Source organism: Periplaneta americana, chromosome 9 (genome assembly GCF_040183065.1).
Source record: "Periplaneta americana isolate PAMFEO1 chromosome 9, P.americana_PAMFEO1_priV1, whole genome shotgun sequence".
In the NCBI taxonomy this organism is placed as follows: domain Eukaryota; kingdom Metazoa; phylum Arthropoda; class Insecta; order Blattodea; family Blattidae; genus Periplaneta; species Periplaneta americana.
Window position 1 is genome coordinate 112,016,809 of NC_091125.1, and position 288,358 is coordinate 112,305,166.

General features: G+C 35.1%; 3 protein-coding genes, 2 long non-coding RNA genes and 3 other non-coding genes across 14 annotated transcripts in view; 6 read left to right on the top strand and 2 right to left on the bottom strand.

Moving 5' to 3' along the window:
* Positions 1-8,422: 8,422 nt before the first annotated feature.
* Positions 8,423-71,737, top strand: LOC138706391 (aromatic-L-amino-acid decarboxylase-like). Its single transcript, XM_069835628.1, has 12 exons — positions 8,423-8,556; positions 26,639-26,742; positions 38,378-38,498; positions 38,935-39,048; positions 42,858-42,977; positions 57,741-57,870; positions 60,095-60,243; positions 60,923-61,034; positions 62,570-62,687; positions 65,285-65,375; positions 66,138-66,338; positions 69,475-71,737. The coding sequence occupies exons 2-12, from the start codon at positions 26,663-26,665 to the stop codon at positions 69,784-69,786; spliced, it is 1,548 nt and encodes a 515-aa protein (XP_069691729.1). The 5' UTR covers positions 8,423-8,556; positions 26,639-26,662; the 3' UTR covers positions 69,787-71,737.
* Positions 71,738-75,290: 3,553 nt separating this feature from the next.
* LOC138706390 (aromatic-L-amino-acid decarboxylase-like) lies at positions 75,291-100,936 on the top strand. Of its 2 annotated transcripts, XM_069835626.1 has the most exons (12): positions 75,291-75,437; positions 82,395-82,562; positions 83,865-83,985; positions 86,037-86,150; positions 87,657-87,776; positions 89,052-89,181; positions 89,610-89,758; positions 90,269-90,380; positions 93,173-93,290; positions 93,401-93,491; positions 96,647-96,847; positions 99,968-100,936. In XM_069835626.1, the coding sequence occupies exons 2-12, from the start codon at positions 82,483-82,485 to the stop codon at positions 100,517-100,519; spliced, it is 1,788 nt and encodes a 595-aa protein (XP_069691727.1). In that variant the 5' UTR covers positions 75,291-75,437; positions 82,395-82,482; the 3' UTR covers positions 100,520-100,936. The 2 variants fall into 2 exon arrangements, with proteins under 2 accessions (XP_069691727.1, XP_069691728.1); XM_069835627.1 differs by lacking the exons at positions 75,291-75,437; positions 82,395-82,562; positions 83,865-83,985 and having other exon boundaries at positions 86,048-86,150; positions 87,640-87,776.
* Positions 100,937-105,097: 4,161 nt separating this feature from the next.
* TRNAP-AGG (transfer RNA proline (anticodon AGG)) lies at positions 105,098-105,169 on the bottom strand. The gene has a single exon. It is a non-coding gene; the product is annotated as a tRNA-Pro (tRNA).
* Positions 105,170-105,307: 138 nt separating this feature from the next.
* On the top strand, positions 105,308-123,733 carry LOC138706392 (uncharacterized). Of its 4 annotated transcripts, none has more exons than XR_011333976.1 (4): positions 105,308-105,424; positions 115,639-115,806; positions 119,657-119,828; positions 123,318-123,733. It is a non-coding gene; the product is annotated as an uncharacterized lncRNA (long non-coding RNA). The 4 variants fall into 4 exon arrangements; XR_011333977.1 differs by lacking the exon at positions 105,308-105,424 and adding an exon at positions 115,199-115,540; XR_011333978.1 differs by lacking the exon at positions 115,639-115,806 and having other exon boundaries at positions 105,333-105,424.
* Positions 123,734-147,128: 23,395 nt separating this feature from the next.
* Positions 147,129-222,462, bottom strand: Ddc (aromatic-L-amino-acid decarboxylase). Of its 2 annotated transcripts, none has more exons than XM_069835630.1 (11): positions 222,301-222,462; positions 196,700-196,787; positions 180,261-180,495; positions 177,954-178,073; positions 171,695-171,824; positions 163,911-164,059; positions 162,070-162,181; positions 157,451-157,568; positions 155,137-155,227; positions 152,126-152,326; positions 147,129-151,677 (listed from the first exon to the last, which is right to left on the bottom strand). In XM_069835630.1, exons 2-11 carry the CDS (start codon positions 196,777-196,779, stop codon positions 151,471-151,473), a joined length of 1,443 nt encoding a protein of 480 aa, XP_069691731.1. In that variant the 5' UTR covers positions 196,780-196,787; positions 222,301-222,462; the 3' UTR covers positions 147,129-151,470. The 2 variants fall into 2 exon arrangements, with proteins under 2 accessions (XP_069691731.1, XP_069691732.1); XM_069835631.1 differs by lacking the exon at positions 222,301-222,462 and adding an exon at positions 219,278-219,416.
* On the top strand, positions 183,866-183,937 carry TRNAP-AGG (transfer RNA proline (anticodon AGG)). Its single transcript has one exon. It is a non-coding gene; the product is annotated as a tRNA-Pro (tRNA).
* Positions 222,463-259,573: 37,111 nt separating the features above from the next.
* On the top strand, positions 259,574-259,645 carry TRNAM-CAU (transfer RNA methionine (anticodon CAU)). The gene has a single exon. It is a non-coding gene; the product is annotated as a tRNA-Met (tRNA).
* A 24,022-nt stretch (positions 259,646-283,667) lies between these two features.
* The window catches only part of LOC138706399 (uncharacterized), a 15,399-nt gene continuing 10,708 nt past the window's right edge, over positions 283,668-288,358 (top strand). Inside the window, exon 1 of one of the 2 annotated variants that reach the window (XR_011333983.1) lies at positions 283,668-283,985. This is a non-coding gene — a long non-coding RNA (uncharacterized lncRNA). Of the gene's footprint in view, positions 283,986-284,748; positions 285,109-288,358 lie in introns of those variants that run through there. The other variant, XR_011333982.1, reaches the window with a different exon arrangement.

The window sequence follows — 288,358 nt, forward strand, 5'->3', positions numbered from 1 at the left end:
CGTCAAATACTGAGTAAATTATAATTTATAATTTTATTTTGAAAAAAACACCGAATTTCAAGTATGCAAGAAACAATTGGCATCAAAAATATTACAAACACTGTTTCATTATATGCTTACGCGTCTGGCAGCAATTAAATCGTTCTTACCTCGCTACCAATGATATTTCTCCTAATCATGTGTTGTCTTGAATTAAGATATAAGTTATAATTCGCTATGTCCTCGAATAAGATGATAAAATTTTATTTTATGGATTTGGTACAAAAAGAATTTTCTTATCATCAGATGTAGGTAAATTCTCATTTTTAAATAGAACTATGAATGATTGGAATGATTTACCTGTAGCGGTATTTGAGGACTGTCCTTCCTTAAGGAGATTCAAGAATAACTTAAAAAGTTGTGTATAAAGTGTAAATTAAAATTAAGGTGACATGCATTTATTTAGCCTGACGAGTTATTCCCTTGGTTTGAATTGTAAATTATTTAAAAATAGCTTGTAAGAGGGTCTTAGACTAAAAATGTTTAGTTTAAATGTAGTTATGTTTATAAGTATGAATAAGGGTGTAATTGTCTGTCTTATTTGAACTGTTTTATCAGTGAAGCGTGGTGAGTCAGTGAAGTTATGGTTTTACAGTGCAGTGAATAGTTTCGATCTGTGATAATTTATAGTGCCAATGAAATGTGTTCTATAGTGTCAGTGAACTGTATTATATAGTGTCAGTGAAATGTCTTCTAAAGTGTCAGTGAAATGTGTCATAGTGCCAGCACAGTGAGTGAGATGAGAGTAAAGTGAAAGATCATATTATTATCAGTACCAATGTGAAACTTATGTATGGCCTATACATATGTAGATTGTAATGTAAAATTAGGTTCGCTTATTAATTAGGCTATTTTATGTATTATTATTATTAATTGTAATTATTGTGTATAATTGTATTGTGTATTCTAATTGTATTGTGTATCTAATTGTATTGTAGTTTTATTGTTTATTGTTTATATTATGTGTACCACTGCCACCGGGTGCTTGCCCACTTGCAGTGTAAATAAATACATACATACATACATACATGCATCCCAGTAAATGAGATATTTGATTCCATTTCACTTTTTAAGCATACGCATGTAATACATTTTGTTTATGTTCATGCAGTCTAAAATAGCTATTTTTGTATTATAATCAGTGTCATTATAGAATTTAAAAAATAGTAGGTTATTAAAGTGATAAGGTATTAAATGCTGTTAGTAGTTCATAAAAAGGTTTAGTATGTTCATTATCCATCAAATAACAAGTAGTGTTGTAAATGCAGACAGTTAAAGGAGAAGTTAAAAAAGTATATAATATTTCATTAACATGACTTCTTCCGGGAATAAAATAAAGCTGAGTGTTCCGAGTTGTAGATTCAAGGACAAGGTTCATGAGAGAGGATTTTAGGAAAAATTTGTGATTTCTCTCAATATGCCGCCGTTCGAAAAATGACATGGGCAACAGACAGCAAGCATGCATAGCGGTGATTCAGTTCGTCAACTTTTGAAGAGGATTTCAGGAAAAATTTGTGATTTCTCTCAATATGGCGCCGTTCGAAAAATGATATTGGCAACAAACAGCATGCATAGCGGTGATTCAGTTCGTCAACTTTTGAAGAGGATTTCAGGAAAAATTCCTGATTTCTCTCAATATGGCGTCATTCGAAAAATGACATTGACAACAAACAGCACGCATAGCGGTGATTCAGTTCGTCATCTTTTGAAGAGGATTTCATGGAAAATTCGTAATTTCTCTCAATATGGCGCCGTTCGAAAAATGTCATGGACAACAAACAGCATGCATAACGGTGATTCAGTTCGTCATCTTTTGAAGAGGATTTCAGGAAAAATTCGTGATTTCTCTCAATATGGCGCCGTTCGAAAAATGACATTGGCAACAAACAGCATGCATAGCGGTGATTCAGTTCGTCAACTTTTGAAGAGGATTTCAGTGAAAATTCGTGATTTCTCTCAATATGGCGCCGTTCGAAAAATGTCATAGACAACAAACAGCATGCATTACGGTGATTCAGTTCGTCATTTTTTGAAGAGGATTTCATGGAAAATTCGTGATTTCTCTCAATATGGCGCCGTTCGAAAAATTTCATGGACAACAAACAGCATGCATAGCGGTGATTCAGATCGTCAACTTTTGAAGAGGATTTCAGGAAAAATTCGTGATTTCTCTCAATATGACGTCATTCGAAAAATGACATTGACAACAAACAGCACGCATAGCGGTGATTCAGTTCGTCATCTTTTGAAGAGGATTTCATGGAAAATTCGTGATTTCTCTCAATATGGCGCCGTTCGAAAAATGTCATAGACAACAAACAGCATGCATTACGGTGATTCAGTTCGTCATCTTTTGAAGAGGATTTCAGGAAAAATTCGTGATTTCTCTGAATATGGCGCCGTTCGAAAAATGACATTGGCAACAAACAGCATGCATAGTGGTGGTTCAGTTCGTCAACTTTTGAAGAGGATTTCAGTGAAAATTCGTGATTTCTCTCAATATGACGCCGTTCGAAAAATGACATTGGCAACAAACAGCATGCATAGCGGTGATTCAGTTCGTCAACTTTTGAATAGGATTTCAGGGAAAATTTGTGATTTCTCTCAATATGGCGTCATTCGAAAAATGACATGGACAACAAACAGCATGCATAGCTGTGATTCAGTTCGTCAACTTTTGAAGAGGATTTCAGGAAAAATTCTTGATTTCTCTCAATATGGCGTCATTCGAAAAATGACATGGACAACAAACAGCATGCATAGCGGTGATTCAGTTCGTCAACTTTTGACAGTAACGTCTCACGTCTTGTATATTACATTACATTACAGATGTAATCTATTTATTGGCTTACCTTTTAAGCCGTTGGAACTGTCGACTGCTGGAAAAATAACACGATACTTTTTGTACGATTTCTTCGTATCATAATGGAGATTCGCTGCTCTAATTTGTACTGCATTGCCACGAACTAAACTGAACTGCATAATGTAAATCAGCTGTGTACTAATGCTCTAACCTTGATGTCCGTCCAGCCTGTATTATCTGTCCATCCTACGAATACAAAATCTTTCCACGCTCGTTCCAGGAGAAATGTAGGCCTACACACTATTTCTTCAACAGTCCCATTCGAACAGCAAAAGGCCGACGGTATTTACCCACAGCGAAACATGTTTTCTGCCAAACGGCCTGTAGAACTGCGTAATCATGTTCACCAATTATTATGAAACGCAAATCGCAGTGTTTACTTCCTAATTTGTTTACGCTCAGGAGTGGCCAAACGGACGTGCAGTGCTGTTGCGATTAATTTTATTATAATAAATGAATGGGAATAAATTAAATAGGTAATGAATTATTTGCTAGTGAGGATTATAAACAAAACTAAAATTCTTTCAGTCATTTATTATTACGATACACTTCATGCACATTAATGACATTACTTACGGTTCACTCTATATACAGTATATAAATACGACCGAAAACGTATGGGGTGAAGACACTCAACTAACCTTCCCTAAGAGAGTTATTTGGAAGTGTTATTATAGCGATCGTGTTATTATCCAATTTTTCTTTCGTAAGGACTTATCAATGTTTATCCTCTTTTCATATAATATTGACCTTGTACTTCTGAAATAGTTGACACGCCCAAGAAGAATACCACTACTCAAGCACTCCAGGAAACTTTGTGCTGGGTTTTCTTTGTATTTCTTTTGTAGATTTTTTTCTTAACATTAGTATTGTATATAATAACACTCCAAATGATAAACGCCACTGCTGATATAAAAATAAAGTAAAGTTGGGAATACAGTAAAAAAAAAAAAGCTGCTACAGAACAAAACAACGCCAAAAGAACGGTAATTGACCCTGGGTTTCTCCCGATACCTACGGCTCATCAAAGGTTACTCCACAGTCAGAAAACATGAGGATTGTACATGTATACAGGGTAAATCAAAAGTAATGTCATTAATTTTAAGGGGTTATTCTTTGAAATATTTCAAACAAAAATTTTAATACAATTTAGTTCTTTTTTTACTTCCTTTCCGACATAAAATTTGTTTAAAAAAACAAAGATAATTGATTCTATTAGAAAACATATTTCTAGCTTTTTTTTATTTCAAAAGCAATGAAAATTAATGTATTCACCTATGAATACAGAGACGCATTACCTTTGAGCAAAAAAAAAACAAATATTTGAATAAATGTTTATGTTGACAGTGAAAAGTGTTAATTTATGGCATATTTTACACCTAGCAAAGTTCATTGAAACATCTTTCAACATATATGCAATCTCACTTCTGAAATAATTTTATACATCGCCATTAAATGCTACTATTAAACATATTTAATGACACAGTGCAATGTATTGTAACAAGTAGCTTCGACATTAACGTCACATCGTAGTAGGTAACATGTTTATTTGCATATTGTATTATTAAACAAGCCTTGTAACTCAAACTAATGTTATTAACGACTGTTGAGAAACTGTAATAACTACTCTATCAGTAATAATGTATATGCATGCTAAAAGTCATGGTCAACTAAAGAGAGTTTCATATCTGCTTTAGGGGATGGTACATAAGAACATGAGAAAATAAAAACACACAATAGTAATGTTACGCTTAACTGCATTTCAATCATTTATACAGTCAAAATAATAAATAAATAAATAAATAAATAAATAAATAAATAAATAAATACATAAATAAATAAATACATAAATAAATAAATACATAAATAAATAAATACAGAAATAAAGAAATACAAAAATAAATAAATACGTAAATAAATAAATAAACAAATAAATAATCCGTAGCGCAACAGCTCGTCAAGACTCAAAGCCGACCCAATGAGCAGTTGATTGCTGATCTCACTTCTTCCTGCCTCGATAGAGGTGAATGACCATCCAACCAGTACGAGGGTAACGCGTGGTCAGTATGATAATCCCAGATGTTGTAGCTTGTTTTATAATAGAATTTCGCTACTTATCTTAGCTCCCCAAATTCATCACGTATCGGGGTGGGCACCAGTCCCACACATTGGGCGAATTTCATGAGAAAATTCCTTCTCATGAAGAATCGAACCAGCGCTCATTCCTTAATGCGTGCCCATGAATGTCGCCTTAAATCACGACGCTACGCCGAAGTACTACAGAACCAAAGTTGTCCCTAGTCATCAACATTTAACAAAGAACAGGTTTAATATATTTGAAAAGAAAGCCACTGGGAGCTCGGGTTCGAATCCCGTAGGGTCCAAATGGAATTTCTGGTGGACCAAGATGTGCTTGGCGGTAGGTTTTCACGGGATACTCTTGTTTCTCCTACCGGCATTAAACCATACCACCATTGCTCCTTTAATCATCATATGCTGCTTTGTAGTTTGCCTTCCATGGTGCACCGAGGGTAATGACTAATGGCGGCAAAAGAACTACAGTTTCGGCACGTCGTCCTACTCGATGAGATCGCTTGGGTGAATGACGTAAGTCAAGTGCCCGCTATTATATTTAAAACCTTACATATGATCAGATTATTCCTATAATTTAGGGGACTATCTACAGATAGAAATATAAGTACAAATCACAACATTTAAGAACGCCGGTATTTTTCTCATAGCATCCAACATGGAACAAATACTTAAGAAAATTATGAAATTGTAATTAGGCCTACCTCAGATGTGATAGGCCATACCAAAGTAAAAAAAGGAACGTTACGAAGACAACATGCGTATTTTTTTTATACTGTTCCTCACTCACATCACTCCGCTGACTCGTGCCTTATCCAAATAAATAAATAAATAAATTAATTAAAAAAAAAATAAATAAATCATATAGGATGCATGCCTGTTAGTTATGCAACGTTGTCACATTATGACTCTGAATTAGCCCAGCCCAGTTTTTTAACTCAGAAGTTAGTAGTTATCTCTTGCGGCAGGACAAGCTGACCTATCTACGCTGGCTGAGGCCGTCTATGTTTGGCAACGCTGTTATAAAGCAATTCAGTTATCGGAAGCGGCCAACTGCATAATATAAACATCGAGAGCATGTTGATGTGACTCCATTGACTTCTTTCCTCAGAGCTGGGGTCGTCTAAGTTTGGCGAGTAGGCTGCAATACTTTTACGCGTTTCAAATCAATTCAGCTTCCAAAATTACAGTGCATAATAATACTGTTTATACTCGCAGTTTATTTTCTTAAATTGTTATTATTATTATTATTATTATTATTATTATTATTATTATTATTATTATTATTATTATTATTATTATTATTATTATTCGGAAGATAGGCCTATCCATATACAGAACACAAAACAGATTCTGCACCTAAACGAGAGCAAACAGACGTTAGGCTATGGACAATACACATTAAAGGCAATAGGAGGAGTAACATATATAGCAAATGGTACGCGTATAAAGGAAAGATAAGTAATACCAGAGAGAGTCAAAAAATAACCTTAAAAATTGTTTTAGCCTATTAATTGAATATGTACAATAAGACTACAAACACTTTATCACTTTTCAACATAGTCCCCCTTACGTTCCATGCAAGTTTTTCTGTTATACTATGTTAAAAGTGATGAAGTGTTTGTAGTCTTATTGCACATATTCAATTAATAAAACAATTTTTAAGGTTACTTTTTGACTCTCCCTCGTAGGAAATGGAGATGGAGCAGTGTAAAAATAAGTAATAATAAATGGAGATGGCATAAGAGTGGAATAGTAGAAGCAATAGGAAATGGAACTGATATAGTAGGAAGAGGAAGAGTAATAGGAAAAAATACTGGACAAGGAAAAAGAAGGAATAACATTAAAGAAGGCAAAACAATAAAAGGACATAAATTATAGTCATCCTTATAACAGGCCATGAAGGCCCAAATGGTAGCGGAAAGTGAACACTTCCACCTATACAGACAATCGGCATTAATAACAGTAGGGATTCAGTCCTACGTGCCCGCCGACTTTACCTCAAGGAAATAACGCTGGTACTCGTTTCTGTTAGAGGCTGAGTAAACCCCAAGGCCATGGTGCAGCCGGAAGAATTAGAGAAAATCCATGACTCAATCGAGGATCGGACCAACGACTTTCCTGCTTTACCTCAGGTCCTCAGCGGAAGGAGAAGAAATAAGAAATGGAGGAAAAACTTGAAAAACAAGAAGAACAAGAGAAAATGTATGAAAATGGAAAGGAGATGGAACGATAGAAGTAGAAAGAGTATGAAAAGTAAGAGCCTATGTTACTGTCAAGGAACACAGTAAGACAAAGAAAGAAAGAAAGAGAAGGAATAAGAGAAAGAGAAGAAATACAATAAAGAAATTGGTAAGATAGAAAGAAATTATGGCATAAAGATAATAATAATTAGGAGAGAAAGTAAGAAAAGACGATAAACAGAGCTGTTGGGGAAGTAAAGGAATTACAGAATAATTGTAAAAGGAGGCATTAGTACGAGAAGAGGAGAGGAAGAGAAAAGAAGTGAGAAAAAGAAGGAGTTGAAGAAATATAGTGAATAAGAGACGAATTTCAGGAAGAAAACAAACAGGAAGAAAGAAAAGCATATCAAGTAGAATAACGAGGAGATGGAAGTTTAAAGGGCAAAATATACGCACGGCCATTTTGTTTACCATCAAACTCTCACTATATTAAGCCAACCGTTTAAACGATCATTAAAGTTTGAAAGAGCACTCGTACAAAATATACACACGGCCATTTTGTTTACCATCAAACTCTCACTATATTAAGCCAAGCGTTTAAACGACAATTAAAGTTTAAAAGGGCACTAATACAAAATATACGCACGGCCATTTTGTTTACCGTCAAACTCTCTCTATATTAAGCCAATCGTTTAAACGATAATTAAAGTTTTACCTCAATTTTTTCTAGGCACAGGGAAGTTTTGTATTTCAGTTTACCATGAAGCCTATATTATTTATTTAATATTATGCTAGGCCTAGGACAAATGATTGGGAATTTTGATCTATATGTTGTTAGAGCTCTTAACACAACACGGAATTTTTAATAGAAAATGAACAAATATCAACCCTCTTAGGCCAGTTTCGAACCCACAGCCACAAATTTGAAAAATGTTTCGTGTGTATACTATGACATACTGAGAACATTCTCAATATAGTCTATAAATACCTTCTAGCACTTGTGTTATAATTCGTAATTTTTACCGCTCCTAAATAACTTCAAGAATTGATAAGAGGTCTTTTAATAAAGTAAGAATAGGCTAAATCTGTTAGGATTTAAAGAGTAAGACGAAAAATTTCAGAAGCTGTCAACCTTGAAACCCGGGTGGTGGGTAAAAGAACAAGAGGAAAGTTGAAAGAAATAATTTTTTTCAATTCACTATTATCAAGGTCGTTCAATTTATGAAAATACTGGAGCCGAATCGAGTAGAAGTGTCGGAAGGTTGCAGAGGGGGCTGGGCATTGGTCAGGCGATGTTTATATAAGGCCGCACAACGCTCCGAGTCGGATCTGCAGTGCAGTCAGTGTCGGGGGAGTCGCTCGTCGCCTTCAATCCAACAGGTAAGAAGAGCCAGCCGTTGCACTGTCTGTGTGCTTGCGTAACGGCACAGGGCGAACTTGAGCACTATGCAACTGCAATCTGTAACACGTACGCCTTTTAACTTCTTTCTAGGTCCTCGTGCTAAGCCCACATTTTACTCTGTATAATTCCGACATAGGTCCAAATCCTTTGTTCAAAGTACTCGAAGCATTTCTAAATACTGTAATTTATGAGGTAACAGATAGAATTAAGTAAAATACAAAAATCAAACTTTGCGTTTTCTATCTTAAGTTTTCTCTAAGTGGATTCTCTGTTTACTTCAGTATATGTCACATTCATTTTTTCGTATATATAGACCTATTACCTCTTCGTTTTGCTTTTGTCTAAAAAAGTGTATCTATTCAGTTGCTTAACTTAGTGTTTAATTTCAGATGCTCAACAATTTTGAGTTATTGTAAGCATTCGTGGAGACAAAAATGAACCACGTGAACAATTTTATGTCAGAACAGGCCACAGAAGCCTACTTCATTTACTGCAAGGTACAAGCACAATGTCAATTTCGGTTCCTTATCAAGAAGTTACCTACTACTACTACTACTACTACTACTACTACTACTAATCCTGCTACTACTACTGCTAAGAGATACTATTACTACTACTACTACTACTACTACTACTGTTAGAGATACTATTACTACTGCTACTACTACTACTACTATTACTACTACTACTACTACTGCTAAGAGGTACTATTGCTACTGCTACTGCCACTACTGCTGCTACTACTGCAGCTGCTACTACTCCTGCTACTGTTAGAGATACTATTACTACTGCTACTACTACTACTACTACTACTACTACTACTACTACTGCTAAGAGGTACTATTACTACTGCTACTACTACTACTCCTGCTACTGCTAGAGATACTATTACTACTGCTACTACTACTACTGCTAAGAGTTACTATTACTACTGCTACTACTGCAGCTGCTACTACTACTCCTGCTACTGCTACTGTTAGAGATACTATTATCACTGCTACCAATACTACTACTACTACTGCTAAGAGGTACTATTACTACTGCTACTGCCACTACAGCTGCTACTACTACTCCTGCTACTGCTACTGTTAGAGATACTATTACTACTGCTACTACTACTCCTGCTACTGCTACTGTTAGAGATACTATTACTACTGCTACTACTACTACTACTACTACTACTGCTAAGAGGTACTATTACTACTGCTACTGCCACTACAGCTGCTACTACTACTCCTGCTACTGCTACTGTTAGAGATACTATTATCACTGCTACCAATACTACTACTACTACTGCTAAGAGGTACTATTACTACTGCTACTGCCACTACAGCTGCTACTACTACTCCTGCTACTGCTACTGTTAGAGATACTATTACTACTGCTACTACTACTCCTGCTACTGCTACTGTTAGAGATACTACTACTACTACTGCTACTACTACTACTACTACTGCTAAGAGGTACTATTACTACTGCTACTGCCACTACAGCTGCTACTACTACTCCTGCTACTGCTACTGTTAGAGATACTACTACTACTACTACTACTAAGAGGTACTATTACTACTACTACTGCCACTACAGCTGCTACTACTACTCCTGCTACTGTTAGAGATACTATTACAACAACTACTACTACTACTACTACTACTACTAGTACTGCTGCTACTACTACTCCTGCTGCTGCTGCTACTACTGCAACTACTACTAATACTACTGCTACTGCTAAGAGGTACTATTACTACTGCTACTACTACTACTACTACTACTACTACTACTACTCCTGCTGCTACTACTACTAATACTACTGCTTCTGCTAAGAGGTACTATTACTACTGCTACTACTGCTGTTGCTGCTACTACTGCTACTGCTACTACTACTACTCCTGCTGCTGCTACTACTGCTACTACTACTACTACTACTACTACTACTAATACTACCACTACTAATACTACTGCTACTGCTAAGAGGTACTATTGCTACTGCTACTACTGCTATTGCTGCTATTACTACTGCTACTACTACTATTACTACTGCTACTACTACTACTACTAGTACTACTACTACTGCTGCTATTATTACTGCTACCGCTACCACCACTACTACTACCACTACCACTACACTACTACTACAACCACTATCACCACAATCACTAAACTAATATTATTATTATTATTATTATTATTATTATTATTATTATTATTATTATTATTATTATTATTACTGTTACCACCGATATTACTATCGTCATCAGTTGCAAAACTAATTTTGTGTTACTAGCTATAAATTCAGCGAACCAGGGTGTGATAAAGGTTTGTCTCTCTTTCGTAAATATTGGGAAATGGGCATGTGTCCCTTGCCTCTCACCAAACATTCACAATATAGCTATGGAGTTCTAAATACTAGTTAAAATTCCCAGAGAGAACAAAACGTATGAAAGATCTCGATCATTTAAAGTTGTTGTCGGCCTCGGTAGCGTAGTCGATATAGCGCTGGCCTTCTGCGCTCGAGGTTGTGGGTTCGATCCCGGCCCAGGTCGATGGCATTTAAGTGTATTTATATGCGACAGGCTCATGTCAGTAGATTTACTGGCATGTAAAAGAACTCCTGAGGGACAAAATTCCGGCACACCGGCGACGCTGATATAACCTCTGCAGTTGCGAACATAGTTAAATAAACCATAATTTGTTTTAAGTTGTTATCATCAACATCATCATAATCATCATCATCCTGCAGTGTTGCAGTTATTGGTTCAACTACACAAGTTCAGTTGAGAGTAGGCCTAATAGTATGCTGGATTCTTCTATTACTCCTGGACCCCATTTCGCTACCTATTGAAGCTCCCCAAATTCATCACGATCCTGGGTGGGCACCGAAATATCGTGAGAAAGATTTCTTACCCTCATGAGGACTCAAACCATTGCTCATTTTGTAACGCGTGTCCAGGCATGACGACGCCTCAGATAACGACGCTATGACGCAGGAACGGGCTTAGTACAATATAGTAAATTATCGTAAAGATATATGGTAATTTAGGGGAAGTAATGGTAGATTAATTATCATGCACAGATATATGGGAAACTATGTTAGAAAATCTTTTTTTCTTTGGATTATTATTATTATTATTATTATTATTATTATTATTATTACTATTATTATTATTATTTCCAGAATAAATAAATACATATATATATATATATATATATATATATATATATATATATATATATATAAATGATTCTAGAACCTCCAGGAAGAGTACAAAATCGTGCACAGTGGTCATTCCACAAAATTTTAAAACAAGTATTTAATTAATTAACAACAAATAAAGAGTATAAAAAGAAAAAGAAAAACACAGATATTATGGTAATTGAAACTTTATATTTCCTCCCTAAACAATAATTTCTAATTGATTTTTTAAAATAAGGAACATTAAGAAAATGAATGTTTGGTAATTTAACTGTTATCTTGTTACAGAACCTTGGACCGAAATTGTTACTGTGATTATAAGCTATAGTTGTGGTACATTTAGGTTCTGTCAGGCATATGTTGTCTAATCTTTTAGTTTTATAGGGAAAATTTCAGTATAAGGATTTCTCACTGACAATTACATCTTAAAATACTAAAAAGATCACATCTGTTTGAGTTTGTCGAATGCGCATCATCATGCTTATGAAAAGGTACTTACCAGTGCCAATAATTTATTTTGTGTGCGCAAGGTTGGAATTTTGAAGTAAGAGGGAAAGGAAGGAATCCATGTTCTGAAATTTATGCGTTTTATATTTATATGAATACAGGTTAAATATATTACGATTTTTATGTAGGCCTACGAAATTCAATAAGACATTGTTATAAATTTGATGAATATTAAATACTAAATAATAGTACGATTACTACATATTACCATTCAATTTCAAATATTTTTCAGTTTTTTTTACATTCGCGGAAGAAATTTATATTCCGTACATGGGACTGGGTGTTCGTCCGTTGTCTTATGATTGTCCTCTGATGTCTCAGCGGTGGCCCTGCGACATACCGATCTCATGGCCACGTAGGCCCGTATTTGTAGGATGTGTAGTGTACGATCTAAAGAACCTCCCTCCCCAACCGCAATGGTGTAAGTCGGATAAAAGTGGAGATTAAGCAGAAAAAGAAAGAAAGAAAGAAAGAAAGAAAGAAAGAAAGAAAGAAAGAAAGAAAGAAATTAGGGCCTATAGTCGCATAATTGAAGGGTTCAGAACCATAGTGGGCCAAGCGTCATTTACTAAAAGCGTAGAAAACAAGGGTTAAAATGAGTTATCTGTAGTAATCTCAGACCTCGAGTGACATTTATTAGGACTATTTCGTGAATAAAATAAAAATGTAAATAATATATCCCTAAAATTCGATCACAAAATGTTAATAATTGTATATTAATTAATACTTAACCTATTCAGACATTGTGAAGTTGAAATACTCGTAGATGAATATCGATTATTGCAATAAAGAAATTCGATGTTATTATTCAGTAATGCCAATTGGGAAAAGCGAAATACAGGTTTAACAATGTTAATTACGTGTGCAGCACTTTTCTCTTATTATTATAATATAAATACATTTTCATTATCTGCTGAAATCCAATATAATTTAAAATCTTATAATTTAAACCTGATTAATAATGCTTATGTATTCACAGCGAGACATGTTACTACACAGTGAAGCCATCTCTGTATAGATAATTAAAACACGAATTTATTACACCATACGGAAGGCAGTTTGATGAAATAGCTTGTATATATTACCATACAAGGTCTTTGTGTTTGATATGCGATGATGTTACATAAATTTGAACATCTGACTTTCTATTAATTGTTTAATTTCATTCACAAAATACAAATTTTATAGGCTACAATTATAGGTTAAGTTACCTGTGGGAGCAGGACCAATGTCAGCTGTGCCTTATTTCGACCGTTACTCGTGCTACAGGAAAACATTTTTTATAGCTCGACAAACGCATTCTCGCTGTAGTGTGTAACGGAACTAAAGCTGCATCTCACAGTTCAATATTCCAATCGCGTATGCGTGCAATCTGGGAAGAATATTGAAAGAATCAAGTTTAAAAGGTACGTTCAATTAAGATGCATGAAGATTTTGTGTCTACATGGTGCGCCGTTTTGAATGTCATCTTCATTCCGTAAATATATTAATTAATATTAAATATCTATATTGCATTCATTGCTCTAAAGTTGAAAGAAACGTTTAACCGTGTAGTTGCATCTTAATGTATTCATGATCATCAATTTACGGGGAAAGAGTTGGCGACAACGACTAAACAAAAGAACGACCATGCTATAAATTGATAGCGATAAATCTAGTTGCAAAAATTATCGCAAAGTGTGACTGTGATTGGTTGGAATTCAAAATTTCATTACACTTCATTGGTCGAAAATGGAATGACGTCATATAAACGAAATAGTCACCATAATTCAATGGAAACATATAGCAAGTAATATAAAGTATGCACATTCAAACTAAATGATATGTGAATCTTCATTAAACTATGGTATTCACTTAACTTTAACTCTTGCTTTTTCCGATTTTAATACATGGCGCTTGGCCCACTATGGCTCTGAACCCTTCAATTACTAAAGTGAAGCCAAGGAAACTAAAGTAGGTAATTTCTTATCTTCCGAATTGCAGCGGTCAAGTTCACAGCAAATTGTCTGTATAATACGATCTCTTATTATATTGTAATAAATGAAAAGTCTTGTGCAGAAAAAATAATAGTGACTTACGATCTTGGTTTCCTAGGAACTAAACAAATAATTATTGTAATGACGAAGACAGGACATCGTAACTGGAAAGTTTTCTCCTCGACACAGCGTCATTTTCTGCAATGACGAAGTCAAAAATACAGAGATAAACAATTACTCTTGCCAAGATGCAAACCTTTATAACGTGGAAAAAAATAATTATGTACACATCTAACACACACACCACACTCTCTGTTGAAACAATACAATATTTCCTGATTCATTTATAATGATTATCATCAGGGACTAGCATTGCTTTTCGTGTTCTGCCATAGACTAGGCGTGAAGTCGTGTCATTTTGAGAGTGTGAACAGTGAATCCCGCTATTTTATTAACTCTCTAGTGATAATTCAAGAACCTTACAACAGTGGAAACGACAGAGACCAAAAGAATTAAGTTTATTTATTTATTTATTTTATTTTTATTTATTTATTATTCGAGCGTCCGAATAACTCGGTAGAAAAACTGGCTAAGGACTGGAATGTGCTGGGTTCAATCCCGGGTGGTGTCGAGATTTTTCTCGTTGCCAAAGCTTCCAGAATAGCCCCATTAATAAAATTCATACATAAAAATCGAAATAATTTTAATGGTATTCGCATAGTTATGAAACAAAAGGCATGAATTTTTTAAGAGTGTTTGAACCAAAATGCAACACTGCTACAGTATTTAATCATAGTAGTAATTTAGGCCCAAGAATATAACATAACAATTTTATATTTAAATATCCTAATCTTGTCAATTTTAATAGTTCTAATATTAAATTTAAAAAGTTATGTATGGATTTTATAAAAATTGAAAAATTGTAAATTTAAATTTATATATTCTTATTGCGTAGTAGACATAAGGCAAATTGTATTATATACTTCTTAATTTCAATTCATGAATCCGCCCCTGAGCACGAGCTCTAATCTTTCAGGGGCGAGCTAAAGTTTTTCTGTTTATTTATATTTTATGTTACAATTATTACCAAAATAAATAGATAAATAAATAAATTCTAAGGCCGAAATCATGAAAGTATGGAGCTACCTTCCTGCTCCCCGTGTTCCTTCACGGCTTGTAAAGAGAAAAACTTTATCTCATTTACTTACATATTTATTTATTTGGACAGGATTTATTATGCTTAGAAAAGAACATTGGTCTTGGCCACAAAGACAGAGACTAAGATACAGACTGATTCTGGAGGAATACTGAGTAGAAAAGTTCGTATAAACATGTGTACAATATTAAATGAGCATGGATATACAGCTGTTTACGCAAAACTAACCTTACAAGTGACAAGAAGGAAAGACAAATTACTTAATGATTACGCTGCTTATTTACACGGTATCATGTTCAACGCAGTTTTCCGTTCCATTGACAACAATAAGTGCTGCTCCCCTGAAGTCTTGTTTTTTCATGAGGGCAGAACTATTGATAACGCGGGCGATCAATTCGACCCTTGTGTTTATTTTGTTTTTATACACTTCGATTTTCATCCAGCCCCACAGAAAAATCAACAGGAGTAAGGTCTGGGGATCTTAGTGACCAAGGTACGTGACCATCACTGCCGATCCATCGTTCAGGAAATATGAGATTTAGATGATGTGTCGCCTGACGGCTGAAATGTACATTGGGTCCGTCATACTGGAAGAACATATCCTTCCTCGTAGCCAAGGAAACTTCGAACAAGTGTTTCTTTACACCTTCTGCCCTCAGACGATCTCAGAAAGGCGACAACTATTATTCCTTTGTACGTAGTCACTTGTCCTTCCTTCATACCATTTGTAAGGCTTGCTATGCGTAACATTCAAACAGCTGTATCTCCACACCAATTAAAAATTGAACAATCATGTTTATATGAACCTTTTCTATTCAGAATAATCCATAGTACTACCCCCTAAAATATTTACCATTCCTCCTTAAACACTCTGTATATTACAATTTTATAATTTATTATTATTATTATTATTATTATTATTATTATTATTATTATTATTATTATTCCGAAATCAAGTTCCGCCTTATTTCTAATATATCAGTCGTATACAGTGGGAATGGCCACTTAAAAGACATCCCGTGAGACCAGTGCTATTTATTTATGATTGTTGGAAAATAATGGGGATTAGTATACTAAACGTAAGGATAATATTATTTTGAGGCAGAATTGTAATCTTTCATTTCCTTAGTTCACAAGTTAAAATCCCATATGCATATGCTCACTATCAGCTAAAGACGAAGTACATTATGTTAGCAATGCCTTAAGTATTAGTCTGTTAAATTTAGATTATTTTTAAATGTTGCAGCATATCGATGGTGTAGAAGAGCAACCTCGTATGTCAAAAATATTAACGAAATAAGACTTCAAATGATTCCTATCTAAGACATTTTTGGAATCTTCTGCAAACATATTTTAAGTAAAGGCAAAGATATAAACTTCACAAAAAAATTATTAAATATCCTTTAATGTCTGGTATTTGTTGGTTTTAAATATATTCAAATGTTATTTCACTCTCTTGTAAAATTGAATTGTTCGACATAGACTTGCTGTTCTACACCACCGATATGTAATTGATTAGGTATTTTTATATAAAATAAGGCGCAAACCATATGAATTGCTCTCACAACAAAATAAAATCAAAATAAAAAATGAAACTAGAAACAAACAAAAAAGTTATACCAATTTATTTACAAGGTGGCCTACTTGACTTTTTCACCTCCGATAGCGTGTGAAATATTTAAGATATACACAAACTGACAATTACAAGTTAAATTACATCGAAGAGGACATCTGATACACGTAATGTGTTTTTGTGCATGAAATAATTTTCAAGATATTAGAGTCCTTTCGTTTTTTAAATGGGAACCAACTAAGTTTTGTATTGCAAATGTTGCGTTAGCTCTGCCTAATAACAACCGACTATTTGAATGTCACCGGTAAGAGTTAATATTTATTTATTTATTTATTTAACTAGCTAGCTAGTGAGTACAAATTACATTTATAAAATAAAAATATTTCTAGCCACTATCGTAAGAGCCAGGCTCGTGTACAGTGTGGTCTTAGTCAATAATATAACATAAAATTTACAAGGACAGTTTACAGAGTAAACATAAACATCGTCATAAACAACGTCTGACTCACCCTTCATTATAATTTTGACTTAATTGAAGATCGAATACACCCATAGTACTGTACACTATCCAATACAACCTTTATATCTTCAGTTCCTTACTGAACAATTGAACGATAAGACATCGGCGAGAAATATGATTGCACACCGGAGATTTTATGTTTTGTTTTTTGAGAATAATGGTTTATTTTTTATTATACACTACTTTTATGTATCACTTCATCATGTACAACACTTCCATAGTATTGAAATGTACAGTACATTGTGATTGTGATTTAATTGACGCACAACTCTAACCAGAATTGTCCTCCTTCTGCTCGATCTTTGGTCAGACATTGTTTATGTTTACTCTTACCGGTGACTTTCAAACAGTCGGTAAAGTAGCCAGTTGTTATTAGACAGAGCTCATGCATTATTTGCAACACAAGACACAGTTTGTTCCCATTTAGAAAAGAAAGTTGACTCTAATATCTTAAAAATTATTTCATATACAAAAAATGAATTACGTGTATCGGATGTCCCCTTCGATGTAGTTTAACTTGTAATTGTCGGTTTGTGCATATCTGAAATATTTCACACGCTATTGGAGGTGAAAGAGTCAAGTGGGTCACTCTATATTTGATATTTGTCAGTCAACTTTACAATTCATAGTTATGGTAGACCTTTACATTTCTGCTTTTCGATTCAATATGGTGGAATATACACTCATTGATAAAAAAAAAAAAGAAAATGTAGAATGAAGCTTTAAGACAAAAGCTGGAAACTGACGTGAGAATCTAAATGAAATAATAGGAAAAATCAGCAACAGACAAAGATTAAGTAGGTCTACTGAAACGTTGTATATACAGTCACGAAGCTCATACGCAGGGAATATGCATCCATAGGTAGTTGCTAACTACTAGGATCGCTACTATCGCCTTATCACAGACAATGCGAAATAGTACCGGCACAGTCTATTGTTCCTAGTACCCTCACAACACGAGCTTCGTGACTGTATATACTGGACTGTGGTTAAACCGTGATGGCGACGACGACGACGACTTTGTGGGTCGTATTCCTATAAACTAAAATTCGCTTCATCGTCTACACAAAATATTGTTTTCAACTCTGCATTACTTACATAATTCTTTCACTCTATTAAAATTAAATAAAAATCCAATGTGTTCAATTATGTATTATCTACTACAATATTCTAGTCTTGATGATGTCACGTCCAAAGTAAAGACTTCTCAGCTTTTGTGGTGATGTGATTAAATTAAACTTCTTTGTTCTGAAATCCGTATAGTTACACATTTCAACCTTGGATTCTAACAAAGTGAGAATTTACAGTATTGTACTCAACTAAGCAGTTTCAATCATAAGTATACGGTATTTGAAACGAATCCGTTATGTTATAATAATTATAATAGTGACACATAGATTCAAATTGCTGACTTCAATTTAGAATATTCGTGCAGCTGAGCTTACATAAACGTTAAGTGAAATAAATGTTGAGCAAGGTCAAGTAATTGACAAAGAACTTGAAGCTATTGTATCAAGGCTCGGTTGAGACACGCTGATAAGTAGTTCAGCTGTGTCCGCTCTTCGTTTCGCTTCACCGAAGCGGAGGAGAAAGGATACTTCACCACGTGATGCCAGTGAATGACAACAAAAACTGATCTCGCTTTGGCGTACCGGTCTTGACCTTGTTGCACAAATCTCTGCGTTTTAATTAATATTCAGTTCCTTTTCTACAAGGTAAATGACGATCGTCATTACGGATTGATCTGTCGCTTGAAAGTTGTTTAGATAATCTATGTGCGCAAAAATGATAATTGCTGTTACACCAATCCCATTACGAATTCAAACACTCTTACGACAAAATAAGTAGTCCCGTGACGGTGTGTAGTATGGATTACTGATGGAGGATGAGACAAAGCCTGCTCCATTTACTGTAGGTCCCTGATACCAGTGGTGTAGTCAAGAATGTAAGATGGTGAGGGGAAATTAACATGCAACATATTTAAAAGACAATAATAATTTTGTTTAATACTAGCTATGGAATTTAAAATCAATTTAGACACCTCAAAAGTTGTTATAAAAAAATCCATTCTCCGTCACTACAGAGTGAATCAACAGACGCCAACCCTAAATAAATCTAGTCATTTTGTTGGTAGTTTCATAATTTCTCTGAAAATCATCAGTAAATTTAAAACAACTTGTCAAGAGAAATATTCATTCACTCATTTAGTGTTCTGCCCAAGGGCAGGTCTTTCACTGCAAACCCAGCTTTCTCCAATCTTTCCTATTTTCTGCCTTCCCCTTTGTTTCCTCATATGATCCATATATCTTAATGTCATCTATCATCTGATATCTTCTTCTACTCCGAACTCTTCTCCCGTCCACCAGTCCTTCCAGTGCATCATTCAGTAGGCAGTTTCTTCTCAGCCAGTGTCCCAACCAAATCCTTTTCCTCTTCCTGATCAGTTTCAGCACCATTCTTTCTTCATCCTCTCTTTCCAACGCAGTTTCATTTCTTATTCTGTCTGTCTACTTCACATGTGCCATTCTTCTCCATATCCACATTTCAAATGCTTCTATTCGCTTCTCTTCACTTCGTCGTAATATCCATGTTTCTGTCCCATACAATGCCAACTTCATAAAAAGCACTTCACTACTCTCTTCCTTAGTTATTTTTCCAGAGGTCCGCAGAAGATGCTCTTTTTTTATTTTCTATCCTCCTTTTGACTTCTTGGCAGCAGCTCATATTACTGCTTATGGTACACTCCAAGTATTTGAAGCTGTCCACTTGCTCTACTGCCTCATTTAGAATTCGTAAGTTTATCTTTTGCATTTTTCTTCGTGTACCATACTCTTCGTCTTATTTGCATTTACTTCACCCCATACTCCTCACAGCTGTCATTTAGCTCCAGTAGCATATCCTTTAGTATCATTTCCTCTTCTGTTAACAACGCCATATCATCGGCAAATCTTATGCACTTTATTCTTCCTCCTACTATCACTCCTCCCATGTTTTGAAAACAGTTCCTTATTAAATCCTCCAAGTAGATGTTGAACAGGGTAGGTGATAAAGGACATCCTTGACGTAGGCTACTCCTCTCCTAATTTTACTTCCTCCTGATAGTTCTTCTCCTATCCTGACTTTGACTCGTTTCATTTCAAAACTTCTCAGTCTAAATAGCTAATTATTTAAATTGAATTCAATTTAAACAAAAAAACTCAATTTAGATATTGAGGGGGAAGTCTGAAACCAGGCTTAATTGCATTTTAGATTTCACCTCCCACCCCTCAGCCACCACTACTTTGAAATTTCAAATGGCACCCCTATATTTTTATACTTAAATATGAAAGAGCATTCAATTCTTTTTACACTTCATTCATTTGTTTTCGCAGGTTTTGTTTTTTTTTATCGTCGCCTGGCAGCCTGGATTGTTCTTATTGTTGATTAGAGCTGAAGAGAATAAAGCTACAAAAACTTATTGAATATTTCATGTAATAGTTGTGTTTGTGTATTAAATTATTTTAAAATGGTGTATATTCTTCAAGAGAGAACATAAATAATCATTATTGATTAAATTTAGGAAATTACACAAAATAAGCTGTGTTTTCATCCTACAGTCAACTGATAGTAACAAAAATACATAAATAATCATAATGTAAACTCAAGGATTCGATGGAGTCCTCCTAATACCTTTCTACCCGCGAAAGCATATTTCACCTCCTCAGACTGATGCCACCTGTACCCCAGACACAATAGGCCGCACAGTTGTGAGTGAATACTATTGAAATGTTAATGAATATTACAGTGAAGAGTGACGGTGGAACGGTGAAGGGAAATTGGAAAACCTCGAGAAAACCCCTCAGAATTCTTGGCTTTGTATCAAAAGAAAACTTTTTTCAAGGAATGGTTTGAAATTTTGTTGAAAGGGATGTTGGCATGTACCAGCATTATACACAAATCTCGATAAATATCTTTTTCATGTTTTATGTCTGATTTATGATCCTATAATTAAATATTTTCCATGTACATTTTGTTATTACACTGCTTTTGAAAGAATCGAGTTCTATCTGTTCTTATACTTTTTAACAATTTGCAAAATTCAGTGTTATTTTTTTCCTTTAATAAGAAAATATTCCTTTCTGAACTTCTCTGTAAGTTCGTTCTGAAGGAAACGCTTCGTGCTCTTAATTTTCGACATGTTCCCAATAGTATGAATTATAAACTAGCGAAATTAACATTAACACAAATATGCATGTATAAATAATCAAATAAATAAATGAAAAGAAATAAAATATGCTTGTTTACTCACAGGATCTCAAGTACGTGTGGTGATTGCAAGGACCCACGCCAAGCAGGATGAGAAAGTTGGTAATGTAATTTCTTACGAAACTAACTGTACTCTCACAGTGCCATCCCACCCCATGGATCATGACGTCATGTATACTCCTTGCGTTCCAAACTTCAGTCTCGCGAATCGGTGACGCTAGGCCGCAGTCTGGTGATGATTATGATAATGAAAGGGCGGAGATTTTTGTCCTGCTCCTTCTGATCCTCGTTAAAATTACGAACAATATACAGTGACGTGACAGTAGGACTCTGTGGTCATGCAGCCAACATAAACAAGGTCAGCAATTAAAATGACATGTAACAGGCAATGAAAGGGATATAATAATATTTAATAATAATTTTATTATATATATATACAGTATATATTCAGGATTCTACAGCTACAGCCGTCTTCCTGTGCCAATCCTTCAAAGCTTCTGTCTTGTGCGTATTCAGTCCTCAACCCCCTCTTGTGCATGACCTCCATTACTTCGTTGTCCGAAGTTCTTTTTGGTCTACCTCTTCCTCTTCTTCCTGGAGGTTTCCACTGGTAAATTTGTTTAGGCCATCTATCTTCGCCCAATCTCATCAGATGACCAAACCACTTCAAACTCTTATTTTCTATTCTATTTAACACTGTCTCTTCAGCATCCATTCTATGCCTAATTTCTTCATTTTTAATGTGGTCCAAGCGGGAGACTCTAGCACTTCGTCTCAAATAATCCATTTCTACGGCCAAAATTATTTTTCTATAATATGCATTCGTTACCCATATTTCACTTCCGTAGTTTAATACAGATTCAACTAACATTTTTCCAATATATTTTTGGTATCCTTCCAAAGATGTTTATCCCACCATACAGAATTTAAACATGAAATAATTTTTTTACTTTGTTCAATTCGGTTTTTTATTTCCTCTTCGCTAATACCTTCTGGTTTAGTTAAAATTGTACCTAGGTATTTTGCCTGGTTAACTTGTTTAATTTCAATTTCATCATCTATAACAATATTATAACTACTTTTAGTATTAATGGCCAAATATTCTGTCTTCTTATAATTTATAGAAAGACCCCAGGATTCATAAAATTTGTTTAATCTTTTGACCATAAATTCTAAACCAAAAAGATCTTGGGCAATCACTATTATTAATTGCAATAAATTCATTATGACTCATCTTGAATTTCCTGAAGTAGGCTAGTGACCTAAACGCTAAGAGAATTCATAGCTCGCTAACTTAATTGAGTTCTTCGAACAAGGAAATATATTACACATCCTCTTTTGAGTATAATTCACTACAATGAGGAAAGTTATTATCTAATAGGTGTGTCTCAGCACAAGGATTTATACTGAAGTGAAGTGCAGTGTTACGTGGAATCGTATTTATAGAAAATTATCTAACTAAAGGTTTGACAAGAAAAAATTGGAATCGGAAAGAGAAAGGAATTCCATGGACACACAATAATATTTAGATTCTAGATAAGTGAACTAACAGGTTTGTGCAGGGGCGCAAATTGTGTGAAAGGACGACCTCAGAGTCACCACGTGGCTGTTGCATAACGGCTACTTCCCACCTGTAATTAGTAAATAAATGCTTGAAGGCTAATCCAAAATCCTGAGCACACACTTACCGTTGAGCTAACAGTAACACGAGGTCTGTCACGGAACAATGAGGGGCTAGGAACATTTCAATTCCATGAAGGATGTATTGCACAGTAACGAAGGTAACCATATAGCCATATCACTGTTATGAGATCTGTCGCAGAACAAGGAGGAGCTGAGATAGAATCATTTCGAAGGGTGTATCCGCTTAGAATCAACGGTATCACTATTCTTTGTCGTGTCTTAAGGTTCCTCCTTAATCTCAATTCTATTATTCTACAGAGCACGAAGCCCCTGAAGGATTTGTGCAAGGAAACGTTGTGATTCCTTTTATTAGATCCGTATCTGGAACAGGTGGACCTCATATTCTATAATCGCTATTATCCACCCAACTGAAGAGAGGAACCTGATGTCAACAAATGCACATGTAATGTCTCATGGTCATGATCAGCCACCTATCACAGTACATTCCTCGGTGTAAATGTTAAAATCCGATACCATATATTATATTTTACCGTTTATTTTTTATTTCTAAATAAATAATGTAGTAAATTAATAAAATCTATGATAAATAAATCATTATATTTCTATTTTAAATATATTTACCATAAGATTACATCCAGAATAAATATGGGAAATTCCTGTTATTATGCGGTTGAGAAGCTTTTATCATCCAATTTGTTGTCAAAAAATCTGAAAGTTAGAATTTATAAAACAGTTATATTACATGTTGTTCTTTATGGTTGTGAAACTCGGAATATAGGTTAAGGGTCTTTGAGAATAAGGTGCTTAGGAAAATATCTGGGGCTAAGAGGGATGAAGTTACAGGAGAATGGAGAAAGTTACACAATATAGATCTGCACGCATTGTATTCTTCACCTGACATAATTAGGAACACTAAATCCAGACGTTTGAGATTGGCATGGTGTGTAGCACGTATGCGCGAATCCAGAAATGCATATAGAGTGTTAGTTGGGAGGCCGGAGGGAAAAAGACCTTTGGAGAGGCCGAGACGTAGATGGGAAGATAATATTAAAATAGATATGAGGGAGGTGGGATATGATGATAGAGACTGGATTAATCTTGCTCAGGATAGGGACAAATGGCGGGCTTATGTGAGGGCGGCAATGAACCTCCGGGTTCTTAAAAGCCAGTCAGTAAGTAAGTATAATTTTACATAATTCATTGTAATGTGAGACGGGTTGTAATACTTTACAGACGAGCTTCGCTTCCGAATGACGTCATTCTAGAGTCGTCGTCTTCCTGTCAGGGAAATTACGCTTCATTCAGACGGTACGGCAATCTGTCGAAATGGGAATTTATTCGAATCGACTTCGTGCTGATAGCAGTATACATACGGTTCAATTTTTTTTCGTGCACAAGTTTAATTTCATTAAATGCTTCGTAAACAATGGATGTGAATACGTTTCTGGTTCTGTATTGGTATCACCAACCAATAAAGTCATATCTTCTATATATTTGTTTGCTTGCTTTACCCCTTTGGTTTGTTATTAAAAAAACATTGTAGCTCACATCTGATTTCTTCCACGAGTTGGTAATGATTTTCCTATATATAGACACACACACACACACACACACACACACACACTGTGGTTACAAATTATTTGACGATTTCAGAAAGCTTATTTTCACCAATATTGAACATAAATACATGACCTTATCACCATTTGAAAGAGGGAAGTTTGAAGTTTTATACTGACCTTAGACGCACTCGAGGTGAGCCTCATGTGTAATACAAAAGACGTCCAGGGGATGACCCCATTCTTGCCAAACCCTTTCAAGTACGTCTTGTGTGACATTTCTGATTGCTGTGTTAATGCCCCTTTTCAATTCGGCCAACGTCGCTGGAAGTGGAGGTATGTAAACATTGTCCTTGACGAAACCCCACAGAAAGAAATCACACACTGTGAAATCCAGTGAACGAGGCGGCTATGTGCAGAATGTGCTCCCGTTGCACGACCAATCCATCGACCTGGTAGGTGTTGATTTAGAAAAATTGGCTAATGCCACAAGTCACGGACGAGGAGGAACAGGTTTCATTTTCCAACAATGCGAATCCCCTCCACATTGGCATACGGAGGTTCGGAAGTACCTAAATCAACATCTACCACGTCGATGAATTGGTCGTGCAAAGGATGCAGATAGCATCTTCTGCACATAGCCACTTCGTTCACGAGATTTCACAGTGTGTGATTTCTTTCTATGGGGTTTCGTCAAGGACAGTGTTTACATAGACCCCTACCTCCAATTCCAGCGACATTGGCCGAATTGAAAAGGCGCATTAACACAGCAATCAGGAACGTCACACAAGACATGCTTCAGAGGGTTTGGCAAGAATGCGATCACAGCCTGAACGTCTGCCGTATTACACGTGGGGCTCACATCGAATACGTCTAAGGTCGGTATAAAACTTCAAACTTCCCTCTCTCAAATGATGGTAAGATCACGTATTTATGTTCAATATTGGTGAAAATATAGCTTTCTGAAATCGTACAATAATTTGTAACCACAGTGTCTACATTTTTTTTCAGAGTTCCTGTTGATAATTCGTTCCTGTTCTGGGGTTAGTACATACCGTAACATGTATCACTGTAAATATTCCCATTTTGTTACCTTTATTAATCGTTATTTTCATCAACACAACTTTATCACAATCCACTACTGAGTATTCACCTCAACATCTTCGTAAATAACCTGAAACAGTACGTCTATCTTCAGTTTTATCAATAATAAGTCGTTCACAATGCCACTTTGTTCGCAGGCGCCACTGTGGTCGCAAACAGCTTTTACTGTTCAATTAGTAGGGCCTATGTGACGTAATATCAAACAAGAACTCGACCTAACCATCAATTTGATCGTAATGGCAAGGGTCGCCTGAATACAATTTGTAAACTTAGACCACTGTCACTGCCAATTATAGTGAAGTCTTCTCTCATCTGTGGTCGCAGACAGCATTTATTGTTCAATTAGTAGGGGCCTATGTGGCGTAATGTCAAATAAGAACCCGACCTAGCCATCAATTTGATCATATGGCAAGGATCGCCTGAATACATTCCTGAACTTAGACCACTGTCACTGCCAATTGTAGTGAAGTCTTCTCTCGTCTTGCAGCGGTCGTCAAGAGAAATCAGTCCGTTTACCCCGCCTCGAGCCATTCTGACATCCTTCCAGCCATTCACTCGGTGTCTTCTACATAGTTTAATGTTCTAGTTGCAGGAAGCTACCTCGTCCACAATGGATGCCAAAGAGTTCCGTCAGTTCGCCAAGGCTACAGTCGACTACATCGCCGATTATTTGGAGAACATCCGTGACAGGTATGTTAAATCTTAAAATACTGCAGTTGCGAGTGTTATTTTGACATTCCACAAAATTTCACTGAAATTATAAAAGATATTTCACAGTCAAGGTCAGTTATGGAAACGGACTCCATTTTCATCAGATAATGTGAAATTTGTGGGAAAAGTGGCTGTAAACTATCACAGTAGCAATGTTATGGATTGTATCATCATCATTATAGGGTGTACAGTACATCATATACTGTATCATCCATATATCATATCATATCATATCATATCATATCATATCATATCATATCATATCATATCATATCATATCATATATCATATCATATCATACCATGCCATATCATGTATCACATCATACCATACAATAACATACATCATGTCATACCATACCATATCATATATCATATCCAGAGAGAGCATTTGGTGTACGTAAACCGTTGAGTTAACTGCTACATGCACTATATCGTAATGTATTAGGGAGCAAGGAAGGGAGGGGGGGGGAATGTCATCGTGTCGCTACAATAACGACGACTGGAGTACAGTTCCTGCAGCAAATTATCTTTACTATTCAGTAATTTCACTTTATAATATTAACTAACGTATTGTTTATATTTAACATTTAACATACATAATTCTGTGTTACATTATATTAATGTACCTACAAAAGACCACAATAATCGCATCGATTTTTCAAACAGAGCTTTCTGCTTTCATTTCGTCAGAACACAATAATCGCATTGATTTTTCAAACAGAGCTGCAATGGTAACATGATTTACTTTATCTAGCTCTTTGGATGTCAATAGAAACATTTTGCCCACACCTTCAGTTTGAAGTGCCCCAACAATAACATTAGCAACGGATCTGTTTGCAATATTTGTCGTTTCGTCTACAGATACCCACAATTTTTCATCTTTTAAGCTTTCTCTAATTTCGCCTAATACATCTTCATAACATTTTGCTAAATAACCCGTACGCAGAGTAGATTGTCGGGATAGTGTTCTACCTGTATATTTAAAAAAAAATGATCTGACACATGGGTGTTTCAGTTTTTTAAATGGAATATTTGCCCTAACGAACATGTGGCCCAAGTCTTGGTAAAAATCACATTCCATATTTGAACTCGTGGAATAGCTTCGACTTTCTTCAAATTCAACAACTTAAAACATTCCTTGTGTCTTTTAGAGTTGTAGTGTTTTTGCACATGGTGTCTCTTGGTCCCCAGTAGATCGACTTTACGTACCATGCATGTAAGTTTTTCACCATCCGTTGAAAAGTGCTGCGATCCGAACTCCTCAACAAATCGCTGCAATTGTACATGCCGAGGCTTCTTTTTTTTCCGCATATCGTAAACTATGTTGTAATGTAAAGGCAAATAAATGCTTTGCACTTACGGTAAACACAAGTAGAACTAATTAGAAGGACTGCGATAGGAAAAAAGTAAATACAGGAAATAGTGTAGAAGGGCCAATAAAGAAGAATATGAAGAAGACAGGAAATTCAAATACGCCAGGAAATGCACAGGTATTGAAAACTATCTAAGACAGCACATATAACATCAGAGAGCTCTGTGCGTACAATGACTGTACCATGTAGGTAAGACCCCCTTCCCCCACCTCGTGACGTAGTCAAAGCTCTCGGTATAGTAAACTTGTGTCCACTGATAACGTACCCCTTCTGCTCTCTTTGATCATATCATATCATATCATATCATATCATATCATATTATATCATATCATATCATATCATATCATATCATATATCATACCATACCAATTACAACAGATAGAAGTAATAGGCTTGATAGTCGGAGCAAAAGGATCCATCCCGAAGCAGTTTGTTGATTTTTGCAAGACTTTTCATTTGCCATCGTCTACAATTACCAATGTTTCTTACTTGCGTTGAAAGGTTCGATTGCATTGTTAAGAAATCATCTCAGATAAAACATTGCACTGTAATTTATTATTTTTTCTCCCTCTTGCATTGGTTTTTATATTCATAACAAATTAACCATGTAATATGTATGTACTATTCAAAATTTTGTTTCTGTAAATGGTATACTTTGTCTTCTAGGCAATCCCTGTTTAGGGAAAGTTTGATAATAATAATAATAATAATAATAATAATAATAATAATAATAATAATAATAATAATAATATCATATAATATATCATATCATGTCATATCATATCATATCATATCATATCATATCATATATCATATCGTATCATATCATATCATACCATGCCATACCATAGCATATATCATATCATATCATATCATATCATATCATATCATATCATATCATATCATATCATATCATATCATATCATACAATATCATATCATATTATATCATATCATATATCATATCATATCATATCACATCAATCCTCATGAATTTGGTCATTTGTCCTTATATAACTTCCACTACAGTTGAATATCACCAGAATTAAATATTCACAAGTAACGGGACTCCCTTCGCCTCTGTGGCTCAGTGCTAGCAGGTTGATCTTCCATCCAGGTGACCTGAATTTGATAGCCGGCCTAATAGTAATAGAATTTGTGGTAACAGTAGTAGTAGTAGTAGCAGCAGCAGCAGCAGCAGCAGCAGCAGTAGTAGTAGTAGTAGTAGTAGTAGTAGCAGCAGTAGTAGCAGTAGTTTATTTTCCATTACACAGATACAGCGTTTGGACATGGAATATAAATACAATAACAAGATTATACAATAATATACTAATTGATCAATCGTAATTACAAACAAAATAGAATAGGCACAGATTAATAGCAAATTTCAAACTGAGTAAAATTAACAACAGAAGTTTAGTTGAATGTTTAAAATAGCAAATCATAGGCTAAGTAAAATTTACGAAAACAATACAAATAATTTTTTAAAGTAAATAGCAAATCGCAAGCTAACTAATTGTTGTTGTTGTAGTATGCCTAATATTTTATTTAATGACTATCAAGTGAGCGAGAAAAGGTCGACAAATTTTGTCTGGAGCCCTCTGTACCATAAATCTGACACACAGGCCCCGAACGTTTACTTCCTTCCCAGAGGGAGTCATACCAAGGGTTTTATTGTCCTTAAAAACATTGCTCTCGGCTGGGTTTGAACCCACCAACCTTAGATCCAACAACCAGCATGGCGTGAGGCATTTGATTAACCTTAAATACTGAGAATAGAGGAATAACTTATTCGGTCCAGAGAACTGATGTCTGGCCATGTCTTGTTTTCTTCTATGTCATTAGAAGTGGAGGTCTTCTGCTATACGTGTGACATAGCATGAGAGTTAGTTCTCGCTGCTTGTGAAATCTCTGGTGTTAATGCATAATCCCCGAGGGAATGAAAGAGTGTAAAGGGTTAAATCCTCGGAGAAGGTCATTATCGTAATGATAATGATCACGAAATGAACTGCAGAGGTTTCCTTCTAGCAAGCATGCTTTCCCTGCCAATTGCATTCAACTACTCAAATGTTAGCATCAAGAAAGTACCTCGTAGGCGTTGAATGATCTTAATTATTATTATATATACACATTACTGCGTATTTAGAAGACAAATTTCCATCGAAATGGAACCCTCTACTCCAGAGGTGGCCAACCTCTTTCGAGCTTAAACCAGCTAATTGTTACAAATTGTCTGAAAGCTACTCTAGCCAATTTTTATTTTGGTAACCAACTAAATTTAAAATAATTTATTTTATATAAGTTTTAATAAAATATCGAAACTCATGTTGGCTACATTTAAAGAAATAGCTTTATTAACACTCATTCATAATCATTAACATAATTTTATATTATCACTAAACATTGAATTGTTAGGCGTCTAATACAGCTTAATTCTTTTACTATGAAGTAAAAAGAAAATTCCACTGAATTTTACAGATATGTAATGCTAATGTGATTTTTTAAACCTGTTGTTCACTTAATATCATAATGTTGGTGGTGTTTCAGGGAGCGTCAGCATCTAAGTTTCTTTTCGATATACCATGCTGGACAAAAAATAGTTGGCGTTGAAATTATTACTCGTAAGTCTTAACGCGCAGTTTACACGAGCTACGGCAAATTACACGTTAAATAATGAAAATTATAATCTTTGCTTGCATAAATTTTATCCTGAAACTGCGCGTTGTGAACAGGCGCTTTTGGCGATCATAATACATTTTTAGACTTAAAAATAATATTCTAGCCGGGTAAAAGTTTTGTTCAATATTGTAGGTACATAAAACAAGCACTTTAGAAAAAAGGGTAACTGTGACAGTCTAATGAAATTTACCTTTTATAATATTCACGGCAGAAAATGTTCGCTTACAAATATACGTGGAGCTGAATCTGCCTGAAAGCAAGATCGTGAAACTCGAGAAATTGGTCTTTAGGGAAGTATTTCCAAAATTCAATAGAATTGGAGGCAGTAGAAGACCCACGCAATGTTCTTTAAACTTAGCACAACGTCCTTATTGGTTTTGGATTTATAATATTTAGATTTAGAGGCATGAAGAGTATTCATGTAGATCAAACTCAAAATGAAAATTGGATTTACGAATATATCATGTTACTTCTTCATATTCAAAAGAAAAAATCAAACTGAGAATAATTCGTACAAAGAGTATTAGCTGCTTTGTATTGAAAATTATCTCGGGTAAAGTTAGGTCATGATTTTACTTAAGTTTCTCTGAATGGTTGGAAAATGATAAACATTTTCCTGCTCTAAATTATTACAAAAAAATTCAGCTTCAATCTAAAATTGTTCACTTCATGGAACATAAATGGAAATGAAGAATCTTTATCTTGTAATCGGTGGTTAGAAATATTCAACTAACCTGTCATGTCCACCAAAACGGTGAATCACAAGCCATCCTTAACCCTCATTTCACAGGCATAACATCTTTCAGTTCCAAAAATTAAAGTACATTGTCTTTTAATTTGGAGAAAGGTGAAAGCACTTCTCCCTTGAAAAACCATCGAGCTGGGTTGTGAAATATATTCACCTTATGAATTTATTTCTCCTTCAAAATTTCCTTAAAATTTTCGGTTAAACGCACATGACTGAATAATAGCTCCTTAGGCCTAATTCAAGGTACGATTTCGGCTACTGGCGTGCCATTTAATAGGAATTAGTTTCGGTCAAGGATTGGCCACCACTACACTATTCTGTCAACGAGATATTACAAAGTGCTCAGTTTACTTTTACACTATCAAAGTACTTGTGGCTGAATATATATAATAATAATAATAATAATAATAATAATAATAATAATAATAATAATAATAATGGTGATGATGATAATGATAATAACAATAACAATAATAGTAATAATAATAATATCTTTTTTCTTTCTTCGTCAGTTTTATGTTCACTTGTATTAACGACTTACAGTTCAATGCGCTGTAGAGGAGGATTTTATCTTTTGACCAATAGCCTACTAAAAGGAACACATTGAGGGCCTACTGGTCGTGTGGTTAGCATAGCACAGGACTACCACTGAGACAACAGAGGACAGTACAAGACAAGGGACGTACACCCAGTTCTGTGGACGTAAGCTAATCTCTTTCATTGACCACGCCGAGAATCGATCGAAGACTGGTTAATTAGACGCGCATGCATAACCAAGCAACAAATAATAATAATAATAATAATAATAATAATAATAATAATAATAATAATAATAATAATAATAATAATAATTGCTCCGGATTTCTTCACAATACCATGATTCTCCGTCATCCAAATTTACCTGGTATGCTGATATACGAAAAGTGGTGGTGAAAAGTTAATTTTGATTGGAGAGGATGCGTTTCGTTACTTTCTGAAATTGATGATGATGGTGGTGGTGGTAGTAGTGGTAGCGTTTTTTTTTATTTTATTGGGTTATTTTACGACGCTGTATCAACATCTAGGTTATTTAGCGTCTGAATGAAATGAAGGTGATAATGCCGGTGAAATGAGTCCAGGGTCCAGCACCGAAAGTTACCCAGCATTTTGGTAGTGGTAGTGGTGGTTTGTTATTGATGATGATGATGATGATGATGATGATGATGATGATGATGATATAAGCTTCCTAGAATATAGGAAAGAATATACGTGTACGTCCTCATATAGTTCGAGCTCCGACGTCTGTATAATTAGTCTACGTAAGATTGTCTCTCACTGTTTTTTTAAGTAAGAGGTAATTTAAATTTCTCATACCTTCACTAATCTTTTTGTAGACTTGAAAGTGTGTCTCTATAGGAGAAATAAGATTTTTTAATTGAATTTAGTTAACAAACTATCTCGTGTCTATATTTACAGGTTGCATTTAATGTCAATTCAATTTCGTTGGCACAATATTTTATCAACGTGTTTGTCAAAATCAATTATTTTACAACAGCAAACTAAAAGCCATCATTCCGGTATTCATTAAAATCACGAATATGGCCGGAGAATTCAGTGACCTGTCGACGATTGCGTGTCCGTAATGGTTCGAGGGTTGGTCAACACAGTTTGAGTTCTTTTGAGAAGCTTGTAGCAAAATTTAAGGAACTGGTTTGTAAACAAATTGGAAGGCCTATCGTGAAAACAAAATGTTAAACGTGCTTAGGTTTTAGACGAAAGGTATAAATTAGATGATCAGAATCAATAAGGAGCATGTAGTCTGTAGTGTTAATAATGATAGCAAGATTTGGAAATGAACAGTACAATACATGGTGAATTCTAAGAAGACAAAGCGATATAGCTATAAGAAATTATCTTTCTTTGCGAACAATGCCTTCAAGTGAAATTCTAGTGACTAGATAGTGTGAACAGACTACAGACGAAGCACATTTTCAACTCAATGGTAGAGTAAGCATAATATAATTACATACTTTGATAACACTGGTCAACAATGATTTTCTTAAATAAATAATTTCGGGTGTTTCTTATGTATTGGTATCTGCTGATTCCAAAAATGAAGTCAGAAAATTTCCATCATCCACCATTTTTTTTAATTTTGAAAATAAATTTGTTCCTCTTTATTAGCATTTGTGATGTATAACATGCTGATTAGAAGGCGTATTTTACATTTACATTTCATTACATTGTGACTTGTAACGTTTGGCATTGTTACCTGTGAATTCACGAATAATAATAATATTTCCCTCACAAAACTGTGATTTTAAGGTAAATTTCCCAAATGAATAGAAGCTTTCTTTAAAGAAACAAGCTAATCATGTGCTCTCTTCCGTTGTCAATTGAATTATGATAGAAGTATATAATACCGTGCCTAATAGTGCATTGTAAGGAGTAGTGTATAAATGTATAATGTAAAAGAAACATGTCTTGAAAATGTCTTATAGATAGAAACAACTTCTGTTAAGTGTGTAGTGAGCTAACTTTAAAATGAGAGGCCAAATATTATTCCTCTAGTTAGAAGAGCTTATGGCTGTTATTTTAACAACAAAATAGACCAGAACAAGACATGGGCCCCTGAAAATCTGTTGTGCTAAATGGGTAGCACTTTTAACTGGCTGGTTAAAAGGATCCCGTCATATCCCTTTTGCAGTCCCTATGATATGGCGCGAACTAAGGATCATTTGACAGACTGTTATTTCTGCTTGACAAATATATCTGGATTAAATTCGAAGTCCAGACACTGTTAAATATCAATATTTAGTTTCGGCAATTCGGCCTTTGCTTCATAGGCCAGGATTTCCCATATCAACTCCACCAGATGACATAACATTGATTGAAGTAATTCAAAGTGTTCCTGATGTTCAGAATGAATTATAAAATGATCCAGATTTTGTGGAAGATGGTACTATAAAAGAACTTCACTTTCTAACACAGGAGGATTTAAATGATTTGGTTCGGGATCTTGGTTTAAGTAAAAGCAAGGCAGAATTACTCGCCTCAAGATTGAAAGGCTAGACGCTGCTGCAGGTAACACCAAAGTAAGTTTCTTTTGCCAACGCCAAAAGGAATTTGAGCATTTGTTTTCTAAAGAGGAGGACCTAGTTTTCTGCAGTGATGTTGAGAATTTGTTCGAGTCACTGGGTGTTGAGCATAAACCTGAGGATTGGCGTTTGTTCATAGACTCCTCGAAAAAAGTTTGAAAGGAGCGTTACTACACAATAGAAACAAATATCCATCCATTCTTTAGCCCATGCAGTTGGTATGAAGGAAAATAATGAGAATATGAAGCTCTTACTAACCACTATCAGGTGTGACAATTTTTCTTGGCAGATATGTGGGGATTTGAAAGTAATAGCTATCTTACTTGGGTTACAGCTTGGCTATACTTCTGCAAGTTGGATAGCAGAGCCAAAAGTAATCATTACATAAAAAAGAACTGGCCAAAGAGAGAATCATTTTAATCCGGACAAGATAATGTTCTTCACCAACCATTTGTAAGTTCTGAAAAAATATTATTGCCTCCACTGCATATCAAACTAGGCTTGATTAAGAATTTTGAGAAAGCAATGGATCGTGATGGCAGTGCATTTCTCTTCCTGAAAAATAAGTTCCAAAGAATCAGTGAAGCTAAATTAAAAGAAGGAATATTTGTTGATCTCAAATAAGGGAACTGATGAAAGATACGCAATTTGAAAGCAGTTAAATATGCAAGAAGAAGCTGCATGGGTGTATTTCAAAAATGTTGTCACGAACCTTTTAGGAAACTTCAGTTCTGGGAACTATAGAGAACTTTCGGTGAGATGATTGAGAACTACAAGATCATGGGATGTAATATATCTTAAAAAATACACTTCTGCATCCCATCTCGATTTCTTTCCTGAAAACCTAGGGGCTGTGAGCGACGAACACGGGAGTGTTTCCACCAGGACATCGTGTAAATGGAAAGGCTCTACCATGGTAAATGGTGTCCAAATATGTTGGCAGACTATTGTTGGAGACTGAAAAAAAATGTTCCTCAAGCAAAGTACAGCCGAAAATGTGCTTCGGATACATTTTAGGTCAATAAATGTAATTTCAGCTAAGATATCGTAATACTAAAATGTATAGATACGAAAAATGTTTTTCATGTGATTAGTCTAAAACCCTGGGTGATGGAAAAGTTCTGTAAAAAGATTCGAAATCAGCATAAAAAAAGTCACTTAGAATCACCCATTGTTTCCCATTTAACAGACAAAATTTTAAATTTTGTTGACCAGTGTAATCCAACAATCAACGTTCAGCCATCAAAATGAACTTCATGATCTGAAAGTTAGTTTGTTGTGGTATGGTTTCATCACAGAAACACACATTCTATTAAGAGATTGAAGACAGAATTACGAAATTAGTTACTGGACAAAGTTATCTTAATATGCTTCGTATGTGTGCGATACCATTATTGCCAGATGAATATATTAAAAATATATTCATTTACAAATGAGCACCTCGCCACATTGCGCGGGAATTTAGTGTTTATACACTTGATGATAGCGAGTTGTTATTTGGAGAGATGAAGACGTGAATTTTATTAATGATAGGAATTGCTTGGCATATGCCTTTTAGTTGGGGAAGATCCCAGAAAAACCCAACCACATAATCAAAACAAGCAGAATTAAAAATCACGCCCAAGCACAGATACCAGATATTAACTCTGAGGATTTCTGGTTGCAAAATGACTTAAAAGAAAATATATTTTTCAGCAAATCTACGCCAATTCGTCGATTGAAAGAATTCAACATGCAAAACGTAGCAGCTATTCCAGAACACTGACACAGAGTTGCTGAAGTAGCTTATAAAATAGCTGTAAGATATCCATTTCAATAATTATTTAAAGAAAGCACTATACACAGTAAACTATCAATTTCTGGATTTAGAAAGAGAAAGTATTTTGAACGCTGCAAAAATTGACTTCGGGATTTAGAAAGAGAAAGCACTGTGACGCTGCAAAATATTAATTTCGGGATTTTGAGACAGAAAACTGTGACGCTGTAAAATATATGTGTGTGTGAGTGTGAGTGTGAGTGTGTGTACCCACTTCTCTTTGCGTGATTCGGATTCCGCATACTGCCGATAGATGGCAGGACTGTAACTCATTTTCATGTACGCTGCAAAATATAAACTTCGGGATTTAAAGAAAGAAAGTAAGTACTGTGACGTTGCAAAATACCGAATTCGATATTTAGAAAGAAGAAATAATATGACGCTGCAAACTATGTAAATCGGGATTTAGAGAGCAAAAGCAATATGACGCTGCAAAATATCTAATTCGAGATTTAAATAGAAAAATTAATGTGACACTGCAAAATAACGAATTCGGAATTTAGAGAGAAAAAGTATGTGACGTTGCAAAATATCAAATTCGGGATTTAGAGAGAAAAAGTACTGTGATGCTGCAAAATATCGAATTCGGGATTTAGAGAAAGTAATGTGACACTGCAAAATATTGAATTCGAGATTTAGAGAGATAAAGTACTGTGACGTTGCAAAATATCAAATTCGGGTTTTGGGAGAAAGTACTGTGACGCTGAAAAATATCAATTTTGGGACTTAGAGAGAGAAAGTACTGTGACGCTGTAAAATATCAATTTCGGGATTTAGAGAGAGGAAGTACTATGATGCTGCAAAATATCGATTTCGGTATTTAGAAAGGGAAAATACTAAGACGCTGCATAATACCAACTTCGGGATTCTGAGAGCGAAAGTACTATGACGTTGCAAAATATCAACTTCATGATTTAGAAAGAGAAAATACTGTGACGCTGCAAAATAGCAACTTCAGGATTTAGAAAGAGAAAATACTGTGACGCTGCAAAATAGCAACTTCAGGATTTAGAAAGAGAAAATACTGTGACGCTGCAAAATAGCAACTTCAGGATTTAGAGAGAGAAAATACTGTGACGCTGCAAAATATCAACTTCATGATTTAGAAAGAGAAAATACTGTGACGCTGCAAAATATCAACTTCATGATTTAGAAAGAGAAAATACTGTGACGCGGCAAAATAGCAACTTCAAGATTTAGAAAGAGAAAATACTGTGACGCTGCAAAATAGCAACTTCAGGATTTAGAAAGAGAAAATACTGTGACGCTGCAAAATAGCAACTTCAGGATTTAGAGAGAGAAAATACTGTGACGCTGCAAAATAGCAACTTCAGGATTTAAAGAGAGAAAATACTGTGACGCTGCAAAATAGCAACTTCAGGATTTAGAGAGAGAAAATACTGTGACGCTGCGAAGCATCTGCTTAAATTAGGAAGAGAAAGTACTGTGACGCTACAAAATACCAATTTCGGGATTTATAAAGGTAAAATATGGTCTAATGTGACGCTGCTAAATACCAACTTGGAAAAGGAAGAATGTGATACTGCAAAAAGATCTCATGTTTGTTAAAGAAAGTATTGCGATGTTCAAAATATTGATTTCTAAGTATATAAATTGTACCATCATGTTGCTAATTATAGATTTATAAACTTACTCGTACATTAAAAAATCATACATGTCTTCAGCATTCTTCATATCAAAATGTAAACTTCAGTACGTTGCCTGTTTGTTCGGCTGGTTGGCTGTCTGTGCAGCCCTGCACCCTATTTCTCAACAATTAGACCAATTTTGTTAAAACCAGTCTACAAGTCAACATATTGAAGAAGTTAAAGATATCAATGAAATATAATAACATTTACTGTAGTATTGGTAGCAATTTACTCAAAATCGGTTCTAACGGCTTTGTTTCTCGTATTTCAGACAAGTGTTGCCGTCTGTGGAGCCTGGATATCTGCAAGACCTGATTCCAAAAGAGGCACCGCACACACCTGAGAAATGGCAGGAAATTCTCGCAGACCTGGAACGCGTCATTATGCCCGGGGTGAGTTGCTCATACACACCGTTGGAGTATAGGCCTACGTACTAGATAAATGTAACTGCGATAAAATAAAAAGTAGCAATTAAAATGGTCATCTATTTATTTTTGTCAATATAACGAAAAGTGACTTAGGGTAAACTACATGTTATATTATGCAACTTAGTCTCTTCTGCGGCCTCGGTACAGGACGGCTGAATATACAGTATCTTAAATGTTTTAAGTTGCTCTTCGGCTGTTCGTACTTTAAAATGAAATTTATATTAATAATAGATTCCTGTTAGGACGTTTGAAGGGATAATACTGATCGAGATTCCCGCTAACGAGAATTTTTATAAGTTAATATCAACATGAATACTGTTATTATTCACCGCAAACTCGATTTATAACTCTGCCATTCATAGGGTAAGAATAAGGTAGCATAGAACACATTTTGTTGCAGGTGACACATTGGCATTCACCACAGTTCCATGCATACTATCCCACTGCAAACTCTTACCCAGGAATTGTTGGAGAGATGATGAGTGCCGCCATTGGCTGCATTGGCTTCAGCTGGGTATGTATAAGATTTACAGAACACTGACACGAGGCTAAATGTGTTTCCGTTTTTTTTTCTATAATCTTCTCTATCCAATTAATTAAATAAATTGTATACCAAGAAATATCGGAGACATCGTTATCAAAGATTTGAGTACTTTGGTGCGTTACGTCCTCAGTCTATTGAGGGTTTTTTAATCAACGCTAGACTTAAAAAATAGCTACAGGCCTAGCTTATAATGGTCATCATAAAGAAATCACTGCTATGATACATCACACAAGAACAATATTTAAGAAACACAATATAATAATCAGTCCTTTTAAAGGAATATATTCGTAAATCTCTATTTCCGTGTCGATAATCATTGCCTCATAAGTGGTGACTTCTTGGTATCACTTGTGTGGTTCAGATCTGTTTACGGACAGTTAATTAAACAACAAAAATCGTGTATACATACAAATTAAAAACATTTAGATCTTTCCAATAATGCGTTGACAGATAATTATTAACCTAATACATTTTAAGGAATAGTTTTGTAGTTTTGGTAAGGGTTCTAAATGAAGTACTATTACTTAAACGTTTTTTTACAAGGTAAGTTTATTTTCTCCGGCAACAAAAATAGTGAAAAATTCAAAACACATAGAATAACAGGCTGCAGAGAAAAATGGAATAATCTTTCACTCACAATCTATCAAGATAGAATGCCGTAAAACAACTATGGCTGCAAGTGGAAGCCTACTTCACCGAAATAAATGCTGGTCGCCCAAAAATCGCTGCAAAAATCTCTGCAATGATTAATAATTCATAAATCGTGAAGTAGGACTAGATAAAATGAGTAAAGCGTGAGAGATGATGCTGATGATCATTATTGTTATTATTATTATTATTATTATTATTATTATTATTATTATTATTATTATTATTATTATTATTATTCGCAGATAGTGAACATGAATAAAATTCTTCTAATTCTGAAAGGGAATAAGTGAACTGATGGACTATCAATTTACAAATTTTTGAATATGAAGGATACTAACAAAGTGAGGCGCACGATGTCGTCGCGATTAAGGCGTACCTCTGCAAAGCGGAAGGTCGTGGGTTCGATTCCCGATGACGTAATAGGTATTCAACGATCTGCTGAATAATAGGGAAACATTGTTACAAATCCAGTTTAACGTTCGAACATAAAATTTAAGAAATCACTCATTATTACACTACAAAAACCAAACACATGAAAATTCACTATTGTAAAAAGTCTTTTAAATTCAATTAATTATGTAAAATATGGTATTTAGACTTCAGTAGTTTCTATATTAAATACAAACTTTTTAATTAAAATGTTGAAGACAGTCTATTTGAAATAATGTTTCTATTTGTTGCTTTTTAATGTTCATTTTTTACACTCTACATCTTATACCTTATTTTCACCTGTACTTATCTCTTCTTTATTTTTTCTATTTTTCATTTGCAATCTGTATTTCTCTTTTTTCATTTCCTAATTGTTATAGCAGTAAATATATCGTAAGTAATTATAATATTGTAGTGTCTATTGTAATTGAGAATTTTTCCTATTATAGGCAAATAAATAACAATGTAATTAATTAATTAATTTTCCCCATAGATCTCATTTTTCCGGCCGCACTATGGCCTTAGGGTTTACTCAGCCCTTAACAGAAATTAATAAGCCTACAAGGAGCATTTGCTTTGGGGTAAAGGAACGGGCAGGTCTGACATCACTACTGTAATTAATGCCGATTGTCTGTAAAGGTGACAGCCTTAACCTCCTGCCACCCTCTGGGCCGATCTGGCCTATAATGGTTTGGCGTTTTTACACTAACAACTGCGTGTGTGTCAACATGTAGGATAAAGTTGCCTAATTCCGTGATACTCCTAATTCCGTGATACGTTTTTTCCACTCAATGTCACGGGATTGAATATCTTGTTAGGAAGTTCACCGATGTCTCAAAAGTAGGCGAAAGATGCATTCTTTCGAGAAAGATGTCTGGCACTATGGTCGAGCAGCAAAGCTTTGACTGATGTTCAATTTTAAAAAAGTATCACGGGATTAGGGGTATTACGGAAGTAGGCAACTTTACCCTACAGTATATTTAAATCTTTATCTTGGCTGCAACTTAGTAACCGTAGAACACTTCATTCGCTGTCTCTTCTGTTTCGAGTTCTCCACACTTCTATTCCAGATTATCTTCGTTCCCGGTTTAACAACTTATCCTCCAATCACAATCTAAGCACCAGGTCACAGAAGAGCCAAATCCTAACAATTCCTGCCCACAGAACATCCCACTATTCAGCCTCTTTTATTGTCCCAGTCCCTCGTGAATGGAATTCTCTACCTCAGAAGATAAGGGGCTGCCAGACAATAACCACTTTCAAGAAAAGGCTAAACGATTTCTTACGGGTGCAGTCAAATTGAAGTTATAATTGTGATCGAGTTTAATAATTTAATTTAATTTAGGTATGAGTATCATTACCTATTACTGTTATTATTAGTATTATTATTATTATTATTATTATTATTATTATTATTATTATTATTATTACATAATTATTTTATTGGTGTTGTGAAGATAAAAAGAATTGTCATTATATTATGTTAATGATGTATTATATTGTCTTGTATTGTAGTATTGTATTCCTTTGAATTGTATTGTATTAATTATGTTATACTCATAGCATTGTAGTAATTTTCTATCATACTGGTTGAGCGGAAAAGAAGGCCGAATGGCCTTAACTCTGCCAGTTAAATTAAACCATTATTATTATTATTATTATTATTATTATTATTATTATTATTATTACTATTATTATTATTATTATTATTATTATTATTATTTACCTTCATAGTTTTCTTTCCCTGAGTTTAAAGTTATAAAGAATTAAAAACAGGAACGCAAAGGAGCGTTAACGTTTGCGAACGCACAAAAATGCGCCTTCAACCTTAAAAATTCGATATCCTGAAACCACGACCATTCTCATAATTAAGGAAAACCATCCTCTGTATACTTACTTACTTACAAATTGCTTTTAAGGAACCCGAGGGTTCATTGCCGCCCTCACATAAGCCCGCCATCGGTCCCTATCCTGTGCAAGATTAATCCAGTCCCTATCATCATACCCCACCTCCCTCAAATCCACTTTAATATTATCCTCCCATCTACGTCTCGGCCTCCCCAAAGGTCTTTTTCCCTCCGGTCTTCCGACTAACACTCTATATGCATTCCTGGATTCGCCCATACGTGCTACATGCCCTGCCCATCGCAAACGTCTGGATTTAATGTTCCTAATTATGTCAGGTCAAGAATACAATGCGTGCAGTTCTGCGTTGTGTAACTTTCTCCATTCTCCTGTAACTTCATCCCTCTTAGCCCCAAATATTTTCCTAAGCGCCTTATTCTCAAACACTCTTAACCTATGTTCCTCTCTCAGAGTGAGAGTCCAAGTTTCACAACCATACAGAAGAACCGGTAATATAACTGTTTTATAAATTCTAACTTTCACATTTTTTGACAGCAGACTAGATGATAAAAGCTTCTCAACCGAATAATAACACGCATTTCCCATATTTATTCTGCGTTTAATTTCCTCCCGAGTGTCATTTATATTTGTTACTGTTGCTCCAAGATATTTGAATTTTTCCACCCCTTCGAAGGATAAATCTCCACCATCCTCTGTATGCCATTGCATATTCTAAAATACAGGAATGACGTGGAGTTTATGTTCGAACATCGCAGTCTGTTAATGTTGCAGTTTTTGCACAAGATATTTTAGTAATGCGGAATGAACAATTTATGAACGCTGCGTGTTCACAGATAACAAGCCCGGCATGTACGGAGCTGGAGGTAGCCATGATGGACTGGCTGGGCAAACTGCTGGATCTCCCCAAGGAATTTCTCAACTGCTCCGACGGCCCGGGGGGAGGCATCATCCAGGTACGCCAACAATTACTGTGGATTGCTATTCGCCTTATTGATGATAATGTACTGTTTGTCCTTCCGTAACAACAAACATGTTTATCTTTCAAAAATTGGTTTTCAGTAAAATTTTGATTACTTTTTTCCAAACATTAATTAACGGTTTCAATATACATAAAATGTGATGTATGGCTTGGTTTTCAATTAATATAATTGTTTACATACAAGGACGAACATACAGCTTCTAAAATCACAGACAAACTGAAAAAATTAATTTTCATAACTAGGTACTTGAAATATCAGTAACAGAAATTAATATGGAAATGTGAATTTTTTACAATTAATTCCCGTGGAAAAAATTCGAAAGACAAATACAGACGCATTGGAATAATCAAATATGACTTTCTTCTAACCGGAGAGCGACGAAGAGAAACAGCGTAATGGAAAAACAGAATGGAAGCAAGAGAGAAAATGGACTAGTCAACATTTCTATATTTCCCACAAACAATTCGTCCGATGTTTAATAAGTATACTTGTACTGGCATAAAAGTTACGTTACATTTGATATAAATTCTAAAATTAAGTTACATCTTCACATTAATGCTATCTTCTTAATTCGCTGCAACAACAAAACAATCTTAAAAAGAGCTATCCCTTAAGAGTTTGCATAAAATAAATACTACAAAAATGACCTTGAAATTTAGCTAAATAATTAAATGTAAGAAACAAAAGATGGGGTTGAAGTAAGCGTTCAAGTATTTGATTATAATAGTACCTTAGAAATTGAACATTTCTGTAGTACCAAATGATTACCATTCGCGTAGCTCAGGTGACAGGCATGTTAGTCTGCGTTCGGGGGTGGGTTCGATCCCCGCTTGAGCTGTTTACGTGGCTGGGATTTTTCCCAAGCGTAAGGCGAATTTCAGGTAATTTGTGGCAAACCCTCGGCATCACCTCGCCAAATGCCATCTCCTTATCACCAATTCCATCGACGCTAAATAACATAGTGGTTGATATAGCGTCGTTTAATAACCAACTCAAATAAAAAATAAAAACAAACATTTCGGAGTAGTGATATTTCGTGGTCATGTGGTTAAAGGCTCATTCACAATGAAAATTAAACATAACTTAAGCGTTAACTTAAGAATATAAATGTTACGGTAAAATCAAGAAGTCATACCATCATTCACAATGGGAACATAAACATAACCGCAAAGATACTTGGTAACCATGGAAACATAACAACGACGCCATTTCCTCATATTCTGTCGTATACTTCAGCGCTCCACGATTGTGTTCTGTTTGCAAATCACGTAAGCATAAGCATGAAAGTTTGGAGTTTGCAAACTTTCATATTAACGTCTTACGTTAATGTTTATGTCAATGCTTATGTGAATCATTGTGAATGAACCCATTTGGTAGCCTGGGCGCAAACTTCTGTATTTATGTTACGCCATTTCCTCATATTCTGTCGTATACTTCAGCGCTCCACGATTGTGTTCTGTTTGCAAGTCACGTAAGCATAAGCATGAAAGTTTGGAGTTTGCAAACTTTCATATTAACGTCTTACGGAAATGTTTATGTCAATGCTTATGTGAATCATTGTGAATGATCCCATTTGGTAGCCTGGGCGCAAACTTCTGTGTTTATGTTACGGTTATGTTTAATTTTCATTGTGAATGGGCCTTAATATCATGGAAGACCACCGCTTACATCACTTGACAAATACGAAATAAGCCACACGCATCCACAACACATAATTAAATTTCTTCTTCCTCACTGGAAATTGAACGCCAATCCGCTGGATTTGTGACCGAAAGTGCTGCCACTTGAATCGAAGTTAAAACGTTGGTGTTGTAATTAGGATACGGATTGGAAGAAAATCCAGGGTTCAATTCCGGGATTTTTCTCGTTGCCGAAACTTGCAGGACGGCCCCGGGGTCCACTCGGCCTCCTGTAAAATTAAGCACCAGGTCTTTCACGGAGGTAAAGCCAGTCAGAGCGTGGTGCCGATCAAACCACCTCATTGTAGTGCCGAGGTCTACCTTTAAGCCTCCATATAGCGCCTAAGGGAAATTACCTTTACTCTCACCTCAGTGGCGGTTCCTAGGGGAGAGAAGGGAGGAACGTCCTCCTCACATTTTCTTCTTTTAAAAGTAAATACCAAATAAAATATGTGCCTTGAAATTCGAGGAAGATTCGATCATTTTTAAGTTCACAGCTATAAGAAAAACTCGGATGATCCAGTTTTAAACGACGCGCGCTCGTGTGCTGTAGAAAACTGTGAGAAAGATGCGAGATTGTCTGTGTGGAGGAAAGGCACTCCATTCCTCCTCTACTGCAGTTAACACACATAGACAACAGCGCACTAGCGGCCAGAGAAAGAAGCAGAGTTTTAAAGCAAGTAAATGAACTTAGAGGGAGGAGATCCTCCTCTGAATCAGTCATGGGCGGGAAATAGAAACCGACTAGTCGTGCAGCAAGCTCGCTATCGCTTCCACCTAACGATGCTGCATTCAACCGGACTATAACACATCTAGGAGGAGACATAACAAAAACAGTTTTAACGCAACGCTATGAAAGACACCATATAAACTTTTTTTAAAATTATAAATCAAGAATATTATTCATTGCACTTTATATAGGCTACTATTCATGGTTTGAAACTTTCGTGGAAGTTAATTTAATGTTATGTTTTATTTAACGACGCTCGCAACTGCAGAGGTTATATCAGCGTCGCCGGATGTGCCGGAATTTTGTCCCGCAGGAGTTCTTTTACATGCCAGTAAATCTACTTACATGAGCCTGTCGCATTTAAGCACACTTAAATGCCATCGACCTGGCCCGGGATCGAACCCGCAACCTTGGGCATAGAAGGCCAGCGCTATACCAACTTGTCAACCAAGTCGACTACTTTCGTGGATATTTGAAAGTTAAAGTCGGGTTTATGTAAAACAAAGAGGAAGTAGTTCTACTTAGTTGGCCCCTGAAATTCACTTCTATTCATTGTTTACTAGACAGGGAAACAGCCAAGTTGTCAGTTTTGTACAAATATGTTTGAAACTGAAAGTAGGTACTCCAAACTACATCATTTTAACATAAAAAATTAATCGGCCACCGGCAGCTTTGAACAATAATGATAGTATGACTTTACAAGAACTGACATTCTTCAAAAGCATGTGATACTGAACTTGTAAAATGTACATGTGGCAACACAGACCAAGTGGGTGGTGCAGTGTTCTCGCTTTCCTCAGATTATTTCCCATTCCCATTTCCATTTCCGTAAAACGGTTCCGGTTACGAGTTAGTAGCTAGTCTCTTTCAACACGTGTGATGCTGTAGTGTGCTCGAAAAATGCTACGAGGTTGTGAATTTCCTTGTAATTGTTAATTTGCGCAATTATTCAACAATGAATGGAAGTGAAAACATAATATATTTTGGACAATTTAGGAGATTCAGTTTACAAGAACAGATTATTGCTATACAGAAGGGAAGGCCAACCGCAACACTACCTGGTGTTACATGTATGCATGTAGGCTGATTTGTAGCATGTTTCATTCAAGAAGGTGTCATTTCGTGCTGTTAACTTCCTTCCTCCTCTTAATAAATATGCAGGAGCCGCCACTGCCTCACCTTAAGAATTACGGTTAAACTCAAGAATATCTATCCTCACATTATCCATATGAAATGTCAAAATTGTCTTTTCCGTGTATGTCTGAAAACTTTGAATCATACAAATGCAACTCTACACTTATGGTAATAGAAACCAGCAAATCGTGAAGAAATGCAGTTGCTGTCCTCGTCAGGTCGCCCCGCAGCTATTTATGGCCCCATGAACTTGACTTAGTGGAAAACTTTCCCTGCTGTACTCATGTCCAATGCTAAGGCCGAGTCATGTTTGTGAAGTGCGCGCGACAACTCGATTATTGGAGAGGTCAAGTGACCTGTAAACAATCCTGCCCTGTCTGTCTGAGCAGTGAAACTCATTTAGTCCAAAAGTTATTATCCGGGATGATAGTATGACATTATTCGCGCACGAAAACGTATTGAAGGACATGAAAGTTGTTTGTTACAAAATTACGAACGTAAATTGAAGAATAATTTTAGAAAGTAGAAGATATTGAACGACCGTTTTTGAAACACTTTATTTTGGGTAGGCCCTATTTCTCTGGAATTGCGGAATATCACGAAATTTTCTGCCTGAAACCTGTATTTTGAGTTCAAAGTTCAGATGGTGAGGAATTAAAGCTGAAATAGAATCGACGTCATCATCTTCACCCCCATTATTATTATCAGCATATAGGCTATATATATATGCCCCAAATAGAAAGGCCACAATTTCTATTTGGAATTAGTTAAATTTATCCGCCGTCTTTTAGGAGACGCAATTATAGTTCTTTTTCAAAAATAATCAAGATCAAACACTAACAACATCGTGACTTTTGTCGTCATTGCCATCAGACAATCATTAACGTAATCATAATAATATTGTCATCATCATTAACATATCCGTCATTAATAAAATCGTTGTCATAATTTTTATCGTAGCTGACGTTGCCTCATCATCATAACCACACCACAATTTTTTATATAATCAGTCTAGACTTCGAAGTTCAGGTCCCAGTGGGAGAGAGATAGGTTAACTGATAGCGGAGTATTGGACGGAGGTATGGGAACACGCTTGTTTACTTTTTCCATTTAGCTGGTTGGACGTTCGTACATACAGTAAAATTATTTAGTCCTGACAGTCGCCGGCAATGTGCGCCTGAGTCAGGCGAGTCCATTTAGTTACGCCAAGGGGTATTTGGGTTAGTCAATCGCTTGCCTTCAGAGCGATCGGATGTCATGCGTGCGGTAGAGCGGTGTGTTTCCACTACAGTTAAGCTGTACTGCATTTCTTCACTGACCGCTCGCTCTTATCTCTACTCCGGAGCTCTCTCCACTACTCCTATGACTTCCCTTCTTTCTTCGAGCTCTCAGGACTAATAAATCGGTCTGTACTAGCACTGAAGCTGGAAGAGTAGAGAGAACGCGAAGTCATTTTTAAGTGCAAACTGAAATAGTTAATTAATTTGCCTACCGATTCCTCTACATTATTAGAAATTACTTTAATCATTCTACGCTTCATGTCATTATGCGAAAATCTGTGCTCTCTGCCTATCCCTCTTACGCGCAAGTAAACAAATCCGTACCTATAGTCAAGGAACAGCAAACCTGTTTCATCGGGCAACAAGTTTCGCTCTCTGTTAATCACACTTTACAGGTATTATTATTATTATTATTATTATTATTATTATTATTATTATTATTATTATCCTAAAGTATTATGACTTGTGATAGATTGTACGCCTAATACAATATTAGACCCTATATTTTCCACTGGCTCTTTTAATCCTTCCGTAAGTATGATATTATTTGAATGGATCAGTGGAAAAGGGGCCCATGCTACAAAAACTAAATTTTGTAGGAGAATCATTTATTTCACTGAGATTCTCTCTCTTCAAGTGAAGAGGGGGCATTTATAACCGGTAGAAACATACCAGAAGGCTGGAAGTTCATAAAAGGGGTTCTAGATGGCAAAATCTGTCGGATTATCGAAGAAACTAAAAATCGACAGAAATGTGGCATGGGCCCCTTTTCTACTGGACCCCTTAATTCATAAAACAAGCAGTGTGCCTATAAAATGTAGTGCTGAGATATGACAGAAATCACAATTATTTCGTCATATCTTACATTAAATTGCTAGTGCTCAAAATATGACTTAATAGTTTTCGTAATGACAAATCGGATGGTATTTTCTCTTCCACGTTTATGAGCGGTATAAATTACATAAACACACAAAATCATTGCAAAAAAAAAAAGCGCGCTCATTAACTATAAACAAAAAGCTCCATATTATATACGTTAATCATTGCAAAATTAAAAATCAGATCTAGAGTAATAATTTCTGTATCCTCCTCTAATTATGTTCATGCTTTAATGAGTTGTTTACGAAACGTTGCTCGAACTATTACTACCACAATAGAGATGAAAAAATGAAGGACGATTCGTAAAATAAAATGACTAAAAGGTTTGTTTCCTTTGTTGTGTGTGTGTTATATTTTCAACTTTATTCTGCAATGAAAAAGTCCCACAATAAATCTTTGTGGTGAATGCATCATTTATTTATTTTTAGAGCTGATGATATAGCAAATATATCAAACATTGACCTTGTAAGTGTCTTTAGCACTTCCTTGCAGATTTCATTTCCTAATAGCAATAATTCATACTATATCCTCAATTCTCAGCTTGACACTGATGAAGCTGTATTGAGTATGAGTCTGCATATTATCACCTTGATGAATGCATTCCGCAGACAAGACATTGCAACCTACATTATGTGATTCCGTCACCAACAGATAATTTTCACGCTGGGCTCAAGATCTTTTTCTATACGTAGGTTGCGAGGCTTTGCGAGGCTGCCTCATCCGTGAGCCAATTCCAGCCGTTTCTTAAGCGATTAAAAGTGCTTCGCAGTGATTAACTCGCTCCGTGTGGACTGTTCGTTGGTAAAGATGCCATCACGCAACTCGATGATACTTCCCCAATCGCCGCACACTAACTGGTGGCTCACGCTGCTTTACGTTCTTGCCTCTCTATTAAAAGAACAAAACCGCGAGGCAAACAACAAGCGAGACTGCCGCGGGAATTGGCCGCGCGTATCAACCTCGCTTCGTGAATACGCGGCTCAAGGTGTCAGGAAGCTGAGAAACATCTACAATGAACTCCAAACCTAGTAGCGCTTCTTTCAATTCAGTGTATGTAGATTCGCTAAAACAACTCAGAATTATTTCCTATTTTGGGAGCCTCAAACTACCCGCAATTAACTATTTTATAACCCATAACTTGTGAGGATGCCCTAAAACGTATAAATTCCCATCAAGGGATAGTGTAATTTTTTTCTGTCCTCAATAATCTTCTGTGTTCAAAATAAAAATTTTCCAGATTCTAACATTGCTTACCTAAATCTTTTGATGTTGGTTAGGTTAGGTTAGGTTAGGTTACAGATTAGATTAGGTTTCGTTGATTAGTTCGTCCAAACGTAACTTTCAAAATTCCTTTGCAGAACGAAAAGTTACATTTGTTGGGATCAAATTTCTGCACATTTAAAGGACAAAACTAAAATTTTTTCAATCATATTTTTTAACATAATACACTGCTCTCTTAAATTAATTGAGCATATAGGAAATTCAATCAATGGCCTTTCCTAAACACGCTATAATAATAATAATAATAATAATAATAATAATAATAATAATAATAATAATAATAATAATTTATTTATACTCGCAGAGTTAAGGCCATAGGGCCTTCTCTTACACTCTACAAGGTCACAAAGTATACAAGCTATGAGAATGTTTCATATAAAACAATTTTTATATCGGAAAGGAAGCAAAAACGAACAAAATTGTGTTAAACGTTTTTGTTTGAAATATCTTAAATAATTAATTAATCCAAGGTACGACAGCCCATGAACGACCATGACCGACCAGCCGGCTGCTGGCCTCACCTCCACATGCCGAAGCAGAGGTGGACGATCATCCAATCAGAATGAAGGTACCGTGTGGTTAGTACGATTATAGCTGGCTTTCGTAACCGGGTTTCGCTGTCTGTCGTAGCTTCCGAAGTACATCACGATGCTGGGTGGGCACCGGTCCCATACACTGACCGAAATTTAATGAGAAAATTTATTCCCCTATAAGGACTCGAACCACCTCGCATTCCGTAAACGGAGTCCTAGGCAGGATGTCTTTGTCTTAAAGAATATACCCCTGAAATTAATGACATTACTTACAGTTCAACCTGTATATTCATTTCGTAGGGGCTTTCGCTACAAATAGACGGCTCTGGGAGGTAGAATGAGTTGTTGGAAAAATACAGGACTTAGCACAGATTATATATGATAATTTGGAGGAATACTGAATGAGAATGTTAGGTGTAAACGAAAGAATCCGAGTAAAGTTATCCTGCAGCTATTTCGTTCATCGTCGATTTTAAACCATCTGCCCGGTTTTACTCATATAAGAGTCCGTCAATTGATTTACGGCTCGGTCTTCATAAATAGTAAGCCTATTACAGCAATTCTACAACACTATAGTATTCAATAGAGCTATTTCGTCTTGAATGTAAAAAAATGGCTGGGTGCATTTTCTTTCACTTGCCCATCGTGAGAATCGAAGAATTAGAACAGATACGAGTAGTTTGCCTTCACTGTTATTTCGGTTTAAAATCTATGTTATATTTTGATGACTGTTGTCGGAGAACAAAATAGTACAATGGGCTCAGAGAAACTTTCCTTTTTACATATTTCATTTTTTAATTGTTTTTCATCGTTTTCCACTTCATCTTATCCAACTGTTCATATTAATTTCTCTCTCCGCCTTTCCTTCCTTGTTTTCTTTTCTTCTTACTTTATCTGCATTTTCTTCTTGTTTTCTACAAACTTCCCTTTAACTTGTTATTGTATTTTATTTTTCTTTTTCCGAATAAATCACTGGGTCTTCAGGGCTCATTTTGGGATAATTCACCACTCCATGCTTTTCATCAGTTTCGCAATTCCATAATAATTTATTATCACCTTCACATATTTAACTAGATTATTATTGCAGGAACTAATCTAAAAGTATTAATAAAAATGCAAGTATTTATATTTTTTCTTAATCCGCTAAGGTGACACAGCTTTATATGTTACGTAAGAAAAGAGAGAAGTAAATGAGAGGTTCGGGAGTAAAGCATGGTAAGTGACGTTTTAGTGTTTTGAAGTTAATAGGTAGGTAGACATTTATACATGCAACAATTTGTATAGTTACCAGGAAGTTAAATTTATATACTTCTGCCATCTGTTGAGATGTTGGGAAATGAACTACTGCAGCAGACGCAGAATGTAAGATACCACATTATATGCTACATATCTCATTTTCGACCAAAATGTCAGTTACCATGTTTTACGCCCGAGCCCTTCATTAATGTTGACTACAGTAGCCGCATAATCAACACTAGAAAACGGACAATCTCAGATGATGAATGCGCAGATTCAAGAGATGTAATACATTATTCTTTGTATTATAATCATTATGCCCTCATTTCTGCTTTACCCTAGGATTTTAATGTGAATTAGCCTACGTACCTGGAATTAATGTAACATGTGCAACAGTTATAAAACTGAGTAACCGTTGAAGATTTAACGAGCAACAGTTTAGACTTTCGAAATAGGGGAAATCGTTTATTTGTATAAGGAAGTATAACAACGCGAATAAAAGCAATTAACGGAAGCACTCAACCCTCTCAACACGTGAAGATATTTTTATTATTTCCGAGCACTACGCTCCGCAGACCTTGGTAAAGAACAACTTTTACTGATTCTTTCAAGGCTGAAACGGATTTCTTGTAAAAACGAACTAATTTAAATTCGACAAGCTCAGACTAAGTGACGCAATTCATGTGACCATTATGTAACTCTGACTTACTAAATGATTACTTAAAAGTCTACATGTGCTTTCTGCGCAAATCATATAATTACACTCAGAGACAAGACTGTAGTACAAATTCTTGTGCAATGCCACGGTTTTATGTTATGCAAAAGGCTTCCGAGGTCTTACTATTATGTACGTAATTATAATAACTGCTTGAAGTTTCTACTGCCTCTGTTTCAATAAGTGCACGACGGACCCTATCCTACTAAGTGCTCCAACTGATCGAGCGAAAGCGTCGATGGACAATAAACTAGTGGTTACTTCTCTCATAGAAGAGCATGTCTATTTAGCGACAGAAATTTCTTATGAATGTAACTTCTTAAGTTGATAGGATACGTTAGTTTTTCGTTATTTTCAGATCCGGCAATACGGGAAATGCAAGCATTATAAAGAGAAAATATAATAGCCTATACCGAGAAATCTTACGCATCAGCATGTTTGCATACCTTATATTCCACTTGATCTATACAACTTTCGAACAACGAACCGATTTATTCGCCAGCATGAAACTACTATTAGATTCTAACGCTATGGTTTTAAACCTTGTATAGTGAAACAGACTCTGAAGGATAACTTAATGAGGTGTTTAGGCTATTGGGAGCCTGTGGAACTACACCAGCCATGAGACAGACTAAACTTATTACCGGAGACCCAAGACTTTACTTGACTAAACAACTCTAGAAATGAGAAGCTTAAGATGAGCAACCGCACTTCTTATCGCATGTCATTTGAATAAACATCCAATTTATTGGGTCTCACAGAGGAACTGGATGTTGGGTTATCAATTCTTAATCTGCTGGATTGTCCAGGCCGTATCAGGCAGTGAAATGTAGGGAAGTACATGTTGTCTTCTGAAGAGATTTAGGACATAAAACGCAGCAGTATTGTGAAGTGGTTACCACTATGGGCTCGTGGGATATCTATTTTAGGAGCACATAGTGAGCCGTGCGTAAGTGCTTCAATAGTTGAGGCGTTCAGAAGTCAACATGATTAACTCCACTTTTGGTTATTTCAGAGTTTTTAAGTTGGCAATGTATTAAATTGACCATATTTTCAATGGTCAAAGTGATTAACTCCATAGTTCAGTAAAAAGTCCACAGAATGAAATATTATTCTTGACTACAACACAGAATCAATTGTGTGTATTCAACTTTAGCCTTGTATATCTCAAAATCTTTCGAAAAGGAGTTAATCATGTTGACTTCTGAACGCCTCAGTTGTCTACGCCACTAATCGTGTAGAAGAAAAAGAAGAAGATCTAATTCAAGCTGGGTCTTCCGCTAGTAACCTTCTCAACATATGCAAAAAGCGTATCCGAATAATGGAGGTTTTATTGAATCACAGTGGGAGGTATCGTAATTATTTAGGTAACACGTGATTCTCTAAAAAAAAAAAAAAAAAAAAAAAAAAAACCCACCAGTTAGGGTTTACCGTAATTTCAATTTAGATCCCAAAAACAGGTAGTCTATTATGCGTCGTCTACGTAAGACAGGGAAATACTCCTTTATTAAAGATATAGTTATTATTAGAAAATATATGAAAATTACGTCTTCCACTTTAACTGGATTAATTAGTGCTTCTTGCTAAATCAGGATAAAATATTAAACTTTAATTCCATGCCTAATAATTAATTTCAGTTTACCTCGCTTGAATATGAAGGGGAGAAAACACCATTTCTATTCTTTCTCCCTTCTTTCTTTTTATTTGTGCCATGGCATAGTCCTTAACTTTTCATTACTCCCTCCGACTTTACGAGCATAGCTCATAGATGTCGCTAGTGCCGAGAAGCGTAGACCACTTAGTTTGTCAGAGATTATCCAGAGTGCACCACAGACAGTGGTATTATCAATAAATAGCCTATTATTACAGTAATCGACATAGATATGTTGCCATATACGAGCATGGACGAATTGAACCGTGGCTATCAGAGAACAGTAGATCTATTTATATCATGCAAATACCATCGGTGATGCACATTATGCAGTAACGACGATATTAAAAACAATGTTGGTATTCAGCTATAGTTTGCGTATCATTTTTACGCATAACGCCATGTCTGCCAAATACTCGCAAAGTGTTTGATAACATTTACACAAATGCCTATCGAAAAGGTGGAGATATATGAAACTCACTCGTTGTCAGGAATGGGAAAGCGAAGGAAGGGAAGGGAGAAGATGAAATTATTGTGACAACCCATGACTTCAACCTTTTTGCCATAATATTTAATTAAATTAAAGAGAATATTAAATTCTATTCGTTCTGCTTTAGCTGTCATAATTATCCATTATATTTATAGGCCTGTGCATTACAAGTCGAGAATGGCATCAAGTGCTCTAGAATGGTTGTGGTGCCCGCTGGAGTTTATTTAGACCTGGTTCACAAGGCTCCTGAATTTAGCCATAGAGAACTGAGTTACGTGAATACCTCAAGTATGGTTAATAAAATATTGATATTATTTTGTTTTTGTTGCAGTTAATGGACTTATCCTCCCATTATATAGAGTGAGTCACTTCCCTTATTAAGTTTTATGCAACCATGTATTTTATAGCATCTTACGAAATCGCGGTATCTATTGCTAGGAGATTTCAACGCGAGGTTAGGCGTGAAATGTTTATACTTCTGGAGTGGGTAATTCCTTAATTGAAAATATGAAATTCTGTATTTTATTCAGTTACCAAGGAAAGTTAGCACTAATTGATATTAAACACTTTCTTCGTTTTAAAGTGCTAATGAAGTAAGCACATAAGGCAATTTACGTCATGTTGACAAATTAGTAACGTATTATGTTTGTTTATTCATTTGTAACTATTTAAGGTGTTAGTGTCAAAATTACTATCATTTTATAATACACGCCCGAAGTGTTGCCCTCGTTTTACAGTACATTTACGTCATCGCTGGCATAGCAATAATTATGTGAAAAGTTCCGGGGTTCCCACATTAAATCAGTAGCATGCATAGTGTAAGACCTGAATCCGAAAACCATTATTAGCTACACACCTTAATCACTTCGTCTAGTATGACAGACACAATACTTCCTTTCGCATTTAAGATATGATTAAGTACTGTGTTTACGGAATTTATTGCGATTGTGCAGGATTCCATAACCTCATATAAATAAGGGACAAGCGACTCACCTGGTATGTTGGCTCATGGTTTACTCGATGCATTCTTCAGTCATGTGGTTCAGTTCTCCATGTCACATTTCGACGTCTTGTGAATAAGGCCTAAAAATTCTCACAACGGACACCACATCCACCCTAATAAACTAGGTGGCGTTCTTAACTTTCAGTGCATTTAAAGCTTCAGTGCTGGCGCCATAATTTGTAACACCAGTACTCGCGCGGATTACATTTGTAATCCATCTCTTTTTTTTTTAATAATCAATTCTGTTGCAAGTATGAATATGTAATTTTACAATATATAAATAATATTAACGTTGCTTTACTGATACTATTAAACTGTTTGTGATACAACATTGTAACTGTACTTTAAATTCAATATTTAAATCAGTGACGTCAATATAATGTAATGCGTGGTATTATAATGCAAAGAATATAATTAGAAAATCTCTATTATTATTATTATTATTATTATTATTATTATTGTTATTATTATTATTATTGTTATTATTATTATTATTATTATTATTATTATTATTATTATTATTATTATTATTATGTTTTGTGCTGAACTGTTATTGGCCTCTGGCTGTTGTACAGCACAATAAATAATAGTAAATAAATAAAATAAATTATTATTATTATTTTTTATTACATAGGGAATTGGTTGATAATATTGGGTAATATTGTGATACGAGTAATACTGTGATAGTTCTTTTTGAGAATTTATTACAATTTTACTGAGTGAGAGAAGGACCAGTTTTGTGCCAGAAAATTGTCCACGAACATTCCCTTTAATACGTTGACGCAAAAAACCCGATCTTCCTCTCGCTCAATAAAATTGTAATACATTCTCAAAAAGAACTATCACAATATTACTCATATCACAATATTACCAACCTTTACCCTACTTAATTGTTAGTTATTATAAACTATACTCTAGAGTTATTTTCTCCTACTTCTAAAATTTAAGTTATTACTTGATTCAAATACAGTTTATTCCCAATACTCTTCGATTGCTGGTAAAATTCATGTTCTGGGAATAATAAGTTAATTAAGTAGTAAAATATCGCTGCAATCGAAAAGTATTGGGAATAAATTTGAATAAGGAACAAAAAAAAGTTTCCTTCCCAGGGAGGATTCGAACCTCGAAAGTCTTAGTTACCAGTATATCGTGCTCTGGAGTGAACAAGGCTCTGAAATCAGCTACAAGGGTCGGTCCGGTTTTTTTTCCACTACTGTACATGTATGTTTCATATGAGAAGTCACTGTTCTGTATTACCAAAATATGTGCACGTAATCATTTATATTGCAGGTTAAAATAACCACAGCAGCTATAGAAAATAAGTGCAAAAATATCTTATGAACGGCTTATAAGAATAAATCACATTACAAATAAGGAAATCGAAAATATGCTCTTGTATTCTTTAAGTTAAAAATACTGTCGTTAGCACTCGCGTGGATTACATTTGTAATCCACTCCAAAACATAAATATTGCTACACATAAAAGAATCACAATTACATCCAGGCACTCCAGACATCACGGCTAAACTGTAACAGGAAGGTACCGAAAATTTCACACTATCAGCATTGAAAGCAGAGATGTGATGACTTAATAAACAACAGTGGATTACAGATGTATCCCGCGCGAGTACTGGAGGGTTAAGTCCAATGTCTAGTCATAATACTCAACTTACGTTAACAGCAGACGAAGGAAAATTACAGTCATCATCGATGGTCTATATCATGATTATCTTTGGATCTGCATTTTACAATTTCAAAGCTTAGCGGAGAGCGATGATCTTTGAGAAGCATCACAAATTCTCTGCAAGCATCTTTCAAAAAGGAAGTAAATCGTGTCTTCGGTGTTGCAGACTTACAGCTCGTTAAATAATCCTGACCCAGGAACACTACCGGTTAGGTACTTCTCGCTGCAATTTCAGGCTTGGCATGGAGATTACTCGTAAATTAGCGTTTCATGGGGTCGCAAAGATCTCTGGAAAATGAATCTATAAAATGAGACGAGTAGGCCTGCAAAGAAACATTGCTTAAGAAACATAAAAGTAAGACCATCATTACAAAATTATTGACAATTAGGATGATTATAACGTCCTTTGTGATGTCAGCTCTTAAAGTTTTTACCTTGCAGGGTTCAGCGAGCGAAGTTACACTTACGTGCTTGTTGTCGGCCAAGGAGCGAACTGTGAAGAGAATCAAAGCCCTGCATCCTGACTGGGACGATGGAATGATCAAAGCAAAACTGGTTGCCTATTCTTCGGGTGAGTTTACAATTATTTCCATAAATACAAATATTTAAACCATCTCTCCGTTACCGAACAGATCACACGTCTCGCAAGACAGACTAAGTTTATGGCGTATAGCTTTCAAATTTTAAATCATAGAAAAATATTTTACGTTTCATCGTTAAAAACATTTGCTAAAAATTTACCTGCAAGACTATTTAATAATTATGTAAAACTGAAACCAGTTCAATAATAATTTATGTTTCAAACCGATGAAATGCAGAGTAATTTCCTAACGACACTGTATTATAAAAATATTTTATTAAAATTTCAATAGCGAAGAAATTATTTAACGTTTTAATTAATAATCTGTGTTATTTAACTTCTCAACGTTCTATACATTTTCCACATAGTTAGATACAACTTGGAACCCAAATAATTCAAACAGGTGGAATTTTTTAAGAAAGGTGAAATATTTTAAATTCAATTTTATCACCTTCTTTGGTTATGTTAGTTTATTTTCCCAAAGGATACTTAATGTTAGACCTTTGATAGCCATTCAAAACTAAATAAAAATACTGCTCGATAAAATTGTAGATTTTCATGTAAATTGCACATGAAAATCTTAAAAAAAATCGTCAACTCCTACCAAAGTTTTAAATATTGCACATAACGCAGCGGAATGATATTTACAATATGAGACCTATTAATATTTCTATAGGCCTGTGGCTTAAAAATTGTATCATAAAGGAAAAGGCAATTACGAGAAGTGTAAATATGAATTACTTATAACTGAAGGTAGGAATTTATACCACAACATGAGGATATTAGGTTAGTTGTGCTTAGACTATCGTTACGTCATGAACGACTTGAAGCCTGAGGTATGGCCAGGTTACAACTGAAATGTGTTTGGAATCGCAGCAATTGAATGGAGATATATTTCTCTTGCGTACAACGAAAACACTATGCATACCTAACCTGTCTCTGTAGGTAAATTCCTATCTTTACTCATAACTAAAAAAGACCTGTTATAAATTTGAGTATAAACTACCGTAAATGAAATGTAAGTAAGAAAGCAAGTAAATGAGTAACATATTAAGTCTAGCTTCACTCTATCTTAGAAATTCGTTTTATTTTTAAAGTAGCCACTTTAGTCAAGGCGACAGAGATAGATTAATGCTTTCAGTTGATGAAAAATTTCAACGATCCATGAACTGAGTAAGACTCATTCATTAATGTATGAGTAACAAGGGCCTCTGTTGTTTAATGACTATGCAGAATATTAATGATAATAAAGTCAATATATATTCCAGTTTCGGGAGTTAGAAGCTTCACTCGAGATGATGTGTGATTTAACTTAGACTCTTAAGAAATATTTTAGGTAACTACAGATTATATACACCTCCTCTTTGTATATGTCTAACAAATATAAGCTTAATAATGTTGCACTAACAAAAGAAGAGCACTGAACGCTTTCCGAAGAATTAGTAGTCTGCCCTACATGAAGAAATGCAAGTCCAAATGAACAGTCTGAAGCCAATTTCTCGCAATATTATTTCACAATAAATATTTAATAGTTGAAACTTAGGAAATAATATGATAATATATCTTCTTTATGCGACCACTGTCATTTGAAGCGAAATAAGACTTATAGTTCACACCGGTGGAGTAACGGTTAGTGCGTCTGGCCGCGAAACCAGGTGGCCCGGGTTCGATTCCCGGTCGGGACAAGTTGCCTGGTTGAGGTTCTATTCCGGGGTTTTCCCTCAACCCAATATGAGCAAATGCTGGGTAACTTTCGGTGCTGGATCCCGGAATCATTTTAACGGCATTATCACCTTCATCTCATTCAGACGCTAAATAACCTAAGCTGTTGATAAAGCGTCGTAAAATAAAAATAAAAAATAAGACTTATCAAGAATTAAACGTAGTCTGCAGATTTCAGTTCATAATCTTACTGGTAAACCGAAGGTTGTACAATAACAACAATAATATTTGTTGATATATCATTTTCATCGTCGACGTCATTTTTAATATCGAAGTCTTCATTACACCTCCATCATCTTCATCTTCATCATCATCTCCATCATCATAATCATCATATTTTTCATCGGGGACTTCGTTGTAGTTGTCTTCATCGCCACGTTCGCCGCCATCCCAACATCTTTATTTCAATTATGTTCCATAGGCCTATACGTAATGGATTAGTAAGAAATGTGCTACATAGCCCTAAATTAGATTATTGGTTTCCATTTTGCAGACCAGTCAAATTCGTCAGTGGAGAAAGCTGGCCTGCTGGGTTCTATGCCCATGCGGCTTTTACCAACGGACGAAAAATGCAGATTAAGAGGAGAAACTCTTGAACAAGCCATCAAGAGTGACTTGGAAAAAGGACTTATCCCATGCTATGTGAGTGACTGTGTATTATAATTTATCATATAAACTTATTGTCGGTAATATATACGAATAGAATAAACGCATAGGTCCATTAAAAGTAATGGCGAACACTTCTATTCGGCAGAGTTCATCCCACGTCAAGTCACACAAAGAAAACTTTATCTTCATATACACTTCGAGTTTCATAAAAACAAACTGTAATTGAGAGAGGGAGAGAAGAATCCAAAAAGGATAGCTGCCCTTGAAAAAGGGGTACCGAGCGGTAACAGCACCTAAATTAATTGTAGATCAACAATATTCTATTTTAAATTTAAATTTTATTTTTATTTTATTTTAAATTAATTTATTTTTGGGGGACAGCTATCCTCGACATGAATAATTTATTTTTCATATACAAGAGCTGTACAGATGGTTATTTACAATTAACAAGGAATGTCTTAAAACATTAATGGCTATATCTTGAAGTTCCAAAAGATCGATATGGAAACGAAGAAATTGATACAAAATCTTGATATAGTGCCCCTTGCACCAAAGAGCAAGCCAATTACTTCCCAGCGACAAACGGGTATGCGGTATTTCTCTTCCAGATAAGGAAAGCAGGGTTCATAATGTCTTTTCTTTTCCAGAAATTAAAGACATTAAAAATTCTACGTTTTTTGTAATTTGAGACTTCATCTTACCTCATTAACAGGTGGTATCAACCCTGGGTACTACAGGCACGTGCGCCTTCGACTGCCTGGATGAGTTGGGACCAATCTGCAACAGAGAGAATTTATGGTTGCATATCGATGCCGCATATGCAGGTAACATAATTTTATTTCGTGTAAATAACCATATACAAGTAATTATGTATAACAGTAATGTGACAACAAATTTGTCCTTGATATTCCATTTATTTATATACGCCAAATACACTTCTGATAACATAGTCTTATTATTTTCTTTACAATTCCGAATTAAGAATTTTCAACGTTTCTAGTGTCGCAGTGTTCTAATTCCATTTATGAGATTTTTGTTGCAATGGCAGGGCCCTTAACTTGCCGTTATTTGTCCCGATTCTGCGAGCTTGGCTCATAGATGTCGCTAGTGCCGAGAATGGCAGAAGTTCGTCAGAGACTATCCAGAGCGTATCACAGGCGGTGTGTTTTCTTTGCACTCTTAATGAATTGTTGTGATGAAAAATTGTTGGGATGTCACAGAAAAAACGAAGAACTCGGAAAACCCCCGTCTTACCAGAATAACGGGCTTTCCCAATACAAGTTATAAAACTATCGGGATTTTGATGCTTATAAAATAAGATTTATACAATGAAATCATTAAAAGTTGGAATTATGCAGACTTATTAATCCCAGACGATAGCTAATATGTAAGGATGACAAGTAGGATATCTAGCAAGTTGAATTTTCAGACGGACGAAAAATGATCTGTAATTATTTTTTTCTGGAGCCCTCTCTCAATCAGGAATAGCATTCTCCTTGCCATAAATCCTTCCGAATGAAGTTGTGGTGAGGATTTTATTGACCTCTAAACATCTATCGCCTTGGAACCTGTGAACTTCGCATCTAATGGCTTATCAACATTTGTGGGCTATATTTTACACGTCTAGATAGTATGCACATAAAGTGTAACCGAGTATTTATTTCTAGCGAAGTTAGTACAATATGTCATATTCTCGAACTTCAGCTCCAATTCTGTTCATATTTCTTCGGCTTACAACTATACATTTTACTAAATAATATTATGTAGTAGAGCGATAATAGATACAACGTAAGTCTATGTCTCCAACATTAGGACATACTCAGTGCAGAAAAAAAAAGCAGTTACAGACTAGAACTATTGCTCAAATCAAATATTTCTTCGGATGTAAATTGTACATAAAACGAAGAATACTGTATTAATGATGATATACAAATCAATACAAACTTTGCCGTTCAACAAATAGAATGAGAGGGACTCAAGTTCTTGCGATCTTATGTTAGCAATTTACAAACAATTTCTATACCGACACCACTGACATTGATTTGTCAAGTATCTTTCCTACTGTCAAAACTACCACCATCTTCACAATGCTATTACGTCTCCACCCCATTGTTTACCTCCGGCCCTTTGTCTTGTTCTCGGGTCTTCTATCATAAGGAGCATAATTCGATAATATCTTTGAATGAGTTCTCCTGATATTTATTTTAGTTTTGTAAGTTTTCAGTGTAGAATTCAGATTCCTACTACAATCTGAAAAATTACTTTTTAATAGGCATTGTTGAATGTATTTTTAAAAGTGTATGCCATCCTATTACGTTTTACTTTTCTCATATTGATTTACTCAAATTTTCTGTTGCAGGCACTGCATTCATCTGCCCAGAATACCGGCACTTGATGAGTGGCGTTCAGTATGCAGATTCGTTTAACTTCAACCCTCACAAATGGATGCTTGTTAACTTCGACTGCTCGGCTATGTGGTAAGATATTAAACACTCCAAATTGCAAGATCCAAAATTTTGCCACTTCCTTCATTAACGATAAACACGGAAAGTCGTTTAATGATTAGGAAAAAAATGTGTACGTGTTTCATGTGAATTCCAAATGATCTGTGACCATAGTTATAATGAAAATTTTCTTGAATTTGAGCTGTTTTATTAATATTGTTCCTTGCACGATAACGCGAAAATTGCGGTATTTTCTTATATTGCTATTAAAAGCACAATGGCATAAAATGCAAGTTTTGTCATCACTAGAGAGGAGTTTTTTGCATAAAAACATATTTTGTTTGGCTTTACTTAGAACTGTAAAATTAAGTATTTATAAGATTCATATGCGGAACATATTATTCCAGAATTTGGTAGCGCATAACAATGCAAATTTTTGGTTTTGTGCGTATTTTAGAGGTAAAAATATATATTTGCATATTTCGTACTTATCCTCCATGGCGCTCATGATAACCACACAACACACTTCAAGTGAAGTTGTCGTATTGCTGCTTTCGTGTAGATGGGACAGCAAATCAGAAATAAATTTGAAAAAGTTTTTCAAAATAATAAAGTCCATATTGAACTGCAAAAAGTTTATGCAATGTTGGATGGGGAGCACGTAGAAATTGTAGTTTCAGGTAAGATTGTTCCTTTTCTGAAATTCTGCCCAATAACATCTTGTGACGTAGAACATAGTTTTTCAACACTTCTGATTTTTCACAGACAGACGCTATAAACTTTCAGCAAGTAATGTGGAAAAAATCATTGTCTCGCAGTGTTTTTACAAAAGTGACTCATAGGGTTGTGAGTGCTGCAATTGTGTAGTTTTAACATAAAATACTATAAAAAGCAGGCAATACATTAATATGAACATTTAATGGAATATATGATATCTGTGAGGGAATATTTAGTGTATATTTCTACACTTTTTAGGGAATATTTTGATACATATTTTGCTTGTTTTAGCGCATAAAAATCTCACCTCTAGTCATCACTCTAACTAAACATGATTGATCATTTACGTTTTCTTTTATTAATGAATATGGTCAGTTTATTGCATGCTATCCCTATGAAACAAATGGGAGTTTATAAGGGAACTCACACGCCACTTTTACTCTGACTAATTTTATACATATATCTGCATATTTCGTTTATTACTTGTTGTAAATTAGGCTTAATATAAAAGTTAGGGGAGATGGGACATAAAGTAAGTATGCTTCACGTTCGACAGAGTATCGAGTATATAGGCCTACATTTTATTTGAAAGCAATATCAATGCAAAATTGTACGACATTTAAAATTGATTCCAACCGAAATTTATACTCTATTTCTGAAATCTGTAGAATAATATATAGAAAACGAAACAAGTCCTTTGCGCAAGTGTTGAGTAGAAGGGTCCAGTCCAATGACCGTTCTGGAGGAAAGCATTGCTTGAAGACGAGCGTCTAAAATGCCAACCTACCTATCACCTTCTGCCACGCGCATCTTACCCCTTAGCGGCCGTGAGTCGATGCAACCCTCAACACATTTCCGCACTGATAGACTCCGCCCATTCGCTTGTCATCGGCCCCACCCAAATGCTTCGACTTACTCTACAAATTCCAGAAATGGAGTGTCTCCATAATAACACGACAACGTCAATTCATTCTAAGTATTTTTACGGTCACTCGCCGTAAAATCCTGTAATATTCATCTACTCTGTACAGAGAATACTCGTTGGTTTTCTGCACATTAATAAAGATTATTTTTAATGTTGAAAAGTTTTGAATGCTAGCACAGGAAAAGGAATGTCCTGAATAAATCTGGCAGACATTGTTCTGTTCACTGTAAACGACTTGAAATAACAGATGTACGAATTCGATTCTCCCATATTAATAGAGGACACTTCCTGTAACAATGGTAAGGTGCACTCGAACATGCATCGGCTGAGCAAACAATGCCTAGCGAAATAATGTGTATCCTACTTTGTTACCAAATGTTTTTAGCAAGTAGAAACTAACTCTTTTAATATTAAAGTTGTTCCAAATAAATTGTCCGAGACATTTCTATATCCAGTACATACAGTCTCTGATACCAACATTTCTCTAATTCTTCTATATAAAAATAAAACAGATAGATTTTATGTATGTGATAATTGTTATTTAGTGTATACATTTTATCTCTTAATTTTCGTGGATGTAGAGCGGAAGTGGCAGTGCACAGTGCAACTGCACAACATGCAAGCGTGGACAAATAAAATGTATGCACTGTATATGATTTATTATTATGCTTCTTGAGGGTCTATGCTGTTTAAGTCTTTTTAACAGACTCAAAAGAGAAGAAGATAGGCCTGAAATTTCATAAAGTACCGAATGAGTACTTCTTCTGTAGTCCACCATAGCACTACAATTAAATTTCCTGCTGCGAAATGTATATCTAAAATACGCTGTGCATTTGCATAGTGAAATTGGAAACCAAACAGAAAATCCAACTCTTTTATCCCCTTTTAATTGAAAAACAAATAACTTGATAAAAGATTGAATCTATGTAAGAAATATATTGCACGAATATATTAAATTTGATGACACGTAATATGGTTTTGTTCTCAGGGTAAAAGATTCGCAGCACCTTGTGGAGGCTTTCAACGTCGACAGAATTTACCTGAAACATCAACACCAAGGCCGTGCACCAGATTATAGGGTAAGTCATTTTTGTATGATTAATAAAAAATTTAATTTCTGAACTTAAAAGTAAGTCTTCCTTTCGTAATTACGGAGGAGATAAATGATAAAAACGTCCTGCATTTTATTATTATTATTATTATTATTATTATTATTATTATTATTATTATTACTATAATTTCTTCTTCTTTCACCCTTTATCTCCAACTATTTTAATTTTTCGATTTCGTTACGAAGATTTAATTCACTTTCCTTAAGAGAGTATCCCGAGAGTGATTACTTTATGCCACACTTTCCGAAGATTAGAACAGATTTAAATAATACGTCTTGCCTTTCCAAAAAATGTATTTATCGTACCAATTTCGTATACAGATTGCCAGACTTCCTGATATCACGAAATAAAGATACGCGTCAATCTTTTTATTGAATTTGCAAGAAAACTATCCCTTTTACTGACTGCACAGTAGCACTTTCTGCATAAATAACTATAGTTCTCATCCATGTTTGAATTCTCACAACTTGGACCCATGTAAGTGTGGTATCTATTACATAACAGAGGATAAATATACAGTACTAAGTATAGGTCTAAAAATTTCATTAATGATTGAACTCTGCAAGACACAAGATTTTCACCGTGAAATATCAATAATGTCAGTTATAAGAAACCTAGGTACAGGATGATCAGGGCAGAGTACTTCCCTCCATTCGATGAAGTTGTATGAATGTGCTACAGATTCAATAGCTGGAATGATGGAATTATGTACATGTATTAAATCTACAGCACTGGCAAATTCCCCTGGGACGCAGATTCCGATCACTCAAGCTGTGGATGGTGCTGCGACTGTATGGAGTGGAAGGAATACAGAAACATGTGCGCCACCAAGTGAACCTGGCGAAGGAATTCGAGACTTTTGTGCGGGGAGATAGTCGCTTTGAGTTGATCACCGAAGTCAGCATGGGTCTCGTCTGCTTTCGCCTGAAGGTACTTTATTTTCTTATTATAAAGAAAATCTGTCCTTGACAGAGGGCCTCAAGTAAAAATTTGTTGGCCATTTTTCGCCAAAGTCGAAATTTTGTCTAATCAATGTGCTTGTTTCACCATCCTCTCCTAATCCGTACCATACCAGACACTAGGGACCGTATTCATAGACATTCTTAGCGCGGGCTTCCGGGGGATGATCAGCGAACTAACGTTTTTCGTATTCATAAACCAGCGTTAGCGATATATGATATGAATCCCGTACAAGTAACCAGTCGATAGCCGGAGCTAGTTTAGCACGCTCGTAGCGCGGACTAGAGAAATGTCTATGAATAGCACCCTAGAACTCAATTCTTTCGGATATGACGCACACGAAACGTATTTTTAAATTTTGTATATTTAAAGTAATACACAATGGCGAGTTACTCAAAATCTACTCTAGCAATTATTTCACGAGTTCATATCTTACAAAATATCACGTTATAAACAGTATTATATAGACTACTTATCTCAGAAAAATGTTTCAGAGAAATAATTGCTTATATAATTAATTATAGGCAAATAGAAAATTCTTTAAAACTAATGTTTGGTTTAATGAATAATTTTTTTCTTTATAAGCCGAAAATGTACTCTCTGAAATATTCCTCGTTGCAAATAATTTAAAATCCAGACAAAACCAAACGAAGTCACTCTTTGTGTAAAGATTAGTTACGTTTCAAGACAACGAAATTTTTATTAGAATATTATTTTAGAAATTTCCTTTGGACTGTTTTCTTTCATACTACTATCGATTACTTGTCAAGTAAATAATACATACATACTTCTTTATTACACAACTTTTAACACTACAGTATATCACTCGGAAAACGTATTATGTGTCTTTAGCGTATTAAATTTTATGTTAGCTTGTTAACATGTTTCGGCCAAGAACACACTAGAACAATACGAAATATACAGACACACAAAAACACATCCACATGAAATTCTCAACACACAACTCGATTTCAGAACACACACACATTCTTTGACTCCACATTACACTACACAAACACACCCCCACAGGAAACAAAACAAAAGGCGAAGACCAGCAACGATCAGTTCTGATGAGGGCCAATAACAGGCCGAAGCATGTTAACAAGGTAGCATAAAAATTTAACACGTGAAAGTTATATAATACGTTTTCCAAAATAATTATTTATCAACAAACGATGAAAAGAATAATTTTAGTCGCCAGTTTGAAATACCCTGTAACAGTTAGTTTGGCAATTCGTCATGAGTAGACTTGTAATGTGGGACCGATTACAAATGTTGACTGCAGCATGGTACATAGGCCGGGAACATGAGCTAGTACGAGGACATTGACTTGATTCTGCGATCAATTACGGAAATAACAAACTGAACATAAACAAATCTAAGTAAATATAAGCTACATAGCATCACAAAGATATACAGAGTGATCCGTTTGGGATATACTACTGAACTTTATTTGTTGAAACTTTGTGCATACAACACTAAAAGATAGGAGATTCCTCAGAGCTCAACATGACCCCCATTGCGCACCTTGCACAACTCATAACGGTGATGAATTCAGCCCATATCCGTTGTAACATAAGAGATAGCATTACAAAGATATACAGGGTGATCCGTTTGGGTATGGATAAAATAAAAACACCGTAAAACATATACTACTGAACTTTATTTGTTGAAACTTTGTGCATAAAACACTAAAAGATAGGAGATTCCTCAGAGCTCAACATGACCCCCATTGCGCACCTTGCACAACTCATAACGGTGATGCAATTCAACCCATATCCGTTGTAATACAAGAGGGGTGATTTGTTGAAAAGCTTGGGTAATTTTTACTCTCAGATCATCAAAGTTCCTAGGTTTCTGTGAACAGACAATATCTTTAACAAAACCCCACACAAGCCAAGAGATAGTTGTTTCTCGTACTGGGTTTTCCCTGCCACCACCTGCATGTTTTTGACACAGAACCTGTTTCTACAAATTTTCGATACCACAACATTATGGAATCGTATTTAGGTACATTACACAAACCACACACACGTCGAAATTCCCTTTGAACTATTTTAACACTCTCAAATTCAGCATACCAAAGAACACATTGTGACCGCTGTTGATTTGTAGTAGCCATTTTAATCATCTACGATTTTCATTTGTCCTTTCAGATTATGCATTGTTGATTGTCATATATGGAAACTCCCATCTTTCAATCATAATATAACCAGGAAGAAATTTTTCCTACTATCATAATAGCTTTATAATAATAAATTAATATTATCCATACCTAAACGAATCAGACTGTATTTTTACGTACCTTTCACTATGCGCTGAAGAATTGTCATAGAATTATTCGTGGGTTTGAGTTTCCGTACAATTAGAATGCACAACAACTCACATCTTCAGTGCCTCACCAAATTCCGCTGCAAAAATATGCGCCTGACAACCTTTAACCTTCGGCATTATTATTCAGCAGGTACACTGTTTACGCAGGCTAGAATAGTGACTGGTGAACGGATAGTAAACTTGAAACCACGGTAACGCATCCTATCGGTCCCCAACATTACAAGCCTGGTCATGAGATAATTTTCTAAATTAGATTTGAAAGATATCAAGATTCGGCAGCCCTTGACTTTAGTAGGTAAAGAGTGCTAGTAATTCTAAGTAATTTCTTGAAGATTTAAAATATAGAGGCGTTTACTAGAAATGTGACAAAAAAATTAATGAAGTAAAACCATTCCAAAAAGTATCTCTCACATTTATAATCAATTAAAATTTCTGTTGAGAGTAACATAACCCACATGGAAAGTTATAAAATCTTGAATTTGTATCTTGAACATACTTTCTGAAATTCAATTTTTTCTCAGTAAATCACTATCAATTATTTTGTTAAAATTTATTTGGTTAATTTAAAATTATTTGCATTAAAATAATATAAGCTTATATATCCGGATGGTCAAAGTGCTAATAGCTTTAAGAATTAGAGGAAGAAACTAATATTTTAAGTCATCAAAGGAAGAAATACCTAATCACAAGATCTAAGACTTTTTAATTGTTAATTTTTGTATTGTACTATCGTATGTCGGAATGTAACATGACAAGTTCTTTGCATTTTCAGGGTCCCGACTCCCTAACGAAACGCCTCCATGACCGTTTGATGGCGCGTAAGAAAATCTATGTGATCGCTGCAACGTTCCGAGACAAACACATCCTCAGATTCGTCGTATGCAGTCGAATGACAGAGTTGCGAGACATCATGTTTGCGTGGGAGGAGATCCGAAGTCAGACCGACCAAGTTCTTGCTGGCGAAGGCGATGGAAACGAAAATCTGTTACACGTCTCCAAGAAACACGGCAGCAAGTGCAACGGAGTCCTGAAGGTCACCACCAACGGACACCCTGTCAACGGAGTTACGAATGGGCAAGCGTAAGGGATTCAGATCGTGAGATGAAATTGAGAAAGTCCCGTTTGACCACCACAGCTACCCGTAAATCGGTAAGAAAACGGTTGTTTGCTTCTACAGAGCTGATTTGCCAAATGTGTTCTTAACAGATTATACAATTTGACATAAAATTGTGAGGAATAGGCTTTAAGGAGTGGCGAGTAATATTTCAAGAGACTTGTTCTTGATATTGAAAGTTGATTATCTAGTACAGCCCTGGGCACAACGGGGAAATGGAACGGAACTCTCAAACCCCCGCCCATATCCTTTCCGCTTACACTGCCTTATAAACAAACACATGCTAGACACTGTGCATCAGTGATGGATTTCAGGCGACCAGCGAGAGCCGAAACTTCGCAGAAGCTATGATGCCTACTTTATACAATCCGCCACTGAGCAATGCTTACTTTCCTGTCTACTCGTTTCAGCCGGGGAAGGTGGAGTGGGGAGTTAAGAGGAAATCTGCAGTTACTCGACTGAGTTTTTGGTATCCAGGCCTGATCTAGTACGAGTATAAATGTTGACAGTGTCACTTCTATGGCTCTGAGAAGCAAATTTTTATATTGATTGTCCTACAAAAGACCCAAAAGCTGCACAATTCTTGACGATCTGTTTATGAGTGTAGTCAGGGGATCACACACTGTGATAATTTTACGATACATTCTTGTAATTCCTGTATCAAAGTGTTCTAGCGGCGTGGAGAAACGCAGTAATTGTACTACTATATTACTCTAAGTTGTTTCACCATGTGTACTAGGTATATACCTTTTGAGTGTTTGCAAATCAATGACTTTACACTTTTTGTCAAACATACAGTAAGTTTCATCGTATATTTTCAACACCTATAGGAAATAAATACTATGAATTATAAAAGTGGGAACTACTATTGAAAATTATATTCTACGAGTCCTTAGAATCATTCTCTGACAAGAAAACACAATTGGAAATGAAAGAGTTACGATATTAATCTTTTATTCGGTAGCATGGAATCATAGCTAAAATTAATTATACTCGAATTGTAATGTATATAAAGATTTCAAATACACAAAAAAAATTGTAATTTTTATTACATAACATAAGACATTTTCTATTTGTTAGGGGAGAGTTGGGTAGTATCGGAAATCGGGTAATATCGGACAGTGCGCTTCTTTCATCTACCACCAGATGGTAGCACCTTAATAACATGATTACGTTTCTGTATGCGGCATCACAGAAACGTAACCATGTCATTCAGGTACTATCATCTGGTGGTGGATGAAAGAAACTCACTGTCCGATGTTACCCGATGTCCGATACTACCCAACTCTCCCCTAATCCTCATGAAAATGGGTTATTATTGAAATACTGTCATGTATGAAGTTCACATGAGTGATAAATGGAGACAAATGTTCTTATTTTTACTAGTTTTTGACAAATATTTATCGAATTACGTTGCAGCAGTACAATACCAGCACAGTTCAATTGAGCGCATTTTATTAAAAACATTGAAAATGTACGTACTGTATGTACAACACAAATTACACTTGTGCCACTATAATGATGGTAAAGTGCAGCTGATGAATGTTAAGTTCCTTTTAATATTAAATAAAAAGAAAGCATATTGTAAGATAATGGAGGTAACCACACTGTCACGTTTTAGATTTTAAGCATTTAAATGAAATAGTGAAGAGGCATAATAAGAAATACGCCCGCATAATAAGAAATACACCCTAAATGCAATCATTAAAGAATGTGAAAGTAAAATGTGGCTTTTGTGATAGTACAAGCAACTTCAGAAAATAGATCTGAGCTGTGAATATGCAAAGTACGTATAATTAAATGTACATATTATGTAGTCCGTATAATACAAGGGATTGGTTCCTACAAGTATTGTTTTCATTGCTTATATACACGCGTTGCAAAATAACTTCAACTACAATAAAGTTTTTTTAGATAGAAATTCACATTTTAGTTATTACCTTATTCTCAATCTCATTTCCAAAATTTCCTACTCCGAAAACTTTATATTTAAGCAATAATTATTGAGGAGGTTGGTGTAATAAGAGTTTTTAACCTTACAAGATTACCGCCTAGAAAAATGAACAAGACAATAGCTCGTCAAATCCGTATGAAGAAAGACCATCACTTCTCTGATGAGAATTGAATCCACACAATTTGGCCACAGCGAAGGATGCATCCAAACTCATTTAATTTAATATCTCCAAAAACTACACCATGTAAGTAGCTTAAATGGTTAATGCACTTTTCATTTATTACACCAAGATGTTACAATTACACAGTTATAACTACTGAAATTTGAAAGACAAAAATTGAACAGTTCTCATAGTCTGCAAATGCTTAATGTGAGCTCCATTTCTGACCCTAAAAATGTCCAGTTTGTAATTCAGCTTATCTCAAACTCTTTCTAACATGTTTCTTGTATTAATTGCCTTAATAGTTGTGGTAATTATTAACCAGTCCAATCAATATTCAGTGGTAGAGATGAAACACTTTATTCTTAACATATCTTCATAAAATAAGTTACATGAAGTGAAAACGGGGGAGCAAGGAGGCCACTTCATCCACTGTTCATCTGCATCTAAGTTAGGCTATAGCGATTACATTTGTCACTAGTATAAGCCTAGAAGTTGTCTCATCGCTAAACAGTAGACGCTGTGCAATAGTTTCACCATTATTCATTTCAGCTTGCGAAGTCGAAGCCGCGAAAAAGTTTTTTTTTTTTTTTTTTTTTTTTTTTTTTTTTTTTTTTTTTTTTTTTTTTTTTTTTGAGCGCAGGACTTGCCGCACAGTCGCTTTCGGAATGACTACGTAATTTACTGCTTCTTCTCTGCAGAGATTTCCTTGGATTTGAATTGAAAGTTACCTCCATCTGCTTTAGAGACTCTTCGCTCACACGAGGACGGCCACTGCTTTTCTTCTTACAAATACATCCCTGGTTTTGAGAATAGTTGCCAAACCATCTTTGAATCGATGCTGTAGAGGTGGATCTTTGCGAAACCGTCTTAGGAAGGACAGCTGAACACTGTTGCATGAATTCTTCTTTGCATATTCTCACATCGCGTCTTCGATATTATTACACGTCCGTACATTAATATAATAAGCAAGCTCTAAGTTCAGCCAAACAGAACGCACTGCTGCTGTTCGCAGTTGCACAATGGCGTCGTTGGATAAAATGTTAGTTCCGTTTTGTCAGACACATCCCTGTTTGTATGACAAGAAAATCAAGTCATACTTGAACGGTTCTTTAAGAAATAAAAATTATTTGCGTTAAAAGATAATGTACGAGTATGAGATTCAATTTCACTTGAATTGAACTGTGAAAGTAAATAAAAATAGTTTTGCATTAATGTTAATTAACTAATTATATTAATGCACGGACTTAACCTATTTTTGTAACATTTTATAACGATTTAGTTATTTATTTCTATTCTATCATAAATGTCGTGGAATCAGAAAATAATTTGAAATTGTAATTGTTATTTTATCAGAAAATTCTGCATTTTATTACAGTTGATGTTTGTCAATCAAGAATGAAACTAACAAGAACAATACAAGTAGCCATTTTGAATCAGTTGTCATCCTTCCACTTGTTATCTATTCTGAGTGGCTAATACGTTTGCGTCTTCCATTGTGAATGCCTACATCCCAGTATTTCTACGCGTTTAAATTTTATGTTCTTACGTTTACGCTTAATTTTCATTGTGAATGGGCCTTAAGACTTTAGGCCATAATAGTAGAAATGTTTAAAGATACAAGCTGTAGCCGGGATTCGCTATGCTGAACGCTTTATCTGTTGCGTACAGTGCGGTCGGTACATTGGTAGGCCTATTCCTAAGAAATGTTAAATGTTATGTTTTATTTAACAACGCTCGCAATTGCCGAGGTTATATCAGCGTCGCCGGTGAGCCGGAATTTTGTCTCGCAGGAGTTCTTTTACATGCCAGTAAATCTACTGAGATGAGCCTGGCGCATTTAAGCACACTTAAATGCCATCGACCTGGCCCGGGATCGAACCCGCAACCTCAGGCATAGAAGGCCAGCGCTATAGCTACTATAGTCCCGTCGCTCTAATTTCCGGCAGCCAATCGCGTTCCAGGTCGGCTACATTTAAACGTGTGCTTCTTGTGATTCGCTGAGGAAGACGTTATTCATTTCTTAAGGCTCGATAAATACTTAATATAATCGCCCGCCATTTTGGCTCTTTCGTTGGCGTTCGCAGAAAGCACACGAGGACGTTATTTTCCGCTCAATTATTTGCTGAATTACAGTGCGTTTGATTTATTATCATAGGAGCTACGATATGATAATGTTTAGCGGTGTGGCAAATAGATTCCTCGTATGGTAGCTCGGCAACGAAAGAACAAAAATGGCGAACGATACTACCTACCTAGACTTTATAGAGCCTTCACTTCCTAAGACGTAAGCAAAGAGGAGGAGTCACGCCGGGAATAATAGCGTCGCGACTATAACTCCGCCAACCAGGCCGACTATTCCTAAGAATATAATCCAGTAAACAAATGCACAGTATGAAAACGAAAATAACATGGTAACATATATGTAAATTGGTTTAAATGGTATGTTGAGGTGAAAGTAAAATGATGTAAGACTACAGTAGGCCTACAATAGGAAAAGTTCGCCCATAGGCCGAATTAAATAAAATAGGTTCTACTGGACGTCGTTCTTAAGCAATGTTAATTGACTCGGATCGACGAAAATATTTTAATAGTCTTTATTAAACAAAAATGTGTACAACTTTCAGCCATTTTTATTTCGCACTCCCAGTAAATACTGCCGTATGTAGAAAATCACGTTCGTAAATTCTTTCCAACACTATTTTACTAGTTGAAGGTATGAAATTCTAATAGTAAAATATTAAATTATGAACGGTTTAATTAAAATATTTTTACAGCAGTATTTTACCAGGAAATAGCGTGTCTTTACAATCATAATTTTCGAGTTACCTAAAAACATGATATGTTTTATATCTAAAAATAACTTCGAAGATTGAAAAATTTGTTACATAATGTGGCTCAATATACTAATCCCCGATTACCTCTAAATATATTTGCACGTATATCCCTCCCACTCTGTATAAATGTCACCACTAGCACACATTTCTTGTACACACAACTTTGGAACGTATACAATGGCTTGGAAACACCCGATAGTTAGAGAGAGAGAGAGAGAGAGAGAGAAGTTTCGTTGAGTCCTGGACATCCCTGAAATAATAAATAAACATAGGAAGCTCAAAACAAATCTGCACTTTACATTTTTTTATTTTTACTTAACATTTCTCTTCCACTTTCCCTTTCTTTACCTGTGTATTTATCTCTTATGCATGTGTAATAATATTCCTTCGAGGCATTCTCAACTACTTTCGTAATTGTTATTTATTCTTTAATGAGGAAGTTATATCACTCCGTATGATTGGAATTCTCTTCGGTGAAAGGGGAGATTTTCGTAAATAGCCAGTTGCAGTTAAGAAGCGAGAGACTTCGAAGGTGAAAAGTGCAAATCCTCGTGTTGTGCTGTGGGAAAATAGCTTCAAATACTTAGCCTTTCCTGCATGCGTTCTGCAAGCAGTATTTTACCAAGTAATTGAAGTGACAACAGTTAAGGAATCTGAAGAGGAAATTCTGGTAAGAGTTCTTGAACTAAATTTAATTCGTTCGTATAGAATAGAAAATCTGATAGGTTTCTAGCTTTTGTATAGTAGACATAAGACAAATTGTATTGCATAATTATTAATTTCAATTCAGGAATCCGCTCCTGAGCACGAGTTCTACTCTTTCAGGGGCGAGCTAAAGTTTTTCTGTATATATTATATTTTATGTTACAATTATTAGCAAAATAATAAATAAATAAAATAAATAAATTAGGTTCGACATACACTAGCTTTCTTTCTCTCTCACTCACACACACAACACACACATACACAAAGACAAATAATACAGAGGGAGATAGGTGACCAACTTACGATACTAGTTTTTTCTTTCAAAACAAAAGCAGATTTCTATTTTCTATTTTATGCCCCAACTAGTAAAACTCATATATTTAGAGGCTATACAAGAACAGATACATTTGTTGTACAATATAATTTAAGACAACATAAAACTGCAGTCTGTGAAAAATATAAAATATGACAAGAATTAAAGAAAGAAAACTTGTAATATGATAAGAATTAAAGAAAGAAAATAAAAAATAACAGTAAGGTAACATTAAAGTTTTAGGGGCAAAGAAGAAAAAGTTTTAAATCATCATATAAATAAATCAACCGAGAAATAAAGTAAATAATCTTCCCAAAATGCCTTAAAACATTGGGAATTTGGTAAAACTTTGTATTCTAAGGGAAGCTGGTTATAAGTTGCTATAAAAATGCTTAATTTCTTTCGTACACCAAATGTTATTCTTTTTATCTTGTAGAATAACGATGTATAGCTTTATTAAACTGAAATATAATATTGCTATGTATTAAATTGTTAATAGCTTTATACATGAAAATAGCAGCACTTAATTTGATAATAAATTCAACTGATAGAACGAAATAAAATTGATATAGATATTTAACTGGAGTCAAATAATGAAAACCTAATAGATTTCTTAAAGCTGTATTTTGAATAGGTCTCAAAATAGAAGTAGGTCTAGTATTCTTGTTATGAACACAAATAAATGACATTTACATTAAATGATAATTGGTAAAACCATAATATATACATTCAAAAAACAAGCTATGAGTAAAGATCTTTAAATCTTCAAAATACCAGAAATTGGAGCAATGGTATTACAGACAGCCAGAATATGCATATCCCATGTTAAATGTTCATCAGCAATCAAACCTAAAATTTTAACTGATGTAACTCTTTGTATTATAGAATCATTAAACATTAATTTTTTCGGAATAATATCTTTAATAAAGAGAAGGTCCAGTAAAAATAGTATAAGCCTACACAGTTTTATTCAATCCAAATCCGGTCGAATACAATTAATTTTAAAAGAACGAGATAATCCTCAACCAGACAAGTTAAAGTTGCAGTGTCAGTATCATAGACTTACTGCACGTAATAAAACCCTGTCCCTTATAAACAGCTCCGGAAAAAATTTGTCGGCCATTTCTTGCCCACGTTGAAATTCGATGCTAAATAAGTTTTTCGGTTAAAAGTATAATTAAAATATATTATTATCACATAAATAACTAATAATTCCCGAATATTTACGAAAGCAAATGCTTAAATTTGTATGCAAATACTACTCGTATATGTAAAAAGATTGCTGAAATATTCACTACACTTAGATCTACAGTTAATGTAATTACAACAAAGACATCATATAAATGAATTTGTCTATTTTCTACTATAGGAATAATAAATCTGCGGATGGTAAGCTTACTAAATACATTACGATCAAAATTGGAAGTGAAAAGGTAATAAAATTGTAAACTCTGATAATTTACCAAAGGCACTTTTTACAAATAATTTGTTATCATTCTTCAAAACAGGCAGACAATTTTTACTACAACATATTTAGAGTTCTTATAAGTGGTTGAGAAACAATTTAAATAAAATAATATATTTTTTTCGTTTAATCACACATCAACTTAGAATTTATTAGTTTAACAAATAAAACAGAACAAGACTAAACCAATTTTTAGTGCAATAATTATTCTGTGATGTGTACGACTATAACTGAAATAAGAAAGTTTGTCTCTTTGAGAAATGATCAATTTTGTCCTTATGACGCATTTCAATCACCTAACTTAATCACACAAATGGAGTTCATCAACTTCGCTTTTGAAAGTCTCGAATGAAAATCATCCTGACATTTTCTTAGGTGAAACTCCACCTTTACAGCTGAATGATATTTTATACAGTGAAGATGTTCTTTCTAAGTCATTAGAAAATACTCCATCTAAGTATTATGCAAAGTAAACCGTATTACAGGTCAAATCAGCCCAGAGGATGGCTGGAGGTTAACGCTCCAATCTTCACAGACAATCGGCATTAATGGCAGTAGGAATGTCAGTTCTACGTGCCCTTCGTTTTTACGACACCCTCCCTCAACGAAATGCCCCTGGTACTCATTTCTGTTACAGGTTGAGTAAAATATAATAAAACGGTAACAATTTTTATCAATAACCACTGTCGCAAAATGAAATATATATATATATATATATATATATATATATATATATATATATATATACTAGTGGCTTATTTTATTTTCAATGAAGAATACTTGTCTTTTTGAAAGTTATTTGCTTCCATAATAATGAAACGTACTCCCTCTGAATGGATTTTTTAGGCCAAATACTTTTTCTTGAACCTATCCAACTTCAGTTTTTGAGTTTCAACGCGAAAACGCAAGTATCAATGTCAGGACGATAGCAGTACCTATTTCAAGTCATTGTGGATTGTAGGCAAAAGTTAAAAAATGTTAGGTTTGCTAAGCTTTCGAACAATAGTATTTTCGTATAGCTGCTGCATGTAGAACTTTAAATGTAGAGCGTAAAATCATTTTATCCTACTAAGAGATCTTGCTGAAATGATCTGGAGACTACAAAACTTTTTAGGCCTCTTATTTTATCAGTAAGTAATACCTTTTGATCTTTCCTTAGGAACTGTAATTTTTGCGCTCTCTCGAGCCAATACTGAAGACAATGACACATATCAATATCTACACTACACCGCCATTAAGTATATGAAAAAGACCCAACCCCACTGAGTTAATAAGAATAAAAATATTTGATTTTTAATAACAATATTATTATCTTACTTAAGTTTTGTAGTTATATATAGCAGCCACTCAGTAAATTATAGAAATGAAAATCTAAATTAAGATAACCTCAAAACGTTTCACTTTCATGTCATCAATATAGCATCAATATTATGTACAATTAATGAAAAATAGATGCATCATGATATTAACTATAACAATATTTAATTTCTAATCGTAATAATGTCATCAAACCACCTCAAGTTTCGTAGATTTGAATATCCAATACACAGCTATACTCAGAAAATTATACACTGCAGAATCAGATTTTAATAACAAATTGAATTGAGTTCTAAATATGTCGGCAATCCTACAGGTCATGGCCTTCGTGTAATAGCCTAATGTTTATTGTAGTGTGTTTTTTGTTCTGAAATTCAATCAAGTCGGCCGTGATTCAATAATATTAGTTCTCAAAACTGACAACAGATGGATTTTGGAAAATAGGAAAATTATGTAGGAAAATTGACATTTCACTGAAAACTACTATTTTTCCGAAAAAACTTTGGATGCCAGGCATGAAAATGAGGGGTCACTCATTAAAATCCGTTCAGCCGTTTTCCCGTAATTTCCATTACCAGTTCAAAATATATATATTTTTTTTCACAGCAGTAGTAGTAGGAACAGCAGTAGTTACAGTATCAGCAGTAGCAGTAGCAGTAATAGCAGTAGTAGGGGTCTAGTAGTAATGGTAGGAATATTAGTAGTAATAGTAGTACGTACCAGTAGTAGCAGTATTACTAATAATAATAGTAGTAGCAGAAAATAAAATGAAAAATATAAATTTTAAAGATTTACAAATAATTTCAGCGCTCTAATTAAATATAGGTAAACCAAATGACTGAATATTGCGTAATTACTCAGATAATTAACCAAACAAAATACACAGCTGTATTTATTTCAAATCAAATAATATATTTCTATTAAAATTGTTACCAACTAATTAGTACAAGACTATTTAAAAATAAATAATTGACTTACCAATCAAATAATAAAAATATAAAAAGAAAAAGAAATTCTAAACCAACTTAAATAAAAATTTTGAGCTTATAAAAGTAGTAAAATTTATTTTTTTTTTAATTTGATTTACCTATTAACCAAATAATAAGAGTATAAAAACAAATAAAAATTCTAAACAATACAAATAAAATTTTAGTTAGTCTACTAACCGAGTATCGTATTGAAAGATTTTTAAAACTTAAAAAAAAATCTCTGAGTTACTAACCAAATAATAAAAAATATAAAAACAAATTAAATTCTAAACCAACACACACAAAAATTGAGTTACCAACAAAGCAGCAAACATTGATTTGGGGTGGGGAGTTTACTAACGAAATATGACAATTTAAATCAAAATAAAATTCTAAACAAACGTAAATAAAAATTTCGAATTACTAACGAAGTACCTAGTAAAAATATGAAATTCTAAATCAACTCAAAAATAAAAAACTGACTATTTTAACAAAAAATATTAACAGGCACAACAGTAGATTCTGGCACTTCACTTATAACAAATACTGTCCATCCGAGTGATTATGTCGCATCTCGGTTTTCTCCATCAGTTTCTGCTGCCCCTCTGTAAAGATTACTGGCTGGGCTGTTAGGGTCTTTCCTGAAAAATATTTGCTGTACGGAATTGGAAGTCTACGTAATATTATACAACTGCTTAACATAATTTTAAAAAGGATCCTGTTAAGTAAGTAACTGGCACGTGATTTCCCTCGTTTCGACGACCCTGCGATATAACCACTCGGACGGACAGTATCACTGGTACCTATACTTTTGTTATATTTAATAATACATTATACCAATAGATATTTGGTAATGAAGGTTATGTTTAGGTATATAAGTATTTATAAAATCTTCTGAGTTGAAATTTTATCAAATTTTCATTTATCTCAAATATTTAGAAACATTTAAAACAATAGCTATCCCATTTTCTTTAAATAATAAAGGTCATAAACCAATTTCATCTACACTAAAAATTAAAATGCATAATTTTGACTGTTCCTATATGAATTGCAATTGTTCAGTTATTAATGAAGTTAATGAGGTTAAATACTTAAGTATAATTATTGATAATCGTTTAAAATGGAATAATCATATTCATTATATTTGTAATAAATTACGTAAAACATTATATTACTTTGTTGTTCTAAGAAATATTTTGCCATCTAACTGTTTACGTATAATTTATTTAGCATTATTTCAATCTATATTTATGTATGGTATTATAGGTTGGGTTGGAACTTATAAATTCAACTTTTATCCGTTAATTTTACTACAGAAAAAAAGTATTAAAAATTTGTTTCAAAAAGCAGAAAGATTACTCAACTTTACTCAACTGAATTGTTGTTTAAACATTTCAAACTTTTCGACATTAAAAAAATTTATTATTTTATTTTATTAAAATATTTTCACAAAAATCTGAATAACTTTGAAATGTATATACTTAAATATAGAACTAAAAATATGAATTCTCTGCGTTTGTCTCAACCAAAATGTAAAACAATGCAGCTTTTTATCATAGCATGAGTCAAGATCCCAAATTATTAAACAAATGTTATTCCAATATAATTTTAACTACGAATCCTGTCCAAATTAATAAAAAAAAAAAATAAAAAAAATTGTATTGGATTTATAGTTTGGTTTTAAACATATTAAACACTTTTTAATCTGTATTCACTTTCAATTTTAATGTTATTTTTTGTCTATATTGGAATCCCCTCCTGAGCACGAGTCTTACTCATTCAGGAGTGGGCTAGTTTATCTTACATTGTATTAACTTGTATTCATTTTAAACTTACTAGCAATAAAAAAACAATAAATAAATACATTTGTCGTATAGCACTGACACTTCATAAGCCTGTAGAGGCAAGAACTTCACTACCGACGAGTGACGATTTGTTATAAATTGATTTTTAATACAAAATAATACATAACAACGATGACGACGATGATGATGATATTATTATTATTATTATTATTATTATTATTATTATTATTACTAATATTATTACTATTATTATTATTATTATTATTATTATTATTATACTGTAGCTCGTGTATATTCTAGTCAATAACAATTATTCTTTATTGTTAACATATATCAGTAGACACAAACTCAGATATAGCTAGCAGTTACAAAATTAATTTCAGTAAATGTGTTTAATATAGAAATTATGTCCGGATAAAGAGTACAATAATTCTTGTCGCTTGTCCTACATATACCAAAACAAAATTTTAATTATTACTACTTAATCAGCGAACCTAGATTTAAGACAACTAACAGATATAGGCATAGAGATAATAAATACCCCTTTATCGTTTTAGAAATGAATATTCAACTCTTAAATATTACGTATACCGAAGTTTATAAGTGAAAGTACAGCCGGTTCACTGTTTCCTTACACCTGGGGCGGTGCTTCACAGATTCTTACTGTAAGAAACTATCAAGAGCTTGTCATCACCAACAAGCTACACTTGATTAACATCAATGCTTTCTTCGCGGTACTCGTTTCAATGCTCAAAGTAGGTTACTACCCACTTCGTGGATGTGTTTCACGTAACAGTCTAGACAGTCATCAAGAATACAAAAGTAGTGGAAGTAAAGATCAATTAATTTCTTCTCTCCTTTTGACACTTATGATGGATCTAGGTAGTAGCTACGGAGCAGCTTTGACTCTGCGTGAATAAAAAAATATATAATATACGCGATCGGTTTAGCTTCCGTTTGTCTATTCCCTTTTGTATTCGTTCTAATACTACTTCCGCTTTCAGAGTATAATAATGATAAGCCAAGATCATGATGCTTCATTTTATGATTCCAGTTCCAGAAGCACGACTGAAAACGAACAATAGAGGCCTGACTGGACACTTTCTCCAGATCTTCCATTGCGGTAACGAGCATTTCGCAGCATGGATGTAGAAGAGTTTCGCAAGTTTGCAAAAGCTGCAGTGGATTATGTGGCAGATTATCTCGAAAACATTCGTGAAAGGTAAGACTTTTAAAATCCTATCCTCTACAACTTTAACGGTGAATTGTAATAAAATTCTAATCCTTTACAAGGAAAATGCTTCAGCTTTAAGATCGAATTCGTTAATCTCTGTATCTGAAGTTATTAGGTTTTCAAACTGGTCGTTAAAATATAACAAGCAAAATGCGATATTTTCTTGCTATGCTATGATTTTACAAATTCACAAATGCGTAAAGAAATTTAACTAATAACTAAGCAATGACAGTAATTCAAATTAGTGTAAAAATAGCGCTAACTTAAGTAAACATATAGCCCATTATTACGATGTACCGAAGTACATATAATATTTCCATGCATAAATTCTGCGTCATCATATGATGAAAGATGAGTGGAACGGATCCTCGGATCCCGGCCCCTTAGTCACTCATAACGAGTGCACCTCTGCATATGTGTGGACATTGTGCCACTGTCATATATCTATGACGCAGTGCATGAGAGTAGGTTACTAGAGGGAACCCAAAGGAACTTAAACTGAGAGGATTCGATCCGACACCGGTATGGGAATCCGGTGCGGCTTAGTGGATAGAGCGTCAGCACGTAGAGCTGAAAACCCGGGTTCATATCCCGGTGCTGGGGAGAATTTTCCTCCGTCCTACTCATATTTCATTAAGTAAACATATTTGAAGTAGTTCAAGGAGAAATATGAATATTTCGGAAAGGAATAGCAACAGTCATAACTAGAAATAATTTGGTACATATGCATGACTAATTTAAGTGATTTTTCAAAATACAAAGGGAGAGACAGAGAGACAGTCGTTACTCCAGGATAGAGGTAAAGTGCCTCAACAAGAATGACAGAAAAGCCGAAGAACTCGGAAAAAAAATCTAGTCTATTTTCGTTCCACCCGCAACAAATCTCACGAGATCTACTGAGAGGCGAGTCCTGGCTACCATCTGACTTAATGAGTCATAGTTGAGTTTATATCTCGAATATATTTAATTCGTCACTTCCATGTAGGGCTTATTTTACTTGCCAATATGTAAATATAACATTTAGTTCACAGCTGCAAACTGTCTGCCATGCATTTATTTCTCTTTATACCATAAGATCACAGTCTAGTATATACAGTCACGAAGCTCAATACGTAGTAAATATGCAAACATTAGGTAGTTGCTCACCACTAGGATCGCTAATATCGGCTCATTACAGGCAATGCAAAATAATACCGGCACAGTCTATTGTTTCTAGCACCCTCAAAACTCAAGCTTCGTCACTGTATATAGTAGACTGTGATATGATCAAAAGATGTATTGCTTATTCAGGCCTGTGCTGCCATCTGTCGAACCTGGCTACCTACAAGAGCTGATTCCGAAGGAAGCACCAAAGAAACCCGAAAAATGGCAAGATATTCTCACAGACATGGAGCGCGTTATAATGCCAGGGGTAAGTTCTGTCCTAAGAACCTCACTTATTATCGTCAAGTTGTCTAAAATTAAAATATCATACTTCTCCATGACAAAAAAGAGATAAAATTAAAAAAGAGTTGGTTTAATAGTGAAAAAAAAACATAATGTCAACAACTCTATAATAGCTGCTGAACTCTTAATGAGTGAATGACTAAGAAAATAGAATATATAATGTTCCAAAACGATTCTCTATTAATATCTGTAGTTTTTAGGCCTATTTAACTGCTAAAATTGTCATACTATTAATAAAAATAATATAATTACAATAGCAATATATAGATAACCGAACGAGAACATAAAAATGAATTGAACTAAAAAAAGAGGCTAAGGGCCGTATTCATAGACATTTTTAGCGCGGGCTTTCGGTGGATGATCAGCGTTTTTCGTATTCATAAACCAGTGTTAGCGATAGGATATGATTTGAATTCTGTACAGTAACCAGTGGATAGCCGGGGCTAGCTTAGTAGGCCTACGCCCGTAGCGCGTGCTGTGAAATGTCTATTAATAGCACCCTTAAGGTTTAAATATTAAAATTCGATCCTAAGATTTCATTCATCTTTATCTGTGATGCAGGTCACTCGGCTAGCCTGGCTCTTGGAATACAAGCTGTGACTGATGCATAGTCAAGAAACTCGAAACTTTTTAAAAAGATGATTTTTAGAGAGAAAAATAGGCTAATCATCTACGCCGTGCGTTCAAATCTAAAAATAAAAAACTTGGTTTGCATTTCGTTAAAATATTCCGTTTCTCTCTTTGTGAGATGCCGCGTTTAAATATTGCTTTGTGCTTGGAAGACGGCTCATAACAGGCTGAAACATGTTAACTAGGTACGGTAAAATTTAACACGAGAAAAACATATAATACATATTCCGACGTTACTTTGTACTGTACATAGCACTTAACAATATTGCAATGTTGTCACTCCTCAATATATAAATTGATGTTTTGTTTAAATTAAATTAAATTGAAACAACAGTTATTTAGACTGGAAAGTTTTGAAATGAAAGCCGGGTATATTAGTTGACTATATCCCTGAACCTACGGATAACTTCTTAATTTTACTTACACAGTCCTAGGCAAAAAAAAATCTGTACGACAAAGAAAGTTGCAGAAAACAAATATAAAAATTATAATAAGAATTGTGAATTATGCCTATTCTAATTTACGAATTTACGTATTTTGTAGATATTTAAAGTTTACGATATATAAGATATGATAAATAAATTCGCATAATGGTTTAATAACTTAATTACACGAGGTACTGTAAATCTCCTTGCGGTACTCCTTTTGATTTTGTTATAATGTTTCGTCTAAATTATCATCAGTGACCTGAAATCTCGTTCTTTTGAAGTACGTAATCCTTAAGTCTAGGAAACAGTTTAAAGTTACATAGCAAGAAACACGACTAATAAGGAGAAAATGGAACAAAACGAATACTTTTATCAGCCAAAAACGATAAAGTAGCCAGTTTTTCTGTTAAGTCTCCGATTATTTCCACCGAATTGCAAGATTTCATATCTTCCTGGTAGAATCCGGAATTCATATTGCAAAAAAATTCATAGCGCATCATGCTTTGATTTTATCAAAAAGCAACATAACTCTCATAGGAGACTCTGGTATTTCTAAGTAATAGAGTTGCCATTAACTCCCCTTGCTACACGGTCTTCAGTACATGAGAGTTCCGTGCTGCTAAAAACATACCTTTCGATTCGTCTCTCGTATTAACCATGGTATCTCTCGTCCTGTAACATTATTGGTTGTTTACTACACTCAGAAATAACAGTAAATAGACGGAATTTCCGGCCACGCGTATTAAACAGAACAGATTCATCAGATTTCTCGCCCCTTCGAAAAGTAGCAGGAATGATGGGGTATGATTTTGCACAAGGAGATTACTTTGAAGGTGACAGGTTAATTATTCGTGAACATTTGTTTAATAATAAACATAGTGAACCATTATGTGATGTTTATCTCATCTATTTTAAGATTGGTTCATAACATAATTAAATTTTTCATTTCTCTTTTCAGATTACGCACTGGCAGTCTCCACATTTTCATGCTTATTTTCCAGCAGCGAACTCTTATCCTGCTATCGTGGGAGAAATTCTCAACACAGGGATTTCCTGTTTGGGATTTAATTGGGTTAGTCCTATATTATATTTCCTATATTCTCAAGATTTGAAGACAAAGTAACCAACATGTACTTTCATACGAGTAAAACGTTTTACATATGAAGGGTACAAGGAAAAAAGATCAGAGTCCACCAAAAGTGAAAAACGAATTATTACTATCAATAGGTAACCAATATGTGAGTGTCATCATGTTAAATATTACAGAGCATAAACAATTAGCGTTCGAGAAACACACAGTTTAAATTTGAGCATTGTATGAAAGAACGATCAGGGTCTAACTTTCAATTTGCTCTCTTGAAAAATTTGCTTTATGTGACCATGATCTTTTTATCGCCTGTACCCCTCATATGGCAAAGTCATCAATCTACACGACTAAAATGTAATTCCGGTGCATTGTTTATAATCATCAGTTACCTACCTACTTAGCTGCTATCCATTTAACCAAGGTAAAGTTTATGATGATACACTGGCGTTCAAAGATACTTGACCCCTACTAATCGATAGTGATCGATAATTTGTTCGTTTAGGTGTGGCTTCTTAGGTATTACTTCTGTGGATAGATGTCGAAGATAACAGTCAGTGTCGCCAATAGTACATAAATATACCCACATAAAATTCAAAATGTCATACACTTCTAATGATTGTAAAAAGAAAGTACTAGATTTATCGGGAAATCGCTGACACTGCCAATTATAATAATAGGCCTAATTTATACCTAATCCACATCAACATTTTCCCAAACTTGTTTTACCAGTCTCAATAGTCGGGTCACCTATTGAGAACTAGCGGAACTCTTTCAAAATTTGTCAATTTATTATATTTTGGTTCTGACTTATCCCGTGCTTAGAAAGTTCACTTACACGATCAGAAAATTGAAGGTCAGATAATGATTGACAATTTCTTTGTGCAAGTTTGGTTTCTTTAGTTATTACTTCTATGAATAGATGACGAAGACAACCGTCAGTGTCGCCAGTAGTACATACAGTAAATATACTCGCATTAAAGATTCCCCTCTGCTGATTGTAAAAGAACGGTAGGTGTAGCGGGAAACCGGTGATATTGTCAAATATTAGAATATTTTATATTTAATCTACATAATCATTTTCCGCAAGACTTTTTACCTGTCCTAGTAATAGGGTATCCTATTGAGAACTAGCAGAACTATTTCAAGGTTTGTCTAATTTTTATATCTCTGGTTCTGAATTATTCTGTGGTTAGAAAGTTCACTTGCACGATCATAAAATTGTAGGCCAGTGTACACTGGTGTTCAAATATATCTGACTACAATTTTATGATTGTGTAAGCGAACTTTCTTACCTCGGAATATGTCAGAACTAAAGATATAACAAGTTGACAAACATATATAAGCTTATATATATACAGTACATACATTCAATTTATCGCATATGTAATTGATTATGGAAAAGGTATAAAATAATAAGTTAAGGACTAGACCTTAAAGTGGATGAGGCAATAAATTCCATTCCTAAATCTTACAGGTGACTCTTATTTGCAGGCTACAAGCCCTGCATGTACAGAACTGGAGGTGATCATGATGGACTGGCTAGCAAAATTACTGGATCTGCCGAAGCATTTTCTTGCCAGTTCAGGGGGTTCAGGAGGAGGCGTACTTCAGGTAGTACATGATTAATTTAATAAGAGTGTCAAAAGAACGTCGTTAAAGAAACGTTACAGGAATTTTTCACCTAGTAAGACAGGATGTTACCAAATAATTATTTAGCATAGGCTAGACTATTGCTTTTGTAATCCAATCATTCCCATCTGTGAGCGATGCGCCGAAAATTGAGTTCTTTTTGGCACCGTAGGCGTTGCTCTCGGTACATAATGAGAGGCGAACTACATAGCACCGCAATGTTGGGATTCCGGTAGCGGAAACGGGAGTACCCCGCAAGAACCTATCACCACGCACAGTATATATTTCACCACAAATTCTACTTGGACTCGCCGGGATCCGAACCCGGGTTACCAGTATAGAAAGCCGACGCTCTAGCCGTTAAGCCAACGTGCGCCACATAGAAAATATATATGCTATAATAAAATTGTCTTCTTCTTCTTCTTCTTCCTCCTCACTTCAGCATGGCTTAAGTCAATGATCTATTCGGGTCTCAATTTTAATTATTGTCAAAATACCTTTTTCATGATTGATTGAGATATTTTCATTTTCCTAAAGATTTAGGATCCTATATTTATTACTTTAAGAATTCTTTATTTCTGTCCTTTTCCGATACCATATATATTCATTTATTTCTTAGATAGAAGATGTATAAATATGTTATTACCTCATTTTTGTTTTCCCCATCATTCAGTGATTTGCAATTTGTTTCAAAAACGTAATTTCCTTATTTTAAACTAAAAACTTTCCTTTAAATGTGCATAATTGGTAACAACATTGTAAAATATAACAACAATAATTATACTGTAAAATAGTAATACTGTTTCTTTTCCAGCTTTTCTTACATTCCCATTATAGCATAGCTAATATGCAGTAGATTTTTTGTTATAAAACATTTACTACAAGAGACGTTGCGTAGATTATGTACCATGTAACCAAAAGTAAGACTTTTTGTAATTAAATTTTAAATAAATAAAAGCTATAGATATCTATTTCAAACCTGTGGCCAGTGAACCATTAGTTTACAGTACGGTACATAAATTAAAGCGTTTGATATGTTATGCGTGAGATTAATATGTCTTAAAATGAATTCCATCCTGAATATTACAACATACTCGTAGTTTACGTTTTCTATTTAGATATCAAAGAAAAACTTGTAGCATAACTCTAATTAAAGCAAAACAAGATGAATGTAACATATATTTTATTACGGAAGTGTCCTTCAATAAAGTTATTTTCTTTAATAATTGCAGAATTCTTATGAACTCTTTTGTGCAGGGATCTGCAAGTGAATCAACGCTCGTAGCACTACTAGCGGCAAGAGAAAATACAGTGAAGAGTGTGAGGCAGAAACATCCTGAGATGGACGCGGGAGCAATCAAAGCTAAGCTAGTTGCTTACTCTTCAGGTACACAACAGAGTACGATCCATCCAATTTCTCAGATTACATTGGTTTCAAAGTAAATAAACTCCAGAAAAGCTTCGTTCTACTGCAAAGGAATACGCAATACATACGTCATGAAATAATGTTACTATCTACCCATCCTGTCTTTGTTAGATTTCTTCGACGTGACAGAAGACTCCCCTAACGTGACTCTCTGGTATGCCAGCCTACACCAAAAAACATAGAATACTCAATGACAATGGACGAAGATCAACATTCATGTCCCAAGTGAATTCAGAGCCACGATGAAGACTTCTATGTAGTGTTAAAGCTCCATATTAAATATTATTATTATTATTATTATTATTATTATTATTATTATTATTATTATGGTTGTTGTGGTCCAATTCCACACATGAAAATAATGTAATGTCCTCTTATTTGGATTATAGATCAATCCAACTCCTCGATAGAGAAGGCAGGAGTTTTGGGTTCCGTAATCATGCGACTACTGCCCTCTGATGAAAAATGTCGACTACGTGGTATTACATTAGAACAAGCTATAAGAAATGACCGTGAGAAGGGTCTCATACCTTTTTATGTAAGTACTGTCTTGATCTTATTTGTAATTTTTAAGTCAAACATCCCAGTATTATAGTCATAAGTTGTATGGATGTCAGGAAATAAAATGTAATAGTTCAACCCTTCCTCAACTTCATCATCTTCCTCACTCACTCTCTACACTACACTTACACGAACACTTACACATACATTCACCCTACACGACATAACTCTCCACAGATACACATCATGCATAGAGTGACCCGCCGAAGTGGTGTGCAACTAGAAAATGGGTCGCAGATCTGCCCTCTACCCGCAATATACGGAACCCGAATAACGTAAGTGAAGTGGGTAGGCATTGGATACACACAACACACACACACACACATTTTATTCCATGGATTAGCTCACAGAGTCTAGGGAAATGTTGATGGAAAATTCTCGTATCGATGATAATAATTGATGATTGTTCATATAACGTCCCTTTGCAGCTACAGAGACTGTCCGTGAAAGTCATCTCCTTTTGAGTGTGATTTTTCCCCCATTTCAGGTTGTGGCAAACTTGGGTACAACTGGCACCTGTGCCTTTGATCAACTGGATGAATTAGGACCGATCTGCAAAAGGGAAGGCCTCTGGATGCATGTGGATGCTGCATATGCAGGTAGAGATAAAGAGACAGCATTAGTACCCATGGACTCCTACGCGCAAAAGTAATCCGTTATTGACCATGAAAAAAGAGCTCCATGGTCGGTACATAATTAATTTATTTACACGTATTATCTTTATTATTATTATTATTATTATTATTATTTATTTATTTAACATAACATAAAACATGAATGACCATCTTTTCTGTGCTTTCCATGAGAGAGGATATTGAAAATAAATTGATTTAAAAGCCAACGATTTAATTCCCAAGTTGCATTTCTGCTGCTGATTTTCGAAATCTCATTCTTGTCCACTACAACAACTATTAAAATAGCCTACTTTTTTTTACTAATTTAAATACTGACAAAGTGTTGCATCAGTATAGTCGTTATATTTTCAACAGAGCAATGAAAAGTTCAACTGTTATCAAAACTCCCAATATTTCACATCATCATCATTTGGGACCTAAAATCTACTTAAAATGATCATTAAAATGCCCTTCAACTAATGGAAAAATGACATTAAATTAAAATGAAATGACATTTAAATATTATTCATAGTACGGTACTCGTACCAAAACTTCTAAAAAAATAGTCACCTTGTTTCAATGACTGCCCTGCAAATCCCGGAGAGAGGAGGGAACTTTCTTGAATTTGACTAAGACAAAGAAAAGTGCATGCAACAAAATGAAGGTTTTAAGGAAAAACTATAGATTTTAATGAGGCTTTACAATGTGTTTCAATCAGAAGTGGATCATGTCAGTGACTTCATTCTCCGTCTCCTTCTCCTTCCGCGCTTCACTTTTGTTACCAGATCTTCCAGGTGAGGGAGTGTGAATGACAAAACAAATTGTGGGCGCAGCGTGCATTCTTGCAATCTTTGTGTTAAAAATACTGTCTACTACAGTAGACATCCCTTCCGAACCATGTTGAGGACACAACGTCCTGTCCAGGACATGGTGAAAGTTTCCCCCCTTCCAAACATAAATTCTAAACACACCCTCGCACCGAAAAAAGAACAGTAGCAGTCAAAGTTCTCACTTAAACTAAGCTGTTATCAAACATTTTATACTACTACCGTTGTGTGAAGTGAAGCCTTCAGAGGATTGAGGGATGGACTTTAGAGTCTGTTCAAAACTATAAAACTCAAACTTCACTGTTATTCACTTATTCAGTAGGTAATTACTATTGATCTATTTGGTTAGAAAATGATTTAAGAGACCTATCGGTAAAGAAGAAAGTAAAATGCATTCCAAATGATCTAAAAGTTCTTCAAAGTACTAAAAATGACCAAAAATGCCGAACATATATATAAAAATGACTTATTAGTTAAAAAAACTTCAAAAATGCAAAAAAAAATGCAATATAAGAAATTACTTTTATACGTTGATATTAACATAGAAAGGATTTCTATATTAATAGGCATCGTCCTAATGTGAAAAATAAGATGACTTTTCATCAACATCCGCCCCCTAATCATCATCATTAATATCGTGACTATAATCAATAATTTGCATTATTCAAAAGTCATGCTTTGACTCATTCCCATATAAAATACTAGGTTGTTCAGAAAGTAAGTTCCAATTACTGTGCCTTACATACCTTAAGACATTACAAAATACAAGAGGATTTTAATTTTTCAGCCGCCCTGAGGTTTTGAGAGATGGTATGTAAGTTACAATATACTTAGAAAGGGACTGAGAAGATGTACTGGGCAAAATACAGGTAGTATGAAATAATTAAGTATCTAAAATGTGGTCCAAAAGTGAAGTGAGTGCAGTCATTCTATTTTTAATAGAAAAAAGACCATGCGATATCGGAAATCCACAGATGATTGTTGGAAATTTACAATTCGAACGTTGTGAATTATGACTGTTCGTAACATGCAGAAACGGTAGGCCTATTTCAAATTTGTAATACGACAAATTTCACTCTCGGAAAGTGAACACTATAGAAGATAAACAATAAACATATGTCATAACATGTGTGTTGGTAACTTGAATAGAGAAGATATGCCTTTAACACTTCGTCAGGTTGCTAATTTAGCGAAAGTGTCAACTAGGCTTCGAATATACAATACCATTAAGTTTAGGCTACAACGTCAGTTTAAATTTTCTATAAGCTTCTTTCCCAGGGTGGGCCTACGCTATATTGTAGGTCTGTTGGACAGATTAGTTGAAGCCAATATTCTATCTAAAACACTATAATGGGCATTCATGCAATAGTGGTAGAACATACTGTCCTATTGTTGTTTAGTCAACTGTCCGAAGACAGGTCTGAACCTCGCAAGTGATACCAACAAGGCACCACTTATGAGGCAACTAGGTCAGGAGATAATGGGGTAGGGTGGCAAGTTCCTTTCCCCTTACATTGCATACATCGCCGATTAGCTACATATTACACTTATCGGACTTCAGATGCATACAAACAATTGTAGAGTGGTGGGACAATGTGATCTACGTAAGTGCCAAAAAACTTTCTTTAGGGAAATGAGTAAATTACATCTGTGGGAAACAAAATTGTATTGTAAAAAACAGAAGACACTAGGGAAACATGAATAAATTGAGTTGCATAAGAAACTTTGTGAAAAAATCATACACATTTTCCAAAATATATTGTGAAAGTTGGAAAAGATCTAAGTCCTTGTTCACCATCATCACCAGTAGGGATTTAGACTGACAGGATTCTTAAAAAGCTGTTTGTTTTCCTCATCCATAAAATCAAGCATCTGGCGTATGTCTTTCTTTTTTTAATTCACTGAGAAGTAGGTATGGAATCAGTCCTATACAAATATTTTTTCTCGCAGGTGCAGCGTTCATATGTCCTGAATACCGTCACTTGATGGCAGGTGTGCAGTTTGCGGATTCCTTCTGTTTCAACCCCCACAAGTGGCTTCTTGTAAATTTCGAGTGCTCGGCCATGTGGTAAGAGAATTTAATATATCCCACTTTCCTTATGAGTGTTTCTGTAACAATTTTTTGGTCTTTCTTTTTGCACCACTAACAATTTTTTTTTTTTTTTCATTTTAATGCAGGGTCAAAGACTCTAATGTCCTAGTTGAAGCCTTCGACGTAGACCGAATATATCTGAGGTACAAGAATCAAGGGCTTGCTCCTGATTACAGAGTAAGTTTCAAAATATAACTGTTGAATTTTCACTGCTTCTTGCAGTAGGTCAATTGTTATTTTTTTCTGTCGCCGATTTATTAGATCTATAATAGTTCAGTCTTCTCACAAGTACAGTCGAAAATTACTGTCCTTGTAATGCTTGAAAATAAGTAGTCTAATTATTTTCTAAAAGCCATTAGTCAAACCACTGGAGCGTCAGATTCAAATTCCTATGAATTGAACTTGAATTTATAGTGGATATAGACTTCCTTAAATCAGATTTTCTTTAAGAATTCGATTTTCTCTTGCTATACTTACACGATTTTTCCAGTAATGATTATTATTATCATCATTATTATTATTATTATTATTATTATTATTATTATTATTATCATCATCATCACAGTCATAACCATAATCAAATATTCATAAAGAACGTAATTCAAACAAAATGAATCGAATGAAAATAATTAATTAGCAGTTGTTAAATGAAAGGAGCAACGAAAACTTCAATGGCAAGAAGATCACTAATATTGTACAAAGTAGATCCATCTCCATGTGTTGCACAACGGGCAATCCAAGAGGACGACACATTGGTGTTCGTAATCGTATCAACATAGCTGTCATTGTGTGAGAATATCTTCACTTAAACATTGAATATTAATAGTACATTATGCAACGAGCCTATAATGGTAGTAATTAAGACGCGAGTATGTTTGTTTATGAAACGAGCGCAAGCGAGTTTCATAATTTTCATACGAGCGTCTTAATTACCATTATAGGCAAGTTTCATACGACTTTTTATCCTCGACCATATGTCTAACTTGAAATTATTCATAAGTATTCGTGTTATGGTTATGTAAGTGAGGAGCGGAACTGACCTAAATTGTGAGATGTGCGCAGACGCGAAAGTATTGATTTTTTTCCGAGGAACGAATGTGTCATTGACCTTGATATAACCTAGAGAATAACATGAACATTAATTTTGATATAACCTAGAAATTGATTTAGAATTGAAAAACGAGATGACAAATTGAATTTATTTGGATATTATTTACAATTAACGCTAATTATTATAGTAACAGAACATAACCTTCTGCGACAGTATTGGATTTCCAGCCTCCGTGACGTTTCCCTAGTTGTCTTTCGATTGTATATTCGAGAATAATCGAAAACCTGAACTTTAGTGAATAGGTGTACTTTAATGACATGCATTAAAGGACTGTACCAGGTGTATAATTACTACATTTCGGCATGGTCGAGCATAAAACTATATTAGAAACATCTACGAGTATAATGCAATCCGATTATATTGCGTGTTTCAGAAATAAGTACTGAAATTTTCAGGGATGGTTAGTTGGGTCTAGGTAACCATTTTAAGTAAGGGAAGATAGGGTCTCCAATAGACAATTTCCGTACTGTGTAAAGACACGTCGCTGATGTAGGTGATGTCTAAAATCAAGCACACGAAATATTTTTCAATGTTCAACAGTCCGTGGACCGACGATTTTATTTGTATAATGAAGGCAATGGCGGACACTTTGAACACTTATTGAGAGATACTCTGCAATAAATCTGAATACAACTGAATTTTACCTCTACTATATTACCTATGTTTAGGACTCCATACTACTGCAGTATTTTTGAAACTACTCTGTACTTTTTCATCCTACGGTCATATACCACGTCTCCGTCAGCTGCAGGTTATGAAATATCGATTTTTGCGTCACGTACCGACAAAATGACTCACAGGGGATGTCTGTCCTTATCCTTTAAATCATACCTGGACATTATTAATTCGATTGAGCCACTGCAGACAACCCATTAACTCCTCACTTCACCTTCCCCGGCTGTGACAGTAATGTTTTGGTGCGGTACGAGCAGGTAGTAGGGATAGTGACGGGTTGTATCAGGTGGGCATCATAGCTTTTACGAACTTTCGGCTCTCGCCGGTCGACTGCAATCCACCACTGATGCGCAGAGCCTTACTGCACGTTTGTTGTTCATAAGGAGTGTAAGCAAAAAGGATATGGGTGGGAGTTCTCCGTCCCTTTCACTTCCCCTCTTATGCCCAGGCCTGTTTTAAATAATCGCCTAGCCCAACCTATCATCTCTTAAAATTTCGGTACTTATTCTGAAACACCCTGTATTGTAACTTCACACCAAACGCACATTATACGATTCTGATGGATACCCAGCTGCTATAGCCAACACCAAGGACAGCTTTTCTTCGTATACTTCGATACTAGAGCTACTTGTTAATCTCATTCTATCAATCCTAATCATAGTATGAATAACTTCAAATATTTATGAACATTCTTAAATGAATACGTATAAATGCTAAATGAATCCTATAGATTCAAAATCCCCTATATCCACTTTCACAAATTGAAGGATTTTGACAGTTACTGGTTCCAAATAGAGGGAATTTTCAACCTAACAGTGACTTTTAACAAATCTTTTGCTTTAAATTCAGTGGCTTTTTGAATTCAAACTATATAAATTATTAGAATTCATTCTTAGCAAGCAATATGTGGACATAACTCAATTATGAACAAAATAGTTTTGAATCTAGAGGATTCATTCATTCATTCATTCATTCGTTTGTTTATTTATTTATTCATTTATTTATTTGTTCATTTATTTATTTATTCATTTATTCTTTCATTCATTCATTCACTTATTTACTTATTCATTTATTCATATATCCATTTAATTATTTATTTATTTATTTATTTATTTATTTATTTATTTAGCTAATAATTGTAACACAAAATATAATATAAGCAGAAAAACAAATATTGAAATTGAAAGATTGAAATAAAATATCTTACCTATTAGATTAACTGCATTTTATAGTCGAGATATCCTCGATGTTCTAGGGATTAGACCTTACATGCTGGCCGAGCTGTTACTAACATCAGATACCGTAATAATTGTGAGAGTATAACCACAGTCTAGTATATACAGTCACGAAGCTTGAGTTGTTGAGGTTGCTAGGAACAATAGACTGTGCAGGTACTATTTCGCATTGTATGTAATGAGGCGATAGTAGAGATCCTAGTGGTTAGCAATTATCTATGGATGCATATTTATTACATATTGAGCTTCGTGACTGTACAGTATATACTAACTGTGGTATAATTGTCTCTAAATGCCCTTTTCTGCTGCAGCACTGGCAAATATCTCTCAGTCGCCGGTTTCGTTCATTGAAGATGTGGCTGGTATTGCGTCTGTATGGAGCCCAAGGCCTGCAAAACTACATTCGCCAGCAAGTGGCACTAGCACGAGAGTTTGAGGCTCTGGTCCGAGCCGATGACCGCTTTCATGTTGTCACAGAAGTAGTCTTAGGTCTCGTGTGCTTCCGGCTCAAGGTAACATCACTATTAAATTCGTAAATTACATGTAATCTGTGCCACTGACGTCATGTACATTTTATAATACGCTGCTTGGTGTGGTTGATCTTTTATATAATATATCAGTGACAGGTGGGGAAAAGCTGCTTAGAGAAAAAATGTACAATTAAATATCGTCGTTGTTCCTGCAATAATTCCTATGTGACATATTTATCGATTTTAAGATTCTTGCTCTATTAAATAACTTAAATAGTGATACAGCAAATAATGAAATCTCCCATATGTAATTATACAGGGTGATTCAGACCACCCGTAACAGTAATTTATTTCGAAAACTTGTGAATGAAAATTTTCGAGACAAAAATATTTATAACTAAACGACATGTGAACTTTCACTTGAGCTTAATTTCATCCATCAGCTCTAACAGGAAGTAGGGTCAGTGGCGTATCACTTTAAAATTTCAAATGGGAGTCGGGGTCAAATAGGGTACCATTCGATAGAGCTCTTCAAAACAAACAACTTTCATACGAAACATTTTTATTAATTCCTACTCTTTCAATGAGAAAACGTACGAAAAGCAATGGGTGATTCGGACCACTCGTAAGTCATTTATTTCGGAAAGTAGTGCATGAAAATTTTCGAGAAAAAATTTTTATAACTAAACCACATGTGAACTTTCACTAGAACTTGATTTCATCAGTTAGCTCTAACAGGAAGTAGGGTCATTGGCGTATCACTTTAAAATTTCAAATGAGAGTCGGGTCAAATAGGATACCATTTGATAGAGATTTTCAAAACAAACGTTTTTATTAATTCCTACTCTGCCAGTCACTTGACCACGCCGAAGTATTAGGAGTCACTGACAGTGTTAGAAGAAGAGTACAGGTGTGTGCTACTCAGAACGGCAGATAGTTTGAAAATTTATAAAAAATTAATGGAATTGTCCAGTCTTTCAGTAACATGTCAACATTAATTGTCTTCTTTACATTTTCGTCTTCTAACATTTCTCAATATTGATGACATTGTCTTTTTGTACGTTTTCTCATTGAAAGAGTAGGAATTGATAAAAACGTTTCCTATGAAAGTTGTTTGTTTTGAAGAGCTCTATCAAATGGCATCCTATTTGACCCGACTCCCATTTGAAATTTTAATGTGATACGTCACTGGCATTACTTCCTGTTAGAGCTTATTGATTAAATCAAGCTCAAGTGAAAGTTCACATGTGGTTTAGTTATAAATATTTTTGTCTCGAAAATTTTCATGAACTAGTTTCCGAAATAAATGACTTACGGGTGGTCCGAATTACCCATTGCTTTTCGTACGTTTTCTCATTGAAAGAGTAGGAATTAATAAAAACTTGTCCTATGAAAGTTGTTTGTTTTGGTACCCTATTTGACCCCAACTCCCATTTGAAATTTTAAAGTGATACGCCACTGACCCTACTTCCTGTTAGAGCTGATTGATGAAATCAAGCTCAAGTGAAAGTTCACATGTGGTTTAGTTATAAATTTTTTTGTCTCGAAAATTTTCATGCACAATTTTCCAAAATAAATTACTGTTACGGGTGGTCTGAATCACCCTGTATTTATTTGTTTCGAAAATTTGAGAATTTACAGTTTCCTATGTACGGCTGCCATAAGATGAATAAATGTGGTTTGTCTTCCTACTGAAAAATTGTATATTTTGCACATAGGAGTTATTGCAGGAACAACGACGATATACTCTATTTCATGAACTCTTTATACGTTGTACTTCAGACATTTGTATTTATTTCAGTAGTTTTGTTTATTTTAATATTTATTTAACTATCATGTGTTTGCCTACTCTTTAATTTTCCTTATTTCTTTATTTACTTATTTATTTAACTACATATTTATTCGTTTATAGCTGCTCAAGTCTTACCATATACTGTATTTACTTCATTTCCTATCCAGCTGTTAAGTGCGTACTTTTATAGGCCTACTGTACTTTTCGTGCTGAGCAGCTTTTTTAAAATCTATGTTGTTCATCCTGTCTGTGGGGATCGGATAATGTGAACAATAGTCATATTGAATTATTGTAACTTAAATAATATCTCATCAGTTCCTGTTTCGACAGTTCCGTCTCACAAACGGCACAATTCTCAAATAGAAAAAGAAGAGTTCATTAATTAAAAATCAGTGATTAAATATGGATGTCCTAATCAATAAAAATATTCTGTTTTCCTTTAACAAAAGTATCACTACAAGACACAAAACCAATTCCCATTCAAATGGCAAACCCATTTCTTAGTGTCCGTATAGGGGCGTATGTAATTCTCCAACGTAAACAGTCGAACTATAGGATGTCGAACTTGTTTTCCGTCGAACTTAAGAGCTTCCACTGTAAGTAAATTTTTAAGCTTCTAGTGACTACAATTGATTTTCAAAAATATGTAATAATAAAAATATAATGAAACCTTTACCACATGTGTGCCTCTGTTTCTCAGATATTATTAAAAGTTTAGAATTAAAATTTTATAAACACGTTTTCTCATTGTTTCTACCTCTACTGGTAAGGTCTGGCTTATTTAGTTTATTTTACGTAATTTTATCCAAAAATTAATATCTACCATGTGAATGAACAAACTTATATGTTATACCAATACTAATTTAATCATATTTGAATAAACATTTATACTATACTAAGTACCACAGTATTTAGGAGAAATGTGCAAAATTTGAGAGTTGTAACTTTAATAATTTCTCGTAATACTTGTACATTACGTCCCTAAAAGTGTTAAGTAAATCAATTTAAATGGACGCAAAACTTGTTAAAAATACTATTTTAGGGCCTGAAAATACTCGTAACAATATAAACCTATATATATTTTTAAAGCCAAAAATCGAAAACTCTGTTTTTTTGTCACCAACACTCTCCAGTTTAGGTCCTGGTTTCAAACCCAAGTGACGGCGAAATTTTCTCATTGCCAAACTTCCATAACGCACCCTGAATCCACTCAGCCTCCTAATAATTTGAGTACCGGGTCTTTCCCGAGGGTAAAAGACGGTCGGAACGTGGTGCCGACCACACCATCTCATTCTATTGCCGAGGTCTATAAAAAAAAAAATCCCAGCAATGTCCAGTATATTTTTAAATTGAGTATTGTACATTTCCAGGGTCCAGATGAGCTGACGAGAAGATTACACGAGCGTTTAATGGCACGCAAGAAAATCTACGTCATCGCTGCAACATTACATGATAAATATATCATTCGATTCGTAGTCTGCAGTCGAATGACAGAATCTAGGGATATCCACTTTGCCTGGGAAGAGATTCGAAGTCAGGCAGAGATAATCTTCGCCAGTAATAACGTCGATTATGGAATAGAAAATTCTCATATGGTCTGCAAGGAAGAAAATGGAGCTAATGATGATAACATGATACATAATGAACTACCGACAACAAATCGTACGGATGACATAACTTGCTCTGGAACTGGAGAGTTTGAACGGCTCGTCACCAAGAAACGCAAACACGGTCACCAAGATTTAGAAGAATCCTTGTTGCCTAGCAATGGTCGTGGATTGACAATGTTCAAGGCTGAGGCCATTGTCTTGGGTGACGAAGAAGTTGAAGAACTCTCAAAGAAGAGGACGAGACGCACATTGAGCCAAGTCATCAGATTCGCTTGTGGCTCGGATGATAATGATAGTGATAGCTCTAGATGAAAGGAATAAACAGTCAGTGAAATAATTAATTGTGTTGAGAGGGAAACAAGAAAGAGAAGGTTTCGACATGGACTTGTAGCAGCTATACACGGAAAGCTAGGATAAAGAGTGTAAAGTGGAGTAGTGTTTATGGAATATTTATGTAATATATTTATAAATATTCCAACTTATCAAGTTATATATTGTAAATAATGTAATTCCCGAGGAAGTAGAATTTAAAACTGCAGTTTCAACGTATTTGTATTAAGAAGACGATTACATTTTATTTCGTAAATGTTCCTCAATAAAACAAAGTATTACATGTCATTAGATTGTAGTTTTTGTCAACAAATAGCAAATTGTCTTTGTTGTAAGGTTAATTTTCTATAGAATGTTTGCCTGAAACCAAAGATAAAATAAAGTTATTTCTTCAGAATATGTATTTTATGTCTTTCTCGTGTTAAATTTTACCGTACTTAGTTAACATGTTTCGGCCTGTTATTCGCCTTCTTCAGAACTGGTTGTTGCTGGTCTTGGCGCCTTTTGTTTTGTTTCCTGTGAGGATGTATTTGTGTAGTGTTATGTGGAGTCAAAGAGTGTGTGTGTCCTGAAATTAAGTTGTGTGTTGAGAATTTCATTTGAATGTGTTTTTTTGTGTCTGTATATTTCGTATTGTTCTAGTATGTTTAGTCTCTAGCTTTTTGATTGGGTGTGTAGAATTTCCATATCTGTGTTGATGTCTCTGTAGGTGTGGTTAGCATTTGTGATGTGTTCTGCATATGTGGAAGTGTTTTGTAATTTTGTTATGGCTGTGATGTGTTCTTTGTAACGTGTTTGAAATGATCTGCCTGTCTGTCCTATGTAGAAGTTGTTGCAGGTGTTACATTTGAGTTTGTATACGCCTGAGTGGTTATATTTGTTTGTTTGTGTGTTGAAATGTTTTTGTATAGTATTATTTTGTTCTGTATGCGATGTTGTAATTTAATTTCTTGAATGAGGTTGCAATCTTGTGTGTGGTTTTGTTTTCGTATGTTAGTGTGATATATTTTTTTGTGTTCTTGTGTTTGTGTTGTATTCTTATGTTTTTTTGTGATTATGTTTTGTCTTTCGTATTATGTTGTCTATTATGCTGGAGCTGTATCCGTTTTCTTGTGCTATGCAGTTGATTGTGTTTAGCTCTTATTTGTAATCATGTTGGTTCATTGGTATGTTGAGTGATCTGTGTACCATTGTTCGGAATGCAGCTTGTTTTTGTTGTGTTGGGTGGTTGGATGTGTTGTGTATGTGTGTTGTTGTTGTTGTGGGTTTTCTGTACACTTTGAATGTGTGTTTGTTGTCGACTATTGTTATTGTGATGTCTAGAAAATTTATGGATTTGTTGTTATTTTCAGTAATATTAATCAATCTCTGACTGGTATCTCTATTAAGTTAAGATGGTGTTTCTCAAAGTCGATCAAACAAAATATTTCTCCCGCAAAATCCTTGACAAGAGTTCCCAACATTTTCAGGTGACAAGTGGATTGTTCGATAGTGAAACTTCGTTGACTTACTTTATTCACATAACAAAAGTTTACATCGTTTGGTAATCCTACCTTTTTAACAAGCAGTCCACAGTCATAATCACGTTAAAATTTAAGACACCTGTCCTAACATTTCACTCGAAATCCTTATAAAGAAACTAGAGCTATGATTTCTAAGAACAGCATGTCGTAAAGCTTCATGAACCTCAGTCCCAAAACTCGTCTTCAATATGAAGAACAAGTTCAAGTTTCTGATACCAAACCCAGATTTTAGAGTAGTTAGTTGTTCAATGTATTTTATTTATTTTATTGGGTTATTTTACGACGCTGTATCAACATCTAGGTTATTTAGCGTCTGAATGAAATGAAGGTGATAATGCCGGTGAAATGAGTCCGGGGTTCAGCACCGAAAGTTACCCAGCATGGTGTTTAATTATACTGTGGCTGAAAATATCAGGTAGTTTGAGACTAGCTCTATGTAGGCTGACCAGATTTTTTATGGTCCAGCAGGGGACATCGGCAATTTCCAGAAAAACCACAACGCTTATCTAGTCACTCTCCGTTGAAATGTTGCAGGGAATATATGTAACAGTAGATACAATGATAGAACTTTGCACACTAAATTTGTAGAGTATCTTAACTTTTTGAAATAAATGCATAAACACACGTAATTCCTATACATAATTATAACCACTAAGAAATCAATTTCAGTACTGACGCATACATGGACGTCTTTCACATAATATTGTACATACCGAACTCTAACAGACACATTTTACAAGTACTTGTCTGAAAAATATATCTTTTTAAGAATCTGTTCATTCCCATACAGCTTCACACTAAGTTCTTCACATGAGATATGAAAGTTTGTTTTCACTTGTAACAAAGCTTTAACTGTTTCAATTTTCATCAGTCCAGATTGAGTTCATTGTGGAGAAAAGTCTTCAAATGATAAATTACTGACTAAAAGAAACATGATTATTGACACTATTTTGAGAAGATTTTTAAATGGAATGAATTTTTTTTTCAAATGTTGAAAAAGATCACACCACTTTTCACCTGTTCGTTTGTCACAAAATTCCTCATTTTTTGAACTACTTAAAAGTTGACACTGCGGCAGTTCTAATACTTCCGCGCAACGCTAATGAAGGCAACGATGTTGTGTTCTTTTCAAAGAGCGCAGAATATCTCATACTGTGCTCGCTGGTTCTTCTGTCTCGTACTGAGGACCATTCAGAAATGTGCATGAATCGCAGCAGTTCCATCACGAAACTTAAATATTTAATGTGTAAAATATTACTGAAACAAAATCAAAACTTCTGGGGACAAAATTTATTTCCGGGGACAAAAACGGGGACATTTGCTCCCAGGGGACAGCAACTCAAAATCGGGGACGTCTCGTCAGTCTAAGCTCTATGTCGATGTGTTGTGTAAGTTGAAACTGTTAGTTTATATTTTAAAAGATTATCGAATGTTTTCACGTTGGTTAGTTACTGTAATGTAGTTATAATAGTGTGTCATTATGTCATTTTCTGCGAGCAATAGTGGCGTTACTCTGGTTGTTGCCTGCGTGTAGGAATGGCATTACGCCACATTCCCACCAAGGCTGATCTCGTGAGCTGCCCACAGTATATACTTTCCTGTACTTTAGAATACCTACACGAAATGACAAACAGCAAAAGCACTGTTATAGTGTTGAAATCAGCGTTACAGTAAGTACTTGTCACTAAATGTGTTAAAAACTCTACTTTTTTGTTATATCTATGGAGAAGTGACTTTTAAATTACAAAAACAAAGATTAACTGCAAGAAAGCGTAAATACTGTAGTTATTTTGGGTGTAAACTAGGGAATCAGGATTTTCTGTCTTCACTGATATACAAATCTAGATGAGTATTTAAATACGAAGGAGTGTCTTTTGCTATGTCCTTGGTGTGGCGGGAATCGAGTAAATATATAAACCAGCGATCATTAGAATACTGCACTCTCGGGCTAGCGTCACTGCTGACAAGACACTGTCCAAGCGTGCATTCGTGGCTGCTGGCGGGTATGCTGTCTCTCTATCCCTTGTGCACGACGGAGCAGAGTTCCTTACCCTCCATGCACTCTACCCATTTCAGCGAGTGCTGACGACCACTGATATAAACGATTGCTACTGCTGCATGAGTCTTTCCGCTATTGGCATGAACAAACACATTTTGAAATAAGTTACCCAAATATTCCCGCAGTTATTCACCCTGTACCCTATGCTTATGAACTGCATATACCTGTTCTCCTATCCAAATTCTTATTTTAGAGGTATTCATGTAGGCCCTAAGATGTCAAGGACGATGATGATGATGATGACGGTGATTATGGTGATGATGAGATTAATAACAATGAAGTAATTATAATAAAATGAATAACTGTGATAACACTGATATAGAGACTCCGGTTAATGGTGCTAACAATAACGTCAAGAATAGTAATAGGCCTATTCTATTTTGTAGACGTTTATAACATACTATTGAAATGTCGGTGTTTCAATACATCGCTTGTTATGATTTTTTTAGGAACTTCTCTGGACAGTATTTATAACATGATTCTTTCTTCGGGCCATTTATATAATCATACACATCCTTTGTGAAGAATTTCTGTCTTGTAACATGACTACAGTTTTTTAATTTCATTATGCCTACTACATAGGATACCGCTGACAAAACCATATTAAAAATAAGTCTATTGAAAATACGGAACAACGTTGAAAGAATCAATAGGCCTACAATTTATTCAGTTTAGAAATGAGTACCTAGTGGACTACTTGGAGACGAATAAAATCGTCATGGACGGAAGACTGTAAATACTGTAATCAAATGTCGATAGAAGTAATTTAAATGAATTATTAAAATACATTAGAATCAAATATAGTGAAAACTAAACAAGTCCCTATAATATCACTATAGCCTATTCTACAGTAGACCTAATTCACGCTAGAAAAATGATACATAGTATAATATTGATACGCGTAACTAAAATAAAGTAGAAAATAAATTAATATGAAATGTCACGGAAAGTAAACATATTGCAATAATAAAAAAAACTGGGCTCGTCCGGGATTTGAACCCGGGACCTCTCGCACCCTAAGCGAGAATCATACCCCTAGACCAACGAGCCACACGGACGAAGCTTTTTAAATTAAATGTATTAAAGCACTACATCTTACATTTATATTCCTTTTCAATAATCAATATAACAGCAAACACGAGCCGTACTGTCTTTTTATAGGATAAAAAAAGGAATTCATTTCAATTCGACGTTACTAGTACATAGACACGCACCTAACCTACAAACACCTTTTGGTGTGTGCTGAGAGAATCCAATCTTTCTCAGAAGATTCGTTCAATGGAATCCGTTTATTTTCTACCGATGGTATGTTTTATTCTTATACTAAATAATTAATAACACATACTGTACAGTTTAATGGTATGCACAGAAAACAAACACTATTCGTCGCATTCAGATCAGTTGTATGTTACGTTGTCTTGTCCTTGATGTACTATGCCGGTACTGTACTTACTGTGCTATTGTCCACCCACATTTTCATAATTCGTACACTGTCCAAGACCATGTCCCTTAAATCCTTAAGCAACGCTTAAATCCAACGAATTAATACCTACAGTATGTAGATTGCTAATAGTTCAACGAGTAGCCCATGCATAATTTCCTCAGGGGCAGGGATCTGTTCATTTTTATAAATATAAACATATACTGTACCTGCAATTTAAAAAATGATCCCTACAGAGCATTTTAATTTTTATGGCACTGTTTTGTGCTGTTATAATTCCAAGAGACTGTGATGGTATTAGTAGGTTATGGGTACACTGAAGTTACTGTAGTAGGATATGGGTTCATTCAATGTGCACCATAATAATTAGGCATGTTTCCACTATTGGAAAATATAGCAACCTATAGAAAATGTTATAGTAAAGGGAACTTATCAATTTCATCCAATATATCCAGTGCTGTCATGGGGGCCATACAGGGCCATACACCGTATGGGAACCTACAATTTTTTTTTAATTAGGCCTAATCGTATGGGGGAAAAAAAAAATTTGTCTGTACAGAGGCATATGGCATATGGGTGCCTAAGTTTTGTATGCGGAGATCTGTACAGATCTTAGATCATCTCTTGCTGCTCCTAATGTACTATTTTGTTTGATGTTCATAAACAAAAATTGTCCACCTCTGAGCACTGGAATCCAGAATTATATAAAATAATGGTTGAAAAACAAGAAGTGCTGCAAATACCAGTACACACTCCAAGATTCATCGAGACAAGTGTGCATCTATGGTGTGGCTACATGGTGTATTCTTTAAATCAAGCTTGTTGTACAATTAAAATGTAAAGCATAACAATTTCTTTACTTCTTCTTTAATATTAAAAAAAATCATTAAATGACAGTCGGAGAGATAGAGAGAGGAGAGTAAAATATATTTCAAGGGAGAAAACAAGGGGTGGGGCATAAGGCCAAGAGAAAAATTACCATGAAAACACTGAATATAACTAAAAATGGTGAGTCTGGATGCATGATATGCCACCAATACTCTGCCAGGTGACCAGCCAGCAAGTGTAGGCCCTACTTAATTGACACTTTTGTGTGGGGTTGTCGATCACAAGCCACTGAAGCAAAAATGGAGCAGAGATCGGTATTACCAAGTGCTGCACCTCGTATTTCTCCTCTAATAACGACATTCTTCACGGTACAGAATCTCTTGCATCCATTACATTTCAAACTTCATAAGATTTACCCCTATTTCTACAAAATTTTTTAGCAGTTGAAACAACTCCTGTGCAGTTGAGGGTTCCTAACAGACAATTGCCAGCTTGAGGTTGCAGGAGTTGTCGCTGTGACAGCAATATCTTGCAAACTCTGTTGCCATATCCTCAGTAGCTACTTGTTAATGTACAGAATTGAAACATGTTTGTGTCCTGTCTGCCCATATTGACAGTTTATTTAGCAGAAATTTTGAGCTTGAAGTGTTCCAGCCAAAATTATATGTCAACGTTGCCTAGGAATAAAATTGTCAACAATGACTTAGTGGACCCATATCTTACTAGGTCATCTCCAAGGATACCATACATCTTCTATGGACCATGACATATACATAGGTGGACCCATATCCTTCTAATACTGGCTGTGACGTTCATGGAGTTCTTTGACGAACTTGTTACTTGTAAAATTTGTTACTGAAAATCATTAATAATAATTCGTTGCGTGACAGCCCATGAAGGGCCAAGGCCGATCAGCTGGACGCTGGCCTCACTTCCACATGCTTCAACAGAGGTGAAAGATCATCCAACCAAAATGGGTTCAGAGTGCAACCTGATTGCTAGTAACTGTGCCATTCCGATGCTGCTTTTATACTACAACTGCTTATAACAGCCAAAAACAGTCTATTCCTGAAAGCTGAAATGGCACAATCTAGATCCCTCAAAATTATAGCTGGAGCTGTCAAAAGCAGACCTATTCGTAGAATAGCTATGCAAACCTTAACAGAAAACTTAATCTACGTAAATAACTAATAACAATTAATAGCAATAATAGCAATTACTGTACTAATAAGGAAACTTACTGTTAAAAACTTAGTATCTCACAAAAGCAATGACTTTATCAGAAAAAATCAAAACCAACATACATAATCACCCATGGATCCAGACACCAACTACCTGTAATAAAACTGGAAATTGAAAAAACCTTCCGAACTCAACTGACTCAATATAATACTGAGGAAATTTCACATATAAACACAAAATACACAAACATTTTAGCATATAACCTCAAACTTCAAGACATTCACATACAACTGGATCTCTAGGAACCAGTCTGAAAATCAAGTGACCCACTTGCTGGCCAGGTATTCACAGTGCCAGGAAGAGGAGAAGCATAGAAACTATAGATTCTGTAGTAAAGAAGAGATATTCAACTGGTGCATGGTATAGGATATATACAGTACCGATGGTTCACATACAAACAACAAGGAGATAGGCTTTGGAATATTTAGCACAGAATTTTCGCAATGAACACCCTTGGAAAAATATGGAAACAATTTCGATGGAAAACTAACAGCAATAAAAACAGCTCTACCTAATGTTTTACACAGGCTACATATAAAGGAAAAAACATTAATTCTATCAGATAACAAAGCAGCATTAGGGAGCATATCCAAAAACAACATAACATCAGAAAACATGCAAGATATAAAAAGAACTGTATAAAACATCAAATCAAGAAATAAAGAAATTGTTTTCCATTGGATACCATCCCTTGAGGGTCTGCTTGGCAATAAAGAAGCTGATAAAATTAGCTGAAAAAGCTACCCAAATTAAAGCAGAGCCTGCCTTAATGTAGAAGTCACAACAAAATGCAAATTAATAAGGGACTACTGCAGAAGATTGGAAATAAACAACGCTGAAGAACGGAACTGAAAGGAAAACTATATGAAAAAGTCAATGAAGAAAGACACATTTCAACAAAATCTCAAAGACAAGCAGTAGCACATTTGCGATTGTTTATATGACACAGTTGTCTCATTAAACATCTCAACAAATTTAACTTAACAACAATTATTATAACTGCCCAATATGTAACAAAAATGAAATTTTAAACAAACAGCACTTTCTCCTCTGTGATAATTAAACTCTGATAATAGTTGAAGCACTTTATAGGGAAGCTAGAGAAAGAATGATGCAACTGATAGTAATTTTAAAAAGACTGATATTATTTGGTATTTGAAACAAAGAAACTGCAGATATAAAAGACGGGTTTACTTCCTGCATCAAAAATACAATGTTTTCGTAAAAGAAAAGTATTGTTCCTGGGCAAATATTACAATTTCCGTCGACTCCAATCTTCAAAGTGTTGAGCCTTTATATTGTTCAATAAACATAGTCTCATGTTTTGTACTTTTTTTTTTTGGCTAGGCATAGCATGACATAGTGACTAATGTTTGATTTATTGAGGTTGTATGGTGAAGTCGCTCCCAAATTAAAAATGATGACTATTTTTTTTATACTCCAACACTAAAATAATTAATACGCAAGTAATTCCAACAAACCGAATATGCCGCCATTCAAAAATCAATCAACTCGATACATGAAAGCAGTGTTGCCAACAGTTGTTCATATAATCCTGCTACATGGCTTTCGAAAACCCACGATTTTCTAACAAAAATCTCTAGATTTTAATATGTATATTTTATTATTATTCAATTTTATAATAATAATAATAATAATAATAATAATAATAATAATAATAATAATAATAATAATAATAATAAATAAGTGGTACCTATAGAGCACAAGTTTAACTTTCGCAGAAACTGGTCAATGAAACTTTCGTTTCAGCACAATGTAAGACATTCAATTTTATACACATGCAATTAGTACTGATAAGAAATATGTAATTTGAAAATCACTCACTCAAATTAGCAGCTCCTCCGGATCATCTCCATCTGAATCCTCTAATGCAGGAATATAAGGCTATGACTGTGAGGTCCCAGGAGTAGTAAGTTATTCCTAGCCTGGCCATTTTCATTTCTGTATATAGCCAAGGTACATAATAATATGTCCTCCAAAATCTCTAGTGGTACCTGATAATTCTTAAAACACTTATTCATACAATCCAGACCTGCCTGTATTGTCAGAATTGCATTCATTAATAATTGTCCCAATCCATTTTTGTAGACTTCATGACATTCATCATACTAAATATTCTCTCCACTTGAGCATTAGACCAAGAAAACACAAGAAGATCAACCAACTCTTGAAAAAGATTTATGTTAGATACATCCCTATAACTGGCTACTTCACTCCAGAATTCAATTGTGTTTGTCTTTAAGTTGCACTTCACGTAGCCCACTCTTTTATGAAATCGTTGCTGATATTAAGGCCCCATCTCAATTCACTGGTCAACAAAATTAAACATATTTTTTGTTAAAAGATAAAAAAATGGGTGATTGTTACAGAATTTTTCGTGCTGATTTCAGATCTGTTTTCAAAATTTTTCTATCACCTAGGGTTTTTGAGTAATTATATGAAATGTACTTTATACTTTTCTAGTATTAATACCTTGTAATATTTTACCTAAAATCATATTTATTAACCTAAAATTGTGTGAAATAGATTTTAGGCTGTACTACGCTTGAGAAACATCTCTTTGACTGTCCAGCAGTAATCTGACAGATTATTTGGGCTCCATTTTTCCTGGTAGCGCCTTTCCATTTCAGAAAAATCCTGATGAAATGCTTGCCAAATTCATCGCTCACTATCTGAAGGTTTTGAGGAAAGAAAGAAATAGATGAGAATCCAAGAAGTTATTATGAGAGATATATGACACCTCACCACGTTATAGTTTTGAATCAGCTCGCTGACAAGTTCTCTGTAATCTTCTGATCTGTGGTTCCTAGAAAGTAACAGTCTGTTGAATGATCCTTAGGTTCCCGGCATATCATTGGAATTGGAAAAGGCATATGATGAGATCCTTTTAGCTAACCAGTTAGGCTAATAGAATTACATGGAGCACAACAGATTTCAGGGGCCCAGTTCCTGTCCTCATCTATTTTGCAATCAAAAGAACACTCGTAAGATCTTTCAACTAGTGCAGTAAAATTCACGTTGTGCTTTCAAAGTTAATTAACCACAAACGTAACAAAAATTGTTTGTGATTTACACAGTATTTCGAGGTACCGGTATGTTTCACTTTATAAGATACTTTTACAACACTTAAAATTAGGACAAAGAAAATATGGATTATGAAACTTGTTTCATGATTGTAAGTTTCAACTCAACTGAGAATTAAAGGTACAGTACTAACTCTTGCAGTCTTATGAGGAATAAAATTCATTTTTATGAATTCCGACTCCACAGGCAACAGTGATCTAAAATTATAGGTCAATTGCTAATTAAATATTTGAAATATTTTCTTTCCAATAGCATGTAAAAGACTGTATACAGCAATAAAAATAAATACATTTTTCTAAAATTACAAAAAATTCCAACTTTATTTCTGAAATCAGCAGATGACATTACGTAAGAAACAGCAGAAATTGTACATTTAACAAAATCATTGCTGAGTAGTATTATTTATGGATAAATGGCACAGAGAAAGGTTTAACGATATTGTACCGGTATATTTGTAAAATGTGTAATAGTTAACACTGTCACGATACACATATTACACAAATAATATTCTTTAACAGTGGCGTATACTGGTTTAAGGGTCTGGGCTACCACTGACCCTATTATTACACAAAATATATTTAAAAAACACTATAATAAAATTCCTTACCTATTTATATGTGAATTCCAGACGTCTTGATTGGGACGAAAATACTTTGATGACTTCGTCATTGAAATTACAGTTGGGCCGCTTGCGAAGTTTCTGTAGAAATGACTTTTCAATTGACATCAGTGACGTTCTTGTGTATGAGTTGATCTACAGTAGGATTTTATTCTCTTCAACGCAGAAAATGTTCTTTCTACCGATGCTGACGTAGCTGGTATTGTCACAATTAATGTTGCCAATTTAAGGACTTCAGGAATAACTTGGTTCAGCTGGTTTTCATATATGGCAGATAATATTTCATGGATAGGTTTGTTCGAAAAATCAAAGATTTCTGCTGAATATATTACACTTAATTCATTTTTCAAACGTACTTGATCAAAGTGACTGTTATAGGACTGAAATAATTTGTTTAGTGCCTCATTCGGGAAGTTTTCTCTATAAGCAGAAAATTTTTGAGAATCTAGAAGATGTGTGAACTGAAGCTTTCCATAATCAGAAAATCTGTCAGTAATTTCCATGTGCATACGATCTAGTATGCTGTAGTACAGCTGCCTGTATTTCAATTCATCATCTCCTTTTCTTCGCTGTAATGGTGGTTCCATTGTATTGTCTGAAGAATTTTCATATTACTCCATATGGACGGAAACCCACTACGTCTGAACTCGGATATAGTATGTTTTAACTTTGATACCTCTTGCAAGCAGTATGCTATGTCTAGACTTTTTGTCTGAAGAATATTGTAGAGCACATCTGTATGTGCGAACACTCTAGCATAGACTTCAAGAAGAAATATATTCTGAAACTGTGTGAAAAAATACAAATATCCTTGAGCCTGCACAATTACATCAACATCCCAGTTTTCTTCAGAGTCATTACAAATGATATTTTCAAAGAAAGCAGTCAGTTGTTCTCTGTATTACTTTACTGTATTTACAAGCCGAGATGTAAAATTCCATCTAGTTGGTGCTACTTTTGAGAGTTTCTTTTTCATAAATTCCTTGAGTTTTTCTGATCTTTTAGGAGATGATGAGAAAAATGCAGCTAAACCCGACAGTGTTTTGAAAAAAAATGCGGCATTCTGGAATGGATAGAGTAGTTTGTTGCAAAACTAAATTGAGAACATGGCTGTAACAATGGACAAATAGTGCTTGAGGATACTTTTCTTGAACTTTTGTTTTTAAGCCATTAATATTTCCCGTCATAACTGAAGCACCATCGTATGTCTGTGCAATTAACTTATTGCCGACATTGTATTCTGCTATAACACCTTCCACATGATGAAACAAAGCAGCAGCAGTCTTGCCCGAATTGACATTTGTGAATCCTATAAACCGTTCTTGAACATTGGCAATACTGTCGACGTATCTTAAAACAGTGGACAATTGACTCTGATTAGAGCAGTCACTTGTTTCATCAACAACAATGGCTTCAGGTGCTTCTTCTATTTCAGATTTTATGTTCTTTATCATAACCCCACTTATAGCAAATATTAAGTCATTCTGAATTGCGGGAGCAGTACCACGGAATACTGTTGAACTCTCAAGATGATTGGCCAGTAAATGGTCAAATTCACTTAAGGAACTTAAATATTCAATATAATTTCCTCTATTGTCTGATTCCACACTCTCATTATGACCCCGAAAAGCCAATTCTTGTTTTCCTAGAAAGCAGACTGCGTTAATAAGACGCAGTAAAATCTCCCGATTTTTTTCACAAGAGCATTGTGTTGGTTGATGTGTAGAACTTTTTGCTTATCTAGCTGTAAATCAATTCTTGTCTTCCCAAAGTTTGCAAAGTTCATGCTACTATAAATATGAGCTTTTGATTTGTCGTGTTTTAGGACTGCCGTTCGAAGGGAGTTCATATTAGAAAACCCCTCTTTTGACCACACATTAGTTTCGCGGCTAAATAACAAACATGGCCAGCAAAATAGTTTAGACACTTTAGAACTACCACACAACCAATTTCACTTACCATATGATGTTGAAGTGAAATGGCGTGTGTACTCACGCTGTTTTTCTTTTACGTCCATGGACAAATTTAACTCAGGAGTTGGTCTTTCCATTTTCACAATTTCAACTTTCTCGTTGTATGTACGACGGTTAAAAGGCACTTTTAATAAACCTTCTATTACACAGTCATTTTCAACACAAACCTCTCCAGAAACTTGTTCTGCCATATTTTTCACAATATCACTTAATTGGGAAATTAAAAACTTAATAATTCACAATTAATATAACTCTTAGACACTCGAACAAATCACAAATTTAAAATACTGCACTGCAAGAACACAATCACATTAATAAGCTAGCGTACTAAGCATATTGTTGCTTCGCGCCTTCCAAGAAACCCATCACGAGAGCGGCAACTCACCCACCTACAGTGCACGATGGAAACTTGAGGGAGCGGGAGGACGGGGAGTTGTGCGACGTGAGCGGAACGGTCACAGGCTACCCTTCGCGGCAGCGGTTTCTCCAGTGATGCCGCCTTGACAACTTGTTTCTTTTCGAGAGCAGAGAGCGCATATAAATCTAACAATTACTTTAATTTTAATTACTGTGGTAAAACTAATACGGTAATACAAAATTATTACATTATGTTATATTATAAACTTTTTCTTTTGTAATTTCCTTGGGCTACCGCGCCGGTAGCCCCGGTAGTCCGCAAAATACGCCCCTGTTCTTTAAGCAATTGAATTTAATCTGTCTGTAATATATATATATATATATATATATACATTATATATCACAGTCTTTGTTGATCATGTGAAGTACTAGTGCACAGCAGCAGCAGATGCTCGATTTTTAACATTTGATTAGAATGCCACCACACTTACATTTTATTACTGTCCAATTGTTAGAATCGACTGGTATTAAACTTGCAAAAACAACAATAATACTGACATGAATTTCATTTCAGAAACTTTAAAGATTAAAAACCGCTAGTATTCCCGCTAAGCGGGATAAAATAATTTTACCGCGAGACGGTTATCAAAAAAAGCTAGATTTAGCGGGAAAACCGCTGAATTGGCCACACTGCATGAAAGACTGTTCGATAACCCGTAGAATGCAATGTAGCCAATGCAGTGGTTGTGTCGCCAGATACGGTGTTTTTTTTTTTGTGTTAGTTTAGCAGGTAAAAATTATCAAATTTGCTTTGCTGATATAGAGATTTTGCGACTTTCTAACCATCGCAGAGTCAAAATAATCTCATTTCACATTGATAACATATCAATTTAGCGACTTTTTACCGATTTGAAGAAGATTTCTTATTAATCCAGGTCCACACCTGTGGAGTAACGGTTAGCGCGTCTGGCAGCGAAACTAGGTGGCCCGGGTTCGATTCCCGGTTGGGGCAAGTTACCTGGTTGAGGTTTTTTCCGGGGTTTTCCCTCAACCCAATATAAGCAAATACTGGGTAACTTTCGGTGCTGGACCCCGGACTCACTTCACCGGCATTATCACCAACTCATTCAGACGCTAAATAACCTAAGATCTTGATAAAGCGTCGTAAAATAACCTACTATTAATCCACTTGGCGATCCTGGACCAAAGTGAGCAGCAGTGAGCAGCGAGTTATAATAAAATAACTCCAACTTGAGCAGCTTCGAACCACCCGCCATGTTACATCAGTGTTGCCAATTCAACGGTTTTTTCGCTAGATCTAGCGCTTTTCATTGTAAGTTTAGCGGGTAAAATTTATGAAATTTGTATTGCTCATATAGAGATTTAGCGGTCTTTTTAACATTCACAGCAGTAAAATGATCTGATTTTGCATTGGCAATATAGCAATTTAGCGATTTCTGCACTGTATTTTAGCGGGTTTTTTAAGAATCGAGTTGGCAACACTGACTTACATTTTCTTTTCAAAATCAAGCGCAATGGGTTGGTATGTATATTGCATGGGTTTGTAGTTTCTGCATTTATTTTGAAATACTTTTCAATGTCAATAAGTAATTAGGTTTTATAAATAACTTAGGTTTTGTGGCCGTTAAGGTGAATGTTACTTATGTCCCAGCCACTATAGGAACTTGATAAAATACCTTTAAAATGCCTTGGATTTATGGTATTGATTAGTAGAAATTGATATGATCACTGGGAGAGCTGTAAGACCACCCAACCCGCCCTAGACACCAGAGGAGAGGGATTCGATCCAGTGCTGTGGATTGAGTTTCGGCGTAGCTCAGTGGTTAGAGCGCTTGGTATGTAGAACCAAGGACCTGGGTTCAATCCCGGCGCCAGAGCGAATTTTTCTCCTCCAATAACCATTATCAGAGCATTGTCATCTGTCTTGTTTTAGACATCCAGAGGCAGTTATGAAGTGGGTGTTAGATTCTCTGGCATGACTCACACAGAAGATAAAGCTATTTTTGATGAGCACAACAACCTGTATAGTCCAGTGGTACTAAGACAGGGAACACGATGCGACTCCATATCACAACTCCTGGCAGCAAACATGCATGAACTGGTGAGTACAGAAATTGAAGTAGCTAGTCTCTTTCCTAGTTCATCAAATAGTTTACTTACATTCTAAATTTCTAATGGCATTTATTAGTAATTAATGGAGGGCAGTTTCATGTACACTAAAAAAAAGGGCAAAATATGCATGCACATATGCACTTAAAGACCAGGATATATGCACTAAAAATAACAAAATATGCATTGTTAGATTGAATAAAAAACTCCCTTTATTTTAAGCAGTGTACCGGTACTATTATTTATGGTTCTTCTGTAAGAATATTGAGACCCCATTAGTTATTAAAGTTGCGTGTCCTTTAACCCTCTTGTTAAGCAGTAACTTACACTTCTGGTACATTTTTCGTTAGGCATTGCTGATAAAACTAATGCAAAATTAATCATTTTCTTGCCGCTAAGCTGTTCTAAAATACAATGTACTCTTTGACTATAATTATGTGTGTGTATTCCGCCTTTGCTTATCATACAATTAAATGAATTAATTAATTAGTCATATTTTCTCATTAACGTTTTCGGTACGTAAATTGTACCATCTTCAGATGTATGTATATGATGCTAATTGTTAACCAAGCCTATGGGTACATGTATCGTGGACTTAAATGATCAGTGTTTTTGTGCATGCTGTGCTATGTCGGTGAAGTGTTGTCATGATTACATAAATGATTACCTTAACTCTTATATACTATTTGCTGGTACAACACTTTATCAAAATTAAATTAGAATGTTTCAGTCAATATTTAAAACACTATTTAAAAAACACTGTTTAAAAACCTGTTTAAAACTATTTAAAAAGCACATAGTTTTTACATCACTTTAAATATATGAAGTATGTGATCACTTATTGTGTGGTGTTTGCCGGTGTGAAGTTAAATGAGGCACTTGTGGTGATCTTGTTATTTAGCGTTGAGCTGGACGCAGTATCGTAACATGGCTATGTTTGCTAAAAGTGATGTTGAGACACTTCTATAAAAGTTGATGGCATTACTGTGATTTGTATCCATAGATGTAATATTATAACAGAATGAAGGTTTTCAAGTCCATGGATTTAGTATCGCCTGGCGTGTAGTTTTAACGTGTATTGATCTGCTCGTGCTTGATGCTAGGCTGATACTAGCATCAAGCATGAAAAGTAGATGATAAGATGGTCTTTTTTATTTTGATTATCTGTTGTATTAATCTCATTTTTCATCCAAATTAACATCCCAATATACTTTTACACAGAGTCGGCAATGCATTTGATTTTGAAATGCTTTGTTGATTGCCACAGAATTGTCCATAGTGATTTGCCGACAACAGTGCACTGTCTCATATTGTCAGATTGCAATAAATAAAATATAACTCCTGTAATATGGTTCAATGTTTGCTTTTCTTCTGTACCGGTATTCAATTTTTGCGATTTTCCGTATATTATTAACTTAGTTTAAACACCAGTTTGCTTTTATGTGCGTTAAAAGCTGAAATATGCATTAATGCTTTAAAAATACATATATATGCACTATAAAATCTTGGCCTTTGGTTACAGAAAACTTGAAATGCATTTATACATGGGTCATTCAATAATTAGTGGCAACATTTGAATTAATAACAAAGTAAACATTTTTGGAACAGTCACATTGTTCCAGTGCTCAGAAGTAATCTCCTCCAACATGAAGAACCCGCCTCCACACCTAAGGGAGATGACAGATGCCATCAGCTTTCACATGCACATCATCACTTGCCGATTGTGGTCTGCCAGTTCCACATTTTTTATGAACATCTTCCCTCCCATTACAAAATGCATGTGTCCATCAAGGCATGGTATGATATGGTGAAGTCTCTCTACCACAAGCTTCCAGTAATGCTGTATGGCATTGTCGAGCATTCTTGCCTCTTGCAACCAGAATTTTAATGAAGCATCTTTGTTCGTATTTGCTCAACATTTTAGAGCACTAGAGATAACAGTTTACAAATTAAACTCACTACAAATATAATCTTCATCTTACGATGTTTGGGTGACGTATATACGTCCGTTGATGTGACATATTAATGTAAAGTTTCTTTCCAGCCATAAGCAGTGCTGACTAAGATCAGATGCTATGGACAGTACTCTATAACAGAGTCGCCAGTATGAAAGGATAATTCCGAGCCTTTGGCGTGAGACGAACTCGATAGCTCAGTGGTAGAGTGCCTGACCGGAGACCAGGAAGTCGCAGGTTCGATTCCCGCTCGAGGTTGTGAAATTTTTCTTTCATACCATGGCATGATTGTGACTATAATAGTATTTAATTCATCACTACAAATATCTTATAAATGAGATTATTGTCTTCAAACTCACAGATAACACACATCAGATGTTCTTCTTTCTCATTGTTATCAGCTTGCATCATTTGCCACTGTTAACGTCACATATAAACATTGTTCCCACTAATTATTGAATGACCCATATTATAATGGTAGAGCATATGATTTGCAACTAAAAAGTAAAACGTGGAAATATGCTAAAATCCGCCCCTAGTAATTAATGTCAAGTGGACATACAACCATTAGTGATATTCGGCCGGTTCGGATGAACTGGTTGTTGAATTATTTCTAGGTAATATTTGCAATTACCAAGGACAAATAACTTACTGTGTATGTTTAACGTAGGTACATACGAGAGAAATGGTTGTTAAACTTCTTGAATATTACCACTGCATACAACAGTTATTGAATATGTATTATTAAAATTCTTTTCTAATTACTATTCAAATTATTAAATTGCCGTTTAAACTTGAAACAAATTTACGTAATGCGGAATGTATTTGTTACCAATCTACTGGTTATGTCGTTGGTTTTTTTGTTATATTGCTTATTGCTACTACTATATTTCCATCACCATCACATAAACACCAACTCCACCACTACCACTACTACCATAAAAATTAATTATTGTTGTGTGGCAGGACTGTGCGTTTTTGATCGTAGACCCATTCCAATTTTTAACTTAGAAGGTAGGAATTAAGTTCTTTGAGAGCAGTGTGACTCAAAGAATGAGAATCATTGCAGCTCTTCTCAATATCTTTTTGAACACAGATCAGGATTGTATATTTCTCATCCTGGAAAACTGTGCACTATTTTTTTATCCTGGAAAACTGTGCACTATTAAGGCTAATGGGTGTCATTGGAGATACATTATATTATATTTATATATGACCACTTTGTTTTGTTTCTCGTGTGTCAGAATTTATAGGAACAGGGTATTAGCATAGTCCGTGCCTGGGAGTCCAATGTTCTCGTTGGTCTGTGATGTGTGAATAGGTTTTGTCTTTGAACATCTTAAGAGCTTGGTACCAAGGTCATACACGAAACCTATCTATGGTGTGTGAATAGATTTCGTCTTTGAACGTCTTAGAGCTTGGTACCAAGTTCAACACGAAACCTATTCACCCACAACAGCCCAACAAGAACACTGAACCCTCGGGCAGGGACCACACCTACAATAGTGAACTACGTCCTGCAGTATCAGTTGCCTCTGATACACTGAGATCACTTCGCCTGAATGTGTCTCGCCACTGAAGATGTCTACTGTAGCTGTAGACGAAATGTCTGGATGCAACACCACCAGTAGACCATGGCCTCTCAGCTCGAAGAATCCTTTATCTATAGATGTCGACCATAAAAGCCTACATTCTAATGTTAAAGCAGTATTTTGTTATGAGATTTGATCTCATATCCAATATTGAGTTTTCCATAATGGCATCTGTTATTAAGTAGAGTATGGCCAGAGAAATTGCCCATTCTCCAATTATCTGCATGTAATAATAGGCTGCTATGTTGCTTCCACTTTGAAATCTGTATACAGCAGTGACCATTTCACTTTCCAGATGACGTAACAGATGAATCTTCCAGATCAGCTTCCCATCCAGTACTACATCTCCCATTTCGAGGATAGAAGCTACTTCTGGCATCTCTAGTGATTTACGTGGAAGGTACAGGGGCCAGAGCACAGCATTGCAATTAGCAGGATTCCCAATCTCCTCATCCAGATGCAGACTGGTAGGTAGGCAGGCAGAGATTTTGTGTTCATTATTCATGACATGGTCCCGCGCCGTGGCGTTGCGGTCTAAGGCATCCCGCCTAGGACTCGCGTTATGGAATGCGCGCTGGTTCGAGTCCTCATGGGGGAAGAAATTTTCTCATGAAATTTCGGCCAGTGTATGGGACCGGTGCCCACCCAGCATCGTGATGTATTTGGGGAGCTACGATAGGTAGCGAAATCTGGTTGCAAATACCAGCTATAACGGCTGGGGGGATCATCGTGCTAACCACACGATACCTCCATTCTGGTTGGATGATCGTCCACCTCTGCTTCGGCATGTGGGCGTGAGGCCAGCAGCCGGCTGGTCGGTCTAGGCCCTTCACGGGCTGTAGCGCCATGGATTATTATTATTATTATTATTATTATTATTATTATTATTATTATTATTATTATTATTATTATTATTATTATTCATGACATGAGTACTGAAGGAAGGTTTGGGGTTATACGCAGAACTGAGCTAGATTTCATTAATACTCGTATTATGATAAATCCAATTTAATATATACTGGTATATTAAATTAAATACGAAAGTTATAAGTTATAAAAAAGAAAATTATTTTGTTACAGTGTTCGTAGTACACTAAAATATCATAATAATAAATAACTCACTGTTCTTATGGAAGGGTGACACCCACAAAAGAGCCTAAGCTTTCAGAGTCACTATTGGAACTGGAGATGGAGCTTAGTGAAATTAGAGCTCTTAAATCAGTTTTCCAAAGTGTCCTTCACCCATGCCTTCTCCATTTCTTTTTTTGGCGTGTTTCAAAACCCACCTCTTCTTTATGAAACACTTTTTCGATTCCTTTCTTAGTTAGTCTTATTACTTCATTTTGTCGTTTCTTCCTACCTTACTTACTGGCTTTAAGGAACCCAGAGGTTCATTGCCGTCCTTACCCACCTCTTCTTTATGAAACACTTTTTCGATTCCTTTCTTAGTTAGTCTTATTACTTCATTTTGTTGTTTCTTCCTACCTTACTTACTTACTGGCTTTAAGGAACCCAGAGGTTCATTGCCATCCTTACATAAGCCCACCATTGGTCCCTATCCTGTGCAAGATTAATCCAGTCTCTATCATCATATCTTACCTCCCTCAAATCCATTTTAATATTATCCTCCCACCTACGTCTCGGCCTCCCCAAAGATTTTTTTCCCTCCAGTCTCCCAACTAACACTCTGTATGCATTTCTGGATTCGCCCATATGTACTACATTCCCTGCCCATCTCAAACATCTGGATTTAATGTTCCTAATTAAGTCAGGTGAAGAAAACAATGCATGCAGTTCTGCATTGTGTAACTTTCTTCATTCTCCTGTAACTTCATCCCCCTTAGCCCCAAATATTTTCCTAAGAACCTTATTCTCAAATACCCTTAATCTCTGTTCCTCTCTCAAAGTGAGAGTCCAAGTGTCACAACCATACAGAACAACTAGTAATATAACTGTTTCATAAATTCTAACTTAAAAATTTTTTGACAGCAGATTAGATGATAAAAGCTTCTCAACAGTATAATAACAGGCGTTTTCTATATTTATTCTGCGTTTAATTTCCTCCCGAGTATCATTTATATTTGTTACTGTTGCTCCGAGATATTTGAATTTTTCAACCTCTTCAAAAGATAAATCTCGAATTTTTAGGTTTCCATTTCGTACAATATTCTGGTCACGAGACATAATCATATACTTTATCTTTTCGGGATTTACTTCCAAACCTATCACTTTACTTGCTTCAAGTAAAATTCCCGTGTTTTCCCTAATCGTTTGTGAATTTTTTCCTAACATATTCACATCATCTGCATAGACAAGAAGCTGATGTAACCCGTTCAATTCCAAACCCTGTCTGTTATCCTGAACATTCCTAATGGCATATTCTAGAGCGAAGTTAAAAAGTGAAGGTGATAGTGCATTTCCTAGCTTTAGCCCACAGTGAATTGGAAAAGCATCAGATAGAAATTGGCCTATACGGACTCACTGAGACACATTTTAATTAATCGGACTAGTTTCTTGGGAATACCAAATTCAATAAGAATATTATATAAAACTTCTCTCTTAACCGAGTCATATGCCTTTTTGATATCTACGAATAACTGATGTACTATAACCATTAATTTGAGTCTTCTGTCTCCATATGAACAGCTTGGATATTTAGTAAATCCAAACCTGAGGTCCAAGAGAACTGTGCATGAAGATGTCATTACCATTGAGTAGACTGTCCTAATGTGCTACTCACGTATGTTTCTACAGATTGTTTCTTGCTGAAAGATACCATGTTCGTGACTGTTCTCATGATTGCATGACTTTTGTACAGTTTTTACAACAGATCTCGATTGTGACATACTAGACTCAGATTCATGTTTCTCTTCCCTCTTCGTCAGCTCTTTTCCAGTTTTGATGACAGTGGACTGATTTATTTTTAAAGCTACCGCAGCCATATTCACGACCGTGTTCACATCTTTGTGCTCGAGATATTCTCGTACCAAGCACACAATTTCACATGCTTATCCACGAATTGGGGCCCCCTTCACATTATTGATACTTTCGTCTGTCTTTCTTTGGTAGTCACTCTGCTCCTGTTACAATTTTGTCCAGATTGCGACATTGTTATGGTGGAAATTGGCACTGTAGCTATGTAGACTTACAAATTAAGACTAACTAGAATGAAACCATAGAAAAATAACATTAATTTATTAAAATTAAACCATTAGTTAAAACTGAAACTATACAAATAATAAACTTAACAATTTGATAACTAAACTAAGGATGTATGTGGCAATCCCATCTTCACTTCGTGTTTGGCACCAGAAAGACAAGTTACGAATCTAGTTCCTAATACCAGTAGCTGAACATACAGAGAGCAAATGGGAGTTGAAAAATAAATGTTATATAACTGTCCTACATTCCTGAAAGAATAATTACTGTATCTCTATTTGCATAGAGTTCGCTGATATTTTGTGAAGGAGTATGTTCAACAGGAGCTTAGCTCTTCTTTTAATGTCCTTACTGTCCGAGATTTCATGGAGAGAGTTTGTATTGCCTCCAACAAGTAAGTTCTCGCCACCCTCCACATGTTTTTCTACCCAGAGCTGTCTTTTGATGGAGGATTCTCACTTATGTTGGGAGGATAGGCAGAACTCAGAATTAGGTTTCTGCTTGCCTCCCACATATTGCGGTTAATTCGTATAGTAGTAATATCTCTGGACGAATTCCTTTTGAAGTAGATAGTATGCATGTCGTAGATTTATTAATGTAATTTCAATAAAACTACTGTACTTACTCTTTGCGTATATTAGCCTTGCTATTCGACCTCTTTCGATCCAAGAATTTTGAATGAGGGCCAGATCAATATCATTTTCTATCACTAGCTTTCAGAATGCAGCCAAGGCCACCGCTTGTGTTTGAGATTTCTTTAGAGCAGAGGTGCTTAATTCTTTTTGCACTGCTTTCAGGAGTGGAAGATCCGCATGGAGTGGTGCACAGATCGAGGAGGAAAGTACATTGAAGAAGACAACATTTCCGTGGAGTAAATTTTTCGGCAAGTAATTTTTATAGCATCAGTCTGGGTACCTTTATAACCACATCTCGTATAAGATGTATTCTTCAGTCCATACAACTTGGTTGTGTGTAACAGATTTTTAGATCTTGTGAACTACACCTAGAGACACTCCCTATACAGTATAAGTAGGTAGATTGCTAGATGGCATTATTAGTTTTTAGTGCATGTAATTCGTAAGTCTAGTTACGAAATGCAGTAAACTTTATTATGAGAACGTTGAGTGTACATTTTAGCAAGCAACCAATGAGATTGCAGTTTATGTATATGTTTGTAATATGAATTGTGCTTACATAAGTAAAACATATTTAAGGAGAATGTGTGTGTTTAGTTCTTTGTTTAAAAAACCCGGCCACCTATCCTAAAGAGTTTTCCCGCCAAAATAATTACACGCTTTATACGCCATTTATAGTGGCTCCTGGCTGTGAATGTGCAGACAAGTGGAGAGCAAATGAATTCATTTATTTTCTAAGTGCTGCTTATATAGGCTACAGTGGAGAACTCTTGTGGACAAATTGTACACTGCCAGATCTTCGTGAATTTATTCTAAGTCCAGAAGTTCAAGGAATGCATGTATTTCTGAGCTTGTTATATTAGAGAACTCTAGAGCACCGAGTATAGACTATTACTCAGCACACCAGAGTTCTCTAGTGTCACACAACAAAACATGACAACTGAAAACCTATCCCTCTACTTATACTATTGAACTCTATTACAGTGAATTGTACTCCGTCTTTCATTTATATAGTACCGGTACTTAAAATGAAATAGATTCAATTACATGAATGGAGTTGTGGATGATCATAGTGACAACACCTCCACCCCCTCTATTTTTACCAGAACTTCAGAAATTACTGATATCATCATAACTGCAGCAAAACAGTCTATTCCCACTATCAAACAACAATCTTGTAGACCTATGAACATCTGGTGGAATAATGATTTAACTTACATGAGAAAACAACAGCAATCTGCTCAGCGACAATGGATGAAAACGAGGACAGTTGATGACAAAATAAAATATAATAAAGCAAGGGCAAATCTCAGAAGAAGTATTCTTGAAGCCAAAAGAACAAGCTGGCAGCGATTTGTTGGGTCTTTAAACCCAAATACTCTGCCTACAACTGTATGGAAAAGATTTAAAGCCATAGAAGGCAAGAATTACGAACACATCACTCACCTTAAAGATAATAATCAAACAATAATAACAGAAAATGCTAAAAAGGCAGAACTCTTAAATTCACACTATGTCCAAAAAGCTGACTAATAATTCATCATGGCCTAAATATATGAATAAAGAAGAACAATATCTTACAAGTAACTTTCAACTCATTTTTCATCATACTGTTATAACAGACAATGCTTTTACCACTGAAGAAATAAACTTGGCAATATCAGAGCTACACAATTCTGCTACAGGAGAGGATGAAATCCATAACAGCATGTTATTAAATTCCTCTAATAAAATTCGGCAAGAAATTCTCCATTTCTTCAATAATATTTGGAAAACAGGCTTTTATCCTAGAACTTGGAAAAATGCAATTGTAATTCCTATTCTCAAACCAGGTAAAGACAAATTGGACCCTAAATCATATAGACTGATATCTTTAACATCCTGCATTTCTAAATTACTGGAACGCATTGTTCACAGAAGATTAACCTGGAGACTTAAACTTTCAATCTTTTAAGCCCATATCAGTTTGGCTTTAGGCCATCATGTGGCACAACTGAAGCTCTATTATATTTTGCTCAAGAAATTTATAAAAGTTTCACAGAAAAGAAGACCACATTAGCTGTAATGATAGACTTTGAAGCCGCTTTTGATAATACTCCACACAGATCCATTTTATTACAATCTATGAAACTTGGTATCAAAGGCAGAATGCTAAGATTTCTACATACGTTTCTTAATGAACGAACAATTCAAACCTCAGTAAATAATCATTTATCTTTATCCAAAAAAATTACAGGTGGTATACCTCAAGGTTCTGTTTTAAGCCCAAATTTATTTAATATAATGTTACATGACTTACCTGATGTTGTTCCATCTGAGGTAAAAATAAGTACCGGTACCTATTTATGCAGATGATGTTACAGTATGGGCTACGAACAAAGATCCAAACGAATCATTAAGAGTTATACAAACAGCTGTAAATAATATCAATAATTGGACATCCAAATGGAATCTCTCTATCTCACAATCAAAAACTGAATATACTGTCTTCACAAGAAGATATAGCCTAAAAAACTATAAACCTCACATTTATTTGAATAATCAAGAAATTCAGTACAATCCAACTCCTAAGATCCTAAGATTAATTTTTGATGAAAAACTTTTATGGAAAACACATTTAATCAATGTTGCTTCGCAGTGTCTACCACGTTTAAATATCTTCAAGATCATAGCTAATAGGAAATGGGGATCAGATATCACGACAATGCATCTGTTTTATAATGCTTATATACGATCAAAATTTACCTATAGATGTGAAATATAGGGAGGAGCATCAGCAACTCATCTACAAAAAATTTCTGTTCTTCAAAACTCAGCCTTAAGATTATGCCTAGGAATACCAAAAACCAAGTCAACTGTTGCCCTAGAAATTGAATGTAATATAATATTCAACCACTCAGACACTATATATTACAAAAGGATCTAAAAATACATTTAAAATTGCAAGCCTCATCCAGATCTCAGATATTCTTCAAACTGTCAGATGATATCCTGTGTAATTTCTATAAAATAAAAAAAGAAGAAGTACCAATCTATATCACAGACACACTCATTGTTAAAACTCCAGTTATGAACGAAATTCCTCCATGGAAATGGATGATTCCAGAACATAGCATACAAATTCCAGGAAATCATTCCAAAAATGATCCTCCATACATTCTTAAGTTAGATTCCATGGAACTACTCTGCAGTACATATAAGGATCACCTTCAAATTTATACAGATGGATCTCTAAATCCTAATAATGGGACATCAGGAGCAGGATATTATATTCCAAAATATCAAGAAAGTTATTTCATACCATGTTCATCCTCCTCCAGTCTTGACACGGAATTGCTAGCTATTGATGCTGCTCTTCAGTGTGTTAGTCAAATTTCTGAAAAATCTATCTGCATACTTACCGACTCCAAGGGGGCTATATTTAATATAATTAAATATGTACCAAACCTATATGCACATAGAATTATTCCAATTCAGAAACAACTAAGTAAACTAAAAGAACTCCAAAAGGAAATAACATTTCAATGGATACCTAGTCATTGTGGTATACCTGGAAACGAGAAAGTCGATAATATTGCAAAACAGGCAACATATTTGCAACCAAGACCTTTTCAAGTGATATCTCTATCCAATGCTTTTGCTTCAGTAAAGTCTCTTTTTACAAACCTATGATCAACAATTGGCTCTCTTCTGACAAAGGAAAAATTTTACAGTCTGTACAAAAGAAACCAAATGACCTGGAAATGTACAAAAACTTGCCCAGACATGTTCAAACATTTTTAACAAGAGCCAGAACAGGTCACATTGTCACTCAATTGTACCTACACCGATTTCACATTTCTGATAATCCTACTTGTCTGTGGTGTAATAATCATGATGAAGATCTGGAACACATTCTTCTATACCATCCATCCATAAACCACAAAAGAAGTAAATTAAAATCATCAGTACCAGTTGCAGAAGACACAGCCCTGCAGTATATATTGACTACACCCCACCTCTGGCTACTAGCAACAGGCATCTATAATGAACACCGATCAAAATACCCCTCATTTCTCGTGCAAAAAAAAAAAACAACTGAATAGATTATAGTGGACTATAGTGGACTTTATGTTGTCAGCAAACAGCTGGATACATTAAGAAGATTGATTAAAATGAAATAGACACAAAAACATTAATGGATCTTTAGTGAAAATATTCCATGGCCTTCTGTACTGTAATACAAGTTTTAAGAGATTTCTGGGCCCCCTCATTGCTTATAAATTGCTCAGTAGTATGCACTATGACTTGGGCAGTGTATGAACTGAGAAAAATTTTGTAGATTGTCCTCAGATGAATTAGTTACTTCTGTAATGAAATTTACTTATTTTCATGTTCGCATATGTGGATCCGAACATGCACAGTATGTCAAAAGCATACTGATGAAGTTTGACAAATCTGACGTATGAAAAATGTGAATAAAAATCAAATAAACTTCTCCTTTTACATTTCACCTTCAGTTCACTATCACCAGGCACGAAGCGTGCTATGAGACATTGAGACAGAGTCTACCGAACTTTATCTGTGTTTATAATAACTAAAATTCTAAGCTATATTAATATTTGGAGTTACGAAATTACTGGTTACATCGATCAGTCAACATGACTTTATTATTGTAAGACAGCTTGCTTGCTTGCTGGTGGCGCACCGCTATGTTAAAGTGAGTTGCAAGGAAACATGACTTAACACTGTCTCTTCGAGTCTGCCATTCGACTGGTTTTGGGCGTGTGGACCGAGTAACATGCGCATGCATAGCACAGTTCACTATCAAACCTCTTGTGAACGCTGTGAGACATTCCCAATATTGTCTCAGATCTCTCGCGTCTAGCGTGGCTGGCAGGCAAAAGTGTAGCAATGAAAGCTTAATATTTAGCGCACCAAGCATTAATGTTATAGTGGATTATTAGTTATCAATTATTTTTATAAAATATGTGATCAAAGGAATTCTGATTCAATTGACATTTTATTAAATACAGGTTTCTTGTCCTTATCTTGTGAACAAAAGTGCGACATGAAAAATCGAAAACCTACTCCCAATTTAAATATAATTCATGAGGATGGTAATGTTAACAGGAAATTCAAAACACAATGGTATTCAAAGTACAAGCAGTTGACCTGTAGCACAAATAGAAATAAATTATATTGTTTTGTTTGTGTTATGTTTGGAGGTGAATCTGAGTGGAGTAAAGATGGCATCTCAACAATAAAAAATTTTGAACATGAAGTGTGTAAGCAACAATCTTCGCAAAAACATTTATGGAATAGTGAAAGTTTTCGTATGTTTGGCCTCTGTCAGAAAGTTTGTGTCTTGCTGCTATTCAGCACATTGAAAAAGTTGTGTCATTATGTCATTTTCTGAGAGCAAAACTGGCGTTACGCTGACTGTTGCCTCGGTGTAAAATTTACATTACGCCACATTCCTACCAGGGCTGATCTCGTGAGCTCCCCACAGTACATCCACAGTGGATGGTTCTACGATAGAGATGGGGAAAAATAACAATACTTTCGGAATAGTTCCTAGAAAAGAACAGTAGGTCGGAACATACTGTTCCAAAATAACAGTAGGATTTTCTGACGGACTGTTCCTCAAGGAAATTGTAGTACTGTATAACATACCATCCAACCATCTTGTCTGGAACACTCCAGATACTTTCTCAGAAACCGTAACAGTTCCAACCAAAGTGTTCTTGGATATATACAGTAGTTCCTTCAAAGGTGAGTATTATGAGGAGGGGGGGGGGGCGAAATCTTTAACTCCAATGAAATATCAGGACACATTTCAATATTGAACAATAATTTGCAAATCAGCTTCAATTATGAGGGGCAGTTAAATGAAAACACTGTTTATATATTTATCTCACTATCAATCCCATTCTTGAAAAAGCTTGTGAGCTGTCTACCAAACCAGTTCTTTACCAATGACACACGTCTTCGTCCGATGCAAAACTAAGTCCACGAATTTCTTTCTTCAACTAACTACACTCTCCAAAAATGTTCCTAGAAGTTTGTGGTTGAATTAAGATTCACTTTATGTATCAAACCTCATGGCAAACTATTTTCCTCTAATATGTCTCTTCCCACAGAGAGTAAAATCTTGTACTATAATTGCTGGAAGTACAAATAATTTCTATTAGCTAATCATTATGCTTCATATGAAGTGTAGGCTACTTTCATTTTGTGACTATTCTATGTAATTTAAGACATCTCAAAGAAAATCATATGATGCTTCTTGCAAGCAATTGCCATTATCTGCTTTAATTTCAAATACAAACTTTTTAACACTTTACTATTATTTCTTATACTCATCATTCCCAGATAAATTGACTTGTAGATACTTAATTATGATCAAAATTCGAGTAAATCGTTAGGAGAAACTGCTGCGCTCAGGCAGGCAGCATCAAAGGTGCTTAAAAGTGTGTTTCTGTGAAACTCTCGAAATAGGCATTTTGCTGAATCACAGCATTTCCTCTATTCTTTGTATAATCTATACTAATAATAAATTTGTAGTCAACATTTTTCTGGTAATTTTCGATTTTCCAAAACTAATTGGTGTTAACATGTATAATTAACCATCCTGAAACCGAAAATCGCTTTTTTGAAATTTTTGTCTGTCTGTCTATCTGTCTGTCTTCTATCTGTCTAGATGTTTGTTACCTTTTCACGCGATAATGGCTGAATGGATTTCCATGAAAATTGAAATATAAATTAAGTTCGTTGTAACTTAGATTTTAGGCTATATGGCATTCAAAATACTTTATTTAAAGGGGCCTGAATTAAATAAATCAAAATATCTCGCTTATTATTGCTTTTTGTGAAAATTTTTACATAACAAAAGTTTCTTTAAAAATGATTTCCGATAAGTTTTATTCTATGCAACATTTTGATAGGGCTGATATTTAAGGATATACAAGACATTTAAAATAACAATACAATACATTTTCATCGCCATCTCAGATTACAGCGTTGTTGTTCCTACAGTAACTCCTACGTGCAAAATATAAAATTTTTGAGTAGGAAATAAAAACATATTTATTCATTCCATTGCAATGGTACATAAGAGATCGTGAATTCTTAAATTTCGAAAGAAAGAAATATAATTATATATCACTATATATGCTGTATCACTACTTAAGTTATTTGAAGGGTTCAGAACCATAGTGGGCCAACAGCCATTTGCTGAGACGTAGAAAACAATGGTTAAAATTAAGTTATTACCATAATTCAATGGAAACATATAGCAAGTAATATAAAGTTTACACATTCTAAATGATATGTCAATCTTCATTAAACTATGGTTGCATGTAATAATAAATAAGAAACATGTTAAAGGAATTGTCATTGCACCAAATGAGTGCTCTCTGGACCAAAATGATCGCATTTTAATTATTTAAATAGAATTTAAATTAAGTAACATATTAAACGATTTATCCTTCTATCAAACACGAATGTTCCCTGGATCAAACGTCCAATTTTAATTATGTAATTACTTTATATTTATTTCTAACAGGTGCAGTGGAGCGCATGGGTACGGCTAGTTAAAAAATAAAAGTAGTTTATTTTCAATTATTCATCATGAATATCACGTGATCTTAATATTTAAAACAAAAAATACTTGCCTGTGTTGCTGTAATTTGTGAAGACATCTAGTCCAGTTGACACCAGCTTCACATCCCTTTTCTCCAAGGCACGATCCGTGATCGCTTCATCTTCTGGCTGCAAAAATTAACATTTTTCCATTACACCAGAATCAGAACAATGTACGAGGCGCATCCAGAAAATAAGTTTCCCGATTTTTTCCCCTTGAAAGTAAACGTAATTAGCCGTGTCAATTGCGCATGCGTAACAGATCTATGACGTATCAATCATATGCCAGCTGGACAGGTCCCGCCTGGTGCCAGTAGCGTGGCAGCAGTGGTCCGAAATGGAAGCTCTTATTCCTTCTCCCGCCGCCTGCGAGGTTCGGTCGGTGATAAAGTTCTTTAATGCACAAAGCATTGCGCCAATTGAAATTCATCGGCAGCTCTCTCAGGTCTATGGGCCGAACATCATGAGTAAGCAGATGGTGCGTCGTTGGTGTAGGCAGTTTTCCGAAGGTCGTCAAAGTGTTCATGATGAAGAGCGCAGTGGGCGACCGTCTCTCATCAATAATGATCGTGTTGAGCTGGTGCGGCAGTGCATCATGGAGAACTGTCGCTTCATGATTACGGAGCTGAGCAGCCATTTTCCGCAGATATCACGATCCTTGTTGCATGAGATTGTTACTAAGCACCTGCTGTTCAAAAAAGTGTGTGCCAGGTGGATGCCGAAAAACCTGACACCCGAAAACAAAATGCAACATTTAGGAGCAGCACTGACATTTCTGTAACGGTATCATGATGACGGCGATGAGTTCCTCGACAGGATCGTCACGGGCGATGAGACTTGGATTTCGCACTTCACCCCGGAAACCAAGCAGCAGTCAATGCATTGGTGGCATAGTGGAGCTCCGGCGAAATTGAAACAGACACTGTCGGTACGGAAATTGATGTGCACGGTGTTCTGGGACAGGAAGGGCATTCTGCTCATTGACTTCCTTCCAAGAGGTGAAACAGTGAACGCTGACAGTTACTGTGAAACACTGCGAAAATTGCGACGTGCCATTCAAAACAAGAGGCGTGGAATGCTTACTGCAGGTGTTGTGCTCCTCCATGACAATGCTCGTCCACATACGGCTCGGCGCACAGCAGCTGTTTTGACGGAATTTGGCTGGGAGTTGTTTGATTATCCACCCTACAGTCTTGATCTTGCTCCCAGCGATTTTCACGTTTTCTTGCACCTCAAGAAATTCCTGTCCTCCAGTGAGCATTTTGGCAACAACGAAGAGCTGAAGACGTCTGTCACACACTGGTTTCATTCACAGGCGGCAGAGTTCTACGACAGAGGGATACAAAAGTTGATCCTATGATACGACAAGTCTCTCAATTCTGATGGTGGCTATGTTGAAAAATAGCTGAAACATTGCTGTACCTGTTGCCAATAAATGTTTTCCTAAAAGTGTGTGTTCTTTTTTTTTAAATAGGGAAACTTACTTTCTAGATGCGCCTCGTACTATTACAGCACCACACTCAACACTAAAAATTCATAGACATGTTAGAAGAGAACTAGGAGAGGCTGAGAAAATACAAGAGATATATGGTCTGAATGTGGAATATGGGACAAGATCACATGCACTTATGCCACTGATATGGATGGGGCCATTGTGCTACCTTCAAATTTAGATATGAGAAATGTCCCAGAAATATTGGAGACCACTCATTCACTCACAAGATTCTTACACGCACCATAGATATAGGGTACAAGTGGTACGAGACCCCCAGCAGGTCCAACTCTTTCTTGGTTTATTCAGGTACTATCATTGATATGCTGCTCACTTTGTTACCTTACACCTTCAACTTACGAAGAAAGATGACCCATTTGGTTGGGCTGAATCCTAGAAAACTATATTTGAGGCACTAACAAGCCTGTAACGAACCTGTTCCAAAGTATTACTCGACTGAGGCGGGCGTAATGTGAACTATCACTATGCGGTATTACGAATGCAGGAGGAGTAACACCACTGCTCCGGGCTGCAGGACTCCGCTGGCCTCGGTCGAGTAATACCTTGATTTCAAGTGACCTTCCATTCTAGTGATAGAGACAGTACTAGGAGCCATCTTGTTACAAAAAACAGTAGAGATAGATTTGGAAGTAATTCCCGAAAAGACAATGTATATGAGTATGTTTCGTGACCAGAATATTGTACGAAATGGAAATACAAAAATCAGAAATTTATCCTTTGAAGAGATGGAAAAATTCAAATCTCTTGAAGTAACAATAACAAATATAAATGACACTCAAGAGGAAATTAAACTCAGAATAAATACGGGAAATGCCTGTTATTATTTGGCTGAGAAGCTTTAGTCATCTAGTCTGCTTTCAAAAAAACTTAAAGTTAGAATTTATAAAACAGTTATATTACCGGTTGTTCAATATGGTTGTAAAACTTGGACTCTTACTTTGAAAGAGGAACAGAGGTTAAGAGTATTTGAGAATAAGGTGCTCAGAAAAATATTTGGAGCTAAGAGGGATGAAGTTACAGGAGAATGGGAAAAAGTTACAGAACGCAGAACTACACGCTTTGTATTCTTTCTTTTTTTAGTTGGTTATTTAACGACGCTATATCAACTACTAGATTATTTAGCGTCGATGAGATTGGTGATAGCGAGATGATATTTGGCGAGATGAGGCCGAGGATTCGCCATAAATTACCTTGCATTCACACTATGATTGGGGAAAATCTCGGAAAAAACCCAACCAGGTAATCGGCCCAAGCGGGGATCGAACCCGCGCCCGAACGAAACTTCAGACCGGCAGGCAAGCGCCTTAACCGACTGAGCCACGCCGGTGGCTCTGTATTCTTCACCTGACGTAATTAGGAACATAAAATGCAGACGTTTGAGATGGGCAGGGCATGTAGCACATGTGAGCGAATCCAGAAAGGCATATAGAGTGTTAGTTGGGAGCCTGGAGGGAAAAATACCTTTGGGAAGGCCTAGACGTAGATGGGAGGATAATGTTAAAATTGATTTGAGGGAGGTGGGATATGATTGCAGAGACTGGATTAATTTTGCTCATAGGGACCAATGGCGGGCTTAGGTGAGGACGACAATGAACCTCGGAGTTGCTTAAAAGCCATAAGTAAGTATAGTCCCGTCGCTCTAATTTCCGGCAGCCAATCGCGTTGTAGGTCGGCTACATTTAAACGTGTGCGTCTTGTGATTCGCTGTTGAGGGCGTTATTCATTTCTTAAGGCCCGATAAATACTTAATATAATCGCCTGCCATTTTGGCTTTTTCGTTGGCGTTCGCAGAAAACACACGAAGACGTTATTTGCCGTTTAATTATTTGTTGAATTACAGTGCGTTTGATTTATTATCATAGAAGCTACGACATGATAATGTTTAACGGTGTGGCAAATGGATTCCTCGTATGGTAGCTCGGCAACGAAAGAACAAAAATGGCGAACGATACTACCTACCTAGAATTTATAGAGCCTTCACTTCACGCCGGGAATAACAGCGTCGCGACTATAATTTCCGAACTATTGGCCCAACCTAGAATCTAATTACGTATTTGAAAATGCCATGCTTCTCAAGTATTTTGTAAACTGCATCTCCAGATCAATATGTAATATTTATTTAATGACTCATTTAAACGCGAGTCAACATGCAATTATTTTGCACGTTGTAATATTACAAGGGCAATAAATATTTAACTGCTGTTAAGAGTTTACGAAAGTGTAACAGTTTCAAACGACTTCATAATTGTGATCATTTTGCATAGCTATAGAAGTCAAAGAGTATTTCATAAATTTGTACATAAAATACAGGCACATCATTTTATTTTTACTAACATTTCTAATATTAACTTGGCTATATCTTTCGATTAACGGTTGAGAACCGGAAACATCGTTTGCTACCCCCTTCCACGACTGGAGTTCGATGATACTGGCGTAAAATACAAATAAATCACTTTACTAGGTATAGGAGGGAAGAAAAGTAGTTCATCCATTTACGTAAACTAGGAAATATCGCGATTTTGAGTTTGATAATTTTCATTAGGTTTTTCTTTAATCAAAATACAGTACTGTATTAACAATAAGTGTTTTTACTGAAGAACTGAGCTATTCATTCGGACGTATTCATTATGCAGTGTCTATTATACTGTCTACAGCACATTAGCGTACAATATGGAGAATGAAGTTAAATTGAAAAATAATCATAATATGGATATTTAAACACATTTTTGAAAATGGTGGCTTCAATTCTTTTGTTCATATTATCGCACTATAGACTACTGTACCCAATTCCAGTTAGCAGTTTCGTCCTTCATACTAGTAACTCATGTTGAAATAATTATTCTGTACCTACTCTATAAAAGAGTACGTATCTTGCGTATTGTAAATTCAAGCTTCACTTCTGCCCGCTCCGAAAAGATAAAATTACTCAGACATGCTATCTAATGTCCGTCCAAGTGGTTTTGTCGCTGGGTCGTAGAAATGGGGGAAATCACGTGACAGTTAATTACTTAACTGGGCTCTTTTAATTAAGTTATTTTGAACAGTTATATAACATTACGTAGACGTCTAATTCCTAACAGAAATTAATGTTTTCAGAAAAGAGCTAAGACAGCCCAGCCACTAGCCTTTACAGAAGGGTGAGCAGAAGCGGGTGGTGGAAACCGGGATGCGACGTAGACAAACGGACGACAGTATCTGTGCGAAAATATGATTTAATATTGGAAGTTCTTTCGTCACTGAAACGCGAACATATTTCTGGAACGTACTATACTCACTAATTCACTAGTTTACTATGACCGTAAGGCAGCCGTGGCGAAAATGTGATCGTGCGCCGAGCCACTGTGTAACCTGCAACGTGCATAGCACCTATGGAGGGAGGCGGACATCCGAAGGGGAAGTGAAGCAATTGTCTCACTTATTAACGGATTTTCATTTTCCTTACGTCAAGCACTTAAGTATAATTTTATACAGTATAAGGCAGTGATGTCAACTGATGCCCATAGGAGCAAGCGCGCGTTTTAAAGCCCAGGAGAGCCTGAGCGCTTCACAGCGGAAAGGAAAGAGACAGACGAAAGAGGTAGTATATGCCGTTTGGTCGAACTATATACAGGGATGGCCAGCACTGATTCAATGGATAAAGGAAAGAGAACTTATTAAAACTGTATACATGTTAATTTTTAGATTTGTCTAAGTGCATTATAAGAATGTAAGTTTTAATTTTAATATTCATTTTTCACAAGTTTGCTTTTTTATTCAAAAGGAATATTTTCTCAACTTTTTTTTACAGAAAAGTGAAATTTTCAGATATGTTCATTTAGTAGCCTTACAGGTACTAAAACAATGTTTTCGTAAATCTAATATATCGTAAATACGTATTACTGAAGACAGTGTATTAAAATGTTTGAAAATATTCGCATGGAAAATGTTTGTAAGGAAATGAATTAACAAAGCAAATACTGTTACATCACAAACAAAAGATATGTGCCTATGTGTTGGTAAAACGTCAGCTCTATAGCTTCAGCAGATTTCGAGATAATTTAATATTCTGACAACAGAAAGTTGCGCACCAATATCACCTAAAAGCATAATGCGATAAGAGTTTTATTATGTAATATTAGTTACAGTTAAAACATATACCTAGACAACTTTGCTTTGTACTATAATATTGTTTTGATTACTTTTATAAGGCTAAATATACCATCAATATCAATTTCAACTTATCATGTCATATTCAGTCTCTTTCTTTGGGATAACACTTTCTTTATGAATGATGTGTTTAATTCAATTAGTACAGTATAGTTGTAGTTATTATGGAATTTGTATGAATATTCCTTCTTTACTCTTTATTATGTTATTAAAATTAAAACACAACTGCAATATTAGGCTAAGAAATAGGTGTTAGTACTTTTGTTTTACAGAAAGAAGCCATATAAAAATAACGACATAAAATTTCACGTTCCGTTTGAAGTTTGTGCACCACTGTTTTCTTAATCCAACAGGCTGCTTATTCCTCCTATACCTAGCGCTTAATGCCAGCGCACGACGTCAAGGTCAGAAAAATGCGCTTGCTTTGACATCACGGGTATAAGGTTACAAACTAATGTTTAGTACGTGTAACATAGAAAGAAATGAATAAGACAACATAGGACACATTATCACAACCTAAAATTAACTGTCCTTAGAATGTCTCTGCGACAGAGTTTCAAAATCAGGAATTATGTCACTGCCAGTCGTAGTTGATCACGAAGGTATTTGTCTGTTAGTCGTAATCTAAATTTGGTTTTTACTATTTTTATTGTTGAAAATAATTTTTCACAAACGTAAGTTGTAGCGAACATGGCTTCAACAGAGCAAGCGAAAGAACGAAGCTTCGGATAGGTCTATTTATTTTTTGGCAAAGATTTGAAAAGTTCAATATTTGTCAAGTCCTTACATCTAGCTTTCATTGAACATCGCATTGTAAATCTGTGAATTAAATTGAAGATCTAACCTCGTACATCTGCTGAAAAATGATCGACGTACAGAGGAGATGATGATGATGATGATGATGATGATGATAATAATAATAATAATAATAATAATAATAATAATAATAACAACACTTTAACCTTTTAATGTTTCATGAGTGGCATGTAGTATAATGCCGTTTTATGTTATACAACCGTATCCTCGTAATACTTGTGAATAAATCATACATTTAATATTCTCATCATATTGGCAGCAAAAAAAAAAAAAAATGCGTCCTCCCATCCTACTTGAAACTTTCGTTTTTGTAGAGGTACACGGTTTCGAGAGAGACATTTCGACGATACGCCAACTCGCAGGTCAGAGACAAACATAAATGAAACGGAGTTTGACTCCAATGAGTGAGAGGGTGGGTGTTGGAGGAGGTAGGAAGCAAGAGAAATGCATAGCTACTATCATTGCGAGCCACAATGTACTCGCGAGTCAAATTTTCGCCACGGTTGCCGTAAGGCGACTCTGACTGCATACGCGGCCTTGATTCTGTGTGGAGGATGGTTGGAAAGTTTACTAATAGAGGGGGGTGGGAGTGAAGTACATTAAAAAACTCAGGTATAATAAAAATTGAAGTAAAAATAAAATGATGTCCCTACATAACCGTCACCATGGGACACGGCTAGAGAGCTTCTGGACTTATAAATCTAAGGAGCCCGGGTTCAAATCCCACTTTATCCTGAATTATTAATAACGTGTGTTGTGCAAGCCCGTGGTCCAGTCAAGACATTAAGGCAACACGGATTTTCTCCGGGTACTCCGGTTCCCCTTTGGCATCCCAACAATTCTCCATAATTCATTATGAGTGCAATGGAGATCCAAAGGTGTAAGTTCTTATAGGTAAGCAAAGTAGCCTACTAAGGGAACTACTACAGCGCTAATTTAGCCTAAAGGGTTAAATAACCAGCAACATAGCTTTCGGATGTTAGGCCTACATAGCTCTAATTATATCCCGGAAAAAACTTCATTTTTATTGTTTATTTTTACTATTTTGATGCACAGTAAATCAATAATTATTTTTTTCCAATTTTATTGTATTTTGGAAGTACTAGCTTTTAGGAAAATGCTCGTCTTTTATCTGTTTACATTTATAGTATGATTTTTGGTCTAGGGAAAATACAGTAGTCTAGAGCATCGATTATCCGATATTGGAGACGGTGGTGTTCGGATAACTGATTTTTCGGATAACCGATCATTTACGAAAACAAATTGTACCGGTGTCATATAAACACTGATCTTAAACACAAAACTGTACGTAGGCTACAGTATTTTTTTGTATCACACGTCTTACAAGAAAGACAGAGAACTGACTAGCCTAATTTGACAAGTTCAAAATGGTCATTAAGTAGTCTCCAGTTCAGTAAAAAGAAGTCCTTTTTTTTTTTTTTTTTTTTGCTTCAGAGCTGAGACTCTTTTTTTGCTGCTAAATCTCGCAAATAGCGCTAGCAAAACTTCTACATGGCGAGCGCGCAAATTTTAATTTGCCCACTGGAACGACTTCGGTTAACCGATGTTTCGGTTGATCGGTATTCGGATAATCGATGCTCTACTGTACTAGTCAAATCAAAAAAAGTTTTTACACTTTTAAGTTACCTATGAAATGTTAATAACATTTTAAATCCTTTTAATTGAATCCCCCTTAGCAGAATTTCCATATTGTTAAATTGTATTGATCATACTAAACAAGTTGTATATAATAGGCCTATTCATAAATGGCACTCAATCGTCAAACATTTTTTAACAAAGTTTCATAAGAATTATTCTATTTAGAGCTTAAAGCCAAAATCCTAAGTTTACATCTGTGTAAGTGAACTATGAACACAAATTCTTAAAGCCACGTTCCATATTTCGTAAATTATAATTGACGAATGAAATGGCTATCGTTTCCTTTTCACAACGTAACTCTGATCCTGGATAAGTAGCAGGTTCTAGTGTCCAGCAAAAGAACTCGAAATTTGTAGGTTAATTTAAAAAGCGACTCAACATAGTTCGGAAACTTTTACCAGTTAAATGACACTTCCGATTGTAAAGACTCTATACATCCGTTATTAAAAAGATTCCGTAAGAATTAAACATTATGTGTATTGAATTTTTAAAAAATGTATTACATTTTACTTTTAGAATATCCTTAAATTGTAAAAATGTGTTACATTTTACTTTTCAAATATTCTTAAATACTTGTTAATATATATTTTCAGTAATCTATTAAACCACATGGAAAGTGAAGTTGTAATAATCACATTGTAATTTAATCTTAAGTCTCAAATGCGAATTATATCTCTTGTTTTTACTCAATTTCTTATCCCCAAAAGGTTTGAAAACAATTTCAAAATATATGGTTCCAAGGGTAGGAAATCTCATATCGCGACTTACCGCTTGAAATGTACAACAAAATGCACTCGTACGGAATCGTCGTCCGACTAAACCGAGACGAGCTCACTTCCCAATCACCATCACCATACACAGAGGGCAGTTGTGTGTTGAGCGTAGTTCAGCCATTGAGAATGCAGAAGGTAATAACACAGTCTAGTAGGTCTAGTATATACAGTCACGAACCTCAATACGTAGTAAATATGCATCCATAGATAGTTGCTAACCATTAGGATCGCTAATATCGTCTCATTACAGACAATGCGAAATAATACCGACCAGTCTATTGTTCCTAGCACCCCCAAAACTCAAGCTTCGTGACTGTATATACTAGACTGTGGTAATAATATATGAACATTTTTCCAGAACGTGTTTCGAGTTGTTCCGCAAGTAGCTGTAATTGTCCAATTATAAATTAATCTTCAGAGGTTAAATATTTAGGAATCATTAATGATGTGGGATAAACATATTAACTATTTTTGTGCGAGATCGTACGTATTTGCTTGTTTTCCGCACAGAACCAATATGCGGCAAGTGTGAAATACCACATTCAGTATTCCCAAATTAACACAAATAACAATTTCCCTCTTCTTACCGCTTAAGCGCGACATTCATTTTACTGCTTTAGGCTTTTAACATATTATTTTTAGAGACGTTTAACATAGTAATAATTATAAATTGGAAACTTACCACTGCAATTTCACCTAAATTGCAATGTTAATTATTGTTTTTAAATATTTGCAAAAATTAAGTAAAGTCTACTACTCCACGAAACTTATTGCATTCCTGACACAAGTAACATTAAGGAAGCCGTGAAAAAATCAACAAGATTCCAGATGCCGATCTTATTACTGCAATATGTTATATAAATAATATTGTTAAAATATTAAAATGAAAAATAAATCATTACATAACCTTACCGTTTGTTTTAAGTTCGCATTTATAGACTGGGGGGAAAAAAAGACAGGCGTATATCAAGGCCTGCTGGAGTATAGTAAACACAGAAAACATTTTATAGCAACAATGTTGAAGAAAGATATTTTGGTTTTCCGAAGTTGCCGTCATTAAACAGAAACCAACATGGAGATTGCATTGCAACTAATTAGAAATTCGTCTTTCAGCTATGTAATAAACGATCTTCGCACAAAATAATGTACGATACACGAGCGGTATGTTTGTTTTCATGTTCTCGGAAATTAAAAAAGCTCAACTACATTTCGCTTTTTCAATCTTTTCCTCGAACATGAAAACGTCAACATACCGCTCTTGTAACGTATATTACTATTGTAAATTACATAGAATTATATATTATTTTGTTCAATTACGAAATTACTTACCAGTAGATGTAGGCCTACTACGTACAGTTTACCTTGCCTTAATTCAGTGTATAACCCAGTATGGAATACTAGGATGGGGTAGTGCTTATAAAACTAACCTTAAGCCACTACATTTATTACAGAGAAGAATAATTAAAATATGTCTCAAAACCTATTAGACCTAATTATCCTACCGAAAAATTGTTTTTAGAATTTGAAGTCTTGAAAATACATGGCATTTATATCAATGTATTATTAAATTTTATACATAAAAACACACATATTTCAGATCGTATACTCACAAACACAAAACCATAGGCATGGATACAATACGTTTGTTTGAACCTACAGTAAGGTGTTTAACGAGAACTGCTTTTATTAGTAGTAATATCGGGCCCAGAATTTATAACAAATTAATAAAGGAATACCTCATCTATTTAACTCCAGCAGTTTCATATTTAAAAATACATGTAAGCAATTTGTCATGAGTAAATATTAATTTTTAGATGTTATTTTGTTGTAATTTACACTTGTAATTTATTATGTATCGAATCCTCCCCTAGCGCGAAATCACTTCAATTCAGAGAAGTGCTAGAATTTTGTATATTCACAATTTCATTGTTTCTGGCAATAACATTATTATTATTTTTAAAAATTGTGCGAAATACAATATTAGACAAAAATTAACATATTTTTCATATAATACAGAATAAGAAATGTGTTTCATTCAATTTTTTCTATTAGGCCTACTTAAATATGATTATTTTTCTTCTTTTTTATTTTAGCAGGTTATTTTACGTTTTATCAACATCTTAGGTTATTTAGCGTCTGAATGAGATGAAGATGATAATACCGGTGAAATGAGTCCGGAGTCCAGCACCGAAAGTTACCCAGCATTTGCTCATATTGGGTTGAGGGAAAATCCCAGAAAAACCTCAACCAGGTAACTTGCCCCAACCTGGAGTCGAACCCGGGCCACCTGGTTTCACGGCTAGACGCGCTAACCGTTACTCCACAGGTGTGGACTTCTTCTTCTTTCTGCAGATCTATGAAACAATATTGAACCCCCCAAGCACGTGCGTTATTCGTATAGGGGTGAATTCTTTAACTTAATTTTCTGTTTTAATATTTAATATGTTCAGTTTTGTTTAATGCATTCTATTCTCATATTTTAACACAATTTCAACATTGCCTTTAATATTTCAATACTGCTTGTCAAATAATGTGTAGATTAAATAGAAAAAATAAATTAGTGCAAAAAAGTGATTAGAAACAAATAAAAGAATGGAAAAAGAGCTCCAAGAATTCTTTCCTTAAATATATCGTCTGTAAGTTTAAAATTAAGACATTGTTATGCAACCTTTTTTTTAGGAACATTTGAAATTACGTCTGTCGCATCCAACTTTTGTCTTTTGCGTTTTATACATTCACTTCCGCTTTGTCTGTGCATTATTTTTGTCAGACATTTTAACATAGTGACATAAAACACATTATTAGTAAGTTATTTACTGTAACTCGAACACCATTCAATCACACAGAATGCGACTGCTGATCCGAAAGCTCGTGTTTGTTTCTGTAGCCTATTTTCATACGCACTAATATATATGCCTAGATCACTTCCGACAGCTTGGGAAGGCGGACATCAAAATATGTTAGTTATTGGTAAATTCTACAGACCAGTTTCTTAAGCCAGTAATAAATATAACAGTGTTATAGTTAGCATAAAGCAATTTACAGAAAAAAAATGTGTACGCCTTCTTTAGTTGTATTTAATATTCAAAAAATGTATTCAATTATCTGTATGTCTGTTTTTTAAATTCCACACATAAAGCAAGCAGTTGTAGTAAAATATAAAACTATAATCTACCCCGCTTATAATTTCCACATTCGACTCCCATCCATGTGGCATATGAATTTTGCAGCTCCATCAACTACCCGAACAGAACAAGACAAATGCGCTTAGAATGAACGAAGGAACTCATACCACACACCGCGCAATTGCACTAATATTGAAAACATGCTATATCTACACGTGAAAATATCAAGATAAGAACAAACATTATTATTTTCCTATGTTCTTGACAAAGAGCTCCAAGCAAAACTTGTAGGCTATTTCTAGCTCACGTTTAAATTGAACTGTGGATATAGTTGAAAGCGTCGTTGCAGAATTCCATGTGTCGATGTAGTCGTATTTACTTGAACCCGCAAACTATAAATCCAACGCCTAGTACTTTAAGCTCCTAATACGAATATAGCCTACGCATTACGCTCAAATTTCTTCCTACGCATCTATTGGTAGACCTACCTACACAAATACACAATCACTCACCAGCTACAAATGGTATTACAACTATTCACTCTTGAGGCGTCAGGTTTCAAAATCGCTCTTATCAAGTTTCTATTATTTTCCATAAACCACAAAAAACATTTTTGTTAGATGTTAAATCTAACCCATTTATTGTGGGTCCCTATCACCACGGCATGGCGCGTCCTCAGGTTGCGGATAGAGGAGACGGCCTCCGGTTATGGAGGGTAGCTGCGAATATATTGAATAAGCAGTCGTGGACAGCCGATAAGGGGTGATCATCCAGCTTGGGGGCTGGGCGAAGGGCTAACAACCCATCACCGTAAAAAACAGCTTGTTACGAAGCCTAACAGTAAGCCTCGGAATGGGACTGATTCTCCGGCACGACCACAGCAAAGAAAAAAGGTTATAAGATTTGGTACATGGAAGAAAGTTAGAATTTATAAAACAGTTATATTACCGGTTGTTCTGTATGGTTGTGAAACTTGGACTCTCACATTGAGAGAGGAACAGAGATTAAGGGTGTTTGAGAATAAGGTTCTTAGGAAAATATTTGGGGCTAAGAGGGATGAAGTTACAGGAGAATGGAGAAAGTTACACAATGCAGAGCTGCACGCATTGTATTCTTCACCTGACATAATTAGGAACATAAAATCCAGACGTTTGAGATGGGCAGGACATGTAGCACGTATGGGCGAATCCAGAACTGCATATAGAGTGTTAGTTGGGAGGCCGGAGGGAAAAAGACCTTTGGGGATGCCGAGACGTAGGTGGGAAGATAATATTAAAATGGATTTGAGGGAGGTGGGATATGATGGTAGAGACTGGATTAATCTGGCTCAGGATAGGGATCAATGGCGGGCTTATGTGAGGGCAGCAATGAACCTCCGGCTTCCTTAAAAGCCAGTAAGTAAGTAGTAGTAGTTAAATCTAACAATTAATATTAGACGAGAAAATTTCGCTCCGGCGCAGGAATCGAACCCGGGTCCTTGGTTCTACGTACCAAGCGCTCTCATCATTGAGCTACGCCGAAATTCAATCCACAGCACCGGATCGAACCCTCTCCTCCAGTGTTTTTTCCCTTTGTTGCCTGACTCCAAGTTGGGCATGTATGTTGACATTTTATATTAAGTCAACTGTCATTATACAAGGAGCGCACTCAGTTGAGTGACTTGGTGGCCGGGATTCCACAGTACTATGCACAGTAATCTGTACAGTTATTTGCCCTGTTGCTCGAAGAATCTACGTAAAGATTATTATTATTTTGGTCCTACAGAATACATCTGTTATGGTAACAATTAATATTAGAGGAGAAAAATTCTAATGTATAGCGAGGATCACGTGAAAGCAGTTCCTAAAAGACTAATTTGGCCGTGTCTTCTGTGTTGTTAACTGATATTAGATATCACCAAAAGATGGTAAAATCACAATGCCATATACAATAATAATAATAATAATAATAATAATAATAATAATAATAATAATAATAATATAGTATTAACAATAACGTTGACTTGCTTATTTACCACATATTTCATCTTTATGTTGGGGGGGTGTTTTTTAAATCGTTCAATAATTTGTGAAAGAGTAGCTATATTTTACTTCTGCACCTCTGTATGATTACTGTATGATCTAATATTAAAATGTATTTTATGTTATAACATGAAATTCATTGCTTTGATTAAACAGTTTACGATTCACGAGACCTAACCTAAAAATGTATTTTGTTTGATCACGTGAAATGATTAGTACGAATTCCGAAAACGAATGCCACGTTGAAATGTATAGGCCTACTTAAGAAAATTTACTCCATTATTGTAATAAAAGTCTAAACACGAAAGAAATTAATTAAAATATGAAATGGCATTTCTGTCGATTACCCAAGGCCTGTACCACACGAAATATATTTATTTACACTTAGCCTACCTGACTATAATCTTGAATTGTAACCACAACACAAAGCAACACACGCAATAACTATTATGTATTAATGTTAATACTGATATTGGCCTGATATTAATTAATTACTAGTATGTTCAAATTTCACTAGCTTCCAATAATCGACCCAGAAATCTAGAACAATTTGAATTTTTAGAATTTAAACTACCGACAACTTGTGTCACTGTTGCTAACATAACAGTTATAAAATCATTACCAGTTGTAGTATTTCTCAGTACCGAAATTCGAAACTAAGTTGGCAAAACAAAATTCAATCTACAAGCTAGAAAATCACTATAATCCACTAGCATATGTAGTAATGGGGGATAAATAGTTAGGTTTCTCTCTTAGGGCATTAAGTAAGCTGATACGGACTATATTGCGCAATGACAGTTACCGCACCATGCTATGATCAGAGCGTGTCTAGGTCTGGCAGCATCAAAACAATTTAAAGACATTAGACAATACTTTCCTGGGAGGAGTCATTCTTTTCTATCCTGCGAAAGGAGCTTAGAGGTATTTAGCCCTTAAATTGGAAAAACTTCATTTCTCACACTAGTTTATTAAACAGCGTCGGACTGTAAAGAAAACAACTATCGCAATGTCCGTATTTTATATGTCGTACAATATTATAGTATTTTGACATTTTAATTTTCCTACCAATTTTTTTCTATTATTCTATTAAAATTATAGCATATAGCCTATTAACCTGTTGTATCCTATAGGATACTTTGCGAATTTAAGGGTTAAGAAGCATCTTAAGAAGATAGTTCGAGTTTACCCCATTGAAGAGTACATGGTGATAATTGTAAATAGCAAAGTAGGTGTTACATGAGAGCTAATGGACTCTACTGTGATACTAAATTTTGACAAGTGGTGGCTTACATTTTTTAACAAGTATCAGATGAAACATCAACAAAGAGTACTCATCGTGTTGGAGAGATTAAATTTGCTGCTTCTTCATTGAAGAAATTCAAATACGGTGCAGATAAAACTGGTGTTGTTGAATTTCGTCCCTTTATTGATAGTATTCTGAAACATATATCTTCGGCGAAGGTAATTTCCTCAAGTTCTCCATGGAACCAATGGTAGAGTTCCTATACGTTTCAAGAAGATCGATGACATAAAGAAGCTATTAAGTATGTGTATTGTGAATGAAGATGCTTCAACATTTTTTACTGACACACATTCTTTTTGACTAATGATCGTGAATAAAAACAGGACTGTGAAATGAACAGTGATGCAATGATACTTGTATACAGTTTACGTAGGTAACTGAATACTTATTTGTTTTAAATCCTTAATATTAGTTTAATATCTTTAACTTAAACTTTTACTGTAGTTAGTGTTTTAATGTAATTTTGTATTTTAGTAGGTCCATTTGGTCATTTGTACAAGCTGTAAACAATGATTAGGCATAGAAATGCTTCAAATGCCACACGACATAATTATGCACAATAAATAGCGTCATTTGATATGAATGATATTTCCTGTTATCTCTCAAATGTTTATGTCTGTAATGAAGAAAGGAACTAAGTCTAAAAAGTTTAAAAGGTTAAAAAATTAGTTAATTAGTCCGAAGCATGTCTCTCTTACATTTTATTCACCGACCAGAATATAATATAAAAAGCTGAAAATTATTCATTGAAACAAGTAAGAGTAAAGAAGCTTTTATGCTCTCCTGAAAAGTTGGCATCTGTCAATGAAGCCATTAGCGTTCTTGCTCTCCAATACTTTTGAATTAGGTATTTCTCTCTAGACATTGTGCTGCAGGTTTTCAGATGTTCTTCATTCATATCCGTTTGAATAGTAACAATTTGAGTCTTAGTTCCTTTCTCAAATGCACGTTTCAATAATTATTACAGTATAAGGTGTAGAAATAAGAACAAGAATTTTGACGTAGAACTTAATATTTCTTCTTGAAAAGTTCAGGAGTAAATACAAATATAAATACTATGGACATATCAAAATAATACATGATAATAAATGCACAAATCATATTTGTACAACACACAGTAAAATTAAATACAATTCTAGAGTGGCGGTCCTACGTGCGCAATCTGATCATACTCTCTTGTCTACTAGTGGATGTACAAAAAATTAATAATGTAGCTAGGGCCTTCTGTACATAAATCATAGGCCAATGGAACGTAACTTAATTTTTCATATTTTCTGATAAACATTTACCCGTTTCAGGAACATTTTTTACAATGACAGTTTATTTTACACATTTTCAATTCAATTTCACACATTAGAATATTATCTACAGCATTTCTAAATACAAATATTACATATTAATCACATTGATTCTGGCCCCAGGATAAATGCCAAAGTATGGTCCCTAAAATTAGGAGGAGGAGTATCATTTTATACTCAAATTTTATCTTTCCTCCACACTGACGATACTGGAATCATATGAAGGGTAAAAATGAAAAACAATCGGTTCCACATTTAAAGTTTCGTGTAATTTACGGTTTTATATTTGAAACATTATTATTTACATCACAGAAGTCTAGTTTTTTTATGAAAAAATATTAAACGTAACTTTTTGTTCAAACGATAAAACATTTTTAACATTATATGCATATTAGTACTTATATATTTTACACAAGAATTAAATCTAAGTGATATACTATACTTAAATTCCACGAAACAAGGAAAAACCGAAGCGAATGAAAACAGAGAACTATAATTCAAATTATTCATCTTCATGGTTGCCAACTGTTAATCAATATGTTCGATATTGGATTCAGTCTTAATAGAACTCCTCGGCCAGATTATTACAGAATTCGTTCAAGGCCCGGAGTTCATTGAATTTAGTCTGGATTATTGCTAATGGTGTACGGTAGTTCATTTCTAGGATTTTTTCTGCAACAGAAGGGTGGGAAGATCGTCTAATATTTGTAGCTTGGAATTTTATTTATCTATAGTAATGTCACAAGACCGCGAGTGACTTTACCAGGACTATTTCGTGAATAAAATAAAAATTTAAATAATATATCCCTAAAATTCGCTCACAAAAAGTTAATAATTGCATATTTATGATTACTTAACCTATCCAGACATTGTGAAGTTGAAATATTATATGAATAGCGATTACTGCAATAAAGAAATTGAATGTTATTCAGTAATGCCAATTGAGAAAAGCGAAATATAGGTTTAACAATGGTAATTACATGTACTGCGCTTTTCTCTTGTTATTATAACAGAAATACATTTTCATTATCTGCTGAAATCATAATTTAATTTAAACATGTTATACTATAATTATAAATTACCTGATTAATACATTAATTAAATAATTGTTGAAAACGCAGTTATCAAGAAGGGCTGCCATTTTCTTTAGATACAATGGACATGGAATTAGAAGATGAAGATGTAGGTGTAGGTTTGGAAGTAGGATTTCGCATTTTATTTAGTACTTCATCGTTACATTAATGAATTCATTCTCATCGATTTAGGGGGAAACAATTGGCGACACTGATTAAACAAAAGAACGACCATGCGATAAATTGATTGTGATAAATCGGTTTGCAAAAATTATCGGGATGTATGACTGTGATTGGTTGGAATTCAAAATTTCATTACACTTCATTGGTTGAAAATGGAATGACGTCATATAAACGAAATAATCTATAAAAAATTGACTTACCGGATGTGTCAAAATGGATTTTGTTCTTACAGTACATTTTGAAAACATTTCTTGTTCAGTCTCTATTACTGTGATGGGGCGAGGTCTTAACTAATGATAATCTAACATGTTATTCCAAATAGAGGAAAATAATTAGACGTGAATATTTTATGACACCCAAGTTTTGTTGCATTCAATATAAAAATGTGCTCTTTGATGAAAGATAACTTTAAATAGATATTTTATTATTACTTTCAAATAAAACACCGCAGCAATAGACATTACCCGAATCTAGCATTAACATCTCGTAACAAAAATACAAAAATGTTCTTAGAAGTAAGTAGGTTAAACCTAACGTTCAATTTATTTGACTATGACTAATATTCCTCTGAAACACAAACATCGCATGTTCTTTCAAAGGGTGACAAATTTCATTGCGAATTTTAAATTAATTACAAAATAAATATTTTTGAAACAAAATACACTAGCTACACATATTGGTCTGACTTTTTTGTAACATGAAACCAAACACATATTTTTAATTTAGATTGATTTTTCCCTTGTACCCTTCATATGTTAACCGCCACACTATTCTATGGAAATGCGCATATTTTATGTTATTACATTAACTTTTGTGTGATTGTCAAATAATCTAATAAAACTATTTCTAATGTATTTCATACATGAGCATCTATGTACGAACTTATACAACACAAACACAAAACATTATTAATCGATGTTATAACCAGATATAATACATGTAATTGTTTAGGTCTATTATTGCACTACGTAAGCCGTTTCGATATAATCCATTACGAAATATACATAGCTACATTAAATTACTAAACAATGAACGAATAAAATTAACGAACGTGACACTATATCATATTAACATAGAATTATACGTATTTACACCAAGAAGCACAGGCTGTGACTAGTCTCACCCCAAGTTGACCAATTCTTAATAAATAATTACACTCCTAGACGGCCATCTCCATTATTAGAGCGATAATGGTGCTGCACTCAGGAAAGTTGAATATTATATTTTACAAATCATGTCTGCTTTTATAATATGAAAAAAGACGTAATAGCTTAACTAATTTTTCATTTATCACTTACTTTTTTTTTTAATTTCTGTTCTATAGGAAAATTGAATTCTATTAAATGTTTCATAATGCAAAGTAAAAGCCATATAGAATGTCTAGTTTTGTGAGATTGTGTGCAAATTACATTGAATATCAGTTATAAAAGTAAGTTTTATGCTTATGACTTTGTTATTGGCCAAAGATTTTTGCAGTATGCTTAAAGTTAATATAGGCTGAACAATAAAATTTTATCTTAAAACTGTATTGAAGGTAACTCAACAGTATTTTATAAAAATAAGAAACTTTTAATTACGTTTTCTGCCAAGTTAACAGTCAAATTGGGTAGAGAATTTGCCAAGTATTGCACATTAAATACAAATATAAAGAGGTGAATGGAATCTTCAAGTCATAATCACCAAAATCACGCGTTAACTTCCTATTGTTAGTATATCTGACAAAAGACCTCGTAAATGTAAAATTTCGTTCATAGAAAAGGAAACTACACATTTAGAAAGTCTCTTGGTACCTTTTAATAGTTACACGGAAGTAACTTAAGTTCGTTGTATGAATAAATGAATGCCATTCTCTCAACATTAAACGTAAATCTAATTTAATGTGTACCTATGAAATTACTCGTACGTATTTTCACACCCCACGATCTAATAAAGAGAGCTTTACTTACGATAAGAGTGACTCTTCATTAGTAAGAATATTTAAAGTCATTTTTTATTTAATTTGCCATTTCTATGTAACGACAGTATTTATTATCATCATTTGCTTGAAACATCTTCAACCTTGTCTTGAGTCACTGAGTCAGTTGTGGCTAGCTAGGTATCAACCTCTAAATTGGTTATGGACAAGTAATTGTCTGTAATTTAGTGTAACAGTTTTATTTTATGCGTCATAAATATGTGACTTGACATCCCTGATGAAATTTCCAATCTGAGGATTAAGGATACCCATCCTGCGCTGTCCTCGTTCATATATGAATCTGAAAATCTAAGATTCAGTGCAAGAACGGTAACCACACCGACGTTTATTAAACGTTTCTCGCTCACGAAGTTTCTTGCTTGGCTAACAGATGTCCTTGAAGACTAATTTGTAACAAGGTCGATAGATGTCTCTGACGAACAGCTGTTAGTTAACTCGATGAGTTCGACTTATCGACGGACCTTGATTTGTATTAGAGTTCTTCGATAATAATTGAATATAGACGCTATTGCATTCAATTATTAGGTTATCGAGAGATTTTTTTATGAGACAGGGAGTACTATAACCAAGGCTGACAAACGAGTTTTAAATATAAGAATCGTGATGTTAAAATCTCAATACAAAATTGACAAATGTTATGTAGATCTATTAGTTTTTAGCTGCAATTTTTCTTTTTATATGCAATTTTTTTTTTCGTTCCCTTATACAAAGAAATTCATAGCGAGATTTTGGTGAAGAAATGATGCGGGGTGTTCATGACTGGGAGCAACCGAGAGCGTGGCATTTCCTTTGAAAGGCGGCCCGCAATCACTTGCCCGGCTGGTCCTCAGCCAGGACATCATCGGCAAGGCTCCGGATCTCGCCCCACGAGAGCTGAATATCCCGTGACTCGGTGAATCGTGAACAGATAGCGAAACGCAAGAAGTAGGTTTCGCCGATCTTTGAGGGTACAAGATGAATCACTCCATGGCCGTTTATGCGTTTCAGAAGAGTCTCATTTCGTTCGTTGGAGCCCTGTAACATGATGTAAACAGTTTCGGTTAAAATAAACCTTTATTATTGTTGGACAAACTTATTATAAAGTCCCGAAAGTATACAGACACATTAAATAAACAGTCCTGTACTCTGGAAAGCAGGATTCAATTCCTAGACAGTGCAACTGGATTTTGTTACATAAATGCGATATTGGAGTCCGATTTCTCCGGGCATTCCTAGTTCTCTGGCGTACAACTCAGTACTGTTTACTATGACCGGCGACTTTGTCTGCATACGCGGCCTTGGTTCTGTGGTGGAGGATGGTTGGGAGTTTACTACTAGAGGGGGTGGGAGTGAAGTACATTAAAAAACTCAGGTGCAATAAAAATTGAAGTAAAAATAAAATGATGTCCATGTACTTATTTAATTATTATTTTCAATTTGCTATTAATCTCGTAGATAAAGAACGTCAGTGAAAACAACCTACCTTCAACCGGAAGCAAACAAGGCCAAGGACCACTTCCGTAACGATTTCGAACCTGTTGTCTTGACGCACCATTTCCTCGAACTCGTGAGCCAGGGCCACCTGCTTCCTGATGTGTGCTTGCAGGTTACGCACTCCATACAATCTCAGCACGAACCAGAGCTTCAGAGCTCGGAATCTGCGTCCCAAGGGGATCTGCCAGTGCTGTAACACAACCACATACACGTGATAACGTTCCCCTTATAACAGACGTGGGACCCAACAATGAACTTATCAAATTCGCCACTTTATTCCAGTGTTCACAGTAAAAGCTGTTTTGACCGCACACATTCTTTCTTGTTTCATATGGTCCTTATCTATGAAGACATGGATAACACTGATACTAACGTCCGAGTTAATTTTGATATTTGGTATGTATGTTTATAAAGGAATATTAATAATGTCTCAGTATATTCATAATTACACAACAATTTACATAGAAGAACATAATTATAGTGTAGATTTTGTCGTTCCTAAACTTATTTGGTGAGAGTTCTGGGTTGGGTCCTTGTGCAGACCCAGAGATGTAGAAACACAAAGTTTCGAAGCTACAGTACGATTATTTAGTCCTGACAGTCGCCGGAGATGTGCACCTGGGTCAGGCGAGTCCATTTAGTTACGCCAAGAGGTGTTTAGATTAGTCACTCGCTTGCCTTCGGAGAGATCGGATGTCATGCGTGCGGTAGAGCGGTATGTTTCCAGTACAATTAAGCTGTACTCCATTCCTTTACCGACCGCTCGCCCTTATCTCTACTCCGGAATTATCCCCACTCCTCCTATTACTTCCCCTTTTTCGCGTCGCTGAGCTGTCAGAACTAAATAATCGATCTGTACGTATCGACTCCATCATCAGGCAAAGTAAGGAAAAGAAACCCTACTTATTCTCCTTTGTAGCTTCAAAATGTTGGGCATAACTGCATTTGAAGCAAAATCAAGAAGCTCGTATCAGTAATAATCTATTCAATATATTTGTCACGTAAATCTCGTTATTCACGTATCGTATCTGTTCGCGTAATTCACGCATCTGAAGTGTATAATGAGATTATATAGAGTGGAAGTGAAATAACCTTGCAGACTGAACGGGTCGATAGGGTACACGTAAATGAATAGAAAACCTATGTTACGTTTTGTGATTAAATGCATGGTTAATTATGAAATTAAGTTTGAAGTTTCAGCAGTCCGGCAACATCTCGCTAAAACACTCTACACATATACAGATGTAAGAGGTCAACGAACTCGGTGAGTCTCGGCATGTAAGCTACCAAGCCGCCAATAGGTTGCCACGCGTTCGCTTCGTGCAATGGTTTGAATTTAGAGGTTTTTAAAATTAAATTTACACGAAAACCGTCCACAATATTTCATTACACCAGACGGATAAATTATTCTTTATTAGATTTCCTATAGATATGGGCAAAAATCACGATCCTACTCGCAATAGTTACCGAATAAGAGATTGTTAAACATTTGGGGGGGGGGGAACATTTTTTTCTGAAAAAAAAAAAAAAGACTAGAACTTTCTACCAATATGATATTATATTTTTTTGTTATATGCAACATGAGCTTAATCGCTCTGGAAATCTGCAAGGCTATTGCGCTCCCACTCTGTATAATTACATACAGAATTTTTTTAATTTATGTAGAAAGAAAGTAACTGGGGATTGTATAGAACAGCTCAAAACAACACAAAACGTCCATATTAACATGTCTTATGGTCGAACGTTCCCGAGTTACAGGACTTCCAAAATTCTGCATGGATTTTTAATAGCCTTTCTTGAGACATTCCTGTTTGTGTGACTGCACTTCTACCTGTGTATCAGCAGTAATACGTCATTCTACAAGAAGTGCTTAACTTGCGTCTGAATGCAGCAAGTCTTAGCGTCGATGGAATTGATGATAGCGAGATGGTATTTGCGAGATGAGGCCGAGAATTCGCCTCGTAATTACCTGACATTCCCCTTACAGTTAAGAAAATCTCATAAAATCCCAACCAGGCAATTAGCCCAAGCGGGAATCGAACCCATGCCCGAGAAATACGGTGTATTTTATCAAGATTAAATATATTTCCTTTTCACCAGCCATGCTACATTTTATCACAAGCAGTAACTGTTCATTTTTAAGTGCCGGTAGCGATAGGCCTATATTACTGTATTACAGAAACAGTCTATGACTTCATCAGAGTCCACACCTGGCCGCGTCTGGCCGCGAAACCAGGTGGCCCGGGTTCGATTCCCGGTTGGGGCAAGTTACCTGGTTGAGGTTTTTTCCAAGGTTTTCCCTCAACCCAATATGAGGAAATGCTGGGTAACTATCGGTGCTGGACCCCGGACTCACTTCACCGGCATTATCACCTTCATCTCATTCAGGCGCTAAATAACCTGAGATCACTGTCTAGTATATAGCCTACAGTCACGAAGCTCAATATGTAATAAATATGCATCCATAGATAGTTGCTAATCACTAGGATCGCTGCTATTGCCTCATTACAGGCAATGCGAAATAGTACCTGCACAGTCTATTGTTCCTAGCAACCTCATCAACTAAAGCTTCGTGACTATATACTAGACTGTGCTAAGATGTTTATAAAGCGTCGTAAAATAACCTACTAAAAAAAAGACATCATCAGATATGCTAAATTTTTCTGTGTACTGACTAATTATGCCTCTTCACCCCTTAATCCCCAGTACCTGTCGTCAATAATAATAGCAGTAAAAAGAAGTGATTTCGTAACCTGAAATTACATGCGTATATTGAACGTATAATAAACATTCACGAGAAGTAATATGAGCCACAAATAATTAAAAAACATCATTTTACTGTAAGTTATTGTAAAAGTTAACGCATCATCGGAAATTTCTTACTGGCATTGACCACGTGCGATTGAGCTGCGCATTTTAGATTATTTAGATTCTACGTGAATATCCTGAATGTACAGGCCACATAAGTCTTGAATAAAATCTTATGTTTTTGTTACTCACCCTGTAATCTGGTGCAGCACCTTGTTGATCGTGTTTCAAGTAGAGAGGGTCGACATTGAATGCATTTACGACGTACGTGGGATCCTTCAGCCTGAAACAATACAACATTTTTATAACCCAAATGTGCATTTGAATAGGTAATGTGTTTATTTTAACGAAGACAATACGATAATGGAAAAATTGTGGAATGAAAATGGCAAAGGAAAAAAAAAAACTCAGAGAACACATGTCTCATATTTGCTGTCAGCTGATAAAGAACGCGATGGACAGGTCATTAGCGAGGGATTCAAAATAATTGACACAAGTTGATGGAGGTGATTGTAGATGCCAAGATGAGAAAATTAAGTCCGGAAACATATACTCTCCTGAAACGATGCTATCACTAAAACATTATTTTAGCCTGAAATGTATGCTTTCCTTCACACAAATCTTCAAGCGTTATGCTAAGTGTACAGACCCAGAAACAAAATTTGGGCCACCTGAATTTTCATAGTTCCAGTTATAACGTACTGCGCATGCTCAGGTTCTGTACAATGCAGAAACGTGTCACTGTTTTTGTCTCTTCAAGCACTGCTGATTTTGTGCGATTTTATTGCAGCGCACTCTTTCATTCGACGATGGATTTTTTGATCAAAATTGTAGTGGTATGTTTCTACTCAAAGCACGCTCTGAACTTATTTGCCACTAAATGCATTACACTCATTTTTGCGCCATTTTTTGTTAGCAAATTTTTTAAAGTTATTTCACAATTCACTTCTCTATAATATGTAAAAGTAGAGAAACAGAAATCTAGACACGTGAGAAAATACACGAGCACATTACAATTACAAGGCTAATTGGGATTTCCCGGTCTGATCAGGTCAAAAACCCTGACAGAATTGATATTTAACGCTTGCGGAATAAGCGCCGATATATGATATGCGTAAATCACTTCGTGATTTAAGACGGCGCTTATTCCGTCGGATCCCGGCCAACTAGTCATTCATAACGAGTGCACCTCAGCTCATGTGTGGACTTCAGTCCTACGTTCATAGACATCTATGACGTAGTGCAGAGGGCGGCCACTAGAGGGAACCCAAGAGTTGGAACTTAAACTGAGACGATTCTGTCCGACGCCGGGGTGGGTATCCGGTGTGGCTTAGTGGATAAAGCATCAGCACGTAGAGCTGAAAACCCGGGTTCAAATCCCGGCGCCGGAGAGAATTTTTCTCCGTTCCATTACTCTTTCACCGTATCGCATTTACCTTTCCCAAGAAAAACTGCAACTAATTAGTCTTTTCACGGTAAAAGATTCCGGACATTAAGATATATGGATCTTATGCGACACTAAGAGGAAGGCAGAAAATATAAATGATTGGAGAATGCTGCGTTTGCAGTGAAAGACCCGCCATTTGGCAGAACGCTATATCTTTATGTATGTATTACAATCACTCACTCTCTCTCTCTCTCTCTCTCTCTCACTTCTTCACAATCATCTATCAACCAATTTCGACAAATCAGCAAGGAAAATGTTCATCTAAGGCACAAAACAGATATCCCTATACGAAAGTGCAAGTTATAATTGAGGACCTGAATTCTAAAACATGCTAACGCACATATATAATACTGTTATGTCTCAGAGTATGATATAATTCGATGGTTGAGAACCAGACTGTTCTATGTCCAATTTTTTATAAGAAAGAAATCTGTGTTTCATTGTGTTCCAGTTCTTGTCTGCATATATGAATCGAACAAAATTGTAAATATTCCTCTCCATAAAGTTGCTATGAAGCTATTCCAAATTGTTTCATGAAGCTTTGAATGACAGGAGCTTAAAATAGCTCTGATGAAAAAGAAAATAGTAAAATGGACTTGGAACAGTCTGGTTCTGGGCCATCCATATGTTAAAAACAGTCTAATACTTGTTCCTTGTCAAGTTTATTGGTCACATGTGAATTCTAAACCATTCCACGTCTATGTAATTTGTTATACAGAATTTAGAAACCACCAGGAGTTAGCATGTTTTATAATTCTGGTTCGCAATTGATGATATTAGTCCAAGGATGTATTTGCGACCATAAGGTCCATATTTTAACAATCGTTCCTCTATAAACAATAGCATCTGTATGTTTGTGTACATTAGGCTATTTTGAACCACCCTGTATATTTAAAGAGAACTGAACGGGCCGAAGATGATAATGAATACGATGATAATGTTGACTAGGTGTGTCGGTTAGTAATTATTCTTTTAGTATTATAAGACCAATAACTTAAATAAAGTCTGGGTAAACAACCGATAATTTCAAATTGAAGTTGGTTATCACCTCACACTTACCACATTGCAGAACAGTCGAAGTTGACAAGCATCCACTTATGGGGGTTGAAATTGAAGGAGTCTGCGCGTTCGATGCCTGCCATGAGGTACCGGAACTCTGGGCAGATAAAGGCGGAGCCTGAAGAAACCAAACAGGTGGCGTCAATATTGACAGCGACCGGAAGGTTAACAATATTCTCACATAACACGCAAACAGTTTGATAGATTACTTTAGCCATCCCATTTTGCTGCTATTCCAAATTAATCTCTACGCAGAATTCAACGAAGCTTTCCAATTAATTCACAGCCGGGATTTAAAATAATTAACAGTTTCAGTTTCGCGCCGTAGTCGCGTTGCCAAAGACGTCATTTCTTAGGAATTTGGGAAAGTACATTGCGTAGCGTAATCCGTTTCCGTGTGCCAGCTAAAACGGCTGAGGAAGGAACATCGTGCTGACCACACGTTACATCCGTAAGCTTAATAGTTGGATGATTGTTCATCTCTACTGAGGCGTGTGGACGTGAAGCCAACAGTCGTTTGATTGGTCATTCATGGCCTCTTCTACTATGGATTATTATTATTATTATTATTATTATTATTATTATTATTATTATTATTATTATTACTATTATTACTTTAGCCATAGTAGTAGAAGTAATGTAGTCCCAAGAAACTAGTTAGATTAATTAAAATGCGTCTCAGTGAAAAGTACAGCAGAGTCCGCATAGGCCAATTTCTATCTGATGCTTTTCCAATTCACTGTGGGCTAAAGCAAGGAGATGCACTATCACCTTTACTTTTTAACTTCGCTCTAGAATATGCCATTAGGAAAGTTCAGGATAACAGATAGGGTTTGGAATTGAACGGGTTACATCAGCTTCTTGTCTATGCGGATGACGTGAATATGTTAGGAGAAAATCCACAAACGATTAGGGAAAACACGAAAATTTTACTCGAGGCAAGTAAAGCGATAGGTTTGGAAGTAAATCCCGAAAAGACAAAGTATATGATTATGTCTCGTGACCAGAATATTGTACGAAATGGAAATATAAAAATTGGAGATTTATCCTTCGAAGAGGTGGAAAAATCCAAATATCTTGGAGCAACAGTAACAAATATAAATGGCACTCGGGAGGAAATTAAACACAGAATAAATATGGGAAATGCCTGTTATTATTCGATTGAGAAGCTTTTGTCATCTAGTCTGCTGTCAAAAAATCTGAAAGTTAGAATTTATAAAACAGTTATATTACCGGTTGTTCTGTATGGTTGTGGAACTTGGACTCTCACTTTGAGAGAGGAACAGAGATTAAGGGTGTTTGAGAATAAGGTTCTTAGGAAAATATTTGGGGCTAAGAGGAATGAAGTTACAGGAGAATGGAGAAAGTTATACAAAGCAGAACTGCACGCATTGTATTCTTCACCTGACATAGCTAGGAACATTAAATCCAAACGTTTGGGATGGCCAGGACATGTAGCACGTATGGGCGAATCCAGAAATGTATATAGAGTGTTCGTAGGGAGGCAGGAGGGAAAAAGATCTTTGGGGAGGCTGAGATGTAGATGGGAGGATAATATTAAAATGGATTTGAGGGAGATGGGATATGATGATAGAGGCTGGATTCATTTTGCACAGGATAGGGACCGATGGCGGGCTTATGTGAGGGCGGCAATGAATATTCGGGTTCATTCAAAGCCATTTGTAAGTAAGTAGAAGTAATAGTAATACAGAGAGATCCATTTATAATTTGAGAGCCGCTCAAACGGACATTGTTGAAGAATGTTATCGGGAGTTACCGTCATCTCCTCCCGCATAACCTGAGCCACATTTACTTACAATAAAGGAGTTCGTGATCGCGCAGTAGAGTCTATTATTCTAAATCTAACGCAATGGTTCGGTACAGTATTAAGCAGATAATTTTTCTAGTGGATACTTATTTGTAGAATAAGAACTCTGTGAAACATGTCAAAAAGTGCTTCTAAAGTTTCGTTGCAAATCTCGCACTCTCAAATTATAGGCTAAGGCCCAGCAGCAGCATTGGTAGTAGTAGTTTTTCCTTACATCTGAACAGAAAACAAGATTTCAGAATAGAACAATTTCTTTAATTAGCCGTAATGTAATAACTTGTTATACAAAATATACAGTTAGATTTAAAATAGAGAAACTTTAGAAATATATGTGATAGGACATACAATTATTATACATTTTAGGAATATGGCAAAAAGGATAAACAGATTAAATTTTATAAAACAATGGCAGACCTTATCTTGAGGTAACGTGCAGATAAAAATGACAACAAAGAAAAAACATGAAATTGAAGTAGCAGAACACGGATCTATTACGATGAAAGAGTAATGGAACGGAGAAAAATTCTCTCCGGCGCCGGGATTTGAACTCGGGTTTTCAGCTCTACGTGCTGATGCTTTATCCACTAAGCCACACCGGATACAACTCCGACGCCGGTTAGAATCGTCTCAGATTAAGCTCCAACTCTTGGGTTCCCTCTAGTGGCCGCCCTCTGCACTACGTCATAGATGTCTATGAACGCAGGACCGAAGTCCACACATGTGCTGAGGTGCACTCGATATGAGTGACTAGTTGGCCGGGATCCGACGGAATGAGCGCCGTCTTAAATCACGAAGTGATTTACGCATATCATATATATTATTTTAATGTACCGAAGTACATATGATATTTCCATGCAGATATTCTGCGTCATCATACGATGAAAGAGTAATGGAACGGAGAATATCTGCATGGAAATATCATATGTACTTCGGTACATTAAAATAATGTATACGGATCTATTAGATAAGTTACATGCGTGAATGGAAAGATATAAATGCATTTAGCTCTAAAGAAGGTCACCTTCGTGTTTTTCTAATTCTTGAGTTCCATTTCCACGTAATTGGAGTACTGTTTTATTGTTCACCTCTTCTTACGCCTGTTTCTTACTTATTTGTTTCTATCCTGGACACATGATAATAATAATTATATTCTGTGCATAACATCCATTTCATCTCAAAGTATTATTTATATATTTTTTTAAACTTCTTCCATGCCTCAGGCCTGGAAAAATAGACTATTTTAACGCTGCGTTGTAAATAAACTTTTTGTTCTCATTTCAATTACATACATGGAACAGTAGGGAAAATTGAAAAAACTATTGGAGAAAAATCCAAGTAGTTAGGTAATAGAAAATTCCCAGTTCGTTACATAATACCTTCAATAATATGTTTCGAAATTCAGTATCACGTCACATTAAGTAGCTCTCACTAATATCTTTATCAACTATTCTTATACAGTTTAGTAACTTTTATCAATATGCTTATACATTACAACGATGTTCAAACAGTTCAAAGATAAGGCAAGAATATATGTAAGATACTCATAATTGCAACGTCAGAAGGCAGGATTCTGATTCCATACGCTTTACCCCAAGAAATACCTTCTATTTTGATAGGATGTTTAATGTGTCCTTAGAGCCGTTTGGAAGTTATGAGTTATAATTAAAGGTAGGAATTTATACCTTAACATGAGGATATTAGGTTAGTTGTGCTTAGACTGTCGTTACGTCATGAATGACGTGAAGCCTGAGGTATGGCCAGATTACAACTGAAATGTGTTTTGTATCGCAGCAATTGAATGGGGATACGTTTCTCGTGCGTAGGGTTCAGCGTTGTGTTCCAGCAATTGGTTTGTTTACATTGCACTGAGATTCGTTGATTGATTAACTACATAAGCTTATACCACGGCAGAGTTCCCTAACACGTACCTATGCACCTGCATTGCTAGGAGCACTCTATGCATACCTAACCTTGTAGTCTCTATGGGTAAATTCCTATCTTTAGTTATGATTATGACAAAGAGAAAAATACATTGTCTTCCACCGGGATCGAACTTCAGCTCATCTATTCCGAAGAAAGAAGATATATCACTTAGAATTCAGAGTAACAAACGGCGCTTGGAAGTAAAAATTTCAGTAACTCTTTTACGAGTAATGAACTCGTGGAACTTATTTCATAATTCATAGCAAGTAGTCATTTGATACCGTAGTTGACAAAACATTACATATTGGAATGGTACACTCAATTTTCTGGTTTTATCGTATAGTAACTGTCAAGCATGAAGGTCACCTGACTTACAGAGCTTCTGCGCATATAAAAACCACGTTATCTTGCGAAGTAGTCAGTATTAAATATGGCCTCTATGGAACTACATCGATTGTCTTGACATTTTCATCGCATTATATAATGACTTCATCGTCATACTGATAGCATAGCGATGAAATCTCGCTACTTGTAGATGGCTTATGTTGTTACTAAAGTCCCACAAGGATGAGAAAGGAACGGATTAAAAGTCACAATTCTAAAATGTTATGATGCTGATGTTGATTGAAATATTGTTTTAATTAGCAGTAACTGTGATTTTTTAAATAAAATCAATACGTGATTTTCTTCACATAATGATGATGAATAACGTTTACACGCACAATAAGAACTTACAAGCGATATACACGTATCTAGCTGAAGCAAACTGTCTGACAAGATTACGTGATTATGTACGCGAACATGAAATGTAGGCCTACAAAATACTACAGAAGGTTGGTTTAAATTACACATGAAGTTCAATACTGACCTGCATAAGCCGCATCCACATGGAGCCAAACGTCCTCTTTGTTGCACACTGTACCCATCTCATCCAAGGAGTCGAATGAGCAAGCGTTTGTCGTGCCCAAGGTAGCTACCGCCTGGAGAATGATATGAAACTTGTAATTGGCTGGAATGGACTATATTTGTCAAACATATACATTGTAACTTACTTAGACGAATGTGAAGGCATATGCTTAGATTTTCACACGGAAAGATTAAAGAATTATTTTTGTTTTCCTTGTATGTAACAAGTAAGCATAATTATTGTGCTGTTATTCTCCGACTAGATTATTATGAAGAATTGAAGGATTACCGAGAAAACTTATACCGATATCAACTTCGTCTATAACAAACTACAACAAACAGAACTTGAACTCTGGTCCCCGGCGCGTAAAGGGAGACTCTGCCCGTTTAACTGACAGTGAGTCTTTTATGAATACGACACATCAGATATGGTCGGGTAACGTAAGTAAACTCGTTAAATCTCTAGGCGGTTTTAAAACCTGAAATAATAGTCTTTCACTGTTAATAAATTCAACATTTTTGACTGCTACTCATGAAGTTTCGAGTTCCATTGCTACAATGCGTTTCCTATTCCCCGCAACCGACTTAACCATTGCGAGTCCGGTGCAGGCAATGACTCGTGTACGCAACTGCTCATTAAGCGTCGAGCCTAGCTAATGTGACCGTGAGTTGAACAAGAGAATGAAAACGGGGGAAGAATATGGGGGTGTAACTCTCCCACTTGGGAAGAACAAACAACGCAACCTATGATTTATGAAGAATTAATGTACACTTTCAATGCCTCCTTAGTCTCCTGCATTAATCTATACAGAGTATAAACGATATAAACTGCCAAAATTGTACAGATTGTACATCTCGGTCTCTTAAACATGATGTGTAATGCAATTTTGTTTTCTTTTTTTTATTTTTGTTTTTAATTTCTAGAATATCATGTTTTTAGGATTGATAGTAGTATAATATTTACTGTTCGAGTAAATGTGAACGTCATTGCCATTGAACTTCCGTCCAACATACGCTAACATCACCACAATAGAAAGAAAACACCGTATCCTGATTTCTAAACAAGAATATCACCAAGTTGCAATGTACAGTACGTAGCGGACCGAAGTAAATAATAACTATCATTTCTAAAAATATTAGACTCACAGTTAACATTTTTTTTCTAGGGAAACTAGAAAAGTTACAGAAAAATGTTATGAGACTTTCTTGTTCAGCAATTTATGCTCTATCACTAATATTTTTTGACAGTTCATATCGTTTACACACTCTATAACATTTATTGCAATTTTTTCAGACCTTATACAAATTCTGTGCACGGAATTGTGTTGCAGTATACAGCTGATAGTCTACATACAGCTATTGTTGTAAGTGGACGTCTATCAGTTTGCTCTGGAAGTTTATCAAAGTAAATGCATACGCTTAAAACGTCTCTTGAACACAAAATCCTTATGTACGATTCGTACGTTCGCACTAATTACGCGCGCTTTACCTAAGACGATTAGGCTTATGTTGGCGAAGCGTACAATTGTCGTGTCCGCGGTCGCAGATAATATGAAACGCATTATAATATTTGTGTGAAGCTCGGAAGAAACCAGAATAGCATTTAATTCATGAATGATGATTGTGATTATGAATACAATTCTCATTACGTTAGAAAAGAAAAAGAAAATTTAGTTGAGGAATAGGATATGATGATGATGTTGATGGTAGTGGATTCTTACCGTGATATTTCATGTTTGGATTTTAGTATGTAATTTCTAAATCGATACGCTTATAATTAAACAGTCGAGATCTGATACTCACGTAGAAAGGGATAAGTCCGTTACGGCGATCTTCCTGGATAGCTCGCTCCAAGGTTTCTCCACGAAGCCTAAGGTTGTCGTCTGCAGGCAATAGTCGTAGCTGTACTCCTCCCAGAAGCCCTGCCCTCTCCACAGACGAATGAGCTTGGTCTGCACACATAATTGGTTTTATTTAAATAGTACATCAAAGAGAATACTTTCATAGTGCGCATACGACAGACACACACTCTACACATACATACACAGGTTGTTCGTTAAGATTTGAGCTCTGGCTTTCAGTTGCGCAGTGGTATACAGCACATTGCAAGGGGAGGAGGAATAAATCTATCAGTTGTACCTCATTAGCGAACAAGTTAGGATTATATTATATACGCAATTTGAAAAAAATTCGGTCAAATATAAAGCATCAGTAGGGAACGGGTCTTTATGTGCTTAAAAAAAAAAAAAAAAAAAAAAAACAGAGAGATTTAGGACTTTATAACTTTATAAAATCCAATTTAGGACTTTTAGAAGTTTTGTGTAAATTTAACAATTAAACAATTTTATTTTAGTAAATGTTATATTTTAGGTGTAAATTATGTACTACACAGAACTGGTGCTGACAATGACTGCTACCGAATTGAGAACTCAAATTCTATCAGTGAAGGAGACTCATTGCTGATTGGTCTGTTTCATCTCGTATAATGGTAGTGTATTGACGCGAAAACTAATTTGTAAGCTTTCGCCTAATATAAATAACCTACTATCCATTTTATGTTAGAATGGACTTTTTCAAACGAACTTCGGATCCAGGAAATTAAGTAAAATATTATTTTCCCTCTTCTAAGACCAATATACAAGAATGAACTTACCAGAGCAATGTTTGTCTGTAGCCGAAGATCTTTTATATATTTTTTAAGTATCATTTTTATACTTTTTGGGAATATTTGCATTTTTGGTGCCGATATTTTTATTTCAAATATGCGCAAGATAATAAAAAAATGACTTTTCAGACACAGACACAGTTTTTAGGCATTTATAGGAGTTTATGGTTCATTTAGGCGTTTTAGGTCGTACAGAAATTTAATAGGGAATCCTGTGTACGTGAAACGTAGAGATACCTGAATAACATACGTCTAGAACGTAGGAAACAAAATAGGTACGGAACCAGAAATCCGTTCTCTAGTCATCAGTTTCCCCTCATTCGAGCAAGTCGCAGCTCAAGTTCAACCGAACGACCTGTAGATCCTACATACATGCAAGCATACATACATACATATACATACATACATACATGCATACATACATACATACATACATACATACATACATACAACGGTTAGCGCGTCTGGCCGCGAAACTAGGTGGCCCGGGTTCGATTCCCGGTCGGGGCAAGTTACCTGATTGAGGTTTTTTCCGGGGTTTTCCCTCAACCCAATATGAGCAAATGCTGGGTAACTTTCGGTGCTGGACCCCGGACTCATTTCACCGGCATTATCATCTTCATCTCATTCAGACGCTAAATAACCTAAGCTGTTGATAAAGCGTCGTAAAATAACCTATTAAAAATACATACATACATAAGTCCACACCTGTGGGGTAATAACGGTTAGCGCGTCTGGCCGCGAAACGAAGTGACCCGGGTTCGATTCCCGGTCGGGGCAAGTTAATCTGGTTGAGGTTTTCTTCCGGGGTTTTTCCTCAACTCAATATGAGAAAATGCTGGATAACTTTCGGTGCTGGACCCCGGACTCATTTCACCAGCATTATCACCTTCATCTCATTCAGACGCTAAATAACCTCAGATGTTAATAAAGTGTCGTAAAATAACCTACTAAAATAAAAAAAAAATACATACACAATAATAAATCATAGTTCAACAAATGTAGCTACTTAAGTGTGTAAGCCTACTTTTCGAGAAAACTGACTGATGCATGGCTATGGCCCCTATTGTAACAATATATGCCCAGAAGAACTCTACTCTGGGCCGTCTTTGTAACTGACCTTTGTACCTAAGACATAATTAATTTTCCCCACTGCTACAATAGTAAGTGAAAATGTCTGGTAACAGAGTTGAATTTTGACTTGGATGAAACACGATTAGTATATTTTGCCGACTTCCCTCCCATTCATGAACATTGAAAATAGTTGTTTACTTACTTAAAAATGGCTTTTAAGGAACCCGAAGGTTCATTGCCGCCCTCACATAAGCCCGCCATTGGTCCCTATCCTGTGCAAGATTAATCCATTCTCTATCATCATATCCCATCTCCCTCAAATCCATTTTTATATTATCCTCTCATCTACGTCTCGGCATCTCCAGCTCATTGTAGGGATTCGTAACAAGCTGTTTTTTACGGTGATGGGTTGTTAGCCCTTCGCCCATCCCCCAAGCTGCAGGACCACCCCTTATCGGCTGTCCACGACTGCTTATTCAATATATTCGCAGCTAATCTCCATATCTGTAGGTCGTCTCCTCTATCCGCAACCTGAGGACGCACCATGCCGTGGTGATAATGACTCACAATACATGGAATAATTGTTTACATATAATATATTATTGCGGAGTGATGTAGTCAATAAAAGTATAGCCTAGGCTACATTTTTCTTGAAAAAAAAAAAGGACTGTAAATAAAGAAATGCAAAATGGTTGCAATACATTTAGTGGATTTCTGTGATATACTCTGGTTGGGAATCCCTGCTCTAGCAAACTATGTGGTCATTCCCTTCACGAACCATTAACGTCGTTCGAAGTCTAGACTTCTGCTGTGTACAGCTTGATTTAATTGATCCGAAGCTTTGGCAGTCGTTCTCTATTGCTACCTTAATGACACGAAGGACAGCCACTTAGTAAGGAAACAGCTACTAGTTCCCTCTAATGGAGAGACGCCGCTCTGAGACAAAGTGACCTATCTCTCACAGCAAATTGAGATTTTCAATAAACAGTCAGGCAAGTTTCAATTTTAGGGTTCATTTTCAAACATTCCAAACAACGCTCATTGAACAAAGTAAAATTTTAGTAACTCTTCTTCATAATCGGCAGCGATCTACGCGAGTTTATCTAGCGTCAATGGAATTGGTGATAGCGGGATTGTATTTTGGCGAAATGAGACCGAGAATTCGCAATGGATTAAATCACATTCATTTTAAAGTTGGGGAAAACCTCGGAAAATAATCAGGTAATCAGCTGGGATTCGAACACTCGTCCGAGCGCAGTGTCGGATTATGAGACCAGCTCCATAAACCCTCAGTTACGTCGATGCCAAGATGAAGTATTAATTAATATTAAATTGCAATGGGGTCGAGCTAATGCACAGTTAATGCCAAGTTACCTTTGTAGATACATGTAACTGGTGTAAACTTGACACCAAAAACTTGAAGGTGTTCCCTTCACTTGACCAGTGCCTCGACATCACAATAAAAGTAATGCGAAGATTGTAGTTATGAACCAAGAGCGAAGGTTCTTACCAAACTCAGATATAAAAATAGAACACGAAGTGGCCTTTGTTCAGTTGTAACTGGCAAACTAAATAGCAATCTAGTGGACCAAGTGTCTATTCCTGGCGAGAAAGTGTATGTAGAATTAGCTATGTGTAGGCCTATCAGTATGCGTCCTATATTTCACGTTCTTTCTAAATTGCCTTCCTGTAGCATACGTTATGTTGACAACATAGAAAATATTACGATTTGCGAATTCTCAATATTAGAGAGTTATTTCAATGAGGATGGAACGTGCAAAAGAAACAATTTCTTGAAGGAGAAGTTGGTAGAGAAGTAGGCAATTATTATTATTATTATTATTATTATTATTATTATTATTATTATTATTATTATTATTGTTATTATTATTATTATTATTATTATTCCAGTTGCAGTATTTGTAACAATTAAACAGTTCAATTCCAATTTACTGCATGACTGTGTTCTATGTTTTTTTTAGTCGTGCTTACTCCAAATTACGGGAGTGACACCAAATGTTAGAGTCGGAACAACGTTGAACACAGCAAATGTTTGTTTTTTGATAAATAAAGATTAGTGATTTAGTAAGCACTTATTTTATTATCAATATTTATTGGAATGTACACACTAGGGTAAAGTGAAGAGTAATAAAATCTCTTAAGTGATAAAACACTGATGCCAACATATAGAGGACTTCTCAAGCAAACTTCTTCCATGCTTAATTCAACATACCTTAAAATAATGGTTAAAATCTTGTTCTGGTCAACCATTCAATTGTAGATTATTATTATTGTTATTATTATTATTAGACTATTATTATTATTATTATTATTATTATTATTATTATTATTAACATGGAGAAGCATGCTACTGTCTTGTTTGATGTATCAGAAAACAAACGATATTAAGATATATGGATCGTTTGTGGAGACTAAGAGAAAAGCAGAAAATAGGGAAGATCGGAAAATGCTGGATTTGCAGTGAAATACCTGCCCTTAGGCAGAAAAATATGAATGAATTGCAGCTCTGTCTTTATTTATTCTTTCACTTATTTCAATACTCCGCCAAAGCCGGGCCCAAGCCCGACTGAAAAAAGGAGGGGAGAAGAATATCTCTTTAAAAAATTCCAGCCTGGACTGTCCCAATTGTCAGTAAAATACCCCGTAATGAGCTCCTACCCTGAGTTGAGAGGACGGGCAGAGAAGGTTCGTCAACTGTAGTGAAAGCAGCCCCTGTAGGGGAAGGAGACCCTGAAATCAAACTTCTAGTTCTACAGGTTGGGAGTTGATGCATCAGGCCAGTTCCTTGTGCGTTGGAAAAATAATTACAAAGTTAAAAGCCCTGTTTGTTATTATTATTATTATTATTATTATTATTATTACTACCCCATTATTATTATTATTATTATTATTATTATTATTATTATTATTATTATTATTATTATTGTGGTGGTGGTGGTGCTGAAGCCGTGGAAACTTTGTAAGTTCGGGAAACTCTTGTGTAAAAATGTTTCATCATTATTAAAGTTGATAATACGGTTATCTACTGACAAAACAATATCCAGACACTGAACAGAATTAGACAGCCTCGACTTCGTATTAGTACTTGAGAGGACAGCTTAAACCCTGCAGCGAACACTTGAATGATAACCATATCTCAATTTGCTCGCGAGTGAAAAGGGCTAGTTGACGTAGAGACATAGCACAATGTTGAGCGCTGAATTCAATTCGTGCGATACAAGGTTCCCTACAGAACAGCATGCAGTCAATTGCCGGCTAATTAATGAAGTTACCGCTAGCGACAGAGCGGCGCTAGGGTAGGGCTTTCGAGCTGACAATTACCTCTCGAGATGGAGTGTGACCATGGCAACCAGTTCGCTACTGCGTCCGTGTGAAAGGGATCGGGTCAGGTGACAATAGAGTTCATATGCTGGGCACTTTGGTGAGTGGCTCGTTGGATAGGTTTCAACATTCGAATGTCGCACCTCACCGAGTCGTTAATCTGGCTCGATGACGGTCAGTTTTAAAAAAATCGATTCTAGCTGTAGCAAATTCAGCGGATTAAAATCGAATCGACTACTGTCTATTAGCTCTCTTTACGTGTAACTATGTAAACAACCAATCGGATTCACCGTGATTTCGACCTCGTTCAATATGAATTGTGCAATGTATGATGAATAAAATTAAAAACCTTTAACGATGGCTCCAGACCAGGGAACGTTCACGAAACAAAAATGAATTGACTTGCGGATGTCAGAGCGCATTTATATCTAGCTAAAATTATGGTCGTATCAACAACAAATCTCTGCATCACAGAAAAACATAATATCATCGTAAAAAAATTGATCTCCTTACAATGTGCCATGTACAATTCTCAAACAATAATTAGTCTAGACAAAAAACACAATAGTTTGCACTACACTAAGTACGAATGAATAATCCCTTCAGTAGCTCACAACAGACTGAGGTGAACTGCATTCATGTGACGTCCTTGAATTTCGGCTCGAATTACAGACACACCGTGGGGGCAACGTTTGTATACGTCCAATGCCGTCATATACGGAGGGCTCTGTAGATGTTAAATACTTTATGGTTATTTCATCGACAAGAGACTTGAATATCCCTGGAAATCAAATACTTCCAACGTCTTTCATCTGTTGTACATTAAAATTAAGTTTGCTGCATTCAGAATTTTCCATTACAGCAATTAAAACATTTGTGTTAAATAACTTAAAAGTTCAGTATTTCAATAAAAGATGGTAAATAAGATTGTGTCCTTTTTAGCACGTAGGGCATGGAGGTAGATCTCTATGCTTTCATGATCTCGGCACTAGAATGAAATGATGGGAAGTTGTGTAGTTAGCACGACGCTACGAACATCTTTTATTCCCGGCAAGCACTCAGTGCACCCCGAGGTCGTTTTGGAAGTATGCTAACGAGACAAATCTCGCAACTAACCGAACTGAACCCAGAACCATCTCTATAGCGCAAAACCACACTTCTGATATCTTTATCCCTACGATTAAACAAATGCTATTTTTTTACACTTATTGTTCTTGTAATAATCACAGAATCAACATTTTATGAATATGCCTAGTATAATATAGGAAGCTACAATTCCAAATCTACTTTGCGCATTTAAATATTTTAAATCTTTATTAGTCTTATATAGCCTACTTGTGAATATTGGTTATAAACTTTTTCAACTGTGATTGATTTTTATCATATATGCTCTTGTTTTTGTAATCTGTGCTATTTTATTGCTTATATTAATTTGTTTATTTTGCCTTCTTCTTTCTGCTTATCTACAGGTCAGTTTACTCCCGACCACGAGCGTTTGCTCATACGGGGGTAAATTCTTTAATTTATATTTGTTTTGTTTAAATATTTGACATGTTTATTTTTGTTTGATGTATATAATTAGGTCTGGGAAGTTGATGACCTAAAAATCACATAAAAATGGCTTATAAAATGACCTTAAATTTCTGAAAATATAACATTAAAATAAAAAAATACCTCATTATAACGGTAAAATATTAACAAAAAAAGTATACTTTCACCTATGGAAAATATATTATCATCAAAGTCAGTCACTAACTGTCACAAAAAACTTTGTGTGCTTTGTTTTCCTTTCGGCATTTTTACGTCTTCACTTGTGAGATACAATATGCTGACTGCGGACACTGCGGCTGCAGTATTTTTGTTGCGTTGAATGGGGAAAGCACGTAACACATGTGATCAGGAGGCAAGGCTGATGCAACCGTCAAGAAAATTCCTGTAAGACGCAGTCGAATTGCGAATATAGACTACGACTACACCGTAAAAAAATCCGTTCATAAGGAGAAAAGGGCAAAAATGCAACAAAATGTGGAACGTTTCCTAAAAAATGACCAATAGAAAATAAAGACCGAAAAATGCAAAATAATGCAAAATAAAAGTAGGCTATATTGGTTCGTCTTGAAGTGAAACGCGTTTGTATTGAATTCTGCATTGTCTGTGATGTCTCAGAAAAAAATTTGATATTTCATCAACTTCCGAGCCCTATATAGGGCTGTAATAATTTTTATTGTATTTCTGTTTCTATTATATTTAATACCTATGTGTTTTTGTAGTTTCCTGATTGTAATAATTATAATAATAAATAAATAAGATCTAATTTAAAAGTGACAAAATGTGTGTCATTGGGGCATCCTTAACAAATGCTATAATCATGTTACTTTGCTTAAAACATGTTGAAATAAATAATTAATGTCATTGAAGGAAATACAGATTTACTAATTACACATTGGGTATAAACACATAAAACATTTCTTCCGGTAACAGGCAATGAATTATAGTTCATACTTACTTGAGGCGTAACCCACTAGTTTGGACACAATGGTTGCTTCACTCCAGTCAGGGTGATCTTGTTTCACTCGACGAACTGCTTTAGCTTTGGCTCCAAGAAGTGCTACTAACGTTGCTTCGCTCGCGGTACCCTGGAAAGAATGAGCATCACCTATGTAACAATAATTATTGTAGCTGCTATTAGTTGGGTCGGTTATGTGCTAAAGCGATAGATCATTTTACTGTCTGAAACGTCGCAACGCTTCGCCCGTGCAGGTGAACCTGCTTTGCAGTGGGGAATAATGATGACGATTAGTGATATAATTATATCTGCAAGGATTTTTAAGGGCGATAAAATTACTAAAATGTGTTCTTTAGAAGGGAAGTTATACTGGGAAACAGTGTCGTAAATCTTTACGGCATACAAAAGAAAACCTTGACCAGAATTCGAAGGCTCCAGGCAAAATTTATCGACAATTACTATTCTGCGTCAAAATTAAATCCTGTAGGTGGTGCAATGGGCTCGTTTCGATGGCTGAAGTGCGCGCAAGTTTGTTCAACCCTCCGCTAGTAATCCATCCATATATCCATCAATATAATAGCTACTTACATACGTTTTCGAGTTTTGTTACCATCAGATTTTAAATGTAGTCACTAGGAGATGACGCCTTGGAATAATAAAATAGTTCTCATTAAATACTACATCCTTTTTCATTAATTCTTTACATATTAGGCCTATATCACGCGTCTATCTCGTTCTACCATAGGACCTACTTGCCGTACTTGAAGGGTATAATTCCGGAAAATGAAAGGTGAATTTTTAATGGCAATAACATTCTGAACTTGTTTCATTTGGAATAAATTTAAAGCTGAGAAACCCGTACCGGTATCTTAGATTATGGCACGTAAAATAACTCTAACATTAACTAAGATGATTCCAGAAAAAAATTAGTGCAAAAGTTTATGCAAACAGGCGGAATGACGACCAAATAGCATGCCAAAAGTTCTTCGATGTAAGGAATAAAAAAAAGTATTTTTTTTAAATAGAAATAAGTACATTTTGAAACATTACAATACTTCTTTCGTACTTGATAAGAGCGGAAGTAAATTGCTAATTTCACTTAACTACAATGAGCTCAGCATATCAAATTATTTTAACTGTACGCATCCCAAGGACGAACAAATTACAAAAACTTATCATCTAATTATAAAAAAAACATTATATTTAATAATCTGGTTAATTCAAATAATAAATTACTCTGAAACAAGATTATATGGGTTGTGCTCAAACTGAAGGTGTTTATATAGGGTCATAGTGTAACATTTTTCGAATAGGAACCTGTGGTCTTCGAAGTAGTCCTTAGTCAGTACAAGTTCATAATGTCAGGACCTACTTTGTGGACGCAATAAAACTTTGTACCTTACCTCCTGTTACCACGTTTTAATGGGGAGATTTACAACAACTTTTTGTAACAGCTCTGTGGCATACTTACCGTTTACTAGTAGATATGGGTGCAACAGGACGAATCACCAGCACACTTTATTCTTGCTATACGATACTTTTAAATCTTGCATATCGTGGGAGATGACTCGGAAAACGAGGTCCGATTAAATAGCCTGCCCGTTCCCCTGATTTGATATCTCTTGATTATTTTTTCTCGGAGCATATCAAAAGCCTCGTTTACGAGATACCAGCACAGTCTAGTATATACAGTCACGAAGCTTGAGTTTATGAGGGTACTAGGAACAATAGACTGTGCAGATACTATTCCGCATTGTTCGTAATGAGGCAATAGTAGCGATCCTAGTGGTTAGCAACTGTCTAGCGATGCATATTTACTACCTATTGATCTTCGTGACTGTATATACTAGACTGTGATACCAGTGTAAGACTCAGAAACACTTTTAGAAACATTTTTTAGGTAGTATCTGATGTAGTTCGGGAGGTGCTAGGGCATTTTGAAGAGTGCATCAGGAGCTCCTTCGACAATGCAATGCCTGCACTAAACGAGGTGGTCGCCGGTTCGCACAACTTTTGTTGTAGTACAAAATTATTATTATTATTTTTTTACTTTCATGCAATCTTTGCCTGCTTAAATTTTTTTAACAAATCACTGTTACTCCATTAGTGTGCTGTCTATCATATAGGCTATATTTCATGACATTCACATTGAGGATTGTTTCCTAAACCGTGAGTTCCTATTGTAATCCTCTGTATGCTCCTTCACTTAAGTACAATCTTTTGAATCACCCTGTATACTGCTAAAAACGCTTTAGCAATATCAAGTGACGAAAGTCGTTAAAACTCTCTGTAAGCAATGCAATCTATTTGATTTAAATGTGTGTCTCATATGTAGCAACAGGCGAGCATTTTGCTGCTATCTTCCATTGAGTTTCCTTTCACTCTTTCTTTGTATATTCACAACGATTCGCTTAGCACTTACTTAATGATTTCGTCAGAGCTAGCTATCCACCTGTTCACAAGTATGAATGCGACTGTCACTGGGTGCAATTAAGCTTACAAAATATCTTTAAAATTAACGTAATCTTATATACATTACGTAATATTTGAATATATCTGCAGGGAGAACGAACTTGACCGCACGCGTCTTTTCTTCTACATCACCACACAGCATCGTTGCTCTTAGCTGGAGTAGGCCTAATCTTCAAGGCAAGCGCTGTTACAACCAAGGCCACGATAGTAGTGTGCTTGGAGTGATCAAACGATATATGTGATTGTACTGTTTCATATGCAGATGTGTTCGTGCTTAATTCTTAAGAAGCGATTAAGTACTCAATTGCACAAGTAGTGTTGATGTATGTATATGATTAGTATGTTTTATGAAACCGGTACGCTAGGTTCAAAGATGACTTTAGAATTTGAGATATTTAAATTCACGAAGTAATTTAAATTGCAGCTCCATAAAACCTGATCTCCTTCACCAAGTGTTCCTCCATAAAACGAAATGTTATTAGAAGTATGGTGCGCTGTTAGCAGAGAAAAGGCAATAGGTACAATTTTTGTAAACTGCTAATAGGCACAAGTAGATAATAATGATTTTGCATTCTTCTTTTAGCGAGTTAATTGAGAAAGGGCATATTTTTTCCATTTTTCAACAGAATTCTACCACATGATATGAACGTATGTAGGTACTGTATATATAAAAGGCCTATATATAATGTAAAACCTTTCTTATCATAAAACGTTTCACGAAACGCTAAAGAACAAAGTCTTTAGTGATAATGTGTGGTCCAAGAAATCTTCCGAACCGATCAGCTGTGCTTTTAATGTTGGAGAAATTTAAAGAACGAAGTTTACAAAACAAATCCACATATTCAGGAAGAACTGAATAAGAACAATCAAAATGTTATCATAATTTTTCAAAGGTAACTGCGGCGGTTGTAATACTGATTCAGAGACAAATGCAAAAACAATGACAATTTCAGCACAATCTTACTTAATTTGGATTAATTATTATTGAAGCTAACTGCTTATATTTAATCATTTTTTTACATGTAGGCTTTGTGTTCTGTTGAATAACGGATTTTGAGTTATTTCCATAAGCGGTAAGTAGCGGCACATCAATCGCAGAAAGATTACTGCGTAGCAGTATGTAGCGCCAAAGTTTTGTTCTCTCTTTAATTTGATATACATTTTACCTTATGCTTTTATTTTTTTATTATAGAGAGCGATTCACGAAGATTTACTTCCGAAGACATTCTGAGTAAAAAATGTCATATAAAACATGTGTTCTAATCTCAGTATTTTCAGAGTTACACTAATTTGAAATTGTTAGTAAAATACCTTTTTTCTTTAGTTTTAAGGGTAAAATAATATTACAAATAGAAAATAAACTATCCAGAAGTATAATTTCTTTAATTGGCTACTATTCTGAAGCTAAAAATGTGTTGTTATTATTGCTTTGTACAGATTTTGTTTTTCTATTTTAACTAAAAATTACATTATTCTTACGCACAACAATTGTTATAAATCATACGACTTTAGGAACTCTATTCTTTACAGTTTAATTATGCATCCTAATGTATAAGTCTTCAGGAATTTACAAGAGTGGCATGTGATAAATGCTTAAGAAAAATGTAATTTCGTAGTTTAAAATTCTGTACGAAGCAACTATGGAATTCACAATACATTTTTAGCATCAGAATACTAGCTAATTAAAGAAATGATACTCCTTAATAGTTCATTCTTTATCTGTAATATTCTTTTACCCTTAAAACTAAAGAATAGGCCTAATGGTATTTTACTAACAACTTCAAATTAGTGTAACTCCGAAAATATTGAGATTAGGACAAAAGTTTACATGGCATCTTTTGCTCAGAATGTCTTTAGAAATAAGCTCCGTAAGTGGCAGTAAATCCTCGTGAATAACCGTGCATAAGTAAACAGAAAAAATTATAATGCTGCAAAGGTGGATTTTATATTATTGGTAAATTAAACAAGTACAGCTCATGCATTTTGTCAAGACTCTCCCCACTCTTTCTACAGAGTTGCGCACGAGATCGGATGAGTCTACTTACGAATTATAGGGGAATGGGTTAGTTTTTATCTTGAACTCGGTAGACACACGCCCGACCTTCCCTTCTACTCCTACCCCCTTCACAGAAACGTTGTTCCCGTACTGCACATCGTGAGTGTCTTGACAAAATGCATGAGCTATAATAATATCAAAACTTTTTGTTAGCCTGAGATATGTCTACGTAATTATCTGTTTGTTCATAGCCTATGTTTACGTCTCTTATTGTACGACAATTCCATTAGCCTATATATGAATGGACGTTTACCATTTTGTATAATAATAGGCCTATCTCGAAGACCGGAAGCTGAGGGCATAACAATGTTTATATTTTACTATGTTATTTGCAAATATTGTGATACTAAGTCGAAATTCTCAAGATTAAGTTGCATCAGGGAACCTTACACTCTGTAGCTATTCGGCTGCGGTGTTGAAGTTCTCCATGTTGCCGGGGTAACTGCCTCTGCTTTCTTTCTTGATGGTCGAGTTCCATAGACTATTCAAAATCACGGCGCGGGGGAAACGGTTGAAGGGTTAAAGATTTATTCACATGTATTACTGCTTCATAAGTCGCATTTTGTTCCAGATATAAATGTATCCCTTAGATTTACTTTATTATTAATCGATTAATAAAATCGAGACCTAGCTAAATTGTTTGCACCCGAAAACAATAGATTCTCCCAATTTCAACAAAACCCTTAGGTCTGTTTTGAAGATAAAATTTACAAATATACAAGAACTGCTTATTAGATTGTAGAAATAAATCTATTTACCTAACCCTTTAATTGAGTTGTACCAACATGGAGACCTAGAATCGCTTTCTCTATCCGAAAATGGTAGATTCATCCCATTTCATAAAAATCCTTATACCCGTTTTCAAGATAAAGAATAATTACTCGTTTAATAGTATTTCACTGATGGATTCATAACTTAATTCACGCAAGAAGTATGTACGTGAAACATAAGCTTATTTATTGAACCCCGTTAGACCAAATTTGTACACAACGATTTACATCTAATGGCTACAACAGTCTTCTTCTTACTTTCTCCTATGAAGCAATTCTGAATAGTATAATCAAATGCTGCGTATTAATGTTTCATATCCGTTTCAAGTGTTCCACGAATTAAGGAGTGGCTTATATGTATATTGTCGAGAAAAGACATAGTCCTATATCTGCTTACAGACTTTCTGGACTATGACATGTTACTCGTCCTTGAAAGTGATTAACCTGTGATGTGACATTACAATTTGTCAAAACAGACATGGTCTACTTTCTCTCTTATACGTATAAGGAAACACATAGTGTTGTCCGAAGTTCGAGAATTCACGTCAGGACAAGATGAAATTTTAAGAGGGATAGAAACACTCAGTATGGCTTTCTTCGGAAAAGAAACGAAGCTGATAAGTCCGTGTCTTAGATTTAAGACCCGTAAAAGAACCCTGGCTCTGAATCAAAGACTTACAGGACTATTGCCCCATTCTAACAGTCAATACCGGTACTTATGTTTTATTAATGTTTAACATTTAAATTATAGCGGATACTCCTTGACATTTGGCTCTAATCTACTTACATTCTCCGGTAATGTTAACGGTCTGGACTGACTTACAGCGGGGAAGTTTAATCGTAACATTACTAGGGATATTGCTAACCTCGATGGCAATGATATTTTTAACTTGTGTCCACCAACTACAATAATGAGGTAAAGACAAGTCATAAAATGTTACGTATTTGATTTGTGACTAACCTGGATGACACCCCCGCCTTTACCGCCGGAACAAGCGAGGAACTCCTTGGGCAATTCCAGCATCTTGCCGAGCCAGTCGAGCATCACCACCTCCAGCTCGGTGCAGGCCGGGCTCGCAATCTTCAACAGAAACAAATACCTCAGATATTTTTAGTACTTCACGCCGGTGGTGTTTCATCGGCAAACTTTTTCAGGTTCTGTTAGGATAGGTTATATTATAAGAGACAGAGTCAATAATTTCCTGGACTGCAGTTGCTAATCGATTAATCGATCAATTTCTATGGTAAGATTAATCGATCAAAAATATTTAATCGAATAATCCAGTCGATTAAAATTAATCGGTTGTAGTTGATATTAATTATTATTTTGTTAATACAAACTCAGATTAAAAATTCCGACAATATTTCTCTCGGAAATTGCTACTTAAAAGCCCATCCGCTTCCCGAATCCTTCAGCCAATGGGAATCGGATGTCATTCGTCTTTCTGGCGACGAACAGAAAATGAATACAACGTTGTCACATGCCCATAAATATATTCTATAATTTTCCTTCCACGCTTATCTGCCTGTCCGTCATATGCTTGCCATCCAGCTGACTGTCTATCATCGGGGTGAGGAAAGGGGGAATGTTGTCAGTTTCAACGTCGCACTGTGGCCCTATACCTTCAACGTGCTTACTAGAGAAGTCAAAAGTCTAAACTTTTTCTGCGATCATTGTAGATGTGTTGCGGGTTTGTTTATAGGCCTTTCAATGGGCAATAGACTCTTAGGTCTACATCACAGTATAAAATAACTCTCCCATTAGAAAATTCGTTGCGCATGGTACGAGACAGACGAGAAGTTTCCAGCAAACTATACAATGCTTCCTACTGAGTCAAAAGTTCGCGAACCTAAACTGACAAAGAGTTCCTCCCTTCGGAACAGTATGAAGCTGAGTGTCCCATATTGTTGATTTTAGGCATGTAAGGGCAGACTGTAATTCTGACCATTATTTGGTAATTGGAGAATTAAGAGAAAGAATATCAGCAGCCAAGAGAGTAGAGCAACAACTTAATGTTAGTAAATTCAATATTCTGAAATTAAAGGACGAGGAAACTAAGCAAAATTATCAGGTCGAAATTTCAAATAGGTTTGCTGCTTTAGCAACTTCCGACAAAGTTGAGGAAGAGTTAGATGTTAATAGCGTGTGAGAAAATATCCGAGATAATATCAAAATTGCAGCTGAGCAGAGCATAGATTATTATGAACTAAGAAAAAGAAACCGTGGTTTGAAGAAGATTGTTGCATGGTAGTAGAAAGAAGGAAACAGGCAAAATTGAAATTCTTACAGGATCCAGTATTTTGGGCAATTACTAAATGTGCATAGGCCAAACAGAAATGATCGGGACGAAATTGAAATACAAACTGCTGAGCCATTTATACCCGAACCCATAGGAACATTAAATCCAGACGTTTGAGATGGGCAGGGCATGTAGCACGCATGGGCGAACCCAAGTAGTGCATACAGAGAGTTAGTTGGGAGACCGGAGGGAAAAAAAACCTTTGGGGAGGCCGAGACGTAGATGGGAGGATAATATTAAAATGGATTTGAGGGAGGTGGGATTTAATGATAGAGACTGGATTAATCTTGCACAAGATAGGGACCGATGACGGGCTTATGTGAGGGCGGCAATGAACCTGCGGGTTCCTTAAAAGCCATTTGTAAGTAAGTAAATATAACCTTGTTCGTTATTGATAAGACTGCAAGCAAAATATACCGAGCAGCCATCCTTCGCCTTTCTAGTTCTCCGCTTAGCAAACTGATGACTGCATTTGTATCTGCAGGAAACGTTTGGTCCACACCTGTGGAGTAACGGTCAGCGCGTCTGTCCGCGAAACCAGGTGGCCCGGGTTCGAATCCCGGTCGGGGCAAGTTACCTGGTTGAGGTTTTTTCCGGAGTTTTCCCTCAACCCAATACGAGCAAATGCTGTGTAACTTTCGGTGCTGGATCCCGGACTCATTTCACCGGCATTATCACCTTCATTTCATTCAGACGCTATATAACCTGAGATGTTGATACAGCGTCGTAAAATAACCCAATAAAATAAAATAAAATAAAATAAAATAAAATAAAAGGAAACGTCTGAACGTTTGATAGAGGCCTCTGTCGGACAACAGGAAACTAAAGTAGGCAAGTATGAGGACGGACACACAAGTTAATAGGCTGTAATGTATATGGGACTGAAAAGCGGACGTAGCCTCGACGTAAAAAATATAGTCTCAAGGGTAAATTCAAGGAAGGTGAAATTTTCTCTGTCTGTAGCTTACCCAGGTGAATCCAATGCACGCGATGGCGCCGCTCAGCATGTCGGCCACGATGGCGGGATACGAGTTGGCCGTGGGGAAGTACGCGTGGAAGCGGGGGGAGTGCCAGTGTGTCACTCCGGGCATGATGATCTTCTCGATGTCGCCCATCACGTCCTGCCACTTGTCGGGATTCTCAGGCGCCTCCTCGGGCAGCAACGGCCGCATGTAGCCGGGCTCCACAGTGGGCAGCACCCGCCTACACAACCACACACAATGGGTGTCTTTCCACGAATAAAACTAGGCCTAAAAGCATACTTTATTGTTTCCAACTTCACAAACAATCAGTTTCCTGTCAGTTCACAAGCACTATGGTCATAGCTCTATAGTCGCGACGCTCTTATTCCCGGCGTGACTCCTCCTCTTTGCTTACGTCTTAGGAAGTGAAGGCTCTATAAAGTCTAGGTAGGTAGTATCGTTCGCCGTTTTTGTTATTTCGTTGCCGAGCTACCATACGAGGAATCTATTTGCCACACTGTTAAACATTATCATATCGTAGCTCATATGATGATAAATCAAACGCACTCTAATTCAGCAAATAATTGAGCGGCAAATAACGTCTTCGTGTGCATTCTGCGAACGCCAACGAAAGAGCCAAAATGGCGGGCGATTATATTAAGTATTTATAGAGCCTTAAGAAATGAATAACGTCTTCCTCAGCGAATCACAAGACGCACACGTTTAAATGTAGCCGACCTGCAAAGCGATTGGCTGCCGGAAATTAGAGCGACGGGACTATGGAACACAACATGGCAATACTCTCAAATAAAAATAAAATAAGATGTGACAAATACAGTGTGCCTCTTAAACTAAAATTAACAGAAATAGTTGGAAATCTCAATCATGAATAATTTTGAAAATCTATGTTGCACTTCAACATACGTTGATAGAACAAATAGAGAATAGCAAATGAAATGTAGGAAAATATTGAAGGGGAGATTGACCAAGTAACAAAAAAGGTACATAGCTTAATTGGGGGAATGTGTGTAGACGTGTACTGCAAATACTGTGTTTGTTATTGTAATAATATGTTAATGGTGGCACCGGATACAGAAATGTGAGGTACACCATTACATGTAAAAAAAATGCTGTGAAATATATATATATATATATATATATATATATATCATATCATATCATATCATATCATATATATATATATATATATCATATCATATCATACGTTGATAACACAGATCGAAATGAGAAAATTAATATATTTAATTACATAAATTATTCAGAAGTCGAGAAAAATTTATCGGACCATATTCTATCGTCAAGAAATGAAGCTGTGTTGGAAAGAGTAGATGAAGAAAGAATGATGCTGAAACTGGTCAGGAAGAGAAAATGGAATTGGTTGAGTCACTGGTTGAGAAGAAAGTGCTACTGAAGGATGCACTGAAAGGAATGGTGAACGGGAGAAGAGTTCAGGGCAGAAGAAGATATCACATGATAGATGACTAAGATATATGGATTATATGCGGAGACAAAGAGGAAGGCAGAAAATAGGAAAAATTGGAGGAAGCTAGGTTTGCAGTGAAAGACCTGCCCTTGGGCAGAACAATGAATGAATGAATTATTCACCCACGTTGAATTTCTACGTTCAATAACCTCTGTAGTTGAAAACGTCGTTAAATGAAATTCTACCATTACCATTCATTGTGAGTGAGATTCCAGTAAATTCCACGCTCTTTTATATTCATTTAAGTTAAATAACTTCACATTCTCTACACTATCGTTGTTTCTCCATCATCATCACCATCATCATCATCATCATCATCATCATCATCATCATCATCATCATCATCATCATCGACAAGTAGAGTTTAGTAAATTCATCATAAAAGATGTTTTTTAATGTGCATTTTCTATTTTCTTTCCGTTATTCATGGTGTACGAAATTTGAATGCATTATACCGATGTAGTTTGTTGAGGTAGTTAGTCAAAATTTTCATTTACTGTAGGTAGGCGATCTCATTATCACTGCCATTTTATTTCATGTTAAATATTTTTAAATGTTTTTCTGTCTTAGCCATCACCATCACCTAATCTACGTCATGACTATGAAATTCACAGTTTTACTTCTTTTCCGGAGGAAGGGTATGAAGGGATTTTTTGGAAAAACAATCATAATCCAAAAACATAAATTTTCAGGAAAAACAAAATACTATCTGGCATGGGTGTTGTTGATACTTTAAGTATGAAGTTCATCATGACATTTCTTAAGGTGTTGAAGAAATTTGGGAAAACTAAAGTAGGCCCACATTTACAACTTAAATTGCCTCACAGAAATACATGTGTAAATGTAGGTAACTGTGGACAGTGGTTGCTTTAAGAAAAATTAATCTCTTGTGGCTGAAGTGTGCCTCCCTTTTAATCTTCTTTTTCTTTATTATATCCTGTTTCTTATCTTTTCGTTTCTTACGTTCCCCCCCCCCCCATGGGGTTACTTCTGAACCTAAAGATGACTCCATAAGTAATACAACAATTCACGTGCTAAAGTATTTTTCTCTGAGGTGGCTATTGCTGTGCACATAAGAAACAGTACTGCCAATCTACTACAGTTTAAAATTGTAAGCATAAATGTTTTACAATGATTTGAATGTTATATTCGTAGATACTACCATCTTGCTGGACAATGGCTGTTTTCGCAAAAAAAAAAAAGTCTTCGGACTATGGTTGTTTTATGAAAACCACTGAAAATTTCCACTTCTATAACTCAGGACTATGGTATTTTTTCACTAACAACTAGTTCAGTAGATGACCGCTACAATACACTCACCACATGCTTAATATCTCAAATTTTCATTTTTTGGGCTATGGTTCTTTTTTAAAAACCCTTCATATTATAACAATAGATGCCTAACGCACGAAGTATGATGTTGATAATGATAATATGATTATGATGATGATAGAGAAAAATTTTAAATATTTAACATAAAATAAAATGTCAGTGTCGTATTTACAGTAAATGAAAATGTTGCTTACCTCAACAAATTACTATATCATGCACCAGTAATAGTAGAAAGATTGCACAATTATTATTATTATCATTATTATTATTATTATTATTATTATTATTATTATTAGTAGTAGTATTATTATTATTATTATTATTATTATTATTATTATTATTATTACTTTATAGTCATTGTGGCCGCTAGTTGCCGAACATTCTAAACATGTTTGTTCAAATCTTTACCTTTAAGATCATTGACAACTGGGCTGTCCAGTGCCTGGGGTGGCTCATTGCTATGACGCAATCAAATAAAACTAATTTAATTAGTTTTCATTTGCAGTGCTTCGCCACAAGAAATGACTCAAACAGTACAGAATATCGCAGCAGGGTTATTGATTTCATCTACATGACAGGTGCAAATATAATTATAATGGACGCTGCGACAAGTCTTGACGCCAACAATACAGGCGGCCATACAACTGATCAAAAGCTGCCAACTGCAGACGGTCATGCTCCGACAGAAGTGGGACTGGCCAGTGAAGCCATTGCGCAAAGTAATAAACTGCGTGTCTGCAGTAGTGTAGTGTGTATAAATTAAAACTTTCACATCGGCTCGTTGGTCTAGGGGTATGATTCTCGCTTAGGGTGCGAGAGGTCCCGGGTTCAAATCCCGGACGAGCCCAATTTTTAATTTACATGAAGTGTTCAAGTCTTTATCAAATACACAAAAAGTTCATAAACGGTATATATCGGGGCATTCTACATAAAAACAAAAATTGCCATCACCATAAAGATTTTATAGCACGAAGTCTGTTACTATTTTTATGTGGATCAAATGTCAGTATCTTTCACATCGGCTCGTTGGTCTAGGGGTATGATTCTCGCTTAGGGTGCGAGAGATCCCGGACGAGCCCAATTTTTAATTTACATGGAGTGTTAAAGTATTTAATAACTACACAAAAAGTTTATATGGCGTATTTATCGGGAGATTCTATAAACAAACATAGTACCATAAGCATTCTATATTAATATTATTATCTGGATCACTTAATGATAGTATCTAAAAAATCAACAATGAAAAGCCGTCGAAATACGACTCTGAGAAATTTGTGATTACAAAACGACATCCTTTTTAAGAAATACGCATATTAAGATATGAATTAAATAATTTCAGTACATGACATAAAATATATAATTTCCTTTTAATATAAGCAACACAAAACGTTTGGAAACATTTACATTATCAGTGTTTTCTGGATTCATACTCCACGTCGGTACTTAAGATCATGTTCGAGAATTGAAGGGTTCAGAACCATAGTGGGCCAAGCGCCATTTACTGAAGACGTAGAAAACAAGGATTAAAATGAAATTATTACCATAATTCAATGGAAACATATAGCAAGTAATATAAAGTATACACATTAAAACTAAATGATATATCAATCTTCATTACACTATGGTATTCACTTAACTTTAACCCTTGCTTTCTCCGTTTTTAGTAAATGGCGATTGGCCCGCTATGGCTCTGAACCCTTCAATTTTTCCGAAAATTCTATTTTTTGTTTACGGTGTTATTTCTTTCAATACAAAGCTAAAAATGTATTGCATGCAAACTATAAGTTCAAATGTTAAAATAACAGTCTTCGTTGAAGAATAATTATTTTTTTTCACATCCCATGAGAAAAATTGAAGATGACAATCGAGTTTGAATAGGTCTATGCTTATGTAAAGTCTTATTTGCATCCTACATTATTTTCCATACAATGATGGAATAATTTTTATAGAAAACTGATAAAAGAAGATGATTTTATAATAAGTTATTTATTTATATTGTTGAAAGGACTGTCAAACTACAGTAAACATTTTGTTCACTTCTGACTATTTTTTCCAGTGCAAACCTAATAGTGAATAATCCTCCGTTTACGAACATTTCTACGACTCTTAATTTACATACTATATTTTTTGAGGATTTTTAAAAGAAATGGTGAGTATTTATACATCTCGTAATAAAGTTAACGTTTATAATAATTACAACTAAATGAATTTAATGATTTCAATAGTTCGATTAAACAAACTCATTAAAAAGTCGAAAAAGTAAATGTTTCCAAACATTTTGTGATGTATTATTAAGGACATATAACAAGAGTGGAATCTGAATGACATTCCAAATAATTTTTTCGATATAACTTATAGATTAATTCAATAATAGCAATACGAAAACAAAATGAGATGTGGACACACCAGTTAACTTACATGTAGAGTTACTAAAATCGATGCTTGTGAATATTACTATTATTATTATTATTATTATTATTATTATTATTATTATTATTATTATTATTAACATCATAGTGGTAAGGAATTCGTTGCGTCACTGGCTAAGAAGAAACTCCGTACTGAAGAAAGTAAGAATGCATTAGTAGGATGACCAGACGTCCTCTTTTGTCCGGACATGTCCTCCTTTTCAGACCTTTGTCCGGAGTCCGGGCGGATTTTTAAAAAATCAAGAAATGTCCTCCTTTTCGTAACTTGTATGTCTGATATTATGAAATTATCTGATTTGATGCCTTTTCAAGTAATTTGCCTGTAGGTGGCAGCAGCATCGATGAAATATACTGTTTGCCAATGATCATAACTCTATTTGCTCCTTCTTGTTATGGTCGTTGCTCACAGGTAGCTTGTAAATCGAGAGATCGAAGTGCGAATATAAATATTTTCTGTTCTCTTTAATAATATTATAGTTCCCCTGAATTTTCGTATGTAGCTAACTCTAAAATCATTATTATTAAGATTTTTCCGTAATTATTTTGTAATAAAATAGATATTAACATACTTTTAAGCACGATATAAGCCTAAATCTGTACTGTAAATATTTGGTAACAACATAGATATTGACGTAATTTAAAGTATAATATAGGCCGAGTCTAAATATAAGTACATATTTTCTGTCCTCTTTTTTTTCGAACAATGTCCTCCTTTTTGAAGCTTTGTGTCCTCTTTTTATCGATGTGAATCTGGTCACCCTATGCATTGGAAGGAATGGTGAACGGGAGAAAGTACGGGGCAGAAGAAGACATCAGATGTTAAGACAACATTAAGTGAGATATGTGAATCATATGCGGAGACAAAAAAGGAAGATAGAAAATAGGAAAGACTGGAAAATGTTGAGTTTGCAGTGAAAGAACTGCCTTGAGCAGATAACTGTGAATGAATGAATGAATGAATGAATGAATGAATTAATTAATTAATTAATTAATAATAATAATAATAATAATAATAATAATAATAATAATTGCAACAATAATATGAATAATTTAAAAATAATTCCGTATGACTTCCAACTGTTAGTGCGTCTGGCCGCGAAACCAGGTGGCCCGGGTTCGATTCCCTTTCGGGGCAAGTTACCTGGTTCAGGTTTTTTTCCGGGGTTTCCCCTTAACCAAATATGAGCAAATGCTAGGTAACTATCGGTCCTGGACCCCGGATTCATTTCACCGGCATTATCACCTTCATCTAATTCAGACGCTAAATAACTTAAGATGTTGATAAAGCGTCGTAAAATAACCTACTAAAAAGTATGACTACCACTGACGCAATTGACGCGAAGTCTTAGAAATGAACGCTGAATATCTGAGCACGATTCACAGGAAATCTGTTTCCGTCATTCAAACCTCGTAATTTAGGAGCGTTATAGGAAGAGGTGGGTAAGGGAGACCGAAGGCGATGTCCTTGCCGTGCACTGCTAAACCAGATCAAGGCGAAGGCCACTGGTTTCCTGACCCTGTAAATCAAGACTCTGAAGGTCTCCTGGGGATTTCATCAACGTATACATATTTCTTTGTGTTAATTGCTCAATCCTTCCTGGAATTTTCCTGTCACAAAGCAATATCACTACGGCGGACTGAGTAGTGGTATTTCGAAAACGCATTCAGATATTTTCCTTTCAAAATGAGGATCTACGCACAGAGAAACTATTGTAATTTCTTGGGCAATGTATAATAGAACGTTAATAATGATCATAATAATAATAATAATAATAATAATAATAATAATAATAATATACTTTCTTCTAAAAGTTCGCAGTTCTTTGGCGAACTTCCTACGCGAAATCACACATTTTTTCAGACTGTGGAACTTCTTAAAATGCGGCATGTGAAAAATATTCTGCATTCTGCGTTTCATTTGTTGTTAAGGTACCGCAATTTAGAAAGTTGTATATTTTAAGTTATTTTGGCGTTATATTGCTAAGAAAATTATTGTAATTAGTATTGCACTTTCTTTTTGCCCTGTCTCTCGGTCGATCCCTTAAGAACTTGGCATGGCTCACAATCAAATAAAGACGAATCATTTCTAAATTTCATATTTTTGTACATGTAGGCCTATTATATTCTGCTGATTTTCTCTGTTGTACAGGCCTATAGCGGTTTCGACAATACTGGACGGTCCTGATACACTGCAACGACAGAGACGCTATAATAATAATAATAATAATAATAATAATAATAATAATAATAATAATAATAATAATAATAATAATAACAATAATAATAATAATAATAGTAATAATAATAGTAATAATAATAATAATTATTATTATACTATCATCATTATCACCATAATCTCAGTAAAATAATAGTAATAAAAATCACAAATCAGCCATAGCTGTGGAGAAATTCATCCATCTTAATATCTTGCCGCGAAATACTTCCCCATGTTGTGATACATTTGGAAAATTGTGACTGTCTATGCAGGTAATACTAATATTTCATTTCTGAAGTGATATTATTTGTATAACTTTAACTTCAACTAAAATTATCACTGGCATAATTTTTACATGTTTCATTTAGTCAGTGCATATTCCTGATTTACATTGATAGATTTCTATATTCACTAATTTTTATCACTTCTTTCTGTATTCTTTCATTATAATACCAAGGAAACACTGACGCCTATTAAGTTATTATTATTATTATTATTATTATTATTATTATACTATTATCATCTCTATTATCACTGCGCCAGAGAATAAGCATGATGTGGATATCATGAGTGAACTGATATTTTCATCTTTGGCACATTACATAAGCTTACTTCCCAGGATTGTTAATAAATTGTATTACTTTAAAGCATATTTCCAAGATTGTATGAAGGGTTCAGAGCCATAGTGGGCCAAGGGCCATTTATTAAAAACGGAGAAAGCAAGAGTTGAAGTTAAGTGAATACCATAGTTTAATGAAGATTGATATATCATTTAGTTTTAATGTGTATACTTTATATCACTTGCTATATGTTTCCATTGAATTATGGTAATAACTTCATTTTAACCTTGTTTTCTACGGTTTTAGTAAATGGCGCTTGGCCCACTATGGTTCTGAACCCTTCATATTCTTCTGTAATATAAGAGATATTAAGATTATAGATATTGTAGACGATGTTTCGTAATAAATTATCGAGATTTGACAAATACACTAAGCGGGAACAGATTTGTTGTTTGTTATATGGACAACCGATGGATATGATGATAATTATAATTTTGTTTTCTGAATTTATTGGCGAACACGCGTAGAATGTTTCAGACTGATAGAGTTAATTCATATGAAGTTAACGAATAATGAAGTACGGATTATTAAATTACGAACTTCGTACAGCCTAACGGTAAAATAACTCTACTGCCACTCCTTAATCCACTGTAAGATGTGAAACATGAGCAAACACGGATTGGTCACGCAAAGCAACCACGGTAACCAGACATGACACTCCTTCTCGCTTTCTGAATTAACACAATGACGAAGGCAACATAACCATTATGTAATCACACCTTTTAATTTAATTTCCTATGCGGTCTGTATCTGTGTCAAGTTCATTAATGCGTTGTTGGTGCAATGCGATAAAATGATAATTGCAGTAACAAAAATTTATCGCGACACATACTTCACACATTGATACAATTTTGACATGGTTTTAAGTTTCAATCAAAATTATGTCAATATTCGACTTACTAGATAATAAAAATCCTCACTATGAATTGCAAAATGCTGCCCTGATGTTAAGAAAATGATTACAGCGAATTTCTGAGAATCTGATTTGCATTTCCAGTCTTTACAATATAACGCATGATCAGTTACGAAACGTTACCGCACATTAACAGACCATTCCAAATTATGCATCTTGATTTCACACTTATTAACTAAATATGCGCGGCAGCTCCTTCGGAGCGGGAGAGCCGTCTATCAGCTCGCCGGAAAGGTACGTCGAAATGATGTAGGCCTGCTATAGGTAGAGGATAGTCCACGCAGCTATCTGGTGTAGTGTGTGTTATCAGTAGCTATTTTACTTTGCCTCTCTACGGCTACATAATGGAGGAATCTAAAAGACGGAAAAGTGGTCATCAGGTAAATTCTTTCAATATTGCATGGGAGAATGCTTATTTTTTTCACAGCAGCTGGAGTCAATACTTATCTGCCACAAAAGTTTGAAATAAAGAGGAAAACATAATATAATGTGTCATTACTAGTCCACACATACTGTAGAGATACGATGGTTTAGAAGTTGAAAGTTGCATTATTACACGAGGTAGGGTACATTAAAATTTAATAATCTTCAACAATTTAAATATCTCTCTTCAGGGAAAAGGCCAGCTCATTGTTGATATGTTGAATAAATTACGGGATTTCAGTCGTAAACTTACACTTTTCGTAAGTCAGTTTCGAGAAGGTAATCTAGCTCACTTTCCAACGATAGAAACTGCTCGTGATGTAGCCATGTTAAACGATTATGTGCAAATATTAACTGAAATTCAAAATTAATTTAATTCTAGGTTCCAAGATCTTGTCTTAATTGGAAAGAAGTTTAAAGTTATCATAATAAATTCCTTCAACACCAGTTGAAACAGTGTCATACGATTTACAGCTTGAACTTATTGATCTTCAATGTGGCCTAAGGGCTAGAGACCGTTTGAATAATACTACTAGTCTGGTTGAGTTTTACAAGACTAGACCTCAGCAATAATATCCACAACTACACAAGCTGGCTGTGAAAATGATTGCTATGTTTGGCTCAACATTTATATTTGTGAGCTACTGTTTTATATTATCAACTTAAATAAAGGCAGACATCGAACATGTGTAACTGATGTTTCATTACTATCAGTACTGTTCCTTTCAGCTGCCAATAGCATAAAACCCCGTTTTCATGTACTGATAAATAAAAATATAACAAAATGATATTGTATATTTAAGTAGCTATAGAGTTTCTATTATTTCTGTAGAATAAATATTTCTTTATTAATTAATAATAGTCCAAGACAGTTTTGTAAATACTGAACGGGAATTCATTTCATGAATACTCGTACTAGTACTTCTTTTTGTGTACATTTTGTACAAGATCACCCCTTCTTCCAGTCCACCCTTATACAGAGCGCAGCCAATATCTGCATTCCGCTCTCGAGCTGTGAGCCGACTCTGAGAGCGCAAGCCTTGTGCAGGCCTGGCCTATATTAATATTTTTCCTGTATTAATTGAAACAATTACGATATTTTACCTCAGATAGTGACTAGTTTCGACTTGATATCTGCCAACATAAGATCCTTCTAATATGTTGTTCATATAACACATTCACAAAATCATTATTTCACTAGTAACTATTTTAATATTTTGTTAATCAATTCTATACTTTCTACTCTTCCTACTTTCTTTCTTCAGTAGACCCACTCTATTTTTTTTGTTCTCTCTTTACATCCATGTAAAGAAATAATTTTAGTATCGTTTCACACGCTGTCACTAAGTGTCGCTTTTCTGTAATACAACCGCTTTCAAAGCATTGATTTAAATGGAGTCTTTCATACATGCACATCGATTAGAAAGTAATGCTGAGAAACGCCGCTAGGTTATGCCATGTGAAATATTTGTTCCTCACTCATTTAGGTAGCTTGCTTATCTTGCAAGTCCTAAATTTTAACTTTTAGCATAGGTAGCTAATAGAAGATTAATGTTTTGTTTTTGTTTTTTTCTATTTGTCTCGTACGGTTTGGATAAAAAGTAGCTGTATCAGGATAGGCATCCTTGTTCACAAACATTAACTGATGGGGAGAGCGCTCCCCACCCCCTAGCTAAAACGTCAGTGAATGAACAGTACAGCCATAGTTAATGTTTGTAAACACAATGCAAGGACCAAGGATGCCTATTCTGAAACAGTTACTTTATTCGAACCGCACTCGTAACGAATGAACTTGAAATATATTGTGTGACGCACGTAATTATAATCTGTGCATTTCAAACTGGCGGCTCAAGGTCACGTACAAAAGTACAAACCACGCACGAGTTACTGAACTGAAAACTGTGAACTGAAGCACTGGTAATTTCGGCTGTCCCAGCTGACTTTAGTTGAGGTTCAGAAATGGGGTAAGCACACGTGGAAAATGTAGTTCATTGCTTGACCTTGAGCCAGACATTTCGATATGCACAGATATAATGATATTGTTTTCGGGTTCTTTAATCGTGTGGTGAAATGGTACTTTTCTACCGTTTCGCAGTTTTTTTAATGATTCTATCTATAGTTGCAGGCCTTATAGAATATTGTCCCGGTTCTTTTGGTAGAATAGGAAATTCAGGTGCTCTAGAAATCGCCGTGCAATCGGTAGTAATGGTCAGAAAATAAACTTGAATGTTATGTGTAGGCTATAAGAATAGACCCTATTTTTATTAAGGATTCAGAATCATACAAAAAATAACGAAATGCCTTTGTAGAATTCTTTTAAACTGGTTATGATTACTATAATTGGTGTGAATGCTAATTTGGACGTATGTGTAAGATATGAAATAGATATTAGCTAGAAGTTTGAGACATGTGGAGAAAATTTGTGTTACCTATTTCTCTTAAATAATTGCAGACATTTTTCTGTTATTAAGTATGTGCTGTGTTTTCGTTTGACAGGTTGTGGACACATGGTACACTTAATTTAAGAATACGTTTCCTCATACGGATGACCACTGCATTATGGTAAATCGATCCGCAGTACTGTATTTGCTTTTGGCTTCCTTTCTTTCATTTATTTTTTTGTATCGTACAGTTTCCACACTTCAGGTGTAAGAAACATTCTGAAAATGTTTAATTGAACACTGAGATGCTTCTGCCCACATAAATCCTTAGACCTACAATCACTTACCTTCTAGATCTCTACGAGTTTCAGAAACATCGTATACCAGAAAAATCTATTTATAATAAGGGAACATTAATGAGTTTACCACTACAGAAACTCTTAATATACAACCACTCGGGTATCTTCTGGAACTTTATGAGTTCCAGAAATATCGTATACCAGAAAAATCTATTTCTAATAGGGAAACACTAATGTGCGTTCTCCTATAGAAACTCTTAAAATACAATCACTCGAGTATCTTCTGGAACTTTATGAGTGAGAAGTGCAGACGGCTGTCAAACGCTGGTTTCGATCCCAGACGCTGGCTTCTACGATATAAGGATATAAAAATTGGTCCCATGGTATTACAAATGTCTCAATTTCAGTGGGGGATATGTTGACAATTAGCGCAATAATTGCTGTAGTTGTATCTGTTTCATTAAATCTTTCCATGCAATTGTGCTTTTTTCTGTAAACGGCCCCAGGGAAAATCACTTTCTGGATGGCCTTGTAATTGCGGTCGAGTAACCAAAATTTGTATAAACACTTGTTTTGACATTATTAACACGGTGGAAGAAAAAAAGTTAACTTTTTTGTCTGCCCCCATCAGAATGTTTGCTTGTAAGTTTATACAAAATAAAAGCATATTCGTACTTATAAAGCAATGGTGTTTACTTTATACAGTTCAAATTATGAGATATTTGCACCGTGTTATATATGTAGAAGTATTCAACGTCTCGGACCTACGTATCGACTCAATCATCACATAAGGAAGGGAACGGGAAAGCTTATTTGTCGAATCCGTTACAAAGAGCTATTCTCGTATAGGTTCCCTGTTTCCCTGTCTTCCTTGATGATGGAACCGACACGTAGCTCCGAAACTTCTGGCGTTTTTACATATAGGACAAGATGCAAGAATAAAAAATCTCGCACCACGTTAGTCACCGAGAAATTCTCAAATCTTGAATATGTTCTGTGTTGTTTTCTCTGTATTTTAACTACTAGGTCATATAGCGACTGTCTGTAATTTATGGTTGGGAATGCTTGTTGCTCCTGTACTGTGTCTATTATTCCGTGCTAATTGGGATTTAATCCAGCATTCGCCTTTATTTAAACAATAAATTAGTTATATTCGGTACAGAAAACCCATGGAAAAACCTCGATCACATTGGTCGACACCGGGAATCGAACCCGTAACCTTCCGAATGCAAGTCCAGTGTGTTATCACTAAGTCCCCTCGTTCGACTTTATTGTTGTTTATCAAGTTACAATATTAATTATTTAATGTTGTTATGATTACAGCAATGTGGGCAAGAAATTACCGACAAATTTTGTCTGAATCCTCCGTAAATCTACAACACGAGACCTATAGCTTCACATCCTTCCCGGAGAAGCCATGCTAAGGATTTTATCGGTCTTTAAAATCCATCGCTCTTTCGAATTTGAATCCGAAAAAAATGTGATAGTACATTCCATTATTCGAATCAATTATTATGATTTCGACGCAGCATTTGAGCCGTTGCGTTGGAATGAAACAGAACCGCACAGAGAAACTTACAGCCTTGGTTTTTCTGAACCGACGCATGCGACGTGCAAGGTGCGAGGCCCGCCACGCACAAATCCGGACTACACGAGAGATAGTGAGTGGTTTCTATAGCTGCGAGATGCGCAGACCTCGCATCTCGCGGTTATAGAAACCACTCACTGTCTCTAGTGTAGTCCGGATTTGTGCGAGGCGGGCCTCGCACCTCACACGTCGCATGCGTCGGTTCAGAAAAACCAAGGCTTAATATTTCTGTATGTCGGAGGGAAAGGACACTACATCACAAGTACTGAATTTTACAGAACAGCTAAATGAAAGTGCTCTTTAACACGATATCTTATGGCACATAATACCCTTCCCAACAGGCTAACTTGCTTATTATTACGCGTAGAAATTAGTATGTATGTATGTATGTATGTATGTATGTATGTATGTATGTATGTATGTATGTATGTATGTATGTATGTATGTATGTATGTATGTATGTGTGTGTATTTATTCACACTGCAAATGGGTATATACCCGGTGGCAGTGGTAACTAATTACACTCAATAATGACAATTAATAATAAACAAAACTAATAAAAAACAATAATTAATAATAATAATAATAATAATAATAATAATAATAATAATAATAATAATAATAAAATAATAATAATAATAACAAGCAGCATCCTAAATTAAAATGAAGCATGGTCACTTAAAATAACATTTAAAGTAAATCTAATTTACACCACTGAAAAGAGAGCGAAATTATTTATATAAATATGTAAAATACGTAAAAAAAAATGGACATAGTGCCCTTTACCTCCGGTTTACGGATTTAAGAACGTGTACGTACACACTCAGCAAGTTTTTTTTTCTATAAATTTACTGTACATCACATATTCTTTCAAAGTAAAACTTTGGTGGCACGCAGCGAAAATTAACTGTCTGATTATATTAACATTTAAACTGTTACAAACCCACTCATTATATATAACTGTTGTTTGTAATTTATTGTCAAGGTTCTTTTTGTCCACTAAAGAACTGTTTCTTGATCTTGTGCTATGGTACAACTGGTACCTGTTTCCACACGCAAATACCTATTTTCATAAATTCTTACATGATTTTTCCTACTTTAAATTTCTTATTGCTAGAAGTGCAAGCCTTCTATGTTACTTTCCAAATTTCTGGGCCATTCTCTTGCTATCTATCTGAGATAGCACTACATGTGATCAAAACTACAGCTACTAATTCACTATTGTCTTCTCAGAAGTGAGAATGGAATGGGTTCCAGGGTTCTGAACTTGGAATCACGCTATGATGCAGCGATGATGGTTATGATGGTCAAAATTGTTATCAAATGAAATATGCATCGTAACAAGGTTTTTGGAGTATCATTTTATAAAGAAAAACTAAAATTAATTACAGAAGAAATTAATTGATTGACTTTTTGTAGTCCGATATCGTGTACATTATACGTCACAAGAGTACACGTAATTTCTTCGTCTAGTGAAGGTCGGGAAAAGTTAAAAATTTAGACTCAGAACAGTGGAACTCTATTAAGAAGGGGAGAAGCCTTGTCTAGACAGAAATAGTTTTATAAATCAGGCTATATTCACACACATACCTTCCGTTATTCTCCGCAGTGGTTTAGTGGTTATAGAGCTTGCCATTAGATCCGAGGTCAAAATTTGAAGATACTAAACTGGGTCCGTATATTGGCTTAAGGAAAAATGTTTGGAAATATTCAACATTGTTTTCCTCCATTACTTGTACAGTAATGAAAATTGATATGTGTAAAACACTGTCCTTCTGCTATATGAAAATATATTTTTACGATTTAAAAAAAAAAAAATTTTTAACTGGTGGCAGTTCACTGTGCGGTGATGAGTGATAACTCATAAACTTTCGAACTTTTTCATGTTCTCTTTCTTTTATTTTATTGCTGAAACTCATGTTTACAATATCTTGCTCTTTCAACTACAATTCTTTATAAATCAAATTTGTTTTATTTTGCGTTAGAAGAAAATACTGATTTTTGACCATTTTTTAAATTAATTAATTTCTTATCAGACAATCTATCAAAGGTAGAGAAGTGATCTTTCATCATATTGTAGATATAACATGCATAAATAAACACAAAAAATTTCATCACAGAATGTTGGATAGTTTTAGAGTTATGTGGAAAACCCTTCACCACTGCACAGTGAACTGAATTTCGAAAAAAAAAATGTAAATAATTTTCGAAATCGTAAAAATATTTGTTTCATATTGCAGAAGGACAGTGTTTTACACGTACCAATTTTCATTATTGTACAAGATGCAGTAATGAGGAACAAAATGTTGTATATTTCCACAATTTTACTGCTGTAAGCTGTACCTAACCCCTAAGTACTGTTGATTTGTGCCTCTCTCAGTTTGTAATCCACATGACAACACATACAGTATTTAGCTTCAATATATCTGTCGACATCTTCCGATCCACTCCATCTTCTCTTTTCTATCACTACCCATTCTCAAAAGTGCTCTATCCCTACCTCATTATCTCCTGGCCTAGCTGCCTCATAAGTGGTGCTTTTTTGGTATCACTTGTGAGGTTAAGACCTGTCTTCGGACATTTGACTAAACAACAACAACAACAACACATTGTCTTCTTTGTGCTAAGGTGCGATGGATTAATAGCTACAGACATTTATATTCCAACCAAAGCGAAGGATTTGGCTTCAATCTGACATTGTAATATGAAAGGATTTTAACAGCGTGACATATTAAACTTACCTGTCCCTAATGTTCTCCAGATAGTCTCCGATGTAGTCCACCATGTCCTTGGCGAACTCCTTGAACTGTTTACACTCCATGTTGAACTCTGAAAGAGAAAAGAGAGACAAATGTAATACGTATTTATATATCTGGAAACAAGAAAGCACTCGAAATCTTGAGATCTCTAAACTGCAATATCAATTCCCAGCACAAACTCCATTTCATCTCAATTATCAGACAAGAAGTTTATCAAAGTTCGCTTCGTATCTTATGAAGGTGGGATAAATTCGATCTGTTACCAGAAAGACGAAATTTAAAACTCGAAACTCAAGTAGGCAACAAGCTTATGAAACAAAAAGAGAGGTAGGTCGTCGTCATCATTATCATCATCGTCATCATCATCATCAATGTATATGCACTTCCTAACGGAACCATCGCTTCATAGAATTGTCCACAGTTCCCCCTCCTCTCTTTGATTTGTTATGCGACATTAATTTCTACAATTCTGGTCAGTTTAATTAATTGCAACTATGACATTGACAGTCGATTTATTTTTTATTGCAAGATTCGCTCAAGCAACTGAACGTCCTTGTTTTGTAGGTGGTAAACATTATAAATTAGCATTAAAATAACGTTATTGAGAGAATCTAACTTGCTTTCTGCCTGCTCAGAGAATGCAAAGTAACTGCAATGTTGCTTCCGGTTTCAGAATATTTGTGATGAAGTGAACTGCATTGCAGAATTTGCAGAGTCATGTTGCTCACTCCCTTTTTCCAAGGGCAACGTGTTTGTCTTGGCACCGTGTAGCACTGCACAGTTTTATCATGTAGATTTGTTTTTAAAATTAAAAACTAGATCGGAATCTTTAATTACTTTGTCTATTATTGCGAAATATCTTTACGGAAAATCTCGAAGAACCTGACAAAAATGTACACCCTATATTTAACACGAAATATTCGGCATTCTCTTTACTTATCTGTTGTAGAAATGACAGAATGTAAAGAAATTCCTTATGAATATTGATATCATAACAAAGGCGTTACCGTGACTTTTATGGATACATTTCAAGGTCAGATTAAGGTACACACATACTTAATTACACATACACTTGATTAGTTCTGTGGCAAAGTTTTTGAATAGGCTAATATATGTAAGGAATTAAGTCCTTGCGTTTCTTAATTAATTTGAAGCCCATATGAAATAATAATAATAATAATAATAATAATAATAATAATAATAATAATAATAATAATAATAATAATAATCATTTATAGCGTTGGTAGTAGAAGAGGAGCTTATACTAATAGATGTGCTATTGGACCTAAATGACAGCTATAAATAGTATGGGAAGAAGATAAATACAAACAAGACGAAGACATGATTATCGGAAGAAAAAATAAAGAAGGCAAGGTACGAATTCGAAATGAGGCAGTAGAGCAAGTGGACAACTTCAAATACTTGGAGTATACTATAAGCAGTAACATGAGTTGCTGCCAGGAAGTCAAACGAAGTTTTTAATAGTAAAAGAAACATCTTCTGTGGATATCTGGAAAAAGAACTAAGAAAGATGAGTAGTGAAGTGCTTTGTGTGGAGTGTTCATTGTATGGGATAGAAACACTGCATTACACCGAAGTGAAGAAAAATTACTGGAAGCATTTGAAATATGGATATAAAAAAGACTGGAGACAAAATAAAACATGAAGTTTTGCTAGAAAGAGTGAGTGAAGAAATACTAATGCTGGGAAATTGATCAGGAAAAGAAAAATAAATCAGTTGGGTCACTGGCTATGAAGAAACTGCTCATTTAAGAATGTACTGGAAGGAAAGGTGAACGGGAGGAAAGTTCGAATCAAAACTCTAAGACATAAGGATCGTAAGCTGAGACTAAGAGGAAAGCGGAAAATAAAGAAGATTATACAGTGCTGGAGTGATAGACTTACTCTTGGGCAGAAAACAATAAATGAATGGATGAATAAGCGTTATCACCATTATTACTACCACTATCACCACCACCACCAATATCGTTTTTTACTTGTTTATTTAACAACGCTGTATCATCTACTAGACTATTTAGCGCCGATGGAATTGGTGATATAAAGATGGTATTTGGCGAGATGAAGTCAAGGATCGCCATAGATTGCCTGAAACTAGCCTTACAGTTGTAGAAAGTCTCGGAAAATCCAAATAACCAGCCCAAGTGGGAATCGAACCCACGTCAGCGCAGCGCAGCACCGGACCAGCAGACAACGCGTCTGCATTATCATTATCACCATAATAATTATTATCCTAATTTAACTATCGTGTGGTTTTGCACGCTCTGTGTTTCTTATTTTCGCTGATTCCATTCCATGATTAATTTAGACAGTCTTCTTCCATTATTCTTTTAACATATTCAAAGCAACACAATCTGCTTTGTTTCATAATGTTTAAATATCAAATTTGTCTTCCATTCCCATAAAGTTTATAGTTTCATTTTATACTTTTTTCTAGTCTGGATTTGTTGATCTCTAAACATCCATTTCTCTAGGTAGAATTTTTATTGTTTCTCTGGTTGATAATTGTTAGGGTACATATGTAAGCATATTCTATATAATAGTTTTATAAATATGTAATTTTTCTATTCTATCTTATATTTTTATTCTTCCAAATATCATTTAAGTCATTTATACTTCTTCTTGCTTGGATAATTCTGTTTTAAATTTCTGTTCGATTATTACTATTTTTTCTACTTTGTAATCTAAATAAATGTGGTATGTAGAAGGTGCTATTTCTTCCACAATTACAAATTTCAATTATTCTACTTGATATTCAACACAAACATATTTTATTTCGTTTACATATTAATTTAAAACCCGAAAATATTTTTGTAAATGGTGAAATTTACACAATTGACAGTAGATCTGTACATTAATCGATTCAGGATGTAACAATAATAGTACAAATTCAAAAATAGGGCTATATAAGCCTAATTACAATATTTTATCGTTCTTGGGTCATTAACTTATTCGACTTAATAAAAATATTGTTTTTCGTACATTCTTTTTCTCTTTTGGTATAATTATTTAACCATATGGAGGAAGGGACCATATCAACAGCCATTGCGAACTTGTACTCGAAAAGTACATGTTGGACTTTTCCCATTCCTGATAACATGTCATGTATCAGTCATGACGTTCCGAATGTTATCTACCTTCCTTTTCATACAAAAAATATACTTTATTTTGATCGTTTCGTCTGCACTCTTTCGAACGATTCTAATATTCAGAAGTAGTAGGGCTCTCTCTTCATATGGTCAGAACTGTGAAAAACCACCGCTTACGGCAAAGTACGACAGATATTAAGATAAAGCGTAAGATAAGTTTCTACTGGAATTAAATCTTCGCTGTTTGTCGTGACCTCAGTGCTGGCCCACCACTTGAGATCCAACAAAGAACAGGAGGACGAGATGGGCCTCTAAGCTGCGTAATTTATCTGAAGTTACCTCGATGTCACGACATGAAATCACGAAGCAAATTTCACCACAATTTAACTACCATAAAATAATAAAAAGAAATAGTGTGTTCTTAATTTGTTATGGATATAGTATTAACATAATCTAGTATTATACAGTCACGAAGCTCAATACGTAGGGAATATGCATCCATAGATAGTTGCTAACCACTAGGATCGCTACTATCGCCTCATCACAGACAATGCGAAATAGTATCTGTACAGTCTATTGTTCTTAGGACTCTCATCAACTCAAGCTTCGTAACTGTATATACTAGACTGTGGTATTAATTTCTTTAATACGATACTCTGTTATTTCAAAGTATTGTGGGAATTTATTTCAAAAGTGTACCATAACTTCTTCCGTAAATAAAATGTTTTGCAAAGCTCATTCTAGTCTAGACTAAGGTTTTGATACATATCAAGGAAACTATTCGATTGTTTCCTTTCGAATTTATACAAATGACCTCCAAACACCTTAAACCACAGGCAAATGTAATTTATGTTCGGAAATTTCCGGACAAAATATTGTTGAAATTTGCAGTCTAATCTTCATATGGGAGAGAATTGCTGCGTCATTCCCGGGTTCGTGTTTCAAAGTTAATTACACAACAACATTTCGGTTACATTCATCATTCATCTGGGTGCATTAAGTGTAGAAACAAATGACAGCAGTTCCTTTATAATATAGATAGGCCTACTATGAACTAAGTCGGGTAGCTAAATTTGGTAGAGCAACTGATTCTAGATAGGTTAGAGTGAATTGAATTGTTTAGCGGACGATGGAGGAGAAAGGTCCCGGGTTCAGTTCGGGATTCCAAAAGGTTTTTGTAGTTGTGTAACTTCCCGAACGGTCAAACTGAGTACTGGGTTTTTCCCGGTGGTAAAAAGACTGTCGGAACTTCATGTCGACCACACCATCTTATTCTTGTACTGAGGTTATAAAAGCAGGGAGCTCTACCTCCAAAGAGTATAAAGGATTAACCTTAACCTCTACCTTTATAAATGATTAATCTTACACGTCAATTGAATTAGGCTGCACGACAAAGTTCGTAAAGAAATGAAGAACAAATCTTTCCTTTCCCAGATGCCAATCCTCTGCGTAGATTAGAGCGAATTGAATTGGACTGCAGAGGAAGGAGGACGGCACACGTAAATATAGATTTGTCCTATCTTCTTAGCTTCTCCTCGATGACCGAACATTAATCAAGCCATCTAAGACCCTGGACGAACTTGAGATTGTTCTAAATGGAAGTGCTGCTGACAATGATCAAGTCAGGCCAAACATTTGACAATAGCATAGATCATTTTAATTTTGCGAGAAAATGACAGTAACACAGAACATGTCCTTTTATTTCGCCTACTAACTTGCACCCATGACAGGATTATCAGCTAAATCTATTCTACACAAGTGCTTCTTTATGGTACAAATAACGTTTAAAAATTCCTACAATAAGTCACAGATTTTAATGCAATAAACACAGGAAGTATTTGACTCTTTTTGATGTGGGAATCGATACAGCTGCCTTTCTTTGTCGACAGCTGATATTTTTTACACGTTGTATGGTAAATTTTGTGCATGTGTTAGATATGCTAATATTGTGTTGACTCTTGTCACGGAGTTAGCGATTGCTGTTTTAGATCACTATATATTTGTTCTGAGGTAGTTTAGCAGTCCCATCTGCCTTTCTCGTTGTCTTCATTACTACCTTGTCCTTTATACGAATTTTGTTTGAAATTCAGTCAAAACTTATCTGTAATAAAAATTATGATTTATTCGACAAACGTTTTCGCTCGTTCGAGCATCTTCATGTGTTAAATATATTATATGATAATACATTCTTACAATAATATGTATATACAATTATACTTCTAAGCCTTTTACGGTAAATTCTGGTGTGCCTCAAGGTTCCAATCTTGGTCCATTATTGTTTTTATTGTTTGTTAATGATATTGTGAATTGTGTACAACATTCTAAAATTTTATTATTTGCGGATGATATTAAATTGTATAAAGAAATCAAAACTATATCAGATTGTAAGCTACTTCAAACAGATATTACAAACTTACATATATGGAGTATTAATAATAAATTGTTATTTAATATAAATAAGTGTATACATATGACCTTTTCCAGATTGAAAAATACAATTAAATTTTCATATAAAATAGAGGCAAAAGTTTTACCAGCAGAAAATGAACATAAAGATTTAGGTATATTATTTAGCAGCAATTTTACATTTTATAGTCATATTAATAATATTATAAATTTGTCCTATAAAAGTTTAGGTTTTGTTATGAGAAATTCTTGTAAATTCAAAGTGACAACTATAATAATTTTGTATAATTCCATTGTTCGATCTAAATTAGAATATGCTGCTGTTATCTGGAACTCAGTTACTAACAAATATATTCTGTTACTAGAAAAAATTCAAAATAAATTTCTAAAATGGTTATATTACAGACTTTATAATGATTATCCTACCTATGAGAGTTATGCTACAATGCTTCAACATTTCCATTTTACTAGTTTGCAAATTCGACGAAATTGTCAATCTTTAAACTTTCTTTATAAAATTATTAACAATAAGTTGGACTGTGTTAGTTTATTTTATTATATAACATTATATGCACCTAAGCTTAAAACGAAATTTCGAAATTTGTTTTACATACCAAGGACAAATACTGAATCCCACAAAAATTCCCCAGTTTTCCAAATGTTACAGTTATACAATAAATTACATCCTCATCCGAATGTTGATATTTTCAATATGAATTTCTCTAGATACAGAATTATTTGTTATCATATTTTACAGAATATTGTTGTTAGTTAATCTGAAGCTACTTTCACACCTTATTTCAATTTCTCTTTTTTTCTTTCCTTTTTTTCTATTATGTTTCAGTTTTTCATAAGTGTATGTTTCCTTTTCCTTGTTTATGTTTTATCAATTAATTTGTTAGTCGTGAACATTGTAATTGGGCTTTGCCTGTTATGTTCATCAACAAATGAATAAATGAATAAAAATACAATAAGACACTTACATAGTGGCCAAGTATTAAAATATTCATACAGAAAATGACATATGTTATATATTGTGGAAGATATAGAGCTGAATATTACTTGTTGTTGTGATTATTGCTTTAATCTGTAAGGTAATTTGGAAAAAAGTTTTTTTTAGAAATAGTTAAAATGGATGTAGATGTAAATATTGAACAATTTGAGCTTGCTTACTTACTCCACGTCTCTGTAAGCTCACAAGCAAACATTCTGATGGGGGCAGATAAAAAAGTTAATTTTTTTTCTTTCACCATGTTAATAATATCAAAAGAAGTGCTTATACAAATTTTGGCCACTCAACCGCAATTACGAGGGCCGTAAAAAATAAGTTCGCAAGGGACCGTTAACAGAAAGAAAACACAATTTAATTGGAAAAATTTATTCGAACAGACACAGCAATTGTTGAGCAATTTTTCAACATATTTTCCACCGGAAGTGAGACATTTGTCATATCATGGGATTGACAGAGAGGTGCAGACGGCTGTCAAACGCTAGTTCCGATCCCAGGTGGCTGACTTCTACGACACAAGGATACAAAAATTGATCCCATGGTATGACAAATGTCTCAGTTCTAGTGGGGAATATGTTGAAAAATAGCACAACAATTGCTGTATCTGGTTCAATAAATCTTTTCATGCAATTGTGCTTTTTTTTCTGTAAACGGCTTGAGGAAAAATCACTTTCTGGACGGCCTCGTAATTGCGATCGAGTGGCCAAAATTTGTATAAGCGCTTCTTTTGACATTATTAACATGGTGGAAGAAAAAAAATAACTTTTTTATCTGCCCCCATGAAAATGTTTGCTTGTCAGTTTAATATTCACGTTCCTTCCGTCACATATCTTTACGCATCACTCAACATGACCGCCACGTAAGTAAGTTCAAATTGTTGATATATGTATGTCTACATCCATTTTAACTATTTCTAAAAAAACTTGTTTCCAAATTACCTTACAGATTAAGGCAACAACCACAACAACAAGTAATATTCAGCTCTGCCTTTTTCCACAATATATAACATAATGTAATTTTCTGTACAAATATTTTAACACTTTACCACTATGTAAGTGTCTTATCTTATCGCATTTTAATTGTATGTATACACTATTGTAAGAATGTATTCTCATACATGTTTCTAATTTAGAATAAAGATATCGCGATGAAGACTTCACTAGTGTATCCCTCAAGAAACGAAGATATTTGGCACCATATTTAAAAAATGAAGGAAAAAAAGAAGATTGAAATTGACCAAAACTCAGCAGCGCGTCCTCTTAAATCCTAAATGTTTGTTTAAAAAAGTTTCATATTAAATTTATATTGCAAATAAGTAAATAATTGAAGCGGTGAGATTAATAACCATTCAAGTCCATTTACACAAGTTTCGAGAAAAATACAAAAAACTTTTTTTTTTTATTTCTTACTTAATTATTATTTTTGCACGTAATATTTCTGGTTGTTTTAGAGATCAAGACAAAGTAGTATACCAACTTTTAAAGTCGTAACACTTGTGGAAATATCCAAAATTTAATTTCAAATTTGCAAAAAATGAATGGCCAGAAGTGGACTTGAATGGTTATTGATCTCACCGCTTCAATTTCTCTGACCAAAACGTTTCGGAGACATTTTATGTAACTTTACTTTATCACATGATCTTACGTAAGAAATATAACCGCGAAGAACTGTCGCTGGAGCCAGTTTTGAATACACCGTCATTTTGAGTTAGGCCTGTATTTTCTCACATAATGATCCAATTAGTCTCTTTTTTTTTTAGCAAAAACCATTACATTTTATATGCATAAACTCTTGAACATACTATAGACACCGATCACGAACAAAATTTCTCAATAGTTAGGACAAATCGCTGTACACACGCAGAAAGACCAACAGAAGCGGAATATCCAGAACTACTTTCTCAGTATCAGAGATTCTCAAAACGTGTATTTCCTTTAAAAAATCGATTTTCTCAGTATCACAAAGCTTTCGCTTTATACTTTGTATAATGAAAAGGTAAACGGTAATAATATATAGACATTCTGTTACGAAACATGGCTCTGTACTACACGGTCTTACTCAGCATTTTTCAGAAAAAATCACGTTTTATTGTAACTACTGCAGATTATAAAGGTCACTTGAAACATAATTACAATAATAACTCATGTCACATTATAATCATAAACACTCTGGCAATAAATTTAAATCCAAACTACGTTGTAAGCATATCAGAATCGTCATACACAACACGAACTTTCCAACTACGTTAATTCTCGTTATCTACCAAATAGAATAACTCTCGTATAATTTATTTGTACAAGGTGTATCGAAAATGATGGGCAATACTTCAGGTATGGATTCCTCACGAGTAGAGAAGAAAAAAAGTTTATATCAACATGAGTTCGAGTTATAGGAATTAAAAGTACACTAAAATATGTTTGTTTGTTTGTTTGGATTAGTTTATTAATGACGAAGTCTGTGTACGTTTGCTTGCAGGAACTGTTCAAAAGGCCTTTCTTCTGTCTGGATACAGGCCGCAACTCGTCTTCTCACTGACATTCGGACATTCTCACAAATTCCTGGCATAGCTCGTATTGTCCGACAGCCATTCAGATTTCGCAGACGAAGAGCTTCTACATCATTCATATGGATCGAATGCACAAGTGCCTTCAAGGCAGAAGTCCAGTGGGTTGAGATCTGGTGAGCGAGCGTGGGGCCAAGCAATTGGTCCACCTCGTCCTATCAATCGGCCAGGGTAAAGTACAGTATATCAAGGTGTTTACGTACACGAATACTGAAATGTGGGGGAGCACCATCAACACATGTCCCACATTTAATTCCAGCAAACACAAGTTCTGGAGTGCACAATGGTCTTCCTTGACACCGCTAATAACGCGGCAACCAAGCATTTCCAGACCCATGCAGAGATAACCTTTTCTCCTTCTCTACATATGAGGAATCCATACTTGAAGTTTTGCCCATCATTTTCGATACCAACTGCATAACTTCATACAATTTATTTTACCTCCCCTGACCAGTTAAAAATTGCCTCAGATTATATTGTGATGAATTATAAAAAAAAACGAGCTCATTCTCGTGGGGTGATAATAATTAGGAAATAATGGAGAATGATAGCGGAAACGGAAGTATCAGAGGAAATTTTACCCAATTCTGCCTTCATCTATAACATAATATTCACTATAATTCACTCAGAACTTTTACATGTTATAATTTTTCAGAATTTCTTAAAATAAATATTACATTACGCTATATAATTTAAAAAATGCCAAAATACGTAATAGAGTTACAGAGATGCTTGTCGGATGTGACATATAGCGTCCTCCAGCACATCAGCCTAAATAGGCATCGGTGATAATTTGCGCGCCGATTGTGCTGCTCGACTAAGCCTGCTCCACCATCCTTAACACCAAATATCCTTCTCCAGCCATCAAATTAATATATAATACTTCCGTTAGTGGTCTACGGTACCTCATATCTATATGAGTCGTCATTTCCCTTCAGGCAAGGACGAACCTGGGGCAACTTTGGGATCTCCTATGTATTCTATGAGTCCTCTAGAATCTACCACTTATGTGTCTTTGGACAAACCGCGAGTAACATCCACCACGGCGGACGATCAATTCGGCGTTAAGAAACAACAGGAGAAAACAGGAGAACCCCGAGAAATATGCTCAGAATCTTGACTTTGTCCACCACCTGCAACTCCGCCATCGTCGAGATTTGAAGTCGAGTCTGCGGTTATCAAAAGCCAGCGCTTTGCCAACTGTGGCATCAAGGCGGCTACAATTTACCATATTTCCATGTTATTTATTTATACATAGTGGGCGAAAAGCCGCTTTCCCCAAACACTTCCTTACATTTAATTACACATTACTTTACAGATATTGTTCAAAATGGAGGCCCTGTTTCTCGATACACAAGTCACAACGTTTAGACACTGACTTACAGATGACAGAACATAACTGACGACTTTAATCGATTTTCACGAATGACTGTTCGATCATCTGTCGCAACCAGTGGTGGTTCGTGCCTAAAATGACAAGGGGTTCACTATTTTTTATGATATTATATAGTTTTCCAACAATTTGAACAATATATCATTTCTGAAAAATTTTCAAAATACTACAGTCCTTTAAAGTAGATAATTGCCTCAAAATGAGCCTGATAATGATGATGATGATGATGATGATGATGATGATGATGATGATGATGATGATGATGATGATGAAGTATCTTTGAAAGAACATAGAGCGATTTTTCCTTACGTTATCATTCTGTCTTTCAATATTCTGCCTGAAAACTGAGCTAAGCTGTTGCCTAATTTCTGTTCTTCCAAGGATTGATAAATCTAGGCAAGCATTCTTATGAGCAATAGATTCCTCATGGTACTTAATCCTCTATGTCAAATGGCTTAAATCTGACACACCCGTGCATGTCCAGCTCGTATCTTTACCCTTAGCAAATAGCAGGCACGGAGAACAAAATAATTTATTTGTAGATTCAAAACCGCAAATCCAGCTGTTTATTTCATATTTTTTTTTACATTGAAAGCCCTGCAAAATGTCTTACCTCGGCTTGTTTGTGCTTTCTTTAAATCGAGTTGAGGTAACGGTCTTCCAAACTTCTTTATTTTGCATTTATCTTCCAAGATTAAAACTGAAAAATGTGTTTGTAAAAGATATTGAACACTATCCATTTTGTTTGGAAACGAACACTGGTCACACTCACAGATAAATATATTAAGACTAAAAGACCAAGAAAGACTAAATGGACATTTAAAGGATTGTAAGAAACCATTAATAAATACAACAATAATATACACGTACACGTGCTAAAAGTGTGATCTCAGCTACAGATTGGAGCTAACTTTCGGTTTGCATCACGAAGTCTTTCGCGTGTAGGTTCTCACGATCACGTGACTACAGCAGCGCTGGTCCAAACACCAGCGCAACCACACGTTTACCATGCAACATTTCCCCTTGCCTCTCGACCCGCACGCAAGTCCAAAAGCTGACTCGACGAGGTTCAGAGGAGAAATTGAACCTCGAAAGCACTCGTAAGCATGTATTCGTACATTTCTGCGATCTCTGCGGTTCATAGGTTTTCATACGACAAAAATACACCAGAGCCGCAAGTAAACTTGTTAAAGATGAGCAAGAAACAAAGGATTATAGTGTAAATTATAAATAAATTTATTTAACAATTAAATTTCTCCTGAGGGTTCTCTGAACCATTGAACGCATAGGACGCACCGCCACTGTTCGCAACTGGTGCAGATCCTGCGGTTTCTGAGCAAAAACAACATTTTTCAGGATATCCCTCAGCGAAAAATCACATGGTGTCAGGTCACATGATCTAGGTGGTCATTCTGTTGTGCCACGACGGCAATCCATTAATGGAATTGCTGGTTCAAGATGTCCCTCACTCCTACGCCAAAATGAGATGTGTTTCCATCCTATTGCAACTGCATATCGGCAAAACAAGTGCTGTTTTCAAGTTCAGAAATAATCACCTCTTCTAAAATCTGAAGATATCGATCGCTGGTAACCGTTCCTTAAAAAGGAATGGTCCTATGACACCAGCCATTCGTTTGTTCAAGTTATGACGTCTGTATATGTGTATAAGTATGAATTCTATGAACGAATATTGGGGAAAGCGACTTTCAACCCACCTTATACTTCGAGCGTTAATCTTAACACTGATAATACAATATCCCGAACATTGTTATTCTTATTGCCATGTCAAGAAGATAATACAGTACGAATTATTACAGACACAAACAAACAAACGAGAACATGTTGGCCTTATGTAAGATATGAACTCAGAGTGTATCGAAGGTCCACGCCAGCCGCATACGCGAGGACTTCCTTTCCATTAACCTATTCGAATACTCGATACGATTCAATTCCAAGGCCTCATGTCTCTCGCGCAATATGAGTCAAGGGACTACGAGGCATGTCCGAAAGTTGACTGTCCCCAGAGTTACTCATTCAACCGCATCACACAAATAGCAATGAATTACGTATCTACGTACGTATGCAGCAGAAACATGATGTTTATCTGTGGAGAGTTATCTCGTGTACTAGGGTGAGTGTATGTGTAAGTGTAATGTCTGGAATGAGTGATGATGAAGATGAGGAACGGAGAAGGGGAAACACGGTGCCGGCACTTAGCCTACTCCTGTCGAATAGCACCAAGGGGGCCGCCAGGCTTAACGTCCCCGTCCGACGGACGAATCACTATCAACAGTGACATATGCTTTCTCTTCATATACACTGCGGAGAGATTTGGGATTTAACCTTGGCATATTGGTGCACAATCTAGTGATTAGAAGTTGTGCACCGCCATCTCTCCTAGTCCCGAGATAGAAATTTTACATGAAAATTTATGTTATGTCTATTAAATCAGCAATTTCCTACTTGCAATTCTCGTACCAACACTTCGACTGCCACGTTTAGCAGATTGTTGTAGTGCATTTGCTGTAACAGACAATTTTCTTAACAATAAATAGATTTTAGTCCTCAAATACAGTGATAAGACTTTTTCAAAAATATTATGACAATTTGAGAACGTATGAGTTGAAGTGTTTCTGAAACATTTTCTGCATTAGGATTATATCAAACACAGATTTACAAGGGTGTACAAGTGACATTTCTTTGTACGACTTGAGAGTCACTAATGCGTTAATAAAATTTATAGATTCATCTTTGTTATCAGTTATTAGAGATGAAAAACAGTTTTCACAAATACTGTATGACTTATTTTGTTTTATTTTGAGCAAAACTTATACTAACAAAGAGCTTGTCGTTCACTCAAGTCAATATTTCTATTTTCAGTTAAATTACCATTTATATCAATATCTCCCTGAGGTAGCAGAAACAATGACTTTTTTTATCTTTGAGAGTAGTCAATTGCGCAACAACACGGCATTCTTCAAGATAACAAAGAAATATTACACTAGAAACCTGTATTCTTATGTAAGTCTTGCGTTATACTGACGAGAGTTTCCTCTGGAGTAAATGGCCGCCGCGTCGGCATTTGTCAGTTCAAAAGAATACGGTACTCTCCAATATAATTACACTAACTCTGCAGAATGATAGGAATGCCATCACGGTACCTTATTGTTATGAATTAATGACCATCAATAGGAAAGTTATCTCTTCTGTTCTGTGCCAGTTGGAGTCCTTCCGAATTAACATCGAGATGAAGCCCTAGATTTTCCTTGGAAGTTACTTCCTTAGCAAAATTCCATATTGTCGGATGAGCTTTTCAGAGTTAAGTTTTTTTTATATAATTACTTTAACTGTTAGGTCATACCGCGGCTGTCCAATGGGAATAATACATTGGATTTCTATGTTGCTACCATTTATCGGCCAGTTTGCAGATATATGTTACCATCTAGTGGCCATATCCGAGACGTACCAACTATCAGGCCTTCCAAACAGTGTAGTGGAAGTGGAATACAATCCTGCATTTGCCTTTCTAATTTATTTATTTATTTTGCTAATAATTGTAACATAAAATATAATAAAACAGAAAAAAACTTTAGCTCAACCACTGAAAGAGTAGAACTCGTGCTCAGGGGCGGATTCCTGAATAGAAATTAAGAAGTATATTATGCAAATTGTCTTATGTCTACTACTCAATAAGAATAGGCCCATATAATTTTAAATTTACAATTTTTCATTATTTATAAAATCCATACATAACTTTTTCAGTTTAATACTAGAAATATTAGAATTGCCCGTGTGTCGTGGGTCGTATAATGAACCTAAAAGGTAGAGGTTAAACTAAGATAAAGAAAGAAAGAAAGAAAGAAAGAAAGAAAGAAAGAAAAACTATTAGAATTGACAATAATTCGTTTCGTTGTTGTTTTATGATTCAGGAAACCATTAAAAACCCCGGTCAGATTGGTGAACACCGGGATTTGAATAAGGACACGTAATTTCAACAAGGGACCCTTAATCAGAAATTGTTCTTCAGACCAGAGAATTCTATTGCTAAAATGGCGTCGACTCAGCTCCCTGAAGCGAGTTCTGTGGAACATTTCCTGGAGATATGATAATTTTTTTCCTATCTCTTTCTAAGCCGAATTACTTTTAATTTTCGACAAACGATGGACTGACGCAAAGGAATATCAGAGTTCTATAAGAGAATAACACAATCGTCTTCGTCTATTACAAATTTACAGATTAAACTCAAGGAATTGAACCTAGTTTCCGGCGTGTAAATCCAATGTAATAAGTGTGGTACAATACATAACGGTAAAACTCGTAATCATCATCACCATCATCATAATTTAAAGAATTAGCCATGTCAGGGGTAATTGAACTTCCTAGCCAATTTCAGATATATATACATATTAGAACAAGCATAGTATAATACATTATGATGTGACAGATCATTTTTAATTCTACACATCACTGATTCACAATGAGGTGGAGTTTAGGGCCGAAATTAACGTGGAGGAAGGACATCCTTTTCCGAGCTATTGAATTCTTCCACAAATCACAACGTTAACTGTGACGCAGTCTGATTGTTACACTTTTTCTTTTTGCCGTGCATTACGTCACTGCAGTCTAACTTTGCCCATGAAATGATCTAAAACGACTTTCAATTTCCTTGACTTATATTTTCAACTTTTTTTGCTCTCCTCAGGGGTGAATGGCAAACAAGGTCCGTTTCTATGGTCACGGAGGCGTAGAGACTTTCATATTGAAACCACGCAGGGTCATAATATATAAAAATTACGTTCGTTTTTATCATTGTTTATTAAATCAGAAGAGAATAAATTCCTGAAGAATCTGCTGTGAAACAATTTGAATACTCCATATGTTAATTTTCTTCAGTTATACTCAGATCCGATTTTATAAATAATCGTCGGCGCTGGGCTTAAAAGTAACAGAAATTTATAGAAGCAAAAGAGAGCAGTACATTAAAGCACTGACGATTTTACTGAGAAGATTAAAGGCCCAAAGAGGAAAAGAGAAACAGAGAGAATACAGGAGCTACAGCAAATCTCTATAAATATATCACGATACTATGACGTGTGGCTATTAAATTGTTTAATTAATGGTTCGATGTTTGATTGATTGATTGATTGATTGATTCATTCATTCATTCATTCATTTATTATTTATTTACTTATTTATTTATTTATTTATTTATTTATTTATTTATTTATTTATTTATTTATTAATTTATTTATTTATTTATTTATTTATTTATTTATTTATATACCGTCTACACAATACAAGCTATTAAGAAAAGATTAACTGCTGATGTAGCTATTATAAAATTATGTTGAAATACGTATGCGAGGAGAAGCAAATATTTGAAGAAAAATTAATTCCAATTAATCACAATTATCGTCACCATCCCTACTTCGAAGGTAATGTCCATTTGTATATTATACGTGGCCAAAAGTGTATAAAATGGCACATCAATATAACAGGTATTAAATATCGCCTAAATATGGTATGGGTTAGAATGTATGCATATTCCTTATATAAAATAAGTTAAGGATATATTTAGATTTTAAATTAAGATCGTTCCAAAATAAATATGCCTCAATTGAAAAAGTTTTTAAGAACATTGTAATACATTAAACTTTATATGACTATGGCAATCCCCATCGTAATGTGCGAATTTAAATAATAACGCGAAATTCATAGGCCTAGCCATTAGATCAGTTTCAGCCATGTCGTTACGACAATATAGAAGTACTGATATCAGAAAAGACATGAATAAATTTTGTTCTAATGAAAGAATTATGTAAATAAATAAAATTGGCAACAGTAGTTGGACCGGATGAACGATATTCGAGCACCGAAACTGATACACAGTTATTACTAAGAAGCGGATTCGTATGTAATTAAATATTTTTCTTGCGTGTGATAAAACACAATTAACAAAGTTAAAAATTCCGAATGTCAAGTTTCAAGTTTAAAACCCGAATTTTATTTCACATAAAACACATATTTTCACAAAAAAATTATGTAAATACATATTTTCAGGAAATCTATTATAAACACATAAATCTTGGAGTTTTTTCACTTAAATAATTTTTTTACAAGAACTTTTAAATATTTTAAAACTAAGTCAATTATATCATTCAGAATTACGTTATCTTTTTAAGGATTCTTGGTTGCTTCGTGTTTCTATGGGCTGTGTGGTGTATCCGTGATCCATTTTTGTAATAGTATCGCCTCAAGTTCTGAGAACTGCTAGGTAGCATATCAGTGTTATTATATGAGAATAAATTAACATGGACAAGAAGGAGAGATTTTGTAACATATAATTAGGAATGTTTATTGTTGCTGAAGATGATTTCATTCCGAGCTTTGTTTGTGAAACACAACGGATAAGAGCTCGGGTATAGCCTAAACATTATTTAATTTAAACAAATCTTTCGCCTCTCGTTCATGCCTATGAAGTGAGGAAATACATCTTGTTGTGGTGATTCCCCGTTATCGGACCATAACCATAAGCTGCGTAGTGTAGACGTGGTGGCGTCGCTATAGGAAGCTTTTCTCCGACATTGTCAGTCAGTAGCTAGAAACATTTTTTTTTACGTTAAGACGTGTGTATATTAGCCTCTTAAGATGCCTAAACTCAAATCGAGTTTAAGATCGCGTCTACAGCAATATGTAGATGAATTTAAAAACATTTTTACTACCGACGGAAAAGTGTTATTTTGCCAACCATGTGGTAAATCAGTAAGTGCAGATCAGAGCTCTCAGGTAACCCAACATTTGTCTGGAAACAAGCACTTTGCCGCTGCTTCACGTGTGCATTCACGGCAAAACAGTGTATATAAAAAATGTGTAAAGTTGCTCAAGTATTGAAGGGTGTGCCTGTAGGTGAAATTGACGGTGTAGGTGTTTGTGACATTCCTCTCTTTAAATATGCACGTCTGACGTCCTGTGATGTGGAAAGATCGTTTTCACAGTATAAGTCGTTGTTCAGAGATAATCAGCATGCATTTATGATGGAGAATTTGGAAATGACCTTTGTTGTTCACTGCAGTTCTCGGACAACTACTAGCAACTGATACTCAAGTGTGATTGGTGAGTACCTAGTAACATTTTTTTTTCAAGCTAGGTATTTTTGTCATATTTAAAAACAAATTTATTTTTAGCAAATATTTTCATACTTTTTAGCACATAAATAATAAATATATTTAAATTTTTAGCACATAAAAATCCGCTCCCTAGTTATTACAAAGAAGAAAGCATAAGACTTAGAACAAGATGAACAAAAAAGAAGGCTATTATATGATTGGAACGTATCTAAGATCTCAATCCTTAAAGATGCAAAAGAAAAAGAATAATTATAGGCCTGTGATTACATCCCCGTAAGTTCACAAAAAATTAATTACTCCAGAATGAAGGTACTTAGATCAATGAATTTTGAGATAGAGTTAGAAATATTATTTTTTATTTAAACAAATTGTGACAACTCGTTTACGCATTAAAATCCAGATTATTTTTTTTATTTTCTTTAGGAATAATTGCCAATTTCTAAAATTCTCTTGAGTTTGAAATTCGCAGAAAATTGACCCGGGACCGCCACTGCAACTTACATCATAACATTGGTGGTTGTTAATACTGGTCATTCAGCTTATTCCCTCCATTTTAATAACCAGTTGTGAAATTTGTTACAAGTGTGGAAAGATTAGATTTCTTCCTTGAAAAAAGAAGTGAAAATGGATCGAAATTCAGGAACGTGGACGTGAAGTGGCAGATTATTGGGATGTGGAAGAATGACTTGAATAATATCTAACTCTATTCCAAAAATCATTGATCTAAATACATCCATTCAGTAGTAATTAATTTTTTCTATAAAAAATGTAATTGTTTAGTAAGTTTTTTAAAACAGAAAAATTGTTATGTTATAATCCAGAGTTTGAAAGTTATAGAGATAGAGTTTGCAGTATAAAGAAAACTTAATTTTTCACAGGCATTAGGTCCCTATATAACCATCAGGGGATTTCACGTAAGTATGACAGGAGTGAAACGTCTCTTTCGTCCTTAAACTATCGTTCTTACGACAATTTTCACGAGTGTCATAATGAGATTACCCACGAGTCGGATACAACACTTTATGGCACCGTAGCATTATAAATTGTATGAAATAAATTATAAATCATCCACAGCTGACAAAGTCTTCATATGTTTGTATCGATTAGTTGCGCCTGGCATTGGTATTGAATAATGATAAATGGATGACCTTGCAGATATTACAAACTCTAGTTATAGGTTAGGTATCAAATTTTCTGTCACAAATGTCCCTTTATTTTGTTAATATAGTTTCTCTGAACTACAGAACTGTTTTATGTAATATTACAAAAGTGATACAAAATTGTTAAAGATTGGAAATAAATTATACGTTATCTTCTGTCCTGTATTTCATTTCTTGTTACATGGCGCGTAGAAGCGGTAAGCAAGATAATCAGACGAGCTGCATGCATCCCGTCCCAAGCGTCATAGCGAATGTGTCATTGTTATTATTGGCACGCGTGCCATAATAAGCCCATTACGCACGATATTGGATGTGGTAACAACCTGTTTATAATGCTAGGATGGCATAAAGGTATATTATATTAAAGGTATGTCACACTGGCTTCTTTCCTAGATTTCGTATTTTTTGTTTTTTATTTAGTAGGTTATTTTACGACGCTTTATCAACATCTTAGGTTATTTAGCGTCTGAATGAGATGAAGGTGATAATGCCGGGTCCAACAACGAAAGTTACCCAGCACTTGCTCATATTAGGTTGAGGGAAAACCCCGGAAAAAACCTCAACCAGGTAACTTGCCCCGACCGGGAATCGAACCCGGGCCACCTGGTTTCGCGGCTAGACATGCTAACTGTTACTCCACAGGTGTGGACTAGATTTCGTATGCGTACCCGTCTCATACCGGCTCACTTTAAGCATTGTGATAGAGACGAGTAAACTTCTGCTACAGTTCTCAGGAACTTCATCTTCGAAGATTGTTTTTCTTTTATCAGCCCTGTTCTTTGACAAATTTTAAAAATTGTAATAAATTATTGATTATTATTATTACCTTTACCTTTCAAAATTTGGTTTCTGCATTCGTAAAAGTATTCCAGCTTAGCTTATTGGTAGGTAACAGTCCCAGAGCCACCGACATATCTCGGGAGGTGAGGTGTTTCCCTACTGTCATCAGCGCAGGTTCGAATCCAGTACCGGTACCGAAATATTTCTTGTGCAAATCAGTCGCATAAATTGAGAACTGTTATTGACTTCTTCATTCTGCTCTTTAAAGGAAAATATTTCACTTCCTCACAATGATACCTTAACCCATTATCTCCTGGCCTAGTTGCCTCATAAGTGGTCCCTTTGATATCACGTCTTGTGAGGTTCAGACCTGTCTTCGGACAGTTGACTTAACAAACAATGATAAACGATGAGGCACTCGATCACAGAACACACATCGCCACTAACTGTGCCTGACGTTAAAGCGATACTTTCTAGTGAGTCATGAAGCTTATTTTGTGAAACAAGTAGGCACTCATGCGTGATGTGTCGGGGAAATATTTTTTCTCCGGGATATTTTGTAAGCTGGGCAGGAGACGGGGAAAATACCGACATGAGAGGTTAGTAGTATTTTCCAAACACAAGCGGAGCGATCATCGCTTTCTAAGTGCCCAGCAAGGACATCTCGGTTACATAATGGGGAAGTGAAAGAAACGGACGCTGGTTGCCAGTATTGCAGTCACACCTGCAGATGAATTCCTTTAATGATACACAGCACGTTTCAACATATACTGCACGGCTCACTGCTGGCTAACGGCTCTAGAGATGATTATCGGATATCTAAAAATAAAAAAGACTAACAATGCACTTAGCTACAAATCTACACGTCATTACGTGGGAATTCAAAGTCGACCACTTTCCAACTTTTAATACACGGCATCTAGCTATATTTATACTCCAGTAATGGGCAACGTTACATGTTACATCTCTTATATGTCAAAAAATATAATAATAATAATAATAATAATAATAATAATAATAATAATAATAATAATAATAATAATAATAATAACAGTTGTCTTTCGTTTGGTTTAGCCGTGGTATCTCCATCTAATCTTATGTTATTTTCATTCACATTTGTATGTAAACTGAAATTATGATTTGTATAGGAAAAATGAAAATAAAAATGTTTGTATCTCAAAACAGGTTATTATTTTTTTTTTAGTTATGTTTTGACCAAATACCATAGAATTAGTAGCCTATATTGACTGTACTGAAACATAGCTTTGTGATTTTGAGGATATTGCTTCCAGAACCTATGTGTACTAAATGTTTATATTTATATGAATACTACCTGCTCTCTTACTCTGTAATATTATTTTAAACACTCTGTATAGTATAAGCTATATATAGACTATTGTACCTAATCCCAAATACCAGTTTCGTTCTTCGTACTACTAACTCATGTTGAAATAATTCTGTACCTACTCTATAAAAGAGTACCTTACGTACTGTAAATACAATCTTCACCTCTGCCCGATCCGAAAAGATAAAATTACTCAGACATACTATCTACTGTCTGTCCAAGTGGTTATGTCGTAGGATCGTAAAAATGAGAGGAAATCACGTGAAGTTAATTACTTAACGAGGCCATTTTATTTAAGTTATAATATTACGTAGACGTCCGATTCCTAACAGAAATTAATGTTCTCAGAAAAGAGCTAAGACAGCCCAGCCACTAGCTGGCGAATAAAAGCTGGTGGGAGGAAACCGGGATACGACGTAGGCAAATGGACGACAGTACGAAAATGATTCAATATTGAAAGCTCTTTCGTCACTGGAAAACGCGGACATATTTTTGGAACGTACTGTTTACATTGACCGTAAGACTATTATGACTGTATATGCGGTCTTGGATCTGTGTGGAGGACGATTGAACTTCATTAGTAGAAGGGGTGGGAGTGAAGTACATTAAAAAACTCAGGTACAATAAAAATTGAAGTAAAACTAAAATGATGTCCCTGTAAATTGACACATTCTTTTTTTCCATTAATAACCAATGGCTACTTAATGTTTCATTTACTTTAATGTAGTGCGTTCAAACCAGAAGACATAACCAATATTGTAAACGTTTTTAAATTAACTTCGTTCGAGCAGAATCATATCAATTTACTACACTATCTGCCAAAAGGAATTGGGCACTGCTTTGTCCCTTTAGAACCTCGTGGTACCACCTCTTGTTGCTATAACAGCAGCCAACCTGTCAGGCATGCTCTCCACTAGTTTGTGTAGGATATCCACTGGAATGCGTCGCCAAACCTCTTGCAACATGACACTCAGTTGGACAATGGAAGTTGGTCGCATCTCCCGAGACCTCAATCGCCGGTCCAATTCGTCCTAAAGGTGCTCAATGGGATTGAGCTCAGGACTCTGTGCAGGCCAGTCCAACCGGTGAACATTATTGTCTGCATACCACTGCATAGTAGCTGCCGAAACATGGGGCCAACTTCCACTGTCCAACTGAGTGCCATGTTGCAAGAGGAATGGCGACGCATTCCAGTGGATATCCTACACAAACTAGTGGAGAGCATGCCTGACAGGGTGGCTGCTGTTATAGCAACAAGAGGTGGTACCACGAGGTTCTAAAGGGCCAAAAACAGTGCCCAATTTCTTTTTGGTAGATAGTGTATTATTATTATTATTATTATTATTATTATTATTATTATTGTTATTATTATTATTATTATTATTATTATTATTATTATTATTATTATTATTATTATTATTATTATTTCTGTGAGAAATTAAATAAAAACTTGTATTGTTACATGTATGGCAATGTGAAAATTTTCAACATTCGCAAAAATATTTTTTGATAGGAAAGTAAATATATTGCCAACACATAGTGATGCATTACATACTATGTTATATTGAAATTGCACAACAATGACGACTGATGATTGTTATGATGGTGATTATAACAGTGACAGTAATGATAGTGATAAAGATGACAGTGGTAAATGATAGAGCACTAACCTCTCGTGGCAGCCCTCACCCTCCCTTGACACGTCCGCCGGTTTCTGTTCCCTCACTCTAACTGATCTATCTATATACGTACATCGAGCCACACATAACATAATGGCGTTACATCACATCAGCAGCTACAGACCTTATCTACGTATATTTGGTTGTCTTCAATGCCACCTCAAATACAGATAAGATTTTCGCCGTAAATATTGTAAATAGGCTACTTATTTTTTTTTATAATCACCTTTCTCGCGTTTTGTAGTACCTAACTACTTCTTTAAACGAAATGGAAATTCTAACTCGCTGAACTTCATATTACATATTTCTTTGAAAATAATAACTATTTTAATATTGTAGAATTGAGAACTTTCCTTTCAATAATCAATCCAAATTCATACTATACTTTAGGACATAAATAAGGTGAAACGGAAGGCAAAAGCAGCGCTTAAAACGTTATTAACTTTGCAAAAATTGCGTAAAAATTTTTAATTCAGCTACTTTGAAAGTTAAATGTGATTTTCAGTAACTATTTATCACGTCTAGGTACGTGGATTTTTTTTTCGTAATATTTATTATTTATTTATTTATTTATTCTGGTGTAGGTAAGGCCATCAGGCCTTCTCTTCCACAACACCAGGAATACAAATACAATAATAGAAATAAACAGAAAAAAAAAACACTATATTCAAAGTAAAGCTACACAAGAAATAAAGAGAGAGAGAGAGAAAAAAAAAACACTATAAATAAAGTAAAGCCACACAAAAATATACACAGGTTGCAGTCACACAAACTTTAAATGAGTGATTAAGTATTATAATTAATTCTATTCTAACTAATTAACTAACATAAGCAAGAGTGTAGGAAAATATTCAATTATAATTGCACAAATAATGTAGACTAAACCATTTCTTAACAGTTTTATAATTTATTACAGAGCATACTAAGTTATAATAACAATGAATATAATATTCGCCACTAATTTCGTTTAATATACGAAAGCCATAAAGTATCACGCCTAAAATACGAGTATGATGTTATCTACATCGTATATGTGACACTAGAACATAAAATAAAAAAAAATCCCACAATTCATAAAAATCTCATTACAGTAGGCCTAATAATTATTTTATTCACTATGTTAATTTAAAACAGCCAGTAGATTTTCCATTACCACTTCTACAACGGTTACAATAATATTATTCCTCCGAAATGCATATTTAATTTTTGCAACTATTTCAACGATATAATGTTCTATATATTTTCCGTTGTGAATTGTAAAGTGCATTTCGTTAAAAAAATTCGAACAATTTTCAATTTATCACATTCTTTTCGACGAAATTAAATATTTCGAACTTCACAATATTTCTTTCAAGTCTATTTATTACCGTTCCGTATTTATTTTAGTAAGGTTATAACAAGGCTTCAGCTGTAATGAGTGGGAAGAGCATCGTGTTGGCCACACGTTACCTCCGTACTGGTTGGATGATCGTTCACCTCTTCTGAGTTATGTGAACATGAGGCCAGCAGTCGGTTGGCGTTGATCCTAAATGGTCTGTCTAGCCACGGACGATGACGATGATGATGATTATGATGATGATGATGATGATGATTATTATTATTATTATTATTAGTATTATTATTATTATTATTATTATTATTATTATTACAAGGCTTAAAAATCAGATATTTGATTGTCTTAAAATGTATGACTGAAGAAGTACGTCTATATCAGTTCGTTGGAATAATTTGTTACCGAAATCTTGAAGCATACCTACTTCCCTAAATATTTTTAACAATCTGAAGTGTACAAAATAATTATTGTAATGCTTTTAGAACTATAATATCTGAAACTTTAGAATGTAAACTTTAAAGCAGATCATTGAGTTTTCGCGTTTATTTTAAACGCTTCAATAACATCTGAGTTGTTACCCATAAAATACATAAATTACCAAAATATGTAACTGAAATCGTTAATCGCAGTTGTCTTTTAATTGGAACAATATCATTATGCAGAATGTTTCCGCCACAAAACTAATTATTCTAACCTTCAAAATTTTAATTTAAACCGGTATATAATTTTCATTAGAAATTCAAAATTTCATTATTTAACATTATTGTAATAATGGAAATCCATATATCTACAGTATTACAGAACAAATTAAATATACTTATCTCCACAATTTTTAATCGAAATCGGAAACACGGTTCCTTGTATTACTTAAACATTTTCAATTTCGTAAAGAATTTCCTATTAGAGTAATTATTATTATTATTATTATTATTATTATTATTATTATTATTATTATTATTATTATTGTTTGCATTTTAAACCGTTGATTAATTTTATATATTGGTTTTCATATAGGTCTATGCAGTGTTTAATATTTAATTATTTTACAGGGTTGCCGAAAAAGATAAAAAAATATTATCGTAATCTTTAATTGAAATCACAAGACACGCCTCCTTTTAATTTCGAGAATGGTTCATTTCAATAGATATTTCCACTATGGTAATTGTAGTTTCACATTTCAAATGCAGATTTAAAACCACGACATAATGTCCTATACAATGTAAAGTCATTGCGCGAAAGCCCATGGAGGGCCAAAGCCTATCAGTCGACTGCTGGTCACGGTACATTTATTCTTTTTGTACATAGCACGATATTTGTTGTCGAAAAATTTGAATATGCAAAATTAATTATTTATAATCGAAAACGGTAAAAAAAAAAGAAAATAAATTAATTTTCGAAAATTAAATGCATGAACATTTCAGTTCCATAATATTTAAAACTTCACATTTTAATTTAACTAGCATGCTTTTAAAGCAAATAAACACAGGAAATATTTAATTATTTTAAATGAATTAATAATGCAACATAAGTTACTAAAATTATATAGGCGTTATTCATAATTTGTAAGCAATATTTTAAAAAACCAAAACTGAAATCGCAATGCTTGGCGGGAACACAGAATTCCGTTAAACGGGACGTCAGACAATGTCGTTAAGTAAGACCTGAGTAGTCCATGACTCACCTGTTGCAGTGCTGAGGAGCTGTTATCAAGTCGGTCCGATGGAGGCTGCGGTCACTAACGTTCTGATCCTTCCTCCGGACCTCGCTGTAAGGAAAACTGATGCCGAAGGACTTTAAAAGCGAGAGAAAGAGAAAAAAATTGCAATAGAGGATGGAGGGGTGCGCATAAAGGATAAGAGGGGTTAACAAGGGAGAGAATTGTAACATAAAACTAGATACCTACGTACGTGGAGTAGAGAGGAGGGAAAGTATCGGAGCGAGGGAGGGAGAAATTGAGTCCTCTAGAGGTGGAAAAGCTATTGATCGACCTTCCCCTCCCCTCCGTCACTCTTACCCCACTCTGATGCTAAATCTCCTACAATTCTCAGAATGCCCTATGTTTATTGTGGGGATATGTTAATTGGCCGCTTACTTGATGATGAAAAGATTATCCGGTTTTCATCACGTCCGTCGTCGTTGTAAACAACCACGACTGGAAGTGATGCCCGCGTCGAGGATCCACCCACCACTTGTGACCATTGTTGCGGAGGGACATCCATGGTTTCCCCAGTCTTCTTGGGAAATGGTGCCGATTTCTGAATCAGAGAAACACTTCTATAAAAGGTGAATAAACAAACACCAAGGGCACACACTACTCAATGTGCCTAGTCACAGTGACAAGTGAAATAGATCTGCGGTTTAAATTTCCCTCTAATTCGCGTTTCTTAACAAATGAAGCTTATTAAATGCATTATCCGCAAACAAACGTGAACAAATCGGACTCTGAATTTAAAAGTATTAAATTTCTTTTCAGCTGTCTCTTTAATCCTTATGTGTGTCTATATATATATATATATATATATATATATATATAGGGGAGAGTCGGGTAGTATCGGACAGCGGGTAATATCGGACAGTGAGTTTCTTTCATCTACCACACGATGATAGTACCTGATTGACATGGTTACGTTTCTGTGATGTCGCATAGAGAAACGTAACCATGTCATTCAGGTACTACCATTTGGTGGTAGAAGAAAGAAACGCACTGTCCGATATTACCCGATGTCCGATACTAACCGACTCTCCCCTATATATATATATATATATATATATATATATATATATATATATACAGTGGGCCAAAAAACAGCACAAAATTTAAGGGCAGCGGGCTATGAACGCATACAAAAATTATGGTAAATCATGCACCGAAACTTTTGACAATATCTATCACAATATTTATGGGAGGAAAACTTAAATTTTATCACTGAATCTCGAAATAATGCTGAATTGGATGACATACAGGTCACTTACTTTTGAATATTCATCTGTCCTAAATAATTTGTTTAATTTTTGCAACAAATCGAAACTACACTGGAACATATGATCACATAGGTACAAATTCCTGGTAAACTAATAATACTATTGGTCCTAAATCTTTATTAGATCTTACATATGCATACAGCTATAAGAAACTCACTTTTTACTAAATTTGAGAAAGATCTGTCGGTTTTGTGTTATTTTAAACCATCAGTTTCGGTAAAAATAATTTTCACAGCATGTATGAAATTACGAAAGTAACTTAATTTTACAAGTTATGAAAATAAAAACTGAGTTTCACTATCAGAAGGCAATATGTAAGATCTGGTAAAAATCTGGGGTCAATGGCATCATTAGTTTACCATGAAAATGTACCTATCTATGTATTCTTTGTTTAAGTATATTTTCGATTTATTGCAACAATTAAACAAAATATTGTAAAGGAAAAATTAATCATCTAAATTAAGTGAACTATAAGCCATTCAATTCAGAAGCATTCTTTCAAGATTCATTTGGTAAAATTTACGTATGACTTTCATAAATCTTGTGGTAGATATTGTTAAAAGTGTTACTGCATGTTTCGTCATAATTTTTGTATGCGTTCGTAACCCTCTGTCCTTAAATGATTATATTCCAGTAGCTAATAATTTCACTTGAAAGTTTATTTCACAGGTAAATTTCACAGTCGTTGTAGACCGGGAAAGTACTGTAATATTTATTTTTTTACAATTTATTAAACATTATTTTTTTATTTTTTGTAAGGCAGTGCAAAATCGATCTTTTATGCCGAACTAAGCATTATGGTCTTACCAGTTCAGCAGGCCAAGCCGTTTGCTTTGCTATCATATTTTTTTTCTTCCGTTTTGAGTTCTCATTTTTTAATAATGGGTCGCTTAGCGAACGAAGACAAGATTTTCATTAAACATTTGCACCAATATGATAATTTGTCTGCCCGTCAAATTGTAAGGAACTACGCTCAGCGAGAATGGTCTGTTTCAAGTGTACAACGATTGATTAGCAAGATACGAACATGATATCCCTCTGAGAGATTTTTGTGTGATAGATCGCATTTCTCAGATTCTCTGTTGGTTTCCGCTGGAGTTTCAAACGAGATCTTAATCCTGTGGACTATTTTGTATGGAATAAACTGCAAAAAGCAGTTTACTACAAAACAAGAATTCGTAATACTGAACATTTAAAACAACGCCTTCTTGAATTTTGGGACCGGCTTGATCAAAGACAGATATCCAGTGTTATTGGACAATGGGGAAGAGTCTACAAATGGTTGTGCGGGCAAATAGCTGTCACATAGAGCATCTATTTTAATTTTGATTATTTGGAAGATCATTAATTATTATTAATTTTACCAACATTCAGTTTCTGCATTTTGAAGTAATAAATTGTCTTCAAAAACCACATTTTTCGCACCATTGTGTATTAACCTCCATAAGATTTTAATTGAGCCTAAAAAAACATAATAAGAAGTTCTACTCATCTTTAAAGTCTACTCTTTGCAACAGTGTATTCATTATAAATTAATGTTATGTATTTCCTAAAATAGAGTAATTCTGATTATATATATATATATATATATATATATATGTATATATATATGTATGTGTGTGTGTGTGTCCGCAAATAAGAACAAATTACAGCTTCTCTTGAAACGCTCCGATGGATAAAATTGCAGGATCGAATCACCAGTTTTCCTATATCACATCATCAACACTTCGTCGCCAAATTATCAAATCGTTCTCATATCACAGCCTGAGCATTCGTTCTAAAAAGGATTCTTTATTCTTTATAGCTTTCCATAAAACAGTTCACTATTCTTCCTCTTTCAGAGCATCAGCAATTCGTTTTTGAAACTCCCTACCCAGTCTCCCTCGGGAAATGTCGAACGATATTGAAATTGAAAAATAAATTATTCAAACACGACATCAATAGTAAGACACATAATTCCTAGCATCAGATTTCAGTTTCCAGATTCTTATTAGGCGTATATCTTATTATGATAATTTTACATACTGTTATCATTGCATTTGTTAAGTTTTTATTCTAATTATTAAGGAACCAACTACCACGCGATCTTCAAAAAGTTAGAGGAAATGAAGATACGCAACTCTTGGTCTACCCAAAGGTCTTTTGCCGTCTGGAAGTCCAAGCGGTTCTTGATGTCGAAAGCTTTCGTAGCGGAGAAAAGGTCCAAACAATTTTAATAGACTATTTAGGAGTATTGTAATTAAATCAATGTTGTTACAATTTTTCCTGACGGGTATATTTTTCTTGCTTCGGATTTTCCATGTGTTGCTTTCATTAATTGATTATTGGACATGAAAATTTTCCATGCATTATTACATGTAGGCTTTACATAAGCCTACATATTTGCATGTATAGGGCTACATACATAGTCCTACTTACATAAGTACGGCATCAACTAGGCAACACTCATGAGGCAACTAAGCCAGGAAATAATGGTATAGGGTGGCCAGTTCCTTTGCCTCTTCATTGCATACGTATCGTCAAGTGAGATGTATAGTAGTGGCAAAAAAACCGGACCGACCCTTGTAGCTGATTTCACTCCAGAGCACGACAGACTGGTAGCTAAGACTTTCGTGGTTCGAATCCTGCCTGGGAAGGAAACTTTTTTTTGTTCCTTATTCAAATTTATTCCCAATATTTTTCGATTGCTGGTAAAATTCATGTTCTGGGAGTAATAAGTTAATTAATTAGTAAAATATCGCTGCAATCGAAAAATATTGGGAATGAATTTGAATAAGAAACAAAAAAATGTTCCTTCCCAGGCAGGATTCGAACCACGAAAGTCTTAGTTATCAGTCTATCGTGCTCTGGAGCGAACAAGGCTCTGAAATCAGCTACAAGGGTCGATCCGGTTTTTTTTTTGCCACTGCTGTACGTACATCTACTGCCTGTTAACAGATGTATCAGCCACAACCTCAATCAGAGGTACAGTATGTATACGTGTATTTCCCGTATATATAATAGCCTAATTGCGAATTGAAGAGCTTGCTACAGGGAGCAATGCAACTGTTATCGGATTAGGAAGCACTCGTGAAGCATCGTGGTTAATGTGAGTTCAGAAAGCACTCGTAACATTATTCAGCAATATTAATTTATTCATTAGTCGAGATTAGGCCTACTATGTCAAAATTGATTTAAATCAAAATGAAGAGAAACAAAGCTAAATATGCTACATAATCAGCTGTCGATGACGAGCGAGCTAATGGGAACAGCTGGATGATTAAATTACTGGTGACCGCATTTCGTTCAAAACCAGCATATCAGTATATATTATTCGTTTATGTACTGTAAGTGTATATATATATATGCGCGTACTATAAGTACTGTATATTACTTATGTTAGAATTTTTTAACAAATAAATTATGAATTTTTTAGTTGGTTATTTAATGACGCTGTATCAGCTACGAGATTACTTAGCGTCGGTGAGATTGGTAATAGCGATATGGTATTTGGCGAGAGGAGGCCGAGCATGCGTCATAGATTACCTGGCATTCACCTTACGATTGAGAAAAACCTCAGAAAAAACCCAACCAGGTAATCAGCCCAAGCGGAGATCGAACCCGCGCCCGAGCGCAACTTCAGAGCGGCAGGCAAGCGCCTTAACCGACATCTCGCTGCCACGCCGGTGGCTAAATTATGAAAATAATTATAACAATTCAGAATTTGTAAAATTAAATATTGCAGCACAGACCACAATATTTACGCAATTTTACTGAACTGTAAATGTTAAAAATAGTTCTATATCAAAAGCTTAGGACAATTTCTCAGATATTGTATTTTAATATTGAAGTGCTTATGACACCGTCATGGTCTTATATTTTTGTTAAACAGAAATTTCATTCATACACTACATTGGTTTCGTGTCGCTTATCATAGTAATGGTACACAAAAGTCAGGATTTCTCACTATTTGTACAGTGTATTTAATCAATTATATTCAAAATCGGTATTTTACATGTGTATGCTAAACCAAAGGGCCTAAATATGATTTTTTTTTTCATTTTATTCTTATACAGAGTTTTTCGTAAACAACACATAATGTGTTTTATAATTTGGTGGAATGTTTTAAAGAAAAATGCTCAGATAAGTCGAATCTTATTTCATAAAAGGAATTATTTCGTAAATCTGAATCTTTTCTATAGATTGTACAAAATAAATCCTTTTAAGAAATAAAAGTCGACGTGTCTGAACATTTTTCTTTAAAACCTTCCATCAAATAAAAAACATATGCATTACTTTTTAAAAACCCTGATTATGACAAACTTCAATGATCCAACGACGTTGTTCAGATAATAGCGAGTTTGCTTCTGATCAGACCTGTGTTCGGCCATGGTTCAGGCTTTACCTATTGGCTTTTACGAACATTTCCGCGACTATAAAGCGAATGTCAGGTAACATCATGGTGGATCTTTGGACTCATCTCGCTGTCACCAATTTCGTCAACGCCAGATAACCTCGCAGTTCATACAGAGTGATTAAAAACTTTTAAGTGAGCTCACTTCGTCCAAGGAAAATTTCGTCCATTCCACCCTCACTTTTACGATATTGTTTTTTATTAACACTAGATATTCACAAACAAGGGGACTTCCTGATGATATATTAGGAGTAAACATGGGGAAAGTCCAACGCGTAAGACACCACAAGAAAACAGACACATGCCTAGACTCTGTTGAATAGAAACAAATTTTAATTTCGCTAATTTTGTAGCATTAAACTTATGCATTTATGTTTTTATTTATTTTTACTTGGTTATTTAACGACGCTGTATCATCTACTATGTTATTAAGCGTCCGATGGAATTGGTGATAGCGAGATGGTATTTGGTGAGATGAAGTCGAGGAATCGCCATAAATTACCTGACATTCGTCTTCCGGTTGGAGAAAACCTTGTAAAGAACCCAATCAGGTAATTAGCCCAAGCGGGAATCGAATCCACTCCCTAGCGCAGTTCCGGATCAGTAGACAAGCGCTTTCGCCAATTGAGCTACACCAGAGAACAATGCATTTATATTAAGTTAAATCCTAGATCATATATGTCACAGATAGGTCATCGCTATGTTAAAATCGTTTGCACCTTGAAGAGAACAACCGCCAGGATCGCCACCCGTCCGCCGTAAACGAACACGAGATGGCAGTACAGTCGCTAATGCAATTCAAATGGGAATGGGGAGGCATTTCTGGATGGGGAGGCATTACACAAACTGCTCTTCTTCCTCTAATTATGTTGCAAAACGTATAATCAAAATTTGTTTGAAAAGGCGACTAGATTATCCAACAAATTTGATCCATTCCGAATTGAATGTTTTTAGAACCGACCAAATTTATAAATACCCTTTAATGAAATTCTATCATAAAAATAGAAGGAATTTTGTAGCTCAGCCACATGATCATAATACAAGACGAAATGAAATTCTTAAATTAGTTGAACCTAAATATTTCACATCTGCTGCTTTACTACACAGTACAAATTATGGTCCACGTCTATATAATTCGATAATAAAAGTTCATCCAGAATTGACTACTTTAAGCAATGAAATTTTCAGATCCAGAATTAAAAAAATTATATGACAGACTTCCCTGTATTTATATTATGTACCATGTATTGTAAAACAAGTTTATTTCTATCCTAAGTATATTTTTTCTATCTTATCTTGATTACTATATCAACATGACCTGTACTAATTATACTACTAATAATAATTTTATATTAATTCACCAATCTCAACATCGTCTCTTTTTTCACTCGGTTATTACTAGTATTATTACTTACTAAATTTATTATCGTCCTTATGTGACCATTTTGTCTACAAAGTATGTACCCTATGTAACGGAACTGTCCCCGAACACGAGCTTTGCTCTTTCGGGGTATTTTAATGTAACGTTTTTATGTATATGTTGTTAAATAAATAAATAAATAAATAAAATAAATAAATAATTATGACGTGGCTCATTATGTAACTAGATGGCGGCGTAGTAAACCTGACAAAAGTTGTTAACGTCAAAGCCTATATGGCCGACCTATCTGGGGTATATATGATCTAGGGTTAAATTAAATTATTAAAGAGCACAATTCATCGATGGAGTTCAAGAGATTTGAATCGGTACCTTGATAGTGAGGCTGTGCGCTCTGATTTGTAACAGCCGGCTTTCTTTTTCCTTCTTCAGCAAGGTCAAAATTATTTTCTTAGCAATCCCTGTGTTTAATTAACATTCCCTTACCTTAGTCAATGCTAACATGATGCAGCATTGTTGTATAATAGCCATAAATCAGTATACACAAGTCATAAAACCCTTGCAATGATGTTAATGAAGACACGGCAACGTGTGAACTGGCCATGTCTAGCCACTGCCGTGGCAGTCGTTGAGACTTCGTGACGAGACCGTCTACACGGCACGGGCCACTCCTACAACTGCCGATTTATTGTTATTGTAACTTGTTTATAGTCTATATTTGTCGCCATTTGCTGTGGTTTCCGGGTTCACAAAGTCTTGTCGTTCATTAAAGAAAGGTGTGCCTCTTGTTCGAAAAAAAATAATTTGTTTTCTGGCAACATTATCTCATGGTCATTGAATAATGACGAAAAGCTTGGTCAAGTTTTCGTCATTTTTTTTTTCTTAAAATTTCTTCTACACTGCTTACCGATTGACATTGTTATGACAAGACCAGTTACGCAAGATTTAAATTATCCGCAAATGCTAATAAGAACCTTACCTTTCATGTCTTCTATAGCATTCATCTCAGAAATTTAATTGTATTTTCTGAATCTGGTTTAAGAATAATAAAAGTATAAGGTGGACATTTTCAGTGGACTATTTGGAAGTGTGATAAAACTTTATGGAGTGAGTCAAATAGGCCTGTGTATTTAAACATTTTGAAAACTTATTTATATTTTTGAATTTTGTTTATTTACACAATTTAGACTAAGTTGTTTTTTAAAAAACACATCCTTCAGGTGACCTCTTCCACTTGTAATGCACTACTGAAGTCGCTTCTGGAAACTTGTCATGACACAAACACACAACTCCTGAACAATAGTACAATTTCATGCCGAGTTCTTCTTTTTTTTTAATATCATGTAATCAATGGGAGAACACCTATGTTTCAAATACTTTTGCAGACTTTGCAGAGAGTTTTCTTCGAACGCATCAGTTCCCAATCTGATGACATTCCATGACCTTCGCGTTCACCCGATTTGACAGCTCCAGTTTTTTCTTATGGAGGATATTTGAAAGAAAGTGTGTTCTTCCGTAAATTAAATTATATTCAAAGGCTGAGGAACAAGATTCGGCATGAAAGTGAACATACTGTTCAGTAGTTATGTGATCGTGTCATTAGTTTACAGAAATGATTTCAGTAGTCACTGAGGAGGTCACTGAAGAACGTGGTTAAAAAAAATATACACACATTATTTGCGGATGAAACGTTGGGTGCCAATTTTTCGCTCCCATCTTACAAAGCTATGAGTCTTGAGCGTCTTGAATATTCACACTTCTAATTTCCATACAATTTATAGTTTCATGTATCTTTGTCATTTTGCATCTCCCATTTTTCCGTTTCTCTGGTGGTTTCCACTCGTTTAATTTTTTCGACAATCTCTCTTCTGGCATTCTCAATAAGTGGTCTAAACAATTTAGCCTTTTCATTTCAATTCTCATCAAACAGATTCTTTTGCTTTCATTGTTTCCCTAATTTCTTAATTCCTAATAACGATTCACTCTACATACTCTTGAACTTCTACGTAGAAGTTTCTGCTGTCATAATTTTCTTCATTAAAATTTTACTTTTATATTCCAAAACTGATTTCACCAAGACGATTGCAATATTTTTTTTGTAAATTTCTTTTTGTGCGTTTGTCCCACCAAATTGAATTCAAAACAGGATATAATTCTATTGCTTTGTTCTATTCTTTCGTTTACATCTTGTCTTTTAGAACCCTCTGTTTTATTTATTATTACTTCGAAATACTTGCAGTGCTCTAATTGTTTTATTTCAACTTCTTCTTCCGCCAATAAATATTCCTTTTCGTTTCTATTCATTGCCAAATATTAATATTATATTTGGAAATTTACTGTAAGGTCCCATGACTCATACGTTCTTTTTTAGGCTATGTACCATGAGTTCTAAATCAAAATGGTCTTGTGCAAAAACTACCTGAGCATCAACAAAATTAGTGGAAACTTCATTTTAAGTTTTTCAAAGAATGTTCTGCATAAATGTTGAAAAGTGCTGGTGAGAGAATGTAGCCTTGTCTTAAGGGGTTAGGTACAGCTTACAGCAGTAAATTTTTTGGAAATATTCAACATTTTTTTCCCTCCATTACTGTATCTTGTACAATAATGAAAATTAATATGTGTAAAACACTGTCCTGCTATATAAAAAATAGTTTTACGATTTACAAAAAATTATTCACTTTTTTTTTTTCAAAATTCAAAACGTGCAGTGATGAAACTGTGCAGTGATGAAACGTTTCCCTCATAACTCATAAACTTGTTAACTTTTTCATATTCTCTCTCTTTTATTTTATTGCTGAAACTCATGTTTACAATATCATGCTCTTTCAACTACATTTCTTAATCAATAATATTATTTTTTTTATTTTGTGTTAGAATAAAATATTGATATTTGACCATTTTTTTAAATGAATTTATTTTTCATCAGACAATCTGCCAACGGTAGAGAAGTGATTTTGTATCATGTTGTAGATATGACATGCATAAATATACATAAAAAATTTCATCACAGAATGTTGGATAGTTTTTTAGTTATGCGGGAAACGCTTCATCACTGCACAGTGAACTGCCAGCATTTTGAATTTTGAAAAAAAAAAATATATATATATTTTTTTTAATCGTAAAAATATTTTTATCATATAGCAGAAGGACAGTGTTTTACATATACTAATTTTCATTATTGTACAAGATACAATAATGGAGGAAAAAAAATTTTGAATATTTCCAAAATGTTACTCCTTTAAGCTATACCAAACCCCTTAATCATTTTGTAGGTTTAAAAATAACTCAATTATGTAAATAAACAAAATCTGAAAGTGTTATATTATGTTGTTCAGATACATAAAACCTGTTTGATTTACTTCATAAGGTTTTATCACAAAAATAATCCGCTGAAAATGCATCAAATAATGATGATGATGATGATGATGATAATAATAATAATAATAATAATAATAATAATAATAATAATTTAATATTATTTACCTAGTTGTCTCCGTGACTGAGTTTATAAAGTACTAGTAGCTTAAGCAACTAAAACTTCAGCATATTGTATCTGAAAGTAATTTATCTTACACACTTGCAGTGTTATAATAATAGGCTATCGTGCATTATGCACATAGATAAGAAACTCTGTCGTTAACTTCGTTATCTATCCGTGCTTTGCCACAAGTGCACTGTGTCCATTTGTTATTACTTTTGAAGATTCTAGGCCTATATTTCCAGGTTTTGTATACATAATAATAATAAAAATAATAATAATAAAAAAAAAAAAATAATAATAATAATAAAATGAACCGCTTTTCTTCGTTGTAATTACAATGCTTAGTTTTTTTAAGCTTCGGAGAATATTCAGAGACGCTTAGATGATGATTTAGCGATAATGGAGCAATTTTGGGAATGGAAACATGTGAAATAAAAAGATTAGTATTAATTATATCGTAAAACTGATATATCTGTAAAAAAGAAAAACTTCTTAGCATACGCCTGAGATCGAACTCCGATCCTTTTAGTAACAATCTAACAGTTGACTTTGCACTGCGAGGTCGTCCACTTTTCATACAGCGTTGTTAAATAAGTAATAACTACTATCACGAATGTGGCTAACAGAAACTGTGGCCATTGCAATCTCCCATCACAGTTGATCTTGCAGAAGCACAGGTAGCGGAGAACTATTATCTTCCCCTTCAATCATACCTTGAAAAAGGAGAAGTTAATTCTGTTCATTATTAACTGGAAAATGACTGATTATCCGTCTGCAACTCTGACACCTTCTTGGAAGGTTCTGCGACTGTGAACTACTTCTCATCTGAACAAAACAAAGAAAACCTCCGGGTAAATCCCACGAGATAGCGTCAGGTGCATGACGAGATTCCGTTCACCTCTCCGCTGTGACGTCACAAACCAGTGCGGAGGGGGGTTACCACCAGTGAATCACAGTGCGTAAGTTCAAAATTTCCCCACATATTAGTATACATAATGTTTATAAACTGATTCATAAACTGCATTTGTGAACCTTGGAAAAAAGACAGCGAAAAGTCATGCTGTTTATCAGAATTCCTTCTATTCACAGCTACTAATGTTGGTGTTCCACCTTGCAGCCTGGAAGGAATCCAAACCACAAGTGCATAAATGAGTGAGGGCGAGAATGAACTAACTCACTGCTTTCTGTTTAGAAACATCTTGCTATCTGTCAGGAAATAATACTTCGTTTCCTTTTTATATAGAGCGTTCACAGTTTCTACTTGTTATGACTGTAATGTGTTCTTTGCATAACGTGTTTGAAATGATCTGTCTGTCCTATGTAGAAGTTGTTGCAGGTGTTGCATTTGAGTTTGTATACACCTGTATTTGTTTGTTTGTGTTGTTTGTGAGTTGAGATGCTTTTGCAGAGTGTTTTTTGTTCTGTATGCAATGTTGTAATTTAATTTCTTGAATGATGTTGCAATCTTGTGTGTGTTTTTGTTTTCGTATGTTAGTGTGATGTATTTTTTGTGCTCTTGTGTTTGTGTTGTATTCCTACGTTTTTTTGTAATTGAAGAGTTCAGAACCATAGTGGGCCAAGCGTCATTTACTAAAACCATAGAAAACAAGGGTTAAAATGAAGTTATTACCATAATTCAATGGAAACATATAGCAAGTAATATAAAGTGTACACATTAAAACTAAATGACATGTCAATCTTCATTAAACTATGGTATTCAGTTAACTTTAACCCTTGCTTTCTCCGTTTTTAATAAATGGCGCTTGGCCCACTATGGCTCTGAACCCTTCAATTATATTACATATTCCGAAAATATTTTACTCTCCACATGTACTTGAGTCTTTTATGATAATTGTGAATATATCATTCACGAAATTGTTCACAGATCCCTAGACACACGAAGTAAGTCAGAAGAATTTAATTACATCTGTCTTGCTTACATTCAATTTATATTACGTAGTTTGTACACACTTGTTATTAATTATTAATTTTAGACAATTCTTTCACTTGTGTTTTAATTTGTTTTAATCTTGGACGTATACACATGCTATAGTTCCAGTAAATCACATGCTCTGATGTATTATATGCACATTTGTTTGTTTATTACATATGTATTCAGCAAGTTTCATGTAATTGATCTGAAGATGATTCCTTTGAGCCAAAAACGTTTAGGCCCTATCAGTAAAAACGTAACTAGTCACATATTGTATTAGATAAGCATTGACGGTCACTTAAAAATAAATTATATCACTTTTCTACTGGTTTTAATATCTAGATCTCTAATTTAAGAAGTCTCAGACTTTCTATGCAATAGCGACTTAAATTTGCCATACTTTATTTACAAATATTTAAAAATGGGCTGTGTTTAACTTATAACAGATAATGGAATTGAATAATTTATACAGTTTAAAACAGTGGTCGTCAGCACTCGCTGAAATGTGCAATGGGTACGCGGTGCTGTCCCGTGTGCACTGTCGTGCAACAGGGAGAGATAGAGAGCATACCCGCTAGCAGCTACGAGAGCACTATAGTGCATTGCGTTTTCCGCGGGTAAGAGAGGCTAGGCCAGCTCCAGCGTGCTCTGAGCTGACGACCCCTGGTCTAAAACACTATACAAAACAAATGATGCGAGTATATGTTCTACTAAAATTCATAGTACATTGTTTTAAAACTTTCATATTGTTTTTCTCGAAATCTGGGTTTTCAACTTAAACTGTTATTGCACCCAGCACCTCAATTAGGCCTATTTTAATCTCTTCGTAAGTATGAAGTAAGAAGGAAATATTTTATCGGAAACCGAAAACAAATTTTTTTTTTTTTTCAATCGCGTCAAATTTATAAGACAGTAGTCATGTGACTTGCATTTATGTGGTTTGCCACAAACAATAAATTCTTCTGTGTTCTAAAAATACAGTGATCGAGTAGGCTATTAAATGTCACAACCGAAGGCCAACGCTTGCATCTCGTTACGGAAACTTGCCGAATCATTCTAGTTCCTGACTTTCACGTACTGTATCTTACACGTTAGCAATTAATCAACAAAATCACTTTTTAACATCTCTTACTTGCTACACCATTGATATGTATATGAAAAAGTGGCGAACCAAATTCGAAATTATTAATTTTGAGTTTCCTGTTCCTCCACTGTGTGGTCATCAGCATCACTCATTACTTCCTTTTTCATCCTTTTCAAAAACTCGCCGCAATAACAAAATTTATAACCGGGCGTTAATGCATAGGATGAAAGTAAATGGTTCTAAAAGTAAATCTATAACATTTTTATAATATTATATTGTATTCATCTATAACATTTTGTAAAACCCGAGAGGAAACTAGTCTTAATTACGAATTCAGTGGTGTTGTAATTCCGCAAGTACAATGTTGTAAATACCTAGGAGTGTATTTAAACTCCAAACTTTCTTGGGGAGAGCATGTTGATAATGTTACGGGTAAAGCATGGAGGGCACTTCACTTTATTATGAGAATCTTGAGAAAGGCTAGCCCCAAATCGAGGGAAATAGCATATCTAACGTTAGTGCGACCTTTAATGGAATACGGAACTACATGTTGGGATCCCTATAGAATATATCAGATAAATTCCTTAGAAAGAATCCAGTATAGGGCAGCTAAATTTGTTAAAGGTAAAAGAGAAAATGGAAACGATACGATAAAAGAACTTAAATGGGAAACTTTGGAAAACAGACGTAGGAAAACTAGAATAACATCATTGTATAGAGCACATCTAGGTCAGAAAGCATGGGTAGACATAACGGCTCGGTTAGAAAAGCCAACGTACTATGGTAGGAACGATCATGTTTTTAAAATCAAATGTAGGAAACAGAAAACGGATGTAGGTAAATTCTCATTTTTAAATATAACTATAAATGATTGGAATGACCTACCTGCAGCGGTCTTTGAGGGCTGTCCTTCCTTAAGGAGATTCAAGAATAATTTAAAAAGTTGTGTATAAAGTGCAAATTAAAATTAAGGCGACATTTAACATTTAATTTTTTTAAGGTGACATGTATTTATTTACCCTGACGAGTTACTTCCTTGGTTTGAATTGTAAATTATTTAAAAATAGCGTATAAGGGGGTCTTAGACTAGAAATGTTTAGTTTAAATGTAGTTCTGTTTATAAGTACAGTATGCATAAGGGTGTAATTATTTGACTTATTTGAACTGTTGTATCAGTGAAGCGAGGTGAGTTAGTGAAGTTATGGTTTTACAGTGCAGTGAATAGTTCCGATCAGTGATAATTTATAGCGTCAATAAAATGTGTTCTATAGTGTCAGTGAAATGTGTGCTAAAGTGTCAGTGAAATGCGTCATAGTGCCACTACAGTGAGTGAGATGAGAGTAAAGTGAAAGACTATTGAAACTTATGTAGGGCCTATACATAATAATGTAGGTTGTAATGTTTTTATTATTATTGTGTTAAATTATATTGTGTATTCTTATTGTATTGTGTATAAAATTGTAGGTCTATTGTGTATTCTATAATTGTATTGTGTATTGTTTATATTGTGTATACCACTGCCACCGGGTGCATGCCCATTTGCAGTGTAAATAAATACATACATACAATAACAATTCTCTCAAAATGATTCACTGAGTTTTTACCCTTAATTGTCGCTATACAGGGTATAAGGGGTATGTGTCATTATTTTAAGTGATGATTATTCATGTCATAAGGAAGAAAAATTGCCCTGACAATTGTTTTCTAATTGCAATATTTAACAAATTATTGAAGTTTACAATATGCAACGTTTGACAACGTTGCTGGTTGGGAGGAGGGGGTTTACAGGTAGGCTACACGGTACAGCTGAAGCGGGGACAGACATACCGGTACAAAACAGATGCTCTGTTCTAATGCAGGGCCGGACCAGGCCAGCTGTTGTTTACATAAAACGCGCAGCAAATACAAACTTTCAATCTCATTAATAGAACATTATGGTAAATTTCCATTTTATTTATCAATATTGCTCCACTTCTTATTGTACGTCTAAAAAATAAACAATAATCGCTTACTGCACAAAATCACATCAACTTTTTTTTTTCCAATGCAAAATTTTAATCTCTCCTGATTCCGTAAAGTAGTAACATTTTAAGGAAACTTAAAGTTTGCAGTTTATCATATTTGAGGACATGACACTTGACGAAAAATCACTTCTTACAGATAAACCATTCATAATTGGTTGTCTAAGTTCAGTTTATTTTCGTATCAATACGAACTCGTTAAATTACATTTGAAAATTGTACATACCGATTTATGTCATATTTCCCACGTGTTCACCGTCTTTCTGAAGGCAGGCATCACATCTTCTTAGTCCAGTCGTTGCGGACACGTTCAAGACTCTCAGTTTCTAATAATCGTTGAGAAACTGTTACAAAAGTTCGCCGGTTAGATAACCTTCTTTGCAGAAAACGTTGACGGTACATCCTTCTTGCCGCACATGAATTACGACGACTTTCTCCATAAATTAATAAGATATGATATTCCTAAACTGTGAATGACATTGTAAGTTGTTTAGTGAGAACCCTGTACTGAAATTCCATCCGCTCGGCAGTAGAGCTATGGACAGGGAGCTTGTACTCAGCATGTTCGTACTTACGTCTGTGCAGAATACTGCCTGTTGAACACGTTGCCTCGTCTCTCAAGCCAGAATATTAACAAATTTAAGCATGCATTTTTATTTAACTTCACGAAAACGTAATGGAACACACAAATATTTATTTAAACTATTATTAACTCTTTGGTGGATTTATTTATTGATTTTATTTATATATTTATTTGTTTTGCTAATAATTGTAACATAAATACAATATCCTATACAGAAAAACTTTAGCTCACCCCTGAAAGAGTAGAACTCGTATTTAGGGGCGGATTCCTGAATTGAAATTAAGAAGTATATACTACAATTTGTCTTATGTCTACTATGCAATAAGAATATATAAATTTAAATTTACAATTTCTCAATTTTAAATTTAATACTAGAACTATTAAAATTGACAATATTAGGATATTTAAATATAAATTTGTTATATATTCTTGGGCCTAAATTACTACTATGATTAAATACTGTAGCAGTGTTGCATTTTGGTTCAAAAAATCTTAAAGAATTCATACCTTTTGTTTCATAACTATGAGAATACAATTCAAAATTATTTTGATTTTTATGTATGAATTTTATTAATACAATATAATAAATTTGTCTTATGTTAAGAACATTAAAGTCTAAAAACAATTTTTGAGATGAAAAATCAATAGGTTTATGAAGACATATTTTAATTATTTTCTTCTGTAATAAATAAAATGGATTAAAATTGGATTTAAATAAGCTACCCCATACTATAATTCCATACATAGTTACCGATTGAAATAAAGCTAAGTATATTGTGCGTAATAAACTTATTGACAAGTAATTCCTCAATAAAACAAAATAATATATTATTTTACGTAATTTATTACAAAGGTAATTAATGTGTTGGTTCCATTTTAAATGATTGTCGAAAATTATGCATAAATACTTAACTTCAATTAAATTATGCCTAAATTCTTAACTTACCTACTAATGTAATTGTTTTCGTAATTTTAGTAACGATATAAGCAGTATAACGCAAATAAAATAAGATTTTTTTTTCTGGGAAAACTATCGAGTTTTGACCCCATGTTGTATGGACATTTTTGATCCTGTAGACCGTCCCCGACGACTGTTAAAAGGACGGCACTTATTTCCCTTGCACTCTGTAAAAATGTTATTAGAATGAAGAAATATTCTGAATGCTAGGCATGTATTCCTTCTGATACTTAGCTTTGTTTAAAGCTGAAGCCTTGGAATCGAGAGAACGTAGAAAAATTAGTGAATACTAGCCAGAGATAAAAAAGTTTTAAGATAAACAGAAAATTAGGAATAACAGTAATCAAAGATGACAATGATAGTAGTAGAGATGAGGAGTAAATTATAGCCGAGAATGTTCGATTCCTGGCGGGGTCAGAAATTTTCTTGTAGAATTTCTACCTCGGAACTAGGAGAGATGGCGGTGCACGACTTTTAGGGTGCTATTCATAGACATTTCGCAGCACGCGCTACGAGCGTACTAAGCTAGCCCCGGCTATCCACTGGTTACTTGTACAGAATTCAGATCATATACTATATCTAACATTGATTTATGAATACGAAAAACGTTGATCATCCACCGGGAACCCGCGCTAAAAATGTGTATGAATACGGCCCTTAATAACTAAATTGTGCACCAATATGCCTGGGTTAAATTCCAAAACTCTCCGCAGTGGTCCACACCTGTGGAGTAACGGTTAGCGCGTCTGGTCGCGAAACCAGGTGACCTGGGTTCGATTCCGGGTCGGAGCAAGTTACTTGGTTGAGGTTTTTTCTCAACCCAATATGAGCAAATTCTGAGTAACTTTCGGTGCTGGACCCCGGACTCATTTCACCGGCATTATCACTTTCATCTCATTCAGACGCTAAATAACCTAAGTTGTTGATAAAGCGTCGTAAAATAATCTACTAGAATAAAAAATAAAAATCTCCGTAGTGCTTATGTCACTGTTGATAGTGATTCGTCCGTCGGATGGGGACGTTAAGCCTGACGGTCCCCTTGTGCTATTCGACAGGAGTAGGGTACGTGCCGGCACCGGGTTTCCCCTTCTCCCTTCCTCACCATCATCATTCGTCACCCATTCCCTACTACACTTACACGAACACTTAACATACACTCACCCTAGTACACGACATAACTCTTCACAGATACACATCATGCATAACGTGGCCCGCTGAAGTGGTATGCACTTTGAAAATGGGTCACAGTCCTGCCATCTATCCGCAGTATGTGGAATCCGAATCACGCAAAGTGGAGTGGGCAGGCATTAGGCATTAGACAGACAGACAGACAGACAGACACACACACACACACACACACACACACACACGTTTGTAAACAAGAGTAAGGTAGACAGTATTGCATAGTATTCGGGAATGGGATTGAGGGAAGATAAAGAAGATGAAGAGTTGAAAATACTGTACATCAGAAAGGATGGAGGAAGAAATAGACAGAAGTAGGTTTTACCTTTATGTAATTGGAAGATATGAGAAGATATAGATGATAGGAGAAATATATTAGGATTTGTGATTGAATGTAATCAAGGGTAGTGGTGGATCGTATGCAGAAATGTGAGGGAAACCACTACCTGAAAGCTGTATGATGATAATATAAATATGAATACATATGGATATACGCCCTTGAACGTATGTTAATATTTTTCCTTGAATTAATAATCTCACTTACACTTTACAGAAGAACACAGTCTATGAAGGTCATCTCTAATACATCAGGTAGTCGTTTTATTTATTTATTTTTTTTCCAGTTTCTTAGGCTTCTACAAAGAAACATTTTTCTCTAAGATGAAATGGTAGGTACATTTTTACAAAAGTACTGACTGAATTATGATTCTATATTTAAACTTTAGGACTTCTGTTAGGTACGATATAATTTCTAATCCTCTGCTGTAGAGCAAATAGTGGGATTGTCAGACTGAGCTAAAAATCTAGAAAAGGTCTTATTTTTCCGATAAGGAAGGAATATCTATCGTCCTTCTGCATGGATAGGCCTATAATGTATTTATTTAATTTTGTCGAACTCAATTTTTAATTCAAACTACTTGAATCATTTAAATATCTTGCTATTCGTATGGATTATACGTACGTATAGGAAAGAAGTCTACGGTCACTTGGGTCACTCATACTGGCTTATTGTTAGAGTTACCTGACGTCCGTATTTAGCAGGACATGTCCGTAGTTTGAATGTCTGTTCAGCCGTCCGTATTTATTTTTGAAAATTTATTAAATGTCCATACTTTTATGATAAATAAATTAATTTCAAAATAATTCTGAACCTTTTTTTTTAATTATTGTCAAATATAATTTGTATAGAAACTAATATCTCAAAATTAGAAAATTATAAACATTTAACAAGTTAACAATTTAGAAGTAATTATGAATTTTTTTTAGAATAAAAAGGCCACTTTAAGCTGAAAAATTGGTGTAACTCGTTATTGATTACACATGTGAGGTGAGGGGTTTTCTTTTTGGTGCCTGCGGATCGGCGTATAAATATACTACTAACATTTTGAAGCAATATGATGAGGCATCCCAAGATATTAAAAATATTTGTTTAAATATCTAAAACAAATCCATAGGCATTTTACATAATCATTTATATAATGTTTAATTTTAAACTTTATAAATTGCATACTTTATGTGCTATGATTACTACCTATTGTATTGATGTATTTCTTATTTGTCTCTATTCCATATAGCTATGTATTTTTCTGAAATTGTTTTCCGGACCTATATGGTCATCTGTTATGGCAGGCCGATGTATTAGTATTAATAATATAATATTGACTGAATTTTGAGAAGTAAAACAACAGTGATTTTAAAAATGTGGGATCCACACCTGTGGAGTAACGGTCAGCGCGGTGGCCCGGGTTCGAATCCCGGTTAGGCCAAGTTACCTGGTTGAGGTTTTTTCCGGAGTTTTCCCTCAACCCAATACGAGCAAATGCTGGGTAACTTTCGGTGCTGGACCCTGGACTCACTTCACCGGCATTATCACCTTCATTTCATTCAGACGCTAAATAAACTCAGATGTTGATAGAGCGTCGTAAAATAACCCCAAAAAAAGTGTGGGTTAGACACTTTTGACTCCATACCACTCGATTAACTCTTTCAATGTCAGATTTGATATTATCCACAATTTCAATTGTTTTCACATAAAATTACACTTCCGAGTGTAATGAAGATCTCAGGATTCAGTCATCTGTCAGCAAAAATATGGTGAGTGAAGTAGTTTTGTTTTTAATTAGTGCAACATTTGGAAAAAAATAGTTGACATTTTTCATGCATGATTCTGTATACAGTGCTGGAGCTAAAAGGTACATGTATTGTAATTGTATTGATTTTTGTGTTAACTGTATTTTTAATTACTTTTGTTTAATTATTTAGTATAAGGCTGCATTAAATAACGAGTAACACAGGTTAAAGTGGCCGTTTTAATCTAAAAAATTAATAAGATACAGGATCTCTACAAAATATTATGTGACCTGCTCTTTTCCTGCTTTTTGAACCAATTTGTCCTGTTTTCACTCATAAGTATCTCATAACCTCATAAATATTTAACATAATTCTCATTATTATTTGAAACAGCAGAAACAAGGAACATCTGTCATACGGTAGTCTACCTATTTTATGCCGTACGCGGAATAATAAAAAAAAAAAATACTTTTCCTTAAAAAAATGTAGTCTGGTAATCCTAAACCAGACATAAATCATTTTATGAAAGAACTACATACATATCTGTCTCTTAACATTACTAAGTATAACCTTTACACAACCACCGGTGTAGCTCAGTCGGCTGAGGCGCTTTCCCCCCGATTTGAAGTTGCGCTCGGGCGTGGGTTTGATTCCCGCTTGGGCTGATTACATGGTTGGTTTTTTCCGAGGTTTTCTCTAAACGTAAGGCGAATGTCAGGTAATCTATGGCGAATATATATATATATATATATATATATATATATATACATATACATACATACATATACAGAGGGTTTCGGAAATATTTTGACAAACCTTTGGGGCATGTTCCCCACACCAAAACAAGAAAAAAAGTTCATATAAACATAAGTCCGAAAATCCTTAGTTTTTTAGTTATTAATGAAAGAACATAATGAAACATCTGTTAGATATTGTCAGCTTGGTAGCAAGTGTTGCAGCTTTAATCAATTCAGAAACTCATAACAATGAAAGTTTATGTTCAACGCGTTTCGAGATACAATCCAGCAACTTAACTTAAGTTTGTAACCGATAATAATATTCATTTTGTTAGATAGTCGAATGATGTTATCGATACAAGTCTGCTGATGCACCCGTGGTAACCTAGATGGCTATGTGTTGCCAAGGAGACTTGTTTACTACAGTCATTTGTCATTTGTGTACATTTTGAACATTTGTTATGAGTTTCTGATTTATAAAGTTGCAAAATTTGCTAGGTACCAAGCTGACAAAATCTAACATGTTTCATTATGTTCTTTCATTAATAACTAAAAAAACTAAGGATTTTCGGACATATGTTTATATTAACTTTTTTTCTTGTTTTGGTGTGAGGAACATGGCCCCAAGGTTTGTCAAAGTATTTCTGAAACACCCTGTGTATGTGAGTGAGTGAGTGAGTGAGTGAGTGAGTGAGTGAGTGAGTGAGTGAGTGAGATCAGCGATGATACTTCACATTGTATAAGTTACAAAGTAAAAGTAATATAAACAATTATAGCAGCAGTATGTTCAAGTAATGTGAAAAATAATCTTGTAAGGCTCATCAAGTCACGAATAATATTTGCCCATAGGCAAATGCGGTAGTTGGCTTTATCTTAAGTGAGGTGGAACCTGACAGGTGTTAATTTGTTGGGCGTTCGGATATTCTCAACTTCCAGTTTTGCTTACTGCCTTATTCCGAAGGTGACCATGGACTGTATTGCAATGTCATACACTTCGAGGCTACGGGAATGTTTAAAGCACAGAAAAGTGTACTGTAGTCTATGATCACGTTACAATTTATGTAACACGCAATATACAAATATGTGCACTCAAGTATTACAGTAACGACCTTCGAAACGCAATGTGAAAAACAAGTGATTTTGATACTTCTCCATAAAACATTAAATATAACTTCGGAATATGTATGATAAGAACATTCTTGTGTTAAATATTATTAATGTGCAGTATTTCCATGTCTGTGTTGATGTCTCTGTAGGTGTGGTTGGCATTTGTGATGTGTTCTGCATATGTGGAGGTGTTTTGTAATTTTGTTATGGCTGTGATGTGTTCTTTGTAACGTATTTGAAATGATCTGCCTGTCTGTCCTATGTAGAAGTTGTTGCAGGTGTTACATTTTAGTTTGTATACGCCTGTGTGGTTGTATTTGTTTGTTTGTGTTGTTTGTGTGTTGAGATGTTTTTGTAGAATGTTATTCTGCACATCCAACCAAAAAGCCAGAAACTCAACTCACTAGAACAATATGAAATATACAGACACTCGAAAACACATCCCAACGATATTCTCAACACAAACTCAATTTCAAAACACATACACTCTTTGACTACACTACGAACACACCCACAGAGAAAACAAGAGGCGCCAAGACCAACAACGACCAGTTCCGAAGATGACCGAAAATAGGTCGAAACATGTTAACAAGGTACGTTAATAATATTTAACACAAGAAAGTTCTTATCATACATATTCCGAAGTGATACAGTGTTAAAAGTTGTGTAATCAAGATGTATATTAAATATAAATATAAACACGTCCTCAAATTTTACTGGTGGTGCAAATCCAGCTATCCCAGATTCGATTCCCGAAGACTGAGTGAATATTTACATTCTTATCGTAAACCAAAGCCTGCCAGCTGTATAGGAACAAGGATTTACATGATTCACGATGTGTAGAATACAATTAACGCAAAAATGTTCATATTTCATAATGTTTTATAACATTTTCATACTTCGTAAAAATCTTTATATATTTTTTTTTATTTTGTACGATTTCTCTTACTCCTTTAATATTTCTATAAATACCACTGAATAGGGTTTTCCAGATAACTTAAGTCTATTGTAAGGAGACAATAGGGTTTTTTTTTTGTAGGAGACATTTGAAAAACCCAAGCCACTTATTTCATTCAACTATCAAGTCCACACCTGTGGAGTAACGGTTAGCACGTCTAGCTGCGAAACCAGGTGGCCCGGGTTCGGTTCCCGGAAGGGGCAAGTTACCTGGTTGAGGTTTTTTCCGGGGTTTTCCCTCAACCCAATATGAGCAAATGCTGGGTAACTTTCGGTGTTGGACCCCGGACTCATTTCACCGGCATTATTACCTTCATCCCATTCAGACGCTAAGTAACCTAAGCTGTTGATAAAGCGTCGTAAAATAACCTACTAAAATAAAAAAAAAATTAACTATCAAGTTAGTAAGGTGTTTGAAGGTAAAAGCAGTTAAATACCAGGAAATATTAAACTGCCAAATGTAGCACGATACAAGTATACTTTAATTCAATCATGTGATGTGGGGTGATCTTTTTTCATTGTACAAAACAATATTAGTAGCGGAGCATGAATATAGGAAAAGTGTTAGCACTCACATTATCTCTGGTTTTATCCGTATCACAATTTTAGTAAATATTTGTGATATAGTTGATCTCTTGAATACCTTTCTGCATTGTAATGTCTTATACAACTTTTTTTTCCCTTAATTAAATTGATCAGAGGTGGAGTGGATCTTCCTTTTTCAACTACCGTATATCTTTTTTTCGAATTGTAATTTCTATTGCCAATTGATTGCTTTATTAACTATTCTATTATACATATAATCACATTCACACTCATTTTGATCTATTTCACTATACGTACTGATAATACTACTTTTAATCTCATGCAAGCGTTCCCGGAATCGCTGACACGGTCACTTCTCACTCACAGCCTTCACTCAAGGGCGGAGAGGGAGCAGGACTCGCCAAAATCATGCGCTTAACACCACTTGCTGGCTCCTGCGTCAACGAAAGAGAGATACAGTGGAAATCCACAAATAGACACAGCAATGGTCCGTGTGCGAGACGAGGTACGAACTCTGTCTTTCTACGGAGTACTGCGGACATTGGTAAACATGACGGCTGTACAATGTTTTTTATGGCGTGCGGACCGAAACATAAATAATTAACGTGACTAGTGAATGGATATCTAGCCTGAAAATGACAGCAAATTTAGCAGCTGTTCGTTCCGTTCCCGGCAGATCTCTCGACGGTACCCGGTGCAGACGTGGCTGCCCGGAGATTGAAACTTGGGATTCTGTGAACAGGGATTGCTCTTGAGGAACTCTAGACATCATCTTGTAAGATCCAAAATTGCTGCCGCATTAAGAAATAAGGGCTGGATAGTAGAAGAAGAAATCTCCTGTCTAGCTGAAAATGGTTCAACGAGACGAGCAGATATTTTAGCGTACAATGCTGACACTAAACAGGGCATCATTGTGGACCCCACGGTACGTTTTGAAGTAGGATGTCATCAATCAGCCGACACAGTCATCGGTCTGTCTCCGTGAAGTGCAGGCGTGTTCACTGTCATCGTTTATCATCCACAACTCATTCATGTTTTTTTAAAATAGTTAGTCACCGGTCGGTAGGTACTTCGGTGCTATTTATTCAGTACATAAGAGAATACAATTTTACATTAGAGAATTTAGCTGGCTACATGGGATCATTGAATTGAACCCGAGGCCAAGAAAGAGAACGAAGAAGAAGAATCAGCCGAGGTCCACCTTGAGAAGAAGTCGATCTATGAGCCTACAGTCAACTATTTCAAGCTGAAATATGCCTTAATTCACGTTGAGTTATTCGGCTTGCTCATAGGTGCTCGAGGGATTATACCAACTTTTTTCGAAGAATTTCTACGGAAATTTGTTCAGCCAACATCTTTGAGGGATGACATTGTGATAATTGTGTTAAAAAAATCCTGCCAAATCCTAATTAATCACATGGTGCCACATTAATAGCAATTTTAATGTTTCACGCCCTTTTCTTTGTTTCCCTTTTTTAAAATTCAATATCTATGTTTACATATGTATAATAATTTTTTGAGGATATACTGAGTACGTAAGGGTTACCCTCAATGGGGTCAGTTTAGTATTATTGTATCAATCACGAAGCTTGAGTTGATGAGGGTATCTACTAGAAACAATAGACTATGCAAATACTATTTCGCATTATAATAATAATAATAATAATAATAATAATGATTTATTTTAGCTGGCAGAGTTAAGGCCGTAAGGCCTTCTCTTCCACTCAACCAGCAAAAAGTGTATATACATATGCATGAACTTACAAAGAATCCAACAATTTGATTGAGATGAGAGTTACATGTATACAAAAGTTATTTACAAATTAAACAACAAAATACTATGAACTATTAATTAAACACTGAAATAAACTGTGTAGCAGAATTAAACTAAAATACATAGAATGTTAATATATTTCAAATAATATTAGATAATAGAAAGAGATTATTACGAGACAATTAAAATACATCACAATCAGGATGATGTCTAAAGAAAAAAGTAACAATGTAGTCAGTGATAGTTTAAATCAGTATGATTGGAGTGAAATGCTAATGAGGTTATCTTTTAAGCTGTTCTTAAAGGTGTTTATTGTCTTGCAGCCCCTAATACTTTGTGACAAGGAATTCCATTGACGCGAGGTGGATATTGTAATTGTCAGTGATGAGACGATAGTAGCGATCCTATGGTTAGCAACTATCTAGGGATGCATATTTACTACGCATTGAGCTTCGTGACTTTGTATACGACTGTGATAAAGCTACAGAAACGTATTGAACATTTTATGTAATAGTTGTGTTTGTGTATTAAATTATTTTAAAATGGTGTATACCCTTCAAGAAAGAAAAGAAATCATCCTTATTGATTAAATTTAGGAAATTGCACAAAATAAGCTGTGTTTTCATTCTACAATCAACTGATAATAACAAAGCTTCTTATAATCACTACAGAATGCCTCGTGTTTAGATGAATTTTGTTTTATCCCATGCAATGTTCTGATCGAAGTGTCAAATTCTTGAGCGATGGCTCTGATTAATTCACCTTTTACAAACCGTTCCAATATTTGTAACTTCTGCTTCAACACAAGTACACATTTTCTGTTCCCTGCCATACTGCCAACGTGTACGAGTATCTGCACTCCACTGCACTGGTTCAACTGGTTAGCCCTGTGCAGCGCGGGACAGGGTGCGTTGACTTACCTTGTATCGTGAAGTATACGAGAGTGAGCATCTATTTGTGGAGTTCCACTGAATCTAACAAGGACACAAAAATATTCATACGTAAAGAAAATCGACCGTTGTTGCTTATATCTTACAACCTGACCGAAAAATGACGTTTACATTTTAATTAACAAGCACAAGAAATAACTACGCTATAAAATATAACTTGTTCCAGCTGAAATAATTTTTAACAAAATACCTTTCAAAGTGTTAGCACCGCTAACACATGGACTTGCCTCCACTGGAAAAGTGTAACATTTTGCCAAAAAATATAGAAACGTTACTTGTGTTTTAATGAAATCAGCATTGAGTCCAATGTAAGATGTATTTTTTTTTTTCCTTCAATGTAAAAATTGAGTTGTGTAATTCTTACATTCACGTGAAGGTTAGATGATGCTGACAGACTATTTAATTATGCAGATTTACTGTATTTTATTTGGTAGCATATTTATTTTACGACGCTTTATCAACATCTTAGGCTATTTAACGTCTGAATGAGATGAAGGTGATAATGCCGGTGAAATGAGTCCGGGTCCAGCACCGAAAATTACCCGAAAAAAACCTCAACCAGGTAACTTGTCCCGACCGGGAATTGAACCCAGGCCACCTGGTTTCGCAGCCAGACGCGCTAACCGTTACTCCACAGGTGTGAACAATAGCATATTAAATAAGGAAAAAAAGTACAGTCTTCATATCTAAAGGGTTATTTTTTAAATAATTATGTAAACCTGCTCCAAATGGTTTAGTAACGACGATATTTTAGCATTGAGAATGTTTCATATTTTCATATTTTCTCAAAATAAATTTCATATTGTGCCCGTCTTTACTATAACTTTGTTATTTTTTATACAAAATTAAAAATTCTGACACTTCCTTATTAAAAAATAAATTTTATTGCCAAAGCAACGAGTTTGTTTTATGCATGCAATACTATTTTGAGTTTGACAATTTATACGGATTTACTTCAGTAAAAGACTGATTTATTAATTTCTATCAGGGAAAGAAAATGATACTACTACTACTACTACTACTACTACTACCACTACTACTACTACTACTACTAATAATAATAATAATAATAATAATAATAAATTTCTGATTTATGGAGAAACAGTAATTTATGTTTTTTTTTCTGGAAATCTAAGATAGCGAGTTTCCCAGAAAAGAAATTTTTCAGTAAATATATTATCTTCGAAGACAATATTTCAGAGAATGTATAAAGTGTGTCACGAACTTCGGAACAATAGAATTAGAGGATGCGCAGTCTTTCTCAGCTATTACTGAATGCGCAATCAAAAGCAATGATGCAGTCAAAATCAACCATTAGCAGTTAGCCTTGAAAAACGGATTTGTAACAGAAGTCACATCACACTATAAATACATACAATCTACCAAACGTAATGGAAAAAAGAAAAACACAAAACGTACTAGGACAGAACAATGAGTGATGTAACAGTAACGGGGAAAAAACCAAGATAAGAGCAATAAGCAACTAATAAGATCATATAATACATTGATACTGCTTATCTCTACAGCCCAAATTTCAAAGTACATATTTAACAATAATTAATGAATTCTCGTACACTGAGGAAATCAAGAGTATGTGGAACATGAAGAACGCTGTCACACATCTCTTTAGTAGTAGTAGTAGTAGTAGTAGTAGTAGTAGTAGTAGTAGTAGTAGTAGTAGTAGTAGTTTTATTTTGCCTAGCAGAGCGAAGGCCATGAGGCCTTCTCTTTCATTCAACTAGGTTTGAATAATATACATGAAATACATAAATAGAATACAAAACAACACAAAAGAAGATACCTTAGAGATTATATAAAATAAAGTAGAAAATAACATATAATCAAGATAAGTTGCATAATATAAGGGGAATATACACAATTTATAAGATATAAACTACTCGAGATAAACTCGACGATTAAATATAATATACCAATAAGAGACGCGTGGAATGCTTAATGAGAATAGAAAATTTTAGATGATAACGAATTCACTTGGAATAGAATATACAGTTATATAGCGTGTTTCCGAAGTGGTGTTACAAACTTTCAGGGATGATGGCGAAGGGCACATGTATCAATTTGAGATAAGGAACCCTGGTCCGGAAATGACCGAGTCGAAAGTTACAAACAAAAATAGTTGTGTAGAAATGAAATAATTTTTTTCTCTGTACACACCTTATTTATGTGTATTTATCTGTACATCTTACACATACTATATTCATCTGACGTTGTTTACGTTATCTACTTACAGTATTCCATTCAGTGCGCTGTCTGAGGGGTGGGGACAGGAAACTACACTAAAGCAATGCAGATAGCGTAATGTGTAACGGACATGGTCGGTCCTGATATGCACGTCTGTAGACAGCAGTGTATGCGTACAAGTTGCAGTGTCCAGTCGATCAGTCCTAGTGAAATGGAGGAGTACACGAGAGCGGAATATGCAGACCTAATTTCGAATACGGATCAACCGATGGGAACAGTAGACAAGCTCAGAGATTGTATCAGGACAAGTACCCACGTAGGAGACATCCGGGCCATACCATCATTCTACAACTGTTCCAAAGGTTAAGGGAAGTAGAGCTCGTGGTGCCAAATTACAATTCCATTTCCACACAACTATTTTTGCTTATAACTTTCGACTCAGTCATTTCCGGACCATGGTTCCTTATCTCAAATTGATACATGTGCCCTTCGCCATCATCCCTGAAAGTTTGTAACACCACCTCTGAAACACCCTGTATACTACTAGGAGAATTCATGTGGGTTACAAGACATAAAGAGTCGAATAGCAAAAACGTACTATATAGCACACAGATACAAACGATTAAGTAAAATATCAGGATATAATAAAAAATAGAAAAAAAAGGAAGAGAGAGAACTAAAACTTGGTCATGTAAAGCAAATTATTTAGAAACTTCCTCAAGAGTCTAGTTCTGTTCAATAAAAACATTTCTAAGTTGAGTGTACTTAAAAGATTTTAGACTCTGATTTAGACTTTATTCCGTAAAAAATTACAAATAATATGTTCCAGGTGGAATATCCAAAAGTCTATTTCTGAATATTAATCTCCTAAATTTAGCCTTCACTTGGTTCTTTGTAGGTCTATGCTTCATGAAGTTATGAGCGGGTTCGGACAATACTTTGGAAGACAATCTCGGTCTCGAGTCGGGTTCGGGTTCAGGGGTGAATGAACAGGCCAATTTTGGCCCTTGCAGACCTCTAGTGGAGAGTAGGACTTGGACCACTGTTTTGAGCCCCATTATACTATCTCCAAATTTCTATTTTCACAAGAAATAGGCGACAAATGTTACCTGGAGCCCTGTACCAGTGGCAGTGTTCTTTTATGTGTCTCAAATCCATGGCATGCTAGGAATTTTAACGCTTTTAAAATCATCTCCTCGGCCAGATTTGAACCCACGCACCTCGAATTCATCGATCAGAACACACAGGACGACTACACTAATACATTTAGTAGTAACGGGACTGCTTGACCATGTAATAAGCATGGTTTAAAACATATTCTAAATTAATAACAATATAGACTTAGGTAAAGGTAAAGGTATCCCCGTAACATGCCATGAAGGCACTTGGGGGGCATGGAGGTAGAGCCCCATGCTTTCCATGACCTCGGCACTAGAATGAGGTGGTGTGGTCGGCACCACGCTCTGACCGCCTTTTACCCCCAGGAAAGACCCGGTACTCAATTTTATTTACTTTATTGAAATGCACTGAACAATACGTAACTATTGTAGTTGACTGCTCTTGGATTTTTAAGAAATATTTAAAGAAAATTAAGATTTGTAAAAGTTTATTTAGCGAAAGCAAGCGAGAAAGAGGAAATAAATAAGAACACTCTTCGGAAATTTTGTTCCAGATAACTCTTAATACTGTACGCCAGCTGGGAGGGAAAATTGAGAAGGAATTATTACAGCTGTAGCATGACGTCATGAGATGAAGGCACTACTAGGCCTAATTAGGGTTGCCAACTCTTCGGTATTTCCCGAGATCTCCCTATTTGCCCCTAATTTTTAACAGTCTTCCGGCTCCCGTATTATTCTTCTCTGCGAGCATTTTTTTCCCTTATTTTTGCTTAATGTAATTTTTTTTATTCTAAACATTTGATTTTTCCGTGAATGATGATGATTTATATGATGAATTTTGTTGAGATGCATTAAAATGTACAGAGTTTATAAAAAGTAATGCTTGCCAGAAATGGGTTTTAGTGCTCACACATTTAAAATCAAACAATCATAATGTTAAAAATTTGGAAAAACTCACTAGTTTTGTTCTAAGCATACCAAGTAGTAATGCTCATACAAGGAGCATGGATAAATATATAATAGAATGCGAAACTGAGTTTCCCGTAACACATGCTAGAGGCGCTAATGTAGAAACTGATCTTGCTGCCATCTATTGGACGGAGGAGAACTTATTACATCTAGCAGCGCGTCAAGTAGTGGAAACAAAAACTAATTACTCCATGCATTTAGCAGCGCACCTGGCGACGAAAATATTAAACTATGCAGAACATATTCCTTTCCTCCCACCCTCATCGATATTCTCAACTAACCCAATTTAAAATAAAACATTTACATTTTTATTTCTCACATCATGTTCCATTGAAAATTCTTACCGGAGTCAACAGGAAGATAAAAGAGACGATCTATTTTGCACTACCCAATTAAAATATAACCAAACAGAGACAGAAAATAAAGCAAAAGATTATATGATTGGGATTGTATTCTTTGAGTATTTAGTGTACAGTGCAATGGAAAAGTTTGCAAAAACTACTTAGTTCAATTTTATATTACTATTACTTTACAATACATTCAACAACACTATTTTTACAACGTCCATAAAGATCACTGTTTAACATACACTGCTTATACACACACTTACTGTTCTCCAATCAGGAGATCAACCGTGAAAGAAATGTGTTTACTATTGCGTCATCTATTGGAGGGAAGTAGATAGATAATATTATCGTTATAACGTCAGTTTAAAAACAATGCGCTCTCCTGCATATGTTATTTCCTGTGTAGAGGGATTAAAATATCAGGAGATTAACAGTGATCTAATTTTGTAACTAGGGTAGTGTAAATATGTGTGTACCAATATTATTGTTTGTGCTGTGAGAGCTAGCCAATAGAGATACTTGTACCCATGTGTGTGACCTTATGACATCTTATGACATCAACATTCATTCACAGCATTACCCCGCTTCGTTTCATCCCGCATAGACTTTCTCGTGGTTGGAGTACATTAGTATCACTTTATGTCCACTCATTAGCAAGTTTCTGGCTGCCATCTTGTCTTCTCGAGCATCGGCTGTTCGTCTCGAACGAACGGATAAATAGAGAACTCTGGGTAATCTACCCAACACGTAGTTCTAATGTTCACCACCACGACGTCGGGCGATGATCATCTTATTTGAACCCTCTTCCGTCAGATGGTGCTGACCGCAGTTTCGCATCCTATTATATATTTATCCATGCAAGGAGGGTGTTTCGTCTCATGAACAATAGGACAGATGTTCGAAACAGGACAACAGCACATTTAACAAAAAATCAGAGCTGAAAACTGCAGTTGACTTCAACTATTACGCGAAACAAAATCTGTCTCTGAAAATACTCTTAATTTAAGCCTAGCTGCAGAGTAGAATTTTTTTTAGTAACTGAACCGAATAATTTGTCTATTTTCTATGTGAAATTTTGTCGATTCCTTAGTCTCCTGTATTTTCTTCAAAAATAGTTGGCAACCCTAGGCCTAACAGTTCTAAAAATATCTCCTCTCGTACTTAAAATAATAGAATTTATTTATATTGCACTCAAAAGTACGTACGTATCTAAAGTTTGTGCCGGGAAGAAAGTGCCTAAGAATTCCTAAGCTTGTGTTTTCTATCTCATCTGCTCTCTGCACCTGCTTCAAGATTAACAGCGACAAATGCAAAATCCAGTAGCTTATTTCTAGAACCAATATCCGCAGATATTAGGTTAGCCCATCACGGGAACAGGAGTAGTTGGTGGCTCTTATGTAGGCTTAAGTACACGTGCACACATGGCTACGTGCGTGAGGCTGATTTAGACGGAGTGATAACTCTGTTCTGAGCTTACGTGTTGAATGTCAGACACTTTCTCTTACCGCATGGATCATAACACTATATGAGGGAGCTTAAGAGTTGGAGATCAAGCTACCTGCATACTCATCGAGGTCTATCTCGAAAGATTCTCAGTCGTCTCTGCTATCTATTTTTACCTGTCGCATCGGGGCAAGTTATATGGTTGAGGATTTTCCCGGGGTTGGCCTTCGTGACATTGACAGTGCATGTTAAATACAAACTGCCTATTTTTAATGACTGAAATTTGTGGTAAAACTTAAGGAAAAGAAAAAATGTATAGTTCACAGAGTTAATTTTAAAAACGGATAATAATGCAGTGTATAAGATTTGTATTTAAAAAATGTAAAAGTCTCGTTCTTGGGAAGATGACATGCACTTTCTCATCATACGGTTCATACGTTTTATAACAATCTGATTATTTTGTCATGTTGCGAGTAATATTCGAGTTTATAGTTTATTTTCTTCAAGTATCGTGAAAAAGACACTAGCAAATGCAATCGTTTACCATCCACCTAGATAGGAGCATATAATTCGTTTTATAAATTACACGCAAAATACAGTCTATTCGTTAGAATTCTGAAAGACTAAAATACGCTGTTTACGTATTACATGTAAGAAATGTTTCTAATCTTTACTAAGTGTTCAGAATGAGCTTTGTGACTGTTGTGGCTGTGCCATAATGCAGGCCCTAACACATCAGAATTACGCTTAAGTTACCATTATACTACATCTAATGTGTTTCAAATATACACATGAATATATGCATATATTTGCTAATTGGTTTCATACTCATACAATTATAAAAATGAAAAAATGGTATAAATGACTTACTTATAAGTGACGAATGACACTAAGACGAGGAAGTGAAAATTACAAAAGTGCTGACAGTCAGATTGATCACTCCAATATTTAAATGACTAAATAACATAACTTAAATTCTTAAAAAAAAAAAAATGAAATTAAAAAAAGTCTATTCGGGATGAATTTTGTTGCAATAGACGACAAGATGACAATATGAGTGAAAAAGCTGTAAGTGGTCAGAAATATATAAAGAAAATTATGAAAAAGTAAAAAGATTATTACGTATAGCCTACGTCCAGGATAACAGACTGGGTTTGGAACTGAACGGGTTACATCAGCTCTTTGTTTATGCTGATGACGTGAATATGTTAGGAGAAAGTGCACAAACTATTAGGGAAAACACGGAAATTTTACTTGAAGCAAGTAAAGAGATAGGTTTGGAAGTAAATCCCGAAAAGACAAAGTATATGATTATGTCTCGTGACCAGAATATTATACGAAAAGGAAATATAAAAAATGGAAATAATATATTCTTTGAAGAGATGGAAAAATTCAAATATCTTGAAGCAACAGTAACAAATATAAATTATAGTCAGAAGGAAATTAAACATAGAATAAATATGGGAAATGCCTGTTATTATTCGGTTGAGAAGCTTTTATCATCCAGTCTGCTCTCAAAAAACCTGAAAGTTAGGATTTGTAAAACAGTTATACTCGTATTACCGCTTGCTCTGCATGGTTGTGAAACTTGGACTCCCACTTTGAGAGAGAAACAGAGGCTAAGTGTGTTTGAGAATAAGGTTCTTAGGAAACTATTTGGGACTAAGAGGGATGAAGTTACAAGAGAATGGAGAGAGTTACACAATGCAGAACTGCACGCATTGTATTCTTCACCTGACATAATTAGGAACGTTAAACCAGACGTTTGAGATGGGCAGGGCATGTAGCACGTATGGGCGAATCCAGAAATGCATATAGAGTGTTAGTTGGGAGGCCGGAGGGAAAAAGACCTTTGGGGAGGCCGAGACGTAGGTGGGAGTATAATATTAAAATAAATTTGAGGGAGGTGGGATATGATGGCAGAGACTGGCTTGATCTTGCTCAGGATAGGGACCGATGGCGGGCTTATGTGAGGGCGATAATGAATCTCCGAGTTCCTTAAAAGCCATAAGTAAGTATTACGTATACATACATACATACATACATACATACATACATACATACATACATACATACATACATTCATTCATTCATTCATTCATTCATTCATTCATTCATTCATAGTTGTCTGCCCAAGAGTTGGTTGTTCACTGCAAACCCAATATTTCCCAATCGTACCTCTTAATCTCCGCATATTATGTTAATGTATAGCAACACCTTAACTGGTTGTAAATGCTTGTGATGTAAATTTACAGAGTTAGTCAAGTTTATTTTCCGCGTAGCTGTTTAGAAATTCCTGTATAGTCCTGGGTGAGAAGAAAAAAATTTCAGACGTAAGGAGCTGTCAGGTGGAAACCGTTCGCTCTGTATTACACGATATGCACTGTATATGCCTACATCTAGTGGACGTCTCATTTCTGAGCACACAAGTTCAATTTTCCAATTATTATAGTACGACTGCTTTACATTAACTACGGGATTAATCCCTAATCCAAACTCTTAATTGTTCCCTAGCACTAAGTTGACTGCCATAGGAATGACGCTATCATTCCGGGCCATTTCCTCGTCCGAGTGCTCTCCTCCCCTCTTTAAAACATTTTCCATTCTTGTGACGCAATTTCTTTTCCCTCTAGACTTACCGCTTTTTATTATTCTGAAGGATTTCCCTCTCCCTCCACTTTTTTTTTTCTTGTTTCAACTCTCTTTTTCCATTTGCTGGTCTTTTATTCTCGTGTAACAGGGAGTCTGGTTGCTAGGAGACGGCAGGCATTGCAACAAGTGGATTCTCTGTGCTACTGGGGCAGCGTTCTTACCGGAATCAGACGTCTACTGGACTTCTGTGCACGTCGTGTGTGAATGAGAGTATTCAGGGGCTTCAGAAAGTGTTAAATTAATTATTATTGTTGCACACCACGCTATAAAAGTGAAAAGGGAAAGGTAAATGCGGTAGCTTCCCGTTGCTTTCCACACACCACTCTCTCTTTGGCAATAATAATAATAATAATAATAATAATAATAATAATAATAATAATAATAATAATACTTACAGTACTTATGGCTTTTAAGGAACCCGGAGGTTCATTGCCGCCTTCACATAAGCCCACCATCGGTCCCTATCCTGAGCAAAATTAATCCAGTCCCTACCATCATATCCCACCTCCCTCAAATCCATTTTAATATTATCATCCCATCTACGTCTCGGCCTCCCCAAAGGTCTTATTCCTTCCGGCCTCTCAACTAACACTCTATACGCATTTCTGGATTCGCCCATACGTGCTACATGCCCTGCCCATCTCAAACGTCTGGATTTAATATTCCTAATTATGTTAGGTGACGAATACAATGCGTGCAGTTCTGCGTTGTGTAACTTCCTCCATTCTCCTGTAACTTCATCCCTCTTAGCCCCAAATATTTTCCTAAGAACCTTATTCTCAAAGACCCTTAATCTCTGTTCCTCTCTCAAAGTGAGAGTTCAAGCTTCACATCCATACAGAACAACCTGTAATATAACTGTTTTATAAATTCTAACTAATAATGATAATAATAATAATAATAATAATAATAATAATAATAATAATAATAATAATAATAATAATACTAGTAGTAGTAATGCCTCTGATTGAGGTTCTGGCTGATATGTGCATCTATTATCAGGCAGTACATCTCACTTGACGATATGTGTCAGAGGAAAAAGAATTGTATGCATCTGACGTTTGATTAATGTAATATGTAGCTAGTCGGGGATGTATGCAATTGAGGGGGAAAGGACTAGCCGCCCTACCCCATTATCTCCTGGCCTAGTTGCCTCATAAGTGATGAGTTCTTGGTATCACTTGTGAGGTTCAGACCTGTCTTCCTAAACAACAATAGTAGTAATTAACACGCTTAATAATAATAATAATAATAATAATAATAATAATAATAATAATAATAACAACAACAACATTAATAACTCCAAGAATAAATTGCCTTTCTTTTTGAATTCACATTTTACTTTAACTTAGTGTATTCCGTTGTAATTAATAGGCTTAATAATAATAACAACAACAGCAACACCAACAGCAACAACTCGCAAATGTTTCTGAATACAGACTGTCTGTATCATTTAATTTATTATGCGGTCTTAACTCATGAGCAGTCGTTTCCTTTTTTATCTAATTACTTATATTATTATTTTACTCCTGTTTGTATATTGTTTATACCTTTATTAGTTTGAATTATTGTATCTTATTTTTAAGAAATGAAAATAAATATATATAGGCTATATTTTATTACTTCTTCAAATAATAGAAATAATATATTACCAGTAAATGATAAGCATAGTAACGAGATTTCGTAGCATTTTTAGGCCTACTTAAACCGTTTTGGTCCACGGTAAAAGTTAGTATTTTACCATGGTAAAATGGTTTACGTACACACTACTACCTTTCATTTTCTAGGTTATCCAAGTGATTTTATAAACTGCTATGAAACAGCTTTACTGTGTTTATCTTTACCCCATGGAATTTCATCCTAATTAAAGCAACATTTCTACAATTTTCTTTTATAGGAATGGTGTTAAATTTCACCGGAAAAGGAGAAATTTCCGTCTTAACTTATCGTCACTAATCTGCTACCGATATGCTGTAATCGCTGTAGTCACCTGGATGCCGGATGGTGCTGTGCAACAGATGCCTCACCCTAATGACTATACTGGAAGGGGATACTCCTCCTTACACGAGAAGCACCGTGCTTGTACAAGCAGAGTGGCGCAGTGGAAGCGTGCTGGGCCCATAACCCAGAGGTCCGTGGATCGAAACCACGCTCTGCTATAATTATTTATGTTACAACACTAATTTAATGTAACGTTTTTCAAACCCAAAATTTGTATTAAATACTAATACCGAAATTGAACATAAGTATAATTATTTATTTCGGAAAGTTTTTAACATAGTTCAAACACCCGCCATATGAACTGTTTCCTTGGCAGTTTCAACACAACACAATTCCACAAGTAAGCATATACATGAAGTATTGCGGTGTTATAATATAACATTGATTTTAAGGCTTTCTAGGAAATAAATCTTTCAAAGGTTACAGATACCAAAAGAGGAGTTTCTATCATATCGTCTATCTGTTCGTGTACAGCGATTGATCTAAAATATTATCAGGTTTTGTTTTATATTTATACAAACTAATCCGTTCGGAAGTTATGGATATGAATAAAAATACATTAATATTTTAAGAACAAATGATGGTGATATATTAGAAAATGGTCCTAAGCACTTGTTATTTTGCTTAGGTGAGTAAAAATTACGTAAAAATTCAATTTTTCAGTACTTTCCTTAAAAACATTACCAATGAAGTCCGATACGTTTTCTGTGGTATTAAGATCTTTGATAAAATACAGCATAACATATCCAAATAAACAATTTTGGTAGGTTACATCCTAGATCATATATACCTAGATCGCTCGGCCTTATAGGCTTTGACGGTAACAACTTTTGTCAGGTTTACTATGCTGCCATCTAGTTGTTACATAAGGAGTCACGTCATAACTCCCATTTGAATTGCATTAGCGACTGTACTGCCATCTCGTGTTCGTTTACGGTGGATGGGTGGCGATCCTGGCGGTTGTTCTCTTCAAAGTGCTATCGATTTTTAACATAGGGATGAGCAATCTGTTATATACATGATCTGGGGTTACATGAAGAAAAATAATTGAATTTTTCGAGGCAATATTTCTTTTTTGTCTTCAGACTGATGACAAAAAGTAATTCAGTTCATATTTGCTGAAATTATTTAATTTTATGTTTATGAACAAGGCTTTAGTACAGTAGTCTATATTCTCGACGTACTTACCACAAATCAGCATTTGATGTAGTTAATATTTAAAAGAAATCAATTAATGAACGACAGTTTTTAGCAAGACCGTCTCCAGTACTCAGACCTTAATGTAGGTATCGATAGTGGCCAAAATGGCACCGGTAACGGTCCAAGCATGATTACCACATGATTTTGTTATGATGTTTTCTTGTGTTAATTACGTCGTGAAATCGGCCATTCGTGTTGTGTACCGGGTTGTAATTCTAATACTGGATCTGTGTCTCATATTTCAGTGTCTGAGTTTCCTAAAAGTACAACTTTACTACGCGACAAATGGTTCAGGTGCATAATCGTGACAATTTCCAAGTTAAGGAAATTACAGTTTGTTGTTTAGTCAACTGTCCGAAGACAGGTTTGAACATCACAAATGATACCAACAAGGCACCACTTATGAGGCAACTAAGCCAAGAGACTATGAGGTAGGGTGGCCAGTTCGTATCTTCCTAAAATGACAGTGTTACACATAAAACATTTTGAACCTAAATTAGTTATTAGGAAAAATATTTTTCCTATCGTTAATGGTGATCCTTTTCGTATTCCTCGGGAAATTTCGAATCTTACCCATGATGCCTAAAGAATCATATTTCCTAACCAACTTTCATATGGTACTGTCAGTCATTCTAGTGCCTTGAAAGAATCCACATCAACGGAAAGGGGAACAGATGGGGAGAGAAGAATTTTTCAGGGAATGGTGTGAAATGGAAATTATTAGCACTTTCGATCAGTTTCAAAGTGATGTTCAGGAAAGAAATGTTGTTTCATTTATGACTGTTGTTTAAGGTGACTGTTATTTTCTTAAATATGAAAGATGACCGTGTATAAGAAATTCTGTCATTAATAACTGTACAAAGGTGTTGAACGAGAGAAAAACATTTCAAACCAATTATCGAGAAAAGTGAAAAGAAGTCATGAAAAAATAGGTCTAAACTTAAAAGTGACAAAAACATGAAGAATTGAAATTCAAGACGAATTAGGCTAAGGACCCTAGATTGTCAACATCCACCTATTAAAAATATAAAATATAAGCTGATTTATTATTATTATTATTATTATTATTATTATTAGTAGTAGTAGTAGTAGCAGCAGCAGCAGCAGCAGCAGCAGCAGCAGCAGAAGGTAGTTGTATTAGTAGACTTTGTGGGCCTAATATTGGCTGACCTTGTTTAATTGTGTTATTGATTTTGAGTATGTGTTAACCTTTTGTATGCCCAACAACTATTAGTGAATGTTTGCATATACTGCAGTAACTTATACGGAGTTCAGGGTATGATTTTCAACTTACTGAAAAGTGTTTTCAAGCTGCGACTGCACTGTCAAGTTCATAACTTCATAGCAATGTGTTTCTACTCGTACCGTATTTATCTTATTGTCTCGCCTTTGAAATTGAACTTAACATTGCTCATAAATTAACACTGGACGCTTATTTAAGACAAAAGTAAGTAATTCAACTTCAGAAATACGAAAAATTGAAGTATTTTGACATAAAGATATGGCGGAACCATCTATATAAATGGAAATGGTTGGACCTCTACGGAGGCCATCTTTTTTCTATATTAAGGTCTGAGTATTGGAGACGGTCTTGTTTTTAGAACACTTATTTCAACGCGGATTAGCTCACCGCGTTAAAAAAGTTAGAGCTTTCCCTCTAGCAGGAGGCCTTTGCCCTTCGCGGGACACAATAGGCTATCTTTATCTTTTTGTCTTTATTTCAACGTTTTTAGCTGAAGGTATCCCGAGATCTGTTACTCATCCTTAAACTTTGCTATCAATAATAAAATCTCTCATATCTCTGTTTCATGTTAAATATTATTTCTTAATCTGAGAGTACATTTGTAGCGAATAACCTATTCTTGTATTGGTCAATTTTAATTATTATACTTTCACTGTCTTGTTGCTAGATATAAGTATAGGCTACTACAAATCTTACGCATGGTTAGATTAACCAGGGAAGAATTATGAACAGAAGGAGAAGAACTCAAAATCCTAACACGAAATGAGAACTCTTCCCTCATTGAGCAGGCCGTCTCAAAGAGACGCTAATTTCCCGCTACGTCAGATGCAGACCTCCTTGAAGCAATGTTTCCGCTTCAAGAAGTCACATGAATCGGGTTCGCTCCAGACAAAGAGATGAACGTCCTCTGAACACCCTACTAGCGTGGAAGTTCTTTCCGGCGCAAAAACGTCTGGCCACAGTAAGGCTTATTATAGGTTTTCAAAACCTCGTAAGAGTCCATTTTCTGACAGTGATGTTGATTTCCCGATAATTTGTTAATATTTTTTCAAAACTTTAATTTTAACTTCTGTTGATTTGTCTCACATTTTTTCGTAATCTAAAATGTCTACTTATTTTCCTTACTCCCTAACAGACAAGGTTTATTATTATTATTATTATTATTATTATTATTATTATTATTATTATTATTATTATTATTATTATTACACATCTTTACTATACAATTTCAACATTTTTACCACTCAGCACTTAAGATTTGGTAAATTTGTTGTAAGGAATATTACACTTTTACTACATCATACTACTTTTGATCAATAAAACTGTACGGAACGACGTGTTTGAACCAATCATGGCTGCGTATCCTACAATTTTTATCATCTCCCTAGCATTTGTGTCTTTGTTTGCCAACATTGTACTTTCAGTAATTGTATCTTATAAACGATTCATGTTCATTTCATCATCCTTAATTAAAACTTTTCTATCATTTATCTTGTACGGAACGACGTGTTTGAACCAATCATGGCTGCGTATCCTACAATTTTTATCATCTCCCTAGCATTTGTGTCTTTGTTTGCCAACATTGTACTTTCAGTAATTGTATCTTATAAACGATTCATGTTCATTTCATCATCCTTAATTAAAACTTTTCTATCATTTATCTTGTTCATATTATTTAGGTTATGTTATAGCTTCTGCTGTATGATATTAAGGATAGTCACGTATCAGAGATTGTTTAATATATTGATAATTGAAGTGGAATTCAACTGTTTTAATAAAAATTAAACTGAATCAACAAAGCCTTCTTGACTAGTAATCGTCCATAGAATTCAATGAAGACTGTATAATGGTTGAGTTGTTTGAACTTTTTCCACTGATAATTTTAAAAAATTGTAGCACAACGTTTCGAAAAGTGAATCTCTCTTCGACGTCAGGTGAGAACCTACTGCGAGGATCGTTACAAACAGCTAGCCTGTCTGACTGATCCTTTCATTCAGATCGAAGACTGTATAGTTGGCACAACTGGTAACAAGAGAACAGCTCATCATAACGCACTATTGCCACCTAGCGGAATATTTGTAATGATAAGATGATATAATAATACATTTTAAAGTCTGTTTAGTGTTTCAGTATGTCAATTAATATTTTATTGTATTAGAGTACGCCTGCTTTATTTCTTCTAATGGAGTAGTAGTCAATTAAATCCCACTTGAGTTTTGATTTTCTCTCGATAAATCAATACTTCTACTGATATTACTATAGACAACCTACCTGTATTAACTTGAAACTGTGTTGTAATTTAACCTTATTTAATGACTAGTTTCAGCATAGGCCACCTTCATAGTTTGAAATTAACAAAGGAAAGTTGTTTTTATAACAAATTTACCAAATCTTAAGTTATTTACTATTATTATTATTATTATTATTATTATTATTATTATTATTATTATTATTATTATTATTATCATTATTGTTATTATTATTATGGCGGCCGGGTAGCTCAGTTGGCTACGGACTGGAAGGTCCGGGGTTCGATCCCAGGTGGTGACAGGGTTTTTTTCTCGTTGCCAAACTTTCAGAACGGCCCCGAGGTTCACTCAGCCTCCTATAAAATTGAGTACCGGGTCTTTCCCGGGGGTAAAAGGCGGTCAGAGCGTGGTGCCGACCACACCACCTCATTCTAGTGCACAGGTCATGGAAAGCATGGGGCAGTGCCTTCATGGCATGTTACGGGGATACCTTTATTATTATTATTATTATTATTATTATTATTATTATTATTATTATTATTATTAGGTCCTATTATTATTGATGTTGATGATGATAATAATAATAATGAGCTTTTTACTTTTGTGTTGTTTTTCACTTTGAGTTCTAATTTCCCTTATGTTGAATTGTTTTAATTTAATTTTGATAACCTTAATATTCATTTTGAATGTTATTGATCCTAATCTCTTTTATATTATTTTTATGTACCGAAGTACATATGATATTTCCATGCAGATATTCTGCGTCATCTATGACGTAGTGCAGAGGGCGGCCACTAGAGGGAACCCAAGAGTTGGAGCTTAATCTGAGACGATTCTAACCGGCGTCGGAGTTGTATCCGGTGTGGCTTAGTAGATAAAGCATCAGCACGTAGAGCTGAAAACCCGGGTTCAAGTCCCGGCGCCGGAGAGAATTTTTCTCCGTTCCATTACTCTTTCATCATCCTAATCTCTTTTGTTGATCAAATTTACTAACGTGAGTTTTGGCTTTCAAGTAAGCTTTTAACATTTATTTTAGTTTCTAGAATTTAACATGGACGCTGATTTAGATCTTTATGCTGAAGTTGAGTTGATTTTTATTTTTACATTAACATCGACGTCGATTTTTATTCTTATTTTTGTAGTACTGATGTTAACACTATCGTTCATTTTCACTTTCTCATTATATAGCGTGACCAGATTTCCAAAAAAAAAAAAAAAAAAAAAACGGGACACCTATTGAAGTTGACACGAATTAACATTTTATTTAAATATTCATATTACTTATTACTTGTATTTATATAATGTCAATGAGCAATAAGGTCCAGTTTTATTTATTTTGAAGTAATAAATACTACACTGTTTACAGTAACTAGGCCCCTCATTTTCCTCTCTCGCGTCCTAGTGATACCTTAGTTGCATACTACACTCTGTTTCTGGAATCTATGGAGTAAATCGACGTATTTGGGTGCAGCCTATGACAAGCGAATGGGCGGAGGCTATCAGTATGAGTGTATATTGCGGGCTGCATCGGCTCACAGCCGCTAAGGGGTAAGATGGACTTGACAGAAGGTTATAGGCAGGGTTGGCATTTTAGACGCTTGTCTTCAATCAATGCTTTCTCCCAGAGCGGTCATTCGAGTAGCCCCTCCACTCACCACTTGCCCAAAGAACTTGTTTCGGTTCCTATACTCCACAGATTCCAGAAACGGAGTGTAGGTAGCGTTTGAGGCGATGAGTTTACCACTTGTCCCTCTGCTCCTGTCGGCAAATAAGTGTAACTAAATTCCTTGTAGGTACTGAAATCTCCGTCTCGTGGACCTGTTTCGGCATCGGAACGATGGATTATATACATACCGAAAAGAGTGACAGAAGATTCATCGAATCATCCCTGTAATTGCGTGAAACTTTTATGATGTTCGTGATTGTTATTTTGAGCATAGTAGGGATTGTAAGAATTTTTGGTATTTTAAAATATAAAAGTCTGATATTTCTTTTCATTTCTCTCTTTAATTCCCAACATTTAAATTTAACAAGGTGGAGACTTCTTGTTAACTACCGGTACTTCACAATCGCTTCCTTATTCCATGAGGCCTAGTCTGAAGAAAACAACGCATTAATATCGAAACGATTCACACATCAATAGGATACTAATGAGCTGTTTGAAATTATTGTAATGAATAATAATAATAATAATAATAATAATAATAATAATAATAATAATAATAATAATAATAATAATCATATACTGACTTTGTTTTTGCGATCCAGCAGATAATTCAGAAAAGAAGGGAATTTAATCTCCCAACACATACATTGTTCATAGATTACGAAAAAGCCTTTGATAAGGTCTTAAGAAGCAAATTATGGAAAATATTGTATGAAGAAGGATATCCCAAACATTTGGTAAATATCATAAAAAGCTTATATGAGACAAAAATATTGATAAGAGTAGGCAAGCAGATAAGCAATTCAGTAATAGTAAACCAAGGTGTCAAGCAAGGTTGCCCGCTATCCCCAACATTATTTAATATATACCTCAATAAAGCCATAGGAGAATGGCAGAATAAAATAGCATTTGGTATAAATTTAGGAACAACTGTATTAAATACAATGTTTTTTGCCGATGATCAAATATTGATAGCAGAATCTGAGGATGATCTACAAATGGCAACTTACCAGCTCCAGCTAATAACAGAAGGATATAATCTAAAAATTTCTAATAACAAAACTAAAACAAAGGCTTTCAGAGGGCTTAACCATAGGCGATATAAAATAGTTATTAATCAAGGAACTATAGAACAGATATATTCTTTTAACTACTTAGGCTCCAATATATCTTATTTGGGTGAACAGGATATTAACATTAAGTTGAGCAAATTCCAACAGATGTGTGGAACAATAAGAAGAAATTTAAGAAATAAAACACAGCGCTCAACACAATTAAAATTTTACAAAAACCTAGCAGTTCCATTATTAACTTACGGCTCAGAAAACTAGTCATTAACCACGCATCAAAAAGAAAAATTCAAGTAAGTGAAATGAAGTTCCTACGAGGTGTTCCCGGTTATACTTTATTGGATCGTCAAAGAAATGAAAATACCCGACAATTATTAAATATTTTTAATTTAGAAGAAAAGATTAAAAATCAGAAACAAAATTGGTACCAACATATTACAAGAATAACTAATGATAGATTATCAAAATAAATTATGGATTATGCACCAACAGGATATAGAAATGTCGGAAGACCGAAAATAAGATGGACAGATGATTTAAACCTTGAAAAGGGAACAGGCCAATAGGCCTAACCCCTGTAACTAAATAATAATAATAATAATAATAATAATAATAATAATAATAATAATAATAATAATAATAATAATAATAATAATAATAATAATAATGATGCTAGCCGCTTGACCATCGAGGATTGATTGAATGATTGATTTATTTATTTATTTATTTATTCATTCATTTATTCATTTATTTATTTATTCTGGTGTAGTTAAGGCCATCAGGCCTTCTCTTCCACAACACCAGGAATACAAATACAACAATAGAAATAAACAGAAAAAATACATTATATACAAAGTAAAGCTACACAAGAAATACAGAGAGAGAGAAAAAAACCACTATAAACAAAGTAAAGCCACACAAAAATATAAACAGGTTGCAGTCACACAAACTTTAAATGAGTGATTAAGTATCATAATTAATTGTATCCTAACTAATTAAATAACATAAACAAAAAACTTGCAATTTTAATCTAGATTAAAAAAGAGCAAAAAAACACAAATCAATACTTCTAGCAATACCTAAAAACATTAACTAAGACAAAATTTTCCAATTTAATTTTGAATTGTGATAAAGTCCAGCAGTCCCTGGTGCGCTAGGTTTAGTGCAGCTGGTAGTAAATATTCTGTAACCTCAGCTATCACAACAGTGCTATACACCGCAATACAAGTTTATCAATACTGAAGATAATTCAACTTCCTGCAATAAGCATCGCCAAGTGAAACGGATAATATACGTCTTCTCCCTCTAAAACTTACTAGCGACTCTCTTACTGCAGTTGAAACTTTTCAAAACCTTTGACTTAAACTTAACTCTCGCTAGAAGACGCTGAACATACGACCGTCTTATTTCATTGTGTACCTTAGCCACAGGATTCGGCACGATTCTAACAGGGTGCTAGGAACTTCACGCCACTTCTGTCGTGTCCACATGTACCGTGCGGATAAAGGCGAACATTTGCTATACGCCCGCCGTGTTCATAAAATAGGTAATGTGAGGAAATAATACACAAATATCCAATTTGCTAACCGTAATAATTTAGTTCGCCTATTTTCAGTTTTTTAATGGTGACTATGCAACAAAACTCGTTGTACAGAGTGGTTATTTCAGTCAAATTCCATAACACAGATGCAACGAAACTTTAAGAGAATTTACAATACGCGATTTGCACCTTCTAGACGCGATAGTAATAATATACGTAGACTTTATTAAACACGAACAGTTCCAACATATACATAGTGTTTCCGAGGTGGTGTTACAAACTTTCAGGGATGATGGCGAAGGGCACATGTATCAATTTGAGATAAGCAACCCCGGAAATGACCGAGTCGAAAGTTATAAGTAAAAATAGTTGTGTGGAAATAGAATTGTAATTTGGCACTACGTGCCCTCCTTCCCTTAACCTTTGGAACATTCGTGGAAAAATGATATGGGCCGGATGCCTCCTACGTGGGTACTTGTACCCGATACAATCTGTGAGCTTGTCTACTGTTCCCATTGGCTCATCCGTATTCGAATATGAGGTCTGCTTATTCCTCTCACGTGTACTCCTCCATTTCACTAGGACTGATCGACTGGACACTGCAAATTGTACATATACACTACTGTCTACAGACGTGCATATCAAGACCGACCATGTCCGTTACACATTACGCTATCTGCATTGCTTTAGTGTAGTTTCCTGTCCCCATCCCTCTGAATGGAATACTGTAAGTAGACAACATAAATGTCAGATGAATACAGTATGTGTAAGATGTACAGATAAATACACATAAATAAGGTGTACATAGGAATAAAATTATGTCATTTCCACACAACTATTATTGCTTGTAACTTTCGACTCGGTCATTTCCGGACCAGGGTTCCTTATCTCAAATTGATACATGTGCCCTTCGCCATCGTCCCTGAAAGTTTGTAACACCACCTCGGAAACACTCTGTATATTAATCTTAGGACGCAAACAGAATAAAATATGTTCATTGGCTTCAAAATTAAAAATAATAATAATAGCATTAATAAAAATAAGAATAAATTGTAAATTAGTCAAATAAAATTATTGAACCAATAGCTGATGACTTCAAAATTATCAAAGGAACACGGATATTTTCAGAATATTAAAGAGTATAACAGTGACGACAACAACGACAACGACAACAACAAAAAAGGAATAAAATTATGTGAAAATTGATAAAGGATGAAACATGACATAGTCCGTATTTTTCACCATGCTTATTCTACCCATGATTTATGCTAAATGGCCTGTTCCAGGCTCGTTCTATCTCATTCTAATAAAAATATCCCAAAGCATTCCATGAGTTTCTTTTTCTACTTGACATTCCACTTCCTTCAACCCATAATTAACACAAACAGTCTTAAAAAAAAAAAAAAAGGAGGAGGAAAAATTCAAGCCGTATTCAGTAACACAATACCACAGTCTAGTATATACAGTCAAGAAGCTTGAGTTGTGAGGGTGCTAGGAACAATAGACTGTGCCGGTACCATTTCGCATTATCTGTAATGGAGAGATATTAGCGATCCTAGTGGTTAGCAATTATCTATGGATGCATATTTACTACGTATTGAGCTTCATGACTGTATAGGCCTATACTAGATTGTGACAATACTGTGACATTAAAATGACAAATGATAATTCCCAAACAAATTTCTTAAAAAGACCCTATTGCCTAGAAAAACAGAAGTGCTATCAACTTATACATTAACCTGTTAGCACACTTAGCAAGTCAGTACAGTAGTTTCCCGCAATATGTACAATTATATATCAGAATCAGGACATTCCAACAATAGAAGTCCACACCTGTGGAGTAACGGTCAGCGCGTCTGGCCGCGAAACCAGGTGGCCCGGGTTCGAATTCTGGTCGGGGCAAGTTACCTGGTTGAGGTTTTTTCCGGGGTTTTCCCTCAACCCAACCCCGGACTCATTTTACAGGCATTATCACCTTCATATCATTCAGACGCTAAATAACCTAGATGTTGATACAGCGTCGTAAAATAACCCAATAAAATAAAAAAATAAAAAAACAAAAGAATGACCGTATACTCTCCGATGTTCAAAGATGTTTTATTTTTGTACAGCCTGTTTCAGACGTTCCCGAATCCTTGTTTCTCTGTGTAGGTTTCGAGTGAGTGGGTTCATTATCTTGAATGGAACATCCCGACCATCGCCTTCTAGAGTCAGTCTTTCCTTTCCCGTTCTAACACTTCGTCTACTCTTACTGGAAGCTTTATTTTATACGGTGGACCCACTTTTAGAGAGCTTCTTGTATTAAATCACCCCATGCGACCTTTCACATTAAATTCTGGCTTTCTCGATTGGATTGCTTCCCTCTTGGATCTACATTATCGCCTTTCGTTCTCCCTTTGTTTCTTCTTATAATGTTGCTCAGACCAAATGTTTCATCGTTCTTCTCTATACTATACTACTAAGTAGCAGAAGCAGAACGCGTGCACAACAATGGACGATTTTCTTTTTTTTTTAACACGTGTCAAAATTTATTGCTGATTAAATAACATTGTCAATCAAATTTATTTTACAACTAGCCGTACCCGTGCGCTCCGCTGCACCCGTTAGAAATAAATATAAAGTAATTACATAATTGAAATAGGACATTTGATTCAGGGAACATTCGTGTTTGATAGAAGGATAAATCATTTATTATGTTACTTAAATTGTATTAAAAAAATTAAAATGCGATCATTTTGATCCAGAGACCACTCATTTGGTCATAAGAATTATTTTAGGAAATACAGGAAACGAATGCCTATCAAGTGTTCTGTGCATAAGAAGCTATTTTAATAACTCAGAAGTTACTGTAATAACATTATAGCATTATGTCCAAGTAGAAAAACTACACTTTCCAATGGTGAATTAATAATTAATTATACAAATCGGTTAATTTAGCTTCCGATATTACTTCTTACAAACACAAAAACATTCTCTGTAGGCTACCGTATGTTTCGTAGCTTTCGATTGTTGTTGTCTAAGGCCCCTTATAGACGAAGTCATTTTTTATTTCATTACACCGCCTTAGATGGCGTTGTTATTGTAATTTTGAAACTCATTTATCTCATTAAATATCAGTCCTATCAAAATTTTTCATGGAATAAAATTTACCGGAAATTATTTTTAAAGAAACTTTTGTTATGTAATAGTTTTCATGAAAATTAATAATAACGGAGATATTTCTATTTATTTAATTCAAACCCCCTTATAACCCCCCTTTTAAATAAAAAATTTTGAATGCCATATAGCCTAAATTCTAAGTTACAACGAACTTAATTTATGTTCCAATTTTCATATAAATCGGTTCCCGTGAAAAGGTAACAAACATCCAGACAGACAGACATACAAACAAAAATTTCAAAAAAGCGATTTTCGGTTTCAGGGCGGTTAATTATATATGTTAGGACCAATTATTTTTGGAAAATCGAAAATTACCAGAAAAATTTCTGCTACAGATTTATTATTAGTATAGATTAAGACATTAAGTCTCCGAGCACATTTACAAAAACTTATTATTACAGTGTTGGTCTCGAGAGAAAAAACTGCAGTCACATACACCAAGCAGATAAGAACTAACTAATAACTCGCCACCCCCGCCAAGAGACTGAGATTTTCAATAGAATTGACTACCTTAACTGAGAAAGAAAGTCGTGTTTTTTACAACAGTTCGAAGGCCAACTCACGCAAGGATGAGATCTGGTCATCTACCTTTGCCGATATACTAACTTTAACAAATACAAACGCATTCAGTAGTGTACAATCGCGTCGACAAAAACAGTAGTGTTATAGCCTATATTATTATTTAAAAATATACGATATTTACCAACAGTGGATCCCCTGATAAGTGTTGGCGGAGTACACTTTGGGAACCACTGCTCTAGAATATGCAATTAGGAAAGTGCAGGATAACAGAGAGGGTTTGGAATTGAACGGATTACATCAGCTGCTTGTCGATGCGGATGACGTGAATATGTTAGGAGAAAATCCACAAATTATTAGGGAAAACACGGGAATTTTACTTGAAGAAAGTAAAGAGATAGGTTTGGAAGTAAATCCCGAAAAGTCAAAGTAGGCCTACATGATTATGTCTCGTGACTAGAACATAGTACGAAATGGAAATATAACAATTGGAAATTTATTCTTTAAAAAGATGGAAAATTTCAAATACTGTATATTGGAGCAACAGTAACAAATATAAATGACACTCGGGAGGAAATTAAACGCAGAATAAGTATGGGAAATGCCTGTTATTATTCGGATGAGAAGCTTTTATCATCCAGTCTGCTCTCAAAAAACCTGAAAGTTAGAGTTTATAAAACAGTTATTTATATTACCGGTTGTTCTGTATGGTTGTGAAACTTGGACTCTCACTTTGAGAGAGGAACAGAGATTAAGGGTGTTTGAGAATAAGGTGCTTAGGAAAATCTCTGGGGCTCAGAGGGATGAAGTTACAGGAGAATGGAGGAAGGTACACAACGCAGAACTGCACGCATTGTATTCTTCACCTGACATAATTAGGAACGTTAAATCCAGACTTTTGAGATGGGCAGGGAATGTAGTACATATGGGCGAATCCAGAAATGCATTTAGAGTGTTAGTTGGAAGAACGGAGGCAAAGAGATCTTTGGGGAGGCCAAGACGTAGATGGAAGGATAATGTAAATATGGATTTGAGGGAGGTGGGATATGATGGTGGAGACTGGATTAATCTTGCTGAGGATAGGGACCAATGGCGGGCTTGTGTGAGTGCGGCAATGAACCGCTGGGTTCCTTAAAATCCATTGGTAGGTAAGTAATTAATAATAATAATAATAATAATAATAATAATAATAATAATAATAAAGCAACCCTCGTTGGTCCCTGGATGACAATGATGGTGTTCATGGCAATAGCAGTGGCGATGGCTTCGTTGCGATGATGGCAGTAATGACAATGATGGCTGTATGGTGGTTATGGAAATGGTAGCAATTAGCGTCGTGCATTACAGGCACTATATTCGGTTCAAGTTTGTCGAATATGGCAAGTTCGATATTTGCCGATGTTCGCTCTGTAGAAGGAGGCTGCCGTGTTTGTTCCTCCTTGTTATAAAAATATTCGCTCTTCTCCACCCTCATCCCTTCATGTTTATGCGCTTTAGGATTTCAGGACAGAGCTTGCGATTAGTTTTTCATTTGAAATAAGACGAAGTTTGGTTGCCTCTCTCATGTTCGAACATTGCAGGACACTGGTAGCAATGATATCAGTGGTGGAGATGGCTGTGATGGCAATGTTAGTGATGATTAGGCTTCGAGACTTCGGACCCAATAGAGCAGTTCAGTGGGAAATCTGCATAACGGCGTACTGAGTATAGTGGTAAAGCGTACAGTGGGTGGGGGTACTGTAGAATGAATGCCAACAAATACGCAAAGAAAAACGCTCTGGATTTGAAGGTTCTGGCGAATAATTTGGTTTTCATACAAAACTATTTTCAAACTGTGTCTGAAACTATTACACGGTTAGAAAAATCAGAGCAAGAGATGCCGGAAGCCCTCAAATTAATTGAGGAAATGACATAGAGAATTAATGAGACACCAAGCACACCGGTTACTGAACATGTAAAACAGAAGTGGAAATCAATTTTATGTAAAAATAACGGATATGGAACATTGTGTAATAGAAACAGCAAATTAGTGGATAAAGAGTCACCCAAGAATAAAGGACTGTCTCTTAGAGACTGCAATGATGTTAGGTTTTTTCGTTTTTCTCCTATCACGTCATGCGATGTAGAGCGCAGCATTTCACAGTACAAACTGTGTTTGGAAGATAACAGAAAAAGATTTACGTTTGAGACACTGAAAATGTATCTTGTATAAGTACATTGCAATTCGGTACTGTAACTGCACTTCCTAAAGACGACCAATAGGATAAATGAAGAAATTAAAACTGCTACACGTTTATTTCCACCATTAACACTGTGTATAATCAAACACAAATGCTTATAAAAGACAGGAGAACAAATGCTTTTCACATTCTTTTGACATAGTCATTGTGTAATGTAGATTTACTCTCAGAATATACGTATGTGTGTGTTTCCCCATACTATCGTACTGTACTCTAAATAGCAACGTTGTTACCTCAACACATCTCTACCTTTCACTACCTGCAGCGAGTCAACAACCTATAGTACATGCACAGTAAACTTATTGTATCAGGTCCCAAGTGTCGAAGCCTGGTGATGATATTACTACCCTGGTAATAATTATAATGAAGAAGCAACCCTCAATGGTCTCGTATTAAATAATTTCCCCGTATTTTCCAATAAAAAAGATTCCCTCTAAGGTGCGGGGGCGAGCGGCCGGAATGAAAGATAAAGTTATAATGTCACTCAGACTTCGTCATTAATCATCTGCATCAATGTTTTATTTATGAAACTTCAGCTCCGACACGGTTCCGTGGCTGCTATGCTTTATCAACTCCTCAAAGCTATTGACCCACAAAGCTCGCCTGCATTAATCACGAGGATTGTACAGGATAGGTCGTTACACAACAAATCCCTCAATCGTATTATCCTGAGCAGACGGTGCAAGTGAAATTTCAGTAGATAATAGGCCTATACCAAATTAGATTGAATCTAGTAGGGATTCGTTCTAATTTACAGATAAGTTAAATCCGACTCTCAAAATATCACTCTGGTAGCAATAAGAGGAAAACCAAACTAAACTAGGGATGTACGAAGAATTAATTACACTTGACAAATTATACAGTAATGTGGACACCATAAGAGAGAAAGAAACATGGAATACCCCTAAGAGCAGGACGGAATAGAACGATTTACAGAAGACGGTTTTTCCGAAGATCTATGGGCACAGATAGAACAATGAAGAATGAGAATCAGTTCTCGATCGTTACAAACTTAACAATTGGAGGGATAAGAATACGGCGGTTGTATGTCCATAAAACAGAATTTGTGGGAAGTGGCAAAATAAGTTTTTGGAATTTTACCTTGTTGTCAAATTCATTTTTATGGCATTTTATTCGAGGAAGGACATTACTACATTTGTCCATAATAAAGATTACACCAAGACAAATCTATCAGTACCAATAACTATTTTTTTTTTTTGGACATACAACCTTTGTGCTCTTAGCCATCGAAATATGACGTGTAAAGGATATCATTCATTCAGTGTTCTGACCAAGGGCAGGTCTTTCACTGCAAACCCAGTTTTCTCCAATCTTTCCTATTTTCTGCCTTTCTCTTTGTCTCCTCATACGATCCGTATATCTTAATGTCGTTTATAATCTGATATCTTCTTCTGCCCCGAACTCTTCTCCCGTTCACCATTCCTTCCAGTGCATCCTTCAGTATGCAGTTTCTTCTCAGCCAGTGACCCAACCAATTCTTTTTCCTCTTTCTGATTAGTTTCAGCATCATTCTTTCTTCACCCACCTTTTCCAACACAGCTTCCTTTCTTATTCTGAATGTCCACTTCACACGTTCCATTTTTCTCCATATTCACATTTCAAATGCTTCTATTCGCTTCTCTTCATTTCAGAATCTGGTAATTGTTTAACATTAAATCCTCTTCGCCGCTGAGCAGTTCTATCATAATACTCTTGTAAAATATTCTTTTGTTTTTTCAATAACTCCAACGTAATTATTGGAATTAACTGTTTAAAAGAACAGGGAATATTTGTACGAAGATTCCTACCCATTAAGTTCGATGCAGGAGAGTGTATGCTCCTAAGAAGGGTGTTTCATCCCGTACTGCTCACAGCTGCCATTTAGCTCCAGTAGATTATCCCTTAGCATCATCTCCTATATGAACTGCCTAATTTATACATGTGGTAAGTACGATAGGTGATGAGCAAGAAAGTGCAAACAATGACGGATGAATTAGCTGGTAAATGAATTAGTGGGAGAATGTGAGCTAGTAATAATCTTATTACACATGATGAAAACGCGCTTAATTATAATTTTTATTAATAAGGGAAAGAATGGTAGATAGATGGATGGATGGATTGGATAGCTGGATGGATCGACGGGCGGGCGGTTGGACGGAAGGACGGACGGACGGACGGACGGACAGACAGACAGACAGACAGACAGACAGACAGACAGACAGACAGACAGATAGACAGATAGATAGATAGATAGATAGATAGATAGATAGATAGATAGATAGATAGATAGATAGATAGATAGATAGATAGATAGATAGATAGATAGATAGATTGCTAAATCAGCAATACTGACCTTCCTAACCTGAAAAAGAAAGATAGATCCGATTTCACAAACATAATAATTATTTGTTTACTGACAATGGAAAAAGTCCTACCCAAACACCTAAAAAGTTCACCATTAGGCCTACTTTCTCTCTTATATAGTACACTGGGCTGGAAAAGAAATGCCGATACGAAATTACTCGTATATCGTTTTCCGAGGACTTTAGCAAACATGACGAGGTGGAAAGCTATTTTCCTGAGATTAGTTTTTTTAAAAACATGTACATACGACTTTTATAACATGTCCACGTTATTATTTAATATGAATTGATTTAAAATTATTTACATACTTTTATTTTACAACATTAATAAGAACATTACACGAATATATATATATATATATATATATATATATATATATATATATTTCGTTGTTGGTAACTCTATAGCATCTATTAGATGCTAACGAAAATATTGAAATTGTAGTTTATATGGTAGGTATTTCACAGCCTTCCTTATTATTCATGGATGCTAATCATTGTTACAATCGATATATACGGCCAGTTACCACTTACCCGTCAAAAATCTAAACCGAAACTGTTTTAAAATCAGTTATTTAACGACGTCATATCAACTACAATGGTATCTAGTGGTTGATGGAATTGATGATAGAGAGATGGTATTTAGTGAGATGAGTCCATGATTCTCTTTGGAATTACCTGGCATTCATCTTACAGTTGGGGCAAAACTCAAAAGAGTCAAAGCAGGTAATCAGCCTCAGCGGGATTCGGACCACGTGCAAGCGCAGAGTCGGAACACGATTCCAAATTTATGCCGCCTGAGCTATGCCAGTGCCCCGAAACTTGAATCTGCAATTCAAGGCACTGTCACTTCTATCATAGCGGACTTAATGGTGTTTTCCTCACCCCTCACTTATTGTTATTGGTCCCGACTCTACGAGTAGGCTCATGGATGTCGTTAATGCCGAGAAACGTAGAAAAACACACACACACGCACGCACACACTGATAGCAAGATAACATTAGACCTACTGAGTAACAAATCCAAAAGGAGCAGAATAATAATGAGAGAATAAAAAAACAAAAATTATAGAATTAACCCAATCCAAGTGAATAATACACTTTGGTTGGGTTAAAGGACATTCCGGTATATAAAGTTCAACGAACTAGCAGACAGATTGGCGAAAACAGCGGCGTTAGAGGATAGTGAAGTCGTCTACAACAAAACACCAAGAGAAGTTATTCTGACACCAGAGAAGGAGAAGGGGCTCGACATGTGGCAGCAACAATGATCCAATTCGACGAAATGAAGGGCAAAGCCTTTTTCCCTCAGTGAAGAGGAGATTGAACCGAAAGGTACCCATATCCCCGGAATTCACAGCAATGACAACAGGACACGGGAAACTGATGGCATATCGCCACAGATTTAGAATAATAGAGTCTCCCATATGCCCATGCGGACAGAAGGAACAGTCAATCACGTAATATTTGATTGTAGCATAGTGACCAGACAAAGGAACGACATGGTAAGAAAAATCCAAGAAACAGGAGGCAAACGGCCAACAACGTGCGAAGTACTGGCCTCCAACTACCTCCAAATATTTTCGACCTTCGTCCGCGGTATAGACTTCACAATTCTGTGAAACATCAAGCTTAAAGTGACAGTGAAAGTGATAGTGAAATTGCAAAACTTGTAAATAGGTTAAACTTCGACATGTTACAAATTACAAATTAGATCAAGCTCAAAGTGACAGTGAAAGTACCAAATTCTATATTACAAGCTATAAACAACCAAAGTGACACCAAACAAGACTGATCTAGGGAAGAAAACTTAAAACACTTTGTCAATTTGGAAATAGGCTTCATACATGTAGTATTACATTCGTAATGGAGCATGCCGTTATACATCAGTTAAAAAAAAGAAACACACACACACGCACAAATGCACAAAATACACATAGTTTACATTCATACAATATATGCACATTACATTACATTATGAATTGTCATCTCAGAGTACTTGTTTTCTTTTTTACCAAGATATGGTTTTCATATCTGCAAAATCTAAATTGAGACGCTCTTTTTACTCTCGCATTTTAATAACTGATGATAATTATCATTACCATCAGTTGAAATAATAACAGCCTGTATAAGCACATACAGTACTTATATTTTTCCTACTCTCACAAATATCCACATGAAATACGACTTTCTGTATAAACCGTTAAATCATTAAGTCATCTATAAAGACACGTTTAATTCAAAGCCTGTAAAATGTTGAATTCCATATAGCCTCAATTAATCACAGTGGGGCAGTAGCATGGTAAATTGTAACTCAAACAAAGGCGGAAAGTTCGCGTATGACGTCACAAGTGCTCGTCCAGGAACATGGGAAAGCCATTTAAATGGAAGCCTACTGCCTCACTCTCTGTAGCGAAAAGGTCTCTAGATTCCATGAAATATTCATGTGGAATGTGAAGGAGAGGAGTTGATTTCCTTTACGAGTAAGTGCTGAAAGGGAAGGGGTTAACTTATAAAACCCTATATATTTGCTCCTGGCTCTACATTTTTATATTATTTATGATGCTATATTTTACTGTATTACTGCTGTAATTTTCAACAGAATAACATTTTATTTACATAAATATTTTCTCCATTTGTCCGAAGGGTTGTGGGCTCGAGTCCCACCACTGGAATGAAAGTTATGTTTGTATTAGCTTAAGAAAAAGAAACATAAGAAAAGGGAGACTGTAAAGATAAATAAAAGTTCAGAAAAATTACCTCTGGCAAGTAAAATTACATTAAAAAAATAATTGTCTTATATGCGAATTCAATATTCAAGACAGAGTAATACATGGTAGCCCACAGCTCAGCACTGCCAGTCTCCACCAGAGACAGGCAAAACCTCAATCAGGCCTGCCCATAACTGTTTAACTTGTGAGTGAGCATACGCGCGGTATCGCTCGCCTGCCGCCAACCTTCCCTAACAAGCAAGCAGGCAGCGTGGTTGCACGTGACTCCAAACAGTCCTAATAGTAACCCGAAAGGACTGTTGTGTTCCACCGACCTGCGCCACACTGTGCTGCTTTCAGATGCATGATAAATATCAACCAAATCTCATCCAAACCCGACAGGAAGCATACAGATATTGACAAACTACTGAACACTTAATTTATCGTTTTCTGAAACGTATTAAATATAAAGAAAATTACTTCTAGTCAGCATAATATCCATTAAATGTTAACAGTTATTATAAATTACTTACACTTTCATCATAGTAATATAAATATAATGCAAACTCTTCAAACTTTAAGCTTTTTAAATAAAAAGAAATCTATCCCTCAGAAGTTAAACAGCAAATCAATATCTTGAAGAAAGAAAAACTTTTTTATATTTTACAGATCTTCATGAGAGTTTTAATTGTTGATAAGGAAAAAAATTATAATAGATTTTTTCCTATAATAGTTGATATTCATAATAATTGTTAACAATGTATTTTCAACATTTTTCCTTTTCTTTTCTTTCCTCTCCTCTCCTCTCCCCTTCCCTTTCCTTTCCCCTCCCCTTTCCTTTCCCCTCCCTTCCCCTTTCTCCTCCCCTTTCCTTTCCTCTCCCCTTTCCTTTCCTTTTCTCTCCCTTTCCTTTCCCATTTTCTTCCCTTTTCCCTTTCGCTTCCTTTCCCCTTTCCCTTCCCTTCCAGTCCCTTCTCTTTCCCTCCTGTCGTCTTCTTTCCTTTTCTTTTTTTTTTTTAACAAGTCACAAGTTAAAAAATGTTACTATTTTGTTGAGTCAGATACACTTTGCAGAAAAATGAAATGTATAATATTTATCTTATTACTTTATGAAATTCTGTAGTGCAATAAATTGTAAAACTATGTTGCTTTAATCAAGAATTTTCTGCCGTATTTTACCAGAAAATACAGATTTTTTTTTTAATTGAACGAACTTAGATTTCAAACTAGTACTGTTTCATGATAACCAGTATAGACTGGCTTCCCTGAATGCAAATCACTCTACAAAACGAGCACACAGGCAGGCTTTCTAGGATTCCGCCTGGACTGGACTTATAAAACCTGGGATGAATGGGCCAGTCCTAAATTTTAACCTGCTCTGCAGCTGCGCGGAATCCAAGCCTGATAGCAGGCAGTTACGGGCGTGAGTATTGTCTGCTTTGCTGGTGTCTGATCCCCACGCATCAGCAGCCCAGACCACCCAATACCAACACTGCCTGACGCGGCCACTTCCTAGCCCGTCGCACTGGGCTTTGAAGCCCACCGTAGCCCTCAGCACTGCACTGACATCAACCCATCAGTTGGTTGCCTTCTACTGCTTTTCCGCTTGCGCGCATTGGTTGTGCTTTCGCTTCACGTGTGGCATGAGCATACAGTTCCCAGCATACCGGACAACATGCAAAATTAAATTATTTTCCACTGCTGTCGAACTAGATTTAAAAACTGTCCCAATGGTATTTTTTAAATTTCCATTCGACTCTGTTGTTATAAACTCTTTTGAAACGGTAGCTGATCGTTGATCGAACTGCACACACAGCACAAGCCCGCGCGAAGTCAATTAATGAGTAACTGATAGAAGAGGAGACTTGGGCTCGATGCCTTGATACCAGCCCACCACACAAATCCGCTACGCAAGCAGCCCAGCCCTGCCAGTGCGATGACGTCACGAGCTTGTTCCGTGCGAGACTGTGAAGCCCAGAGCGGTGCAGTGCGGAAGCAGCCCATGGGCTGGGCCGTTGTGCAGGTCTCTGCGTACAGGAATTTACGAAAGACAAGTTTATTTATTTATTACAAACTGCTTCCCTACGTAGGTAGTCACTTAAGCCTCAGTATACTGACATAATTTACAAATATAAATACAAAGAAGAAGAAGAAGAAGAAGAAGAAGAAGAAGAAGGAGAAGGAGAAGAAGAAGAAGAAGAAGAAGAAGAAGAAGAAGAAATTGATATGTATACTAAAATCTAATTAAAATATATCTTAATGATTATTTAAACTTTGACATGATTTTGTTTTTCAAAACTATTGTGACATTGTCATCTATTAAAGATTTAGGTAAACCAAACATGGCAGCGGAAGAAGCTGAATTATCTCATACGATTAGTCAAGACAAATCTTGAACAACATCGTCTGCAATCGTATCAGTCTTACTTATCATCATTTCTATCTGAAGCTGATAATACTCTTTGGTATGCCTAAGCTGTTCATAAAGCGTCGTAAAATAACCTCCAAAAAAAAAAAACTCTTTGGTATGCCACAAATCGTATTCTGCGCGAACCAACAGCCATCCCGACACATCATGTAGACTCTCAAATAGCCACAGACACAGAGTCAAAATATAATTTGCTTGCATCTCATTATCAACATGTATTCACCCCAAACGGGAATAAAAATGAACAGACTACCTCTGAATTTGAAAAAGAACTTATACAAAATATTAATAAACCGAATGTGCCAGAGAAAATTTCCTATACTACTCCACAAAAACTGTCTCACTTCATTCAAAGGCTTTCAAATAAACAAATCTCCAGGTCATGATCTTATACCCAACATTGTACTAAAGAAGCTTACCAACAAAGCTCTTGCATATTTGACGATGATTTTAAATATTGCCCTTTTAATTGGGCACTTTTCTAGAACCTGGAAGCTTGCTGAAATCATTGTTTTCCATAAGCCGAACAAACCTAAGCACTTGCCATCTAGTTATCGACCCATTAGCTTACTGCCTACGCTATCGAAATTGTTTGAGAAGGTTATTCATCATCGCATTTGTAAATTTACGTTCCAAAACAAGATTATACAAGATTTTCAGTTTAGCTTTCGTTCGAAACATTCTACAACACATCAATTGCAAAGAGTCACTGAATCCATTATAAAAGGCTTTGAAGAAAGACAGTATACTGCCGCTGTGTTTCTGGATATTGCCCAAGCATTTGATACTGTTTGGCATGATGGTTTAATGCTAAAATTATATAGAATTGGCTTTCCTGACTGTCTCACACGCATCGTGAAAAGTTTTTTTTATATGAGAGTCAGTTCTCAGTAGGTATAGATGGCATTAAATCAACGCTTCGTCCAGTTTTAGCCTGAGTACCACAAGGATCTATACTGTCACCACTTCTCTTCAATCTCTTCACATATGATATTCCATGTTTACGACCGTCACACATAGCTATGTATGCTGATATAGTTCTCTTTTATTCTCACTGTATCCTAAATACTGCAATCAGTACTCTTCAGACATCCTTACAGGAGCTGTCTAAATGGTTCTCTGACTGGAGATTACTGCTCAATATTACCAAGACAGAAGCTAAAATCTTCTCTTTAAGGCCTATTCATAATGCACCTCCTTTGGTTCTTCTAAATGAACAAGTTACATGGCTCTCTAGTCAAGAAGCTGTAAAATATTTGGGAATATTATTAGATACAAAACTTAAATGGAATGCCCATATAACTCGCATTGTTACACTAGCCTCTTCCAGAATTCGAAAATTATACCCTTTGGTTAATAGACGTTCAAAAATTAGATTGGATTATTCAATGCTACCACAGTCTAGTATACACAGTCGCGAAGCTTGGGGTGATTTTTTGCATTTCTCGTGATAGTTGCTAGCCGCTTGGAGCGCTGTGTGTACTAGGAACAATAGACTGTGTCACTGCCATCGTGATCTAATACAGGCCGTAAGGCAGACCATGTGACTCGCTTAACCCGATCACGAAGGGCGGCGTTTCAACCATATAAATTAATTGGAATGCATAAAAAGTAACATATATTTCTCTAAAATGTAGTGTAATTGCATTAATAAAATTTAAAACAATGATTAAGAGACACTTCAGACATAATTCCTTGCGAGTTAAGGTGTAATATTATTTTTGGTATATACTAAACTGTGATGCTACTCTACACCTCGCTTGTACGACCTCTTTTAACTTATGCAGGGCCAGTGTGGGGGACAGCAAATAAGACTCAAATGCATCGCCTACAAGTTATTCAGAACAAGTTCCTGCGAACAGCAACAAATGCCCCATGGTTTTTAAGAACTCAGCAACTGCATCAAGAATTGGGAATTATTCCACTAGAACAGTACATCCATTCAATGTCAAAATCTTTCTTCAACAAACTTCCTGGCGTTCCTGAAGCTGTGACATATAACATTGGAGCAAGATCTTGTCAGCCATCTACAGTGACGTCCCCAGGATCAGAGCAAGGGGGTGCGGATGGGGTGCGAGATTTAAAAATGGGATGCGAGCTGTAAAAATGTGGTACATAATAAATCCAAAATGTTCTTTCATGCACTTGCGCGCATATTATACTTCTGTTTATTATTATTATTATTATTATTATTATTATTATTATTATTATTATTATTATTATTATTGCTCATCACATCCATTACGATACACTATGGGACGTAGTTGTTTTTTCACATCCAAGAAATTGTTTGTTTTTGTTCTTCAAAATAATTTATGCCTAGTATTTTGTTAATAAATTGCCCTTTGGGGTGCGGAAAGGGGTGCTCCGATTTTTTATGGGGTGCTTGCGCATCCTTTCGCACCCCCGTAGCGACGTCCCTGGCCATCTAGACTTAAAAGGAAACTACCTCAGGACATCTTTCTTAGCGATACTGACGACTATTCATAAATTTAACACAGAAAATCATCATATTTTTATTCTCATAGTTCACAAAATGATTAATTAATTAATTAATTAATTAATTAATTTAAAAATAAATTCAATTAGAGGAGCCTTTACATCCAACCTCATCATGATATTCTGTATGGGATATTACATAATTTAACAGTGGTCTGTATAGCAAGTTTGCTGGTCGACCAATAAATAAATTTAAAAAAAAGGTAAACCAAACTGTTTTCTAAACGTATTAAACAATTTTGGAATAACACCACGATTACCTGAATAAAGAGAATTTTAGTTGAAAGGCTTGACAACTCTGATTTATAGGCAATAAAACAAATGAATAATGATATATAATGATTGGTAAGCTAAAGAACAAATGAATAACTTCAATTCGTTGCGGTGCGACGATGAAAATATATCAATAAAGTTCAGGAGTAGCTAGCTACATAGCAAGATTCCTTATAAAATTGTGACAATTATGTAATATCAGCTTGGCTTACATAAGTTATGCTCCCTAAAACAAAGCTTGATTCCATTCATTGGCTAGTCATTGTATCTGCCGGATTATGGACCCATATTTGCAGCATATGTATTTTAGGTTTCTGCAGTGACAATTTTAATAATGCCAAATGCGATGTAAATTGGGGATCTATAATATTTACTTTTTCTGTATGTCTTGTCACAGCTGAATATCAGTTATGGCCATCGACACTCAAACGACCATTTATACCTCTGCTTTTACTTTTTGAGGTAAGCAAGACAGATTTTATTTTAAATTAGCTATTATGACAACCATTCGTCTAAGCTGCAATTGTGTATAATCTTTAATATTTATATGTTAATGCGGGACACTTTATTATTGTTGTTAGAACATACCGAGAATGCGATATCAATTACCAAATAATAAGTTTATTCCGAAAATTAGATTATCACCTGAACATCATCCAAAAACAGAATAGGATCGAGCCAAAAAATACTGATAATAATTCACTTCAATCAAAATTTTAGGATAATTATTATGTAAATTATTATACAAACAACTTCATGCCCTCAAAACTTCTGTTGAAGAAATGTCTATAATATCTTAGAAGCATTATAAAACAGTTACCGGTATTTATTATATAAATAAAACATGTTAATTTAAAAAATAGAGTACACTATTGTTAAGGCAAAACTTTAACGCAGTGGTACAGCCACGGGAGGGCTAACAGGGCAAACCTCCAGATTCAAGTGTTGTTATTTTTTCAATGGCTAATATTCACTTTAGTACAACCAGTGATGACGAATGCAATATAGTTTAAAGCACTGGTAAATGTTAGCATATCATCGCAACTTCGTAGTAACGCTATATTGTATTTGTATTCCAGGAAAAATACTTCTCTTTTGAGAAAACACTCACGCTTATCATTTCGAGCAACGCCGTATTGTATTTTTGATCCAGGGAAAATACTCGTATTTTACGGAAACACTCGTAGGCCTATTTCTACGAGTATTTTTGTGAAATAATATTTTCCCTGGACCAAAATTACAATAGTTATGGCATTTCTAGGAAGTGGTAGTGATCTTCTGAACATTTAATAAAGCTTTTTACATAAAATTTTCGAAAATAATTATTGAAGAGCTCATTTTTGTTTTTATTAATAATATAACTTTTGGTCGTAATGGAAACCCAGTGAAGACTTCAAAGTGGCACAACTTACGAAATGTAAACTCTCCATTCGAAGAAAATAATGTATCTCCTCGAAATTCCTCCACGAAATTCTGTACCTAAAATTTAAAAAATGTATTTTCAAACTTCTATAATAGCCATTCGAATAACACGTAATTTCTAATTTCTCAAATAGACCGTTTACCTGTAATTCTGTGAATGCCATTGGCTTCGACATGACACAGTTTCGTCGTTCCTCTTTCTATCACTCGATGTGACCACTTTCTTAGTACATACGACTGTCCCTGAGCATTTGCATCGTGAGCTTTGTGTACGTTTTACCTATAACCTTACTCATGCGCACGACACGTAAGTCTCAAAGTTCCGAGCTTTGGTTATCATTCACTGTTAGATCGAGAAAAAATACGAATATTTTATTAACCGAAAGCCAATTAACATATACAGGGTGAGCCGTAAGTAATGTCATTAATTTGAGGGCGTTATTGTTTGAGATATTTCAAACAAAAAAGTTTAATACAATTTTTCTCGTTTTTGCTTCCTTTTCGAGATAACAACTGTTTACGGTAGATGAAATATTTCATAGCACGCTTTGGGAAAGCCATTGATTGAATTCCCAATATGCTCAGTCAATTTAAGAGAAAGTGTATTATGATGATAAATGAGTGATAGAAGTTCAGTTTTGTCCTTTAAATGTACAGAAATTTGATCCGAACAAATGTAACTTTTCGTTCTGCAAATGAATTTTTCAATGTTACATTTCTTCGGTTCAAATTTCTCCGTCCCGATAAGAAAGAAAAAATTGCTATCTCCTAGAGAACACATAACGTGTTTCGCAGTAGCCTAATCGAGTCATTTTATCATTTTACAAATGATATTCTCATTTCTACTTGACTTTCTTGAACTACAATTTAAAACATATTATTATATTAGAGTGGTCTTTATAACGGGCGGAAAAGCAAAAGTTTTATTTTGAGTAGGGGTACCAGCCAATGTTGTTCTAGTATTTAAGAAAATAATGTTTCCTAAATTTGGTAAAAATGCCAGATGAAATTTAGAGATTGGGTAAATGATAAACGCAGGAACTCTATTTCGTAGCGCTTTGACCTCCAGGGTAAATAAATTTTACTCCATTTGTATTGTATTGTTCCCGTGCTTAATTGCCATCAATAGAAGAACTCAGAAAGCGATGGTCTTAGACCCTACAGTTTGCTTTGAGCGAGACACAAATCAGGCACTGCAGATAAATGATGACAAGCGAGCTAAACATGTACCTTGTCAGTGAAAAATTGGCATTTCGCTTTACAACTGGGATGTTACAGGCTTACTATTTAGAGCGAAGGGTTGTTTACCAAAATTTACATGTAATATCTTTAAATCTTTTAAAATTCCCTTTTATGGGGTTCAGAAGATTGTGATGGAAATTCTGAAGGCCTCTCTTCAAATTCTACACTATCATTTATGTGTTAACACATAAATCTTTGTGCAACTCGAATAATTATTTTACTCGTTTCATTTCTCTTTATGTTTGTTAATTCCGGATCCCAGTGGTCAACCTCATTTGAGGACGGATGATTTTAAATAAATCTTAGTAGTTTAATCCTTTTAAACCAGCGGTGACCAAAGCGGGTGTCGTGATTACTTCGTGTAATCACAGACATTTAAACGGGTACGAGGAGTTTCCTGTATATTGCTGTGTGTTTCATTCACGTATTGAAGACAAGCAGTGGCAATCATGTCGCTCTACAAACTCTGTCTCTACAAGCAGTAAGAGGTGGTTTCGTAAAGAATGAGGAGAACTTTTTGGTTTTTCTGTCGCACAAAATGTAATATGTTTACTTTGCTCAACGGTTCAGTTACGAGTATATAGAAACATTAATTGCCACGCTGAATAATTTATTATTATTATTATTATTATTATTATTATTATTATTATTATTATTATTATTATTATTATTATTATTATTACTGACCACGAAGTATGTGTTTCTATAATTCTTCTGTATGTGCATGATAATTGATATTTTTAGATCTTCTTCCTAGAAGGATAAAATTATTAGGTTTCATCTCAATTGTAATCTTCTTAATCTTTAGATGAGGGTAATTATTTATTAGTTACTCATTTAATAATAATATGTGCCAACGAACTGTTAAACGCCAGGAATTGACATGTCTTAAATCATAGCCAGGAAGAGAAAGATGAGATAAATAAATGTAAGAGAGTCAGCTACCTAATGGGGTTTGAAATATCTCGTGCTCTAAAGCCTTTTAATAGAACAGAATTTCTCAAAAGAGTAATGATTAAAATAGCTTAAATAACTTGTCCATAAGAAG

Coding starts and splice junctions, on each gene's coding strand:
- LOC138706391 (XM_069835628.1), top strand. CDS start 26,663: ATGGATGCCAAAGAGTTCCGTCAGTTCGCCAAGGCTACAGTCGACTAC. Junction 61,035..62,569: donor TATCGATGCCGCATATGCAG/GTAACATAATTT, acceptor TTTCTGTTGCAG/GCACTGCATTCATCTGCCCA. Junction 65,376..66,137: donor GCCGTGCACCAGATTATAGG/GTAAGTCATTTT, acceptor TTAAATCTACAG/CACTGGCAAATTCCCCTGGG.
- LOC138706390 (XM_069835626.1), top strand. CDS start 82,483: ATGGATGTAGAAGAGTTTCGCAAGTTTGCAAAAGCTGCAGTGGATTAT. Junction 86,151..87,656: donor CCTGTTTGGGATTTAATTGG/GTTAGTCCTATA, acceptor TCTTATTTGCAG/GCTACAAGCCCTGCATGTAC. Junction 93,492..96,646: donor GGCTTGCTCCTGATTACAGA/GTAAGTTTCAAA, acceptor TTTCTGCTGCAG/CACTGGCAAATATCTCTCAG.
- Ddc (XM_069835630.1), bottom strand. CDS start 196,779: ATGGAGTGTAAACAGTTCAAGGAGTTCGCCAAGGACATGGTGGACTAC. Junction 162,182..163,910: donor ACGGACTTATCCCTTTCTAC/GTGAGTATCAGA, acceptor ATCATTCTCCAG/GCGGTAGCTACCTTGGGCAC. Junction 155,228..157,450: donor TTCGACTGTTCTGCAATGTG/GTAAGTGTGAGG, acceptor GTATTGTTTCAG/GCTGAAGGATCCCACGTACG.